Raw genomic sequence first — 288,358 nt, forward strand, 5'->3', positions numbered from 1 at the left:
AAGGTCTCAAACTTCTTCCCTTACGTCAACTCCTTCACATTCTCCTTTTAGAAATTCATTTCTAGCTTTGTGAAGAAAAGGCCAATGGATTAAGACTGCACCCATTTCTTCCCCCTTCTCCAACTCGTTACCCCCCCCCCCATTGAAGTAGTTCGTATCGACGGTATCGATTCATATTGTAGTGTTTTGTATTGTTTTCAACATATCAGCCAATACATAACGATACGTGGGAAACGATAAGGAAAAAAAATAAGTTAGAGACGAATCAACCTATATTGTATCGTAGGCCTACGATACCAATACGTATTGGCTGATATGAAACAATACAGACCGATACTTTAAACCTTGGTACTAGCATAGAAAAAAAACTCAAGTTTCAACCAGGTGAAAATGGGAAACCTAGGTGGAAAACTGGAAAATTTCGTGGAAACTTAAGATTTTTTTGTGCAAGTTTCGACATCAAGTTTCGATAGGTTTTAAGGAGTATTTTAGGGTAATACTTTGCATTTAAGCTAATGAGTACAGAGAACACATTTGTTGTATTTTGCTAAAAAAATCAATGTAGATATGTCATTCAATGTACCTAATATCAATGCAGAATTGTCCGAGAAGTAGACTATAAACTTAACTACTTAAGTACATAACATTCAATAGATAATTTCTAACTTCAAAACATCAAATACAAAGTAACTGACAATAGAAGGAAAGTACAACTCAGAGCCAAGATGAGTGCCTAAGGGGATCCATCTTGTGAGCTGAGTAGTACTATGCCTGTAACATCCTCTCTTCCAACCAACGAATATAAACATCCCATGACATTTTATGCCTATGGTTGTCAAAGTAATTGACAATTGTAACTTTGTAAGTGTCATAAACTTGCCTAAGATAACCAGTCTGTGGGAATACACAATTTAGATAGGGAAGTCTTGATGGAGGGGGTATTTGTCGTGGTATTTGGGGAAACATGAAAGAAATAAAAAAAATAAAAAATTTAGAAAAGCTACGAAACTTGCAAGAAAAAATCCCAAGTTTTCACGAAATTTCTTAAGTTTCCACGAAATTTCTTAAGTTTCCACGAAATTTCTCATGTTTCCTACGAAATTTGGGAATTTTTTTCTCATGAACCAGCTGGTCCTGCTAGGTTGAACTAGGTTTCGACAGGTTTCAAGGTTTCGACAAGTTTCAATGAAATTTTGACGGTTTCGATCAAAACTTGGGATTTTTTTCAGTCCCTAGATTTTCGTTTTGAGGTTCCCAAAATGAAAATTTTGCAAATTTTGACCGAATTTTGTTCTATGGGTACCAAGTACCCAAGCTAGGTCTTGGTCCAACAGCCAAACTAGAAAATCTCATCAGACCAGTTGTGCATAGAGTAGACTAGGGAGCTCGATCCTACGTCCACAGGAAAGAGTGGGAAACAACCGAGCAATGGTGACAACACTCAAGTCTAGGGGCCTCAACCCTAGACCTCAAGATGCTGATTTGACATTAGAGGAATGCTATTAGGGAACATGAGATTTAATCTCTTGAACATTGCCATGAGGAACAAGACTTCTACTGCATCTCTCTAATGGGCTCGCACGTATAGAGAAGGCTCGGTGGAAAGCCAAGTAGCCCAAAGACCCTCAGGCCCCTACTAGATAAATGATGTATTGACCTAACACCGCATCCTTCTCAAGCAGTGACCCATGTTATTGTTGACTACATGTATTAGAACTTGCCCATCAGGCTGCCTCTTTCATTTATAGGGGCCGGCCTGTCAGAGAGGTCAACTCTTGTATCTGATGTGTCAAGCTTGGAGGAGATCCATGCTAGGTGGACAATTTGACGACTCCCTATGGTTAGGTTACATTATAAATACCCCTCTCCTACCTCATTTAGTAGTAATGCCTGTTGCTCTTTATGTACTCAGCTTAGGGCTCTTATAACCCCAACCTCATGATGGTGCTGTATTTGAATCTAACATGCTTGTTAGAGGTGGCCTCTCAACCACCTAGATCAACCTGCTCTCACTCTTTGTTTTTATGAACAGGTACTTGCCCGACCTTACCGGGTTTTACCATGATCACTCAAGGAGTTACATTTCGACGTAACTTACCTTGAATTTTTTTTACCATTTAGCATGTTTCAAATCGTCAACATAGGTAAGTATTCAACCACCTTAAATTATGGACAAAATAAATGGGGAATTCAATGACATTAATTAAAGTTTTTCTAGGTTTGACCATTTGGTGTAACTATTCGATGTGTATTCTCTTTAGTGTATCTGCCTGTTCATTACACATCCAACGGATGGGAGCACAAGAATACTTCTGCAAGGGCCTTTAGTTGTTGGAAGGGAATAAAGATGTTGATGCACTGGAGAGGACCTCTTTCATAAGCTGTTTCCCCTGAATCTTAACCCATTGGTGTGTATATCTAAAAGAACTGGAGGAAAAGCTATCCTCAAAATATTTTTCCTTATAGTCGATAGATCCCTAGTCTCGAACTTCAAATAGTTCAATCATGGCTAATCCAGGAAGGGCCAACGCAATTCCTCAATGTGCAGCCTGCAAATACTTTAAGAAGAGATGCCTACCGGAATGCATCTTTGCACCTTATTTTCCTAGAAGTGAGCTGGAGAAATTCCAAGTAGTCCACAAAGTCTTCAGTGCGAGCAATGTAAGCAAAATGCTCATGGTACGTTTGATCTTTTTGCATTTTAGCTAGCTTTTGTTCAATGAATTTGTTTTAATTGAATTAGGTCTATTTTTGTTATCTATTGGGAGGGTATGGAAGGTAAAATCAGCTTTTTCTTGAAATGCATATTCAAATCTTGACTAGGGAGTGATCCTTAGATTTTTCACCATCAATAGGCTAGGGCTGGAGTGTTGATTTGGAGGCTTGATCGATGGTTGGAAAACCCTTAAGGGGTGATATGAAATGAAGCTAGGTTTTTATTAATAATTAATCGCATGCAGAAGAGAGGAATTTTTGAATTATTATATTATCAATGTGGAATGATTTCACAAACCTAACCAACCACTTTAGCAATATTCATTTATATATGGATGGAATAACCCCAAGCTATCAATCCCATGGGCCTTTAAGACCCATTTGGAATGAATTCGTTGTGATGAATTAACCATAGAGTCCATATATGATCTTTTAGATACTTCCCAATTTCTATGGTATATAGTTTTTTTTTTTTTTTTTTTTGGGTGGAAAAGGGTCTATATGTTAACGTGTGACCCATGCAAGGCATCAAGATTATAAAGATCTAGAAACCAAGGATCCAAAATAGGCCAAAGAGTCTAACACGCTATGGACACGGCCTTAGAAGCAAGGGAGTCAACTACTGCATTACACTCCCTATTAACGTGATGGAAGGAAATACTCTGTAACTGAGAAGAGAGATCCAACACGTCCCACACAATATTTTAAATGTCCACTATAATTAGACCTAGCTTGTTCACAAAGTTGATCACTTTCATAGAATCTAATTGCATCAGGACATTTCTAAAATCTTCTTCCAGAGCCATTAAGATTCCCTCCCTTAGCGCCAAAGCTTCCCCCATTAGAACATAATCGAATTGGGTTGGAATTGCTAGACCTTTAATGGGCTTGCCTTCAAAATCTTTGCAAACAATGGCCAGCCCACCTCATCTATGTTTAAACACAACATCCACATTGATATACACGAAGCCCACTAGAGGGCACGTCCATGAAGAGGAGTTTCTAGGGTCTTGATTTGACACCCTTCTATCGTCTTCTCTGCAAAAACCTCCATTGCACCTGAAATAGTCCTTCACCTTTGCAATTGCCTTGTCCACCACCTGCTCTAGACTCCATTGAATCCCTGTGAAGATCAAATAATTGCTAGCAAGCAAGATTCTCCAATAGAAATAAACAACAAGAACATTCAATTACTTGTACACTGATTTCTTTGCAGGTAGGATATTCTTCCACCAACTGATAGCAGAACTTATTGTATTAGTAGGAGGGAAAAAGGAGAGAGGAGAGGCAAAGCATGCCCTACGAGCAAATTCACAGTCCACCAATCTATGGTTGGTCAATTCCACCTCCCCACATCTGCAACATCTAGGATCAATCTATTGGTTTCTCTTGCTCAACTCATTGGCTAAACTAAGGCCCCTGCACACGCCTTCCACAACATACTACGAACCTTCATAGCTGAACAATAGTTCCATATATTTTTGCAAACCCCTGGATCAATGTTGTTCGTGCTAGAACTATAAGAAGAAGGGGGTTGATTCAATCTCTCCTTTTCTTTGATGTTCAAAAGGTGATGATAGGCTGACTTAACAAAAACCACACCGCTCTTAGCAAGCCCCCAACTTCTTCTATCTTATCTTGAAACCATACTAATTTTAATTTTCAAAATTGGGTGTCAACCTGATCAAACACATCTCTATGTCTATGAGATCAGATACAAGATTGATACCTCGGTGGTCCCTATTACAACTTCTGATTTAGCAGTCAGGGCTCGAAAGAATCCACTAATCTTCCCAAACTCTAATGCATGTTCCATCTCCAACTACCCAGACCAATCCTAAATTGAGACCAACCTGCCCCCCCCCCAAAGCCCCCCCCCCCCCCCAAAAAAAAAAACCCCGGGGGGGGGAAATTGAGGGGCTTTGGTCAAAGGCTTTAAACTTGTGTCCAGTACCTCCAGGAAGTGGGATACTTGACGTAAGGTTCCCGGGGAGTAGGTACCAGGTTCAATCTAGTAAGGGTGATTTGAAGATGAGGTTTCCCACAAGAATTAAAACAGGGTGGATGTGGTCAAGAAATCCGAATTGAGAAAGTAGATTTGCTTCAAAATTTTGACCAATAAGAGTTTGGGTTACTCCAAACCTTCCAAGCTAACTTACATAACAATGCCATGTTATGCAAATAAGGATCTTAAGCCCCAGGCCCCCTCTATCCTTGGACTAACATAACCTATTCCAAGACACCCAACATATCTTTCTCTCCCCAAAAGAAGCTAATTGCATCCTTCTTAATCTTGTTGTAATGGGATTTAGGAAGAAGAAAGTGTGATGTTGCATAATTGTTGACGGTAAGACCCATAGACTTCAAAAGAACCTCTTTCCCAGCCATGGATAGAAGAGCAAACTTCCAACACCTTGCATTCTTTTTCTTGTTCTTTCCTAAATTTCCCTAAAGCCCTCTTTTGTTGATGCCTGGAATTTTGATGTTAGCCCAACTACTTTTAGGAGGACCTCCATATAGTATCTTCAAAACTTTGGACAACCACTTCTTAAATCTATGAGCAGTATTAGGACCTAAGTAGATAGAGGATTTTGTTGAATTATTTGCTAGCCACTGGCAGCACAATATAAATCAAGACAAGCTTTAATGTTTTGAAATTCTTGCAAGTTCACCTTCGAGAAAAGTTTAGTGTCATCAGCAAACAATAGATAAGAAATACAGGTAGTCCTATTGACTCTCATACCAGTGATTGAACCTTCCTGTTGAGTTGTTGTAAGAATAGAACATAAGGCTTCAACACAAAGAACAAAAATAGCAGGGGAGATAGGGTTTCCCTATCTAATCCCTCTTGAAGGTTGAATTGAACCCCTGACAGAGCCATTCACAAGTACATGGTAAGACACTGATTTGAGGCAAGACATCACTAAATTCACCCATTGATTACAAAACCCTAGTCTAGACAAAGTCCCTTCTAGAAGCCTCCACTCTAGCTTTTTTCATATCAAGCTTTAGGGCCATGACTTTTTTGCTTTCTTTTCCTTTTATTTTTTTATTTTTTTATTTTTATTTATTTTTTTATTTTTTATATAATGGAAACATTCATGAGCCACTAGAACATTATTAAAAAAAAAAAAAAAAAAATGCTCCTATTAGGAACAAAAGCAAATTGTGATTCACTAATGATCCTATCCAAAATACCTTTCAACCTTGTTGCAATCACTTTTGTGGCTATTTTGACAATGACATTATACAAACTAATAGGCCTAAATTAGGGAGGGCAATTTTAGGGTGATTACACTTAGGGATTAAACACACAAAGGAAGAATTGATTTCCTTAGGCATGTTACTCAAAATAAAAAGGTCAGAAACAAACTAACATACATCTTCCACTAAAAGTCCCAGTAAGGCTTATAGAATGCTGGGGGTAGACCATTTGGACCTAGGGATTTGAGAGGTGCCATTGACACTAGAGCTGCCTTGATAGCTTCCGTACTTGGAGGTTTCATCAGCATATTGTTATATTATTGTGTGACCTTTGACTGAACAATTGATAGAAACAATGTTAAGAGAATCTTCTTCAATGCCTTCATAACAATAGATAGCTTCCAAGATTTCACAAAAAATTTTTTCTTCCAAGTTTAACCATCTCCCTGAACTTAGCTTCAGTTTTGAAATTGATTGTAGTTCCTTTTTTTGAATAAATAAAAATTTGAAAAAATTATGTATGTTTTTCTCCTGTGCATTTAACCACAACTCTCTAGACTTTTGGGCCCACATTGTGTCTTTTTTTCTTTTTCCAGCTCTATTTCAAGCAATTTATGAAGAACTATTTCCTTTTCCTCATTCTCCCGTGAAGGTTGCTTCATGACGTTTTCTAGCTCCTTGAGAATATTAGAAATTTTGGTTTGTACATGACCAAATGAGGATCTATTCCATTTAGTAAAAACTTTCTTGACATTTTGGCTTTTAAGCATTAGTTTGTCTGCTGGATTGCTCCCACCCTCAATACTCCAAGTTTGATTTGCTATACTCTTACAATCCTTATGATGGAACCACATAGATTCAAAGCAAAAGGGCCTAATACCTGAGTTCTTGCCTCCAACAGTGTCAATAACAATAGGAAGATGATCAAATCCAACAATAGGATGAACCACTATCAAAGCCTCCTCATATTGATTTCTCCAATCAAAATTGGCAAGAGTGGTCCAATTTAACTCGAATATTAGCTCCCCCTCTTCTTTTGTTATTCCAAGTGAAGTTAGGGCCTTGAGAACCCAGATCAAGGAATCTACAATCATCCATAATCATTTTGAAGTTGTCATTCTCATAGCTGCTACCATTAATGGCCCCTTCCTTTCTTTTCCTTCCAGAAAACAAAGGAGTTAAAGTCACCAAAACAGAGCCATTGATCATTTCTTCCATTAGCAATTCTTTTGAGTTGGTCCCACACTAATGTCTTTTATCTTTTTAGGATCTCTATAAACTATGTTAATATAAATAAGGGTGGCATCATTAACTGAAACTTCAGCATCTATAAATCTCTTATTAGATTCCAGAAAAGTCATATGGGTGTAATTCCCATACAAAACCACCAAATCACCAGCTCTCCCAATCGGCTGCACAGTAAATATGTTGTTCAACTTAAGCTTTTTACCAACTTTCTTCATTTTTTCAGCAACATTTTCAGTCTCCATGAAAGAAACAATTTTGGGCTTCACCTTTCTTGAGAGGTTTGAAAGAGATTGAATTGTCAATGCCCTCCTTACATCTTGACACTTCCAACTTATTATTTTCATGATTTCCCTTGATATTGATAACCTCTAACAATCAAGGGACCCTCCTCTAAAAAATGAAGGGAAGAAGATGGGTTCTTCACTCGATCCTTGGGGGGACGACTCGCGTTCACGGATTTCCAGACCTCGCGAAGTGCCGAGAAACCGGCCCGCACGGAGGGCCGCACGGGGAAGGCTCCCCGGCCCCGACCGCCCGGCCCCGAGACCCACGGGCAAAGCCCTTATCGACACCCACCGCCCGGCAACGACCCTCCGATGGTTCCGGCATGGCCGCGCCTGAAAATAGGAACATGGTGGGGGTGGTGGTGAGAACAACCCGGAGACGCGCCGGAACAAAGGGGCCAACACCGACTCGCAACGGAGGGCGGCGAGGGGGGAGACGCGGCGCCTCCCCTCTTCTCCGGCAATGGCCGCCCCCCCTCACGACCGGCGGGAAGAATAGTCCGGAAAATCCGACCGGCGAAAGAAGACGCGAAAATTGTGGTTTCGCCGGAAATCGAAAGTTGAAATCCGGTTCGGTCCCTATTTTTTTTCCCCCCCGGGCGGAAAGGGGAAAAACCCAAAATTTCTTTCCATGCTTGTTACTATTATTTAGACCTTGCACTTCCATCTCTTCTAGGTGGACCTGCTTACTTTATTTATTTATTTATTTTTGGGATTGGTAACCTTTACAGATACTGCTCTAGAGTGTAACGTTGGATGGTACTTCTTCTTCTGGCCAGCTTTTATAAACTTCTGCTCTCTTTCCCATTTTTGAAGGCTACGAGGAATAGAATAGCTTTGATAACTGTTGTCACTACGTCAAAATTGGTTTGTGAATTTGTATGGAGCTTTGAAAGTATTTTGACTCATATTCCAACGAGTCTTTAAATCTGCAGGTTCTAATTGTGTGAGACCATTGATTATTGACTATTGGATTAGGCTTGTGTGATCTGAGTTGTCCACTTCTCAGGTTGGGTTTGGCTGAGATGAGGGTAGGTAGGTTCGGCTGTGTAGCTTGTTGAGTAGACTGATTAGTGATGGTTAACTAGGAAAGGAGAGGCAAAAGGGATAACAAATTAGGTGGGTTTTCTTGAAATTGGTGTAATTAGGTTTGAATAGCAACCAATATTTGCAAAGTTGGTGATTCATTGGGAATAATACTGCTAAAAGGTGAGTTGTTGAGATTAGACGTACCAAGAGTATGGGAAATATCAGTAGGGTCATTCCTTGGACTAGTATGTACAACCATATTTTGGTTTTGGGGTTTTGGGCTAGCTGAGTTCTTAGAGAGGTAGGAGCTTGTGTGTGTGCCATGCATGTTAGGTGATGCAACATGGCCAGAGGTTGCAGGAAGGGTTCCTTAGTTGCTGGTGTGTTATGAGCATTTAAAAAACAAAGGATCTCCCACCTTAGCAGCCAATTGTTTGCCCAGTTCCAACTTGATAACATCATTTGATATTCCATTGAAATGCGCCCAAAAATCTTGTTTGTTGAAATCCCACTTTTCTTCTTCATTCTAGTGCTCAAGAACCATAAGGTTGCCTGAAACCGACCAAGGGGAGTCTTTCCAAACGTTTTCCACGTCTATGAGATGTTCAAAAAGTGAGGATGAATAGTTGTGGGCCTAGATGTTCAACCTTAACTTCATGGACAAGATTCCAGGCTCTAACCATAGCTTCATTGACTGCTTGGACTCTAAAAGGTCTTCCTTCCAACACTTTTCCTACTAGCGTACGCTTAGGATGAACTTCAAAGTGGTCCTCTTTAGGTGTCTCTTCCAAAGAGACATAACCATCATCTTCTTCTTTCTTCCTAATGTTTTAGAGATGGTCCAGGGTCTTGTTCAGTAGGAGGAAGCAGGAGGGGGTAATTCTCTCCATAGCAACCATGAGAAGAGGAGATGAGAGGGACTGAAGATGAAGGGAACTAGAGTTTCGGGTAAAAAAACATGCACGGGGCAGAAGAAAACTCACTCACCATGCAGCAGGGAGGAACATAATTTTTTTTTATGAGTACTCATTAAAGAGAGGGAAAAAAATAAAAATAAATGAAGAGTATAGACTTATAAATAGATGATGAATACAGTAATTGAAACTTGAAATGCTTGAGAGCAGGAAATCATAAACTATGGAGAGTTTTTGAGTCTTTTATTGGAGATTCTATTTTTCTAATTTGGTTAGGGTTCCCTACAGTCTGATGTTTTGTACTTTTTGACGTTGGTGATAGCCTTCTTGAATGTGTACTAAATGAAAATTCATGAAGTTATGATCCAACCACAATTCAATATAATGATACTAGTACAAAATGGAAGTTGTTTTTCAGTGCAGCCTTACCCTGTTTATGGCTGAGAGGTGTTTTCAAATGCCTGGATGTCAGGCTACAACTGCTGATACATCGGCTATTGGGCCAAACCAGCCCCTCCAAAATAATGATACTAATTCATGTCAGAAATTTATCACAAAGGCAATCAATGGTTTGTTTTGCGTTTTTTCTTTAATGGATCCTAAACATTTTCTGAGCAGGAAGTTGATGTTCTCCAAAGAGCAGAAGCTGCCAATTCTTTGTATTTGGACGCTCGGCGCAGGGTTGAAGATCCGGTTCATGGATCTCTTGGAATAATAACTCAGTTGAGTAGGATGATACAAGAAACCCAAGCTGAAGTGGCAACCGTAAGAGCTGCATTAGCAGGAGCAAAAGCTTCAGCTTCCCCATCCCAAGCTCACCTGGGGCGACAGCTTCAGCAAACTGATTGTTCAAACTCTTACAACTCATCATTAGCTGAAGAACATGATGACTCCAACACAGTTGATCCAGTGGGCTATTATCTTTCTCCTGAATTCACTGCTGCAGATCGAATGATCTGATTTCTTCTATCTTTCGTTATCCAGTATATCAAGTTTGAGTGATCTGGTTCATGGTTATCCTGGACATCTGCTTAGACTCTCAGTTTCAGATTTTAAGTTCAAATAAGATTGTGTCTTGACTCTTCACAGTTTATTATTTTAGTTTCATGGGCAGCTTTAAGTTAGACAATATATAGTAAATTAATTGAATTACACCAGTGAGTTGCTCATATGTTGTGTTGTTGTCTCTTTTGGTTTCTTTTGTTTTGTGTTTGGCGTGGTTAGTGTTCTGGATGATTGTGTGAATATGTGGAAGCAGAATACTAATGAGAATCGGATTCAAAATCACCCAAAGAACACTATGATCCTGTCAGCTGCCCAGAAAGAGCTTTGATCACCTTGTCCAACCCAACTTGACTTTAAAAGAACCAGAAATTTTATTAGGATTCAGGACCTCTGCGTCTTGATGCGTCAACTTTTAATTGGAAGGCATTGGTGAGTAATTGGAATTACTTCTTTGCCAGTGTAGTAGGTTATTTGTTTTTGTTAATGTTTAATTCAACCAAATATATTTCATTTTATATTGACATACATTTTGGGAATTCCATCATTTATAAAATGGACAAATTTGCTTTCGAAGGCTTTTGCACAAGTAGAGTTCTGGAAAATAGGGTGTAATTTTTCTATGCAATCTTATCTTAGGAATTTTTATTGAGAGTTTGTTTTAATACCGTAACTCAAGCTTCGATGCTAGTCCACTGATCATTATACTGATATGAGTACTTTAGATATAACTGAATTCGAAGATTTAACATGTCAATTTCCTTAGCCGACACTTTTATAATAAATATTTGTTTGCACATTATGATGATTTTATTGGAGATTCACATGTAATTATAAACTTTGTCTTTAAACACCATAGGTCACATCTACAAATACATATAATTTAAGCAATGATGAGAATATTAATCACCAACCATCTTTAAGATCTTTCTCTTCTTGTTTCTTGTCCCCCTTGTGATTGTCAAGTTGTGAGATAATTCCAATTGTTCTATTATTGACTGGAAAGAGATATTTTTTTATATTTATTCGGATGCATCTTGTGACTTCTAGCCTGATTCTTCTGTTGTGTTTTTCTATACATTATTCAAATGGAAGCCATGGGAATTATATGAAATCATTTTGTTAAATAAAAGAAATTTTAAATGGAGTGTTAAATGTCTTCTGAACATGATGATCTGGGAGTTTAAGACAAATAATTGTTATTCTAATCTCTTGGTGCCTATGGTTTTACATAAAAAAATTTGCAATTAAAAGCGGCGGATTGTATCTCACGCGATATAGGGTATTTAAATTAAACATCCCAGCGAAAAGGATACATGTAAATATATTGGCCGTGTTGGTTAAATAGTAATGTGGAGAGGGGCTCATAGGCTTAAGGGAGACGAGGAAAGCGGGGGAATATGTGTAAAGGAAAGCTGAACATGAAAACTCTTTAGTCTTAATGTCTTTACATAAGAAGCTGAAACAGTGTGCAGAGCACAATCATATTAAATAGTAAATTTTTTTGGTTTGCCAACTCGGGTTTTCAAGGCTTTTGCCCTGACTAATCAGGTGTTCGACCCGGGTCGCACACCTGGCTCTGGTAGGTGAGTCTCCCAGTAGGGATTTTTTACATCCACAAGGTTTCGATACCGGAACCTTGCTTAAGCAAACTCAGTTGCTTACCACTTGGACTAGGGGTATCAAAATCTAATTCGAACTAGCCCGCACAGAAGCTTAATGGGTTGTGTTTGGGCTGAACAACCTCAGCCCGCAACGATTCGGGCTGGGCCGGGCTAGCCCAAACCGTTTGGCCCGAAACCAGCCCGAACTTGAACCAACCCGTTAAACCCATTATAAATAAATAAAATAAAATAAATTTAAATGTAAAAGCCAAGAAAATCCCCAAGTTTCTATTTGTTTTCTTAATTGTTTTGCTTTGGAATATGCAAACAACAAGCCGGTCAAAGCCTTTGCCATTTGGAAGATGGGTTTAGTAAATATTTAACAAATGTATTATCATTTGAAAATTTTTTAATGCTTTATTTTGATTCATTTTTACAACTGTTAAGAAGGGAAAAGAGAATAGACAAATACAACCCACTAAAATTCATCAAGATGTTAGATTTCTTTTGTATATTAATTTTATAATTTTTATTTCTTTGTAGAAAAAGAGTTTTTGGTTTTGAACACTCAACACAAGAGATTTGAAGTGAATTTAATGCTTATATGTGTTTACATGCTCTTGATAAATTCCACACATCAACAAAGTACTCAAAACATACCGCTAGTAAGCCCGAACTCAAATCGTTAGTAAACCCAATTCAAAACCGTTAGTCAGCCCGAACCCAAACCGCATCGACCCAAAACCGGCCTGAAACCGTTATTTTCTTAATGGGCCGTGTTTGGCTGAGTGCTTTTCAGCCTGAAACCGGCCCAACCTAAACCGTTGACACCCCTAACTTGGACCAACCCCGTTGGTTAAATAGTAAATTTTTTCTTCAAACAAATAAAAATTATAATATTCTCCACTGACAAAATAGAGCTTTAAGACAAAAACCCTAATAATAACAGTTGTGGGGATGAGCATCACGGGTTCAAAACTTAGTTCATGGTTATAGATTAGCTGTGATATGTTTGTTTGGTCATTCTTCACCTACTATAAAACTAATCTTTACCTACTAATTAGGGTTAAATATGTATTAATTATTTCCCCTTTCCGTCCATCTTAGCCCCCGTAAATGATCCATCAAAGTGCCAATTTGATTTTTTTTTCTTAATTAAAGATTACAAAAATAGTCTGACTGATGAAAATGAAATGCATTACTTTATGAAAAGTGACAAACTCACGTGATTTGTTGTCTGCATGGACTCGTGGGAGTCTCCTTTATCTTCACATGGTCATGAGTTAAAAAAAAATAATAAGTTAGAATTCTTGATTCCATATTTTTTATAATTTATATTTTAAATTAAATTAAAAATAACTATAAAATAGTTATTAATGTGATGATGGAATGGCGGTGTTTAATTTTATATAGATAATTTGTATATTTAATTATTTTTTTAATTTGTTGTATATTTGTATGTTTGGCACTCTAAAGCATAGTTATGTGTATTTGAAAATATAAAATTAGCAGATGAGTCAACATAATCTAGTACGAGCCCTGCAACATTTTAGCTTTTCATAACTTAGTGTATAGAAGCGATAATTTTGCTTTAGTGTTGCGCATGAAATATTTTTTTCCGATACTTTTTGCTTTCTCAGGAATTTTGTTTTTTAAGTATTATATTAGATTTTGTTATCCTAATGTAACAACCAGTTAAAATACATGATCTAACCACTTTCAGAAACAACTCCTTCCAAACCAATTCACGGGTGCAACAAACCCTCACTGGCCATGTGAATTGGTGTTAGTGAGACCCATGTGGTTGGTCCAACCAAAATTCAAATTGGTTTTCCTTTGATTAAACCGTCTATTGTGCTTTGATTGGTTCAATTTGATTGGTTTGGACCACAACGTTCTAATCTAAAAGTGAACCAACTGGTCAAAACTAACCCCCGGTTTCGGTTTGACAATTAACGGTGATGTCCGTTAATCATTTTCCGTTTTACTTCTTGGGGTGGGGGCCTAGAAACGTTGGTAAACGGTGTTTCTGTCAACCGGGTTGATATGTTTATATGAGAGTGGCAGTCTTGATATTTGGAACAAATAGAAGGGCATTTTTAAATTATATGCCCTTACATACTCATCGAGAACTGAGATTTGTGGAACTCCCAATAAAGAAGCCATTAACTCAGGGAGATTCTCGATCGGAGCATTCAAGAGAGAGCGAGATAGAGACTTAACACTCGTCACTGCTATTTCTCTAGAGGTTGAAGTGAGACGCAAGGAAGGAGTAGACGCATTGCGAAGGTCAGTTCGAGTTTTCCGGTTTTGAAATCCATGAAAATGGAGAGTTTTTCATTTCATTCATAAATTATGATTCGAGTTAGTTTCTCGATTTCTTTCTGTTTCGATCCAATTTTATAATTTTCTTTAGATTTTAACGAGGGAGGGAGAGAAAAAGTTCACTGTGCGGTAGCCGGTAAGCAGGGGCGAACTCTGGAGTTATTGTCTTTGAGTTTGTCTGCATTACCTGCTCAGATCGCCTTGAAATGAAGTTTTTCTGTCTTGTCTGTGACTTGGATTGAATTAATTAAACCACGTTTGCAGTTGTTACTCTTGGGAAACTCGCGGTTTCATTTAGCGTTTTGAACGAGTTGGAATATGAGAATCTTGAATCTGAAGGTATTTAATGGCAGACGTAGACGATTCATAGAGCCGTTACTCCTTTATTCTATTTGTTTAAGAATTCAGATAGCTTGCCGTGTTACTCCCAAAGCAAAGCAAAGCAACACGCTCTCTCCCCCTCTCTATCTTTAAAGGATTTTTATGTGGAACAATCTGGATAAGAAATTAGCTTCTCTCTGTTTTGTTTCTTCTTCATCTGTTTATCGTTAAAGGCTCGGAAGATTTCTTCTAATTCTTCCATCCTTAGATTCCTCACCCTTGGTTCAATCCTTGAAGAAACACCGAATCCTCAAATCCTTGATCCCCGTTGAGAAAATCGAAGTTCGCTGACTCTACAAACAAGTTTTTTTATTTTTTTTTGGTCGCCGTTGTTCAAATCGAATCCGCTATCTTAAATGTGAATCCTCTCTCGTATGCTTCTTCAATTGTAATTCTCGGTTCATAACAATGCCGCATTTACACACTGCTTTCTGAAAGAAACCATTGCCAGTGAAATTTCTTGTCTCTTATCCTGATTAAGGTACTTTTGCAGAACATTCAAATTCTGATGATGATAAATTTTTTGTCAATATTGCAGGGATCATTCATGCATACGTGTACTATACATCGTATGGTCAAAGAGGAAATTCCGGCAAGGTTTCACTAGCGATTAACTGCTCTCGCGTCCAGACATTCTCAGGTTAGTCGGAACCCAACCATCCCCAATAGAAAAAACATAAAAGAAAATAAAAACGTTGAAATAATTTAAAACCCCTTATATTCTCTTTATTCACAGAATAGTCCATGTTAGTATTTAATTTTCAGAATAGAATGAAATTGCTTTTGAGTGTTACTAGGATTTTTATTTCTGGATCATTCTAATCCAATGGTCAAAATAATTTTGTTTAAAAAAGAAAAAAACAAAGATGAGACCTTTTTCACTTCCCTGCATTTTTTTTTCTACTTGGGCGATAAAATTAATGGACTCCAACATATATTGTAAGATATTTCTAACCTTTAACCAAAAAAAAGTTAGATCTTTCCAACCAACTCCCTTTCCCTTTGATCATGAAATTAGACATTTTTCCTCAATATTATCAGCCATCATTCAGTTCCGCATAAAAGTCCAAAAATTCGAATTGTCTAGTGTAAACTTGCTTAACAACCTTCAGTTACTGTTGCAATCCAAAATGAAATCCAAATTTCTAGACTAAGTTGATTAGTTGAAAGGGAAGAAAGACAAAGGGAAAAAGTCTTCCCAGATCTCGCAAGGCTTAGCTAAGTTGCAGCTGATGTAACTGGAAATGGCTGGCATCTGCGTGGATTACAAATTCCTTTGATGAGAAAATATCCAGCTTTGTGATTTTCTTATTGTTAATAGTCAAAATCCTCTAAAATCAAAATCCTTAGGAATGTCAAGATCTTGAAAGTCCTTGTTTTCAAACGCATGCCAGTATATTCTAGGATCTCAATATTTTCTAGATACTTTTCTATTGAAGGAAGTACCGAAAACACTGTAGATAGATGAGGTTAGGAAACGGGTCTGAAAGGAAGACAAAGTCTCCTTTTTACATGATTTTTTTTTCCACAAACAAAATGATTTTGATCGTTGATCATCCAATGGATTAATTGAACTATTAAAAGTTCAAACTCGCACACATCAGGTGACACAAACATCTCCTAATATAAACTCGCCGGCAAACAAAAAAAATTTACTGGGATAAAACTGGTTTAAGAATGTCGCATTTTTATGATTCTGGATATAGAGTTGGGTATGTCAGAAGTGGGGCCATAATAAAAGACACCCATCACGCTGCACGGCAGCATGTGTGCCACCTGTTATATGCAGGTACAGTTGTGAATAAAAAGAAAAATATAGGGGCATTAGTGATAATAAAATTTAGTAAAAGTAAATTCAGTTTCTGAGATTAGCGCCTTAGTGGGTTTGAGTGGAACTGTAGATGGATTGAGTTGTCAAGGTTGTAAATATTGGCAGATTTTAACGGCGTTGGTTAGTTGTTTCTGACTGAGTGAAATGGATCCCACAAAGTTCCTTCACCGAAGAAATCTAACACAACGTTCTAAAAACCCCAAAGCCTTTGGTTGTTTGATGCTTATTCCTCTGAAATTAGAGATAAGAAAGATCACTTGGTGGAGAGCTGTGGTTGTTTTTGGATAAGTTATGTTTCTATCGGTTCATGCAGGAACTTAATCTCTGACAGAGAAAGGGATTGATAAAAAGAGTGGAGGATAGGTCTTGTTTGGTTATGATGGGCGAAGCTGTGATGCAGGTCAGTGGGACAGCACTTTCTTTGGCTCTTTACCCATTATATATCTCTATTGTCGTTTTTTGCTCTCAGTTTTGCTTCCTTTGTGATTATGGTTCGATCCTTTTGAAAGAAATCTGGGGACAAGACAAACTATGCTTGTCCTTGCATAGGGGAAGGAGACCCGAGATTAAAATTTTAAGTGGTCCTAAAAGAAAATTCATTACTTTAATCCTAAAATAGAGGATCCTAAAATAAAGATGTAATTAATTGCAAACACAAAGCTCTATATGTAATTTGCCCTATAATTAATGTTGATAAACTCAATTAGATGATCTTAGTTATCTGAGTTACCACATCGGCTGGGAGCCAAGTAGTGTGGCAGCTCCCTTGTGGAGATCTTTGAGGCGCCAATTCCAGTATTTATCTTGAGTCCTCTTGGATTTCTATTATAAAATATTAAATGAATAATAAACATTTTTGGGTTTGATAAACTCATGTATCAACTTGGTTTCTTACAGTTTCCTTCCCCTCAGGCAGAAAATTTTGATTGAAACAATAAAAGAAAATTTATACTAGAACCACTCTTTTAATAAATAAAGAAATTGAAATTGTTTTCTCCCATTCTTTTTGGATTTTTCCTTTAACCTGTTATCTTACTTTTAGGGTCAAGCTACAGCAGTGGATAAAGCAGCTAATGTGGTGTTGGATGTTGAGAGCTTATTACAATCAACAGACAAAAGCTCAGGAAGCCCAAAGTTGACCGTAAGTGACTAATTCCTATAGCAAGCAGTCACATTTTAGTTACCACACCATTCCCAGAACCCATAACTCCAGTATTTCTTGTTTCATTCTATAGAGAAAACTTTCACGGAAAGGCTCCTGTCGAATGGAAAGACGGTGTGATGCTGACGGGGAAGAAATAGATGTACCATCAAAAAAGATTCTCTTGAAAGGTATGGACTGGTTCATTGATAATGTTGGGGCTTTCAAATTCCCATTAATTACTAAATGATAATTAATTAGCATGGAAGTTATAAAAATGTAAGTAGTTATATTTGGATTATCTGCTCTGTTTAGGGATTTTCCTTTAATGGAGTGATCAGATAATGGTTACCAACGTTGGGCCAGCATGCAATAGTCTATTACTGGTTCCTGAAACTGGAGATCAAACACTAAAACCCTGTGATGAAGTGTACACTGCTGTGCTCTCATGCTAATTTGGCTAGTATGTCTCTCTTGCAGTGTATTCGCAGTTGGAGCCATTGAAGCATCCATTGATCTCAAACAAACCTAGCACCATAGCCACAACCACAGTCACCCTCAATGGTCCTAATCTCATGGAGACAAGTGATGGGCGGAATAAGAGATTCAACCGCTTTATTTCCCTCAACCCAAGGAAGATCCTTCTCTTCTTTGCAACAGTGTGAGTTCATTAACACTGGCTATCTCTTTACTGAAAGTTTCCGTGGTCTTTCTCCTACTTCCCAATCTCTTGAAATAGTAAAAGAAGCCAGAATATCTGAAAAATGTTGCTTGATGATAATCAATGAAGTGCATGCTCCAGTTGGGCCAACTTCTAGCCTGAATTTAAAATTATTAATTAGTTGATGACATGATTTCCAGGTTTTCTGATTGATCTCCCCATTAGTTTCAGAGAAAACTAAGTCACTTTTGGGCCAACTGGTCCAAGTGGGAAGGCCAGAAGAACCCAAGTCAACTCACTGCCACTTAAAGAACCAAAAATTGATGGTTCATGCCAAATGATATTCACATCAATATCAGTTTCTCTTGAAAGAACTGAACATAATCAACACCTGATGAATACGGTACATTTCAGGCCAGAAGAACTGGTTACAAGTATCAATTTCATGAAAAATTGCAAGTTTTCCTTTATTTCTAGGGATTGTAATGCTCCCTAGCTAGGAAGGTGTTCACCGTCTTATCACGGACTGAGTGGCCACTTTTCTCCCCATGGTTGCATGAGGTGTTAGCTGTTTCTCCTGGGCTTTGCCCCAGTATCCAGTGAAAATCTTTACTGAAAAAAAAGATAGCTTCTGTGATTTTGGCCTATCATCTAAGGCTAGTGTGGTCACAAACTAATAATTTACTTCTGTGATTGTCTGCAGTATGGGCACTTTATAATGATAGCTTCAGAGTCTAGACTTCATTTCTTTTGCTGGCTTTGTAGATGTGGGAGAAACATAAAGCCAGAAAACTCTTTGCCATAATTATTAGATAAACCATAAATGGGAATCATTTATTTTAGGAGAGACCACACCTCATCTTATATTCATCTAATAAAATATGTCTTGTTCTATGATTTGATTTGGAGGGTTCAGGTCCAGCATGGGTACAATGATTCTCATCTATTTCACGCTGGCCATCAAAAGAATGGTCGAACATCAGAGTGGGTAGGTAAGAAACATCAACGATTTAAAACAAGAGAAGTTGGTTGGAAGAGATCCAGAGCAATGCATCCTCTGTTGTCTTCTCAGTTGTCTCTGAGCCTTGGAAGTCCAAAGTTGCCAAGCTCGTGGTGATGATCTTACATGTTTGTGGAATCTAAGCAGTTGATGTACTTACACAGTCTCGTTCGATCAAGTAGCAGGAAAGATGGATGAAATGTAGCCCCTGCCACGCCATGCATTGGAAGATATCCTTTAGAACTTTCTCCTTGTCATTAGGGGTGCTGAGGAGAGTGTAATTCAGCATTAGAGAACGCTTTCATTTTGTTCTTAATCGTTCTCTTGTTATTGTTGAAGTTCTGTTTGTATCTTGTTCAAGAAAGAAAGAAAAAGCTCTGTTTTGTATCATATTTCTCCAATTGATGGGTGTAGATTGCACAGAAAGAAGGGGAAAGAGTTTTTTCCTAAGAGTTTTTTCTTACTCACTACCAGAGATTGCCGTATTTATCGTAGCTGGCCAAAAGACTTATTCGATGCCTTTGCAATTTTTTTTTTTTTTTTTTTTTTGGTACAATAGGGTTTTATTAAGTCGGGATGAAAATATTAATATGCATGAGAATATTAATATGTCTCAACAAAGTCGAACCCATGACCTCTACACTAAGAGAAATTGGTTTCAACTACTAGAACAGCAGAAACACTCCCTAATGCATCGAAGCCTCCTAGAAGGTGCTTCAATTTATGCTTATAGCTAACAAAAGCCCCTTCTATTGAAGATACATCGCCCGAGGGGCTTCAAATGGCTTGCCGTTCAGTATGGACGCGTTGACAGACAACATATCAATCTTGCACTAATAGAAAGTAATTCCAGTGTAAAGACTAGTAAATATCACACCATGGGGCTTTTTGACAAAAACTAAGAAAAGCTCTGCTTCCAAATGAAAAATTAGCTTCAAGTATGAACGAACACATTCGGATCAAGTACATGTGCGAAATGGAATGGAGATTGGAGACTATCTAGATATGTTACCATCACAACAACAAATGATTTCTCGTATTCCACAAGGAGTTCCAAGAAGAAAAGTAGAACAGTATTTTTTTATCTTTTTTTCCAAGAAAAAAAAAAACAACCTAACACTTCATGAAGCTAGGCCCGAAAAAAAGAAAAGCTTGAGAAAATTTCTCAGAATCTCTAAGCTGTTTGACCTTCAGCCGCAGCTTCAAATGTTTGTCCTGCCACAAGTTCTGGGACTTCTTCATCATCTTCCTCTGGGATTGTACCAGCTCCTCCAGGTGCGTGCTTCTGGTATTGCTCTGCCAGCCTTCTCAAGTTGTCTATGTTATCTGGGCCTGAAAAATTAAATCAAGAACCATAAATCCCAAAGATGTAAATAGGTGAAGTCTGCCATAAATTTTGAAGATGTATCTTAAACGGAATGAAGCTAAGACGTTAAAAACGTTAAAGATCAAACAACCTAAAGTACACCAAACCCTGGGAAAGGGAAAATCAGTAATAGTAAGATGCTATATGGTAATGCTCCAGCCAAGCTACAAGAGGAACCAAATGCAGATGGAGCAATCCTACAGCAACTTACCATAAACACCCCGACCACCATTCCGGTAGGGCAGCAACAGGCCGGGCTGGGCTTGGGCTTTGCATATTCTAATCTAAGCTCATTCCTGCCCTGACCTTAATTCAGGATCAAGGATCATTGTCCCTGACCCTAAGCCCTACAAGGCCAACCCAAACCCATTCCTGCCCTGATTGACCCTGTCCCTAGCCCTAGTCTTGTCCCTGTTCCTAATTCATTGAAATCAAGCATTATGGACAAAATTAAGGCCAGAATCAATGCTAAAATCAGGGCTAGGGTCAAGGGCAAAAATCAGGGACAGGCTTGGCAGGCCAAAGAGTAATCCCAGGCCCACCCTTGGACCTAGTCAGGGCCAAACTTGCACCCCTACATTCCGGTAATTGAAGCAAAAATTTAGCACATACACAGTTTCTACGTAGCATACCAATCTTTTTGTTCCTTTCTATAATGGTAGTCGGAAAAAACAAGATGACATAATTCAACACAAATGGAGGAGACAAGATAGGACATACCCAATTGATTGATGATTCCAGGGAGAAGATCCTGCAACTCTGCAGCAGAAGACATTTAAGTGTTAGCCACCAAGAAAAAAATTTTAAAATAAGTAATAACCAAATTGAAACAAAATAGTTAATACCCAGAAAGGAGGTGGGGGAAATTTTGAAAGAATATAACGAGGCCAAAACCAAATTGCAGGATCTCGTGCCCATCATATCATCAAAACTCCATTTTAGCCAAACCACTCAACTAATCCCTAAGCTCTTCAAGACCCCTGTTGGAATTGGAATCTAATACTTCATCTAGTTTCTTTTTCTGTCAATTTACCTTTACTTCAGGCACCACTTTTTTCTTATATAGGTTATCCATTATATTTATGGCTAGGCAAACCAAGTGCCAGAGAAGTGAGTGCCTGATAGACATATCAGATCATGTTTAATTTAAGTTACAACCACCTGCAGGTAGTTGAACAGACTGACAAGGATAGATGCCTATAAAGATAAATGAGCATAGGAACGGGCTCATACTTTTAGTTTGTGGAGCGCCACTTACTACCCAAGTGTTGGCAGCAATTGATGCTTGAACTGCAACGTACAAAAAGTACAATTAGCAAATACAGGAAGAAAAGTACAGGTATAAATGGCTACTAAATGTCACATCTAGTTTGTATTTACCTTTGGGATTTAGAAATTGGATGACAATGTCATCCTTAAATATGTTGACTTCCTCAATGGCAGGAATGGCATTTACCCCTATTCTCTTCAGGGTACTCTGGAGTCTTTTGTCATCTGTTGTTGTAGTCTTGTGAACTGCCTTCTTCTTTCTGTTGTCAAAAGCATTATTAGGAATCAAATTATGTGAAGGAACGGAAATATCAAGCTTCTGCAGCAATCAAGAAGTTGGAAACAAAATAATCAATCTGTAGTAAGTTGCAGTCAATCTATAATATAATCCTCAGTGTGTTTATAACAAGAAATGATTAAATAAAAGCTTTGCAAAACAAGAAATTTCACAAAGAGAATGCAGAATAGCAGGACCCATTCACCACTGATCATTATCCACGCCCAATGCATCAAGTACTTAACAAACAACCCCAAGATACAACTTTTTTGGAAATAAATAAAAAAGTAAAGAAGAAGAAGAAGAAGCACACCACAATGGACTGCATAAGAATATTATTTGGGCACAAGATCAAATCAGGAAAATTGACAATCCAACCCATGCAGGAATCGTATTGAAATTAGAACAACAGCAACTCTGATAGAGAGAAATATTTCTGAAAATAATTTAGCAATAATAGCAGCCAACATCAATCCAAATATTATTATAGAGAATCTTAAATAGTAAATAAGGTCTCCACATACGCACACCTAGAGGACGAAATTTGGATTTCATACATATGATGGTATAAAATCAACAGAACAACTATACATATTGTCTTCTCTCAAAAAACTTGAAATATTTCTTAATTTCTTATAGTAAATAACACTAAAATCAAACTGCTACAATCATTCAAAAAAGAAATGGTGGATAGAAGTCCACCCACCTGCGCATACTTCCCTTACCACCAGTGCGTACTGCACCGGCCATCTTCATAAGCTTCTCCACATTCATCTGCACATAGGAAGAACATGCTCAAGAAATTAAAACAAATTTAGGTGCTATTAGTGCAGTTTTCACTGTATCAACTATACATACAGATAAAATAAAAAATGCTACTTGCTAAATCTCAATTATTGGAGCATAAAGGTGACCAGAAAATCCAAGACATGAACACCGCACTTTCAAATTCAAAAACCCTGAACACAGCATTTAATTACTCTCCTCTTCATCTCTGTCCTCTTTTGCTCAGCAACTTTCATTTGATAAAGCAACACAGTCCCTATCTAATCAGGAAAATAAACAACTCCAATGTAAACTACAAATTCATAAAATTAATAAATAAAACCTTCCAAATAACAGTTAGTCCGACTTTTTAAATTTGAAATTAGTAACTAATGTAATTAGAAAAGACTGAAAAGAAACTAAGAGACCCTCCTTTAAGCCAGAGGCAACAGCCAGGGCACAGCACATTCGTGCCATGAATATTTTTAACCCATTAATATAGTAAAGCTAATCCACAAGAATCTTATAGCACCATATAATCGATACAAAATATATTCTAGCTAATAACTCATAGTCATGCCAATGATAATGCATGATAGTAGTTGAATACATTCTTTCCCTGGCATAATAATGCCCTCCAAGCAAAACCTTCAGTCTTGATTAAGAAAGCAAGCAACCTTTTTTTTCAAGCCTCCAGACTCAATACTAGTATTTTTCAAATATTTGTTTAAACTTGAAATGCAAAAACAACTTTAAGAGAAGAAATTCTGCATGGAGGAAAATTTCACATGAAGTGTCATTTGTACCGAAAAATTAACACCATCACACAGGGGCTTAAAAAGGGATGGACAAAAAACACACACACACACACACAAAAAAAAAAAAAAGAGGCATAGTTGTAAAGCACAAAAATGTTTGGTTAGCATTCGGTGCCACAGCAGTGTACGCGTCTAGAATCAGGTGAGAAAACATCTAAGGTGTGATGATAACCACAAGCAGAATCCCATAAACAACAAACCTAGGTGGTACCAACTGGAGTGGCCAGGCCTTTTTATCCTTCCATTTCAATATAACGTATACACTAAAACTTCTTAAACGTTCAGCACCACAGAACCAAAGGCCAAAAAATAGCACCAGTTAACTTCCACAGTCCTAAGCAAGCAGAAGCCTAAGCAAATCAATGTCTAACACAAGCCTTCCCATTAAAAGCCACGAAAAACCATTTTATTTCCAATAAGGTCAGATGGTTAAAAAAAAAAAAACAAATTAGTAGCAGTCTCTAAGACCTATAAACAAAGAATCAGATCCAAATGTCACATTATTAGGAAGTCATCAACTACCATGAGCTGTAAGTGCACCAACAACAAAATAGAGAACTAAAACAAAAGCAAGTGCAAGAACATAAACAGGAAATCCATTAAGCTCAGCAATAAAAAATAATAATAAAAAAAACCCCACATTTGCAGTCCAATCGATACTCCTTGAACCATCATAACCTTTAATCTCCAGACCCAGAAGCTCACTCAGACAAAAGCATAGTACAAGAACCATTCAAACCTAAAAGCATAAACCCTAACCATAGCCTAAGCTTACAGGATAAAACTCCATAAGAGAAGAGATAAGAGCAGAATAGGAAAATTGAAAAAAGCCTACAGGGGATGGAGAGGAGGATATGGAGACCATAATCGAAACACAGAACAAGAGAAATGAAAAATGAAAAATGAGAAATACAAACAAGAGAAGGGTTAATCAGAAAGTACCTTTGCAAGGGGTTTGTGTATAAAGAAGGATTGCCGACAGAGGTTTTTTCGCCGCAAGCGAAACTCGCAAAACCTCGCTCAAATGAAGGGGATACGAGTAACGAACCTATATATCAGGTTGTACATTTCCGAAAATACCCTCAGTTCAATTCCTTATTTCCATCCCCATTTTTAAGGCAAATCTCTGTATATGTCTTTCTAGCTAATATTCTAATTCAGTGAGTGGTGAGTGACTTGAGTCACGCCGGAGATTAGTGTTCGATCCCCGGCCACGGCAGTTTGTTAATTTTTTTATCTTGCTGATGCTGTGCTATCTTATCTGAGCCTTAATCGTCTCTTCTCTTGGGAAAAACCCATGATCACAAGCTTTGATCGAACTCACGAGACTTAAACCGGGAAAAGAAAAATCAAACCGACGAGACAACAAACTGAAAGAATGAACCTTGCAACAATGGGTGTAGCTGAGATTGCACTGTTTTCTCTTCCGATGTGGTTTCGTCACACTCTACGCAAGTTTGATTATTCTTTGTCTCTCAAATGGGAGGTCAGGTCTCTTTGTCTCTCTTAATTGATTTTGTTCGAATATTGTACCAAACTATTTTTCTTTATTTTTACATTTCAAATCTCTTGTAATTGCGGGGTTATTTGATTGATTAATTTTTCTGACTAATTTCGGGTAGTTTAGATTTGTTCTGGGTATTCTTTTAAATGGTGATAAAAGCCATGAACCATACACTTTTCTCCTTCTGTCCATTTCGTGGAACATTGGATCTGTCGATGAGTGTATTAATATCTGATTTCAAATGATGGATTGTTGTTGGATGTTGCATCTTATTTTTTCGTCTTCTATTATTGCGATTTTCCTTTGTTTGTTAATGTTGAGTTTGGATTGAAAATTGAATTTTGGCATTCTTAATGGGGGTTGGATGTGATTATAGTCTGTTTTCATTTCATGGGTTTCTCTACATTTACAAGTAGATAACTATGGGGGGGGTTTTAACTTTACTTTTGCATTCTTGTACATCCTTCTCTAAATTTGTTTTGGTTGTCTGAATCTTTGGCGACCCAAGAGAACGGAGATGTTTACTTGTTTCCAGGCTAAGATTCATTGTTGAATCTTTTCATATTTCTGAGTCAGCATGGAAAGAAATCCATTCTAGCAAATCTTTATCACCTCATTTAGCCTTTTCTGTTTTGGGTGGATAATTTCCTGACATTCTCCTCATCTACTTGATTTAAATTGTTCTTTCTATTTTATTTGCATCTTGAGACAAATTGTTCTTTCTACTTGACTTAAACTAATTTTGTGTTGTTTACTATTTATTAGTTAATAGGTTTTGGATTTTTTTTTTCTTAATATGTGTCTGAAGGCTATCTAGTTCAACATTCCACCGTTGGGATATGCCATCTGTAATCTTTTTTCTTAATTGGATTTTAGTACCTAAACTTAAAACATGTCTTCAGGTTCAGATATTAAAATTTTTTTTATTATACTTTGGTCTTAGGAGTCCAACTACTTACAATTTGCTAAAAATTTCCCCACATTTGTCCTAGAAAATTTACTGTACTTTATAATGAACAAGATTTGTTTCTCATTGGGGTTATTTTTGTCAAAGAATACTATAGTGTTTTTACACTTACGAATGGAGTGCTTGTATAATTTTTAGACTCATATAAATCTTGTCTATGGTTTGGTAAATTGTTATCTAAGTTGTCTTGATGAACAATAAGCTTTTAGGACCATGGTTCTGAGGATTTGCCTTTCCTGGTCATCCTGGTAAAGCACCTGGGAATGCCGTGACATGTAGTGATTCTAAAATTATGCTAATTCGGGCTATATAAGAATTGGGGTTGTTCTATTGTTCTATACCAGACTGGCTAGTGAAATAGGGCAGCAGGGAAAGGTAAAATAGATTTATGCGGAACTCTTCAAGCATGTGTGTTCTATCATTTTGTGTAGTTCTGTAGAGAAACTGAATACAATTGGTATCCCTTTTCTAAAGTGATTTTGAGGGGTTTTTGATTAATTAAGCATCATTCTTCAGAGAATCGTATTTAATTCAAATATGGATTGCAGTGTTGATTCCCTTTTTCCCTGAACACCCCCCCCCAAAAATAAAATAAAACCTAAGGGAAAAAAATTTGTTTTTCAATCCTTTTCATGCAATCTACAATTTTTAGCTGAAGTTCCTTAGGATGCTGTTTTAAATTGTTTGATGTTCTGCATCCTGTCTGTGTATGGCTTAAGAGAAATATGAAATGTTATGGAGAGAGTCCTCACTGAATCTTCACTATGTTGTAGAACTTTAAAGAAGGTCAGGTTACTGACAGAGATGTTGGAGATACAGTGTTGAAAAGTTTCTTAAATAACCTGTTAGCATACTTGAACTGGGATAAAGGAGAAGACATGGCCCCCACTGTTGGAGTTCAAGCATGGGTTCATCTTATTGTTAAGAAGCAACAAACGAAGAAGATGAAGCAACGAACGACGAAGACAATGTAATTTCATAATTCTTTTAATTTCTCTTTTAATATATTGTTTAAATTTGATAAGTTCCTAATCCATGATGGTCTTGTATATTATCAAAATCTTGCTAATATTATGAATTATTGCCTACTAATGGTGGTTGATGAATGAGAGGGAGAGAGAGATGAATGCTTTCATATATTTTTCTTTGTGCTTCTATCTGATTTAGTTTCTGTCTTTTTTCTGAATATTGTATTTGGTCTTCTAGGCATGATGAGCTAGCACCGGCCACATTTGAAGATCTGATGGCAACTGTTGACAATCCACACCAAATTCAAAGTCAATACTGGGTTTCACATGAGAATGATCATGGCAATGGAAGAGGCACCCAAGCTGTCTTCAATGTGTTGGATTCAATGCTGAAGGACATGTTAGATCGTCTGAAAATGATTAGGTTGGGATTTAGTAAACCTTAACCTGAGTCAGTACTTACGTATTGATTTTTAATTTTGGCTTCATCAATTAAATTCTTTTTGTCTGATTTTTCACAAGAAAGATACTATTACTAAAAAGATAAGGCCCAACTAATGGCCCTCAATCTTTGAGCCTTATAAAGGCCTTGAATCTAGCTGATGTGTATTCAATCTATAGTTTGTGGTCCAAAGTTCTTGTGCTTGTTGTGTTTTTCTCTGATCTTTTATTTTAAAAAAAGCAATTGGGTTATTCATTTTTAGCAGTTTTAAGTTTTAAAAGCTTGGTTCGGTTAATAAGTACCTTGCAGTTGCAGCTGTCTTCACCTTGTTAATGTAGAGTTGAATTTGAATTTAAGTTGGAGTGGATGCTCTTCTTGAAACCTTGTAAATCTCTAAGATTCCCGTTGCTTCTCTACTACTTCCCTGCAGTTGTTTGTTATTCCAAAGCAAAAAGTTACTCACAATGCCAATGGGGATATACCCAGGTTATCCCCCTATTTTACAAATCAGCAATGGAACTTCTATTGCCATGCATGAATCCATTCGTCATATTTAAATGTTACCATGGATTTTGAATTTTGAAGGCTCATGTCTTTCACAAGATGATGCCTAAGTGCCTTATTTGGTGTCGTTTTGATATTCTACCCCCTCATAACCTTGCTCGCCCAAACACCGTGACAGTCATGGCATAAGTGAGGCTTTAATTTATTATTTGTTTCTGATATGTATGTTGAAAAATTTTGCAGGGAAAGCATTTCAAAGGAAGAGACTCACCTGGAAGAGTATCATATAGAAGCAGATTTCAGCATATATGATGCTATAGTTAGGGATTTATGCCTAGAGAGCAAGGTGGGAGCTGCTGTCTACCTTCGAAATAAACTGATTCAGAAATATGCACTACCTGATGTATGTACACACAATTACCTTGTAAATGGACTTTGTAGAATGGGTCACTTGGAGATGGCAAATTGCCTTACTAAAGAAATGGTTAAATTTGGCCCTTCTCCCAATTGCATCACCTACAATACTTTGATTCATGGATACTGTCAGGTTGGTAAGATAGACAATGCACTTCGTCTGCTATCTTCAGTGGGTAACAATGGCATTAAGCCCAACAGGGTTACCTGCAACATTCTTGTAAATGCTTTGTGCAAAAAGGGTCTTTTAGACAAAGCTAAAACACTTCTTGAAGACTTATTGCCTGATGATGATAGATGCTCAGATTTAATCACCTTCACCATCTTTATTGATGATTATTGTAGGCAGGGTGATATGGTTCAGGCTCTTCAACTCTGGGATAGGTTATCCCGGAAGGGTACTAGAATGGATGTTGTAGTTTATAATGTCATAATCCATGGTTTTTGTTTGAGTCAGGATATTAAGCTTGCGAAGAAGTACTTTTGTGAAATGCAAAAAAGGGGTTTTCTTCCCGATGTATTCACCTACAATACTCTTATAAGTGGACTGTGTAAACAAGGGAAAATTGATGAGGCTTGTGATATTTACAGAGCAATGTCAAGAGTGGGTGTTGCACCAGATCAACTCTCTTGCAAAATGATTGTTCAGGGCCATTGTTTTCATGGAGATGTTATTAAAGCTTATGAGTTTCTTCTTGGTATGCTAAAGGACTCACTGATACCGGACTCTGTTATCTGGAATGTGGTGCTTAATGGGTTTGCAAGAGTTGGAGATCTTATAAATGTCTTCATGATTAAAGATCAGATGGTTGCCTCAGGTGTTGTGCCAAATACCTTCACTTATAATGCAATGATTCATGCGCAAGAAAAAGGTGGAAACATTGTTACTGCACAATCACTGAAGGACGAGATGCTTTCAAAAGGGCTTTTGCCTGATGTAGTCACCTACAACTTGTTAATTGGTGCTGCTTGTAATTTTGGTGATGTTCGACTTGCATCCAAATTGCACAATGAAATGCTGAGGAGAGGATGCATGCCGGATGTCATTACCTACACAGAGATGATACGTGGCCTGTGTTGTGAGGATAAAATGACTGATGCAGAATTTCTTTTCAACTGGGTTCGAAGTTCTGGTATAACAATTGACCATGTGCCCTATCAAATACTCATTAAGAAGTACTGTAAGATTCGAGAACCAAAAAAGGCATTTAATCTCTACCAGAAAATGATTGAAGAGGGGCTTGTAAGCCGTCGTTCATCATACTATCGCTTGTTAAATGGATTGAAGAAGAAAGGGTTTGAAGAGGAAGCTTTTCAACTACTCAGTGACATGCATATGTTGGGTTTGGTCAAGTAGAATTCTCTCTTATATTGGTCTTAAGCAACTTATGCAGAGATTGTCATTGAGGTGTGCACTGTGCAATGACCTTGGATGTGCAATACAAAAGCTAACCTTTTGAACTATGGACTTGACTCTACTTGCACGAGTGCTTATTCCAACTTTTGTTGGTGATCAATCTGATTATGGCTTGTCTAGGGAGATTAAAGATAAAATGGATCAAGAAGTGCTTTCAAGTTTGCATGGTCTAGAGTAAGTATTCTATTGCTATTTGACACATCTATTCCCATTATATAACCAGATTTTTTTTGGTAATAGGGTGAGAGTTTTATTTTTTTCCCCCCTTTCTTTGTGATTTTTTTTTGGGGGGATGGGGGGGTTGTTTGAGTGCTGCAGTCTTTTACATAGGGTGTTATACTTTTTTGATTCATTATGAGTTAAATAGAATCCATTCTTCACATGTCAACTATATTTCGGTTATTAGGTTATGAGTAATGGAGTATTTAATACATATAAATAGTTTGAAAGTATGTTTACCGGCTCGCCTTACTTTAACTTCCAATTGTGGGATTTCAGTATTCATACACTCCAGATTGAGGTAAAGCGCTTACCTGACCTTCTGGTTAGGTTTAGGTTTTCTTTTTTTGAGTGAAAAGCTTAAGGTTTTTTTTTCTGCCTAGGGTATGGTTATCACCCAATCCTATCCTATTCATTTACAGCGATACATTTCGAACCCCCTTTGTCATTACCTACTATCATTTCTGTTGCCAAATTCCTTAAATTTCTCTGACCGTACCTGCAAATGCAATTCTGATCATTTTTGCTGTGCATCCTAACATGTTTTAGTCTCTAGTTTTGTAATAGCCTATCTTATTACTCTTCACTTGCTTATAATGTTTTGTTGGTTTTTACTCCACAGAATATTCAATTTCTTGAAGCCCGCGGCAGAAGGCGGTCCTATGTTGGTTGTGATTGGCAATCGAGCGGATGGAACTGATTCTGGTAACTTCTAGAAGGCCAAGGTCATGTTTTGATTCCTTATAAAGTTTATCGTGAACTGTATATCATCCCTGAAATTGGGTTCTGAATTAAAAATATGATCTTAGGGATGGACACCTTGAAATCTGCTTCAAGATGTTTTCGCAGATTTGGCTTATTTATAGACAATTATTGTGCATTGATGAAATGGGGATATCCTGATTTACCCAACACTTATACACTTGTTAAGACAAACCCATTGCCTTGGATGTAAGGAAAACTCACGCAACCAAAAATCTCCCAGCAGTTGACAGTGTATCAAAACTAGCAGATGATCCATTGAGGACTGAATGAGAGATGGACAGACCTTAAGAGCTGGGGGAAACCTGAGGCCACAGCTGCATTACATCCTTTTGTATAAATATATCTGGGGAACTGCTGGGTTTTACTTCATGAGAAGACTGATGGCATAGTTGGAGAGCATATTGCATTATGTATAGATCTTGAACCTGTGGTCACATTAGATAACAGAAGCTTGATGTCGGGTGGCAATTAGGGGTGAAGACGTAAGTGACTGATTTCAGATATTTAGGGTTAATAGGATACTTGATCTGAATCAAGCGTTATTAAAACCAAAATTTTAAGCATTGTTTTGGACTACCACCAACATTTGAGGCAAAGCATGTGGGCAGAGGACCTTTGGATCCTACTACAAGATTGGTGTCTCATTCAATTCATGGTGTATATCAGTCTTTTCTTATTGGGCTTCTCATGGAACATACACCCTCTTAAAAGGTCATGTCTTTGATTTCTTATTTTTGTTGGGGTTTGACACTTGTGTAGGAGTTCATATTTCAAGAGCAGACAATGTTTCCGCCAATATGTTAGTTAGAGGTGCTCGTTATTTGGGTATTTCTAAAGTTTAGTGGATGCAGCCACCACGAGGTCTTGATCTTTGTACTCTATTCCTGCTGGGTGGATTTCTCCGACACTTGTTTTTCTGAATGAATTTCTTTGTCTGTGTTTGGTCAAAAAAAAAAAAAAGATTTCTTATTTTTTGGTAGGTAACATGATTCTGGTTGGACTTGAATTTCACAATTAATAGCATTACCAACTGGAATTGGCCTGATCAGGTTAGGATTGGATTAGGATTAATGGTGTGAAATATCAAGTTCTAAATCCCTTCTTATACCATGAATTTAGCAGTGATCAGGATCATCTCGGCAAACTAATTGGGATTGACAAGGACTGGACTCGCCTTTCCCTCTGTGAAATCGGCAAACGTAGGTTATATTGGCAGAGTCAAGTGTGGATTGGCCAACATAGATCCAATCCCCAAGTCCTTGAACTAAACTCCGTGTGTGACTTGCATGTTGCGCATTAAATGCGCAGCATGTGCAGCGCACGGTCGAGATCGAAATCTCGACCGTGATTTTGATCTTGACCGTCTGTCTCAAGACCGAGACGGACGGTCAGACGGTCGAGATCGAGATCTCGACCGTGCGCTTCACCGTGCTGCGCATTAAATGCGCAACACTGAAGCACAACCCCTAAACTCCAGAGTACCAACTCACTTCCCCCTCCCTCTTCGACCCCAGAAAACACCAATTTTCATCTACGCACCTGAAATGTCCACAGCCCTGAGGTGTAGGGGACCGTATAAATTCCAGAAATAGAATAAATCACTAAAGAATGTCTGTGTCATAGAACAAAGTGAAGAAATAGAAAAGACCAAAGTGGTGAAGATGTTACAGAGACAACCTTTGCAAGTGAAGAGGACATTTCATACGAATCATCATTGAGCACTCTTTATCAACCAACCAATTGTGAAATTAACTTGATGCAAAGCTAACCACATATGCCTGAAGAGGGTCTCTCCCAGGTTGAAAACAGACAGGCCACTTGATGATATGATGGTGGAGAGATGGGACAGTGCAGTAGCTTTCAATGGATTGAACCAACACCAATCCACATCTCTGTGACTAATGACAAAACCCATTCAAACCCAAACAACTAAAGCAGCTCCTATCCAGTCTGCCGCCAATCTGCCGCTTACTCCCATTTTGATCTTTATTTTCTGTGATCGTATTTGAATATCAGTAACAGAGTCCCCCAAGGTATCATTTAGAGTCAAGGAGAATCATTGTGTTTCATGATTTAATTCAGTTAATCTGGCGCTCACCTAACCCAGAGGGGCCAGCCGCTTACACACGACTCAGCAGGCCTGCACGCACAACTCCCCTTAGGAAGGAAAACTGAAAACCTTTTCTCACCGCTGCCCTTACAACAATGGTGATAGATTTGACAGGGCCACGCCTGATGAAGGGGCTGAGACCATTGTCACTGTGTGGTTTAAGAACAATGAGTTGATAGCAATTTCGTGATGATTTACGTAGAGACCACACAAACACAAAAAAGGATAGTCTAAATCGCCAATCGAGCTTCATTCCTGCACATTTGTGCATATGTTCAGCCGAGATTTCGGTAGGAATTTTCAATCTCGATCGTTGAAAAACAAGCGTTGAGATTGAGATCTCGATCCGACAACCACGATCTTCTGGCTGGAAAATCCTGCATATTTAATGCACAGGACCGAAGCAAAATGCCAAAATTGCAAGATAGAGACCTCAGGTTTTATGTCATACATAGTTATTCTGATTGATACTGAAATTGTTTCGGGCTGCACATTAAATGTGCAGTACATATTGCGTATGGTGGAGATCGAAACTAGGGTCTAAATTTTGATCTTGACCGCTCTTTTCATAAAAGTTGCTTTGAACATGTATGCAAAATGAACATCGAGATCGCAATCTCGACTCTCGTTTTGATCTCCACTATACACAGCACGATGCATGCTCAACACCCAAGTATATCTCGATTGAGACACTAAGTGGGTTTAAGGAAGTTCACTTTCTATCATGTATCATTTTTTTTAGCTAAACTATCGTTTACATGATTGTAAACGATTAAGAAAAAGCAATCATATGTTTGAATTCAAAGGTCAAAAAAAAAATATTCCCAAAAGAAAAGTTCATCACAAGACTAATTATAGATTTAATAAAAAAAAAAATACTAATTATATTATCAATTTCTGAGGTCATATGAACGTTGGTGATATCAGTGAAAATGTAATTTATTTATTTTTTTGGCCAAATACAAAAAAAGAAATGCATTCAAAGAGACAAGTGTGGGAAATCCTCCGTGCATGGACATAGTACAAAGGATCAAGACCTCTAGGTGGTTGCATCCACCAAACTTTAGAAATGCCTAAACAGTGGCCCCCCCTAGCCAAGAAATCAGCCTCAGTAGTTTCTATTCTAAAAATATGCAAGACAACACAGTTGTCAAACCTCAACAAAGAGGTCTTAATAAGCTGAAGTAAATTAGAACAATACCAATGTAATTGTATTAGTCTAGTGTACACCATATTAGTTGATGCGATATCGATAGTTTAAGTCTATTGTTCATCAACATATTGCAATTTTTTCGCTAATATTTTTTTTTAGGCTCTTTTTTGTATCAATTCTCATTCTCTATTATACTTATATAAAATATATAAGTATAAGAATTCATTACTGATCAAGAATGAAAAATAGTTAGGTGAATTTTATCAAAAATAAATTATGGAATGAAAAATAAGTTTAGTATGTCAAAATAAAAAATTGTTAGAAAATGATAGTGAGCAAGTGAGTAAAGAGAAAAGAGAAAAAAAAATATATGGTATTTTATAAAAGAATGTGTATTGACTATTTTACCCTCATAAGCAAACATTTGCATAAATGAAGAGAATGAAATCCTCACCATAATCCATAATAGATAAAAAGTCTATTATGAATTTTGGAGACTTTTCTATTATTTTAAATAAAAAAAAACTGATAATAGATGCTAAATAATTTAAAATAATAATAAATTCTCATAATTGAGAATAATAATTGATACCACAAAGAGCCTTAGTATTTTATAGAACTATACATGTTGTATAACAGTAAAAAAAAATTTATTTTTAAAGATACAAATTAACATAATTTTCCTACACATCAACATCGAGTGAAGCTTGAAAAAAGAAATATTATTGAACTATGTTTTAGCCAACTCTGAACCTCGTTTTAAGCAATACTCAAGGGAACTTATGTAATTTTATTTGCAACTCTCTTTTGAAAATGTTGAAAGATGAAAGTGTGGTCCATTACCTTTTTTTGGGCGTTCAAATATCAGTAGACCCTTTGATCTTTATGCTTTGAACTCAGATGTCAAGTCCAATGGTTCTTCCAAATAGAAGATGAGGTGATGAAAGAAGAAAAGATCCCCAAGGTCTATAAAAATCAACTGAAAGTTGTGACTAATCAAATGTATACTGAAATTCTTGGGTAAATTTTTTTTTCTTTTCGAATTGAACCGTAAATTTTTTGTAAATCATATCCTTATTGGTGTACACTAACTTTTGTTTGTTGTCTTCAATATTAGTTTTTTTTTCTTATTTCTTTTTAGCTAAAAATTAATCATAGTTTCGATCCATTCCTAAAATTAAAATCAATGACTCGTCCTAACTTACAGGTTATATATTTTGGACAAGAGAAAATCATGTACTACACATATAGCGATGAATTAAGTACATCTGAAAGAAAATGCAAGGCATAAGTTTCTATTTCATGAAGGAAGATTATTAAGCAAAAGAGTTGAGGGTCTTTAAAACATGTAATTATAGGATAACAAATTACAGTTAGGGAAGACTTCTCCCTACTTTTGGGAAAGTTATTTAATTTCCTATTGAACCTGGTACAGATAGAACCTCTTTTGTGTATTTTGTTTAAAATTTGTCATCATTTCAATGATGATATATGAATGAAATAAATTTTCTTTAGTGGGTAACAACGAATCTCTTAGACATGGTTGCAACATCTATATATTTGCTATTATCTTATAAAGCACAATCCTTCAGTAAAGCTTTTGAACTTGTAAAGTCATTTAGCCCATTAAAAGAATTAAATATATTAACCTTTACCTAATTATGTTTGGAAATAATTCATAACTTTGTAAAAATTTAGAACTTATCAAGACCAAAGGGGAAAGATGTGAAAGAATTAGAACCCAGTTGAGAAATCAGCAATCTAAGAAGTAAGACCAATGGCCTTAAGGGGATTTGTTGCATGAAAATTCCTTCCTTTTCTATATATTACGATTTTCGTGCCTTGTCTTTCCTTGTATGATCTTGTTTTCACATGGTTTGCATATTCTCCTCTAGCCAGGACCCAAGAAGGCAATTCTCTGAGGAACCCAGATGACATAAGGTCCATCTCCATGATTGAACTTCATCAAAGGTGTCAAACATCAGATTTGAGATCTTCTATGGCTATGAAAACTTCATCTGATCCACCTCTCCTAGATCAGTATGAAACATTACTATGTAGAACCAGAGAAACCATGGTGAATGGGTGCAATGATCGTTATTGTGAAATGATAGGGGAATGTGAACTTCCCTTGATCGATCTAAGTAGTCTAAGGAGTCACAATAACGATGAGAGAAAGGCTTGTGTGACAGCAATTGGTAGGGCATCTTCAGAATGGGGATTCTTCCAGGTTGTAAACCATGGTATCAGTCCTGCGCTTCTTAGGGAGATGAGAATAGAGCAGGAGAAGGTGTTTCAAACTCACTTTGAGAAGAAAGCTAGTTGTCACCTTCTTAATGATTCATATCGATGGGGTAATCCTACTGCAACTTCTCCAAAGCAGTTCTCTTGGTCCGAAGCCTTGCATATCCCTCTCAATAAGATTTCTGATGAGGCTTGTTATGGAGAATTCACCACTCTAAGGTAACTCTGGTTCATCCTATATCGGCGAGAATGTCATTAATTTCCATCTATATCCAAGTTTTCTAATCATAACAATCCAAGGGTAACACTCAGGTCAGTTCAAAGATCTAAGATTCTTCTATCATGTTCTACACCTTCAATTCTCACTAATTTCAAATCTGACTTCTTCAGGGAAGTGCTGCAGAAGTTCTCAACTGCTATGTCAAAACTTGCTCAGTTGCTAGCAGGAGTACTAGCTGAGAATTTGGGTCAATCAAAGGAGTTTCTAGAAAACATTTGCAATGAAACTACCTGCTTTCTTCGCATGAATCACTACCCTAAGTGTCCAATCTCACCAGAAATCTTTGGTTTAGTGCCTCATACAGACAGTGATTTCCTCACTATACTTCATCAAGATCAAGTGGGTGGTTTGCAACTTTTAAAGGATTCCAAATGGGTTGCTGTGAAACCCAATCAAGATGCTCTTATAGTCAATATTGGAGATCTCTTTCAGGTACAGTTTGATAATTCATATGTTAATATAATTTGCACTGTGAATTGGGACTTGGGAACCATTCATACATCTGATCACTAGGTTTGATGGGTATTTCCTGGTAGCAGGCTTGGAGCAACAATGAATACAAGAGTGTGGAGCACAAGGTGATGACTAATGGGAAAGCAGAAAGATACTCAATAGCTTACTTTCTATGCCCATCTTATAATTATCTAGTAGGGAGTTGCAGAGAACCTTCTAAGTACAGAAAGTTTACATTTGGAGATTACAGAAAACAAGTTCAAGAAGATGTGAAGAGAACTGGTCATAAGGTGGGTCTTTCTAGGTTTCTCCTTTAGCTACGGTTTGTTATATGCTATAATGACAGAAGTTAGACGTGTCACATTGAACACCATCCGATTTGAAAAAAGTATTAATTTGGATAAATGATGATCATGTTAACATTAAATTAATCACCGATAGCAGGAAGTTGAATGCATACAAAATGTTAATGATTCAAAGCACAACCCAATAAAGGGTTTGGTGCTTTAGATATAGTGTGTTTGAGTTGGATTAAGCCTGTAATAATTACGTACTTTCATTCTATTTGCAAAGCCAAACAAGATCATAAACAGATACATAATCTAAGCTAGTTTAATTTTCTTATATCTTGTTTCTGTATATTTTATTTTAATCTTGAACAGGAAATTATCTCTTTCCCGGGTAGTCCCTACCATAGAAAAAAATTATATAAAAATATTACCAGTCTTACCTTAGCTTATAATATATTCTTTTTTTTTTTGGTAAAAGCTTATAATATATTCTAAACACTAGAAACATATTTAAACCATTTAAAGGGGCTCTCATCTCCATTTTCTAAATCTTATAAGAACTGTAAAAATTTATCTAATTAGTAGAAAATCAACTAAAATTTGATAAATTTTTTTTATTATTATAAATATTCAATCTTGTTATTATCAACAAAAATAGTTGTTGGAATGTAGAAAAAGATGTGTTAATATTATTGTAAAATGTATGTATCTAACATATGTAAGAAAGCACATATTATGAGAGATTTAATTTAGTTTGATGGGATGAAGATGTCATACAAACTGAGACACTCAAGAATATTTATTTATTTAGTTAGTTAAATTATAATTTAGGAAAGTGATTTTAATGAAAATGATGAAACATTATAAATAACATTAAATTGAGGGTTGACTTTTAATATAGTTTAGATTATGTTATTTTTTTTAATAGGAATTCAAGATTGCACCAATAAAACTCATTGACTTTTTTAATTAAATAATTCAATTGTACTTTTAGGTAAGGTATCAACCTAATTATAAATTTGGTGGAAAGTAATAATAATTTGTTTATAGGTTAAGATTTGACTTTATAAAGTCAATAAAATGAACTGGTTGAAAAAATAGTTCATCGTTAAAAGACAAAAGAATAGAAGCTAGCAATCATGAATTTCTAGCTCTAGACCTAAATTTTTTATAATGCCTAATTGAATAGTTATTATGTTCTTAATTTCCTCTTGGTATGGTGAATTCTAAACATAGAATAGAACAATTCAAAAAATAGACCCAAGCCTCTCTATATATTGAGATTTTCAATTGAAACATTTATTTTTGCTGTCTTTTTTTAAGTGACTTCTCTTTAAACATACATTTGTTAATTTAGTCTTATATGATAAGAACATTATATAATCTAACTTAAATGTATGTCATAAATATGAAGTATCAAAATTTTGTAAGTCAAAATAAGAGTTATTTATATCCCATACCACTTGAAAAACCAAAAAAATTGTTTGGTTTAGGGTATAGCTTGTACATTTTAAAAAAAAAAAAAAAAAAAGACTATAGCCTATACAAAAGGGGAGTAGTTATTCATTAAGAACCTTATCAGGATGACGAAAGAAGAAAGATGAATAGTCTACTTAGGTAGAGGCCTATTTCACGGGGGAACAAATCCAACAATTTACAGTTCCTTCTCACCAAGATGAACAACAAATTGTCTACATAGAAAGCTGCAACTTTATCTTGTGTAGGGAGGACAATGTTGATAAAATCTATACGTATTCCAACCACAATCCCTTTACCATATGGAATGCTTCTTATTCCCAAAAACCTTTTGTAAAAAACTGGACTCCCAATGCCAAAGATTCTGGCAAGGAAAAGCCATACACTCAAAGCAGTTAACTCTCATCTCATGGGATAGATGTTGCAAACAAAAGGAACATAGATGGTTAGTGATGAAAATCATGGCACAGTGTTAAAGGACCCAATTCAAGTTCCAGTTGGACTAGTTACAAGAGGTCAGGTTAAGAAATTAAAAAAAAAAAACACTTAATGGAGTGATTCAAGCTACTTAGGCTCAAACCAATCATGGACGCTCATTGAAGGGGTTGACCAAGTTTATCAAAGATGAAATTCTATAATTCAAATCTTGGAGTAATTTGGAAAAATATCCAAAATTGATTGTTGCAATAGTTGGCATGGAAAAGGCAGCAACCACTTTCCTCCATCAGAGAGAGAGCAATAACTTGTTTATATACTCATATCAATATTTTTTTAGGCAATAACATAAATTGGAGAGCATGATGGGAAATTTACCTTTTTCTTGTTGGTCAATGATAGCATAGATAATGGAAGGATATATTGGCTATGGTTGACTTCCCAAAATATGGCAATTAGTTGTTGTTTGTCTCTTCCTTTATTTAATATTTTCCTTTATGTAATTTCTATTTTCCTTTCTCTTGTAGATCATGTTTTTTCTTTTCTTGGGATGTTTTCTTTCATTTCTTCTTAGCTATCAGCCTATATAATGTACTTCGAATTCTCAAAATGACACAACAATTTTAATACAAATTTGAGAATTTATATTCTCTTTGGTACGTTGTTCACCAAACTTATTGAATTTGTCGGATTTCCGTGGCATTCAAATCAAAACTTATCAATCAAGACTTGTGGCGTCTCCACATATTGGGGTTCTTGCTTAATTATAAGCAACTGGTCAAGGTCTAACATCCAAATAGTTTGAAGAATGGTCTTAGGGTCCTTTATTGATCGTCAGGTCTCGTATACTTTGTCGAGGTTTGCATCAGTTAGGGTTCAAAAGAATGGAAGATATAAACTGTGCTATGTTGCTCAAGCAAGGATGGAGGATGATTAACAGCCCGGAGTCGGTATGGGTGCAATTACTGAAAACAAAATACTTTCCTAATGCTATGATCCCAAAGTAAAGAAAAAGAAAGGGTCATGGATCTAGAATAGTATTTGTAGTATCCTACCAGCACTCCAAACTATGGTTTTACGAAAAGTTGGAAATGGCAAAACCACTTCTTTCTAGTTTGATCTGTGGGTAAAAACAATAGAGGATCATACTATGGGTAATCCAAATTTTCAGATTTGGCATAGTAAAGCAACAATGGAGGAATTAATCACTTCGGAAAGACAACAAAGTATGGAGTATCTTCTTACTTCTAACTGGTTTTAATCCTGATTATTAGCATGCCATGTTTAATCCTCTCATGGCTACCATCCATTTATTCAAAGCTCAGGATGAGTGGCAATCTTTAATCTCTACAAATGGTGAGTTCCTTGCTTAAAAAAGCAAGACATGCCTTGGTGAAATTAAAGAATCATGTCACACAAAGTACTTATTTAAGATGGTGAATTTTTTTTCTGGAAATTACCACTTCATCCTAAGTTTAAAACCCTTTTTTTGGCATCTCGTGAATGTAGCACTTCCTCTTAACACAGTTCTCTTTCAATGGATGGCAATCAACTCGACATGCAACTTTTGTGGTGCTTCTGATGAATCATAGTTTCCTTTCCTGTGAATGGACAAAGAGAGTTTGGGCAGCAAGACCCTTAGGACTACGTACAGACAAAGCTCATGTCCAATACCTCATTCCTTCAATTATGTAACTCTTTCCTTTTAAGCTCAAACTTGGATACACAATCCAAGAAATGGTTTTTCTCTGTGTTCATAATAACCTGTTACTTTATATGGGTTTAACTAAACTCTAAGGCATGTAACAATAAGGAACAACACCCTATTAGAGTGATGAACAATGTGAACAAATGGATAACTGAATTAAAACTATACCCTATAGAAATCCAGATGACAATCATATATAAAGTTCACAATGCAGCATATGTCACTGTATGAATTATTTATGCTTACCCACTTTATTGTGTGTAGGGATATCTAGTGAAATTCTGAACATGATAGATTGGAGTGGTGGGTCTTTTTTGGGATGAAAACATCCGAATTGTAAACACAGGACAAGTTGATTCCGGAACAATGGAGGAGGCGATGGCGTTTGGCATCATCCAAGGCATGGACAAAGAAAAGGAATTAGGAGTACAAATCTAGCAGAGCTAGTGTCATGACAAGTAATTGACATGCTTAAAGGAAATGATAACTACATATGGCCTCTGAAGTTGATACCTCTTTTGACAAAAGTTATTAGAGTTACTAGGAATCTCAAGCTGTGTTCAGTCCCACTTTCTCAAACAATGCTTATTGGATCTCATCTCATATGGTACTTCAGACACTATTGATAGGAAAAAGTTTTGCTTTCTACTGTAACTATATGCGCATCTTCTAACTAATGCTCCTTATTTTCTCATCAAAAAAAAAAAAAAAAAAAAACCTTATCAGGACTGTTACAGCAGCAGCAGCTAAAACTATGGACACGGTTGCAATGTTGCTAGCTTCAGTTGTCTCCTAAAGAGTAATTAAGATCGTAGACTTTGGTGATAACAGTAGCATTAAGGAACTTCATTGTTATGACAGGAGATCATCAGCTCTTGAAGTCATGTCACCATGGGAACTAGCATATTTCATTGACCTGGGAATGAAGTTCATGCTTGATGAGTAGCAGATATGCTGCTGCGTTTTCCGCTTAAAAGACACTCCATAAGTGTTTAAGACAAACATATGAGAAGCTTTTGTTTAAGATCGTTGAATCCATACAATGCCTGTTATAGGGTTTGGTAACTCTGAGATGCAACTTAATGTAATCTAGCCTTTTCTCACCATCTCTCACGTCGTTGTTGGCTCCATGCATTAACTAGGGTTGTGTTCTATCCAAATTAAGGGTTTCCAAGCATTTAAGCAAACTCCATATATATAATCTTAATAATTATTTACTCTTCTTTTTTTAATTTAATTCGATTATGGTAAAGCATGCTTCTTTAACATCTCTATGGTTTTATTCCTGATTTTCCATGCATGTAGCCTATATATCTACTAGGTTATCTTCCTCTATGTACGTATTTAGCTTTTGTTTTGCCTCTTTCACCTATCATAATTGGAATGATTTCTAGGATTTCTTTTCAAAAAATTTCTTCAATTTTATAGGTTATATCTCATGTGTGCATTGTTTTGTATTTGTTTCACCATAAGAGTAACTTGTTAATATTATTAATTAGGGCTTTTAATATATATTTGTTTTGATTTTATTTTGCTTTTTCACCTTTAAGTTAGACAAAGGTAAACCTAATGGCAAAGGATTTTTGCACAAGCAAAATTCGAGGGGACAATTTTCCTAGAGCCATTAAAGATTGTTTAAATACCTTGACCTCATCCTCAAGCTACAACTATGGTTAACAAACCATTGCGTCAACGCCTACCCTTTAAAGCATATTATGCCTCTCTGACGCATTTACGATTATGTTTAAACCTAATAATTTTGATGATTTTTTTCTTTCGAAACATGAACTAATTTAAATAAATTAAATGGCAAATAATGAAAGGCCTATTTAAAAATGACAAATTAGGTGGCTTGCACCTTTCTACTTCCCAACTAATTGAACTAATTAATATCTTTGTCAAACCAATGGGTTTTGGAGTCATATTTTATTTATGGATCAGATTTCATTCACTGGAAAAATGGTCATCATTATTTTCAAAATGAGACAACTTTCAAAGAAATTAGAAGAAATAAATTTAAGGAAATATTATAGCAGGTAAAAGCTCATTTAATTAGATAATGGCCTATTCTGTACATTATATTTAACTCACTAAGAGTTGAAAAGTTGAATATATTTTTTTAATTTTTTATATGTTGAATAAAATTTCTATTACTTAAGGCAGCAATTACATAGTTTGGTAGTGTCTATTACAGCTAATGTGTTCTGATATTCTACGGAAGATACGGATGCTATATAATTAAACCATTGTTGGAGTGTTGGTTGACTAAAGCCCTTGAGGTTAACGTCTTTAATATTACATATTATATTCACCAAAATCGGGACATAAGCTATTGGCCATTTGTTGTGATTCCGTGGTGAAAGTAGATCTAGCACATCCTTCTCATTGCACCATACTTCATTCAATGAAATGTTGCTTTATTGTGCTTGGTTTATTCCATTTTTTTTCCCAACTAGCATGGCCTTAATTAGATTTCCCTTCCCTATTCCTCCAGTGCTAGTGCTGACATACTTGAGCCTTCCTTTCCAAAAAAGTCCAACACTCCATCCGACATTGTTTAGTACTGAATTGTATACCCTGCACATATCAGAAAAGACAATTGACTCACATTAATAATAGTTTTACAAAAGCAGATATTTGGTTTGTCACTTATTACAAGAGTTTCAAAAGTTTCAGACATGGATAGCTTTAAGTCTTGGATCCAATTAGATGTGTTGAAAAGTTGAATTACAAATTCAAAATGGTGGATGAACTGAGATACACATAGGTGTTTGAAAGTTAATTTATAGAAAACTTAAAAGGGTGGAGATCGATGACAATTTCAGACTTAATGACGGCAATGGCAGTGTTTGGTCCATTGTGATCGTGTTCGTTTCTGTGCGGCTCTGCTGATTAAGGTTTTTTGAAGCTGAAGTCTGGAATATGTATGCTCCAGGGTGGGTGGAGTGTCAAAGATTACTACAATGAAGAGAAGTATCTCTGTCTTGATGATCTTGTTATAAAAGCCTCTCTATTTCAAGAACCTCAAAAAGAAAAAAGTTGCTATTTAACGCCTTAACATGCATTGAAAATATCAGATATGCTTGGACTAACCATGCATGCATAATTCAGACATCTAGCTGACCTGTTCAAATAAATTTTTTACTTCAATGATCCAAAATACAACCATTTGATCTTATTCCACAAGTTAGCCACAATAATTTTAAAAACTTCAGTAATGAAAGAGCAAGAACAAACTTTATTAGCTTCAATGATAATTCATCAACACAAACCACAATGTGAACTATCACATTATTCTGCCTAAATTCCAGACTATACAAGAAATATATGTTATCTCTAACTAAAATCTGAGCAAGAAGTTGATAATATGGGTGTGTGTCGATCTGAAAAGCATGTCTGGTCACAAAGACATGGTGGGAAATTTACACTGAAAAGTGGGAAAAAGAGGACATTATATGATGAAGATACACAACAAAGATTGGCAGCACAACTGAGTGGTACTTCGGGAGCTTCTGTCATATAATCCTCACTTTTTCATGCATGCCAGCATAAACGTCTGTTTATTCTTCACAAAAAGGAGAGATTTATGCTAGTGTGAAATATGAAACAATGATGTATGCAAAATGACGATATTCTGTCAAGTATTCCCACATCACTCATTGTGCACGGCAGCATATCAGAACAGAGAACCTATTCAATCAAGAAACATGGAGACCTTATCCTTAAGGCTGCTCTTCTTCTTCTTCACCAAAGGGACCACTTCTGTCTCAACACTCTGGCTTTGACCATGCTTCATGAATTCATAATCCAAGATCTCTTCAGTAGTGATCTCCTTTGTTTTCTCTCCTTTTTGAGATTTCTTGAGCAGGGGACCTAAAAACAGGTCCAACATATCTTGAGTAGGATCCCCTGTTATGCTGCGTTCAGCAACTATGCTTTGACTTGTTGAATCTTGATCCTTGGATCCAGTATTGCTTAAATTAGAAATTGATATTTCAGTTGGATGAGTGGATGATTCCCCGATGCTTTGAGCGTCTGTCAAAGAACCACCTGACTCTGACTCTATGCTAGAGAAATTGGCTGGTAGAGGATGGGTTACTGATGTGGAATCTTCTATTCCAGACGGCTGATGGTTTGTCTCATTATCAGCTCTGACATACTGCAAAGAAATAAACAGATAAATAAATAGTGTACTCACCTTGAAATTATTCAATTTCTCAATAACACAACCAAAGAAGTCACTAGAAGGAGTGATATATCAACCAAACACCATAAGGATAATTACACCAGAAGTACTTAAATGTGGACAGTGAAAGAGAGGAGAAAGGAAACAAGAGAATCAGGAAAAGAGAAGAATACAATGAACGGATATTGTAGCTTTTAATGGTACCATTTAAAATCTATTACCTTAAGTCAATATAAGTGCGTTTAAGAATTCTGTTTAATCTATTATATAATTCAAATCTTAGGGAGTGATTAGAGTTCACTTAGGTTCAATTTACAGAATTCTAGTCTTTATATTTGTAATACACCCCCATCAATTAGAGATGATATGAGTGAAAAATGAGCCTGGACCCAGATGGATTTAGCAATCAACCGCAAGGCTTCTTCAGCCCTAGGAATTCAGCTATTACAGCAAGGCCCCAGCCCTTTCTCCACCATAGACAAGAGTTTAACATCAGCAAAGCTAAGCTTCTTTTATTTGTCTTTAAATCATGATTAGGCTCTTAGAACATAGTAAAAATATAGAGAGAGCTTTCGTACCTGCTCTCCAAGTTGCATGAAAATAGAAATCAACTTCACTGAGAAATATAATTGGTTCTCTCAACACGAAAGTAGAAAATCTACATTACAATGTTTCTTACATAGAAATTCAAAAATAGAGACAAGAAAACAAAAATGGAAACTAAGCCTAAATCAAAATAGAAACTAGATAAACACCTAATTCCCCCAAACAGAGACAAAATTTACTGTTGGATTCTATTAGGAGTCTAATAAGAGTTTGTATAGGAGTTAAATTAGAGTTTGCATTCATGTAAACTTCTATTCCTTGTAATAGTCTACTTTCCACTTTATTATAAATAAAGGGCTTGAGATCATTGATCTAATAAGCCATTCTACTACAATCATTTATTTCAACATGGCATCAGAGCCTAAGTTCGATTGAAGAATTTTTTCCTTCTGCAAAACCCATCGCAGATTTTTTGCAGATTTTCTCTTTCTTCTGCTACCGTAAAACCCATCGCAGTTGCAGAATTTTCTGCAACCATCGCAGGAATTTTCTGCAACTGTAATTCAGCTATTACAGCAAGGCCCCAGCCCTTTCTCCACCATAGACAAGAGTTTAACATCAGCAAAGCTAAGCTTCTTTTATTTGTCTTTAAATCATGATTAGGCTCTTAGAACATAGTAAAAATATAGAGAGAGCCTTCGTACCTGCTCTCCAAGTTGCATGAAAATAGAAATCAACTTCACTGAGAAATATAATTGGTTCTCTCAACACGAAAGTAGAAAATCTACATTACAATGTTTCTTACATAGAAATTCAAAAATAGAGACAAGAAAACAAAAATGGAAACTAAGCCTAAATCAAAATAGAAACTAGATAAACACCTAATTCCCCCAAACAGAGACAAAATTTACTGTTGGATTCTATTAGGAGTCTAATAAGAGTTTGTATAGGAGTTAAATTAGAGTTTGCATTCATGTAAACTTCTATTCCTTGTAATAGTCTACTTTCCACTTTATTATAAATAAAGGGCTTGAGATCATTGATCTAATAAGCCATTCTACTACAATCATTTATTTCAACATGGCATCAGAGCCTAAGTTCGATTGAAGAATTTTTTCCTTCTACAAAACCCATCGCAGATTTTTTGCAGATTTTCTCTTTCTTCTGCTACCGTAAAACCCATCGCAGTTGCAGAATTTTCTGCAACCATCGCAGGAATTTTCTACAACTGTAATACCATCGTAGAGCTCTTTCTTCTGCAACAATTGCAAAACTTTTTCTACAACCATCGCAGGATTTTTCTGCAACTATCGCAGACATTCAAATTCCTCTTTTTTTCTGCAACTATCACAGATATTCAAATTCAGAAATTTTCTGCACCTATCGATTCTTTAGTTTTGGACAGAAATCTGCCACTGCAAGAACAAGAAAAAGGAGGGAAAGAAGAAGAGAAGAGGAACCCTGCTTATACCATCACCGCTGCATCTGCACCCATTGCAAACCCTCGCAACCCACAATTCTGTTTTTTTCGGTTCTCCAGTTCCACTGCACCCATCGCAAACCCTTGCAACCCATCTCCTTTTTTTTCTCTGTTCTTCAGTACCCACTGCACTACAGTGGGTTCGATTAGGGAAGACCAGGAAGAAAAGGAAAGAAGAAGAGAAGAAAGAGAAGAAACACCATTGCTGCTGCTACTTGCTTCGTCTCTCCAACTTTTGGGACATCAAGAAGAAGAAGAGAAAACGAATCAGACTGAACCAACTAAACAATAAATCTTGGTCGAACCATATTTTGGTTCACTCCAACTTTAGACCATATTTTGGTTCTCTCTGAATTTAGACCAAACCAAACCATTGCATATTTGGCCAAACCATATTGTTATTTTGTTTCTTATAATCTGCTATTATGTTAAAGTAAAAAATAAAAAATAAATAAAAAAAAGGAGAAAATTTGTCTGAGTTGTTTGGCTATTGCATTCTGCGACATTTCTGTTACTTCGAAAGGGTGAAGACTGAAGAACTGCAGATAATTTTGTCAACATGACAACTATTGATGATACTACTGCTCCCACTGGATCCTAATATTTTTCCACTTTTCATTCTCTTTCGGTAAGATTTGACGGCACAAATTACTTGATCTGGTCTCGATCTGCTTACCGACTATTCTTTGGAAGAGGACTAGTTGGATACATTACGGGCACTACTATCAAACCCACTACCGCATGTGTTTTACAGGATAAATGGATATCAAACGACTCTCTTATTATGTCATTCCTTTTGAATTCCATGCATCCAAATATTGCCCGGGGTTACCTATTACTTGATACTGCAGCCCAAATCTGGAAGGCTACTATTGAAACATATCGACAGTTAGGGAATGATGCACAAGTTTATGAGCTACGAAAGAAGCTTCATGAGACTACCCAAAAGGAACTAACTGTGGCCCACTACTATGCTGAGTTGTGATCTCTTTGGCAAGAGTTGGATCATTATGGGGATTATCACCCCACTAATCCAGATGATGTGGCGACATATAAGAAGTACATTGATAAGATTCGAGTATATGACTTCTTGGCAGGTTTGAACGTGGAGTACGATCAGATCAGAGTGCAAGTCTTAAGTCGTTCTCTCTTTCCTACACTAGAACAATCTTATGCTCTTGTTCAATGTGAGGAAAGTCGTCGATTAGTCATGCTTCATGCTCCTATTATGGAGAAATCAGCTTTACAGTTTGTTCGCACTAAATCTGATCCGGTTAAGGAGATTGTCAAGTGTGAGCACTGTCACAAACCATATCATACCAAGGAAAATTGTTGGAAACTACATGGGAAGCCTGCTGATTTTGAGCAAAAACGAGCACAAAGATAGGGAAAACCAAAGACTAATCTTTCTGAGACAGTTTCCACCACACCCTCTGCAGACGTTGGTTTTTCACAGGAGGAGTTCGCTACTCTGCGACGTATTCTGCAATCTTCTATTGCCGGTACAGCCTCGACCACTGCTTCCTCTACTACCCCTACCAATTCCTACCTAGCTACTTCAGGATCTGGGGAAGGAGATTGGTTGTGGTAAATGGACTTTATTTGCTCGAGCCGATTGGAGGATCTACTTCTACTTTGACTACATCTTCTAATCCGGTCCATTCGATAATATCAGACCTTCATTAGTGGCACCGTAGGCTCGGTCAACCCCCTTTCAAATTTTGTCATTTTCTCTAGATTTGTTTTCCTGATACTTTTATCTTACCATTACAATTTCTTCCTTTCCAAGTTTCCCCATTGGAATTTCATTTGTTATTATCTTCCCACGTGTAATGCTACACGTGAGGGGGAGATTGAAGATGTCTACAATTCAAAGCCTTTCATGTAGACTTTCTTATGTAGAATTTGATCTTTGTTACCTTTGAAAGTTTGTCCCTTACCTTCGCAATCTTCCACTTTGGAGATCTAACATTGCTATAGATCTATCTTTTTGACTATGCAGAACTTGATCTCTGTTAACCCTGGAGATTTGCCCCTTAACTTGACATCTTTCCCTTCGGAGATCTAACCTTGCAAAAGACTTGTCGTTTGACCTTTGCAGAACTTGATCTCTATTACCTTTGAAGATTGTCACTTATGTTGACAAATTTTCCCCTACCTTTGGAGATTGTCCCTTGGCAAACTTTCCCTTTAAAGATCTAACATTGCTACAAATCAAAACTTTCACTTTGGCTGTTTTACCCTAGCTATTGTTACCCCAAAAATATATTTTCCCTCAGATTTGTGCAGAAATTTAGTCTTCTCAACATTTGAAGATTCTACTTTTTTACTTGGGTGTTCTTCCTTGGAGACATAAAGTTGCAGTAAAGATGAGGACAAATCAAATGGAAGTCTATAAGGCAGACGTAATCTATAAGTTTGAAGATCAAATTGCAGATGTTTACCTGGACAGATGTTTTATACTTTTTTGGTCAAGTTGGACATGTGTGATATCCATGCCTCAACTTGAGGGGGAGTGTTGGATTCTATTAGGAGTCTAATAAGAGTTTGTATAGGAGTTAAATTAGAGTTTGCATTCATGTAAACTTCTATTCCTTGTAATAGTCTACTTTCCACTTTATTATAAATAAAGGGCTTGAGATCATTGATCTAATAAGCCATTCTACTACAATCGTTTATTTCAACATTTACCCTTCTTAAAATCTTCATATGATCTATCCTAGGGGCCCACAGAATTTTCTAGTAGCATCCACACAAAGGAAAAATAGGGAGCTATGACACTGTTCATATGAACAGTGACAAATAGAGTGTTTTGGCCTCCTTTTTTCATGTTTCTTTCTTCTTCTTTTTTTCCTTCTTTTTTTGGTGAATTTTACAGGTCTGTACTCTCATCATCGTTTCCTTTCTTCATGTTCCGTCCTACATCACTAGGATTTGTAGGGAAGCTGGTTTTTGTGATCTACCTGGTAGTAATACAATAACTTTCATGGAAAAAATGGTTATGTAAAAAATAGAACACTAGCAAGCCTTGTGGCTGCGCTATTCCCAAGATGCTTAGGAAGGCCCTTAAATGCATTGGTTGCCTTGCCACATTGATAACTATGAAGGGCAAGGATCCATGTACCCAATCTCATTTAGTTGGAATAACGCTGAGTTGTCATTGTCGTTGCATTAAAAATATTTCTTACCAAACCAAATACAACAAGTAGTGGAGTCCTGATCTAAGGCTTAGGTTAACCTCTTCTCTCCTCATACCAATTTCTAGATCTACTCCTGTTCGTTGTATAAAAACCCTTCTTTTCTTTCCCTGGTTTTTTGAATTATTAGGTCAATATGGTACTTTTTGAATCTTCAAGTCAAACCATTGGACTATGGTTCTTCTACACATAACAATGGTTTCTTATAAACCTTCTTACAGTTTCAAAATCCAGCTTGAAACTAATTTTCTCTATCTTCTTACTCATTGCATGTTGAATTCAATCAAATTTCAGCTCAATCAATTTTAAGTACTATTTGCCTTGACAAATCCATAGATAATCCCATAAATAATACTGTACACAAAATCCTGATCAGATTAGATGGATTGGTACCAAATGTAATAACATTTGACGCATATACTTATTGGATCATCCTTAACGGATTAGGTCTTTGGTCAAATTGGATCTGGATCAAATTAGAACAAAATCTGATCCCCAGCATCCCTAGTGCTCGAAATTATGTTTGTTGATCACAGACACTAGATATGTTACCATATCCATACCTCACTTGGATAGAAAAGAAGGAAAATCAAGAATAATTAGTCCTTTCTAGCAACTTGAAGAAAAGAGTATCACCTCTTCAGCAATGCTTATAAGATCTTCCATTGTGAGTTCTCCATCATCTTCACTAGGCGATGGGACCATTGTATCTGTACTTCTTTCAGGCCTGTAATCCTTTCCTCTTGGCTTCTTTTCAGGAGCTCTCTCCTCAGCTTCTCTCTGAGTGCGGCAAGTTCTCTTCATTTTTTTCTTCACGACTTCATCTTCAATATGGGTAGCACTATCACTATCCACATCTCTTTGAGAGAGTTTTGTTTTCCCAGACCTTTTTGCACATTTTACTGCTAAGCTTGAATCCACTTCTGTGAGTTCCTTGTCACAAAGTTGGGCTTCATTTTCAAGCCTCTTAACTCTAGATTTTCTCTTTGGCTTTGCAACTTCTGATGAGACATTCTCTTCATCATCATTCCTAAGCTTACATCCTTGGTCAGCAGCAGATATTCCGTGCATCCAAGATGGTAATCTCCGTCTTTTTCCAGCATCAATGCCAACTTCAGTAGCCATTGACTTATTTAAAAAATGTTGTTGATGATCATCCAAGGCCAGCCTAGCAAAATCTCCCATAAAAAAACATGGAAAAAAGTAAAAAAAAGTATCAACAACACTCCAACATTGGAAAGAAGAAACAGTGAAAAGCTACAGGAAATGTGGTTAACTTGGGTGATTTAGTAAATTGAAGAATTAGAGGGGAAAAATGAAGAGAGAGACGGAGAAACAGGCATAATTTACGATGTTATTCATCTAATTATATCTTTTATATTTGAAAAGGAAAGTATGGGCTATGATCTCCAAAATTTCCAGAGCCTGAAATTCAGGATTCACTCACCACAAGCCAGGCCAGGATTACCGAGCTCAACATGTGAGTGCCACACTTCTTTTTAACGATTACCCATGATGTTAAAGAGCACTATGGTCAGAATTCAGATCAATTTTTTCCTTGGCAAACAGTTTAGAGCCAAAAGTAACAGCGGTGATCCAGTAAACGGAACTAAAGATCTCCTAGCATTATTTAACCTTTCTTTCAGTAATATTTCCAAAAGATATAAAGGGTTTTTTTTATTTTTTTATTTTTTTTTTTTTTTAACAAAGCAACTTTTGCATTTGACATATTCAAGGAATCCAAACAAGACTAAGAACCATAAGTTAATATACATATAAGCTATTCTCGCTTGAAGTTGACAGACAGACGATAACAGTTGGGACAGAGGAGCCTGCTGAAACTAAACACCAAATCCTTCCATTGATGAGTCAAATAATCAAACTGAGGAAAAAACATTCAGAGGGCCAACAGTATGCTAGTACCCTCTACCATCAACACAAGCTAGAGAAATCAAAGTAGCATTTATGAGCTAGTCAAATAAGATCCAAATCCTGACATTTACTACCATAACAAAGCTGAAGTTTGAGTGTAGGTGGGGTAGTGGTTATTGATCCCATACTTCCAGACTAAAGTAATGTAGCAAGAAATATTTCCACCACTATAGACCCTACATCTACAGCCACTGAAAACATGGTTCTCAGAATGAATTTAAAAACTTGAAGAAATATTAGATATAAAATTGGAGCATGTCTAGTGAACCATCAAAGCCGTTCATCATTGAAAGATTCTATTATGTATATTCTTGCATATGTGTGTGTTAAATGGAAGCCTCTTGCTTATCTTCAAAATATTAATAGTATGGTCATACCAGAGCAACTCTACTGCTTTTACTGAGACTAGATCCATGACAATAAACTTAAGCAGAAGAGATACTACAACCAAAGGGTTCCTTTCCCCTTAATCAGAATTAATGATGCAGAATTTAGAACCTATCAGCACAAGAAGAAGTCAAGAAGATTCATCTTAACAGGGTTAGGGTTCACTGTGTTTCAGTTTAAGTAGCTTTTGTTTTTTTCAAGTGCTTTTAAGTTCTGCCTGAACTGGTGGCTCAGAGGTTCATTTTAAGTTATACTTTCTTTAATAGACCTTAAATAATAGGTTCACGTTATTATCTCTTTTTTGTCGTCAATTAGGTGGGACTGTTTGTAAGGTCACTTAGGGAGTTACCTTGTCCCCCCCCCCCCCTCCTCTTCTCCTTTGTGTTATGTTGGTTTGGGGTTGCACATAGGATGTGTTGATACTTGCCAACTGAGCTCTCCCCTTGGGGATAAACCATACTTACTTTAGTGTGCACAGGAGAAACTTTCAATAATATTATTTCTGCTGTGAAGAACAGTATGGTCTTCAGCAATTCAAGATATCGGATTAGTGAAGAATCTAATCACACCTTGTGATGGGAAACAAAGGTTGCTGATTCGTCCTATCTTCTTCGCTATCAGTTACGTTCAAGATCTTGTCAGTTATTGCATATCAGTTTGCAGGACCGGCTGTACTTGTGATTTGTCACTTTCTCTGGGATTTTCTAGTATTATGCCATAATTAGGTCAGAATTATGTTTTGTTCCCACAGATCATCTTGGTCATTGCTCTAAATTTTCTCCTTAATCAAGTTTTGATAGCAAAATGCAAAATGCCTTTTGATATCGTGCATTAGAAACAAACAGACAGAAGGTTGGAAATGTGGAGCGGATCCAATTTAAACTCAATATGTATCAAAGCCATTATACAGACCAGATCACTCGACCAAAATAGCAACTTTTAAAGGGGAATGTCTGACTTGCAGTAAGTAGCTGCTCAGCTAATCTAATAAGGTTCTGCCAATTGGGCTACTCCTAAAAAATGACAAATTAGCTTTATAAAGAACGAGGAGACCAAAATTAAGTTCTCTCCCTTATGTGTCGTTTCTTATCCTTCCTCATTTCCCTATTTGATTCTCAACGAAAATAAGACGAATTAAAATGGATTTATCTGAATGTAAGATATAAGTAAAAAAGATCAAATTCCAAGCATAATACACCCGAAAAGTCACGAAGATGAGGAGGAAATAAATTACATCCACAACTGAACGAAATGAAAAGAGATTCTTACAGGAATATAATGGCAGCAAGATGAAACTGGCGATGGAGGGAACCTCAACTGACTAATCGAGAAACTTAAGGGAATAGATTTAGCCTTGTAGACTTCAGGTGTTGTTGTCTCGATAGAATTGGAAATTTTGTCGCCTAGAGATTTAAGTAGCAAACAGAAACCCTCATAAATTCGCACTGGCGGTGCAATCCAGTCAGGGATTCCTGTAGAAAAGATGGAGGTTTACAACTGGGGAAAATGGTTTCGGAGTTTCGCATCTGCAGTCGCTTTTAGAGGAAGCAGAATTGGCCCCATGTTGATTTCGCCGGAATGTCCAACACCTCATCTGAACCCTAGAAAGGTTCCGGTCTATCAAAGCTGCTGACTTCTGAAATCGGCGAGAACCAGGAAGCAGATTCAACCGATCCCAACTGAATTGGCTTCTTCCTTTTTTTTTTTTTTTTTTTATATTTTTTAATTAAGAATCCGGCCCGAATTTACTTTGGCTGAATTAAGAATCCGGCCCGAATTTACCCGTTTGGTTGAAAACCCTTAAAACTTACGGATCCAAAAAGGGAGAAAAAAGGGGGGATTGAAATCTCGATCGTCCTTACGGATTTTATACATCGATCAGTCGACTTTATACAGCTATTCTCCTTTTCTTTTTTTTTTTCAATTAAGTTTTCCTTTTCTTTCCTCTCTTTCTTTCTTCTTCTTCTTCGTTTTTCTTGAACTAAAATGTATGAAGACGAGTTTATGCATGCCTTGACTAATCCTTAAATGGGTGCTTTATACGGGATACAATTATATGAATAAGAAGAGGAGAAATTTTTTTTTTTGGGGTGACGGGGGTGGAAGACAGTATGAAAGAATGAAAGTCAAATCTTGGGGAAGGGGGGGGAGAAAGCATGAAAGAATGAAAGTCGAATCTAAATCACTTTAATTTTACCACTAATATAAGAGGTTGCCATCACAGTGCCAGAAGCATTATCCAACTTTGATTTATCAATAGTCCTTAAAGTCTTAAAAGCAATGATGGGAAGTTCTTGGCCTTACCATACACACAATCTCATCATTTACCAAAGGAGAAACATGAAAAATGTAGAACCCCAACACATACTCTCGATTTTTTCTTTTTCTTTTTTTATTTCCCCACTATTTACAAATTACAACAGATGGGCTGAATCTCTATGCAACTCTTTCTTCCGCAAAGAAGGAATCAAAAGTTTCTGAGCAGAACACATTAGACCTTTCAATGCTCAATCTGACCGGTGAGACATAAAGCTGGTATCTGATGAATCTCTGAAGCAAGCAAAAAATAGTTCAGTATTAATCAGATGAGATGAAGTAAATCAATTCAACAAGATACATGGTGTGATGAACTCATAGTTATCAAAGCATCGGCTACGCTTCCAGGTGCCTCCAAGTTTGCCTTATTGATATCACCTTATTTTCCACCCTCTCCAACAATGTGTATCAGCAAGGTGCTGTGACGACTATGGTTGCACCACACCACCAGGAGGTAGGTCCATACATCTCTATCCATAAATCAGCATACAAAGATGCTGACGAAATTCAAGTAATAAGCGGGATTCCTACAGGGTTTCTAGCTGTCCTTTGGTGCAACTATTGTGGCCTGATAGCGGCCGATACAGAATCATTGCTCTTGGGCCCTTTTCTGTTTTTTTGGGTGCACCGGGGGGGCGTATGAGGTTTTGACACTACAAAGTAAAATTAACAAGATGGGTATCTTGGCAACTGAGTAGAAACAATGACAGATTAATGCATAGACTTGGTAGGTATTGTTTGTTGTTGCAGCAACACTGTAGGCATCTTGATTACTATATATATGGATATATAAAAGAATAAGAATTATACGGGAGCCTAGCTGACACCTAGAATGCCTTATCACCTAAGTACCAAGGCGGCCCTGCAATGCTTTGGCTGTCTAGGCGTCTTAACAAATATGTAAGAGAGTGTGGGGGAAGAATGACGATAGCAGGTAACACTACCACACTAATTGAATCCATGTTGGAGCTTATGGTGATAAGACTTCAGCACTCTCAATGCCAAATAGCACATGACACTGGTCATTTACATATAAAGTCAAATGCTTCCAGACTAGAAGCCAAAAACAAAAAAACTACTCAGCCTTATCCCAACTTAATGGGGTAGGCTTACTGGATCCAACCAAAGGAAGTATGGAAAACTAAGGAAACAGACATAGGGGATGAAGAAATATAGGTAAAAGACAGGTAAAAAAAATACGATGAGAAATGAAAAAGAGAGAAGCAAGGCAAAGAATGAATGTAAGAGGAACGAGGCACAGCCAGAAACACGGAGAATCTCATTAATCTTTCACTGTAAACGACTTACAGAAACTATGTAGTAGGTCATGGTGGTATAACAGAGACTGTATCTCCATAGAATAATTCCATATCAGAAGAACTTTGAAACTTACAGAAAGTTGAGAGATAATTTCAGTATTTGTGTCAACATGCCAGTCTGGTTCCAATTGTCGAACAAAAGATGCCCGCCCATTGTCAGTGCCACAGAAAAGAACCTGAGGCAAATTTGATATTTAACATACAAGAAGTTACACAGATTAAATTTGAAAGACATAAAAAACAAAACCATTCTAAGAACATATTAGATCATAACCAGTACTCGATGACAGAAAATATGAGAAGCCATCAACCACTAAGCTATAAGATTCCATTCTAAAGCTAAATATAGAAGGAAAGGTAAAAGTGATTGATAGTATAATTAACTACTTGCTGACAGAGAATTTGAAAACCATCAACCACTAAACTATGAGATCCCATGCTAGACCTAAATATTAAAGGAGAATAAGTGAAAAGTATTAGATAGTTTGATTAACTGCAAAATGCTGGTTGTTTGCTTTGAATGCAGACTATAGATTTGTTTTATTTTATTTAAATGGGTGGTTTACGTAGGGATTTGCTTGGTAGTTACCTTTTCCTAGATATGGCTTAATTTGCTGATTTCTTCTATCAGTTGGCTTTCATTTGGCTAGGTTTCTATTTTGATGTAATGAAGTTTTCTCTATAATCAACTAACATGGTAGGGTGGGTTAGATTTGAACATAATGATTGCCAGAATTGGGTTATGTTTGAAGTGAATCTGCAAGTGACACCTAACATTCTCCTCCAAGAGTTATCTTCTTCTTTTCTCTCCTCACTTCACTGTTCACAGTTTGCCCTGATCACAGGTTTCCTCCTCTGCAAGGTAGTACTTCCACAATCAAGAAGGAAATTGCAGAAACAATATTTTGCCAAATAGCTCTAGGATCTATGTCAAGGATGCCTTCCAGGTGAGTCATGCCTCTGAAGATTGACCTCTAATCCCTACTCAGTTGAGAGCCAAAGCCTCCAACTGAGCTTCACCAATCTCTCTAGCCACAACTCCAGTCCTTCACACCCAGAGGTCTTTCCATCACTCATCCACCATTGAAACACAATTTGATGCAGTAACAATAGACTGGTTTGATCAGTTGCAGAGCAACCCCAAAAAAGAACCACTCAACTGGGGTTTGGTCTAAAAAGAGTTGGACTTAATCAAACAAATATTTCAGTTTTAATACTTATTTCAATATTCCTATGTAAGGGTGAGTTAGACTTTGGTTTAAATTTTGTTTTGAGTTTCACTTTTCAACTAGGATTTGTTCTTTTACCTTTTAAACAGCTTGTATTGGGATGCAATTTCAGATTGAATAGAATGTATTATGTTTATGAGAGCCTGCACGCCTGGTGTGTAAGTGTGAGCACTCTTTCCCCCTTTCCTACTTCTCTCTTATGTGATTTCTATCTTCCTCCTTTTCCTATTCTTCTAATTCCCTTTCATGAAAGCCCACCATAGCAGACTTATTCCCAAGCCTGCATCACCTAACCTGCTTCTGTTACAAGTGAACCGGTTCTTTTAGGGGTTGCACCTGAACCGATTGAACTGGTCTATTGATACAGCATCACAATGGCAAAGAGAGCAGCAATGATTGAGCCCTTTCCTTCTAATCCTACTAGATTTCATGTCCATGTGTTTTGGACATGTTAATGGTAAACCCCCTTTCAATGTTGTTTTAAACCTTTATTTCCTGTTTCACTGTTCCGTCTTTCATTTTTCTTTGATGAGTGTATCATGTTGTATTAATAGAAAAAGGCATCCTTCTTTAACTTATAACTCTTCCAATGCAATTACTTAACGTGATTTACACATTTATCCTTTCAATCCAGTGATTTCTATGACCACTTAACCTAAGCACAACTCTAGCGTCTGTTTCCCCCTTCTTTCTATGGTTTAAGCGCATTACAGCAGGGCTAGTCCTTGTAATCATCCTCGGCACTATTTGATGCAGAAGGATCATAGAGAATGATTTCTAAAGCTTGATAATCAATTTCTCTGTTCAGGAACATCACGTGACAAAAAAGTCACTCATCCTTTTGTAAAATTTTGGTTCCATTGACAGCTTATCTAGTCACCCATCCAACAAGGTCTAGTGAATTCCAAGTATATTTAGCAATGTTATCAACCCCACCCCCAAAAAAAAAAAAAAAAAACACAGCGCACGCCCCCCCAAAAAAAAGGCAAGTGTTTAGTCCAAGGAGACCAGGCCAGGCAAACCCATCCAAGGCGGCAAGGGCGAGAGCAATGAAGCGCCCAGGCGCCGAGGGGTTGAGGCGTTTAAAGAATTTAGGACACTCATCACCTAAATCTATCATACAATAATAAAAAAACAACACACCAAGCATCCAACAACACAAACCACACATAATAGGTCCTAAATAAAAAGCGCAAGAAAAAAGAAGGAGAAGAAGTTGCTTGCCCCCCGCGCGGAGGCGCGCAAGAATGGAAGAGAAGAAGAGAGGAAGAGAGAAAGAGATTAGGGATTAGAGTGAGAGTGAGAGTGTGAGACTTGAGTCAAGAACTTAATCTTTTTCAATTTTGTTTGTTTTTATTTTTATTTTAACATTTGATCAAATGAGCGCAATACATAGCATAAGGTCAAACAATGTACCACAACGGAATCTAATAAGATTTCAATATATGCCTTCGATTAGGCACTTCTCGTGTTTAAAAAAGAAAGAAAAAAAGGAGACCATTGGAGCCTTGCCACTGTTGTCAAAACAAGTGGGGCCACTGAATCCATAAGAATGAGGAAAAGCAGAAAAAGGAAGGAGAAGGGGGAAAAAGGGAACAATATGAAGAAAAAGAAGACATGGTAGCATCTGTAGTTAGTGCTGCAACAACAATAGTTTTCAATTCACAATGTTGGCATGTTGCTTTGGTCATCCCTCATCAAACATAGAAGAGGAAAGAAGCTACATCTCCTATGTATTTGGCACAGTTCCTGACTCACAAGCTTCAGAGAACAATTAAAAGTGAGGCAGTCTTTCTGAATTGGCTTCTCTAACTTGGTAGTAATTAGGGCTCATGTTATTTCCTATATGGCAAGGGAATGACTCTTTTTTGGGGTACATAAACGGGGTAGGGAAGGGCTCTTCCAAGCATGGTTTCCTAGGGACCTGTACATGTCCAAGGTGACTCTAGATCTTTGGACTCGATTTGGAAGGCCATCTGCTTTGATGTTGCTGCTAAACTTCAGATGCTCCCTCACTTACCAGTCTTGGATACCCAAAGGAACAGATTAATTGTTGTTACCTGGGATTTGGGCTCTCCCCTGTTGCCTGCTAGTTGATGGTAACCCCCCCCCCCTTTCTTTCTCTTTTTGATTTTGCTGGCCCTTGGCTCCTTGGCTCTCTCCTCCTCTTGTATATTCTCTCTTTCCCTTCGGGGCTATTAGTAATGAATTCTTTTATTCATCCAAACAAAGAGACTTATCTGTCTAGGGCCCTAGGTAAACCAGTTTTAGTCCAAATTTGAGGAAAACAAGGGAAGGAGAGGAGGAACCAGGGCTAAAGACACACACACAGGTGGGTGGGCCCCTTTCTTTTCTTTTTTTGTGGGAGGGGGGGTTTAGAGGTGGGGCTGGGGTGTGGTTAATGAAAGCATACTTGGATTGCAAAATAAAACACATAATGGGGTAAACTTTCCTCAAATATGGCACTTGATGCAGCCCTAGATTGAAGAGGTTCAACTTGGGGCCAATCTTCCAGGATCTCAAAAGGTTAGAAGTACAAGAAGAAGAAGGATTTAGGTTAGAAGATTAGGAGAAGTTCAAGCGAAAGAAAAAAGGAGAATACAAGAAAAGAAATCAGAAGTCATATTCATAATTCAAATCATCTCCAATTGCTAGGGATGCATTGCATGTGTATATGCCTTCTAAAATTCCTAATTTGACTCATAATAGGACTCCTGGTCAATCTAGTAGACTCAATAAGGTAAACAAATTCAAAACATAATTTCTCTAAGAAATAAGCATCCTAATCTAACTCAAACAAAAAAATTTAATACCTAATCCCGTGTACCATCATTACCCCCACTTTATGGGCTTACTAATTAGGCCCATTATATCAACAAACCTAAAAATAAGAAGCTATGCCTATAGAACACACTTAGGGGCCAAAATTAAGTATTTCAAAGCCCAATTGACACTTCTGGACATTCTTTACTGAATCAGTATTATTCTTCAATGTCAGGTGACCACCATGGCTCATCTTGGCACCAAGATACCCAAGGTTTCATGTGGCTCAATGGTCAAACCCCCAGTTCCTACTTTTGCTCATGGTTATTCGAAAGCAAGCCATTATCTCTTTCTTTTCCTTTATCTTTTATTTTGTGTGTGTGCATGGACGTGAGTGTGTGGTAGGAGGATAAGGGGTGTGTGTGTTCTTGTTATAGTTTACCTTATCTTTCACCAAAGCTCCAGTTTTGAAAAGCCCAGCATTCTCTAGTGCTGAGAGGACTCTTTCCTGTAAAGAATGCAAAAAGAGACGAAAAATTAGTTTCCATTTTTCCTTGGACCAAAGCTTTACCATGATCTCAGGAAACAAATTTCTGGTACACCATTTTTTTCATCACAAATATTTTATTCAACTGAGACTGAAGACCATTAGTACTAAGCATGATACAAAAACTGACCTGAAACCAAAAAAAAAAAGCGACTCTAGAAGTGTTGATTTAGCCATCATTTAGTAATTCAACAAACTCCAATCAAGGATCAAAACCAAATTTGCAGAATAACAGTTCTTTTATCAAAACTTCTTTTTTTTTTGCTTAACTTTTAATTGATTCTTAGTGTCTTTTTTCTCCATAATGGATCAACAGGTTAGTAAAAAACAACCAGAATGATTGCATCAGACTAAGTTTTCTTTTTGAAGAGGTGTGTATAAACCCTAAAGCTTCTCCAAAGTTGAAGAACGAAATTTCTTTTTATTTATTTATTTATCTGGGAGGGGGTGGTTATTAGCACGAGTAAGAAACTAAGAACTTCATCCTTCACAAACAATCAATTAAATGAACTTTATCTCATCATACATTTGCTCCTTTTAGATGCATGGTATATTTACATCATATTTTTGCTATATTGTTTTATACTTCAAACCTGTATTCTGCATGTATATCCTAAACATTTCCATGTGTATCTACAAAGTATCTTACACCTCTATAAGAAGATACCATTACAACAACAACAGCAGCAGGAGCAGCAAGCCTTGTCCCAGCTGACGGGGTCAGCTACATGGATTCTTGTCTTACAATCAGCTCTGTTTGAGACCATACTACATACAAAGCATAAACTATAAAATACCATTCATCTATTAAAATCACCAATCTGACACAGTATCCAATACTGGACTTTAAATCTTACACCTAAATCACTACCATTCAAACAGATCATAAGAGTGAAGCTGGAGAACCCAGTTGATGCGTTGAGTACTCGTGAAATACCTTCAGAGAATGGGCTTGTTATTCCATCTGATTCCTATATTCTAAATTTCTAAGAACAAGAAAAACTAATAACTAAAAATCAAAAACAAAAACAAAATCTATGAGGTCAAGAGTCTTTCCGACAAAAGTAACAAATAAATGAATGCAAATGATTCAGAGGTGCTTGTGCTCATCAGTGTGTTGACAGAGTCGTCCTGTTGTTTTTATTTTCTATGCCCTTCAATAAAATCAAGGAAGAGGAGAAAAAAGATGCACCATTAAGTTATATCATTGGAGTTGGGAGGAAAAAAAGTTGTATAATTGGCATGCAGACATTCCAAAGTCCAAACAGGAGGTTTTCAAACATTATGCAAGTGGAAAATAATACAAAATATAACAGTACAAGTTATAACTAGCGACTTCTCCACCATTACATCATAAGCAGCAAGAAACAGAGATTGGAGAGGCATACAGGAGAAATATCAACGCTAGTGCTCACCTCACTTTCATCGTCAAGAATTCTGTCCATTAGATAAATATCACAATGTTTACTAATTTCCAGCAACACCTCCACCGCAGAAGGCCTTACAGTAGCATGCTCCTAATAAAATGAAATCTAGGAGTTACTTTTCATTTTAGCTAATTGAAGTATTAAGAAAATAAATAAAGAAAATGTTTTCCTTTCATCAACCTGAAGCTCTTCAGGACTTCTCTCCTCGAGAATTACACCAAGAAGCTGGCAACTCATCTGTTTATGAATCCAAGGGTTTTATAAGAATTTCAATTTTACATCTTTCACATTACATGAGATAGAAATTAGAATTTGCAACATGTACAGTATAGCATTAATTAAGAGATAAAACTATTCTTCATTAGTAACCATAACACCATTTAAACTACTTTTCTTTATTTTTTTCCCCTTTGGGATAGAAGAGAGGGGGGGGGGGGGGGGGGAAGTGTCACACAACAACAACTGGCTTCATCAGAAACATTGAGGTAAGAAGATGCTATAAAACTTGAAGATACAACAATGAAGAAGTAACATCCTCAGAAAACAACGAAAAAGGTAGGAGTACAGGCTCGGTAAAACAAGACAAAACCCAACTACAATTTATGAACAACAACATACTCAGGTATCTCTTCACTGGAAAATATCTGGGCACAAAAAAATAAGTAAAAAGAGACAGAATTCCTAGAAAGAATTATATACTTTTTAAGGAGTGTTAGGCATACCTTTCGGCTTCCGTCTAGTTTCTTCCTCACTGCTTGTCCAAGTGTCAGCTACAAAAAGGATAATGAACTGTTTGGCTTAATCATAATATTATTTATATCACCCTAATCCAGTGAAAGGAAAAGAAATCATATATTACCTTTGCTGGAGACTGGAACTCATCAACTAAGTCTATACCATTTCCATTATGTTCTAGTTGATGAGCTTCATGTGAGGAAACATCTTCATTTGCTCGAGTAGAGCTTGTAGACACCGAACCAGATGGTTTTGACCGACTTCTTTGTGGTCTACTAGTAGATCTCAAAAACTTCCAAGAAAAAAATAATGGCAATAGCAAATCCTGCAAGAGCTCCTAGCGACCCAGCACTCTAAAACATAAACTTACGTTAGTGCCCATGCAACTCTTTTGATGGACAGTTTTACAAAACAATCTGCACAGTTGTAGTTCTTTGTCTTCACAACCCACCCACTTCAGGACCCAAATCCAGAGGAGCTTTTGAAGCACTCTTGGGCAGAGCTTCTCCAACGTCTGTTCTTCAGATTCTAATTTATGAGAGTCCAGATTATCCCAATTATGCAGGTTAAAGGGCTCGTCAAAAGAAATGTTGGTTTTGGAATCTTTAGCACTACAATGTGGAGATGCTGACACTAAAATGTTAAAAAGGGCACCATCTGTCAGCTGATATTTTGTGTAAGAAGCTCCGTCAAGGATGTTGCTAGGTTGTCAAGCGAAAATTAATCCACAGCCAGCAGGACAAAATAAAGAATGAAATGATCCGTTCGATAATTTTCCAACACAATGTTTAGCAGAAAAACAATGACAGGAAATTGAAATTGTTTTGCTTGCACATTCAAAGTGACAATGAGGGCAGTGCAAAAAATGTTTTGATAATTCAAGAAATTGAGAAATCATTTAGTGCCACAAAATTTTGCTGTGAATATCTCACCTATTACATATTGCTTCTTCTTATCTCTCCAGATTACAATTAGACTGGTAAGTTTGTATATTTCTATATCTACTTAGTATGCTGATACTAAGAGTCAGCTATACATAATCAAACCTACAAAACCTAATAAAAGAACCTCAACAAATTTAAATCATAACTACAGAATGAGGGAAGGGGAATCAGATGAGGTAACAACTTAATTGTGGATGTACAACAGATCGAATGTCCCCAGAAAACCTCCATAGCATACGAGTTAATCAGAACAAGAGAAAAATTGGTACCATTCTCTTCAAAATTCAGAAATTTGAATTCTGAAAACAGATAAGTCCTTCCAGCAAATTAATGAAACAAAGATGAACCACAGAAAATTGAATTTGTACCTTGTGATTGACCAAAATAAACACAATCTCTGCAACCTTGCGGTTGAATTGCTTCCCCAGTCTCTTCAAAAGATTCAGCACATGATGCGCAAGAGAATCCGACATTTGCGAAGACATAGGAATTCACCCAAAACAAAAATTACTTCAATTCTTCTGCAGAGACCAAAACCCGCAATATTCTCTGGTGAACAAAGTGAGGGGTCTAACAAACCCAACAAAAATGTCTACTGAGATGCCTTTCTCTATAGGAAAACGCGAATTATCCTTGGAATAGTTCTGGTTTAGCAGAAAGAATCGAAACTCCCGAGAAACACAGTGAAAACTGTAAAAGCGATGGGAGGCTCGCAAAGGGCAGTGTTTTAAAATCAGGAATCGGTGCATCAGTAGCCGCCGGTTCGAATCAAAATGATCGGGCGGTGAGGTAAGACCTTGAGAGTACAAACCCGGGGATCGCATTTCGCGAAGTGGAACATTCCCGATCCAAAAAATTGCAATGGGCCGATTTTTCTTGTTTTAACTGAGGTTTGTCCGATTCCAAAATCCTTTTTTTTTTCTTTTCCGATTCCTAAATTTTTTATTTTATTTTTTTATTAGGGATAAGAAATCTTTATTTTCATGGAAAGGCTCATATGCCTTTTTGAAAAAGGGGTAGAATAAGGGAGGTTTGAAGTTGAACTTAAGACTTTCTTGCTTTTACAGTCTTTATATTAGAAGTTGACACCCCGGTGTCAACTCATTCACTAGGGTTAAAAACCTTGCATAAAGATGAATACTTGAAATTTAGAATTGAAACATACATTTTTTTTTCCTTTTTTGAAACAAGTAGTTGATAATATTAGATAAATAAAGTATAAAAATTATATTGGATAATAAATCATCCCTTCCCCATCATCACAAACAATATCCGTGAGAGCAAATGGATTCCCCAAGATCAAAATGGATCAATGACACCACAAGAAGGAAGCTAGCCAAAAAATCCGTACCATAGTTTGACTCCCGGACATAATGCATAAGCACACACTCTATGAACCTCCGCTGCAGAGAAGTGATCTCATTAATAAGTTCTGCAGCGAACCAAGGCGAACGATGAGTTCCACGACATCAAGATGGCTTCTTTGGAATCAAATTTGATTTGAACACACCGAATGCCCATGTGGATAGCATGCTTCAAGCCCAGTCAGATAGCCAATAACTCCATCAAGAGAATGTGATTTTCTGAGAAGGCATCGAGCGAAGCAAAAACGACTTTCCCTTTATAGTTGCATCCCAAAACACCCATGCCACCAAGTCCATTACGAATGGAACCATCACAATTAATGGATATCCAACCCACATCAGGAGGTTCCCACCTCAAAGCTCTCGGCAATTGATATCAAAGTGGACTTGGATCCCCTAATTATTGAACAAAGAATGCATGTGGGGTGAGTCAGGGACATGAGCATCAAGATTACAAAACCTTCTATGAGTGTCTATCAAGATCTGGCACGCCAAGGAAGATAGACTACAATTGGGCCTCCCAAATATGCAAGAATTCCTCTCAGCCCATATTCTGTAAATAGAGCAATAAAAACTAAATTTTTTGACTTGGCCAACAAGGCTCTTACCACAAAAGGGATCAACCACCCATCGAAGTTCCTCTTGCCAAGAACTTTTGTGACAATAGCTATAACCATTCAACCTCATGATGGCAGGCCAAACCAAGCTAGAGAAATTGCAATTAAAGAAGAGATGGGTCTGAGATTCATCTTCCAAGCCACATAGAAGACATCAAGTATCAACCTAGTGATTCCACAAGACAAGAAAACAAACAAAAAAAAAAAAAACGGAACGCTAGGGAACCTCAAGGAGAGGAGGACGGGTAGCAAAATAAATAGAAGAAAGGGGGGAAAAACACCATTAGTATTAGTGACACAACAGGCTTTGTCCTCTGGGAGAGAGTCATGCAATTGGACATTAGATATTTCAAATCATTAGCTTTGAAGAATAGGATCCAGCCAACCTAAAAACCAATGAGCACCCTCAACACGGAGCCTAGAAACAAGATCATCATGCCTTCTACCAAGGGCCTCCACAAAAATAGTGTCATGAGACTCTAAGGGGCCGCCATCTAACCAAGGATCATGCCATTACCCAATAGAATGTCCATCCTTAAGGAGGTATTGAACACACTAACCTGCAATAACCCTACTACAAAGAATCTCTTTAAAAGTTATAGAGCATCGGTTAGGAATAGGCAAAGACCAAATAGAATCATTAGTGAGCCACCTATGTTGTATGTAAGAAGCCCAACAAGACGGGACTTTAGCTGCAACAGTCCAAACATGACGAGCAAGAGCAGATCTATTCCAATCTAGAAAACTCCTGAGACCGAGTCCTCCTTCAAATTTAGGTCTGCAAAATCATTTGCCAAGCCACCCTATAAACGCCTCTATCATTCCCACTTCTCCATAAGAACCTGACCATGTTACTCTCAATATGGTTAATGACTTGCTGAGGAAAGGGAAGCACATTGATCCAATAAGAAACTGTGCTCATGAGGATTGACCGAATAAGAGTAAATCTATCAGCATAGGAAAGGGTTTTACTTTTCCAAGAGTTCAACCATTGATCATTCTTGTTGAGGAGACCATTAAAATCCTCCACTCTGAGCCTCTTACAAGAAAGGGGATACCCAAATAACGAATAGAGAAAAACCCATGGGAAAAGCCAAGTTGGTTTTCAAAGTAACTAATCACATCAGCCCCACAATTGCCGAAGAAAATATTTGACTTCTCTTGATTAATAGATAGACTAGAGAAAGCGGATAATTCAGAGAAGAGGTATCTAAGGGTATCAGGATTCTTCACAATAGCTTCACCCACCTTGAGGAAATAATCTGCAAAGCAAATAGAAGAGATGTTAGGCTCTCTACAATGGGGGTGATAGTCAAACAAGTCTGCAAAGACTTGAAGAACAAGATTAAAAAGAACAATGGACATAGGCACCCTTGCTGAAGACCTTTGTTCGCATAAAATCTCGACGATTGAGTACCATTGAGGAAGATCACAAAGCTAGGATTTGTGATACAATGAACAACCTATTGAATATAGGAGGGAGGGAAGTTCAACTTACTTAGCAATATGAAGAGAAAACTCCACTGAACGGAGTCATATGCCTTGTGAAGGTCAATTATAGCAACAAAACGATGCTTTCCATTGTTGGTCTAATAATCATGAAGAATCTCTTGAAGGATGTTATCAAAGATTTGTCTTCCTTCAATAAAAGCGGTTTGGTTCAAGCCAACGAGCTTATCAACTACAACCTTGAGTCTATTGGCAATGAGCTTAGCAATGAATCTATAGATACAACTACTGACAACAATAGGTCTACTTGGCCCTGTGGGATCAAAGTAAGGTGGGAAAGCTTCAAGTTATTAGGCAAAGATTAGTGAAAAAAAATCCAAGATACCTGTTCAAACATCAACTCCCATGATTTGATCCCAAGTCCTCTTAAAGAAAAAGGCTCCAAAACCATCGGTTTTAGGCAAACTATCATCATCTGCCGAGAAAACCACATCCTTGATTTCCTCAATAGAAAAAGACACATATGTTTCAATTGAGACATTTTGCACATGAAAAGACACACCCACCCTTGGTTTGGACAGGAGAAATAATCTTTTCTAATTTTAGGGAAGAGAGATTTTTTTTTAATCATGGTTAAAAAAATAAAAAAGACTAAGCTTGTGAAAATAAAAAAGGAAAGCATATTTTTTTTCCATCAGATTTCATAACATTAAAGCTGGCAAAAAGAAATCCTTTGGACAAAGCAAATTTTTTTTTTTTAATCATGGTCTTTGTAAGGTTTTGATTTTGGAAGAAGTGCGCTATTTTTTCGATGAAAATAGTGGGGCTCATGTAAAGTTTCAAATTTTACTGAGGGTAAAAACGTAAATCATATTTTCAGTCAATAACAATGTCAAAAGTGAAGGAAGTTTTTGTAAGGTTTTGATTTTGGAGGGGTTGTACCCAGTTTCCAAAATGGAGACTCATGTAAAAAATTCTAAATTTTATCAAGTGTAAAAAAACGTAAAATCATCTTTCGGGTTAATATGTCAATGATGATTTCAGAAGTGGAAGGAATCTTTGTAAGGTTTTGATTTGGAGGGGATGCACACTTTTCCAATGAAAACAAGAGAAGGTTGCTGTAAAAAATTTCTGGGTTTTATGAAGTGAACTTGAATTGAATTTACATGTCATATTATCATATCATACTACATACTATCATACTATTATATAAAAGGAAAACTTGAAATAGTTGTGGTATGCATTTTGGTTGACCAAAATACCCCCAGAATAGACATGCATCCGTTCACAAAACACAAGAACTACCAACCCCCACGCAAGTGCCACCCAAAGTGTCCCAGATCAAAGCCCAACCACCCACATCCCAACCCTCGTTGCCCTATCATCCTATCATACTATATAAAATTCAAAATATAATTCAGTGATGGCAAATCTTTTAGAGGACCAAAATACCCTCCCTATGAAAATAACCTATCCAAACCTCCACCAAGATGTACGCGCCTGACCACAGCAAAAGGCACCCCCTCCAAAGGCCAAACGACCCATCCCCCACCCCCTTGTTTTGCCAATCAACGCATTCTCTGGAGTCTGGACAACTCTAATTAATTCCAACACATACAAGATTCTAATGGTTATGAGAACGAAGACAATATTTTGGCTTTGGTGTCGATACAGACTAATTAGAAAGAACCCTCAACTTCAAACTCACCTAAGATCCACAAAATTCCGGAGTTGAGACTTGGTTGGCCACTCCTTCGTTGAATGTTCTGGCCAAATTTGTATTCAGAGTGTAACAAGAATTTGTGTTGGCAACATCTAACTTTAATCCTGGTCTGCTTTCAACTCAAATTTTCTGTTAATATCAACTTGATTGAGGTTGGTATATGTAATCGTGGTTTGTTTCTAACAATTTACCCTCCTTTTGATTGTCATTTGACATGGCTTTTTAAAATAATATGAACCAAGTAAACCCCAGGGCTACTATAACCATAGTGATTTAGTGCTTTTAACTTATGTGTGGATCAATAACTTGTGTAGATCATTAGGTAGACTCTTGCATGACCTAAGCATCCATCATGATTCAGTTGCCATGCTCAATTTAACATTTCCACCACCCGCTATACCATCAGAATAATAGTCTTTCTCAATTCGCCGCCCTTCCCCTAACCCAACTGCCACTGCTACTAAAATCAAAACTATGCTAGACACTCCAACATTCTTGAATAACTTAACCATTTTTCTTCCAATGGAGAAAAACAAAAACCAGATGATACCCACTATTGCCAGAAGGGCTTTTATAGCTTCAAAATGGAAGAGCATTGAATGCCATACGGTCTCTCTCTCTCTCTCTCTTACTCTCACTTGGCAAGACATTTCATATCGTGGCTTTGCAGTTAGCAGTCCTTGCATGTTCAGAGAAGTTGCAAAATTCTCATAGTTTTCACATCTGAAGTTTCATGCCGGTGCAACCATTATTGCAACCCTCAACCAACCAGTTGCCTCCGGCCCTTAACTCTAGCTTCCGCGCTCTTCCCATCTCATTCTACTTCCATGGTTCCGTTCAAGTAAAACATCAATAAATAGGCTATCATTTTCTACATTTGGATCGTAAATGGCACTCAAAGTTTCAAATGCAGGTTATAAAATCCATCTGTGATAACAGCTGTTCCCCTCGATCATTCATTTTGAATTTCCCCTTTTTTTTTTGAAGTCTTTCATTTTGATCGAATGCAACCCATGCTTATTAATTTATATTACCAATTAAGTACAATGCACATGTAGAACCAAGAGTGCAATCCGGTTGGACACGGCTGGACTTTCAAAACCAAGCTCAGGGCCAAAATTGATATTGTTTGGATAAATTCTTTATAAAGAAAATGTCATACTCAGTACATAAGGCTCTCGTGTTTAGCAAGATTTTTACACTTAGCAAGGTTTCTCATAGAAAATCCGTGTTCACTTCTATCCTTGCCGTTTGGCCCATGGCTTACTCACTTAACAAGGCATTGGCAAGGTCTATGAAGCTTTTGTTTCGTTTCTCTGGTGTAGTAGAGATCAATTGACTGAAATTACAATATAAGAACATCAATTTGGGTTGGATCTTGTCCCATGAGGTCCCATGAATACCCGTTGTCGACTATGTTTATGATCGATAGATCGTATGCACATTTTCTTGATCTGGTTCACACTTCCTCTTAAATGGATATTTACCATGTTTCTGAACAAGAAAACCAGAAAATATAAAATCCTCATTAAAGATATTCATTCATAGACAGGAAAAAAATGGAAGTGCATTTGAAATTGAAGAAACTATTCTTACATTGAGAATCAAAAAATTATTCAGCAATAGAACAAGTAGTATCACTTGCAAAAACCAAAGATATCCATCAGGTACCCTGTGTTAAATTTATACAAAACCCGTTGGAATTAAGTGTATATGCTATCAAAGGTTCCTATTTGAAGAGTCTGTACTGATGCCATAGATGTGGCAATACAGACTTCTTATCACCAGGTGCTTGGATCAGCAGCTGAGTAATCAATCTTTTCCCTTTCCTTTCCTTCCCCCCCCCCCCCCTCAACAAAGATTCCAAACGTGGGATCTCTACAAGTTTCCTCTTCATGGGAACCAAACTGTAGCGGTCTGATGTATGTGTACACAAATGAAGAGAGAGCTCCTACCATCTCCTTGATGCATTTACAGAAAAAAGTTTTTTTACTTACACAGGCAAGGAAGACCCCACGTTACATGCTACTGTTCTCTGTCATCCTGACTCTTGCTTCAGATGGATCCTTCTGGATGAGCCAAACATCAAGGTCTACATAACAAAAGAAGTAGCATCACTGTCAAGGCAATGATAATTGATGTGAAACTGAATTCTCTCAGTCTCACCATTAATGTTGACAAAGCTCTAGAAATGCATCTTGGGTCACACAGTGGAGGGGGGAACAATGCAAGTTTCAACATACGAGGTGGTGTTAGACCAGGTTTAGGCTCATAAAACATGGGCAGAGACATAAAATTTTGCTTTATTTTGTTAGTAAGGCAAGGTAAGAACACTATTACCCTTCATTCTTATGTATGGTCTATGTGTAGCAACAACAAATCTACTTTGCTATTACTGCCTATCCATCTCGTGTGCTGGAAAGAGACCTTTAGGCTGCAAAACGACAGTCATGCAACGACCAGTTGAAGTACATCAGTCATGGTTTTGGAGATTCTGAAAAGAGTGGCCTAGAAGCATATAAACAAGGCATAGGTTGATCCAGTTGATTGCGATCCTTTTCTTACAGCCTAAACCTTCAAGCATTCCCTTTCTTGTTTGATGAGCAATATATGAAACTGGGTGAACACAAGCACAACACAACTTACCACTGAATTTTCTTCCTCTCCATTTCCTTGTCTTCTGCTTCTTCATATCTTCTTCCTCCTCTTTTCTCCCTTTATTACATTCGTTACCTAAAATTCCAACTGTTCTAACCAAATAAAAGGTCACTCTATAAAGTGCACATTGAAGTTACAGAGCATTTCTATTCCCATGTTCACTTAACCTGAATGATCCAAGTGAGAAAGTTTCAGTCAATGATTTCATCAGGTGAACTCCAAGCAATCAGATGTTCAAATCTTCATAGAAAGAGTACCAATTGATAGCAAGTGGTTCAATTGCTGGCAGACAGACATCCGTCAGCAAGAACATAGACTTTGCCACAGAACCATCTGTAGAATCCAAGAATCTCAATTTCACATACCATTGACCAACCATGTGTTTAGATTGAAACAATTTTACAGTATATACGCAATTAGTCCAACGTAAGACAGTCTGAAGTCTACAACGATGAGAATGGTTAAAGTGCACTCACGTGGTTATCACTCATTCCTGAAGACAGATCACTCCTTGCAGTTTATAATCTAGTGACAGAACCATAGCATACTGGAATCTTAGTTTTGCTTTATTTTTTTTCTTTTTTTTCTTTTTCAGGTTTCTTCTATACAAATTTGAGAAAGAAGCAACATAGCTTTGAGCCATTTGTTTAGTTGATATAGAAAATCACAAATACTAGCAATAACATCCTTTGTTCCTACCTGCTATGAAGCTACTGGTCACTTACTGAAATCCCAAACTGATTCGTATTTGTTTTTCCCTATCCGTAGCCTCCTAATACTAATCCCTAAAATAACCACCACTGCAAGACAACCACAATACAGAGTAAAGAAGAGAGGCAGGACCATGTCATAGACCACTTCTTCAATCTAAAGCTTTCCATTAACTCTATGGTCCAACTGCGATTCACTGGAAATCAAACGAATGAAGAAATGCCATCCCCTCTTAAAGGACATTCATGCCACAGAGATCACAAAATGAAATATTCATCATCAAACTATAGCTCAGGAGCATAAAGAGGGGACACTAGGGCTCATTAATCAGTGATATTTACTTTGATTATACCTAGTTCCCCCAACAGCTCCATATAGTTCGTTGTTCTTCACTCTTAATAGATCATTTATGCAAGAATATTATGATATAAAAAAGAAAACTGAGTACAGTAGAAATCTTACCTCAGATGTAGCTGGTAGAATACTATTTGCGAGCTCTTCATTGATTGATATGGGCAATGGTGGCATCTGGCTCATAATCCCAGGCATACTTCTCATACTGCAAATGAAAAAGTAATGCTGTTTTCACTATTGAACTTTAGAAGCATTAGACCCAAACAAAGGAGATAGGGAAACTGGGAAAGTATAAGAAAGGCTATCATTCAAAAGGAAGATATGAAACAGGTCCACCTACTCATTCAATATGGCTGTAATGTTATTCCTTGTGCGACAAAAGAGATCAATGTTATCTTGAATCTGCATGGAAGGAAATAGATTGAAAGAGTTGCTCAATTAATCGGTTAGTTTGGTATACAGATCTAACAGGAGAGGTATAATTTTGATTCACATTAGTCAGGGGTTACAGAATTTTGTAATCCTATAACATGGCTGAGAGGTTAAGTAGGGTAACTCTGAACCCCACTGATCACTTTCTCTCCTTTTTCTCCTTCTCTTCTACAGATCCACTTCTCCTGGATACTGTTTATGGATTAATATTGTCTTCAATTTTATAACATATCAAACAAGTTCCAGAAAACCCCAAAAGCACACACCTTGATGACATCAAAGATACATGAATCCTCTACAAGATGAACACTAAAAGGTCAAGAATCAATGCAAAGTTAGCATAATCTCTTCTAATCAACTTGCAAGATAAATCTTGCATAATCTCAATAACTGCTAATCACTATTGAGTGAAAAGCATAGGCCTCTAGAGTTTAATCTTCACCCCATTCACCAAGTCTACTAGGTTTTTGTTGAAACTTAGCATCCAGACCATTCTCTTTCTTCATCAACTTCCCAGAGAAAAGTTCCTCTATGACCCCCACCTTCATTTCTTGCATATCTAGCCAAGCTACATGTAGAGGAACTTAGTCAGTGAGACTTTTACTTCCCAGGAAGCATAAACCTGTTCTCCACCTATTTTCTATTGCTACCAAGAAAAGCCCAGGGAACTTGATCTCCACAGTAGTGGATAACAAAAGAGGTGTAACCAGAGCATGATGCTCCTGCCACTGCCGGGTCTGAGGGAGTTCATACTGTATAGAGCCTTACAGCTGCTTTAGCAAAGATTGTTTCCAGATTCGAACCCATGACCACTTGGTAAGCAATCTTACAATAGTTGATAATATTTCAGTGAAATTACATAAGGAATGTGAGAGATTTCCACTCTGAACTACCATATCTTTCCTCAATGTTAAAATTTGTACCAAAAAATATTTTAAAATTTTAACAATAAAATCAAGATACCCAATCAAGTTTAAAGAGTGCTCAGATACTCACCTCCAATGTTGAGAGATTAGCTGAAATTCGATTGAATACTTGAAAATTCTCGTCCAAAAGTTTCTTGGTTGTGCTGCCAACTGCTGGGATGAGCAACGAGATGTGGGACAGGGCAAGGTTGATCAGTCTAAGACCAAGAAGGATATAATAGAATGAAATGAAAATGATAAAACTGTCAAAATATTCAAATAACGAAAACCAATTCACTGGGCAGTTAGCATCCACCAATTACATCGCCACACTTTAAGAAAACCAAGGTTTACACCATATTGGAACAATGAAATATAGAACTATGGTTTTATTATATGGTAGGCTGGATTCAGTAATAGGTAGCAAAACCAGGAAATAGAAAATGCTGAGAATTGAGAGAAGAATGAATTTCTAAGTACAAGTGTCACACTGTTGGAACAAGAACCATATTACTTTATAGAGAGAAAGAGATGGTATCCGTCCATTAATGCAGCTTTAAGACTGTAGTCAAACACATTGAGATGTGATATTAGAGACCAATGACTTGCCTTGCTATTATTCATGAAGCAATATCAAATATCGCTTGGGTACCATGAAGAAAGATGAAACGGTTTAACCATTCAAATAAATGGGTTTTGCACTAGAAAATCCCCTCTGTGGACTCATATTCCAGATAGTCCAGAAATGTGCCCATGTATGTGATAAAGACACTGCACAAAAAACACCCCAGAAGAAAAAACAATCGTATGACAGCCTCCCATGTGAGCCCCAGTTGCAGAACCCAGAGAAGAAAAACATTTATAAGATTAGTTTCCAACAAAAAAAAAATTGTCACAAACCCAAGGAAAAACATATAAATCCAAAAATGTAGGTCTAACTACCTATCATTATCAGCAGTTCAGCACAGAAGATAAATGTTTGAATATAGATAAGACAGTTTTTGAATTCCCAAAAAAAATAAACAAAAAACAAATAAATTACACTCCATCTTATATTACAGGATTCCAGTAAGAATCCCAGAGAAAAGGTTAAGGTTCAGGAGAGAGAAATCAAACTGATTTCAACTCCTTACAGCTTGTGCTTTAACTCAGAATGGGTACCATGGCTATGCTCTAAAGCCCTAAAAGGCCCAAACATTCCCAAACATGTATTTGGGAAACCTTAACATACCTGTTCAATGAAACTAAGTGAATCCACCATTACTTGTTCAATATGTGTAATAAGAAGGTTTGCTTATACTTGCATTAAATTTTGTTTAGGCTAGCAATGATGCTCACATTAATCATTCCATTATATTGAACTTGTTACACAGCTTTTAACAACGTAGAAACTTAACATACCTGCTCAATAAACTAAGTGAATCCACTATTACTTGTTCAATATGTGTAATAAGAAGGCTTGCTTACACTCACATTAAATTTTGTTTAGGCTAGCAATGATGCTCACATTAATCATTCCATTATATTGAACTTGTTACACAGCTTTTAACAACATAGCAACTAGAAATATGTAACAAAATAAATTATAATTTTTGGTTCAAAATTATTGAATATTAGAATTTCCTTGTGAGCTTCTGAAGCTGGGTTTATTGGTCTGGACAAACAGGCCAAGATGCTGTTCTAAAACAACACAAGAACTTGAGAAGGTGACCATAATAATGTCCAACGAGACTAGGATTAGTCCAGATAGTTTTTTACCCTCATCCCCTCCTCACAACCTCTTACTTTGAGGAGGTTTCAGGCTTTCAGCTCACAGGGCTTTACACTTAGGAGTGGGGGAATCATCATCTTAAAATCATGTTTATCTAACATAAATGAGGTACACACAGAGGCCTTTTTTTGCAAAGCAAAAGCAAAACGCAAGCAGGGCCATCGAGCTACAACACATGGCTAAAACAAACTCCAGACAGTCATCTGTAATTTTGGCCAGTAAGCATCTGCAGCACCAGCACTCCATTCATCAAGAAATTTTTGTAATGGCTCAAAAGAACATAAAGTTCATTTTTTCATGAGTAACTTGGTAAACATATTACCACTAAAAAATTACTACATCAATAATTTGAATTAAAGAACGGAAAATTAAAGTATTAAAAAGAAATTTGGAAAAATAATAGAAGAATATGAAAAATAAAAAGTGATTATTAGTTGCAAGATACACTGCTATTCTGTTTGAGGTTTGGGTGAATGCTGAAGCATGTTGTAATATTGCATTAACAAGAATTCATGAACTACCAACCTTCACAAGGTATCCGATCATGATCCATGTGGTGCATCCTGAGAGGATATGTAGGCATGTTTTGAAGTGGAAATGGATGTAAACTTGCCTTTGAGGAAGATTCCGCCAATTTTTCCTGAAGAAGCATGATCTTTAGAAACCCAGTACTTCAATCAATTTTCAATCCTAAATACATATCAAATTAGTAATGCTGTCACAATAACACTAAACCTGGAATTCATAATAATTTATTAAATAATATTTGCTTTTGAAAAGACCATTTACAGGACATGTAGTTAAGCCAATGCAGTGCACTTAGCATTACCTTCCTATCTTTCATCTTCTTTCCTGTGTAATGATCTTCTGGTTTCCTTCTTTTCCCACTCTTCTCCTTCTGTAAATAATTTTACAACTAAACAAATATTAGAACATAAAAAGCAAATAAGTCAACAGCCAAGTGAATGCATTTAAATATATGAACAAAAGATTCTAGAAATACTAAAGTACCGAATATCCTTCTGTGGGTGAAATATACTTCTTATTGCACATTGTATCATAAGGTATGAATCGTATGATTTGGGGGCAGTCGATCTAATTTCTGAAACAATATTTGTTTTGGTGTGGAATAAGAAGACTACATGCATAGTGAGAGGAGACAAATGAGATATCAGAAAGAGAAGAGATTCAAGGATTGTTGACCTAGAGCATATACCCATTAGGTAGATCAGAAAGTCTTGACTAAGACTGGAGAGATTTTTGAAGTTAGAGAGAGTTAAGTGACATGGATACTGTTAATATTTCACTTTCTATTTTAGCTTAGGTTTCTGTTTTTGGTTATTTGGTTGACAAGGATTCATCATGGGCTCAATATTGGTCTTCTATTTAACTTTATTTTCTTTCAATAATATGCAATCAGTTTTAGGAAACTTTATGTAATCAGGATTAGGAGATTTTTCCTAATCCCAGAACTCATAAATAAAGCTATCTTGACAGGGAGAGAGTACCCATGCAACTCCCATCCCTCCATCTGTTCTTCTCTTCATCTTCTCTCTTCTTTCTTCTTCTTGTCTGTTCTTAACCAAATCAAAGATTTTGATTTCTAACAGTTCACATCAGTAAGAAGTAGCTGAATGGGGTGTTAAGTGAACACTCTATAGACTTACAAAGTTCACTAAGAGAAGATTGGAGAATCAAGGGGATGCATTTTTGGATAAGTTTTTCTTGGTGGGCATATTTGACTCAATAAACTAAAGAGCTAGATGGAAAGGTAAGGCTTCAATAAGCTAGAGAACTAGATGTGGAGATAAGGCTTCAGCAAACCAAGAGAGGAAGGTTCATTCTATTTGACCAGGTTGAAACCAAAATATTAGTAAATAACATGAAATGGAGAAATTTTAGAACTAATACTCACTTCAGTGTTATAAAATAATAATAAATAAATAAATAAATAAAAAAGCCTAAATCTGTGGTTATGAGCAATTGAATTTTATCCTGAAACTTCAAAACAAGCCTATTTCAGGATAATAACCCATATTTGAACACCATTAGATTGAAAAACAAAAACATGCACGCATTAACACATACACACAAAATGAAGTAGCTCCGGTTTGGACCCTAGGTTATTGTAATCTGCAATCAGCTTTTAAAAAAAGGAAGGGGGGGGGGGGGGGAAGAATGGGCCATTAAATTTGAATCCTGCAAAGATCTTAAATCAAATTTTGCATATGATCAACACACATATGTTGAACTGCCCCACAATGTGTCAAAAGAGCAAAAGATTGGAGCTTTTTGGCCGCAAAAAATGGGTATTCAAGGTTTCAAAATGACTGAAACAAATCAGTTATTTTGAGTCAAGACTCTGTAATATAAATAAGGCATGCTCTATTTCATTTGAAAGCAACTCAAAATCAAAATACAAATTTTAAAATTTTCAATATTTGGACCAATATCTTAAACCACACTAGAGAGCAAGCGTCAAGATGAGGCCAAAGTATATCGAGCAAGGTTCTCAATATCAGGGAAATTTTAGAAATTTTGCAAAAATTAAAAAAAAAAAAAATCATGGGAGCAATATAACAAGGTGTTAATTTCTGTGAAGCAATACAAATCCCAAATATAAAAGCAAACTTCAGCAAATTTCATTGAAATATCACACAGCTTCACCCACAAGATCTGAAACTGCTACAATACCCAGATTTTTTTTTTTTGGCCAAAAATCCTTCACGGAGCATCATCTACTGTAAGATCTGAGTGGATTTGAGAGAATTTGGCCAAACATTCCAAAATTTTGCCCTGAAAGGTATATTGCTCCAAATTCTGGTTTCTTGCAAAAATGAGATAAATATATATTGGTTGGTGTTCAATTTTTCATATGTTAGACACTACAGGCTGATTTACTGCTCCATGAAGGTGGCTTTAGTTTTCTGCCTGATAGCTTGCATTATCATTATAGTGGGGTTAGAAACCAATTCCCTGTAACCAGCCCAAGAATTAAGAGAGAAGAAGAAAATGAAGAAGAGAGGAAGAAGTTGCCAAGCAAAGAAGCAGCCTGTGATGGATCAATTTCTTCCAATAGCAGGCCTCTTTATTTATAATGTTTTAAATACAATAAGAATGACTTTTCTGCCTGATTAGTGACGGTAGAATAACACCACTAAAATATAACAAAAGAGGACTGAAAGGTCCTTGCTGTCCTTGAGATGGCTGCTAGGCCTGCTATCGCAGGCCTTTAACAAGTGGATAATGGTGGGGATGTGCAATGGCATGCACCCTCCTTCGACCAAAAAAGCACAAAAGTTATTCTTATAGTGGATATAGTGTGGTATAAGGAGAAAGTGGATATGGGCAGCACAATGATGGCTTTTCATTCCCCACTATCCACTGAGTACGAGGGACTCACAAAAAATAGTGGTCAAGGTGATTAGGCAACCCAAGGGATTGGAGTGTACCTAGGCTACAAGGCAACCTAAAGCACATGTAATACAACAATTATATTCTTATATAATACTGAAAACTCAACATAGATGGCACATCAATGTAATGTTATATAATTATGCTTGTAATGACTTTTTTTTTGGGATGAATAAAGAAATATAATTATGCTTGTAATGACTTAATATGAGAAAACCAAAATATAATAAACAAAAATATACAATATAATACAAAGTACCATACAGAAACAAAGCAGTGCACATAAATTGTATGCTTATGTTTAAAAAAAGAAAAGAAAGATATAACATAAGGCATGCTACCAGAAGGCAATGCCTCAATACTCAAGGTGGTTGCTCTAATTGCATCAAATGTCACCATGAACCCAAGAAGGTGCTTGAACTCCTAGGCAATGCCTTGACAGCTGATCATGAAGTGGGTCATCTTTTATGAGAGAGCATTTTTCATACCCAAGTTCCCAACTATATATGCCATTGCCTGCTATACCGAGCTGTTATGGTGGACTAACATATGCACCTTCGCAGACCATAGTCTGTACCCTTGGTTGAATTGATGACTACAACTATACTGCGATTGTGATGAACTTCGAGAGATTCTTCACAAAGATGATGACATCATCATGTGCCATGAAGTCCAATATTGGTTCTGTTGGCCCAGGGCAGCCTAGTAAGTTTAACCCACCAAATAATAGTATGTGGTAAAGGGCAAACCTGAAGCCAAAAGCTTCCACACAAATATAGTCCCCCCCTGGGGGGGGGGGAGATTTTCCCATGCAACCAATAATAGTATGGCGTATTAAGTGTAATTGTACCTAGTTGTAAACATGTAATAGGCAATTTGAACTTATGTCTTTTTCATGACACATTTTGACAATGTCTTTTGTAATTATGTAAGGCTGTATTACTAAATGGTTTCACACACAGATAAATGTTGCTATTTTTATGGTTTTTCATTCTTAATTCTTAGTTCAATTGTTATCGTTGTGTTAGAAAATAAACTTTAATGAACCAAAACAGTGCAACAACAAAAAGAATTGAGAAGAAGAAAAGAGAAGAAAAAAAAAAGAATCGATAGGAATCACACAAGCGTGTGATTCTAGCTTAGTACTCCTAGAATTGCAGCCTCTTATTTATAGATATCAATAGTCTAGATTACAATTTGAGAAGAAAGTCATCTTGCCCTCTTTAAAAGGAAATAAAAAGTACAACTTATGGAAAGAATTTTCTAGTAAAACTAACTCCTAAAATCTGTTCAAAATAGAAAGTACTGAAAAAGAAAAGTTCTAAAATTAGTAACTAATAGAAAATAGAAATTATGCTTTCTAAAAACTACCAAAAACTTGTGTACAAGATTCCTACATTACATATCTAAAAAGGAAACAAGGAATAATAGCATAACACTGTTCATGTTACTAACAACCCAAACTTCAACACTCCCTCTCAAACTGGAGTATACACAAAGAAAAATTCAGCTTGCATAATAAGAATAAACTTGAAAGGTAACACCAATCTTGAATCATGTAACACTAACAAGCGTCGATAAACATTGAGAAAACTTCACCCAGGAGATAATCAACACCAACTAAAAAAAATCTTTAATTCTTCATGTCGAACGTTCCATCCAATAATGAGAGCAATCAACGATATTGAAAACGAACAAAGTCCATAAATATAGCAGCATGAAAGGCACTATCCACATAATGCCAATAGTAGGGAGGAATAGCTCCAATGTTCATATAAATGCTTCACAAGAAGGCAAGTAGTAGGTAAAGTATGGGTAGGTAAAAGGCACTATCCACATAATGCCGGTACTAGGGAGAAATATCCACACTAAATCTTCAAAATTGCAACTCCAATATATAAATGGTTCGCAAGAAGGCAAGTAGTAAATAAAGTTATGGTAGGTAAAAGGCAATATTGACTACTGTGGACCAAGTAGGTAGGTAAAAGACAATATAGGTTACTGTGGACCAAATAGGTAAGGTAGTATAGGTTACTACAAACCAAGTAGGTAGGTAAAAAACAGGATAGGTTACTAAGGACTAAGTAGGTAAGGTAAAAGACAATATGGGTTACTGTGAAGTGCGGACCAAGTAGGTAAGGTATAAGACAGTATAGGTTACTGCAGACTAGGCCTGTAAACGGACCGGATTCGGCTCGGATATACAGGTATCCGAATCCGAGTAGCTAATCCGTTATCCGAATCCGAATCCGGCAAAAATTTAGAGAAGGCATCTGAATCCGAATCCGAAACTTTATCAGATATCCGATAATAATCCGATCCGATAAAATATCCGATTATTGATTGATAATTGTCACTTTTTTACATTTTTTATTGTAAATTTCTAATTTCCGATTACCGAATATCGCTATCCGAATCCGAATACCGGTATCCGAATCCGATTATCATCTACTTTTACAGAAAAAATGTTAAATACTTTACTCTATTCGGATAAAAATTTATCCGGATATTATCCAATCCGATAAGCAATTATTCGAATCCGAATCCGGTTGCTTAACGGACGGATACGGATATTTTCCGGTAAGAAAATTTTTGGATACGGATACCCTTAAACGAATACGAATGCGAATTCGGAGGCGGATTTCTGCTATCCATATACAGGTCTACTGCAAACTAAGTAGATAAGGTAGTATGGGTTACTACAGACCAAGTAATTAGGTAAAGGACAATATAGGTAAAGGTAGGTAATGATATTGTTGTAGAATGCCATAAGTTGAGGACAAAGAACTTCACAAATAATATCCATCAGCACATCTTGAGTAGATATAGAATAAGGTATCATTCTCCCCTCCATGTGTAGCATTACACGTGGACAATTAATGACGACCAATAACCAATATCCAATTTAAAAAGATCCCAAGAAATATAGTTTCCAAGTTCTCCTCATGGTAGGGAATGTTGTAATGTGGTAAATATATAGTATCCGTGGTAAATATAGTCCAATGGTGAGGAGTTATGGTATAGATGGGATTTAATAAAGAGCAAAAGATGGACATGGAGGGAGAGGCACAAGTTCAGCTATTGATAATCAAGAACAAAAAAAAAAACAAAATATGTGGGGTACCAAAGGTGGGTAGAAAAAAATTTGTTAGAAACAACAGTAGTCAATAGAGTAGAACCTAGCTGATACTAAATTCAAGTCTGAGATGTTGAAAAAATCTTATAAGAAACAGAGTAGGTACAAGTTTTTATGGAAAAAAAACTTGCAGAAAATTAATTCCACCCACGAAATAAGGAAACAATTGCCCAGGGATTCGCACAAAACATTGTATAGCATCGTAGGTTATAAACCAGTAGTTGAGATGCAAACATAGCCAGACAGGTAAATCGCAGCCCTTATCATATAAAAAGGAAACAGCTGCCCAGGGATTAAATACTAGGTAGATCGAACCTTAGAGAAGACCCAATCTTCATCTGGATACCCAACCTTGTGTAGGAACCATCATGTAAATGATTGCAAACTGAAACATACATCCAATCTTCATCTGGATTCTCTAGGTTGTTAGTAGCATGGAAGGTATTATTTGAGTCATTCATAAGTCATCAAAGAAGCAAACCATATAAACTAGTAGCCATCCCAAATAAATCTTCAGAAACAAGCAAAAGATCCCACGATCTGTAGTATAAACTCATGAACCAGCAGCCCAGAACTTGAAGAAAAATCATAAAATAAATTCTGCAGAGTGCAGAACCGAATAGGGTAGAACAAAAAACTGCAGTATGCAAAAACAAAAGGCTAACGAAGGGGATATAAAAATATCAGAATATAATCCAAGTTCTGGGATCTTCCAAAGGGGCAATAGGTGGGGAAGATCAATTTACATTAATACTTGATCTAACAGTATATTAGTTGTAGCAGTAGGTGGTTGCGCACCAAGGAAAACCGAAAGAGAACTTCAGAAGAGAATACTTGAGAACACTATTTTGATTAAAAAAAGCTTTGATGCCATGTTAGAAAATAAACTTTAATGAACCAAAACAGTGCAACAACAAAAAGAATTGAGAAGAAGAAAAAATAAGAATTGATAGGAATCACACAAGAATGAATTTCTAGCTTAGTACTCCTAGAATCACAGCCTCCATCTTGCCCTCTAAAAAAGGAAATAAAAAGTACAACTTATGGATAGAATTTTCTAGTAAAACTAATTCCTAAAATCTGTCCAAGATAGAAAGTACTGAAAAAGGAAAGTTCTGAAATTAGTAATTAATAGAAAATAGAAATTATGCTTTTTAAAAACGACCAAAAACTTGTGTAGCAAGATTCCTACATTAGAAAGAGTAGCATATCTAAAAAGGAAACAAGGAATAATAGCATAACACTGTTCAAGTTACTATTCACGTGAACAGTAACAGCCCAAACTTCAACACATTGAATGTTGTGTTTTAGGCCTAAATGATACACAATGTATGTTATAGAAAGGAAAGGATACCATAGGTATGCCACGCTAACATTTCAAAATAACACTGCAAAATTTGAATATTTCAGTAATTTCACACTCCCCAAGATGAAATATCATATTAAATGTTCACACTAGAAGAAACAAGTGTTGACCAAAAATTCAAAAAGTCAAGAAAAATGCACCATTTTGTTGGAATTTCGATTAGCTCATTCTTTTTCAAATTCGGCCTTTTCCACCCCAAAATGAACTAGGAAAACCAAGCGTAAAATATACAACATTTCAGCAAAATTTCAAGGTTTTGCTTGGCAAACACAAGTTTCTGAACCATGCATACACTATAACATAGGGTCTAAAGGCAAATTACCACTTTTTTTCCTTATTTTCTTTCATCATTTTTCAGGCTAATGAATCAAACATGTAATCATGTTTATCCTTTACATTTACAGCAAGTTTCCATTTCTTGGGCCTGAAAATGACCATATCTCCATAATGTATTTCTAGATTTTTAAGGCCCAATTAGAAACCAATAACCAAGATAGGAGGTGAAATAGTAATTGGTTAAGTCATTGACGTGAACACAAGGACTCCCCCTCCCCCCCCCCCCCCCAAAAAAAAAAAAAAAATAAAATAAATAAATAAATAGTTGGTCCCAAAATCCATATCCAAATGGCCAATCCAAGCTGGCCGATGCCCCAAGGGTATCTTGGTCATTTTCAGCCCTTTTTTAGGGCTCAATATGGGTCTGGGTAGAATTCCCTTTATCCAAGGGTCATGGATCTACCTTGCTTTTTTATTTGGGTTAGTCAATTTTGAATTATGAAGAGTCCAAGTCTTTAAAAGTTAGTTGTGGATAAGATAAGATTCCTAATCCAAAAGGGGTTCTTATCTTTTAGAGTTTGTTTTTATTTGGAAGTATTAGCTTGAGTCCTAAGTCAAGTTTCTTCACAAGATTCCAATCCTAGAATTGTGGTCTTGTAGTAATTTGGTTCCTTTTGAGTGTAGTAGTTTAGAGTTGGAACCTTATCTATTAGGGATTTCCAGCCCCAGTAAAAGTCTTTTATTTTAGGCTGTAAATAGCCTCTTCCTACAATGTAATACTCAGTTTTGATGATTAATAAAATTGATTGAGTTGAGGACCAGGGTCTTCTTATTGGGTAGGCCTTGGTTGAGAGTTTGTTCAAGTTTCTACTTCATCTTCTTCAACCCAGCAGAGCATATGTGATCATCGAAGCCTTCAAGCATTCAAACGCAGCAATCAAGTAAGTGTAGCATCATCCCCCACCCAGTCCCTGCCTGCCCTCTTGTCCGCAGCCCTTCCCCTCCCCTTTCCTTGCTAGTGCAGCCCTATAATCCCCTCCCCTTTGCTTCTGTACCTTAACAGCAGCATTCCCCCAAACCCTACAACCACCCTAAGCACGGTACCTCGTGTCGGCGATTTATCGACTTTACCAAAAGTCCCCCCAGGGACACCAATTTTACCAAAAGTCAGCGATATATCGCTGATTAGCCGACGATCGAATAGTCGAGCGATCCACCATTCCTCCGGCTGCGGTGGTTGTTTCCTCTCCCCCTCCCCCCCCCTCCCGTCTCCCGAACCCGTAAGGTCACTGTTGCAGAGCTGAAAGGAAAGAGTAAACTTCCGAGAGCGAAACACAGAGAGAGAGAGATTGAGAGCGAGAGAAACAGAGAGAGATTTGTTTCCTCTCTCTTTCTTCAGATCTGAGGGAAAATATCAGAACAGAAAAACAAAAGTCTGATTGATTCCCAAGCATGTACATAGCTGCGGCAGGCAACTGACGACCTTGAGACTCGTCTTGTGCCGCCACGGAAGGGTTCTTTGACCTCTTCAACAAATCCTACATTACAATCGGGGCAGACTATGGTATCTCGAGTTCTCGACCCCAAACCCTAATGAAACGACTGCATCTGTAGCACCAGTGAGAAGACCCTGCCGAGGCCATGTTCCAGATCCGATCCCAAAAAGTGAAACCCCAGATGACGATCACAACGCCACCATCCACCGCCAAGACAACCTCAAAAAACCAGCCACCGGAGGAGAAGGAGGAGATCGAGTGGTTTGGGGATGGCTGACGGCGAGTATCCCTGGGAAGGAGAGAAAGTTGCAGAGAAACGACGGTTTTTAGCATTTAGGTTTAAAAAAAATTAGCATTTCGGTTTAAAAAAATTCGGGTGACATGTCGAACCGTGACCCTAAGCCCCACAACTCACTAGCCCCTTCTCTAGTAACCACAGCCCTCCCCTTTCCCCAACCTCTTCCAGCAACACAGAAACCACATTAGGGAATCCCAATTCCCAGCACCTTCCCAGCCCCATTCAACCCAGGTGGATCGCAGGAAACCTAGGTTGGAGCCCTACCATTATTTTCTACAAATCAGTCCTATTTCCCTAAGTTAGAAAAACCTACACTTCATCTTCCTCCTTGAGATTCTGCAGAAATTTCAAAATTCCAGAAATCAGATTTTTATCAAGTTCTGTCAATTAGATCCCATTCTAGTTGAAAGGATAGCAATGGAAGTCAGCTCTGCTCAGCAAAACCAGCAAGGAATAGCCTTTTTCCATGCTAGCCAAAACCCTATATTGGCCCAAATTTCAAAATTCAAATCTGGAATTTAATCTTGGCTCTTGAGTAGAATTCAGATCTGAATCTCATCTTCAGCAGGCCATAAAGTACCTAAAAACCCTCCCCCTTCTGGTCAAATTTAGTTTTGTCTTTGGTAGGCCTTGGTTGAATGGGGTTATGCCAAGAGAGTAGGGGAACCTAACAGCAAAGGTTTATTGATGTTTTGATGGTGGATCACTGCTAGATTTGAAATAACAACAAACTAGGGTTTGGTTTCTGGGTTTTCAGAAAAGGGACTGAAGGTATCTAGGGTTCTCAGTGGTCAGCACCAGTTGCAGCTAAGGTCAAGTTTCCTAATGTATGTGGAAGTCAATCAAAATATGGGACTTCCTCATGGCTGGTTTGGTCTGGCAGGTTCTAGGGCTTGTGGATGATTTCTAGGGAAATCTTAGGATTTAGGGTCTAAAAAATTACAAGAAAAAATGGATCAAGATGATTCGAGTTACTATTCAGCAAAGATATCCTTGAACAGAAGCTTGGCTTGTTGAATATAATCTAGAATGTTGTTGAAGAATTTCCAGTAAATAGACAGAACTTCAAGATATTTAGTAAAGCAGACTATGGTTGTAGAAGAATTTGATGCAAGGGAGGTTGGGAAGCAGAATACTTCTCCAATATCAGCAATGCTCAAAACAGAACTCTTATTCATATATTTTGTGGCTCAACTGAGTAATTACATAGAACTCAAAGTGTTAAAATGAACAGCAAGAAATAGCGAATCGAAATAGAAACAAAAAGAAAACACACAGATTTAACGTGTTTCACACACCAATGCAGTGTGCCACGTCCGTTGGTGAAGAGGAAAAGCCTTTCCCTATGTAGAAGAAAGAAACAGTGGAGATCTCACTACCAAATACCAATCACCAAGAATGGCGTTACAAAAACTCTCACCCAAACCCTAAATCAAAAAATCCCCAAATGTCTCAATAATCTCTAGGCGAATATAAGGTACATAAAGGGATTCCAATCGAGTAAATGGATCAATCCATTAGGTCACTCGGGTCACCCACAAAATATGTCGGTGTAGGTCCATCTTCAAAGTCGGGTACAAGAATTTGGGTCTCAACATAATACAAAGTTAAACTAGATCTCAAAATAGAATTAAGACTTAAACTAAAAATTAGGATCCAGCTAAGTTTCATCTGTCAAAATTTCCAACTAAAAAGGAATTCAAAAAAATCCCTAAGCAACTCCCAAGATCTTGGTGTGGTGTATGCCACTGCACCTGATACTGTTCTATAAGCAAAAACCCCACACCTGTGAGTGGCTTTAGATAGCCAAACTGCAACACTCCCTTTTCAGAGAAATGGACCAAATATAGTCCCCATTACACTGACTGAAGAAAAAGGATGAAATGTGAAATTACAACCCCTGATTTAGAATTGTAAAGGTAAGGGAAACTTTGACATTAAAAAGAGTGCCACTTTTGATGGATGGTGGCAGGTGGAAAATATTTAAGGAATCTACCACAGCATGTTTGTGAGTTGTAACAGGGCTCAAAACATTGTGGAGTAACTACTGGGTTTGTTTGTATCACATAAATATTTGATGAATGGCCAATAAGTCCTTTAAGTTGGAAAGACAGTTTTTTATGTGAACCAGATCCAGGACCACCTAATGAGGGCCCAAGGGGTTTACCAACACCCTACAGCTCTACCAGCAACCCAAGTAATTTCGTTCAAGTATAGGGTATTTTGGTAATTTTGCTATCTTTGGGTTAAGTCCACCTAGGGTCTAGTTGGGTCCAGTATGTTTGTGGGACCTAGATCTACTTTTGTTTTTGAGTTTGAGCCATTATTCATTAAGTTATTAAAGAGTCCTTGTCTGAATGGGATTCCTAGCTTTTGAAGGAGTCCACTAGAGTTGTCCTACTACTTGCTAGGGATCTATATCCACTTTTAGAATTCAAATTGGGATCCTTTAGAGTAAGTTATGAAGGTTCCTTGCATGAGTTAAAGTCTTAAGGAGTTTTAGGTAGATTCGAATTGAAAGTCAAAGTCCAAGTTTGATTTCCTTCTTAAAGTTGAGTCCTAGTCTAATTTCTTTCTGTAGGCTATAAATAAGCCTTCAAACCTTGTAAACAGTAGATTGATTTGATGAATAAAATTGAGATTGAGTTCGGGGGCAAGCTAGAGAAGTTGTGGGTTCCCTAGAGGGGGCCTGCGGCAACTTCAAGTGAAGGTTTTCTGCAATTTTCCATGTATTCCAGCATACTGCTTCAAGGTTCGGCAGTCCTACAAATGATCCCAAGAAAGTACCAGCTCCCTTCCCCAACCCCAGCCCCATTCCTTACTCTCCCCTCTCTCCCGCAGCCTTCCCCTACCCTTCTAACCCTAGTTTCTGGAATCCCAGCCCCTCTCCCTCCATCGTGGTTACATCCAGCCCATTCCCAACCCCTGCTGCAGCCATAGAAACCCTCCCCCTGCGCTAATACCTAATCCCCTACCTTCCACTAACCCTAATCTATCATTCCAGCCCTTCCCCCTTAGGTTTTCTTCTTCTCTTCCTTCTTACAAACCTGCGGCAGCTTCTGGAAATTCCAGAATTTTTAAAACCCTGATTGCAGCAGTTTTGTAATACAATTAAAACCCTTCTCCTTTTAGAATTACACTCGAAACCCATACCCTCGATCCTAAATCCAGCCCCCTCCCATACCTAAAACCCTAGAAAATTCTGCGTTCTTCATTAGAAACTGTAACCCTATAATTTGCAAAGCCTTATATCTCTCTCATCCTTCATCCAAACCTAGAACCCTTTTAAGTTTAGCTTCCCTATCACTCAATTGGCAGTCGACCTTAACCTTAGGTTGAACCAAAACCTATAAACACTAGATTCTAAAACCATAAACTTCAATTCTGAAATTACTCTTACAGCAAGGTGTAAAGCTTGGAAACCTAAAACTATAAACCCCTAAGCTGGGCCGAACCTCTCCTAAACCTACCCATACAAACCCTAAATCTATCTTGAACCCACCCCCCACCCCCCACCCCCGAAGGTATTTTCAGCCTTAGATGACTGCTAATTCTCAGGAAAGAGGATCCTGGAGTGAGCCTGGTTCTAGGGCAATAGTCAACCAACTACACCATTGATCCTGGTTCACATCAGTTTTTCTCAGGATGTGGTCCATCTTGCAATAGATGGGGCTTCTGGAAAGAAATTGGATCCAGTATGCCATAAAAGGGAGGCTAATGGAAAAATGGAGCAGGAAGATATTTCAAGAAAATAAGCATGGTAAAATACTTGAGATGAAACCAGCTAACACCATAAGCAAGAGTAAACAATAGGGAATTAAATATACAGCATTCTAACTTGAATATTTCATAAACTTGTAGCCAACAGTTCAAATAAGACATTTTATTTATGTAAGCTGTAAGACTACAGTGAATCAAGTGGTCTCACAACTTTCAAGATTTTATTCCTTACTACTTGGAAATTTAAATGTCAAAGTAATCAGAATTAGAGAGAACTGCCTCAAAAACCCCAAGCAGCTCCGGAATTGTATTATTAACATACAACAAAGTATAAATAAAGAAGCGATGTAGACCAAAAAGTATGATCTTCAGGAAACCACGTTGTATCACAATAAAACCAAATCTTGGATATTTAACAGGAAAGAAAGACTTTTCAAAAATGCAACGCTCACCGTCATCCACTGGCACCTCAGAGCAACATCCCGTACAGTCTTGTCAGATAGCATAGCTGCGATCTTGACGTACCTCATGAAGCTTGGTTCATCACCATATCTAATAATTTCATGCAGTATATTAATAAATGTATGACTACAAACCAGAGGAAGTGAAGACAACGTAACACTCATAAGCAAACAATTAGAAAGTATCACATAAAAAGTTGAGGAGAATCACAACCATCTTTCACCAGTAAAAGCAGTTAAGTCATTATCCCGATGCTACTGTTGCAATCTTCAAACTAGAAGGCATGACACTTGATGTTGGCTAGAATTCAAATCATTGCAACAATAAATGAGAAATTGAGCAATGGACTCAATGTGCTTGCTAAGGCAAGAGTAATCAAACTTGCCTATGGTGCTCCTTGACCTCAATGATGTGAGAGGGGATGTATAATGCCATTGAAGGTGACAGCTAAATAAACAAAAACACGAGGTGTTAACTTAGGTGAGAACGTCAGTGCAATGTGCCTCATACTATCCGAGCTGTTCTGTTCTAGAGCTTGTTTTTTCTATTAGTTACTTGCACCCTTACTACTTTAACTCCAAGTCTTTGTCAAGCAGAAACTCCCCTTTAGGTTTCTTTTATCACTACTTCTAAAAACCCTACCAGAGTCTTAGACTTTGAAGTGCCTACCTGACACAGATCCACCACCAAAACAAGCTTATTTTATCAGGGATAAATCTAGGGTCGGGTTCTTGATGTGAACACAACTTGGACCTGGCCAAAACCCTAAGTGGGGGCCGCAAGAGGGCTCTAAGAAGCCCCCTAGTCCGGCCGAACCTCCTAGCAGGGGTATTTTGGGCATTTTCTGCCCTAATTTGTTGCTGGAATTTAATTCCAATTTAATTACAGAATCCAATTTGGTTAGGAAGTTTGTTTTGAGTCAGCAGTTGAGTTATTGGGTCCTTGGTTGTTTCAAACTCTAGTACATGTGGCAATTAGAGTTTTAAATAAAATGGAATTTAAGGATGTGCATATTGAGTTTAACTTAAAGTTTTATTTCAGCATCTGTCCATTATAAATCTTTATAAGTTTTAGATTTCATTTCGATGGTTGAGACTATGTGGTGGGATCCTATCTATAAAGGAAGTAGTGTTGAAGAGTCTTTTAGTAGGCTATAAATAAGAGCCTACTCTTTCTTTATAAGTTAAGTCTGATTATTGAATGAAAATTATTAAGTTTGAGGACTGAGGTTTCTGTTGAGGGGGCCTCAGCTGATTTAGTAAAAGTTCTTCAATATTCAGCGCCAATCCCAATCTCCAGCATCTACAAGCATTCAAGCGCTCCTACCTTCTCCATTATCACCAATGGCTCTCCGGATGGTTTTTTCTCCTCTTGAGTTGGGATTCGTCAAGGCTGTCCTCTCTCCCCTTACCTCCTTTCCCTTGCTCTGGAGGTTCTTTCCCGCATCCTCCAATCCAAGACGGATCAACTCTTGATCTCTCCTATTCCCAAATGTAAATCCCTCAATCTCACTCATCTCGCCTTTGTTGATGATCTCATGATCTTCTCCAAAGCTGATCATAGCTCCATCTCTTCTATCCTATCTGCCTTTAATCTCTTCGAGTCCATCTCGGGTCTCAAAGTCAATCTCAACAAATCTACCATTTTCCTCTCGGGAGTCTCTGACACTCTCCGCTCCAATCTCCTAAATCTTTCTAGATTCAAGCCTGGCTCTTTCCCTGTTGTCTATCTTGGCCTTCTTCTTATCCCTAGTAGGCTTTCTCTCCACCACTGCTCTCCCATGCTAGATCGTATTTGGAAAAGTCTCCAACTTTGGAAAAGCCGGCTTCTCTCCTTTGCCGGTCGTGTTGAGCTCATTCGATCTGTCCTCCAATCCTCCTACCTCTACTGGTGTGGCATTTTTCCCCTTCCCAAGTCTATCTCTTTGGCGATGGAGTCCATCTTCTGTGCCTTTCTCTGGAAAGGCCAGGAATCCTCAAGATTCATCCGCCCCATCAGTTGGTCCAACATCTGTCGGCCTAAATCTGAGGGGGGGCCTAGGAATCCGTAGGATCCAAGATGTCAATTCCGCTACTTTGCTTTGTCTCATCCGGAAAATTGTTTCCAAACAAGATTCCATTTGGGTCAATTGGGTCTACTCTTACCTCCTTAAATCTGATTTTTTCTGGCTGTCCCTATCCCTTCCAACCCTTCCTGGATCTGGAGGAAACTTCTTCTCCTCAAGCCCTATGCTCTCCCTGCCATCACCACTCAAATTTCCTCAAGCCTCTCCACTAAGTTCTGGCAAGATCCGTGGCATCCGATGGGTATTCTCCACTCTCTTTTTCCCTCCCGCACCGTCTATGACTCCCGCATCCCCAAGTCTTCCCTGTCATCGGACTTCATCTCCGATGGATCATGGACCCCTGCCCCCCACCCTAGTCTCACACAAGTCTGGAATTCCCTCCCGCCCATTATCCCCTCCGCTCATGACACTTTAGTTTGGCTCCCCTCAACCTCAAAATCCTTCACCTCGGCTTCTACTTGGAACTTGGTTCGTTCCCCTTCCCCTTCCCCCCTTGGCCTTCCCTTGTCTAGTTCCCTGGACATATTCCTCGGCACACCCTCACCCTTTGGAGAGCCCTAAACCATGCCCTCCCAACCGAGGCTTTCCTCATCTCCCGCCATAACCCTGTGAACTCAAACTATATCCTTTGCTGGATCGGTACCGAGGACATTGAGCATTTATTTTTCTCCTGCCCCTTCTTTAGTTCTCTCTGGAGAAAAGCCCTTGCTTTCATTTGGCCCCGCTCCCGCCGCTCATTTGGGTTTGATCGTGACTGGTTTTGGATTTTGAGTAATTTCACAAGCTCCTCTATTTGTGACCAGGTAGGTAAGCTTGTCTATGGTGCTATGATCCATCATCTCTGGTGGGAGCGGACTCTAAGGTGTTCGACTTCTAAATCCTGCTCCCTTGATTCGATTTGGAACGCAATTTATTTTGATGTATCAGCTAGACTCATTAGCATTCCCCATCCCCCGGTTGTTGATTCCCCAAGGAACAGGCTTATTGTTGTCTCCTGAGGCCTTAACTCCCAAATCATCCCTTCTCCCTAATTGTTCGTCCTTGTAGTTCGTTGTTTGTTTAATATCATTATTTATTCATCCAAAAAAAAAAAAGCTTCCATAAGCTACAGCAGCCAATCAACAGCTCCAGCAAGCATCCTTCAAGAGTTTTCAGCAAACCAGTGAGTAAATCCCCTCCCCAACCCCTACCCCCATTTCTTTTCTTCTTCATTCTTCTTCCTTCCAGTCTGTGCAACCCAGAAACCCAACTCCCCCCCTCCCCCCGCTGTCACTACCCTAACAGCACCCCCCAACCCCGACAGAACCTGGATCCCTTCCCCAGCCCTCTATGACTCTGCCTCACCACTCCCCCACCCCTCCCCTACCCTACTGCTTCTTATTTCCCTCTCTTCCCTTCATTGCGACAAACCCCCCCCCCTCTTTTGGCTTGCGGTAGATCTGAAACAGAAAAAGAAAGCAGAAAAAGAAAGGAAAGAAGAAAGAAAAAGAAAGAGAAGAAAGATCAAGAAGGATTGCCCAAGAACTTACCAAGTAACTTCCCCTGCTCTTTATCCATCCCCTTTCATCATCCATAAACCTCTCCATACCATCCCATTCAGTTTTGTCAAATCAAGATCTTATGCAAAACCCTACCGATATAGATTTTGTTAAAACCCTGACGACCCTTAGGATCCCAATTTTGTTTCCTTATCTTTCCCCCCAATTCCCATTTAAATCAGAATATCCCATATCATTCCAAAGTGCTTCCCACTCCCATAGGCATCCCATAATAATTTTGATTTATTTGTTGGAAGTTTCTGGGCGATCTCTTAATTTTAGGGAAATTATTCTCTAAAATTGGGTTTACATCAGTATATATTTATTCAGCCTGATCCATTGTTTTCTAACAGACTACTTTTATGGGCCTAAAGTATGGGTACCTAGGTTTAGAATGAAATTACTTTCTTTACTTGGTTCATTTTAAGTTGTTTTGGTTTAGTTCAGTTGAACCAATTATATGTGGTTAATTAAAGTTGCAATTAACTGCTAGGAAGCATTTTAGTGGGGTCTATATCCAGACTTATAAATCCAGTCCTATGTTGAATCTATTTTAGTTTCCTAGTCAATTCTAGTCAACACATACGTTAAGGATTGAATTAGTCATTTCCTTTTCTGTATGAGAGCGAGTTTATCTTTGAGTCTTCTGTACAAGGTTGTAAGGGGTTACATTATTGAACATGAATGTGCTTTGCAAGCTGTGGCGCCTTCTTCCTCCATTGCAAGAGCTCAGTTTAGCGTTTAGACTCCGGCAGGATTGGTGTGTATATCTGGTCGACTCTCGTTGATGTGAAGCCTGAAAGGTTCATTGATGTGATTGGTATTTGATCCAATCAACTTGTTGACGTGTGAAGAGAGGGAGCTTTGACTTAAAGCTTCCCCTTCAACTAAGTTGAAAAATACCATGAAGATTCAAGGTTCTGAATAGAGTCTTCATCCGTTTCAGCCATTAAGCTTCTGCCAAGCTGATTCATAACAACAGTTAATTAATTGCATAATCCCAACACCGAATTCTGTCCTAATCTTCTAATTGTCCTAACCCCATCTTTTCCTTTTCCTATTCTCATTTTTGGAATCCTTAGCTTAATAAAAACCTACCCAAAGTAAAAATCCACCCTTAGAAACTTCCCAAATTCAACCCACAGCCTCAAATATCATCTCCATGTTCAAAATCTTTTGCTGCCCAAGAATTCTATTAGAACTCTAACATCCACAGATCCAATTTTATATGAGTTTAAAGTAAAAGCAAGCTACTGCCTTGACAACCAGCAACCATCTTCTAGGACTTCATGTATAAGGCAATTTTGGCAAGAATTTCCTATAAATATAAACATTAAAACCAGATGAAATTTCCACCTCAATCTAAGTTTTGTATCCTTTCACCCAGCCAATTGCCTGAAATTTAGTTTTGTATCCTTTCACCAGCCAATTTCCTGAAATTTAGTTTTGTATCCTTTCACCAGCCAATTGCCTGAAATTACCTTTTTACCCTTCAGCCTTATTTTCACTAGGAATCCGCCATAACTTAGAACCACTTAATTTAGTTGTAACCTTCAGCATATATTCTCATCAATATTAACTTGACATAACCCCTACACTAACCCTAGCCCAACTCCACAGGTGAGCCCCACCCTATTCTGACCCATTCAAGCTGGGCTGGTTCATACAAGGTCATCAATTATTCACCACTAGTCGATCACTTACTGGGGCCAGTTGACTTAAGCATATGATATCTTCAGTCCAATGGCAATACCTTCATAATGTTAAGCTTACTTCTCAAACAAGGTATTGTCAGATATTCTTATGAAACTTGGAACTATCAGCTCAATGATAAGCTAAACAAGTAGTTAGGATCATCCTAATGGTTATTCCTACATTGAAGCTCTTTGTCAGATGCCTAGATGGAAGGCGTAGTTCACTCACATAATCATATTGGGCCTTTCAATGGGTTTCAATAGTGGGAAATTGCACATTTTCTTGTCTTCTTGGAGAAAGGATTCTTTTTTGGAGGGGAGCTAAGATAATTCTTAAGTTTGTTCCAGCTTCATTGCCTGAGAAACGAAGAAGAGCAGATAGGAATACATTTTAACAAACCTTAACTGGTGGTAACAAAAACCATGTTGCCAGTCAGGAGTTGGGATCAAGTGAGCCAGCAAAAGACCGATCGTAGGATTAAAATATATATGAAACTGGCTCTTAAGATTTGCTGAGAAACAAATAGAAAAAGGTTCTTGTGAACAAAGAAAGCTTATACCTAGAAAATAGCAGTCTAGATTTGCTGAGAAACAAGTAGTCTGCTTAGAAGGGCAGTAGCTGCTTAGTGTAGTTCTATAATGATTGTGATCCCAGATGATTTAAATATGACAATGTCAATTTGTCAGAATTAGTTGAGGGCATCTGTTGCATATACCCGTAGTATGGACGATGGTCTCTTCCTTCAAAATTCAAATAAAACCTTTTATTATGAAGGAAAAGAAACTTCTTGGCATCCCAATAAGTTGTAAATGCATCACAACAAAGGAGTATGGGAAAGAATTTCAAAAGTGTTGCCCAATTAGTAAGGTAAACAAGCAGCAATGAGAAATTGAAGAATACCTTCCCAGGGATTATGAACTCTATGGGGCTATGCATGCAAAATAATATAAATGACTAGGTCATTCAACTTACCAAAGAGCAGCATTAAAGCCAAGAAACTCCTAATCTAAATAAAGAAAACAAATCTTACATGCATGATGCATCTACTATTTGGACCATGAAGAAATGCAAAACTGATAATGGATTGATGGATACAATGTCACAGGCAAAAATAATCATCTTGATGGATGAAGAACAAATTTAGGCACAAGAATATGTATAGGAGAAAACAACTCGTAAAAAGTGTAGTTTCATGGAAATGAAACGAAACATTACAGAAAATGAAGGGGGTTGAAGAGTGGTATATGAGGAAAAAAATAAGATTAAATCATAGAACCCCTAGCTTCTATAAGCATTTTTCTAAATTGTACCAAAATTAACAGGCATCAAGAATGATTAACTAAAAGCCAGGTCTTTAGAATCGATTACCACATGAAAATCCACTGTAAGTTGCGATACAAAAAGCAAGGAATAAGCACATTCTTCATTAAAAAAAAAATTATAACCACAGCTAAGCAGGAAAGGCTTTGATGAATTCATAGTTCAAGGACAGTACGATAAACAGCTATAAAATAAACATGATGCGAGTACCTACTTTGCAAGACCTTCCTCCAATTTAGACTGTTCTTCCGGGGACCACTCGACAGCCAATCCTGTATCATGCTTGAGACCTGGCACTGAATCAAGAAGAGAACCGGGGGAATATCCAGCTGCAGTAATTCCAGGGTTGTTTATCATACTGGAATTACCAGTCAGTATCATCCCTGTTGTACTGTTCATCCCTAGAGAATTACCCAATGGAACCGTGCCATTCATTCCAACAGAGTTTCCCAAAGGAATCATTCCTGAGTTGCTGCTTGAGGCACTGGACTGAAATGAAATCGTATGCCTGTTCAACACGGAAGACATATATGGATCTTGATGGATCTTGATGGATGCCCATGTTCGAATCAGCTGCCATTTCTACCTGAAAGACCTCAAACCCTCTACTTAATCAAAACCTGCAGATTTTACAGATGCCCAGATATCAATTTCCAATGGTTCAAATGCAAATCAAAAACCCATTAGCCTTGCTTAAACATTCCTAATACGGATTTCACCAACAGGAGCTACCAATAAGACTCGTATGTCCTCTGAATTCAAGGTTCCAAAGTGGGTAGCCCACAAGCTCCAGAAGTTGAAACACAGAGCCTGCCTCGATAAACTCGCAGTTCAAACACCTGAAGATGATATGATTATTTACAAACACAAAAAGGTCGAGCCAAACCCCACCTGCCCTGGTTTATACCGCAACAGAAGAAGAAAGAGAGAATTCCCCACGTTTCTTTTTGAAACTTCAAATTACACAACTTCCCATCAACATCAAGACCCACAAATAGCAAATCCACCTAGTAATCACAGCCAAAAGTCCAAATTCAAACGACAATATCTCCTCAAAACAGCCGCAAACTTCACCTTCTATGCCAAACCAAGTACCAAAATAGCAAAACCTCAAGCCATTCATCCACGACCATCAACGCAACTTCAAACGAAACATCAAGCCTCAGAAGAAACCCCAGAATCAGACTTAAAAAACACGTCTCAGATTACACGCAAGCAAACCCACCAATGATTTAGACATCAAAGACAGTGGAAGAAAGAGTGGGAAAGGAAACTTCACCTTTCTGTGCAACTTTCCAGGAAAACCCCTTATCAGGTTCACCCATCTCTCCTCTCTCAACCTTTTCTCTTTCCTTCTTTATGGCCCAAAGGCCAAAACTCCAATCGGAAAGGGAAAAGCTTTGTGGGTTTTAAATAATCGCTTCTGAGAGACCTTGGAATTCAGCAATAGTGCGAATCCCAATGAGCATTTGATACCAATTATTGTGGGAGATTCTTCCCCTTAACCACCTCACCCTTTCCTTGTTCTCCAAATCTTTTCCGTTTTTTTTTTTGTTTTTCCTTCACCCAGTTTTGAGTTCTGACTTCTGAAACTTTTGTGCGGTTGTGCCTTTACGCTTCTCCCAATTTCTCTTTATTTTAATTATTTTTTCCCCTTCTGCTCTCTGCAACTCATTTTGAGTGACTCTGAGTTCATCTCATAGCGGAAGCTCTGCTTTTACTGTTTACTGCTTTAGGCTTTCAAGCCTTCAAGCATCAATTGACTTTGGAAAAAAGCCACCGCCTTTTGATAAAATTACAGAAATACCACCACTTTGACATTAAAAAAATTTCAGTTTCTTATTTCTGGCAAGGACAAGTGGAGAATGAACGAATCACAAGTGCACAACCTCTCCTAGTGGAATGCCCGAAAAGACACCCAGTTGCTCCTCCTTTGAGTTTCTCAACGACCGTTATGACAGTTAAAAGGGTTAATATGGTTTAACAAGGATTAAGGACCACATTAATCCATAATTATAGATAAGATAATTAATACAACCGAACTAGAAGTCTTAATCTTGTGTGATTTTTTCATTGGTCTATATCCGGTCTGAACCGGTTTGTTTTTGAATTAAAACTGAATAATCAAATAATTTGTTGCCTAAAAGTGGTCAAATCATTAAATTGAACTGAATGGAGTTTGGACTTTGGACTTTGAGTCTAATTTCAAAACATCAGAATAATTTAATATTAATTGTGAGTTGGATTAAAGAATAAATTGTTGATTAGTTGATACAGTGAATGCACCAATTATTGAGTGGGAAGTCTACACTTTTTTAGTTTTTTATTTTTTATTTATTATTTATATATAAGTGCAAATTGACAGACTGGAACAAGGCTTTGGAGAGTGGGGAGTCACAATTGCAAGAAAGGTTATGAATTGGTATGTTGTTGTGATCTAAGGTGGGGTCCATTAGGGAATGACGGGACAGGTTTGAATGAGTTTGGATTCTCCATCCGCACATAGATGCTGTGATATTTACGTACTTTTTTTTTATTTATTAGGAGACAGGACCACCTCTAAGCACTAAAAACGTAAACAAGAGATAGATTTTCTTTCTAAATATGTAATGGAAAAATATGATAAAAAACACAGCCCCTTACTCACACAGAAAGAAGATCCCAACTCGATATGAATATGGGTTTAGACAGATACTTTACTCAATTGGTGTTTAAGCACGATGGGGACCAATATTGTGTGAAAGTGGAATTGTCTGATAGTCTCCTATATTCGGAGGTAGTAACTTAAGTTTGAATCTCTAGTCTCGCACGCTCTCCACTAAGCCTGTGGGCCCTAGCCATTGTAACTAATTTGATGATGATGTTAAAAAAGAGAAAAAATTGAAAACCATCAATAGATATGAAATTTTTAGGAAAAATTTCAAGGTTATCTAAAATGAAGTTTACAGCCAATGTGGGTTTCAGCTTACAAAATTGTACTCTTCTGGTTCATTTACAAAAATACCAAAACAGAACTATAGGGTCAAATAACTAACCATTTGGACGGATTTACCCCCATCCCCTTCATCTATTTAGTTTATTTGCCATTGCTTTTACTATTTCCTTCTTTGTTCTACAGGTTCTCCTCAAAGGAATAGTCAAAATGGAATGTAGTTCCGATTTGTCAAAGCGATTATTGGTCTTCCCTCCAAAATTCTCTTTCCTTTTCCCTCTTAGTTCTTGTTAAACAGGGAAGAACAAAAATCAGAACTAAAGCTATAGGAAAAAACCAGAAGCTTCAAAATCTTATTTCCTAGATTTGGAAGAAGCTTTTGTAGATCTTGCAATGTAACGCGACCAGGAGGAAGAAAAGACAACTCTCAATTTGAGGGGAAAAAAAGTGGAAAAATATTTATATGGGCGGATGGGCCCCATATGTAACGAGGCGATGGAAAAGTAAAAGAAATGAAGAGATTTTGTAAAAGAATATTAAATAATGGTCTCACTTTGTTATTTTTCATATTTTCTCACAAATTTCTATATATATTGTAATGTTTTGAAAGACATTAAATGAGAAAGTTAACGTGCCACCTTAGACAAAGGAAGCGTATCTCTAGATTTTTTTTACTCTATGAACTAAGGGCATGTTTGGTTACATGAGTCTGAAAATTTCAAATATCTAGAGATTTCAAATCAATAGATTTCAAAGCTATGGAATCATAATTTATAAAATTAAATGTTTGGTTGTAGAATGAAATATGTGGATTCATCCTAAAAAACTATTTGATCGACGTGATTTTTATGAATGTGCAAATGTATTGCTTTTTTGAAATCTCTGGGTTTCACCCCTTACCCATAAATCTACAGATTCACGTTTTTAATGTAAAAATGTGAATCTAGAGATTTTTACAACCAAATGGGTATAATTCTCAGATTCATGAATCCAGGGATTTAAAATCTCTGGATTCATGTAACCAAACAAGCCCTAAACAAATCACACTTCTGAGATTTCATGAAAAAATTTAATTTTTTTCTACTTTTTTTCCTGCCTCACCTTTATTCCAACAAACAAACGATACCTTAGGGAAGAGGGTTGCAGTTAAAGGGGGAGATTGCACATATCGTTGCAGATAAATGGGTATTTGCAAAGTAGAAAATTCGTTGACAGATTTGATTTAAAAATAAATGGGGGCATTGGTAGTTGTAGAAATGGAAAAGCTTCTACCAAAGAAAGAAGAATAATAGCAACTAGCAACACAAGTAATGGTCAAGATGCCAATTGACATTAGAGAAGGAAAGAAAGATACTGTAGTGGTTACTTTTGAAAACCTGGACTCAGGATCCAATTTAGTAGATTGAAACATACCATGGTTAGTTTTGTAAAATGAAACTCAGAACTGATTAATCATGTGGTTTTTCAAAAAATTTATCTTATCTAGGTGAAATACTTATTTACATTAGAGTTTTTTACGTGTGGATTTCTTTAGTGGATCACAAATTAATGTTGGGTCTCTTTAATGCAATATATTACATGTGAGTCCTAACCAGACTAACATCGTTAGTTGTCGTCAAGTATATTCAAATTTCAAACGTGGAGAGACAAAAAATGCCCCTTAATACATTGTGTGATTATATATTTTTTTTTCAATTTTTTTTTTATATATAGATTTTTTTAATCAAATAATTAATGCATAATGGCCAATTATCTCTTTTTAAAAATGTATTAAATCAAACAAAGCATAAAAAACTCAACATTATATGTATGTTTAAAAGCATAAAAGTTAATTTACAAAGGCCCAAGATAAAATTGGTCTACAATTTGGATTGTATAGCCAAATAGGTACAATTATTATGCATAAGTCGAGTCCAGCTCTCTGAAATTGCTTCTTACAACTTCAGTGAAAGCCCCTCTTACATTTCTGCAGAACTCAACTGCATATTAATTCCCTGTTGAATGAAAATGGACAATGTAAGTTAATAGGGAAAGAAATTTGGGCCTAGCAACGCGTAAGCCTATCCAAAGCCCAATCAAAAGATTTGGGCTTGTTCTAGTGCTAGATTCTGAATTCCAGGCCCATGGTAAACCATAATGGAAGAAGTGTGACAAAATGGAAGGAAAATCATTTAACTTTCACAAAATAGGGTTGATCATTATAGAAGGTTTGAGGAGTCAAACTCAAGACCTAATGCTTTTAGTTGATGTGACCTAATGCTTTTAGTTGATGTTACCTTGCCAATTAGACAGCTTTTCAATCACAAAAAGTTAGAATGCCATGACTAACATATCATCTATGGGAGGATCAATTTATTGATGCATCATGAACATCATGGTAAGATTTCTATTATATACCCATAGAGATTTGGGTTTGATGTTTAATAAGCAATATAGTGATTCATCCAAGGTAAAACATTTCGGCAAAATTTGCTGAAAAATCGGTGAATTTCGCTTGGTTTGGTGAGTGGCGAATAGAAACACTCACTAAAAAGCGAAATTACTAAATCTAGCCGAAAATCGCTGAAAAATTGTTGGAAAATGACCGAACCAACAAAATATTGGTAATAATCGCCGTCAAACTTGAGTAATATTGCCGTCAAACGACCAATTTCAAAAAAGCAGCCAAGAAAGCTCATCTCCGTGTTGAGTTTGTTGTGAGGTCCAAATCATTCCTTTAAAGTTTGAAAAAGAAGATGAGTGCCATCTCTTTTGCAGTTTTGCCTTCCATCACTAAATTACCCAAGTGAAGAAGATGGAGATGAGTTTTTGATATTTCTCAAAAGGATGAGTGGATGACTATGAGACTACATGTGGTACTGATTAAACCATAACATTGTTTAAAAAATAGGTAAAAGATTACTAAACGTTAAAATGACATGAGTAAGTTGACTATCAAGTCTTATTTTATCATTTTTTAATATTTTGTATTGACAATCTAGTTTGTAGAATATATCAATATTTTATATTTTAAAACTTTAACTGACATGACATGACATGTGAAAAAGACTAACTTTCGCCCCTTAGTCTCGCAAGGATACATTGTATTGTTAGCGTATATGTCGGCGAAATCGAGTTTTTGTCAATTCACCTAGTTTGACACATAGCTAACCGGCAAACTTGGACGAAATTTCGCACCTTAGATGCATCACAAGATAAGCACTCCCTAGGAAGCAGAAGATGTGGTGGATGATATAATGGACATCAAACATAGACTGCCTAGGATATCGTCTTCCTATGCCATGTTAGAGAGACAAATTTTTGCGTGGACTTCCTAGTAGGCTATGCGAGAACCGCTACTGAGGCACACTTTAGTCCTAGTAACCTCCCTCCTAGTTTGTCTGCCCTTGTTTTACAGAAACTAGAGGAAAACATTATCAAATATTATCATTTATTTCTTACTTTTCTTCATATATATATATATATATATTTTATAATAAAAACAACGGAGTCAAGGACTCAAAGAGATACTAAAAGGAAGCAACATTACAATCCGCCTGAAGGATCTCCTCCAACCCGTGGGGAACATCCTGAAAGAACATCCAAGAGCACTCCAAATCGAGTGGAAACTTAGACATCCAATCAGCAGCCTTATTAGCAACACGTCCAACATATACGCATCGCGTACTCACCATCTCATGCAGCAAAACACTAATTTGCTCAACTAAACGACCAAATCTCCCATGATCCACACAACATGGATCCAAAAGCTCTATTGCTTTCCGGGAATCCGACTCCAACTGTAGCGGCAAGAGATGACTACTCACCGCCAACTCCAAACCTTGGCAAATGGCTTCAAGTTCCGCTTAAAAGACACAACTTGACCGAACCCTTCTAACAAAACCACCAATAAAACGACCAGCAGAATCGTGAAATAAACCACCAATGTGAACATCTGCACCCTTACGTCGAAAGTCAGCATCCACGTTTCCTTTAATCCAACCACCAGGAGGAAACCTCCACCTCAAAGACACTCCAGAGCCTACCGACTGCTTGAAACGAGCACAGGAAGCCCATGCATCTACCACCGATTTTCCATATTCTAAAGCTAACTGTCTTCCATTATATATGTATGCATATATGTATGCATTACAATAGTACTCAAAATCATAAACAACTGGGGGAGAACAAGTATATATGAATCCAAAGAAAACCCAAATCCACCTTATTATTATGCTTTCCTACATAATTCGCATTACAATGATCTATAATCTCTCTTGAGGGTTCTCAAGCAAATCTACATTGAAGAAGCTCTGAACATATCCAAGCACTTTTCTTTTGCAAGTCCTCTATCCCAGAACTTGGTGTAGTACTCATAATAAGTGAAGCTTCTGTAGATGGCAGGGTGTTCTTCATCCACTAGAGCTTCTGCAGGTTTGATCACAGCATCAGGTGATGGGCTATAAAAAGTTGGGATTGAGATCCTCCCTTCATTGCAGTTTAACACAGCCCTATGGAGCACACTCTTGTACCTTCCATTGCTCAAGTACCTCCATTTGATCACCAATATTGATGATGAAGGTATTAGGAATTGGGTTGACAGCAACCCACTTGCCATTCTTGAAGACTTGCAAACCTGGGACATTGTCTTGGAGAAGTATTGTGATTACATTTGGGCCAGCATGGATGGGTAATCCATATGCAAGGTCTGGTTGTGGACATGGAGGATAATAATTGAGAGCCATATGTTGTGCATGTTTCTGTAATACTGTGTTTATGTAATCACTTTCCAAACCTAAGCTCTCAGAAATTGCTTCAAGCAACTTCAGTGCAAGGTTTCTCACATCTGTGCAATACTTTGCTGCATATTCCCTTTCAGCGAAAACAAAGAAGAAGTATGAAAAATGTTGGGAATAGATGCATAATCATGAAGAAGAATACAAGCAAAATATTCAAGGATTTTACTATGGTTCAATGAACTTGCCCACATCTACAGAAGAAAAAGAAATTCTGCTATTTTCTGAAATTTTCACCACCATGGGTAGAGCTACATTGGGACAGGGGTCATGCATGTCCCCTCCCCCCCCCCCCCCCCCTCCCCTTTAATTTTTTAGAATTTCCCCATTTTCTTTCAAAAACTTTGAAATTTTCCTATGACCCTTTTGCCATGTTTAAAATATCGATACTTGACCCCCAATTGGAGAAACTTTTTAATGATATAGATAAGAGAAATTTTCAGCGCCACCCCTTGAATTATCCAATTTATCAATCAGGCTCCTTGTAGCGTGTTAGTGAAATCAAATTTATGTGGTGATGTATGCAAGTTAATTTTTTCAAGAAGACAAAAATACCCTTGAACGTAAAAAACCTAAAGTTAACTTGTCTTCCTCTTTCTCTACCACCTATAACCACTCATTATTCTCTTTTATTCTTGCATGTTTATGATTTATATTTTAGCACTAATATTATTGTTTTTTGTTTTACTCTCCTTTGCCATCTTCTTTCCATAGAATGTGGGGCACTTTGGAAATGAATAAATATAAACAATCTGAGACTAACAGTGTTAGTAATAAGGGGTTTGATTGATAAATTGGATAACTAATAGAAGGTAACTCAAGAGGTGGTACTGAAAATTTCTCTAAAGATAATAGGTAGAATATTCATTACGTTCAGTGTAAAATATTGGTATTTAGATCCTTCCAATGTTAAACCCTGGCTCCACCTTATTCACCACTGTCATATCTTACAAATTGCGACATTTTGTTTGCCCTATTTTCTAGGTTATCCACTGAGGCTATTTATAACGAAACTCAAAACCAATCAAAACCCAAATGCTTTAAGAAGCTAGCAAACCAGGTTACAACCTGTAAGAAGTGGGACACAAACCTGAAAGATGGAGGATTAGAAGGCGATTCATGAATATAGTCATCGAGAGGGTAACAATGGAGTCTCAGATAATCTCTCCAACTTGCAACTGGTTCTGTACTCACATTGAAACTAGTTGAGAGCCGCAAGGTCTTGGAAGGATCACTGGAGTAGATCTTCAACCTCTCTCCTTCAGGCAACTGGAAGAACTCCTTGGATACCCTTAAAATGTCATCTGTCACACTTTCTGGTACTCCATGGCTCTTAACCTATTTTTTAACACAAACAGCAGAAGGATTAATCAGTTGCATGCATACCCAGATCAAGAAATTAAAGATCAAAAGAGATAAAAAGTCACTTCATACCCGAAAGAAACCATAACGTTCACATGCTCGGCCAATTTCTTTTACTGTATCAGAACGGTAAGGACCATTGAGTCCTTGAAGATCAATGAAAGGAATTTCGTGATCAGAGGTTTGAACATCAAGAAGATTTGGCCGGTCGGAGATTGGTCGAACATAATTCGAAGGGACTTGGCGGATGCCGGTCTTCAGAAGATCAGTCAACAATAATTTTGTGTTAGTCATCTTGAAGTTGGAATGCTCGATCAGCTACCATGTCTGGAGATGATGGTCATCTTGTTTATAGCTTCTATACGGGTTGGGTCTTAGATCTCCAGTGTGACACAATAGGGTGTTCAGCATATACCAATGGTTTGGAATTTTCAATCATGGGTTTAACACATAGATGTAAAATCCATGACATTCAGAGCCGTTGGATGTGTGTGGTGAACATGCTGGCATAACAGTGATACCACACAGGAACTAAATCCTGCATGAGTTATCTGGATAGAGTAAATGTGGACCAGAGCATGCGATGTAAGAAAAGTAGGGGAGAAAATTTATTACATTAAATCATATCCTGAATGTGGTTTCCAGCTCCATAGATATCCAATATCTCCTGCCCACCTCAAGCTTCTGGAAATCTTTTACTCTTCGTATGAAATGATTTGCTTTTTGATTGATTTCTTTCCCCTTTTGGTTTCATCTTGGCTGTATAGCTAGGATCCTTATGGGCAAGAATCATTTTTGCTGTCTTTCTACAGTTATAGTAGATACTCTTAGCTGGAGATGAATTTGAATTTCTGAATTACTTCCTTTTATCGTGTTGAATAACTTTTTATAATTGTAATAGGCACAAGCTGTTGAACTTGAAGAAAATCTGACAAGATTCAAATCAGTATTTAAATGGTTTCCTTGAGGGTGAAACACTATTATATATACCATCTTTCACGAAAAAGTGTTGATTATTGTCAATTGAACCAACCTTTCGATGATTAATTGTACAAAAAAAAAAACCTTTCAATGATTATTAGGAATATTTGTGGCAAAACACCCAAAACCCTTGTTACCACTTCCTCTTTGGCTTATGAGGCTAGGGTTGTTCCTAAGAATCTAAAGTCGATCAAACTCCTACAAGTATGCTTAAGATAGATTCTACGGATGATACTCACAAGGGCTTTAACCGATGGATTACACTTTCTACAAACCCTGGTGGATATTTTGTGTAATCTCAAATTCTTATCTTCATGGGAATCTACATGATGAAAACTACAAGAGTCCTAGAAGATTGATGAATAAGGACTCCGATTCTATATAAAAATCATGTACATAACTCATTAATATAGTGTAAACATCTCAAACTCTCCCATGGATGTAGATTGCATTCAACCAAACCATATAAACATTGGTCTCTCTCTCTCTCTCTCTCTCTCTCTCTCTCTCTCTCTCTCATCATTGCCATAGTTTCTAGCATGACATCAAAGCACCAGGTTCTTTCTTCCCTCCTTGCTTCGCTTCCCTAGCTCCCTCAACAATCTTCTTGCTATTAAGCTCACGGAGAGCAACTATTTGTTGTGGAGATCCCAACTTGTTCATCTTTTGAACACTTATGAGTTGTTTGACATTGTGGATGGCTCCTCAACATGCCCACCTACCACAATCACCATTGAATAAAACTATGTTCCTTTGTGCAAGCCGAATCTAAATTATAACAAGTGGATTTGTTAGGACTGACTTCTCGTGTTTTGGCTTATTGCCTCTCTATTTGAACCTGTCCATGCTCAAGTCTTTGGGTGTTCTACTACCAAAGAAGTCTTGCATCACCTTGAAACTAACTATACAACACCCTCTGTGGCGAAAATTATGCAACTCCGTCTTCAACTACAACACATGAAACGAGGAGTAGTAGCATTCATGACTACTTCCTTAGCATTAAGTCCAAACTCTACAAACACTGTATCTACATGATGACAACTATAAGAGTCCTAGAAGACTGATGAACAACGACTCTAACTCTATATAAGAAGTCATGTGCACAACTCATTAACATAGTGAAAACATCCCAAACTCTCCCAGTGGATGTAGAGTGCATTCAACTGAACTCTCTCTCTTTCTCTCTCCACCATTGCCACGGTTTCTAGCAATGATAAATCAATCTCTTCAATATTGTTGTAGAGGATTCAAACTCATTGTTCTCCTCTAGCATTGGTTGCAAACTTGTAGGCGACACTTTTGAAAACTCCATTTACCGATAACATACCTATTGTGCTGAAACTCCATACCCTTATTCAAAAAGTAAAAATGGAAGAAAAATGTCTAAAATGATTTTGGGACAAATTTTTGTTGGAACTTCATGTTGCAACTCTTCCCAGACAGATTACTGTAGCATCCTCTTCTATAAAATGTCTAATTCTACTACCAAATTTTCTTATTTCTATTGATCTCCAAAGATGAGGTAAGATAGCTATATATGTTGAGGAAGCTCTGAACATATCCAACCGAGAAAGCCCCACCCAATTGAAAACCACCGCCATATAACAAATTTTCGGTTTCATGTAGGGTGGGGCCGGTGGGTGATTTCTGGCAAGGTCAAAGAAGGAGATGGGTGAAGAGGAAATCCCTTCTCCTACTTCTGTAGTAATTTTTGAGGGCATTTTATTCATTTAATATTAAAGTTTAAATTGCTATTATGAGAAACACCTAAACAAAGAAGGATAAAATTGGTATTTGGAATTTTTATTTATTGGTGATATCATCATTTAACCTAATTCTTAACAACAAGTAAGCATTTGTAATTGATTTTTTTCTCAGGGGCAGTAGATGCAACTAATTGCAAATCTAGGGGGTCTATGTGTAATTTTCCTGCTCTGAACATATCCAAGCAAGTAGCTATGTTGAGGAAGCTCTGAACGTATCCAAGCAGGAATCCCCAAAGGTTTTACCACCACAAAATCGGTGGGCCCCACAGCTGAAAATTTAAAAAAAAAAAAAAAAAATCCCATCACCCACCCCCTGGCCCCCTGTATTTTGGGGGTGGAAAAGCCGTCTTTGTGCTCCCCGACCGGGTCGCAGATCCGGACTCTCCAAGCAGTTCTCAATTGCAAGCCCCCGATTCCAGAACTTGGTACAGTAGTCGTTAAGTGAAGCTTCTGTAGAGCAGAGGGCGTTCTCTTCATTAACCAGTTCTTGTGCAGGTTTGATCACAGCATCAGGTGATGGGCAATAGAATGTTGGGACTGAGATTCTCTCTTTATTACAATTTACCATAGCCCTGTGGAGCACAATTTTGTATCTTCCATTACTGAGTACCTGTAAAGATAAACAAAGAAACAACATAATAAATCTTTAAGAATCAATTAATTTGTGACAAAGCATTTATCTTTAAATTATATCTGACCATCACCTCAATTTGATCACCAATATTGATGATGAAGGTGTTTGGAATGGGGTCTACAGCAATCCACGTACATGCCATCCTTGAGGACCTGCAGACCAGGAACACCGTCTTGGAGAAGAATTGTGATTACATTTGGATCTGGATGGATGGGTAATCCATATGTTAGCTCTGGTTGTGGACCAGGGGGTAGTAATTGATGGCCATATGTTGAGCATGTTTCCGTAATGCCTTATTTATGTAACTGCTTCAAGCAATCTTAGTGAAAGCTCTCTCACATTTGTGCAGTACTCAGCCACAATTTCTCTGTTAAACAAATCAAAGTAGAGTAAGGGTTTACTGTTTGCCCTTCCAAAAATTAGTTATAACGTGCAGGAAGGGAGATGACAGACCTGAAAGAGGAAGGATTAGAAGGCCATTCATGAATATTGTCATCAAGAGGGTAACAATGGAGTCTCAAAAAATCTCTCCAATTTTCTGTTGTCTCTGTCTTCACATTGAAACTTGTTTGAGAGCCGCACAGCGCTGTAAGGATCATTGAAGTGGACCTTCAACCTTTCTCTTTCAGGCATTCTGAGAAACTCCTTGTCTACCCTAAACGTGTTATCTGTCACCCTCTCCGGTAATCCATGGTTCTTCACCTGTATATTAATACTATGTTCAAGAAATTAATTACTGTTCGAGAGAGAGAGAGAGGGGGTCATTTCATACTTGAAAGAAACCATAATATTCACAAGCTTGCTGAATCTCTTTGATTATAAGAGAGTGATTAGGACCGTTGAACCCTTTTGGAGATCAGTGAAGGGAATTGAGATGCGACAGGTCTGAACGTCAAGAAGATTTGGCCGTTCGGAGATGGGTCGGAAATACCTTGAAGCTAGGGACATGGCGGATGCCGGAGTGGAACTGTGGAAGGACAGTCGATAATACCTTTGCCGAATCCATAGAGGAGTTTTATCAAACAAATTGATAGCAGATCAGCACCCTCACAGCATTCTTAGAGCATCTACCCAAGCAACTGATGCCTGATGGATCAATTGTGACGTTACCCAGGTGACATCAGGGGCTATACGTTGATGATATTGACATCATTTATGGGTGAAATTACGAAGTGACGAGATTTTCCATCTGGGTACTGGGTAGGACAGGTGACAAGTGGTCCATGCACGTCACGGACAGTATGAGATTGATGTTGCAGGTGTAACCATTAACGCAATTGAAGACGATCTACCATTTATGGAAAGACGTGTGACACCACATGACTTGATTAGTTGTTTGTATTATCCTGGATGATTGTGACACGATATGATATTAAAGAACGGGACTCTTTTGAATGCGATTGAAGGGACTGTTACCGTGTCTATTTCTGAGCCATTCATTTATTTGAAGACGTGTAACATGTTAAAATAAAATGTTGACTTCCATTTACAAGTACACTATTCTTTTATAAATTTAATCTTTAACTGTTTGATTTCACTTACAAATGAATTTTAATCATTTAATATGATATCATGATACATTTCATACATTTTCAAGAAAATTGATGATCCATTACTAACAAGGAAATTGACTGGATAAAATTTTAGATTGAAGGTGGTTTAGGACAAGGTTTAAAGTATCGGTTCACATAGTATAGTATCGGCCAATAGGTATTGCATACTATAGATACAATACATACCGATATATTTCTGAAAATTTATTTTTCCATATCATATCCCAAGCCTGTCAATGTATCGGCCAATACATGCCGATATGATGCGAGACACTGTAATGTTTCTTTTTTAAACATAAATAAATCGATACAAACGCAACATATTGTGCGATACATAACAAAACGATACGATATGAGGATACGTATCTTATTTATTTTGGCTTAAATATAGCTGGACAATCGTGAAATAAATCCAACCAGTGAATTTATTAAATTAAATTTGAACCACTTATGATGGGCAATCCAGATTTAATCCTACCAAATTTAATGATAGTATTAGTTAATACAGGGTTGGTAGAGTGGTAAGATCTATACTTCTCAGTGGAGACGTCATGGGTTCGACCCTTTAAGATGACAAAGCTCCCTCTGAGAATGAAATCGAGGTGTGCTTATATGATTTGTGCCGTTGATACACCTGGGAACACAAAAAAAATAATAATAATAAATAAATAAATAAATAAAATAATGGTAGTATTTTTTATTAGTATATTTAGCTAGCCAAGCAATTTGCACAGCTGTTCAACCACCCCTTTTCCTTTTATTTTTGGAAAAATATGTTTAATTTGTCGAATGTATCAATTATGATGGTAGTGATACGAGGAGATATAGATTGATACAGGCTTCAAAAGGTGGAGAATCGTTCTCTATCAACAATTCTTGATTGCAAACATCTTAAGCGGTTGTTCGGGTACTTCGACAAGGATGGAGATGGCAAGATATTGGCAATAGAGTTACAAAGTTGTGTGAGAACTGTGGGAATGCTCAGGCTCAACCAACCTCCATGGACTAAATTGAGTGGTTTTTCACTGCCCAAATTTGGAGGATGTTACATTAGTTAATACATCAATTAATATAGGAGATTTTGACAAGTTCATCTTTCAATTGTTACAAGGACTCTAGCACTCAAACATCGTCAAAACAGGCAGCAAGTACAAAGAAGAATGGCTCATTTGTGCGTGATTGAAGCATCCATCCCCTAGCCAACGGCTAAGACCATCCTCAACCGCTCTTAAAGAGATGTAAAATATTATAATATGGTAATAATTGTACCTAAAATGGCTTTAATCCTACTTTCTTATATTCATAATGGGCATTCATTTTGCTACTATTTAGGTTGACCTTCCTAAATGTGTGGGTTAAGAGATGTCAAGTTGAAGAGGTTTTTTTTTTTTTTTTTTTTCCCCTCTTTGGGGTCATCATCAAATTAGTCACAAAGACCATGAGGCCCATCGGCAATGGATGGGAAGGGAGGAGGGGAAAAGTGTGGATGAATGAAAGTTTGAACATAAAACCTCTTTGGTCTTACTACCTATATATGGGAAGCTGCTACCACTCTGTGCTAAAAGCACATCCATTATACACTAAGAACCTCACCCACCGCACAACACTTATCATTTGCTATTTTTTGGGCAAAACGTATGAGACGGCAACATACCATGTATGGGTTTTATTATGATGACAACAACAAGAACAACTGTCCCAACTAAATGGGGTCGACTATATGGATTTTTGCCCTCCAATCAGCTCTATTTGAGGTTATGATAGATACAAGGCCTAAACTATGTATATCATTTCTCACCACTTCTCCTAAGGTTATTTTAGGTTTGCCTCTTGCTCTTCTAGCTCCTTCAATTTGGGTTTTATCACTTCTCCATACATGGGCATTTATGGGCCCCCATTTAACATGGTTGTGCCACTTCAAACAACTTTCTCGTAGCTTATCACTTATGAGTGTAACTTTGAGATCAACTCTAATATGATCATTCATTACCCTATCCTTCCTAGTTTTGCCACTCATCTACCTTAGCATCCTCATCTGCGATACTGACTTTATCTATATGATTATTTTTAATAGCTCAATACTTTGCACCTTACATCATAGCTGGTTAAATGATGGTCCTATAGAATTTTTCCTTTAAACTTTAATGGAATATATCGATCACACAAGAACTCGGACGTACACTTCATCCACCCTATTTTGATTCTTTGGGAAACATCATCCTCTATATCACCTCTTTTATTTATAATTGATCCAAGGTACCTAAAACAATCACTCTAAGGAATCTCCTTATTGTCAAGTTTCACCAACTCATTGTCTGCTTGGTCATGACCAAAGTTACAAACTAGATATTCTGTCTTTGTTCTACTTAGTTTAAAGCCTCTTAATTAAAAAGTTGTTCTTCATGATTCTAACTTTGTATTAATTCCGACTTGAGTCTCATTTATCAATAGAATATCATTAGCAAAAAGTATACACTAGGGAACCTCGTCTTGATGTCTTTGGTAATTCATTCATTATAAGTGCAAATAGATATGGATTTAAAGTTGATCATTGATGTAGCTCAACTGTAATTGAGAATTTATTACTTTATCCCCCCCCCCACTATTCTTACACTTGTCATTGAACCATCATATATATCCTTAACTATGTCCACATATTTACTTGCTACCATTCTTTCTCTAGTATTTGCCAAATTAATGCTCTAGGAACTCTATCATAAGCTTTTTCTATATCAATAAATACCATATGAAGATACTTCTTACACTCTTTATACTTTTCCATAAGTCCCCTAATTAGGTAAATAGTCTCTATCATAAATCTTGTTGGTATAATGGTTCTTTGTAATTGAGGTTAAGTGTCTCAAATGGGTTTCAATTACTCTCTCCTATAATTTCATAGTATGACTCATTAGTATAATGCCTCTATAGTTATTACATCTTTGAATATCTCCTTTCTCTTTAGAAATTGGAACTATAATGCTTCTCCTCCATTCATTTGGCATTTTCCCTATGCTTGTAATCTTATGAAAAAATTTAGTCAACCAAGCTAGCCCGTGGGTTTCTAAGCTCTTCCATACTTCTATTGGATTTCATTAGAATTTTGTATCTTGTCTAGTTTCATCCTCCTCAGTGCTTCTTTTACTTCGAAAATCAAAGTCTCCATATATTTGTTCAAAAAATCAATACCTTGGTGGATGATGTAATCGTTTGAATCACAAATACTTTAAGTGTGCTTGTTTTGCAAAATAGAGAAATAGATTTTCCATCTCTTCTTCATGTCCTCATCATATACTAATATTTTACCATCTCCACTTTTAATACATCTAATATGGCCAATATCTCTAATCTTCCTATCCCTTATTTTAGCCATCTTATAAATAGATTTTTTTCCCCTTCCTTAGTGTCCAATTTATTATACAACTCTTCATACTTCTTCTCCTTTGGTTTTCCCACAATTTTCTTAGCTTTATTTCTAGTCAATCTATACCTTTGAAGATCCTCAACATCCTTAGTAATTTGTCATATTTTAAAACTAGTTTTCTTATTTCTTATGGTAGCTTAAACCTCACTATCCCACCACCAAGTCTCTCTATAAGAATGAAGTTTTCCTTTTGATCCACCTAGGACATCTTTAGCCACCTTCTTGATACAGTTGGCCATCTCATTCCACATTGCATTAGTGTCCCCCTCAAAGTCTCACTTTCCTTGTTTGAGTATTTCATTAACGAACGATTTCAAGCACTTTCTTTTAAACCCCCTTAAGCTAGGTGAACGCCATTTTAAGTTTTGGGAGTTAGACACATATCCAAGACCCAAGCATGTGTGCGAAGCTCTAGACACCCCGGGCCCCCCGATTTTAACTTTTTATAATTCCAATAATTTTTCACTTTTATATTACTTTTCTTCATTTTTCCAGTTTTTTCCATCTTATCATAGGATATGTTACTAGTTTGCACCTTTTTTTATATGTTTTGGGGTTAGAAAAAATATTATAAATCCAAGACTAACCCCAAGTCCCTATGTTCTGTGTACGTTAACCTCCCTCGCTCTTTTCTTCCTTTTTTCTCTTCGTCTTTCTTCCTAGGTATTCTTCTTCCCTTCTATAAGCATGAGTTGGGGAAATTGGGGGAAAAAAACCCCCCCACATAGGTACTCTCCCCCCCCCCCCCTTTTTTTTTTTTTTTTTTTTTTTTTTTTTTTTTTTTTTTTTTTTTTTTTTTTTTTTTTTTTTTTTTTTTTTTTTTTTTTTTTCTTTTTTTTTTTTTTTTTTTTTTTTTTTTTTTTTTTATTAATTTTTTTTGTTATAATAACAAACCACCTTTTTTTTTTTCTCTTTTACTTAATTTTTATTTTTTCTTTCTTTTTGTTTTTTTTTTGTTTTTTTTTTTTTTTTTTTTTTTTTTTTTTTTTCTTTTTTTTAAAATATCATTTTTTTTCTTTTTTTTTTTTTATAATAAAACCCCCCTCCCCCCCCCCCCCCCCCCCCCCCCCCCCCCCCCCCCCCCCCCCCCCCCACCTTGTTTGCACAACAATCTATCAATCCTTCTAGTTAAAAAAAAAAAATCTATTTATAATGTCCACCTTTGAAGGAAACTAAATGCTCCATTTATCTTATTATGACAAAACACAATAAATCTTCCAATCTACATTTACAAACCTTTCAGCACTTGTCAGTACCTCGTAGATAATTTGGTTTAGTAACCATAGAATCTACACACCTATCTTTTTTTCTTTGGGTAGTTCTCCAGGAGAAAAGAGAACCACTCAACAGAAATTCGAGGTAACTCTGTTTGCAGGATCACCTAAAAACCCAGAAGTGGATCTAAAAAGAACATCGAAGACTCCCTCAAAAACCAAGGGTATCCTTGACATCTACTAGTAGCAACATTGGCTTCTCTAGATATATGAGTGACCGAAACTTGCATAAACAACTTTAGGATGATTTTCATGTCATCCACTAACCTCATAGTGAAGAAACATACTAAAGCAATCCCACCTCCAGTCACCCTCACCATCAACATGTTTGGCAAATCTTCCAATTGGCAATTTTGGAGCACACCTAGGCACTAAAAGACCAGTTTCAACATAAAGACTAGAATTGTACTATTCATCAAACGCAGAACATAAGCGTATATAAATGCCGAGTTCTAAGCCCATTAGTGATGATAGGAATCAGGGATTCAGAAGGAAATCAAGCTAAATCCTTGATCCCAAAAAACATTGGCCTGGTTCAACTGACTTGGCGTCATTTTCGGGAGGAGGAGAATAGATGACGAGAGGGAGGGAAATAGAGATACAGGAGGGAGGTGTAACTTGAAGAGAACAAAATAACAAGATAGATGAGGCTCTACCATTCTACAATAAGCAGCAAAATGGAATGGGTGACAAAATGGGGTTCTGGAAACTTCGTACTTCAAAGAATAGAAGTCCAGGAGATGTTGCAACTACGACTAATTAAATATGATAATAAAATGGGAAAAAGAAATGCAGACACACAGCATCTCACTAGCACAAGAATTCCAACTAATCACTGTTTTAACCTTGAATCTCCTTTCTTCTTCTTTCTTTTGTAACCATTAGCCTCTCAGTTATTAAAATGAAGAAGGTGAACTAATCCCTGTTTTAACCTTGAATCTCCTTTCTTCTTCTTTGTTTTGTAACCATTAGCCTCCCAGTCCCAGTTATTAAAATGAAGAAGGTGGGTTTGGCAAGGGAAGTTTGCATTTACGTCAGGAACGAACATGGTAGGGTGGGTGGGTGGGTGATCACAATAGAATGAATGTTTGCTGTGTTTATATCTAAAAGAACTGAAAAGAATTGTCACGCCTGGTTGGGTACTTGTAATTAGGCCACACCAAGTCTTAAGAGCTTGGATCGTGACATGACACATCCATCTTCCATTTGAATTAAGAGGAAGTTAATAAATTACTCCGTTTGCAAGTATTAAAAACTATATTCTCGACCATTTATGGTGAACCCGCTAAATTCTTGTCATATTCATTGATCGCAAATAATTTTTTGGAACTGAGGTTTGTCCAGAACAATTATAGATGAATCCAAATAAAACAAAATATTGCATTATTATTATGCTTTCATACATAATTTGCCATACGGAGATAATCTCTCTTGAGGGTTCTCCAGCAGATCTACATTGAAGAAGCTCTAAACATATCCAAACACTTCTCATTTGCAAGTCCTCTATCCCAGAACTTGGTGTAGTACTCTTCATAAGTGAAACTTCTGTAGATAGCAGGGTGTTCTTCATCCACTAGAGCTTCTGCAGGTTTAATCACAGCATCAGGTGATGGGCAATAAAAAGTTGGGATTGAGACCCTCCCTTCATTGCAGTTTAACACAGCCCTGTGAAGCACACTCTTGTACCTTCCATTGCTAAGTACCTCCATTTGATCACCAATATTGATGATGAAGGTATTAGGAGTTGGGTTGACAGCAACCCACTTGCCATTGTTGAAAACCTGTAAACCTGGGACATTGTCTTGAAGAAGTATTGTGATTACATTTGGGTCTGCATGAATGGGTAATCCATATGCAAGGTCTGGTTGTGGACATGGAGGATAATAATTGAGAGCCATATGCTGTGCATGTTTCTGCAATACTGTGTTTATGTAATCACTTTCCAAACCTAAGCTCTCAGAAATTGCTTCAAGCAACTTCAGTGCAAGGTCTCTCACATCTGTGCAATACTTGGCCGCATATTCCCTGTTCAACCAAAAGAAAAAAAAAATATACATGTTGGGAACAAATGCACAATCATGAAAAAGAATACAAACAAAATAATCATAATATTTACTGTGGTTTGGCAAAATTGCCTACATCCACTAGAGTAAAAAGAAATGCAACTATTCCTGAAAACTTCTCCACCATGACATAGAAGGGGGGGGCTTTTATTGAAATTTCTTTTTTTTTTCTCTTTCCTACTTTTTGAAATTTCTTCTATAGTTCTCTTTGCATGTGTGAAATATTAGCACTTACCTCCCCCCTCTTAGTCCCTAGAAATTTGAACTTTCCCTCTTACCATGTGAAAATTATTAGTACTTGGCCCCCAATTAGAGAAAGTTTTTAATGATAAAGATAAGGAAAATTTTCAACGCCACCCCCTAAGATATCCAATTTATCACTTAGACTCCTTGTAGAGGAAAAAAGTATGGAGTTTTTTACGTGTGGATCCTCTTATTGGACCACAAATTAATGTTAGATCCCCTTAGTGCAATATATTACGTGTGAGTCCTAACTTGCCTGACATCATTAGTCGCCGTTAAGTATATTCAATTTTCAAACGTAGAATGACCATGTTATTATATATTTTTTCTTTTTTGGATGTATATAATTTTTTTATCATATAATTAATGCTTAATGATCAATTTTCTCTTTTTAAAACTATATATTAAGACAATGTATTAAATAACTAGAGGGACACTTTAGTCATTTCACATTTGAAATTTGAATATACTTAACAACGATTAATGATATTAGTCTGGTTGGGACCCACACATAATATATTATATTAAGGGGACCTAACATTAATTTATGATCCACTAAAGGGACCCACACGTAAAACACTCAAAAATATCTCAGTAACCCCCTATACGGTTAGAAAATCAAAGTTATGTGCTGATGTAAACAAGTTAGATTTTTTCAAAAATATAAGAACATCATTGAACCCCCCCCCCCCCCAAAAAAAAAAAAAACCCTTATGCTTGACTTGTCTTCCTCTTCCTCTACCATCTATAACTATTACTCTTCTTCCATTCCTGCATCTTTGTGATTTTATTCTCGCACAAATCCCCCCATCCTCTTTGCCATTTTCTTTCTTTAGAATGTAAAAATTGTTATATTAAAAATAGGGGATAACAAGGCTATATGCTTAGTTGCTGAAATTCGAAGCCTATATACTTCTCGAGGCCATGTTAGATTTAGTCATGTGAGGCGTCAAAATAACAAGGCTGCTGATTGGTTGTCTAAGAGGCGGCTAATTGAAAAAGATGATCTGGTATTTTTCAATGATCCCCCGCAGGAAATGACAGACATCCTTAGAGAGGATTGTCTCAAGAGTTGTGCTCTAGTTTGATTTGTTTTGTTTTTTTGGGTCTTTTGACCCCGTTTTGTAAAAAAAAAAAATAAAAAACAAAAAAGGGATAACTCAGGGGGTGGTGCTAAAAATTTCTCTAAAGATAATCAGTAGAAAATTTATCGTATTCTGTGTGAAATATAGGTGTTTGAGCCCTCTGATATTAAACCGTGGCACATCTCTCATATCTAACATAGTGTTACCATTTGCTTGTTTTATTTTCTAGGTTATCTCACTGAAACTAAAACTCAAAACCCAAAACCCAAATACTTTGAGAAGCAAACCAGGTTACAAATTAACCTATATAAGAAGTGGGACAACAAACCTGAAAGATGGAGGATTACAAGGCCATTCATGAATATAGTCATCAAGAGGGTAACAATGGAGTCTCAGATAATCTCTCCAACTTGCTACTGGTTCTGTATTCACATTGAAGCTAGTTGAGAGCCGCAAGGTCTTGGAAGGATCACTGGAGTAGATCTTCAACCTCTCTCCTTCAGGCAACTGGAAAAACTCCTTGGATACCCTCAACATGTCATCTGTCACACTTTCTGGTACTCCATGGTTCTTAACCTATTTAAAACACGAACAGCAGAAAGATTAATCAGTTGCATGCATACCCAGATCAAGAAATTAAAGATCAAAAGAGATGGAAACTCAATTCATACCCGAAAGAAACCATAATGTTCACATGCTTGACCGATTTCTTTTACTACTTCAGAATGGTTAGGACCATTGAGTCGTTGAAGATCAATGAAAGGAATTGAGTGATCAGAGGTTTGAACGTCAAGAAGATTTGGCCGGTCGGAGATTGGTCGAACATAATTCGAAGGGACTTGGTGGATGCCGGTGTTCAGAAGATCAGTCAACAATAGTTTTGTATTAGTCATCTTGAAGTTTGAATGAAAGCCCTAAAATTGAATCTCGATCGGCTACTGTATCTGGAGACGATCTGCTCATCTTGTTTATAGCTTCTATGCATGTTGGATCTTAGATATCCAGTGTTGCACAATAGGGTCTTCAGCATATATCCAATGGCTTGGAGTTTTCAATCATGGGGTAGTGAAATTCTGATATTCAGAGCCGTTGGATGTGTGTGGTGAACATGCTAGCCTAACAATGATACCACACAGGAACTAAATCCTGCCTGAGTATCTAAATATAGTAAACGTGGACCAGTGCATGTTGTAAGAAGAGGATGGGCGAAAATTTATTACATTAAATTGTAGGATCATACTCTGAATATGGTTTCCAGCTCACCTCAAGCTTATCTGGAAATCTTTTTACCATTCATGTGAAATGATTTAAATACCTAACAGCTTTTTCATTGATTTTCTAACCATTTTGGGTTTCATCTTGGCTGGATCCTTACGGTCATGAATCATTTTTGCTGGCTTTTGTAAATACCCTTAGCTGGAGATGAATTTGAATTTGAATTTATGAGTTACTTCCTTTTATCGTGTTGAGTAATTAACCTTTCATAATTGTAAGATACAAGTAGATGTTGAAGAAAATGTGATAAGATTCAATCACCATACCCCCACCAAAAAAAATAGAAAAAAAAAAAAAAAAAAAAAAAAAAAAAAAAAAGGAAGAAGAAGAAGAAAGAAAATATTTAAATTGTTATAAATAATATTGATTGTGGATGTTCATCACTTCTTAAAGAAATCATATCAAAATATGTAACTTCCAAATGAAGATCTTTACCATCTTAACTTGCTATTTTGGTGATCCTCATTCCCATATTAACTTAAGATCTTAGCAATCCATCATTCCATATCAAAATCATCTTATTATGTGCGAGAATCATATATTGTATTTCTTTGTAGACTCTGATATTTATATATTAGAGAAGATGTTAGTTTCATTATAAATATGTAATGAATAATTCAATAGAATAGTTGGAACTCATCTTGTACTAATTTTCTTCTTTGTATTTAATATATTTTCTTTATTTTATAACACGTTATTAGCACGACTTCACTCAAGGTATTGCATTTTGAGAAAAAGACGACAGACTATGTATTATTATGTTTTCACTTTCAAGATGAAAAGGATGATCGACATCCCCGCGTATTTCTATAAACAATGGAGTTTGCCTTGTCTATCTTGTAAAATAAGTGCATTGTGATTAAGGTATGTGATTTATTTAATATAAGAGTCAAACAAATTATAAGATATTTATTGCCTTAACAATTGTAGTTGTCATTAACCAATTTCAACATGATGATTTTATTTTTTGTATATGGTTGTTTTTAGTTTTGTACCATAAATATTGTTGAATATGCTTGAAGTTGCAACATTTTAAACTGTAAATGAATATTGTTCTACAGATGCACATAAAGTTGCAAGATTTGAAACTATAAATGAATATAGTTCCGCAGATGCACATAAAGTTGTAAGATTTAAAATTGTAAATAAGTATAGTTCTGCAATTTTTAAAATTAGATATCAATTGAAATTATGTGGAGAAAATATTATTAATGATGACTTACTGGAAATATTTTTTTTCCAACTTTTCATGCTTTAAATGTGCTATTACCATATCAATATCATAAAAAAGAGTTTTAAGAAATACTTTGAATGATATCATGTTTTTTTGTGGCTGAGTAAAATAAGGGACTATAAATGAAAAATCATGAAGCTTGTCCTATTGGTTTTGCTCCATTTGTGAATGCAATAATTCATGATAAACTTAAAAGAAGACAAAATTATAATTATGGTTATGACTGTAGAAGTCGACCAGGCAAAAAATAGAATATTTATCATTCTTATGATGAAAATAAATAAGATAATAATAAGGATTCTCAATGTGACTCTTCAAGGAGTTAAAGATAATATTTGTCATTGATGTGACATGAAATATCATTAGACATGTATTTGTCGTACTCCACAATATTTCGTTAAGCTTTGTCAAGCTTTAATATATGATGCGAAAAAAAATTGATTTTGATAGTTTTTTTTTGGCATGACCGGTCGGACCATCCCGGATCAAGTATGATGCGAAAAATTATTGAAAATTAATTTGTCATCTATTGAAGAATCTTAAAATTCTTCAATTAAGTTAAGTGAATTTTCTTGTGCTGATTGTTCTCAAGGGAAATCTATTATTAGATATTCACCAGCTAAAATTGAAATTGAACATTATGCGTTTTTAAAACGTATATAGGGTGAAATATATGGGGTTCATTCACCTATCATATGAACCATTCAGATAATATATGATTTTAGTAGATGCATCTATAAAATGGTCACATATATGTTCATTATGAACTCACAATTTGTTATTTGCGAGATTGTTTGCTCAAATAATTAGATTAAGAGCACAATTTATGGATTATAAGATAAAGACAATTTGTCTTGATAATGTTAATGAATTTACATTTCAGGCTTTATGATTCTTGTATAATAACTGAGATCACAGTTAAATAGCCTGTTGCTCATATTTATATCCAAAATGGTTTGATAAAATTATTTATTAAATGTCTCCAATTAATAGCCAAACCATTGTTAATGATAACAAAGTCCCGTCTCAACATGGAAATATATTATATGCAACATCATTTGTATGCATCAGGCCAACAAGTTGTTATAAATTCTCCCCATTACAATTGGCTTATGGTTAGAGGTCAGAAGTCAGAAGTCAGATTTCTTATCTTAGAATTTTTAGATGTGCGGCATATGTTCCAATTATTCTACCATAACGCACAAAGATGATTCTCCAAATAAAGATGGGACTATATATTGGATATGAATCTCCTTATATAATTCAATATCTTGCCAATGACTGGAGATTTATTTAAAGCAAGACTTGTTGATTACCATTTTGATAAATTAGTTTTTCCAACATGAGGGGGAGAGAATAAACAGTTGGAAAAAGAGATTGATTGGAATGCATAATTATTATCTTATTTAGATTTTCACACTAAGTAATGTGAACCTGAAGTTCAAAAGATAATGCATTTACAAAGTATTATGAATCAACTATTAGACTTCCTGACCTGCTAAGAGTTACTAAATCTCATTTTTCAGTTGCAAATGCTCCAATTTGGGTTAATGTCTCGGCAGGACAATCTATCAATGCAAATGAAATTAAACCACGTTTAAAACTTGGATTGCCAATTGGTTCCAATGATAAAATCCTAGAAAAAAGAAAGGAGTAAATAATCAAGATGATCATAATATGCAGAAAATCGATTATGAAAATCCTGAATACATAACTATCTATAAAACCCCAGAAGATGTTCAGTTACCTAAAAATAATGAAATGATCTCAATTAGTTATGTCATTACAGGAAAGAGATGGAACCGAAAAGATATAGTTGTCGACAATATTTTTGCCTATTATGTTATTGTTGAAATAATGCAACAAGATGAGGATCTTGAACATAAATTTGTTGATGAATGTAAATGAAGAAATGATTGACTAAAATGGAAAGACGCAATTCAAACATAATTAAATTCGTTCGAAAAAGTAAAGTTTTTGGACCTGTAGTCCAAATATCTGAAGGTATAAAGCTAGTGGGATATAAATGAATTTTTTTGCGAAAATGAAGTAAGAAAAAGAATGAAATTGTAATATGTAAAGAATGAATTGTGGTACGAGAATTTTTGCATAGGCTTGTCATTGATTATATGGAAACATGTTTTCATGTGGTGGGTGTAATCTCCTTCAGTACATGAAATTTTTTATATGCGTCTAAGAGATATTATTACAACCTATTTATATGGCTCACTCGAGTGTGAAATTTATATAAAAATACCTAAATGATTCAAAATGCCTGAAGCACATAAAAATTCTTTTGAAGTTTGTTCAATAAAGCTTCAGAGATGATCATGACATATATGGTATAATCTCTTTAGTGGATATTTACTAAATGAAGGGTATAAAATGATCCAATTTATTATTGTACATTTATTAAATGATATGAATCTAATTTTGTTAATAAGTGTATATGTTGATGACTTAAATATCATTGGAATTCCTGAAGAGCTTCCAAAAGTAGTTGACTATTTGAAGAAAGAATTTGAAATGAAAGATCTTGGAGAGACAAAGTATTGTCTTAATTTGCAAATTGATCATTTAACGAATAGAATATTAGTACATCAATCAACTTCAATAGAGAGGGTTTTGAAGCGATTTTACATGAATAAAACACATCAATTGAGTACCTCGATGGTTGTGAGATCGCTTGACATAAAGAAAGATTCATTTTTAATTATAAAAAAAACAATGTAAAATTTCTTGGTCCTGGAGTATCATATCTCAATGCATTCAAGGCATTAATATATCTTGCTAATAATACACAATCGAATATATAATTTTCTGTAAGTGTATTAGCAAGATTTATCTCTTAATACGAAGACACTGGAATGTTGTTAAACATATATTTAAGTATCTTCAAGGAATTATTGACATGATATTATTTTATGAATGTGGACATCAACTTACTTGTTATGCAAATGCATGATATATATCTGATATACATAAAACTAGATCTCAAACAGACTATTTATTCACAAGTGAAGGTTAACTATTTCATGGCGTTCAATAAAACAAACTATAGCTATCACTTCTTCAAATCATGCATATATATTAGTGATTCATGAAGGAAATCGACAATATATTTGGTTAAGATTAATGATACAACACATTCAGGAAACATGCGATCTTCTACTAAGAAAAGGGGTTTCAGTAATATTATATGAAGATAATACTGCATGCATAGCTCAATTGAAGGGATGATACATTAAAGGAAAAAGAGTGATAGCGAAACATGAGATTGGATCATGATTTTCAATAAAATGGTGAAATCGATGTTTATTTAATTCGTTCAAGTGATAATTTGACAGATTTATTTACTGAGACATTGCTTACTTCAAATTTTTAGAAGCTGATATATGAGATTGAGATGTGCGTACTCAAAGGTACTCAATTATGTTATCATCAGGGGAGTAAAATGTGTGTTGCATTCTTTTTTCCTTCACCAAAGTTTTGTCCTACTGGGTTTTTCTGCTAAGGTGTTTAATGAAACAGTTATTAATATGTATTATTTAGATATGTATACTCTTTTTCCTTCACTATGATTTTTTCCCACAGGGTTTTATCTTAGTAGGTTTTAACGAGGTATATTATCTATTGATGGACATCCAAGGGGGAGTATTATATAAAATATTGATTATGAATATCCATCACCCCCAAAGAGATCATACCAAAATATGTAACTTCCAAATGAAGACTCTGCCATCTTAGCTTGGATACCCGTGCAGTATTGTGGATTAGATTCTTGGCTTCTCTCAAGGTACCTTCCCCATGCGATATTTGTGGATTCCCCTCTACTCCAAGGACCTTAGGAAAATAAAGTTTGCTCCTTTGATAGACAAAGTTGAGCGGCGTATTCTTGGTTGGCAACACAAAATTCTCTCCTATGGGGGGCGTTCACCCTTATTTGCTTTGTTTTAATGGGCATTCTTCTTTATTGATTAAATGTGGTGGTCTTCCCAAATATGTTGTATATTTTCTTGAATCTATGCTTAACAAATTTCTTTGGAAAGATTTCTCTAATTCATGGGCTTATTGACTTTCTTGGAGTGCAATGTGCAGCCCTCATGAGGGGTGGGTTGGGCATTAGGCATCTAGAAGATTGGAACAAAGCCGCCTTCATTCGTCACATCTGGAATCTCAGTACCAAAGCTCCATCTTTCTAGTGCAGCTATATTAAGTATCGTTGGCTTTCCTCTAGGTTGATTTGGTCCATTCGGCCTCCTCCTAGATGCTCCTCTTCCTTTAAAGCCATCTTGAGACTTCACCCAATGGCTACAAAGGGCATTCATTATTTGATAAAAGATGAGGCTAGTACCCTTCTTTAGCACAACCCTTGGCTCCCGGGAGGCCCTCCGGCCCATTATGACGGGGTGATGGTTGAAGCCTTAGGGTGGCCTCACCTTGATCGTGTTAATTTGCTCATCGATGACTGAGAACTGGTGTAATCCAAGAATGGACCTCACAATTCAGTCTAATTGGGGTGACATTATTTATGTGAACTTGTGGTGTCATTTACTTGCGGATCGTCTGGTGTGGATCCCTTCCTCCTCTGGTGAGTTTTCTTTAAAAGAAGCTTACAATCTCATTCAGTAGCAAAACCCAAAAGTCCCCTGGGCAAAGCTCATATGGAAATAAAAGGCTCCCTCTGCGATATAGTTTCATTGCTTGGCTTGTTGCAAAAGACCGCCTACCCACTGCCCAAGTCATTACTCAATGGGGTGTTATTCACGACCCTACGTGTAGCTTATGTGGGTCATTGGTGGAGACTATGGACCATTTTTTCTTTGGTTGTTCATACACTCAGTCGATTTGGATGGCTTTACTTATCAAAAATAGCTTCAGGGTTTTACAATTCTGGGAAAGAGGTCCTTTCATGGATCGCATTGAAGTGCGGTAGTGATGATCTAATTGGGCAGATTAGGCTTTTTAGCTTTTGTTCGTTGATTTAAAGTATTTCATGTGAGTTGAATAATCGTAAATTCATAGCGAAGTTTCTACCAGCGACTGCCATTGTCACATCCACCTAACGGATATCCATTTACCCGAATACTCATGGGAGTGATTCACAACCACAAGATCCAGTTTCATGTCCTTCACACACCATTCCACATAATAACACAATCATGAGCACGAATAAATCAAAAGTCCAATATTAAAAGAATAAATATCATAAGAAATCAAGGATCTCAAAACAATGCGGAAACAAAGTCAAAACTGGTATAAAGGTTGATCCTCAAATAAAGTTAAACTATAAAGGAAATAAATGAAATCTCCTAAGGAATTACATCAAATAAGTGTTTTTAACTAAATGGTAAATATGAAACTCAAAATTTTCAGTTGTCTCTGTCTTCTGGAGCGTAGGAGTAATCATGGTATACATAGTCGTAACATGTACACGTGTCATCGTGCATGTTGTCATCCCCGTAATCATGTACATGATGTCATCGTGCATGTTGTCATGTACACGTGTCTCATAATCTTGATTCGCCATGGCATCTAGATCTGTAATAAAATTTAAAACACAATTCCACGAGGGATGGGTTCCGAAGAATTCAGCGAATAATTTAAAAACATATGCATATCCAATGTTCACACATAATAACAATAATATACTAATATGATATGAAGTGTCATGCTTATGCAAATGCAATAAAATATTGCTTCTATACTCCAACCAATGCAAGTCTCTATCTAGGTAGAAACACATTAAGATGTAACACTAACCTCCTTTAGGTAGGTCTTGTCACTCTAATCCTTTTCGGATCCCGGTTAAGGAGGTACAATCCATATCACACATTGGCTGGGGTTTAGGTCACCACTCTCTCACCATACCATTAGCATGAGTACTGGCGCGTGTTAGGATATTACTTTGCCCAATGCATAGTCATCTACTTTAACATACTACTCAAGGTCCAAATACCTCCTCTCATGCTTCTCGCCATCTTGGTTTAATATCCTCCCAAATCTAGGGTTGTTATATCCTATGACACCAACTAACTTGGACTACGCACCCATAACCCCATTGGTCATCCACATATAATGGGCGGGAAGCTCTCGTATGTCTTCTCATGCTTGTTGCCTTCTTGGCGCACACGAGCCCAAGCCTATTATATGCAACCCTACCAATAAATGACTCTCACGGCAATGTTGTGTCCCCTCCTGCTTATGGCATTCTTGGACTCCCACCAACCAAATACCGTTTCCATGGGTCACTTGGCCTCAATTCCCATGCCGATAGGGTCATAACATGTTGTTGACGTCTGAGGGATCTGCACGCACACCAGAACTGTTGTTGTAATCACAGTACTTCTTTAGAGCTGAAACGTACATGAAGTACTTTCTTTAAGGTATTTAGACACCCCGAATTGTGCAATACGGGTTCTAAAAGTGTCTTCACCCCAAGATCAGTCAGCCCAAACCTTTAAGGTTGCACCCCAGAAAGGTTTACTCAAGGTATAATCAGGTTATGTTCACTGCTTAACAGAACAACAGGAGAGAGAGAGAGAGAGAGAGAGAGAAAGAGGAGGAGGAATTCTGTGTGTCAAGAATGAGCACGAAATGGAGTTTATATAGAGCCCCAAAGGCTGTGGGTGAAAGGGTAAGGTTGTGAGGGTACCTTTCAGCTCAACTCTCTTCAGCAAGGTACCTTCAGCTGACCTCCCTACAGGAGAGTGCCACTCAAATGGCATCTCCACGTATTCACCCAGTAGTGGGCTTTCCAGAACTGGGCCTTCCGGATCAAGCCCACGACCCACGGCCCAAGTCCCAAGTCCCAAGTCATATAGATATATTATATTAATATTAATATATATATCTATCTATATAATCATGGCAGGGTCACTATAGGGTATCAAGTAAATTAATAATACCTGGGCTCTTACTATATAAAAACCATATAATCAGATCTTCTCCACCCGATGTGGGACTAAATAAAACCATGGATAAAAGACACAATTAAAATAAATAAAATATTTATATAAAGTTTTAAACATATTTACAACATAACATGTTAGGGATATTCTTAACCATGCAAATAGACATCCTAAAAATGCATTTTAAGGGACATGTCCATACTAAGGTTCCTAAGGCAATGGTTGTACCGCAACCCCAAATCAAATCCATTTTTATTTCACCTCAACAATTACATTTGTAATTCAGTCGACACATATGATTCCACAATTTCAAATCTTTGCAAAAGTATAAAAGTCTCTAAACAGTAGCATACAACTTAATACACTAGTCCAATATCATATTAGGAATCAAAGATAAGCATAAATAAATGAATTCCCTCACCTTGTGAATAAGTTGTAATTTTTTGAAAGAATCAAAAGGTGCCTAAACACGCCCTAAATAATCCTATTTAAACATTGGTTAAATGTTAGAAACAATTCTAGAAGTCTACGCCAAAAATAGAACAAAAACCTAAATTGGCAGGTAGGGGTTGCCCAGGGAGACCTTGACCAATCAAACCCAAGGGGATATCACATGAACAATAGCCATATGGGTTGATTGGGGAGACCCTTGTTGGAGACCCATGGGGGGTAGGGGTCACCCTAGAGAAATGGCTACGGCATTTTTTATTTTAAAACTCTTCCAAAGCAAGTAAAAAAATTCTAAAAATATCTAAGAACAAGTTCTAACGATTATAGTCATTCAAATAATCGAATTGATCGAAAACCTATCGAATCCTATTTTAGGTCTTTTTCCAAAATCTATCCGGAAAAAAAAAACGAATGAATAGAGTGATTGTGGAATCACTCTAAAGCAAAGACAAAGATGGGGTTTAGGTCTCTTTCAATCAAGGATCTTTTCACAAAGATCATGTAACGGCGAAGAATCAAAAGAAGACAACTAGAAGAAGAAAGAATATATTAACCCTAGAAAACTCAGTTGGTGAACAAAAGGCTCTCCGGATGGTTTTCGCAATATCCTCCCTCTTTGCCATGAGCTCTTTGATGTTCTCTGACAACTTAGGGGTGAAATAACATGTTTTAAGTCAAATAAATAATTAAATAGGTTCAAAATGTCAAAATCATCAAACTACCCTTTTTACTCGCAGACAGTAGGTAGGGGTTGCCCTGGAGACCCATGCCCCAATCGACCCTGACAGTTGGAATTGCTCCAGGAGTAGTTCTGGGGGTGGTTCTTCCAATGGCTCTTCTTCAACACTTAAAACCACACTTAGGAGAGTTCTTACCTGACCTCTGGGTCCTTCCAAACATGTCGCCGGAGAGTTCTTACCTAACCTCTAGGACCTTCCAAACATGTCGCCAGTGAACTCTTGATTCACCTTCCATATCCGTCAGTGTTCGAATTAGATTTTCTTCCAAACTTCAACAACTCAATAGCTTGATTATTTTCACCATCCACTTCCATTGGTTCAGGTTCCAATCCATTGGTCTCTATCTGGATGGTTCACAGTTGCCTTCTACTCGCACTCCGGGTTCTCGGACCTACAATACAGGTTCCCAAGTTAGGATCATAGGGGATTTCACAGTCATTCTTCATCAAATCATACGTAACACTCGTACGAGTTTCACCAGTGTCCAGGATAGGGTGATAGACTCGATGATGAGTAGGTTGTTTTCAATCGTTGGTGTCTCTCTGTTCAGTGGTGCCTGAAGATTCCGAGGAGACCCGCCGACAGGATGGACTCAATTGACTTGTGACATATCCGTTCTAAGAGAGCTAGGAGGCTATAGAGCTCTTGCCCATGACGATGTTGGATTGGCCCATTTTGCTATAGCTGGTGCCATCAGGAAATCCTTTGTTCTTTATATGGAGCTTTTTGTTATCAGGCGTGGCCTTTAGGGCTATGGGGCATGTTGGTTCACAACATTCAGGTTAGATTCAACAACCTCGCTGCTGTGGCCCTAATTCTTGGCTGGTATCGGATGCCATGGAGCTTTGTGGACATAGTTGATGATATTTGAGAGTTGGTTCAAAGGTTTCCTAGGTGTGTCTTTCACCATCATCTTCAGGAACTTAATGCGGAGGCTGATTATCTTACGAGACTGTTATCCTCTATTACCGAAATGTATTTTTCCTCTATTAATCTTCCTGAGGATCTATCCAAAATTAGAATGGAAGATGCCAATAGAAAGATTTATTATCGCATGTAATTTACTTTCCTTCCATTCTTAATATAAGCTATCTTTCTTCCTTGGAAAAAAAATATCTAAAACAAATCAAACTATTTAAACTTACTTTCTTTTTCTTTTTTCAAATTTATAGTTTCCTATTTTTTGCAATGTTATCCAAACACCAAAGACGACTCTTTCTCTATATACACTCTCTTTCTTCTTTGCATCCATTCATTCTCTATCTTTCATATATCTACTACTACTTCTTGGAAAATACTCAAAACATATATTTTTCATTTAGTTCTTTTGGTAGAAAAATAAGTAGGGAATAAGAGATGTTCTTATAGTTCTACAGCTGATCTTAAAATCCAAACCCTCTCTATTTCTTAAATGAAGTGTTGAATTGGACGAGTTCAAATATCAGGTTTTATTTGATCATAAAAAAGATGAAAAATGAGAGAGAGCAATTAATTTTCAATTTTGAAGGATCAAGATTTAATCATTGAATAGTTTGAATATTCCTTCATAGACAATTTTATAGGATTTTTCATTCTATTTTTCAGTTTCTAAACAATCAAAATCACATATTTGTAAGAATTACTGCAAGTGACAGAGATTGAAGAAGAAGAAGTGGAGAAAGGAGTAGAAGAGATGTGGAAGGGAGAAGGAAAGAACAAAAGTGGAGATAGAGTTCGCAAATTTTATTGGATTAATTGGATTCTTTTAATATTAAAAATATTTAAAAATAGTGTTTTTTTTTTTGGGTGAAGGGGTTACATTTTATTTTAGATTAATTTTTTCTTGGAAATTAGAGGTGTTTAATGAAGTTTTAGATTAATTACCAAAAAAATGAAGATTATGTTTTAGATTGAAATGTCACACAACCAGATGTGTGGATTGGAAAATAATCCAACCCATCTTGACCATTGCCAATTAAACCAACCTTCCAATGATAAATCAAACTTCGTCAATATCAATGTAGAGAATTCATATTCATTATTCTCCTCTAGCATTGATTGCAAACCTGTAGGCCAAACCTTTGGAAACTCCATTTGCCAACAACCTATTTACTGCCGAAACCAAGGTACGAAATGTCGCCGGCACAAGGGGTGTCGGTGGCTATCGACACCACCAAAACTCCGATATGTCAGCGACATTTCGTTGACATTTAAATGGGGTTCGCTGCGTTTGCAACTTGAAACTTCTATCGGGGCTAAACGTGGGTACTTTGCGCAATTATTGTTGTGTGAGTTTGAGAAGCAGAAAGAGCGAGAGAGAGTGAGATAAAGAGCAAGAGAGAAGACGATGCAAAGATAACATGGTGTAGAGAGAGATGCAGAGAAAAGAGAGCGGGAGAGAGTCAAGAGGGTGTAGAGAGATAGACGATGCAGAAAGCGGTAGAGACCAAGAGAGAGATCAGAGGTCGCAGAGATGAGAGAGAGCACACGATTTAACAACTTCTTCAGATCTTTGTCACCGTCGTCACCATGGTTTCCATCATCGCCACGGCTTCCGTTCTGTAGAGAAAGAGAAAGAAAAGAATAAAAGCGATTGCACTCATTGTAGAGATATTTTCATATTTTTAGATGAGAGAGAGTAGTTGCTGCGATATTTTCAAATTTTAAATTTTAAAGTTTTCGATATTTTCGGAATTTATCGCGATATATTGACCTTTAGGCAATGCCACATATATTGCAATATTTTGGCGATTTATCGTTGATTTTTAGAAAAAATTGTATCGCTCTTCCATTTTCTGTCGGGTCCTTCCGACATAGTGATATATCTCCGACTTGTTATACCGTGGCTGAAACTCCATAAACACCCAGCCTTACTCAAAGAGTAAAATTGACAGAAAATTTTCTAATTTGATTTTGGGACAAATTTTTAGTAGAAATATATGTTGACACCCTTCCAAGACTAAGATTACTATTGCATTATATTCTATAAAATGGCCCCCCTACCCCAAACTCCCAATTTATCCAAAGATGAGGTAGATATCTATGTTGAGGAAGTTCTGAACATATCCAAGCAGTTCTCAGTTGCAAGCCCTCGATTCCAAAACTTGGTGTAGTACTCGTTATAAGTGAAGCTTCTGTAGAGCAAAGGGTGTTCTTCATCAACCAGCTCTTGAGCAGGTTTGATCACAGAATCAGGTGATGGGCAATAGAAGGTTGGAACTGAGATTCTCTCTTTATTACAATTTACCATAGCCCTGTGGAGCACACTTTTGTATCTTCCATTACTAAGTACCTATAAAGATAAACCACAAAATAATAAAAAAATCTTCAAGAATCAATTAATTTGTGACAAAGCATACATCTTTAAATTATATCTGATCATCACCTCAATTTGATCACCAATGTTGACGATGAAGGTATTTGGAATGGGGTCTACAGCAATCCATTTGCCATCGTTGAGGACCTGCAAACCAGGAACATTGTCTTGGAGAAGAACTGTGATTACATTTGGATCTGAATGGATGGGTAATCCATATGTTAGCTCTGGTTGTGGACATGGGGGATAGTAATTGATGGCCATATGCTGAGCATGTTTCTGTAATGCCTTGTTTATGTAATCACTTTGTAAGCCTAAGCTCTCTGAAATTGCTTCAAGCATTCTTAGTGAAAGCTCTCTCAAATTTGTGCAGTACTCAGCCACAAATTCTCTGTTAAACAAATCAAAGTAGAGAAAGGGTTTACTGTATGCCCTTCCAAAAATTAATTATAACATAGAGGAAGAGGGATGACAAACCTGAAAGAGGAAGGATTAGAAGGCCATTCATGAATATAGTCATCAAGAGGATAACAATGGAGTCTCAAAAAATCTCTCCAATTTGCTGTTGTCTCTGCCTTCACATTGAAACTAGTTGAGAGCCGCACAGCTCTAGAAGGATCATTGGAGTGGATCTTCAACCTTTCTCTTTCAGGCATTTTGAAGAACTCCTTGGCTACCCTTAACATGTTATCTGTCACTAACTCTGGTATTCCATGGTTCTTCACCTGTATATAAATACCCAGTTCAAGAAATTAATTACTGATCGAGAGAGAGAGAGAGAGAAGCTGAGAAGGTCATTTCATACCTGAAAGAAACCATAATGTTCACAAGCTTGCTGAATCTCTTTGATTATAAGAGAGTGATTAGGACCATTGAACCCCTGGAGATCAATGAAGGGAATTGAGTGGTGACAGGTCTGAACGTCAAGAAGATTTGGCCGTTCGGAGATAGGTCGGACATACCTTGGAGGGACATGGCGGATGCCGGAGTGCACAAGGTCAGTCAATAATAACTTTGCAGAATCCATTGAGAGTTTTATCAAACAAATTGATAGCAGAGCAGCAGCACTCATTTAGCATTCTTATAGTATCTTCACACTGCGCATGCAGCTGACGTATCAGTTGTGACGTTTTCCAGGTGACGCCAGCGCCTATACGTTGATAATATTAACATCATTGACGGGGTGAAGTCAAGAGGCGAGGGCATTTTCCAGGCTGGATAGGCTAGGGTTAGGACTTAGGACAGGTGAGGAGTGGTCCCTGCAATTTACGGACGGTATGAGATTCAAGTTGCATGTGTAACCATTAATGCAGTTGAAGCGTCACCAAAAAAAAAACAAAAAATGCATTTGAAGAAGATTATCTTTTAAAGAACGACGTGTGAATCACGATTCATTGTTGATTATATTATTCTGGATGACTGTGATATCATATGTCACTTAAAAACAAGGGGTTTTCTGAATGACATTGAAGAAAGTGGTTGAGGGAATACTCAAGCTCAACTAACCTCCATTAATTGCGCAACACTTAATGGAGTATCTCGATCACTACTTTAAATCTGGACCATAGGCAACTCAATATTACCCATTAATTACGCAAAACTGAAGTCAAGCGCCAGTGAAAAAGTGTTCAACTTTTTTTTTTTTGATAAACCAAAAAGCATTTAGTTCAGTCGATAGAAGTGCATTTGGCTTCAATGTTGCGCAATTAATGGGCGTCACTGAGTCTAGATCTAAAGTAGCCGCCTTATTTTTTTTTTTTGCTTCTGTGATGTCCACCTTTTAAGGTAACTAAATGCTCCTCTCTCTTATTTGACAAAACACAATAAATCTTCCAATATGCATTTATAGACCTTTCAGCACTACTGAGTACCTCGTAGATAATTCAGTTAATTAACCATAGAACCTACACACGATCTTTTTTTCTTTGGGTAGTTCTCCAAGAGAACGAGATTTACTCAACATAAACTTGAGTTAAGAAGTGGATCTAAAAAGAAAATAAAAAAATTGCCTCAAAAACCAAGGGTATCCTCAACATCTACAAGTAGCAATTTTGGCAACTCTAGATATGTGAGTGACCGAAACTTGCATAAACGACTCTAGGATGATTTTCATGTCATCCACTAACCTCATAGTGAAGAAACATACTAAAGCAAACTAATCTCACCATGGTAAAAGATTTGAGGAAAACTCAAGTTTCAACCGGGTAAAAATGAGAAAACTTAGATGGAAACTTGAGAAATTTTCGAAGAAACCGATGACTTTTCCGTACAAGTTTGGATAGGTTTTAAAGAGTATTTTAAGGTGGGATTATGTATTTAAGCTAATTAGAATATAAAGAACACATTGATTGTATTTTACTAGAAAAATCAATATAGATATGTCATTCAATGTATATAACATCAATGTAGAGTTGCCGAAAAGTACATTATAAACTTAACTACTTAAGCACATAACATTCAATATATAATTTCTAACTTCAAAATAGTTGACAATATAAGAAAAATACAACTTAATGCTAAGAGGAGTGCCAAGAGTGGATTCATCTTGTGAGCTGAGTAGTACTATGCCTCTGTAACATCCTCTTCTCCAATCAACGAACATAGACATCCCATGACATTTTATGCCTATGGTTGTCAAGGTAATTGACAATTGTGACTTTATGAGTTTGATCATCAACATGCTTAAGATAACTAGCCTGAGGGAATATGCAATTTGGATAGGGAAGTCCTGTTGAAGGGGGTATTTGTCGTAGTATTTGGGAAAACATGAAATAAACAAAAAATTGAAAATTTGGAAAAACTACAAAATTTATAAGAAAAAATCCCAAATTTCAACAAAATTTTCCAAATTTCCCACAAAATTTGGGATTTTATCTTTCTCAACCTAACAGTTAATCCAACTAGGTTGAACCAAATTTTGACAGGTTTCAATAGAAACTAAGGATTTTTTTTCGGTCCTCATGAGTTTCATTTCGAATTTTTTAAAATGCGACTGAAATTTTGCACATTTTGACCGAATTTTGTACCATGAACGTCACCATCAACATATTCAATCACACCTAAGCACTAGAATTGTACTCTTCATCTAACCTGAACTCAGTATCAACTATCAACGTAGAAAATATATAGATGCCCAGTTCTAAGCCCTTTAGCCATGATAAGGGGGGAATCAAGGATTCAGAAAGAAATCATGCTAAATCCTTAATCCAAAAACCACTAGGTTCAACTGACCTGATTTCATTTTCGGGAGGATAATAGATGATGCGAGGGTCATACAGATACCTGAGGGAGGTGTGTAAGTTGAAACGGGAAAAAACAAGAAGATGATCTAGTTTCAGTTCAGATCCTTCTAACAAGAACCTCTGAGACACCTCAACCACCAAGATGGAAGGGGTGACAAAATGGGGTTCTGAAAACTTTGTATTCCAAAGAATACAGGTCCAGGTGAAGTTGCAACTGCCCATGGAAACAATATCTTTCTGGAAACTACAACTAAATATGATAACAAAATGGGGGATGGAATGCAGACACAGCATCTCTCTAGCACCAAAATTCCAACTAAACGTATACATGCAAGCAGACGAAGTCTCATCTCCGTTTAAATAATGCCAATCTTGTTGGCGACATCCAAAGCATCATAATCTGGAGTCAGCCTCACATATGCCTTCTTGGTACCATCAGGTCTGTAAACAAAACAGTAATAATTGGGAAATTAAGAAATGATCAAAACTTGAAAGAAAATCAGAGCAGACTCAGTTTTTTGGTAAACAAAATGTCTCTTTAAACTTATAACCACAATTAAACATACAACCTAAATTATCACCTAATAAAGGCCAAATCAGGAAGGTTTTTTTTTGTTGGGGGGGGGGGGGGGGGAATTGATCACTAAAATACATATCTTGAGTCATTGCCCCATGACCTGCCAATTGATCTGCAACATTATTCCCCTTGCTTAAGAGTATGAGTAAACTCAAGGATTCAAAAGAAGAGGCCAGCAATGTACAATCCTGAATGATTGTTCTTAATTTCCAGCAAGGTGACTGAGTAGGATGCTTGATGAGATCTATGACATCCAAGTTATCTCCCTGGATGATGAACCTTGATATCCCCAAGCTCACTCAGTTGAACTCAACCAAGTGAGCTTAAAACCAAACCATGCACAGACACAACCCCCACCGCCCCTCAAAAAAAAAAAAAATGCACCAATAATATATTTCAAAGCAAAACCTGATAAATGCATGCATGAACAGAGGTGAACTACTAACATTATGTGGAAACGGATTACATAAAAAAAAGAGCATATTGCACTGGCACCCCAAAATAGAGACTGTAAAGCACTGACACCCCATTTTATGTTTAAAAAACACAAACACCCCATTCATTAAACACACTGGTCCATTCTGTTAGTAAAACCATTAACCCACAGTTTGTTTTTTTTTATTCCAAAAATACCCTTACCAACCCTTACCCCAATTTGTTCTCTCTCATCACCGTTTCCAGTTCTGGTCCGATATCTGTAACCAGAACTCGTGAAGTTCTTCTTTGTTAATTCTCGTTAGCTTTTGACACCTCCGCCTAGTGTTATCCACCATCTCAGCATAATACCATCTCTCCCTCTTTTGCTTATAAAACCCCCTGTCATTCCCTTCAATTTCTCTCCTGATCTTCCTACTTCAAATCAATTCTACATTTCTCAATCTTCAACTTCAGGCCAATTTAGAAGCTAGGTAGATCTCTTCATAATAGTGTTTTTCTCTCTGCAACAGGTTTCTATGGAAGCACTGGAAATCTCAGTTATTAACAGAATAAGCGCTCTAGACGAATCAGAAGAGGAGGCCTGCTATTGCTGATGATGAGTCGCAGCCAGGGCTTCGATCCCCGTTGTTGGGTAGCAGCAGCAGCAGCTCTGCTTTGTATGATAGTAAGACTCTGGCCACCGATGAATTCAAAGACACCAAAATTAAGCTAGTGTCAAAGAGATTCATGAGAAGAGAAAGAAAGGAATCCGCATCACATGGAATCTAAGAAGAAATGAACCAGCAAACTGAAGGAATTGAGATGAGAAAGAACAATAGGGCTTCTTCAATGGTGGTTTTAAAGCAGATGGGCGGAGCTTCCATGGAACGTGAAGGTGGGTTGGCTGGCGGGGTCCACTAAGAAATAAAAGCAAGCATTTTGAAGGAAGCATTTTGAAGAGCACGTGGGCGCGGGGACCACTGCTGCTAAGAACGAAGCATTGCAATTTGCAAAAATCACATGCTTGCGTGCATAATTTGCATAGACCTCCCGTGGACGACGACGATGATGAGAGCTGCTCCTCCTCCTCAACTTCATCAGATGACGAAGACGAACTGTTCAACTCACCAATATTCGACAATCAGAGACTGTCCGACGAAGATTTCCGCTTTGCCGGAGGAAGGTGGAGACGGTGAAGCAGAGGAGAGCCGAGTGATGAGAGAGAACAAATTGGGGTTAGGGTTTTAAGGGTTGGTAAGGATATTTTTGGAATAAAAAAAAACAAACTGTGGGTTAATGGTTTTACTAACAGAATGGACCAGTGTGTTTAATGAATGGGGTGTTTGTGTTTTTTAAACATAAAATGGGGTGTCAGTGCTTTACAGTCTCTATTTTGGGGTGCCAATGCAATTTGCTCTAAAAAAAATGACAATAAATAGGAATATAGGAAGGGCCTTTTTTTCACTCATTAACTGATAGGTAAGATTACCAATTATAATGAGTGCAGACATATGCCTTTGTATGACACTAGAAGATACTAATCTTAAAAGAAAAACGCTATACTGTAGCATAAAGAAGTTTAAAATCATAATCCCAAAAGAAAACTTGATTACCTGATCAAAGTATTGACCTTCCTGGTCTGGATGTCATACATCTTCTTCACAGCATCCTTGATCTTCTTCTTATCTGCCCGGATATCAACAATGAAGACAAGTGTGTTATTGTCCTCTATCTTCTTCATGGCAGATTCAGTGGTGAGAGGATACTTGAGAATCTGATAGTGGTCTAGCTTGTTCCTTGGAGGAGCACTAATGCGGGGGTACTTTGGATTCCGCTCTTTCTTGAGTGTCTTCGGTCGGTGGAATGTTACTGAGGTGCGGATCTTCTTTTCCTTCTTCTTCAGAGAAGATGCTCCTGATTTCACTGCCTTGGCAGCCTTCAATGCCCGTGCCTTGGCATCAGGCTTCTTGGCAGTAGCTGTTAGCAAAACAATCACAAGAGGTCAAGGCTCGAGATGACAGAAAGACATAAAGCTAGAAAATACAGAATGAATATCCTCAATCAGGATTTAACTTCATACCAGCAAAGCATTGTGTAGCACAAATATTACAAAAACAAATTAATAATGAGCAGGGGCAAAATTCATGCCCACCACATTTAGTTAGGATAAGACTGACTTCAGTCAACAGAAAAGAAAACTTAACACCTACTGGAAGAGAAACTACAAATTGTTCTGCAAGGCCACGTAATTATTAAATATGTGCATATAGCCACATACATAGAGTTGATCTTAAGAAGGGCAAGCTAAAAAAGCACGTACCTTTAGCAGGAGGAGCCATTTGAAAGAGCTGAAGTTTTGTTCAGGGGACCAACTACAAAAGAGAAGCAGAATAAAATCAGCAAGAATAGCATGCATCCAGACCACGATAAGTAAGAAAGCAATAAAAGGCAACTTAACAAACCACTGCTGCATCCAGCGTTGGAGCTGTTTAGGCCAAAGGGAAATGAGGGTCGAGGTTGATTTTTTTTTTTTTTTTTTTTTACATTGACGTATCATTTGCGTTTTGTAGTTTAAGATACACATATAAGATGTATTAATTGATTAAAAGAAATAATAGAATTTGTCATTAAAATGTCATGATACGCCTACAATACATGAACTTACTAAATAAGCTGATGAGTGGAAATGCCCAAAGAGTTTAGCACACAACAAACATGGCCCTTTGAGCCAGGAAGTCAACTACATTGTTTATCACCCAAGACATGACTCATAAGGATGGGCACATTTCATAGTTGGAAAATCAGGTTTTGATTCCAGTTAGGCACCACAAGAGGATTGTGAAAGCACAAGTTTATCATACCCTCCCTTGAGCATGACCACTCTCCAATAATCAAGAACTAGGGTTGGCAACCGGAGAATGAGTTCAACGTAGGCATATTGCAATAAACTTGAAAAGTCATAGATGTGAAGCCTACTTAGAAACAACAAATCACATCCTTGTCAATTCCCCTTTTGCTCGTGAAATGTACCATGGCTGCCCCTATCAATCAAGATACAATCACTTCTTTTTATCTGGTTAAGTGGCCGCTGGAATGGAACTGGCTGCTATCAAGAAATAAAAATAAATCAAACGGAAAATGGAGCAGTGATACGCCTTTACTTCTTCTGCTGGTGTTCATGGAAGTCTAGGAAAGTCACTCTTTCAAATCAAATGTCAAATTCTAATACCAGTTAAGGTCTGCAAACAGGGAGTGGTGCTCTGTGAGGAATACTAGATGGCAAGAAGCAATTTTCAGCTTTTCGAACTTCCCATCTTCTAGAACTCAGATCAAATGGTCAGATCCACAACATCATACCTCAAAGGCCCAAATACGTTGGACAAAAACAGAACAATTAATGGTTGTGGCTTTCATCATTCGGAACTCCAGTTGGGAACCAATTGTGGCAGTTCAGATCCCACAATGTTCACTTGTATCATCCAGGGTAGTGCCCATGCCATTAAATTGGATCTTCTTTAGGATATTGTTGGTGGCTTTGAGCATTAAACTACCGAGATTATGATTTAAGTATAATAACAGAGTAAAAATCTAAAGCTTATTGCAACGGAATTAGAAAAGCCAATCTACAAGAAAAATACCAACATTTGCATATTTCAAAGTGTAAAAATTATTAGGATCTAAAGACCAGAAAAGTACCTCCAGAGAGCTTAAATCAGTGTTCTTCTGAGTTCCCGCCGGCCGAGCTAGAAGAAGAAGAAGAGATGAGCTAGGGTTCTTCACCAGCTTTGTAAATCTCAATTGGGTGAGCTCGGATTGAAAAGCTTCATCGTGACCGTCCGATTGATTAGGAATACCAGATTCGATCAGGTGGCTTCGTCAGGTCACGTGTTGTACAACTTTTTGGTGAGAAATTTGCCAAAAAAAAAAAAACCTGGTGAGGATTTGGCGCTGGATTACATTGGGTCAGGTTTCTTAGAACTCCAGTCCAAAGCTAACGTCCCTTAATTCAGCCCAAGCCCAAGCCCATCCTAGGCTCAAGTAAGGCTTGAAAATTTCAGGCAAAGCCCAAATCAGTTCGGCCCATGATTGATCTTCATTGGGTTTGGGCCGTTGGGCTGATCGGTATTGGTGTTGATTGACCCTGATGCCAATTGAACTTTATTTTTCTCCTTGGAACCTTTTGCCTTTTGGTGTTCAAAAAACAAAAACAATAAATAAACAAAAATCATTCAAATGTATAAGGCTGTTTTTACAGCAAACAAACCAAATCAAAAAATCAAACGGAGCAAAAAAAAGTGGGAAAACACACAAAAACATGACGGATTTTTGGAGGCAAAATAAGCTTTAATCCTGAGAATCTCAGATTTCATGAATCTGTTTAGATTCTGACCGAGTTTGAAATCTTGGTTCTCCGACCCAAGCAATTTTCATGCAGCTCATGTATTATTGGCCTCTCTCATGGGGTTTGGTAGGATTGAGATGCAAAACTGCTACTCTTGAAAGCTATTATCAAGTAACACTTGCCTTAAACCAAATCACCATTTGATTTAATATCTTACACCTTTTAGCTCAAATAATAGACCAAAAGGAAGAAAATTTTATGGTTATAAGCATCATTGAATTAGGATTTGTTTGGTTAATTCATCGAAAAACAGTCTCCGATGTTTCTACTTTGAGAAACAAAAAAATTAATTGAAAATCATTTGATAGAATTGTTTTATTTTTAAGTGATTTTTAAAACATAAATTGAAATTTATGAAGATTTCAGTTTCAAGAACAATTTTGAACAACCATTTGTTGGTAGTTGTTGCGTCTTTCTTGAAGAAAAGTTGGGCATGAGTTAAGTTTAAGTGAAAGAGTTTAGGGAAGGGCATTCATGGAATTTGACAGTCTAAACATAATACATCTGCTAAAATCCCGTGTGTTTTGGCTTCCAAAAGAAAATTTTATCAGATGCCTACAAAGGTATTTCTACTTCTAAAAATAATCAAAATTGTTTCTAATTTTTTTTTGAAATAGAAACACTTAGTGGATTATGAATAGAATCCATAATTCCATATTTTTCAAATGTGAAGTTTAAAAGTGAGACATATTCAATAACAATGCTTTGTCCTGGTCTCTTAGACATGAATTTTTTTAACAAATAATGGATGGCCTTGAAAGTCCCTCAAGCTATTTCAAGGAATTTAGTGACATAAGAAGCAACCTAATACAAATAATTAATTAGGAGTCATGACATACGGAAACAAGAAAAAGAATCAAACCCCTCCCCCGAACCTACCTACATCTAAGACATTAAATTAAATATATAACATGAATCATGTTTCAGTTGGAAGGTCAAAGTGAAAATGAATTCAGCAAAACACATGCCATGATTGCTAATATGCAATTGCATCTCATGCTCATGTCTAGAGAACATATAAATATGAACAAAACCAATTTCAAGGCAACATCTCAAAAGTATATCTTCCTTAAACATAATGTAAACATGAGTTAAAAGAATAATTTCTAGAGATTTACTTAGAGATGAATGTTTAAAACAGGATTCATGTATTTAATCCAGTATAATAGAGATAAATTAAATTTAATTAGAGTTAAGAAGAAAGTGTTACATAAGAAGCAATTGTCACACATCATCAATTACACTTTTGACTTTTAATTAGTGGCAGAAAAAACCCGTCACTAATCAAGATTTTTCATGTAGAGTGTAATAAAGCATTGAGAAGAAACAAATAACATTAAATTAAAAAATCAATGTCAAACTTTTTTTTCTAGCATATTTTTTAGCCCTAGGTGTGGAAGAGAACATAGTTGGTGAGAATGGCAAGTTAGGACTTATTTAATAACCCACCAAAAATTAATTTATGGTGTTTCTTGCTTCAAGAAACAAAAAAAATTGGTCAAAAGCTTTTGATAAAACTATTTTGTTTAAGGTAGTTTTTTGAAACATAAATTGAAATAGTTTCAAAACTATTTCTCATGTCTTTCGAAGTGGAAGCATTTGGGTTATCAACCGAGTACATAATTCATGCCAAAAGTTTGATTTAATAAAAAAAAGAAGGTGTGACTCATCAAAAATGCATGCTTACTTTTTATTTCTTTACGTCATGGCTGTGGTGGTGATGAGTTAGATTTTTTTTTTTGGTAAAAGTGATGGGTCAGACTAAGTTGCGTTTGAAAGGGATTCATGACTCTTATATTATTAACTCCTTTTCCCTCCAAGAATTGGAAACAGAAATTGGAGAAACCAAGAGATATGGTTTTCAAAAGATTTACGATTGGGTTCTCCATTGTAATTGTCTTGGTGGTCTCTGATGTTTCTGCAAATATGTTACTAAATGTGAGGCACAAGTTTGCTGGTCAGAAACCATCGATTAGTAGCATGAAAAAACATGATAGTCTTCGTCACCAACGGATCCTGTATGATGTTGAATTACCATTGGGAGGAGATGGGCTTGTGAACTCCACTGGGTTAGTTTCAGAATTCTTGATGAGATGAGTTCTAGCTCTCATTGTTCAATGGAATATACATATATATCTAACAAATTAAATTTATGGGTTTTGTTTCTTTTAGGCTTTACTTTACTCAATTTGGAATTGGCACTCCTGTAAAAACATATTATGTTCAAGTTGACACTGGAAGTGATGTTTTATGGGTAAACTGTGCTGGATGCAATAAATGTCCAACCAAAAGCACTCTTAATAATGTATCGCTTCTTCTTCTTCCTCTTCTTCTTCTACATATGAATTTATATGTTTATTCTTGAACTGTATACATATGCTTACTATTAATTTTTCTATTGCTTGAACAGGTATCACTTCAACTATATAATCCAGCTGCATCAAGTACAGCAAAAGATGTCAGTTGCCAGCAGTCGTTCTGCATTTCTACAAATGGAATCGCTTCTACTTGCAAGAGTGCTAGCACACCTTGTTCTTTTTCTTTGGCATATGGGGATGGAAGCACAGCTACTGGAAATTATGTAAGTGATGTTGTGCAATATAAAGAAGTTACTGGAAACTCTTCAAACACAAGCATAATATTTGGGTAAGTTACATTGCCCCCCTCTCTTTCTGTTTATCTTTGTAACATCTCCACATTATTTGACATATAAATTGTTGCCCAGGAAAGATCATCAAAATGTTTATAGCTTCATCAAGGGTAGAAATTTATGCAAGATGATAAGTAAAAACTCCTACCTACCCTATCAATGATAATAAGACCCCTTCACCTCAAGCACCTTGCTGTGAAGTCCTATTCATGATTTTCGGTACTGTACATATTGGGTGATATGTATCGTTTTGTATTTGTGATTGATATCATCAGTTGCATAGAGTGATAAGAAGTAAATAGGTATAAGAAAAATTCACACTTGAACCATCAAAGGGTTGTTAGCCTGTAATGACCAGCACCTTTTAGTGAAAAAGTCACCGGTTTGATACTAGCTCCTTGTGGTATATGTAATAGTCTTCATCCCCTAATAAGAAGTTATATCAAGCTGATATCATATCAGATTTTAGTAGATATCATGCTTAAAACCATGTTCACGTTGCTTATGAATTAAATTATCCAGCATATTAAGATACAAATGTATGAGACAATTATTACTCGCCTTGCATGCCTTGTGTTTACATAAAATAAGGAAGTTGATTTTACAAACTAATTGATGTCACTTTTGACAAAAAAAATAAAGGGCTACTCATCAAAAAGGCATTTTTCATGCTATATATACGATACCAATTTATTATATGTATACATGTATTGTATTTTATTTTATTTTATTTTATAGGTGTGCTATGTCACGTACTGGCAATTTAGCTTCCAAAAATGGAGCACTTGATGGAATACTTGGTATGGGACCTGCAACAACATCTTTTGTTTCACAATTAGCTTCAGCTGGGCTGGTAAAAAAAACATTTGCACATTGCTTGGGTGGTGCTAGTGGAAATGGAATTTTTGCTATTGGAAAAGTGGCACAACCTAAAGTAAATTCAACTCCGTTGGTAAATAATTCGTAAGTGATGTTTCTCACTTCTTGTTGATTCCAATCCAGCTTCATATTTAGTTTTGCGAGAGTTATGTTCAGCATTCAGTAATGGAAGAAACTAAAGAAACTAAACATTTTAGATTATTGAAGTTATTGGAAACTAGTATATATATTTACAGATTTTAGGTCTTAATTTATTGTTATGATAGGGAACTTTATCAAGTCACTATGGTATCAGTAGATGTTGGTGGCTCGGCTCTGCAACTTCCATCTGGTGCATTTGCAAACCAAGAGACTATAATCGACAGTGGTACAACCTTGGCTTATCTTACAGGCGCTATTTATACACCCCTGATGACTGCGGTATGTGATATTTTCTAATTAACATCTTAGGGAAAAAAAGAGCCAAAAAACTTTAAGGAGTATTCATGGAATTTGACATTCTAAACATAAGAACTTTTCTAAATCCCTGCTGATGATGTTTTTGCTTTCAAAAGCAAGTTTTGTCAAACACGTAAATGAGTGTCTCTGCTTCCAGAAAAAATTCAAATTTTTTCTGATATTTTTGAAGCAAAAACACTTATGGATTATCAAACAGGCTAGGTCATAATTTCCATTTGTTAGGACACTTGTTTTGATGTTTATTTTAATCAGGTAACAGCTCAACACCCAAGTTTGATGAATCAAGCAAACCCTTGTATTCCATACACTGGAAGGTATGTAAAATCTATTTCTATATATTTATTTTCAAATTGAAGCAGCAAGACCACTTATTCTTTTCAGTTTCAGGTGAGAGTCTAAATCTTTTCATTTGTTATTGCAGTGTTGATTCTGGGTTTCCTACTGTCACGTTTAATTTTCAAAATTCATTGTCATTGGTGGTGTATCCACATGATTATATGATTTATGATGTAAGTATTATTAATTCATATATGAGATTAGAATTACGAAGGTGACCTTGAAGGATACCTACTTCATTTCCTATTTTTAGTTAACATCTTAAAATTTTAAATTCTCATAAGTGGAAGTTTAATTCTCTAGTTTCCGTTCTTAATCTTCTGTGTGATCATCACTCACAATACTTAGTTTGTGCCCTAATTTTTTTCCCACCTCCACTTTCACCTTCACAGCAAGGTCAATGGTGTATTCTTTGGCAAGATTCTTCAAGTTTGGCCGGTGGAGCGATGACCTTGAACATTTTGGGAGGTATGTATTGATGTCTCAATGCTTTTCAAAGCTTTCATTCCAATGACTTTTCGTATATTTGATGTAGCATTTTAGTCAATTCATTGTCACACTCTCAAGAACATGATTCCAGATACAAAGTTCTTCATTTTGTTGGTGAACCTGATTATTGTCAATAATGTCCTTGCAGATTTAGTATTAGCAAATAAGCTGGTGGTATATGATCTCGAAAATCGTACCATCGGTTGGACCGAATACAACTGTAAGTACAAGTTTGATTGTTAATTCCTTTAAAAGACACAAATAATAGTACACACTCGGTTGTACCAGTTTTAAAAATTGACCTGTATCAATATATTTTGGAAAACGGTCAAATGGAATGATACGTTTATCTAGTTGAAGCTCTATAAATACGTGTTATATGTTCTCTTATAACAGAGGCGTCATGAGATTTGTAATTTTTTCTGAAATATATGTAGTCTTAAAATAGCTACTAGCAGGGGCGGAGCCAGGATTGAAAATGGAGGGGGGCCGAATGTATGTGGGCCAATGTGGGACCCACTGTAGGTCCCATCTCAAAATATATTATTATATTTTAATGTATAGTCTCCATTAAAAATTAGGTAAATTAATAGAAAATTCGTTAGTGTGAGAGAGAGAAAGGAATAATTTGAGAAAGAGAATGAATACCTGATGTGGAGAAGATTTAGGAAAATTCCAAAGTTTGCTAACTACTTCAATATTTTGTGAGACGTGTGAGAAAAAAAAGAGAAAAAATAGGAATAAAAGAGGAGATTCATGAGAGAATAAATAGAAATTAAAATAAGAGAGAATATATAAGGAGAAATTCAGGGATCGTGAGTTAGTTTTTAATTAGAATTTAACATTTTATTCCTTAAAACTAGGGATTTAATGATAACCATTAGATAGAGATTATGAATGACATTTGTACCCATCATCTTTATCTTAAATTGTTATTTTTAATTTTTGGAGGGGGGCCAAATAGTGGTATTTCACATTTAAAGATAGAGAAATAAGGAAAAAATCAAGGATACTTACAATTTCAAAAAATCCGGGGGGGGCCATGGCCCCCTCCGGTCCCAACGTGGCTCCGCCACTGGCTACTAGAGATCTGATCATGTCCTAGAAAATTGCTTTTTTAATCACCTAATCATGTTTAATTGCAGGTTCTTCCAGCATTACCATGCAAAATGGTTCTGTAATAGTAAGTGCTTATTCTTCTGCTTGGAGTTTGGGTGTAGAAAGGATCGTCAGTTCGCTGTTGCTAATTCTCATGCTAACTTGCATTTTTTAATCGACTGACATTTATTGATCAATGAGTTGTGATTCGCTTTGATTTTCAAATTTCTGATTCATACCTTTTTTTTTTTTTTTTTTTTTTTTTTTTGTGAGAGTGGACACAGCCAGATTTGTTACTGTGAATATAACTATTATTTTGATCAAATTCACATCTTCTGTACATGTAATTCATTTTTCTGCAATTTCTGCTTATATTCGTTTATATTCTTCAAAATATTTTTTCATTAATTTACGCACAAATTGAATCTTGCAAATACTGAACAAACCTACCTAAGTAATGATCTTGATGCAACCTTGGATTGCTGACAACAGCAGCTGCTTCTGCTGCTTTGACACCCATCTGCTTCCCTTCTTCTGAGACCATGGCTTGCTTCAGACACTCAGCAATGTCGTCCCTACTGAAAGACCCTTCTTCATTTTCCTTAACTTGAACTGCCAAGCCCTTATCAACCAAAAACCTTGCATTCAATCCTTGATCAAATACCCTTGGCAAAACAATGAGTCTATGACCATATTTCAGATTCTCTATGATAGAACCCCAGCCAGCATGAAACAATGATCCTCCAATTGCAGGATGAGCCAGAATTTCTTCTTGAGGTGCCCATCCCATGCACACCAAACCTCGGCCAGCCGTGTTCTTGACAAAGCTCGGCGGTAAGATTTCGACATAGCCGGTAAATTCGGGTTCCGATTCATGATTGATGAGTGACCACAAGAATGGCAAATTGGAAAGTTCAAGCCCATAAGCTATCTCATGAAGTTCATCTTTGCTTAATTTGCATGCACTCCCAAACCCTACAAATACAACAGATTTGGTTTCTTTTTCATCAAGCCATTCAAAGGTTTTACCCCACTCCTCTCCATGATCACTTCTCTCCGGCAGCTCCGGTGGAAGTAATCCTACCGGAATAACTGATTTCCGGTAGATCTTCTCGAGTACTTCCAAGTACTCACCTTCAATTTCCATGCAACTACGTATGGCCACAGCTTTGCACCCTCTTATGATTTTACCTACTCGTTCACTAGGTTCGCAGTTGAAAAAGAAATTATAGAAGCCATAAGCTTCAGAGCAACGGGCGGCGACCGTCGATGGAAAACTGACCCACGGCGGCGGTGTCAACAGTGATTCCGGCGACGGACGTACGTTCTTTAGGCCATCACCATTTAAACAGTCAGGTGGCCCAACAAAAACCTTTGTAGAAGCCGAGAAAACCGAAAAACAGACGACCGGCACGGCGAGTTCATCAGCGATATCAATAGCCCAGTGTGGGAAGAAATCAATGATCATCCAATTGGGTGATTCATTGATGACGAATTGCTTAAAGGGTTGAGAAAGAAGATCATAGGCAGCCTTTATGTCGTTCTCTTTCTCGAAAGAAACGTCGATAGTAGATTCTGCACCCTCCGGCAAGGAACTACCGGCAACCACAGGGAAGGGAAATCCAACGAAGTTAATGAGAGAAGACAGGTTTGAAGGTGGTTTAGGGAGTCTTTGAATGTTTCTTGGAGTGGAAATGAAGGAGACACGGATTCCAGCTTTGGCTAAAGCAACGCTGAGATGGAAGAATGCAAGTAAGTGGCCAAAGGCTGCATATGGAACCATTACCACATGCAATTCTTTAGCCATTGTAGGAGGAGATTCCAAATTTTTTTTCGATATTGCTTCCGAAGTTAGAATTTGTTAACTCTTTCTGCTCCTGGAGATACCCCAAGAAGAGATTCTTTGCATTCTCTCATTTTCATTACTCGATCCTTCTGCTCCTGGAGATACTCCAAGAAGAGATTCTTTGCATTCTCTCATTTTCTCATTTTCTCATTTTCATGACTTCTTATGCGAGTTCTAACTAAACACCAACTGTTACTGCAGTAGTCTGTAATGGTATGTATATTTATGGCAAACACATACCTGGATATAGTAAGGTTGTGGTGTCACACTTTTGTTCTAACCGGTTTCGGTTTCATTATTAGGATTTTAGACGGTTTTTGTTTTAACAATTTTTACGATTTTAAATGGTTTAAATGGTTTTCAGAAGTACTTATATAGATAGGGATGTAAAGGGATGGTAAAAAATCCGAATGGGATTGTTTCGGATTTGGATTCAAATTCGGATGATCCGATTAATAATTGGATTCAAATTCGAATATGTCAATTTTAAGTCTGATATTTATCCGATCAATTAGATATTTAACAGTACCAGTATTCGATACTGGGTCATTCATAGCATTACTACACCTTCCCTATTCATTGCGGGTTAGTTATTCGTCACCACGGGTTTAGCTTATGATGTATTTGGAAGCCCTCAGCCAAACGAATATTTTACAGAGAGCCGACAAGGAATCCCATTAATAACTGGCCGTTTTGATCCTTTGGCACAACTGTATGAATTTAGTAGATCCTTTTAAAGGCCCCAATGACCATAGATCAAACCTATCCAATTTTTACGGTGCAATGGTTGGCTGTTCACGGACTAGCTGTACCTATTGTTTATTTTTTGGGGTCAATATTTGCAATGCAGTTCATCATCGGTATCTTATTAAAATTTAATTTTGGGGAATACATCATTATTCCTTCATTAATATTCATTAATGGTAACTAATTACATTAAACATACACCATTACATTAATTAGGCCGAACAATCAAGAATGAGTTTAAAACCCAATTCGGATTCGGATATTTTAATTCATCCAATTACTTTGAATTCAAATCGGCTATTATCCAAAAATACGACGAACTAAACAAATTCAAATTTAGTCATAAATTTACACATCCGATGAATATCGGATTTGAATTTAGATACGTGTTAAATAATTGGATCCAAATTCAGATATTGCCACATCGGAGCCAAATTCAATCTATTTACATCCCTATATATAGACCTAATGAATTAAGTTGGTTAGTGTTTTTATTTTTTTAAATTTATATAGTTATAATAATTATGAAATCGTAGTTTATTATTCAAATATATATAATTTTAGATTCGATTGAGTTGATAGTTGTTGTATGTTTTTAAATAATTGTTAATGTTGGGAATGAAAGTACAGTCATGAAGTAGAACACAAGTAAAAGCATACTCACAATAGTGGATTCAAATCCTCCGCAGCGCCCAAGTGAGCAGTCATCTAGTATATAGTCAGCTCTCAATAAGCATCATGTGTCCCCATCTATTTCCAACCCTTAGATTATCCATAATTTGGTTTGATTGATAAGCCAAAGTAGTTAGGCTGGTGTACAAATATCATCAACTAAGGGCTGGCAATAGATAGGGGACATGTGGCACTACAAATATTGATCTTCTTGAAGCTTTAATAGATGATAGCAGGAACGCACCGGAAAAATCCTTTTTTTTTTTCTTTTGAGAACTAATAAATTTCTTCTTTTTTTTGGTTGAATATTCTTTTCTAAAGTTACAGTAGTAATTACTTATATGATATGGATCACCTTTCTGTTAGAAGAATAATGTGCTCCCATAACATTGTTCAATCATACAAAAGAGGTGATATCGATGAGGAATCTATTGGTGTCCGTAGTTTGATTTATTTTATCAGTATTCATATTAGGTCCCGCTTTTATGCGTGGTTGAAAAGTGTTAGGATGGAGAGTATATTATTTTTTTCCTAACGGCTAACGGGGAAGTGATTTGGACTCAATGTTTCACAAAAAAGTGTTTGAGAGCATTTCATGAAAAAGGGATAATTGTTGAAGCTCTCAGTACTTTAACTTAAGTACTACCTTATACTCTATATTTTTTTTAAATTATTAATCTAACCTTAAATTTTACCTAAAATTACTAATGCGCTCCTTGTGTTAAGTTTTGTCAGTTAAATGATGATGTAGCATCTTGGTATTTTGTCAACAATCTCTAAAATAATCTTAAGGTTTGTTATTATTTGGGGAAAGTTACTTATGCCCCCTTGTGTTATAGTTTAAGTACTAATCAAGCATTTTTCTTTATGATAATTTTCATCTGGACCCCCTGAGGTTTGGTCTATGTCATTTTTAGTCCAAACAAACTGAAACTTTGCATCTGCCTCCCCTATAGTATAGAAAAAGTCAATTTAAGGACAAATTATCACTTTTATGACAAATTTGCCCTTTTTTTTTTTAATTTAAACAAAACATGAAAAAAAAAATTCAAATTCAAATTCAAATCTTTGAACCAGAGAAATGCGATCGTTAGCATTCGAAATCAAAAGAGTTGTTTAAGATCGAAACATCATGCCATTCAAAATCAAAAGAGTTGTTTAAGATCGAAACACATGCCATTCGAAATCAAAAGAGTTGTTTAAGATCGAAACATCATGCCCTTGAACCTCGCGTCGAAGCTCTGCCACTTGAAGTTTTCTTAACCCTTCGAGCCATGGAATCACATCTTTCTTATCGTCGGAAGTTTCAGATTTGTCTTCTCCGACACAGTCTTATCTTCAAGCCATGGAATCACATCTTTCTTATCGTCGGACGTTTCAGATTTGTCTTCTTATCGTCTTTCGCCATGAACCGGTGTTTAAGGTCATGATACTTCTGTTTATAGTTCTGTGGCTTCAGAAGACGAAGAGAAGTGTTTCGATTCTGCATTTCCATAGCCACAGAGTCCCAGCTATTGGTTCCATGATGGTTAATGGCACATGCCAACAACAGCTTCTCCCAAATCCCCAATGATTGCTTCACAACATCTTCGACTTTAGCCATGGTTTCTCATATCTGACGCTCCATCAACCTTTCTGCAATTCGTAGATAAATTTTTTTTTCAAAACTAGGGTTTTTTCCCTTTTTATTTCTCTTCGGATTTCTTGTCACTTAATGAAAATTTACTTTTTTCAAATTCTTGAATCTTGTTTCCACTTACCTGAGTTTTCCAAAGTAGCCCCGTGAAGCAAGAGAGTTTAAGCTAGGGATTCAAAGTTAAATGAGTTGAATGAAGAAACATTCAAGTGTTTGATGTTCTTAGAGCGGTTGTGGTTGTGGTGTTTCGCTACAGTTCTGAAGAACGGGATTTTGAGAATCACAAATGAATATTAACTTTTTTTTTTTTTTTTTTTCATTTTTATTTCCTATGTTTTTTGTTTAAATTAAAAAAAAAGGGTAAATTTGTCATGAAAGTGATAATTTGTCCTTAAATTGACTTTTTCTATAGTACAGGGGAGGTAGATGCAAAGTTTCAGTTTTTTTGGACTAAAAATGACATAGACCAAACCTCAGGGGGGGGGGGGGAAAAATAAAAAATTTTTTAAAACCCCCACTATTAAAAAAGGTGTAAAAAAGTTTTATTTTTAATATTATTTTTTTTTTTTTTTTTATAAAATAAAAGAAAAAAAAAAAAATATATAAAAAAAAAAAAAAAAAAAAAAATATGAGGAAAAAAGTTAAAAAAAAAAAAAAAAAAAAAAAAAATTTTAATTATTTTTTTTTTTTTTTTTTTTTTTTTTTATTATAATAAAAAAAAAAAAAAAAAATATATATTTATTTTTTTTTTTTATAATTATATATTATAAAATAAAAAAAAGAAAGGAGGAAAAAGGAATTCGTAGAGGAAGAAAGAATATAGAATTTAGGATTTTATTTTATTAGGGACAACATTGTAAAGTCACAAGAGATTAAGGGCAATATAGGAATTACCAAATTATCTAACAACGATTTAACGGAGTTTGCGAACAATAGAGTATACTATTGTACAAATTGAAGAGACATTTTAGGAGGTCATTGCCAATTTAGCATACTTTTGGGGGATCTATTTTTACCAATTATCTTGGGATGTTCTGAAATTTTCCTTTAAAAACCATATGCAATACAAAATTTGTGCAAATATTCTAGTCATTTTGGATTTCAAAGAATAGATTATGATAAGATGATGTAAAAGATAGATAAGTAATAATCAAGGTACATATGACAGGTTAGTAATCAAGCTATAATACATGAAGGTATCAGGCAAAATCGACATCACATATCTATTCTTAACAACCTCTTAACACAATTAGATAGAAGTGAGGAGGGCAATAGTATTTTCATTAAAATCAAAGTTCAATTAGCAATTAAATTATAGTACTAGAGGTTAATGACAATTAATAATAATAAATAGAGAGAGAGGAAATGAATCATACAAAGGGAAGACAATGATGCAGCTAGCCAAGAGGGTTTTTTTTTATTATTATTATTATTTTTTTTAAGCTTGAAGGTGCAACATGCAAGTCTGGCATGACAGTGGCCGGACAAAATTGTTTCTGATTATTTTTTGAAATAGAAACTCTTAGTGGATTATGACAAGAGTCCACAATTCCATATTTTTCAAATGTGATGTTTAAAAGTGAGAAATATTCAATAACAATGCTTTGTCGTGGTCTCTTAGACATGAGATTTAAAAAATAAATAAAATAAAAAATGGATGGCCTTGAAAGTCCCTCAAGCTATTTAAAGGAATCTTGTGACATAAGAAGCAAACTAATACAATAATTAATTAAGAATCATAACATATAGAAATAAGAAAAAGAATCAGCCCCCTCCCCGAACCTATATCTGAACATATTTTAAAAATATAAACTAAGTCATTAAAGTAGGTATAACATGAACCATGTTTCAGTTGGATGGTCAAAGTGAAAATGAATTTAGCAAAACACATGCCATGATAGCTAATATGCAAGTGCATCTCATGCTCATGTCTAGAGAACATATAAATATTGAACAAAACCAATTTCAAGAGCATATAATGTAAACATGACCCATATATATTCCTTAAGCATAATGTAAACATGAGTTAAAAGAATAATTTCTAGAGACTTATATAGAGATTAATGGAAAAAACAGGACCCATGTATCTAATTAAATAGCAATAAATTTAATTTAATTAGAGTTAAGAAGGAACTGTTACATAAGAAGCAACTGTCACCATAAGATAAGGCCTCATCATTTACACTTTTGAGTTTTATTTAGTGGCAGGAAAAAACCCGCCTTGAGAAGAAAACCTTGAGAAGAAACAAAGAACATTAAATTGAAAACCTTTTTTTGAAGCACATTTTTTAACCCTAGGTGTGGAAGAGAATGTAGTTGGTGAGAATGGAAAGTTAGGACTCATTTGATAACCCACCAAAAATTAGTTTCTGGTCTTTCTTACTTTGAGAAATAAAAAAAAATTGGTCAAAATCTTTTGATTAAAGTATTTTATTTCAAGTATTTTTTTTGAAACATAAATTGAAATTTATGAAAATTAGTTTTGCTTCCTTTGATGGAACAATAAATCTATTTCTCAAAGTAAAATTTGGGTCTGTCTAGGTTTAAGTGACATAGAGTTAGACGGGGGGTTCATGAAATTTCACATTCTAAACATATCAATTCTGCAAAAATTCTGCTTATTGTAATTTTGCCTCCAAAAAGTAAGTTTTCTCGAACGTCTATAAAATTTGGGTTGGGACTTAAATGTTCCGCATTAAATGTGCAGCACCTACTGCGAATGGTCTAGATAAAAATCTTGACCGAGACTTTGGCCTCAACAATTTGTCTCATGGATGAAAGAAAGTTGAGATGGACGGTCAAGATCGAAATCTCGATCGAGATTTTGATCTCAACTGTTGACAACATAGAACAATTGAACTGTTATAAAAATGTTCTCACTTTTAAAAACAATCAAAACTATTTCTGATGCTTTTTCGAAGTAAAAACACTTGGGTTTATCAACCGAGTCCATAATTCACGGCGAAAGTTTGATTTAATAAATAAATAAAAAAATAAAAAAAGGCGTGAATCATCAACAATGCTTACTTTTTATTCCTTTACGTCATGGCTGTGGTGGTGATGGGTTAGATTGAGTTGCGTTTGAAAGGGAGTCATGACTATTTATATTACTAACTCCTTATCCCTCCAAGAATTAGAAACAGAAACTAGAGAAACCAAGAGATATGGGTCTCAAAAGATTTACGCTTGGGTTCTCCATTTTATTTCTCTTGGTGGTCTCTAATGTTTCTGCAAATATGTTACTAAATGTGAGGCATAAGTTTGCTGGTCAGAAACCATCGATTAGTGCCATGAAAGAACATGATACTCTTCGTCACCAACGGATCCTGTATGACGTTGAATTACCATTGGGAGGAGATGGGCTTGTGAACTCTACTGGGTTAGTTTCAGAATTCTTGATGAGTTGAGTTCTAGCTCTCGTTGTTCAATGGAATATACATATATATCTAACAAATTAAATTTCTGGGTTTTGCTTCTTTTAGGCTTTACTTTACTCAATTTGGAATAGGCACTCCTACAAAAACATATTATGTTCAAGTTGACACTGGAAGTGATGTTTTATGGATAAATTGTGCTGGATGCAATAAATGTCCAACCAAAACCACTCTTAATGGTGTATGGCTTCTTCTTTTTCCTCTTCTTCTTCTGCATATGAATTTATATGTTTATTCTTGAACTATAAATATGCTTATTATTAATATCTCTATTGCTTGAACAGGTATCACTTCAACTATATGATCAATCTGCATCAAGTACAGCAAAAGTTGTCAGTTGCCAGCAACTGTTCTGCACTTCTACAAATGGAATCGATCCTACTTGCACTAGTGCTAGCACACCTTGTTCTTTTTCTTTGGCATATGGGGATGGAAGCACAGCTACTGGATATTATGTAAGTGATGTTGTGCAATATAACGAAGTTACTGGAAAATTTTCAAATTCACCAACAAACACAAGCATAATATTTGGGTAAGTTACATTGCCCCCCTCTCTTTCTGTCTATCTATCTTTATAATATCTCCACATTATTTAACATAGCCCAGGAAAGATCATCAAAATGTCTATAGCTTCATCTAGGGTAGAAATTTATGTAAGGTGACAAGTAAAAACTCCTTGCTCCCCTATCAATGATAATAAGACCCCTTCACCTCAAGCACCTTGCTGTGAAGTACTGTTCATGATTGTCGGTATTGATACCATATTGATCTTCTTGAGTGATATGTATCATTTTGTATTTGTGATTGATATCATGTTGATACCTAGCTTATCAATTGCATGGATTGACAAGAAGTAAATAGGTATAAGAAAAATTTACACTTAAACTAATAAAGGGTAGTTTAGCTTATAATGACCGGCACCTTTTAGGGAAGAAGTCACCAGTTTGATACTCCTTGTGGTATATGTAATAGTCCCCATCCCCTAATAAAAAAGCTATACCAAGTTGATACCATATCAGATTTGAGTAGATATCATGTACTAAAACCATGATCATGTTGCTTGTAGAATTTTCTAGCTTATTAAAATACAACTATATGAGACAATTATTACTCGCCTTGCATGCCTCGTGTTTACATAAAATAAGGAAGTTGACTTTACAAACTAATTGATGTCACTTTTGACGAAAAATAAAAGGCCTTTTTCATGCTATATACGTGGTACCAATTTATGATATGTACACATTTATTTATTTATTTTTATTTTATAGGTGTGCTGTGTCACGTACTGGCAATTTAGCTTCAGAAAATGGAGCACTTGATGGAATACTTGGTATGGGACCTGCATCAACATCTTTTATTTCACAATTAGCTTCAGCTGGATTGGTAAGAGACACATTTGCACATTGCTTGGGTGGTGCTAGTGGAAATGGAATTTTTGTTATTGGAGAAGTGGCACAACCTAAAGTAAATTCAACTCCATTGGTAACAAATCCGTAAGCGATGTTTTCTCACTTCTTGTTGATTCCAATCCAGCTTCATATTTAGTTTTGCCAGAGTTATGTTCAGCATTCAGTAATGGAAAACTAAAGAAACTAAACATTTTAGATTATTGAAGTTATTGGAAACTAGTATATATATTTACAGATTTTAGGGCTTAATTTATTTTTATGATAGGGAGCTTTATCAAGTCACTCTGGTATCAGTTGATGTCGGTGGCTCAGCTCTGCAACTTCCGTCCAGTGCATTTGCAAACCAAGAGACTATAATCGACAGTGGTACAACCTTGGCTTATCTTACAGACGCTATATATCAACCCCTGATGACTGCGGTATGTGATATTTTCTAATTAAAATCTTAGGAGAAAAAAAAAATTGCCAAAAAACATTGAAGTTATTCATGGAATTTGACATTCTAAACATAAGAACTTTTATAAATCCCCGCTGATGATGTTTTTGCTTTCAAAAGCAAGTTTTATCAAACGTGTAAAGAAGTGTCTCTGCTTAGAAACAATTCAAACTGTTTCTGGTATTTTTCGAAGCAAAAACACTTGATGGATTATCAAACAGGATCCTTAATTTCCAGTTCATAGGACACTTGTTTTGATGCTTATTTTCATCAGGTAACAACTCAATACCCAAGTTTGATGAATCAATCAAACCCCTGTATTCCATACGACGGAAGGTATGTATAATCTATTTCTATATATTTATTTTCAAATTGAAGCAGCAAGACCACTTATTCTTTTCAGTTTTTGGTGAGTGTCTAAATCTTTTCATTTGTTATTGCAGTGTGGATTCTGGGTTTCCTACTGTCACGTTTAATTTTCAAAATTCAATGTCATTGATGGTGTATCCACATGATTATATGATTTATTATGTAAGTATCATTCATTCAAATATGAGTTTAGAATTACGAAGGTAACCTTGAAGGATACCTACTTCATTTCCTATTTTAGTAAACATCTTAAAATTTTAAATTCTCATAAGTGGAAGTTCAATTCTCCAGTTTCTGTTATTAATCTTCTGTGTGATCATCACTCGCAATACTTAGTTTGTGCCCTAATTTTTTTTCCCCACCTCCACCTTCACCTTCACAGCAAGGTCAATGGTGTATTCTTTGGCAAGATTCTTCAAGTTTAGTCAGTGGAGCAATGACATTGAACATTTTGGGAGGTACGTATTTATGTCTCAATGCTTCTTGAAGCTTTCATTCTAGTGACTTTTCGTATATTTGACATAGCATTTTAGTCAACTCATTGTCACACTCTCAAGAACATGATTCAAAATACAAAGTTCTTCATTTTCGTTGGTGAACCTGATTATTGTCAATAATGTCCTTGCAGATTTAGTATTAGCAAATAAGCTAGTGGTATATGATCTCGAAAATCATACCATCGGTTGGACCGAATACAATTGTAAGTGCAAGTTTGATTGCTAATTCCTTTAAAAGACACAAATAATAGTACACCCTCAGTTGTAGATTGATGTTATCTTATATGTGACTTGAATTTTTTTACTCGATTTTAAAATTGACCTGTATCAATATATTTTGGAAGACGGTCAAATGGAATGATCCGTTTATCCAATTGAAACTCTATAAATATGTATGTTATGTTCTCTTATAATAGAGTCATCGTGAGATTTGTGATTTTCTCTGAAATATTTGTATGTCTTAGTAAAATAACTACCAGATCGAGATCTGACCGTGTACCAGAAAATTGCTTTTTTAATCACTTAATCATATTTAATTGCAGGTTCTTCCAGCATTACGATGTAGAATGGTTCTGTTCTTCTACTTGGAGTTTGGGTGTAGAAAGGATTATCACTTCACTGTTGCTAATCCTCATGCTAACTTGCATTTGTTAATCAACTCACATTTTTTTTTTTTCCCCATTACTCAGTATTTCTTTTTTCAGTGTAATTTTTTTTATGTTTTTTGAGAGTGGACACAGCCAGATTTGTTACTGTGAGTATAACTATTATTTTGATCGAATTCACATCTTCTATACATGTAATTCATTTTTTTGCCATTTCTACCTAGATTTGTTTATATCTTCAAAATACTTGTCATTACTTTACGCACAAATTGAATCTTTCAAATACTGAACAACCCAACATGAAACGACAATGATCCCCCAATTGCAGGATGAGCTAGAATTTCAGCTTGAGGTGCCCATCCCATGCACAACAAACCTCGACCAGGCCTGTTCTTGATAAAGCTCGGTAGTAAGATTTCGACATTGCCGGTAAATTCAGGTTCTGATTCATGTTTGATGAGTGACCACAAGAATGGCAAATTGGAAAGTTCAAGCCCATAAGCTATCTCATGAACTTGATCTTTTCTTAATTTGCATGTACTTCCAAACCCTACAAACACAACAGATTTGGTTTCTTTTTCATCAAGCCATTCAAAGATTTTACACGACTCCTCTCCATTATCACTTCTCTCCGGCAGCTCCGATGGAACTAACCCTACCGGAATAACTGGTTTCCAGTAGATCTTCTCGAGTACTTCCAAGTACTCACTGTAAGAACTCCCATACAAACAAAGTAATCAATATTTACTTAATATTGAACTCAAGAACCTATCTAGTCATATTCTTAATTCAATCATGTGAAAGACAAGATAAGGTACTTTACCTCTAGCCATGGATACTTGTTTCAAGAAGTCATTTGTGAGTTTCTCTCCAAGAAGGTTGTCGTCTGTGATGTCGAAGAAATCCAGTTCTTCCAGTTTTTTCTTAGCAACCGAATGATGAAGAGACATGGAATTTTCTTACTAACAAAACCGGGGACCAGAGTTCACAAAAAACTACCGTAAGTTTTCTCCTTAGAATACAAGTTCAATCATGAGACCTATAGACACGATGATCCCATCAAACACCCCTAGGTAACCACCAAACAATTATTAAGGTGGTTACCTAAAACTAAGTTGTAATTATCAAGAATGTTTGGGCCACATCATAATTATGAGAAGTTAAAATCTTAAATATTTACTTATTTAAATAAATGAAATCTAACATTCTCCCACTTGGCCCAAACAACATTACATCTTAATTCTTAATGTTCAAACAAAAAAAAAAAAAGAATTGTACGAATCATAGCGGCAGACACCTTTGACTCAAGCAATGCCTTCTATGTATTACAATACAATATTTTCTTTTTTTGCATAAACCCAACTTTATGAATAAACCTCAAATGTTTATTCCTGGTCCAACAACATGTTTGTTATCTCAACAGAAATGTATACAATGAAAATGAGAAACAAACTACATAACAATTATTACAGTTAGAATGTGTAATAATTAGCTTTCATGAAGATAAATCTTCCCGAAGTCCCAAAACAAAAAACAAGATCCTCAAAGCTCTAGGTGGCATGCCCTTTGTCAACGGATCATCAATCATTTGTTCAATCCTTATGTGTTCTATGATCACTTCCTTAGCTCTAATGTGCTCTCTTATTGCTAAGTACTTAATGTCGATATGTTTACTCCGACTTTCACTCTTAATATTCTTAGCAAAGAACGTTGTAGCAGTATTATCACAGTATAACTTCATTGGCCTAAAGATAGACTCAATAACTCTAAGCCCAAAAATGAAGTTTCTCAACCATATTCCGTGCACAGTAGCCTCAAAACAGGATACAAACTCAGTTTCCATGGTAGAAGTAGCAACCAAGGTTTGCTTAGCACTTCTCCAAGATATGGCCCCACTAGCTATCATAAAGACATAGCCAGATGTTGATTTACATGAATCAACACAACCCGCAAAGTTCCAACAACAAAAGCAATGTAAGCATCAAGTTTTTTGTTCCTTAAAGGTACCTCATGACCTTCTTTGCAACTCTCCAATGATACAGGCCGGGATTACTCTGATCTCTCCCTAACATTCCAACAACAAAAGCAATGTCAGGTCTCGTAGAGACTTGTGCATATATCAAGCTTCCCAATGTGGAAGCATATGGAATGTTTGCCCTTTGATTATTTTCAATTTCCAACTTTGATAGTGTTGACCTAAACCCCAACCATGGAATGTCCGAGAGGGAAGCCCTAACCTTAATTATTGCAGAGAACCCAAGATACCGAGATGGTTGAGGGAAGAGTGACTAGACTACCTAGAGTATAGTATTCTATCTTAATGCATGTCTGCCACTAGAGACTAGCATATATAGAGTTAGTAGCATACTTGAATCATGTTTCATATCATGTACATCTTGACTGTTTTGAATTCCTTTGTAAATGTTATTTGTGAATGAACTACTTGCTGAGTTCTTTTGAACTCACCCCTTTGGGGGCAACATTTGTTAGATCTTACTATAGGTACTGATGACTTCAAGAACCAGGACTACGAGACCGCGATGGATGACTCGTAAAGTTTTCAAGGTGTTGGCTATTACGAACATCACGGTGAAGACTACCAATGCAACAATTGTTCGTACCGGGATTAGTCCCATTGTGGAGTTGGTTATCCTCATATTGATTATGGAAGTTACATACTCTGTTCAATGTAGAGACATATTTTGATTATTATTAGAACGATTCATAGTATTATTTTATCCAGTTGTATTTCCAATAAAGTTTCGATCTACTTATCTGTTGTAATTATAAAGTGATTTTCCACTATACTCTATACTCTGATTATTCCTTTGGATCATATTTTTCGCACTCCGATTTGATATTGCAATCTTTCTCAAAACTATTTATTGATTATTTTCTTAATAATATGTATACATTGATTTAGTCTTGTTCTTGATTATATTATTGTGAATGTGGGAGGATGATTATCATGAACTGATCTTCAAGGCTGTGGAACACACACTCGGGTATCGCAGTTAGGGTACCGGCGGGTGGATGTGACATACTCTCTATGGTAGGTAGAGTGGAGCTGGTATGCTCAGTTATTTCTAGCATGTCGATTCATAATTTCTCAGTGTATAAGTGGCCTAGCTCTGTCATCAAGCAAGAAGAGGCTTGGATGCGTAACTTCATTGGACCAGGTAGTATAGAGACTGTGAAGAAGGTTACAATGTCTTGGGCGATAGTGTGTGCCCCAAAATGTGAGGAAGGTTTGGGTATTCGAAGATTAAGAGATGTCAATTTCGCATCCTTATGCAAGTTGGCATGGATAATTAAACACAAACACTCTGGTTTTCTCACTTTTTGAAGGGGAAGTTGGTGGACCAAAGGGGAAATCTAAAGCTTTCTAGGTAGCAGTCATCTTTGATGTTAGGATTGAGGAAGGTTTGGAGTTTTGTTCGGGCACACAAACGGTGGTTGTTTGTGAAATTTAAAAGTAACCGCAAGCGCACCGTATCGTGTAGCTAACGGGTCGATCTCAAGGAGATATACCACTTAGAATTCAACTTCTTAATAGTTAATGCGAGAGTGGAATGATTCAATTTTTGTTAACTAATTAACTAAACTAAACGATCATAATCCACACATCTAATGCAATCGAATTGAAACGAAAAATAAATTAACCACAATCAATGCATAAATAAAAGACAAAAAAAAATGCGAACAATAAAAATAAAAAGAAAAGGGAAGTGATCGAGTGTCCGCTGGATCGAGGGAAGGGGAGTATAATAATAATGACTTTGACCGTGGACCCCCGCAGCCTCACCCACCGATCGGGGGAATGGATATTAAAGAGAGAAAAAAAAAACAGGATAGAAAGTAAATAACAAATCAATAAAAGGAAAAGGAAGCCTTAACCAAAGAGAAGCATGACTGTAAGCATCTCTGATCAAGGATCCAGGGGAATGGAGAACAATAAATAAATGCTGAAAGTAAATAAAGAAAGTAAACGCGAAGTAAAATGGAAACCTTAACCAAAGAGAGGCACGACTGTAGGCATCTCTGATCAAGGATCTAGGAGAAGGGAGAACAATAAATAAATGCTGAAAGTAAATCCTAAATTAAGAATATGGAGGGGTAGATAGAAGCGGGAATGGAGGGAGGAGAGAAGATTAATAAAGAAGGTTACTTATTTGCGAATTGAACAAACGATTCGAATCTCAACCAACCCTAACAACCAGATCTAGATCTAGAATGATCTAAATCTGCAATTGCTAGACCCAGAGAAAAACGAATTTAAAAACTTGAAACTTGAACTTGAATTGCATTACATAAAAAAAATTAAACCTAAACATTCAATCTAGAAATTAAAATCTCACAAATTCAAGCAAAGAAAACTAAAGAAAGCCTAACTAAACCAAAGAAAAGAAAATGTACTTCTCCTAAGCTCTAGAACACCTTCTCCTTTGATGGAGTATGCTCTCCTTTTATAGAGTTTACATAGGATATGAATCATGACAGAATTTAAATCAAACTTATGGTTCATATCTGACTCAACCAATTAGGGTTTTGACGTACTAATCGGAATGACTTAGAGAGATCAGATGCACAATTCCACCGTTGGATTTGAGGGCTAAGAAGTCGTAAAGCTCTCCTCCAAAAATCAGCTCAATCAGACACCAGATGACTGTTCGATGAAGGGCTTGATCGAAACTGGACAAAGACATTCAAAAACGGGATTTTTCCTCTTTTTCTTTCTTTGACCAAGTCCCAAATAGGAAATAAGATATTGAGGTGTGCAAGAACTATTTTTCTCCATTTGGACTCTCTCAATAATATATCTGTAGATTTTATTAATAATTTCTAATCTCAGCCGTAGAACAAAATTTGCTTCTTTATCTCTAAAATACTCTGGAGTTGGCCCATAATCACATCTCTGACCCATCATGCTCCAGGTCAGACCCATTTTCGCATTTGAGAATTTGAACGGACCTCTTGACGTGTAAAATCTCATGTTTAATACCCAAAACTCCAAATATTCGCTCAAGTCCTGAAAATTCATAAAATCTGTAGAAACAATATAAACCCCAAGGTAGCTCCACTCAAAGTGTGTAAAATGCATGCTTTATGCCCTAAGATTTCACACATAAATGTGCTCATCAGTGGTCAATTGGAGATGATCAACAAATCAATTTCTGGTTCGACCAGTGGTTGGGGAATTTTACCATTGCAGACTATATTATTACTCCACTAGATTTAAAGGTCAATTGAAATTAACAATTTCAGATTGTCTACAGCAAGGAGAGTGGAGTTTACCGGCAGTGGACAACTCCAAGTTTCAAGATGTAATCTCTATTATTCAGTTGTACCTTGCTCCTTGTGTTGGATTTGTCGATGTATGTTATTGGCAAGGTTTGGTGGGGATGAGTTTGGTCTTCGATTTGCTTGGGATCTCTATTGTTGGAAAGGGGAACAATTGGCAAAAAGTATTTAGAAGACTTCATTTTAGCCTTGATACAACAAGTTGTATGTTGGAGAATCTTCCATGGTAGGCTACCAGTCAATGCCTTGTTGGCATGTAAAGGGATTATGCTAGCATCATGTTGTAACCTTTATGGTCAAGCTTCAGAGGATATAGAGCATCTTTTTCTTCACTACTCTTTCTCACGTGGATGTGGAGAAGTCTTTACGGCAAAGTTTGGTTACAACTGGACAGTAAAAGATTTGATTGTAGAGCCGTTCACAGTGTCGAAACAACAGGCATCACAGTCTCCTTTACAAACTGCTTGGATAAATAGATGTTGTTTTCTTTTATACTTACTATGGATGGTCTGCAATCAAATCCGGTTTGAAATTTTAAATTTAAGGATTGATGAGGTGGTGCATTTAATTTTTTCAAACTTAGTGCATTTCGGTTTTAACATGGATGGTAGAAGAGTTACTCCTACCATTTTTTCGGATGCTAGAAGATTGCGCCTTAAATTTTTTGTCATTGCTGTTGCTCTTCCTTAGGAAAAATTTTAGTGTCCTCCTTCTGCATGGTGGGTAAAGCTTAATATTGATGGGTCTTCCTTGGGTAATCTAGGTAGGGCTGGGGTTATAGGCGTATTTCAAAACGGAGCTGTTGTGGTGATTTTCAATTTCAGAGTTTTTTAGATGTTAAAACCAACTTTGAGGCTGAATTAGAGACTTTCATCCACAGATTGCGTTGGGCACAAAACTTACAAATCACTAAGCTTTGGGTAGAAAACGATTCTAAGGTTGGAGTGGTTCTAATTCAGCAGAAAAAAGTACATTAGTATATCCCTCAACATTTGAGAGAATTACAGGCATATTTGATGGCCATAGATTGGAAGATATCACATTTGCTATCGTAAACCTAATATAATGGCAGATTTTTTGGCGACATCAGCGGCAAGGACGGGAACCTCTGATATTAACACTCCCTGGCCAGCTTCAATCCTTAGAGAATTGGATTTGGATGCCTCTAGACGTCCTAGATATCAGTTCTGATAGTTTAAGTGTTATCACATGTGAGTAGGAACCAATGAAGAATTGTGTATTGGGGACAACTGTTGTTGCAGGTGAGCGAGTTTGGTTCCTCATGAAGTACTAATTGTTGTATGATTCTTTTTTTTTCTTTTTCTTCTTTGCTTAATAAAAATTACCCTTTTAGCAAAAACAAAATTAAGCTATAATTCATGAGGGTATCAGGCAAAATTGACATTACATATCTAATCTTAACAATCTCTTAACACCAATAAATAGAAGTAAGGAGGGCAATAGTATTTTCATTAAAAGCAAAGTTCAATTAGCAATTAAATTATAATACTAGAGGATAATGATAATTATTCGTATGAAAAAAATAAATAAAGAGAAAATGAATCAGATAGAGTGAAGAAGATGATGCACCCAAGATGTGTTTTCTTTTTCTTTTCTTTTTTCTTGCATGTTGCACCTTACCAAATATATATATATATATATAAATGATTTTCATTGTTTCCTCCAAAATTTAAAAACCTCAATTTTATAGAATTGCAATGGCCATTTAGTTTGAACACATTTTTTTGTACCTTCCTCATCATTCTCATCTCAAATCGAATCCAAATACTAAGCGTGTAGACCCCGCCATTAACAAAGAAGTGCTCAACTCACAACCTCAAATTTCCAAATTCACCAACCCTCACTGTACAAGAGCTCCTTTTAAGTGCATGAGTTTTATGCTTCATCTAAAGTTTGCAACGATTCAAATCTTGGAATAAATTAAGGAACACACAACACAACCCTGATAAACTTTAATTAAATCCAAATTATGAAGTCAGTGACAAAATACTTGTGAAGTTTAAGCCAAACTAATTAAGGGTCAGTCAAACACAGAAACATTAAGATCGATCCGATCGAGGTTTGATTAATTGGTAGCCAATTTTGACTCAGTCTCTATTAGGAATCCCTTATAAATCAGTTCATGCGATCGGGAGATTCTCAAGTTCAAGTTCAAGTTCAAGTTCAAGTTCAGTCAACTCAATATGCAGAATCCCATAAGGCGAATGGCTCTCATCTATCTCTTTGCTTTGCTACTAAGTTCTGAAATTCTTATCCATGGCCAAGCAAGAATACTTAATGGTAATTAATTAGCTTTCTATTTTCTTTTGAATGTATACAAAGATCGGTCAAATAGTACTATGCCACTTGTGATCTCACATTATGTTTTTCTTAATTAATGTTCTCTTTGTGACAACTTGAATTGCAGAAGATCTTTGTGAAGGGTTCATGGTGATTTGCATCTATGGAAGGTCTCCACGTTTACCACCTCCAACTCCAAGAGGATCACCAAGCCATCCAGTCAGAAGTGATTTTGGTTACCTGCATCCGCCACCTCCTCCTCTTGATCTTCCTTCTACTGATGGTTACTTGGATTCTTCTTCATGAGTACGTAATAATTGTTTTTCAGGATTGACTGATAGGAATATGTTAGTTCCAGAAAAAAAATAAGCCAATAATAAACCTTGTTCAATAGTGAGCCAATAAGAGCTTGGGCCAAAGAACCAGTTCAGTGTAAGCCCTGGACCAAACAGTGTTGCAAGGCTGACTGAGACTGAGGAAGGAGGTAGCAGTTAAGCTAGTTTCTAGCAATTGCTTTGTTTCCAGTTATTTGAATCTTTATGCAAGGGTAGTTATGTCTTAGTTCTATAAATATCCATCTTCTTGTATTTGGAACGGGATCACCAAAATCAGTGTTGTAAAATGGTTCAAAGTCCACTATTGACGGAGTCCTACAAGTTTCTGGTTCCTTCTCCCAAAAGGCATCAAAGTCCTCGATATGCCGAAGTAGAGAGAACCTAGAGATTGCTTAATCAAATTCTTTGGGTCATTCTTAGGCCTTGCACACCTACACAACCCGCAAATTGTGTTTTGAGTGAAATAGAATCTAGTGATACTTCTCTTTCTTCTTAGAAAAATTGTTGGGATAAAGCTATGTGTGTTATTCCCAAGTTGACAATGAGAGGGGGGTGAATTAGTGTCTTCTAAAATTCTCTTTGATGTGACGTTTAATCTCAAAACAAAGTTGGTCAAGATAATCTTATAGTTATCAATTACACAAGGGCACGTCCACCACACACCACAATATGTCTGGGTCTACTAGATAATGCACCACCACTCTTATTCTTCAACGTTTTCACCAAAATACACATCTGAACTTGTTCTCCATACCCATATTACTTCTTGTCTTCTCCTCCACTTTTTTCTTAGTCTCCACAAGCCAAAAACATGCTTCTGTTTCGCTCAAATTCGAGCTTTTAAAGAGAATGAACGTTGATGCACAAGAACCGTTGGATTTCATCTTCTAGATGAGTCCCAAAGAGAATATAATCCCACAGCTGTTGGATATCCACTTTAAAAAGGCGAGTGAGATCTGGGCCATCAGATCCTTTAAGTGATGTAAGATTAAAGTACCATTCACCAGATTATTTCAAATGGAATCTTTTCTAATCTTACCTTTAAGCTGCAATACATAGGATCATGTTGATCATTATACTTTGCGGTGCACCATATTATCATGCTCCCGACCAACCAAAAGGCGTGCGATGGAATCTTTTCCGTCTTGGGCACTTGAAAACCAAGCACATCAATCTAGACCCTCAAAATTGGATCTTCATCCACATCCTTCTAATGACCATTAGATTGTATCATTCAATCTTTCAAAACTACGCTTTCCTTCTTGAGATGTAAAACTTATTTCACAAAGACCCCCGAACTCTTAAAAATTATTTTCGAACCCCTGAGAGTAGATTATATCACAGTAGCCAAATTTGATATTTCTTCTACAATGCCCAGATTTGTTTCCATATCGCACACTCTCACGAAAAACCTCATAACTCCCTTGTTTAATATTGAAATCACAATCTGAAAAGTGAGTTGGAAAGAAGACTTCATGAACTACGTTTTTTTAGTTTAAGTCTAACCCAGAAAACAACTGGATGACTACTCAAAAATCCATTCAATGTGACCCTTGTGCAGTGACCTGTGAAATCCACTATTCTAAGTAATCTTCGCTTCACCCAAAATACTTAAATCTTCTCACAAACACTCAAAACTGTTATAATAGTGTTAAATCACCCTCTAAAATATATAACAAATGCCCAAAGTTTTCTATGGGAGCTTCACTTCATTCTATGGGAGCTTTACTTATGTACAAGTCATGTACTCTTAAAAAACACTGTATTTTTGTTGCCAATAATGACAACATATGCAATCTCAGCCAATGGAACAACACTATATAGGGAATTTTCCTTGGATTTTGTTTGTGTGGACGTCTTCCGCACCAAATTCCGCTTATTGAGGATTGATGTTGTGGTTGTATTTTGTATTACATGACTTTAGAACATGATTGGAATTTTTCATTTTTGTTTTTCCCTCTCAATTAAGAATGTCGATTTGTCTGGTTTGATCTAAGCAATTATGATTAATCAAATACAATCTAATAATCAAGTCAACTATAAAAATGGATCCAAACCTGAAACTATTAAGTCCGATTCAATTATAATTCCAATTTGATTTTGAAAATGAAAATTTACTATCAAAGAGCAGCACAATTTTGGTCAAAGGTCAAAAGGTAACTTAGATTAAACTCTCCAGGGACAAGTTCCTAAGGATATGAAAAGTGTTAGATCTCTCCAGGGAAAAGTTCCTAAAGATATGAAAAGAGTTGTCAACAATGAAAGATGATGAAGACAGCCACCAGACCTTAAGTACAACCAAAACGCATTGGGTCCATAGGCAAAATAATCTGCTAAATAGTGTTAGATGATGAAATTAGAATGACTTGTGTTCCCCTCAAAGAGAGTACAACACATATATATATCATAGGTATAAAGTACAATATACGATATAGTATATGTGGAAAATACACAACAAATACATAGTATAATACTAGTCTCTAACACCCTCCCGCAAAGTCAAGGGGCCAGAATGAAGCTTGACTTTGGATCGTAAAAGTTGAAAGCGAGAGGAGGAGAGACCTTTGGTGAGAATATCTGCCAACTGATCATTAGTAGAGATAAAGCGAACCTGGAGATCTCCCTTGGCAACCTTGTCTCTAACAAAATGAAAATCCACCCAAATGCTGGTGCGAGCGTGAAACACGGGATCAGACAAGTAGGTAGCACCAATATTATCACACCATAACACAGTGGAGAAGACCGAGGAATACTCAACTCGGAAGTAATGACCGAATCCAAGGAGTTCGAGAGCCAAAGCCAAGGCACGATACTCACCGGGCAGATCTCGCACAGAGCCTGTTGCGTGACGCCAAGAAACCAGTTATGCCAAAGAAAATAAGAAACCCTCCGAGACTCCGCATCGGGACAACCCACAAGATCGAGAAAGCGGCCAAAGAAAAGAGAAGGCGAATATGGAGACCAACAAGATAGTGCCTGAGATACCGAATAACCGCTCAAAGCCACCCAATGATCCTCGGGAGAAGCAAGAAACCGACAAAGCTATTGACAAGGAAAGCAACGGACGAGTCATAGTGACATACCGAAGAGCACCAACCAAACTACGGACAAAGTTGGGTCGGAGAGACATCCCCCCGACTTGATAAGTGGTGAGAAGGGACAATGGGAGTAGTAATGGGTTTGCATCGGATAAACCAGCCCGTTGGAGAAGCCCACAAATGTAACGTCCGAGATAACAACAAACCCATGGAAAGAGGGATAAGCTCAATCCCTAAGAAGAAACGCGGGACCAAGATCCTTTAGAGCAAATTCCACTAAGAGAGTGGATAAGGTCATCATGGCAACAAGAGACGGCCCGAAATCAAGATGTCATCAACATAAATCAGCAATAGAGAGGCCCATGAGAACAATGACGGAAAATAATGAAGAATCGGCTTAGACCCCGAAAACCAAGGGTTAGTAAGAATGAGCCGAGACGTTGAAACCATGCCCGGAGCCGCAAGGCCATAAAGAGACCTTTGAAGCTACAAACATGTGTGGGAAAACGAGAATCAACATAGCCGGGAGGTTGATGCATATAAATGTCTTGGACAAATGACCATGAAGAAAAGCATTATTGACATCAAGCTGGCGAATAGGCCAAGTGGAGGACACCGCCAAAGATAACAAAATGCGGATTGTAGTAGGTTTGACCACCGGACTAAAAGTCTCAGATAATCTAGGCCATACTCCCGTGTGTAGCCCTAGCGACTAACCGCGCCTATAACGCCAATTGACCCATCGGAGCGGCGCAATGCGAAATAGCCATTGCAACCGATAATTTGACGATCCGCAGAAGTGAGGTCAAAGTCCAAGTGTGATTAGAAATGAGAGCATTAAATTCGATCCATCGTGCGCCAAACCGTGTGCTAGATGCTGAGAGTAACATGTGGGTTCAATATCGGTGATGATGAAGCAACTAAAACATGAGGGAGAGAGTGGCGGTCGTATGGAAACTTGTTGGGACACGTGGTATGCGAGTCCCATCTTGGGATCGAGTGACCATGGAGTGAGACCGAAGAGGTGCATGAGGTAGAAGACAAACTTCATTAGGAAGGGTAGATGAAGGCCCACTACTAGTATTATTAACCAAAGGAGGTTGACTAGGAAGAGAAGGCCCATGACCAACAGTAACAGTATTATGCCCATGATTATAAACATCAAGAACATCTATATAAAGCCCATGACCAGCAGCAACATTATTAGGCCCATGACCAACAGCATTATTATGAGGCCCATTAGCAACAGCAACATTATTAGGCCCATGTGCAGGTAAAGGCAGAAAATCACAAAGCATAGAAGAGGGTAAAGGTCCACATGCATCCGCAGCAGAATCAATGTGAGGCATAATAGTAGCAGAACTATTAAATCCATCAGTGCAAAGTCCAATAGTCCTTTTAGGTACAAGCCCAACAGACTCAACATGAGTACGTATTAGTAGCATTATTACAAAAATCAGCAACTATAGGTAAAACTGAATTGTAGAAACATTAGATGGAGCGAAGTAGCAGCTCCTGACCATCCCTAGGCAATGTACATGGCACCCGAACGTAGAAAAGAGATCGAAGATGTACCAGATGCCAAAGCCGTAGTAAAAGACCCGTCCTTATATGGAAACAAAAGCTCATCAAAAATCACATGTCTAGATATGATAACCTTTCCAGTGACAGGATGAAAGCACTGTAACCATGATGATGAGGGCTGAACCAACAAAAATATAAGCAGCAGATCCAAGCCATCTTATGAGCATGATAAGGTCGAAGAAATGGGTAACAGACACCCAAATACCTTCAAAAATGTATAGTCGGCCAACGCCCAAAAAGTTTATGATATGGGGAATCAAACCGCACACAGAAGAGGGAAGTCTGCATAATGTAGACAAGCAGATAAAAAGCTTCACACCGAAAGAAAACGGAAGACCGGACTCAAGAAGAAGAGAAAGTCCAATTTCTACAATTTGCCTATGTCTCCGTCAACCACTCCATTTGCTCGAGGTATGCGGCAAGAAAGTCTATGAGATATCCCACAAGAGGTCAAAAGTTTGGAGAAACTTGAAATTCACCACCCCAATCGATTGAAAACATTTAATAGTAGAATTAAACCGATTCTCCACAAGGTTTAAAAACACGAAAAACCTGATAGCATCGATTTATGGGCTAAAGTATATAACCAGTGACCGGAGAAAGCATCAACAAAAGAGATGTAGTAACGATGACCTTCCTTAGAGATTGCATCGACGGACCCCACAAATCAGAAATATAAGGGAGAGGAGCAAGAGCAAGAGAAATGCGAGGATACAAATGGCAATCATGAGACTTGGCAAGTTGACATGCGAACAAACACCAACAAATTTAGAGCTACCGCAAGGTAAATGAAACCGAGAAACCACTCTAGAAACCCAAGCAGGTGCAGCATGTCCAAGTCTAAGATGCCAAACATTAGAAGATTGTCTAACAGCAGATAAAGCGACACGGAGGAGAAGAACACCCCAGAATCAAGTCGATACACACCTCCTTCAAGAGGGCCGGAGAAGAATACGGCCCGAGCACGATCCTTTACATAGAAGCAATCGAGTAGAATTCAAAAAATACACTGTATCATCACAAAATTTGCTACAGACATCAAATTAGAAGATACGGTTGGCACATGTAAGACATCGGGCATGTTGAAGACCGAATGATTAACGGAAAAATCGAAACGACCTATATGTTGAATTTCAAACCGAACCATCCCCTATCAGCACCGAATCGGCCGAATACTCGGAGGAGTAGTTATGTGTCGCGAGTTAGGGGTGAGATGATGAGATGCTCCAGATCGGGAAGCCATTGAACATTATGAGAAGGAGCGAGAGGTGGCAAATGAGCCGGGGAGAGTCATGAGGCCGAGACCGTGATAGCAGAATCGAGGAATATGTCCATAGCGATCACAAATATTACAATAAAGAGTCGACCCCCGCCAAAACCTCGACCATAAAACCGCCACCAAAACCTCACCACGAGCAGGAAGATCCGTTGAGAAACGCTAAAATTCCCGGGAGTAGCAGAAGATGCAGACCTTGATGCTCAAATCAGAGGTGTGTGCTAAATTAGCGAACAAGTGTTGGTAATATCTTGAAAAGCAGAGAGATCCGATTTCTTCACAAAGAAGAAGACCACGAAGATCGGCAAGCTGATGGGAGTCTCAGTGTAGTAAAGCAGTCACAAAAGCTTGAAACTCGGGTCCAAGGCCTCCCAAAATAAAAAGAACAAGTTCGGGTCGAAACAGGTTGAGAGGCAAGTGCCAAAGAATCGAAGTTGTTTGACCCGTAGAAGATAAGCTGAAATTGAGTCGAGCCGCGCAAGCGAAGCGCATCCCGAGCCGCATAATGCGAGCTGTGAAGAGGATCGTAAGTTGAAGCAAAGAAGACCAAACACCATGAGAAGTGGAGATATTAACAACCGGGAGTGTACAGATCGTAAAGAAGCCAAGATCCAAGATAACAACATTTGATCATGCTTATGCCATGTAAAATACAGCAGATCAAAAACAGACTCAAAAAAAAGAGTAGAAACTCAACAGATTGAAAAACAAGAGAAGAGAGCGCAACACCAAAAACACCAAAGAGAAAGAGCAGCCGAAAAACAGAGCAAAAGCTCTCAAAAACCAGACGACACGAAAAGAGATCGGTGATAAGAAGAATCACACAAACCGAAACGATTCAAAGGAAGAACGGGAGATTTCGGATCTCCGCAATCGAATCAGACAAAGCGAATACAAAAGACCTGAGCAGAACCTCCACAAACAAAGAGCATGAACACTTGAGAAGACTCAAACCTCCACAAACAAAGAGCATGAACACTTGAGAAGACTCGTTGGAGAAGAGACCAAGAATCGCCAGAGAGAGAAACCTAAAATCCAAGATCGTAACACTTGCGCTGAGATACCATGTTAGATGATGAAATTAGAATGACTTGTGTTCCCCTCAAAGAGAGTACAACACATATATATATCATAGGTATAAAGTACAATATACGATATAGTATATGTGGAAAATACACAACAAATACATAGTATAATACTAGTCTCTAACAAATAGTTTGCAGCACGATTAACAAAACAAAACCTAAAGGACTCAAAGCTTGACTTAAACTTAACAATCTCTTCGACTACACTATCACACATCCAATCCAGCAAATTAGTCTAAATGTAGACAACCATATGAATTGCAGGTCTAATTGCTTCCAGCTCAATGGAGGTCACCAAGAGTCCTGTGCATGCAACACATAGATTTTGCAGCTATGAAGGTGTTATTTGAATCCCAGAAAACGCAAGCACGTCCACCTTCCTTGGTATGGGGATCAAACGCAGCATCTGTACGTGTTTACTTTGAATGTAGTAATATAGTCAGTTGTGGACTGATTTTACTTAGTTGTGGGTGTTTCTCACTTGTGTTGTATATAACAAGCAAACACTCCCACCCTATTTATAGATGGGAGGAAGGGAGGTGGTTGAGACTTGTCATTTTTTAGGGCATTAGGTGGTTGAGACTTTCCTGTATTCAATGGGGGTTGGTGAGTGGTTGAGAGTTAAAGAGAAAAATCTCATTTTCTCCTCTTTTAGGTTTTAACCTCTTTTTATAATTTACTTCACTTGGCAGCATAGAGGTCAAAAATTGTTGCTAAGCTTATTCTCCTAAATGAGGAGGACCAACAACTATGACCTGATTGTGCATAGATTCAGTACTGGATTATAGAAATGAATGGAAACACAAACAACTCCCTCCGTCCGAGGAGGTGCGATCCATTTGATAACTCCGTATTCTGGAGATGGCTTAGGAACTCGAGGCTCAGGAGAAATATAAAATTGTAAGCCTTTCCAGATCTGGAAAGCTATCTATGGTGGTTGACTCCAATTAGTTTGTTAAGTTTTAGTTCTTTTATGTAAGGCTATATATAGCCCCCACACCTCGTTGTAAAATTCAGTTCAAGATTAATATATTGAATGCTTGGAGTTGTGGGAGACACACATGACCTGGGCGGGCAATTTATAGCCATTCAATCATGTGTTGTGATTATGTCTGTGTCGATCTTAAAGGAAAAGTCGAAGTTGGAATTAAAAGAAAATTCAAGATTCTTAAAAACCAGGAAGAGATATTAGAGATGAAATTGACCATCAATGGCAGTAGGGTTGCAACAGGACGGGCTGAGTCACGTTTTTTATAATTCAAGCCTAGTCCTAAATGTTTTTAGTTAAATCTATTCTTGTTCTGACTTTGACTCTAGGCCTAAGATTTTTGTCCTTGATCATAAATCACAAAAATCTTGATGAGTGAAGCCAATTTTAATCTATCATGATTGTCCCTAATTAGACTTGGTGGGGACCAATTGGCCCCATATATATCTTTTTTTTTTTTGGTCAAGAGGCCCCATATATATCTATCCTTGATTGAAAGTGCTGGTAATAAATTTGATATAGATCCTTGGTGGGGAAATTTTTTTATTCTCTCAATCATGCACTAAGGTCCTATAATACCTTACACCAGCTTGATTTGGTTATTCGATTTAATTTTGGTCAATTTCTAAGCAATTATGGTGTAATTCAAATATGGTCCAAGAACATGTTGATCCTAGATTTAGATTTAAATCCAAATCTGTTTGGTTTTGATTCAACTACCATTTCAATTCTAAAAATGAATATTCTTAAATTAATGGATTAATTAAATAAAATAAAATAAAATAAAATAAAATAAAAAAAAACCTTAAAATATATGTTGGAATCTGAGTGAATTAATAAGAGTAACTAAGACACAAGAGTTAGTGGGATGTGACATTTTCAAAGGGGGAAAAAATCGTCTGCTGTGCACATCTTTCTGCTAGTGGGAACGTGACATTTCCAAAGGTGGAAAAATCATCTGTTGTGCACAGCAGTGCATTAAACACGTGGAATATGATAAATTGAAGGCCAAGATTAAAAGACTGCTTATTAAATTAGAAAAAAGAAAATGAAACCCATTTAGCCTATACCCGCCCATTTTTAAAACCCAATTCAACCATTTCTCACATCCGACGACTTCCCTCACCGGATCCGCACTCCCTTTCTTCTTCAACATCGTTTCCTCCTCAAGTGGCACCTAGGTTCACCTGCAAGCTGATTCACCAACACCATTGATTCAGACGAAATTGGAGACTGTCTCTCCTTGACATACATGTAAGTTCTCTACTCAAATTTGATTAACAACCTTCATTTGCGAGGTGATTTCATATATTTGTGACTGGGTCGTTGGCTTTGAACGATGATTTTAAACCTGAGGATTTCTTGAAATCATCATTTCAAGTGGAGCTCTTTTAAGCGGAGCTCTCTGTGCAGGGTTTTGAAGAACAATATGTTTACTGGTCTGATTTCTTCAACCTTGTCACAAGTCACTTTTCACTTTTGCTAAAATCTAAAGACTCTCAATTTTAATCCAATGATATTTTCTTGGTGTTTTTATGAATTATAGTATTGCTTTCATAGTAAGATGCAAATCCCATAGAAGTGAGAATAGAATGTAATGAATTTGCTAAAATGTTTTTTGATGCTGAATAAAATGCAGGAAGCTTACTCAGAAGAGTAGATCTTCTTGAAATGGGTATTGGAAGAGCTGCCACTCTTACTTGGTTTTGGTTCGATTGCTTTAGGTTAGCTGTGGATCTCAAATAATAACGGAAATTGCCGTCAAAGCCCTGCACAGAAGCCATGGCCATTGTGAACGTTACAGATTATACTTTCTTCAATTCTTCTTCTCCCCTGTTCTTCAATCAAGATTCACATATCATAACTTTAATCCTCTATTTCATCCCATCGATTGGTTTTGCTTCTACCCAAAAACAACTTCCCATCGATTGGACGGGAGTGTCGATGCGGTGAGGGAAGTCATCGGAGTTGAGAAGAGCTTTGAACTGGGTTTTTAGAAATAAGTGGATATAGTCTAAATGGGTTTCAAAACTGGGTTTCTTTCTACTCAAAATCAGTCTTTTAATCTTGGTTTTCTATTTAGCATATTCCACGTGTAGTATTCTTGTAATGCACCTCTGTGCACAGCAGACGATTTTTTTCCATTTGAAAGAGACGACTTAATTTGGATAAGAATTAGACTTCTGATATGATAATACAATAATACCCTTTTAAAAACAAAAAGTTTGAAATATTATCATAATATATCTTTATTTGTCATAATATAAAAAATATAGTTTGTAAATCTTTTGATATTCGGAACAAAAAATACAAAAAGCTTTGCATCATCGAGTTTTGTGAAATATACAAGAGTGTGAATATTAAATGGAATCAATATTTAAGTATGGTATCAGTACTGTATGATTACCATATAAACTATCAAAAAAATATAAAATATGTCATACCATAATTGTGTTCAACATATATTTTATTTATATCATTTTGTACTTATCATTATTATCAATTGACACAGATAATCATTGTTATACAACATCATACCATGTTTATTAGAAAAAAAAAGAAAATAGCATAAAAATCCTCTCCATCCAACCTGTCAATGCTTGAACCGTGCCATATTAAACTTTATATGAGTACAGGGACTTAGGCACAAGGAGGATCTAAAGCGAAAAAATAAATGACGAGAAGCCACGATGTGACATGAATTTTATAGTAAGTTTTTTTCAGAATTCCAGGTTCTAAAAGGTGGAGGTTTTATTAGAAGGTCAGTGGTTTTGCAGCTATAAATTAAGCCACCAATCAAACAACAAATTTTAATCCAACGACTTTGAATTACCAAATTTAAAAAGAGCAGCTTGGTACTTCTTTACCTTACACTTCACAGCAGCCAGACGAAATTAAGCAAATGTAAAAGGTGAAGTTGGCATGGTAGAAAAAACCAACATGGGAATCATTTATCTATCTATGGAGAACCCACAAGTTAAAAATAATAAATCTCATCATCCTAATTTGTGGGCCCACTTAATTTGTGGTCACTTATCTTCAAGTAAAGTCAATTATAGCATCAGAGCTTAGTTTCTTCAACTAGGCAGTTCATTCTAGTCTCTCTCCTCTGGGCATTCAAAGCTTCAATATCATTCCGAGACCACTCTTGAAAATCAGTAATGAAAGGCTCGAGAGAAGGAGGATGAAAGAATAAGAAAAATTCCCTCCACTTTTTGGTCGTGGAGGAGAGAGTATCTTTTTCGATGAAATTCTCCTGAAACTCAAGGGAAGTGGATACCCTCTTTGCAAAATAAAACCAGCCTTGCTGGGTGTGAGGTTGCAAAGAGTAATAATGGTGGAATAGACCAGGGTCGGGAAGACGCCACTATTATGGCAAAACTCAACAAAACCGATAATATTGCCCCAACTATTCGGGCTTAAGTTGGTCCGGCTGATGGCATAATAATTTAGAATGTCAAGAAAAAGTTCATGTAAAGGAAGACGAAGTCCCCCAATGAAGGCATCATAATACAAAGGGTAAAAATCAATCAAGGGATTGTTCACCCTCTCATGACCCCTCGGGATGATAACTTCATACCCTTTGGGTATATTGAAACTAAAAAGAAACCTATCTAGGTCGGCGGAAAAAAGAGAGCAAGGATAAAACTCGAGTCCTGAAGTATTCTGGACAAAATCCACATGCCAAGGAGTCGGGGGCGTGAGTTCACCAGGGGCTAACGCATCTTCATCCAATGTCCTTCTATCTTGCTTACGAGGGATGGCCCCTCAAAAACCACTCGGACGTTGAAAAGGCGGACGGGGAGGACCCTTCATTCTGGGAAAAAAGACCTGAGAGGACGAAGCAGGAGGATCCCAAGAGGTAGCCGAAGATTCCGGCCTCAGGAAGACACGGGAAGAAGAAGCAGGAGGATCCCGAGAGGTGGTCGTGGATTCGGGCCTTAGAGCACTCTAAGCAAAAGGAGTAGTAGACTCAGAGGTAGCATCAGACTCACAAGCCTCCCGATTCTCTCCACCCGGAACTTCATCCCTTCAGACTTCAGCAACTGGGACGGTTTCCTAGGCGGCGCGGTTCATATCTAATAACTCATAATAAGCCCTACGGTCATCATCGGGAGAGCTTTCGCTCGAGTTGTGGGTTTGCTCATCATTTGAGGACTGTTCATGTAAGTCTTTCAAACGATACTTGGTTAAGTTGACACCCCTTGTTTGATCACTATCACCTTCACTCAAGTAACCCTCATCCCGACGACGTTTTCTTTCACAATGGATCGGGACGGGACGGGACGGGAACACGAGGCTGAAATCTAAAACCTCTCAAACTCGGCATGGGTTTCTTTGGCGCCATAGTCGGGATAGAAAACTTACTTTTAGAAGATTGGAGAAACTCAAAGCTAAATCGGGAGCAACTCTTGATCAAGAGCTATGAAAACGATGGATTGAAACAAAGAAGGAAGGGAGTATTTATACTACCGGAAGAGGCATTATTAGTCTCGATCGAACCATTACGGCGTTTCAAGATCGACGGTCCAAAAAAGGAGACGTTTCGTCTCCCCGAGGCTGCCATAAGGACAATAAACTTAGCTATTTGACGTGGCAAATCTAGGCTGGACGCGAACTTTGAAGAAACTGTTAGCGTAACGGCTAGTCACTTCACACGAGAGCATTAAATGCACCCGACAGAGAGTCTCCCTAACTATCCCGTACGATGTAAACAACATTCGGGATAGGGGGCTTGTGATACAAGAAGACTTTGCCCGACCGTCTCAAGCCCGGCTGGGGCAAAACGTGACATTCAGTCGGGACTTCTACCGACCTTTTAAGTCAGGGCGTTACATACGCTAGACTAATATGGAAACCACACTCAAGATGGAAGGTCAACTCAGTAACTGATTGAGCGGGACCAGCGACAAGGAGGCATAATCTCAGGAGAAACAACAGCCCTCGTCAGGTAAACTTATCAAATATAGAAAAGATAATTCGTATAGTATAAAAGCAAGGACACACCCCTCCAGTAAGCATCCAATACATTCTGAACATAGTCTTGTATAGTTCTTGCATGAGATCTTAACCTGTTCATTGTCTGACTTAGCCATCGGAGGCGGCTACCCGACACACGAGTCGGCCCGCGACTAACCTTTCTTACAGGGCTCATCGTCCCTAGAACGAGAGGAGGCTTAGTCGGGATCGAAGATATAACTGTGACGCATCAATTACCACATAAATATGTCATACCATAATTGTGCTTAACATATACTTTATTTATATCATTTTGTCCATATCATTATTACCAACCAGCACAGGTAATCATTTTTTATAAGACCTCACAGCATATTTATTAAGAAAAAAGAAGAAAATAGCATAAAAATCCTCCCCACCCAACTTGCCAATGCTTGAAGCATGCCCGTATTAATCCGTATATGAGTACAGGGATGTAGGCATAAGGAAAATCTAAAGCAAAAAATAAATGCCGAGGAGCCACAACGTGACATGAATTTTATACTAAGTTTTTCAGAATTCCAGGTTGTAAAAGGGGCAGGTTTTATTAGAAGGTCAGTGGTTTGGCAGCTAGCTACAAAGCCACCAATCAAACAACAAATTTTAATCCAATTGACTTTCAATTATCAAATTTAAAAAGAGCAACTTTGTACTTCTTTACCTTACACTTCACAGCAGCCACACGAAATTAAGCAAATCTAAAAGGTGAAGTTGGCAATGGTAGAAAAAACCAACATCGGGATCATTTATCTATGTAGCAGTAGAACCCACAAATTAAAAATAATAAATCTCATCATTCTAATTTGTGGTCACTTATCTTCAAGTAAAATCAATTATAGCGTCAGAGCTTAGTTTCTTCAACTGGGCAGTTCGTTCTGGTCTCTCTCTTTCCCGTGGAGATTTCAGATCTTTTCAGGAATCACAAAGGCAGGTTAATCTCTGTTTTTCTTTTGATCTCACTTCAATCCTGGGTTGAAAAATGCGATCACAGAGTAGGAGAATTGGAGTATTCCAATGCATGTTGTTGATTATTGTCATCTGGGTAGATTCAGTTGTGTGTGATCCTCAGATCAATCTGCTCAACAAAGCCTGCAGCCAATACAATGCAACACAGCTAACTGTTTTCTACTCCAACCTCAACACCACCTTCACAGAACTCCGGAACCAACTCGCCGGTCAGAACAAAACTTCCTTCGCAACGGCTCAGCAGGGCCAGGCATCAAACCCGGTCTACGCCATGGCTCAGTGCAGAGATTACCTCTCCACCACCGATTGCCTTTCTTGCTTCGACTCCGCCGTGGCTCTTATCAGAAATTGCTCTGCCGCAAACGGCGCTCGCGTTATCTTTGACGGCTGCTTCTTGAGGTAATTAATTACTTTTTTTTCCCGTTATCTTTGACGGCGCGGCGCTGGCGCTGACGTTATCTTTGCGTCAGGTATGAGAGCAGCAGCTTCTTCGACCAAGGGACGGAACCAGGGAATACGGCAATCTGCGGGAACAAAACCGCAACTAGTACTAATGGTTTTCAGGTTACCGTCAACACGCTGTTGGGCAATCTCGTAACTGCGACTCCCAAGATTGGTGGTTATTTTGCGGCTGTGAAGATGAATGTATCTGGTTCCAGTGGTGCGGCAGTGTACGGTGTGGCTCAGTGTGCACTCACGGTGAGTCAGAGAGGATGTGCAGATTGCTTAGCTGTAGCGTATCAGAACGTGGAGGTTTGTGTTCCACATTCCGATGCAAGGGCTGTTGATGCTGGTTGTTTCATGAGGTATTCTCAGAATGCGTTCTTTGCGGATAATCAGACAACAAATTTAACGCCATTCTTGAGCTCAGGTCAGTTATTACAAGTTTGAACTTAAATTGCTAAGGTGTTGCTTAATTAATGTACAATACTGCAGTGACTTCGATCGTCTATTTCTGAAAAATGTGTTTTCATACTTTTGAGAAACGGACGATGGGGATCAAAATCTCAGTCTTGATAATAATATGCATTAATTGCGTAGCATTAAAGTCGAACCAAATAGAACTTCAGAGTTTGTTCTAATAATTGAACCGGCTACTGAACCATACACAATTTATTTTAGTTTGTTAATCCAACAATTCAACTAATTGGGGTTTATACTTTTTCCTAAACTAAATAGTTTTTGGTTCATTTCTTTTATAATTCCCACCCATGCAATTAATTATTCAGGTCTAGAATTAAAACCCAATTAAGAACTAATAAATTTCTAAAATTCAATTTCAGGAATTAAATCTAGATGAAATTGAAAAAAATTAAGAATTTATTATATTCAATTCTTAATTGGGTTTTTATTGTCAATCTTTCATAATTAATTATTACATGCGACAATTTTAAATAAAAATTGTACGAAATTGCTGGGAGTGATAATTTAAAAGGATGTGAACCCAATAGTTTTGTTTACAAAAAATTTGGAAAAAGAAATTGGATTGCTAATGGCAACGTTCTTGTGACATCTACTATTGGAATTCATTTGGGAGCAGTTGATGTTTTTAATGAGTGAAATGATAGCACACTCTAATTTGCATATGCAGGGAGTTCAAGCAACACAAAGGCCATCATTGGGGGTGTCGTTGGAGGTGTTGGGTTTGTGATAGTTGTTTGTTTATTCGTTTTGTTCTTCCTGCGATACAAGAAGAAACCCAAGAAAACTCGTGAAGGTAAACAGAGTTCTTCCATGCTCTTCAGCTTATGAAGCCTTTTCTCTAACTAATTTTATAATCCTGTGACATTTCTCCTAGGACACCTTGACATTTATAATCCCTCCTTCCCACACAAACCCAGTCTTCTTTTTGTTAGAAGAAATATCTATGCTCTCTTCACACTTTTTCGCCACACATTAAAAGGATCAATTACAGAGTCTTACTTTTAATTCATCTTGTTAGAATTCAAAGTTAACTCGAACTCCTAATATGTAGTAGAGTAGTGTAAAGCGAGCATAGACCTTACCCTGAAGAATAGAAGTCCCAACTTTTTCCAGACCTAGTGTTCTTGTAGGTTGGTGATCCAAAGTTTGTTGTAGGTTGTAAGTTGTAATCCAGTATATCATATCGTCTAAGGTTGTTCTCTTTCTCACACTTGAAGCACTTAGCAACCCATTCTTCCCCTAACATTCTGAATTGTAACTATACTTGGCTCTTCTTCATTTAATTTATAGGAAACATACTAGGAGCAACAGAGCTTCGGGGACCAGTGAATTTCGCCTATAAAGATCTTAAATCTGCAACAAATAATTTCTCTGAAGAGAATAAACTTGGAGAAGGAGGGTTTGGTGATGTTTATAAGGTAGCTCTTGACCTTTTTTCTCTTTTTTTCTTACTTCTTAATGGGATTCTTGTTGATAATTCTGTTTGTACTCGCAGGGAGTTCTGAAAAATGGAAATATAGTTGCAGTAAAGAAACTGGTAATAGGTCAAACCAGTAGAGCAAAGAAGGATTTTGAAAGTGAAGTGAGGCTCATAAGCAATGTCCATCATCGCAATGTTGTTCGCCTTCTTGGGTGTTGCAGCAAAGGCCCAGAACTGCTGCTTGTTTATGAATACATGGCAAACAGTAGCCTCGACAAATTTTTGTTTGGTACTATAATTAATCTACTTGGTCTCATGATGAAAAAAAAAACCTGCAATTTTAATCTTCTGGGTTTGATCTGAATGTAATTCTGGTTTCTCAGGGGAAAAGGAGGGGACTCTGGGTTGGAAACAGAGGTTTGACATAATTGTTGGCACGGCAAGAGGGCTTGCTTATCTACATGAGGAGTTCCATGTTTGTATTATACACAGAGACATAAAATCTAGTAATATACTGCTTGATGATCAATTCCAGCCCAGAATTGCAGATTTTGGGCTTGCAAGACTTCTGCCAGGGGATCAGAGTCATCTGAGCACCAGATTTGCTGGGACCTTGTAAGTCTTGGTAAAGCAAAACAGTTTTAAATTATGCTCTCATTGTCTATCTTGTTCATCTGAAAAAACTATTGGATTCTCATGCATCAGGGGTTACACATCACCTGAATATGCAATTCATGGTCAGCTGTCTGAGAAGGTGGATACCTACAGTTTTGGTGTGGTTGTTCTTGAAATCATAAGTGGTCGAAAGAGTAATGCCAATTTGGAGCCTGTATCACAATACCTCCTCGAATGGGTAAGTTTAATAAACCTGTAAAGATTCATGCAGATGACTCCATTTAGATGAGATATAAGTTTGAATCTGAATTTCTAAATGCCACTTGTTGGATTTCCCAGTAGTGCTTCTTATATTTGCGTCCATCTCTTTTTTTGTTGGGTTTTATCAGGCATGGAGACAGTATGAAGAAGAAAAATTGATGAACTTGGTGGATAAAAGCTTAAAGTATGATGCAGATCATGAGGTGAATGTAATTGAAAAAACTATACAAATAGCTCTGTTGTGCACCCAGTCTTCAGCTGCAGAAAGACCCAGAATGTCTGAAGTAGTTCAGATGCTGTTGAGCAAGGAGAAACCAGAGCTCAGGCCAACTAGACCTACATTCATTGATGGAACTAAACAAATTCGTGGAGATTCATCATCAGCATCTGTTGGGTTATCCTCAACCCCACCAGCTGATTCATTCACCCAAGTCTCAGCTCGTTGAAATATGATTTGGCAGAATTGTACAGCAGATGATAAATCATTGCAGTGTAAGTTTGCTTAGTAACTGTGTGCAACAAAGCTGGGCTGAAAATGGTGTTCTTTGACAAGATGATCATTTTTTGTTTCCCTCTTGAAAGATCATCTTGAGCTCACTTTTAGCTGTTTGTTATATCCCTTCTCAAGTTGTTCTTTACTTTTATTTTTTTATGAAAAAATTGATTGAATATAATTTTTATTGTATTTAGAGGTTGAAATTAAATGAACATTGAGTATCATTTGATAACTCACCTAGTGTTTACCAAAAAAAAAAAAATAACTCACCTAGTGTTTTTGCTGAGAGAAACATCAAAAACAGTTCTGAGTGTTTTAGGAAGGAAAATACTTTTCTAGTTGTTTTGATAACACTTGCTCTTAAAAGTAGAAAATTTTAAAAATTGTAATAAATTTTATGAAATATGTCATTGTGATGTTTAGAGTGCCAAATTCCATAAATACCCCTTCTAAAATTTTCTCACTTAAACCACTCAATCTGCTCGTGTTTCTCGAAGCAAAAATTTCCGTACAATTTAGTTTATGTTGCAAAAATCATGTGAAACAAAATTGTTTTGTCTAATAGTTTTTTGCCAATTTTTTTGCTTCTCAAAGCAAGACACACTCGAAACTATTTTCAAGCGAGTTATAAAAGTAAAATGCATAAAGTCCTTAGCATGGCTGTGTTCAAGAAACCCAAGTGATAACTATGATAGCCTTATATAGTTTATAAATAAATAATGAAAAGAAAAGAAAGAAAAAAAAAACCCTTCTCTACTGGGCTAGGATTGGATGGCCATGGGCCTGGACTGGGCTTATCAGACACAAGGTTCAGTCTACCAGAACTTGGGCTTTTAGGCCCACCTTGCAGGCTGCACCCAGCTTAGTCTGTATTTGGGCTCAGGTTCACAGAATCCAAATAGAGAGAGAGAAGAAGCTATTAGTCCTTTCTACCCCTTCAGATCTTCTTTCTTTAGGCTCAAAAGTTGGTTTCTTGAACTCCTAACTGGGAAAGAACATCTCCATGGCATTTATCTTTTACTTCTATGGAAGTTAAAAATCCCAAACCCCAAAGAGTAGCTCGATTGGTAAAATACTAACAACTCCACATAAAAGGTCAGAGTTCTAAATTCATCCGAACCAGCAAAGCCTTGCCTTTTATTACGTAATACCTCTGTCTCAATATATAAAAAAGCAACTGTCACAAGAAAAAAGAAGAAGAAGTTAAAAGGGTTACAATCTAAATTTCTACAACTTGCAGGAAATCTATTGCTGAAAAAATGGCAGTCAAATGAAATAATCTCCTACTTAGGTTTTATCAAAGATTTTGTTTGTCTGGATTCAAGCATTGTCAACCTAAATCTTTTACGTGATTCAAGATCTTGCATGAGATCTTATTTTATAAACCAATCTTCTTCTTCTACTCTTAAAATGTCATGCTGCATGCATTGCATACATGCATGCTTTACATATTTGAATAAACACAACAATTAACAGAACATTTATGTCTTAATCTAAGGATAAACCCAATACTAATCAACGATCAAACAGTATCTGCTCCTTATGTTTTGGAAGATGATAATAATAATAATAACACTAATAAGATTTCCGTCTTAGATTGTAAAAGATAAAGCTCCAAAATTTATCAAAATTTTCTTTACATAGAGTCAATAATATAATTAAGTGTGGTCAACCTCAATATTGTTTTTAGGTGATTGATCAAAGATTGCATAGAATCACGCTTTGCAAGTTTCCGACCATGTAATATTCAACTCAAATGTCATTCTCTTCTGATCTATCTGGGAAATTTTCTTTGTCTAGAATGCAGCATTTTCAACCAAAATCTCTATGATGTGATAAAGAATCGTTTGATCATTTGTACACATTTTCAATTACCTTGTTTTCAACCGCAGATTCATTCAATTCAAATTTTCTTATCCACTAAAGATTGAGAGAGAGAAGGCTAGAGAATTTACGTAGTTCGGTTGAATTCAACCTACGTTCACGGGAGAGTTTCAGATGTTTTCACTATTGCAAAGAGTTGTGTACATAACTTCCTTATATAATGATAAAGTCATTGTTCATCAGTGTTCTAGGACTCTTGTAGTTGTGATCTTCTAGATACTCTAAGTTACAGTGTTGGATTTACATGGAGATAGGTGGTTTAGATTATATAAAATATTGACCAGGGTTTTGTTGCAATTGTAATCTTTATCAAACTTTTCTTTGGGTTGGCTAGAGCCATTATGAGTACCAATTGTAGAGACTTTCTTGGATGTAGTGGCTAGTGTTTGATCAACTATGGAATTTTTAGAAGCAACCTTCTTGGATGTAGTGGCTAGTGTTTGATCAACTGCAAAACTCTTAGAAGCAACCCTAGCTGCGTAAGCTTGAGATGGAGTGGCGGCAAGGGTTTTGATTGATTTTCCAGAGATATCCCTAATAATTTATATACCAAACTCATGCTCCACACACCAAATCTATAGATAGCAAATAATTCTATCAATACAAAGACACCTGGATTACTAGTAACCTTCCTGTGAGGGGTTAACCTGTAACTTTTTTCTTGTATTGGTTGTATTTTGTTTGTAGTTTACTTGGTTCGTTATGCATTATTATTAATTAGACACCATTACTTATGCTTGAATCAGGGTATGGAATGTTCTTTTGGGACTGAAATGCAATGGAGTTAGGGTTCTTCGCCATTGGGTGTTTGGTTTCTCACTTCTCTTCTCCGTGATAATGTTTCTGATGTGCAATGACTGCAATCTTGGGCTTTTTTTTCTCGTGTGTTTGTGTGAAGAATGTTTTCTTCCGTCGTAAATTAAAATAATAATAACAATAATAAATAAATAAATACACCCATCTAGAATAATCATTATCACTTCGCTCCTATTTGGTAAAGTCAATAGTATACTCTTCATTCTTCCTAATGCCAATCTTAAGATACCCAAACGCATCAGCAAAAAAAAATCTTTCTTTTATATTAAATGAAGATTCATGGAAAAGATCAAGCTTGTAGATCATTTTCTTATAAATGGTTTGAAAAACTCACAAAACATGCTCCATACGTTTTCTTCATCAGTTTTCTGATTTAATAAGAACAATTAAGATGATGTTAACAAAATCTTCAAAGAGCATGATCAAGCCAACCCTATACTACTAAGGACAACAAATGAACATTTGATTAATAGGGGTCTAGTCAATATCATATCTAGGGAACATATCATATATATGTCTCTTTCTTTGCCAAACTAAATAGCCAATGAGATCAACAAGATGTATACCTAATCTAATTCCTAAATTCTAATTATATAATCTAATACTAGTTCTAGCTAACACTCTATGTTGAAGTACTTAATTTATAATTAAATGATGCCTATCAAGATTGATTGGGAGAAACTAATTAAGTTCAGGGTTCTCTTTTGTATCTCTATAAAAAAATAAAAAATAAAAGTTGAGGCAATCTAGAATATATTCTGGCCTAGAATGTAAGCTTTGTCAACTTTATTAGAGGCCAAGAGTTAAAGAACGAAATGAGAAGTGGAGAAAATCTTGGAAGGAAATATGAACTATACTCACTTTTTTATGTGAAATTAGTGTTTTTGGATACTTATTCTACACACTTACTGATACTGGTGTTGGGAGATCTTATAAAAAAAAAAAGCTTTTAAGGAAGAAAGATCCTTAATAAATTATGCAACATTAACCCTAAGTATAACCATGCAAAATTACCAACATGCCTCCATAAAAAGTGGAGTTTCTTGTCTATTCATTATATATAAAATCTGTTGGTTGATATAAGCAAAGGGTGACACAACATTTAGTGGTTGCTATGATTATAATCAACATATTTCTATGATATTAGTATGATAAGATTTGCAGCACAAACCAACATCATTCCTCCATATAAGGAAAAAGAAACTAAGTTCTTTGCTATGTAATTATTTGAGAACAATCAAAAGAGAGATCTCAACTTATATTGCCCTCCTCTTTGGAAGCATGCATCAAGTATGCGCATGAAGAAATTGAGCTAGAAGTCTATTCATGATTGGTTAAATCTTATGGTTCTAAACAAACAAAAGCAGTTTCAATTATGATTAATGTGGGATCCCTTAAGCCCTAGAAAGGGTTGTTTAAGAAAATCTTATCTTAAACAGTAGATTAAACTCTGATCATCACTAAAGGTGTCTCTGTTGATAAGAACAATATCCCAGCTCTTATGCAATGCAGCTAGCTCTTTTTTGTCCTCAAAAGTGTTCCATGGGTCCAACATTGAAAACCCCATGAGGAGTAAAAAGAGATTGAGAAGCCAACTCATGATACATTGGCATGCATTAATAATGAGATTGCTATGCTATTGATGTGGACTCCTATGTCTTATTAATGCTTCATGGTCTTTCCATGAATTTCACTTGTAAAATTACAAAACTATGATTACTTCCAAGAGGGTTAGCTTTGTGTGAAACCCTAAAAGAAAAACATACTCATTGGAGAGAATGTTAAAACATAGAACCATTTTGTCACACAAAGGCAAAGCTATAACTGATCACATCATAGTCTACAAGATCTTGTTGGACCTTCTTTAATGATCTTCCCCTCGATCCTTGTAATTTTCCTATTTTCTTAAGACACTAGGAGGGCCCTTCAATAGGAACACAATGCCCTCATTGTTGGAATCCACCATGGACTATAGTTATTAGTAATTTGTATTGAGCGATATGTTTTCTTTATGTGTAGGTTTCTTCAAGGCTTTCTTCTCAATCAATAAAATACTTATTATCACCAAAAAAAAAAAAATCAAAATTGGGTGGCTTCTTATGGAATTATTCTTTCTAAATTATTGCATGTTAAATTTGATCTATTCAAAACTTCTTCTGCAAACCATGATGTGAGCTAACATAGTTGATCATGATTGATCAAGCAGTAATAGTCGATACCCAAATGCCGTTGCATTAGTCTTATGACCGGGAAACGTTTTTCTTATGTCAATGTAAATGAATCAAATCTATTTCAATATAAGATGATGATTTTTTTTTAACACCCTTAAACACAATTATTATAATTATTTTATTTGATAAACCCTTAAACACAACTTATATCTCTATATTTATACAGTATTTGAAGATTGGAATTCATTCCAAATGGCTGGGGATGGGGCCTAGCTATTGATTTAACACAATGGTTTGTTCTTTCCTTAAAACCCACCCCAATCTCCTAGGTAGACATCAGCCTCTTATAGATCCATTGAAAAATGAAGTGATGCTCATTTGTTTAATTGTAAAATAATAATTATTTATTGCTTTGTAAAAATACCATTGTCTTCAAAAGGAAATCAAATAAAAGGACCACCTAAAGTTAATAATAATTTAATGAAGAAAATAAGAAAAGTAGGAAATAAAAGAGTAATCTAAGACCATTTGATCATTTTAAATCTATGTTATAATCTAAAAGGGAAAGATTGAGTTTGGAATGCAATATCTTGCATTTTGTCTTTAAAGGAAGAGGGGAAAAGCAGAAAGAATCTATGGGAATTGAGAACCTTATGGTACAGTTTCTAAGTGGTGACAAGAAATTCACTAAATCTTCTATTTCTTTTGTTTTCTTTCTTAGATGTGTTCGTGTGCCACTCATGACTTATTATTGAGGGGTTTTCTAACTTTTTACTCTCCACTTTTCTCATATTCTAGTTTTGTTAGGAGGAAACCAAACCCTATTATTGTACTTTCCTTTGTAAATTAAATCAAGAATGTGTGTTCAAGCTTAGGGGACCAGACCCTAGATTTTATGCTTTTGAGAGTTCAAGTTGATAATTAGAATGTGAAAGATTTGATTTAGGGACCAGTGAGGTAGTGGTTCCTCGTAGCTCAATTAGCCTTGTCGAACTGGAAAAGCAATGCGAATTTATATTGGTGTTCTTCGATTAACTAATGAAGCTTATCAGTAAGGAGACATCAACAATTTCAAGTATGACGTCGGATTCGTAATTTCAAAATGTATAAGAGATAAAATAATCATTAAGCTACAATACAGGAGGGACACTATTGATTATCCCTATTAACAACTACTAATCCCAAAAATAAAAATATTTACAAACAACAGTTACTTTGAAGAGATCATGGGTTTAACTCTCCCTATTGATATATTTAAATTACATATAAAAACTACTTTGAAGATGTAGTTCATGTACACATAAACAAATTTGAATGAACCTCAAATCCCCCCCCCCCAAAAAAAAAAGAATTTTGAATTATAATAATCAAAGTTATCAAAAGAATATGAGAAATTTCCATAGCATTAGATTTTGAAGAAAAAACTTCCAATCTAAATCATCTTTCACAAAATCATGGATTAGAAGTAGTCAAGCTTGGCAAATTTCATTTTTAAATATAGTCAAGATTGATAAACTCCTGAAGTTAGCCCAATCTAGAACCCACTTGACTTTTGATAGCCAATGACAAATTCAGAGTTGGTGGGAGAATGGATCAAGTCTCCTTCTTAGGATTCATGGCCTATTTGTTAATTATTATTAATTACCTCATCAGTGTTGGTGAACCATTATTAATTACTAATTATTATTAATTTTCATTTCCAAAAAACTATTTAGGAAAAGATAAATATTGCATAAGTATGTTAATATCATGACTACCACAAACCAACTAAAATAATTTTTGAGAATACACAAAGGACAAAGAAAAGTTAGATTACAATTTTTTTATTTTTTTATAATTGAGTAGATTTAACATATTCTTAATCCACTTGTCTTATTCTCAAAAGTTGTTTAAATTAAAGTACAAAAATATTTTTAAAAATAATTTGAAAGTAACATAGCATTTATGCCATTATCATGCTCTTGTTAAATGTACATGTGCAAAATAAAAATAACTATTATAATAAAGAAATGTAAGAAAATATATATAAACAAATGGGAGAACAATATAAATTATTATCTTCAAATACAATATAATTTTTTTTTTAACAAATTATGCCTTCAAGAAATTATTCTTTTTATTAGACAAGAAATAAGTACAAGAAAAGTATATATAATAGTTCATTTGTGTACTGTTATTTTTGATTTGCGTGAATGTAGCATTACTGTTCACGAAGTTCCTTGCAGGGTGCACTACTCTTCTATGGTTGAACATGACACCTGACCTTCTTCTTTTTTGTCATATGGTAAAGCTTTTAATGTTTTATTTCAATGAAATTTATAAGCTCTATCATCATATGTAAAAAATATATATATCTTGATTGTCTTGACGTCTTGGTTAGGGCGGCTATGGATGAACATCCATGTATAACGTTTTTAAAAAGACATATACATTGTTAGGGTGATACAAAGGACTCGGACACATTATACAAATGCTAATGAAAGATGTGCTTTAATTGAATCTTTCATATTAATTTGTTCTTTAATTAAATCAACTAACTAAATTTGTTGATAAGAAGATGACTAAGCAATAGAGGTTTATTTAATGATTTGACTCTCTCCTTCTCTAGCCTGATCACCTAATAAAATGTGTGTTTAAGAAGGCATGGGTGAAGAGACAAGCAGCCCTTGACTTTTGAAAAATTAATTAAACCAAACTTAATGTGATAATAGAATTTATGGAGCAAATGTGGGATGTCTCAACTAAGAGGAGATTAATTTATAAGAATGATTCATGGTTGACTAATTATTTTTAGTGCCACACCTTAAAACAGATACTTCAAAGACATGCATGCAACCTGTTTCAGCTTAATAAACTATTCTATAAATTATAAACTTCTATTTGATATAAGTTTAAACAATTTTTGGTCGGTTGCTTCCAAGGTCTGCTCTCCACTCTTTGTTCAATTAATGTATTGTTGGAAGTGATTGGCTTTTTACATTTGACTTTGTTGCATATATGTTGACTTTTTATTTTTATTTTTATTTTTATTTTCTAAATTTATATATAGATTGACTAAAACAAAAATAATTAAAAAAAAAAAATGGATTATACTAGTATGATGCCTTCTAGCTAGTGCTGTTTCTGCTGCACAGTGTTTAGGATTGCACCATATGTCCTCTTTAATAATATATAGATTGTTGAGTTTGAGCATCTACTCTATAATTTTACTTAAGTTAAACAAACCCTTATATTAACACAATGTATAAAAACCAAATAAAATAAGAGAAGTCAACCTAAAGAAAAACCCTAAATTTCTCTATCTTTGTCCCCTAGTCCATCACAAGAAAGAACTTCAACAATGAATAACTTGAAAGAAAGAACATTTTAGACGAATCACTTTCACAAATTTAGTGCAACAAAAAAAAATGTTTCGTTTTTTCTCCAGTAGAATAGTGAAGAATAGGATAGAAAGAGAAAGAGTAGTGTGAAGAGCCCGGAGTTGATCTTCTACATTTCCGTTTTTACACTCTACCAATTTCTTCTGTTTCTCCTCTCCCTCTCACTTTCCATCAGTGACTCTCCATCTTCATCGTGATCCATACCAAATTTTCTGTGGGGGAGTTTCGTTCCCTCCCCCCCCCCCCTAAATGTATGAAATCTCTATATGTTTATTTGTACGAGCAAGATTGATTAACAACATGTACCGCAATTTCAACACTAGACAAACTAGATAGTACAGAGGGTGACTAAAAAAAAATATTCTACTCCTATGCATTAGCATTTTTTTTTCTCCCTTCTTGGTAGTGTATTAGCATTGACCTTGTTTAAATAAATATTTTGTAAGGAATGCCAGGTGTCTGGGGTTTGCTAAATTATAAACAATGTGAAAAAAAAATTGTTATAAGGAATTCTTCAAATAGCTTTCGTGAGGATCTATGAACTAGGAGGAATACATACTTACACGACAAATAGATTGATCAATAATCAGATTTGACTTTAAAATTCAACTCCTATCTGAATTCATAACCTGGGTTTATAACTTAAATTATCAAGAGTAATAATGACATAAACCAAATATATAGGAATCAGAAATTTTGTAATTAGAATTTTTTTTTTTTAATTTATAATGTAAGATAATTTTCAGTAAAATTATAACCATTAGAATTTGTCTTCTCAGAGTACCAGTAAGAATCAAATTGATTATAGATGAATCTAATATTTTTAATTGCCAAAAGTAGCATCAAAATACAGAACAAATATTCTAAAAGAGTATATCATATTCTTAGTCTACAAAGTCAATGAAGTATTATGTTGTCATCAGAAATAACAGAAACCAGAAAATAGGAGATTCTGAGTATTTCTAAACAAGTTTGTTAGATGAATCAAAGTTGAAATTTTAAGAGTGAGATCTTAGCAGCAAGGTTTTGTTATAAAATGAAATTTAAGTCCCAATCACTATTTCTGTTGCCCAAATGAATAAAAAAGAAATCCAGAGAGAGAGAGAGAGAGAGCTGGCACCTATCTTCTGTGACTGGATTTGAGGGGCCCCTGGATTTGAAACCTGGGCCAAGAATGGAATTCCTTTGATGCCTATAAATACTAACACAGTGGAAGAAGAAAGTAGAATGAGAAATAATCTCTGCATTTCTTTTGTTTTGTCTTCTTTCCTAGTCTTTTTCTCTCTCCCTCTCTCTCTCTCTCCCTTCAAAGCTGTTTTCATCCTAAGCCTCAAGAAAGGACTGTAAGAGAGACAAGTTCGATTGGTTTTGTTTGGTACAAACAGAGCATATCAACAGATACAGCACCAAAGGAAATTGAGGGCTCACATGGGTGTTATTTGTATGTGACAGCTTCTCTTTTTGGACTATTAATGACTTCTTTTTCTCTGTACCTCATAAATTGGCAGAAATCCCAGCTGTTTTCTCTTTTTAAGTTTCTTATTTTTGGCTGAGTTTTTGTTCCTCCACTATTGTATCTTATCCCTGTATTTCACCTCTTCTCAGGTTGTAAATACTGCTTTTTCATCTTGGGTTTTGGGTTCCCTATTCATTTTTCCTCCTTCTAATCCATAGCCTCTCATTCATTTCTAATTTGATTCTCTTCTCCTTTTCTTCTCTCTAATATTTAGACTTGTGGACTTCTTTGGTTTGTTTTAGCTTCTGGGTTTTGAAGCTTCCTAGTTTCTATCTCATACTCTGTTTTGAAGCAAACAGAATTTCAAATTCAAATCAAAGATATTCAAAAGCTACAACTGTTGAAGAATCCAGCTCCTCTACTACTTGTAAACGGCAAAATCAGTCGTGAAGTTGTACATAGAAGTGCTGCCTATCGTCACAGTGAAATAAGGAAACATACTTCAGCAATTTCTACTTCTCGTCTCTGCAAATTCAGAAGCTCTGTTCTTTCTAAAATTCCAGATGTATCCCATGGATTTCTGTATGTTCTGCAGCAGAATCAGTTTCCTCGTCCTTCTTATTGTCCTCTCATACCCTTCTAAATTCATTCAAAGCCCAGTGGACTTTGGCCCTTTGAACCTTCTCCCTGCCACTGACACAGCATCTCTGGACTTCGGGAGAATCTACTTCAACTCCCCATCTGCAGTTCTAAGGCCCCAATCTCCCAAAGAGGTATCTCTCCTTCTCAACTTTGTTTCTGGTTCTTCCTTCAGCAAAGCTACAGTTGCAGCAAGAGGAGCTGGACATTCCATCAATGGCCAAGCTCAAGCACCGAATGGCATTGTTGTTGAAATGGATTCACTTCCTTCTTCTATTAAAATAACAAAGAGAGTTGATGGGGAGAGTGGTCCTTCTTATGCTGATGTCAGTGGAGGAACTCTTTGGATAGACCTCTTGAAGGAAACCTTGAAAGAGGGCCTCGCACCAAGGTCATGGACTGATTATCTCTATCTTACCATTGGTGGCACACTTTCTAATGCTGGAATCAGTGGGCAAACCTTTAAATATGGCCCTCAGATTAGTAATGTCCTTCAGCTAGATGTGGTAACAGGTAAAACACCCCTTCTCTCTCTCTTTCTCTCTCCCCCCCCCCCCCCCCCCCCCCCCCCCCCCCCCTCTTTGTTATAAGTTTAATTTTGCTTACAGAATCATTCTTTTCTTGCAGGAACAGGAGAGATTGTAACCTGTTCACCAACCAAAAATTCTGAGCTCTTCTATGGAGTTCTAGGTGGGCTTGGGCAGTTCGGTATCATTACAAGTGCAAGGATCTTGCTCCAAGATGCTCCACGAAAAGTAAGAGTTCTTATAATGCCATTGGAAATTTTACACTCAATCGGTTGGGTTTTAAAATGGACATCTGAGTTTCCTTCTTTAGCATCACCATCTAGTATTGTTCTTATTTTTTCTCACACTTAAAATTTGATTAAAATGATTATTTTTACAGTTCCTAATGAAATGTTTTGCTTGTAAAATGTGCTCAGGTGAAATGGGTCAGAGCATTCTATGATGATTTTGATATCTTCACCAAAGACCAAGAGTTATTGATTAAAATGGACAGCAAGGTTGATTATTTGGAAGGTTTTGTAGTTTTAAATAAGGACTCACTGCATGGCTCCTCCGTTTCCTTTCCCTTCCCAGAAAATTTGGCTTCCAATCCACAGTTCAAATCAGACCCTTCTAAAGTGTACTACTATATAGAATTTGCTGTCAATGATAAGCCTGGCCAGAACACCAATCTAGACCAAGTAAGAAATCTTCAATCACCCTTTCTCTTTACTTCTCTTATCTGCACGTTCATTTTTTGGTATTGTTATGTGAGAAATGCAAACTAGATTAACTGATCAATGGTGTGTTTGGGTTTTTCCAGGTTGTTGAAGAGATATCTAGCAAACTGAGCTTCATGCCATCACTTCTGTACAGTGTAGAAGTGTCATACTTTGATTTCCTGAATAGGGTTAGGATGGAGGAATTAAGCCTGAAAGAGATAGGGCTCTGGGATGTTCCTCATCCATGGCTGAATATGTTTGTGCCCAAGTCAGGAATTGCCCTGTTTAGAGACTTGCTGTTGGAGAACATCTCACCAAGTACATTTGAGGGCCCCATCCTCATATATCCCATCTCAAGAGACAAGTAAGACCATCTTTCTCTCTCTCTGTCAATTATTTCCTGTAACTTCTTTCTGTACTTTAAATATGAGGTATTGCTTCCTGGGTCATGGAAACTTTGATTACTTTCTAGTTAATTTATGCAGAAGAAAGGGGAAGAAAACCTTGCACATCATTGTATATTCTTTGTATATTCTTTGTATAATAAGAAATAATAAATAAATAACTGTACTGTTTTCTCATCTTGCTGTGTCAGAATCTATTCCAAGATTGTTTAATTAGTTGGTCAACAGTACCTCAAACCAAGATAAGTTGCTGTAATTTTCCCCCTCCTAGAAAACCCAGAAATTAAATTTATGAATAATGAAGGTTGAAAATTTTAGGAACAGTTGCACCACCTATTGGCCATTGCTGTCCTTTTCCTTACCTTTTTAAGTTATGGACCATTAAGTGGTTGAAACCCTAGAGTATCAACTTTACAGTAGTACAGGTTATACAGTACTGAATGGCACAGAAGACTTGAGAATATCTTGGATTTATATGGGTTTTTTCAGAAACCACAGATCAGATCTGGAGATTGATTCTTTTTTTCTGAGAACTCACTGATGATACTGTCACAGTGGCATACCTAGACAACTTTTTACTTGAAATCTTTTTCTTTTATTTTGTGGACTTCAAGGAGGCACGGTTAGGGATTGTAATTGACATGCGATGGGTAAGGGTCCCATATAAGGAGATCTCTTTGAATCAGTTTGTTTTTTTTCTTTTCTTTCTGTGGTAGAAGAATCAGATTGTATTGACTGACCCCAATAACTGCCAAGAAAATCTTAAACGGCATCAGGAAATCTCACCTACTTTTTTGGTTCTTGGAGGTTTGTTCCATAGAGGGCCCAAGTCTGTGTTAGGTTTAAGGGTCTTGATTGGATAAGCACAAGTTAGTGGTTGGTTTGTATTAGGATCCAACCTTGGAATTGCCTGACATGTTATAAATCATCTCAAATGTTAATGTTGGCATATTACATTTGAAAATTTTCTTACAGTTTGATCCTTAATCTGCAGGTGGAACTTGAACATGTCAGCTGTACTACCGGAAGTGAATTCCGGTGAGGATGTAGTATATGTCGTTGGAATCCTCCGGTCGGCAAATCCTAAAAGCTGTTCACGAGAATGTCTACAAGGTTACCTTCGAAAAAACCGAAATATTGTTGACATAGCTACTGATCCTAGGGCTGGAATTGGTGCTAAACAATACCTGGCACACCACACCCAAGAATCACAATGGAGGGAACATTTTGGAGGGAAATGGCAACAGTTTTTGGCTCGAAAGTCTACTTTTGACCCCTTGAACATATTGGCCCCTGGTCAGGCCATCTTTAAGAGGAGATACAGCAAAAATCTTTCTACAACTCTCACTCTCTCTTCCCAATGAGAGAAGGAAAAAAGAGAACTAAAGAAGAATCATATTGGAATTTCTTGTTTCCTTCTTGATGGGGTCCCTAAGAGAGAATACATGTCTTCTTTCTTTCCAACTCATCATGTCTCTAAACAGAAGAAATTGTAATTGCCCAGAGAGAGACAAAGAGATTGTAAATGCCCAGAGAGAGAGAGAGTGTGTGTGTTTGTCTGTATTTTTCCCTTTCCCTTTTCTTTTCTGAGACTTTTGGGGATGCCCATCTCAGATATTGGATGTACAGAGAGCAGGAGTTACAGTGCCTTTTAGAAGGTAATGATATTACACCTACTGGGGAACATAGAATGGAAATAATTACCTGATTTACAGTTTTACTATCTTTATGGGCTTACTTAATCCATAGGGTTGGTGGGTTGTTCTTTATTGTTCAAACCCAAGATCCCAATCTAGTTTTAATGTCTCTGGAACTACTTTGAGGTATTATAGAACCAAAGAACTGAATCTCCCCAGAATCAGAAAGCACCTTCCCTGGATTGTTTGCAGTGGTAACCCAACTCATGAAGCATCCATCTGTCGCCACAGCTTCTGGAAATGAGAAAGGTTGAGCCATTTGCATGTATAATTGGATTAAAACCCACCAAACTCTGGCCGGCCTAGACACTTTTAAGATTGACTTTCCAGCATTTCTTCATATAGGTGGGGGACCAAAGTAAGCTATGGTTTGTTCTGCACTTCATATAGGTGAGCTTTGCATGGGCTGGCTTTGTCTCTCCTGTTCCAACCTTTTAGAAGTTGAAATAGCCATTAATTGCTTTTTGTGGTCCCTGTAATAAGATCTGTGATCTCTGGTTGTTGGTGATTTTAATTCTTCACATGGTAATTGAATTGAGACTGTATCTATTACCTAACCCAATGTCAAATGTCTTGGCATTAGGAGCTCATTATACAATAATTATTTTTTGCCTTGAAAATGTCCTGACTTGAATCAGTAAATACATATATATAACACTTTATTACAGACCTCAAGGCATTGTCTTATTGGGAGTGTTAGGGTTATTCTTGTGTTTTTTCAGTATCTCTATGATATGCTTTTCAATGAAAAAGACTCTTGTCATTTGCTATGGAAACAAAACAATTGAAACCTACATGAGCCATGACTTCCTCATATGTGACTTTGCCAAGTCATTTCTTCTAGTTGCAGTCATCTTTAAATAATTTAAAAATGTAACATTTATGAAACAGGGTAACTATATAAAGAATGAAATTGATGTGGAAAGCTTTTGCATTAACACAATTGAGGGTAATTTTTTATGCAGTCTTATTCCAACAATTTTTTATAAGAAACTATTTAGATAAGATAGGTAAATATATCATTTTTTTCCTTTTTGCAAACAAACATATATTATTTGTTTTATAAGTGGGAGGAGAGAGAAGAGATTATTCTTTTTTTCCCCCTTCGTGTAAAATCATTCAAAATCAATTATCTTGTTCACTGAGTCTAATTCCTCTAACCTTAAAGGTAGAGAATACCACTACCTTGACCCCCTCCGCCGTACATCAAAGGGGTGTTTACTTTGTCAAAGTTTAGATGAATGTGTGAGGGAGGGGGCATCAAAATGGCGATATCTCTACTCTCAAGGATAGAGGGCCTTGATTTGAATATCCAAAAATGGCTTGGACCAATCAATCTGGTCCATTTAAAGTTGTGATGGGTCAATCATGGTCCATTAAACCTATCTATTCCGTCTTAATTACTATCTTTAATTCTTGGGAAACTTTCAGCACCACCCTAAGTTACCTTCTAATATTAAAGCCACCCTCTGAGTTATGCAATTTATCTATCGCATCCCTTATTACTAACAGCGTCAGTCTTAGGTTATATTTATCCATTTCCAATATTATTCTTATATTCAAATGAAAGAATATGAGAAAAAAAGGGGAAAAAATAGTATTTGTGTGAGAGTAGAAATCATGAAGATACAAGAATGGAAGAAGATGAGTGATTACAGACAGTAGAGGAAGATGAAGACGAGTCAAGTGTAGGGTTTTCCAATCAAGGGTAATCTTGTCTTTTTGAAAAAATTAACTTGATTATATCAACACTTTAGCTTAATTTTCCAATGCAAGGGGCAAGGGGTCATGTTCATGCATTAATAGTAGGGGTGACAACGGTACGGTTTGGGCTGGTTACGGGCTGAAAAACACCCAGCCCAAATATGGTCTTTAGTAAAATAATGGTTTCGGGCTTGTTTCAATTTGGTGTAGATTACATAATAACGGTTTAGGCTTATGGTTTAGACTCAGCTCAACTAACAATTTATGGTGTATAAGAAAAAGAATAGAAAGAAATAGTTGAACATCTTGTAACAAAAGCAAAATTCCATAAAAAAAAAAAAATTGTTATTGGTCAATTTTCATTAAAAAAATTAAAAGTCATTCCACATTGTAGAAAACCCACCCACCCTATTGAAATCAAGAATCTTGATAGTAAGTAGTAACATAAGAGATTGCAAGCTCATTCCTCAGGCTCCACTAAATGGTCCTCCAAAAACAAATCTTCAAACTAAATACCCTTTGAAATTTCAATTTGTGATATGATTGATTGATTGCCCCCCCCCCCTTCTATGAAATCCGTCTCTTTTTTGGGTAGGTACTTAGTTTGATATGCAAAAAAATACCTATGAATTAGATAAATATTTACTCAATTTAAACAAACTTAATTTCAGTTGGGTTTCATATTTAATCTTTTTGATTGTCTCTTACAAGGAATAGAATGATGTTTGGTTATCTTTAATATCGACTAATGGTGACTTCTCTATTAAAACAACAAGAAAAGCCTTAGCTAAATTAAAAAACAACAACACGCAAAATATATATAATTTTTTTTAAAATGGGGCATTGCCCCAGCGCCACTATAAGTCCGCCCCAGCATATGTAATTATGTAAAATCTTTTTGCTTGCATATGTAATTATGTAAAATCTTTTTGCTCACCAACTTTATTGTATATAAGGTTACTTAATGAACTTCTAAACAAGGTGGACCGTTTTTAAAATAGGAAAACACTCTGAAACAATGAAAGAAGCAATGGCACAAGGCATCATAGAAGGATTGGACAAGGCAAAGGACATGGGCATAAATATCAAAGAAATCTAGTGTTGCAAAGAAGAATTCCAAGCCATGTTTTTTTCTTTTTTTTTTTTTAAGCAAAAGAATTTATACATAGGGTGGGGGGAATATTACTAATATAGGTTCAGCCAGATAGATGTGAACCCAAGACCTCCTGTGGAGGTTGAGCTTTTAACCACTCTACTAATCCACCATTGGTCCTTGAATTTGATCCCTCCAATGACTGAAACTTTTTGAAAAAGAGAACATCATTTTTTCTTTTTCTTTTTTTCTTTTCTTTTTTGGATAAACTAAGAACATCATAACTTGTAATATCATATCTCAGCTTCTAGAAAAATGGATGTTAGAACTGACCCCACCTCATTTTGAAGTGAGAGACACAAATCTCTCACAAAAATGTAACTTTAACAATTCCCACTAATGAATGAATTTTTTTTTTCTTATATAAAAAAAAAGAATAGTAGAATAACTATTTGATATTTGAATTAATGCTCAAAATTTTTAATTGTCTATAACAAATGACAATATAATGATTTAAATAGTATTTAATGTAAACTTACAAAACAAGTAATAACGGGGGTTGTGATTAGGTCTCGAGTTGGTGGGGGCTCTGTCACCCTTAGCCCAAACACGACACATTAAAGTACAGTTCGGGCCGGTTCGAGTTACAAATTAAAACCCTAAAAAGTCTAATAGGTTAAAAAGAAACGAAAAAAATAGAAGAAGAGTATCACTGATAAAGGATTGAGCGTGAAGGTGTAGTAGAGAGAATCTAATCCCCCAAATCCCCTCCAATGGCGTCCCCAGTTCGTCTCTTCCTTATCGCCTCAATCGTTTTGAGTGTCACCGCCATTGGAGCCAACGCAAGGCCAGGCGTTCACTTTCACCCTTGCAATACCCTTTTCATCTCCTACACCATTTCTTCCGACAACTCGCCACAATTCCAAAACCCTAATGACCTAAATCCCTCTGCTTTCTTCACCATCTTCCGCATTGTCAGGGAATTCAACCCAAAACCCATCGATTTCATTGGCCATGATGATCGCCCCGATGTCCCACTCCCAATTCAGTATTCCCACAGCGATGATGATGTTGTCAAGACTGAAATCGTTCGTCCTTCGAACCCTCTTGCTTCTTTCGGTATCAGCTCCCTTCGTGACCGAAGCAAGGACATTGTTAGCGTTGTGGTCTCTTTACTCTTCGGTGTCGGCTGTGGTGCTCTGACTTCTGCTACCATGTACTTGGCTTGGTCTCTTGTCACCAACAGGTTTGATTTCGATAATTGTGAGTGGGAAGATGAAGATGTTGATGACAGTGAATATTTCAGCGACAATGATGTGAAGAAGGTGGGATATGTTAAGATCCCTGACGACCCAATTGCTGTTCCGGCCAAAGAAGTGGTTTGAAGGTGGATGGGTTAGCGTCGTTTATGCTTTCCTTAAAACGTGATGTGTAAATATTTCTACTCGACCTTGTTCGTATGTGAAATTGTGGATCATTATTTTGAAGCTATCTTTATCCGTGAGTCTCAGATAGCTCATCATGTGAGACAATATGTGGAATCCAATGTGTTGAACTATTAACTATGTCCTTTATTAATTGTTTTGTTGATTCCAATGATCTTATGTTGAAATTCTTTTCAATTTGATGCTGTGGATGAATGTCAATACTTAGTTGAAGATGATAGAGATCAATACTGTGGACAATGTTATACAAATGGTCGGTCTGCATAAGTTATGGTAGTCACTTCGGACTACTCTTGTGCCTTTTCTATTTTATGGATGAATGAAAGATTGTACTAGAACAGAAAACAAATACAACACATCAGCTAGAAAGGCTAGAAAGCAGCGGCATCACACACAACTGAAACATGACAACTACCAAAAGGATGATACAATAAAACAAGAGGAGCTTTTTTTGGTGGAGCAGGGGGGGGGGGGGGGGGGCGGGTGTAAGGGAGTGGACTAGAAGGAAGATCCCAAGACTGGGTGAGATGCCTATTTCTAATAGTATCTGAGGACACAAAACAATTGGGGAGAATTCTGCTTCTTATCTCGATGGCTTACCATATTTGTTCGAGAACTCACTACAAGATAGGATCTTCTTTTATTTCTCTTCCATGAAATATGATAAATCATAACACTAAAAGTCAGATTCAAAAAGTGTCATGAGATAATTTGCCATTAAAGGTTTTCAAGATCCACATCTGTTCTCAATGAAAACAAATGCTAGCTCTGGGGTTGGAGACCATTACTTACTAAGAATACATTTCCAGACAGAATTGGAGACAAGAAAGGAGAAGAAAGGATGACCTACACAGTCCAAGGTGTTACAATAATGATAAGATTAGGGACTGTCACTTTTCTTTGAAGAAGAAACTCGTGGGAGGATAGCAGATTAGACATAGCTCTCAAGTTTGTTAGAGGCTTAGAGCTATACCAAACTAGCCTATGCTAGGGAATCTTAGGGGGTTTGGATCTCACCAAATTTTTAGTTGAAGAAGAGGATAATCTTTGAAAAGAATTAGCAACCCACTAAACCTGATCTTCACCACCTCTGGGAGTCTAGATTACTAGAAAGCTTTCTCCAAATTTGGATGAGATTGTGAGACTTATTAGGTCCAGGAATCCAAGAAGCATCATGAAGAAGAACTTGGTAAGCCTAGCAGAGCCATCATCATACTTAGAAATGATTACACCATCAGTATGCCAGATCCGTTGTCAATAAATGTCTGGATGGAATTTGAAGATGTCTATATTTTAGAATCTTTGTCTGGGTTTAGGAAGCATCCATGGGGCATGAGGTAGTCCAAATGGAGTCAGATTTGAGGTAATCTGTAACACACACCGTCAGCCCAAATGCTGTTCTTTTCATCAGTATTCAGATGAGCTTTATTATGCTGAGAATACTGGATCCCTTGACCCTACAAAATCCATGGTGACCCTTATCTTCTGGAAGACAAATCCTAACCAGATTCATGGGATGTAGTCTTATCTTGTGATTTCCTAACAATAGAAGACGTACAAATTCTTGGAAGAGATGGTACTGGGAAATTAATCGCAGACCTGAGAATGCAACTTGAAGAATTCTTTAGGCAACCTTAAATTACCAATCAATAGTGCTTATGCATTTTTGAAAGCTCTCCAGGGAAAGAAAGGCAGGGATTTTTTGGATTAATGGAGAGGCTAGGCATTGCAGAGAAAAAATTTAGTGCTTTTGAAATTGTTAGCAAAGGAAGGCCTTTGGTAGAGATCATAGGATCTTTAGCAAAAGAAAAATGATTGGTCTTCAAAGCCTTCCATTTGGGGATTGGTTGAATAGCTTTTGCCTCAGTTTTAGCCGGCAGAAATCTGGAGAGGCCCTCCATGGCAGTAGAGAAAAGCAGGGAGAGCCTGGTGAATCCTTAACTTTGATTCAAAGAATCCTCGTGGGGAGCAGTGATGAAAATAGAGAAATGAACAGATGTTAATCATGATATGCAACAATTAATTCATTGGATGATATTTGGTGAAAAGTCAATCATATGAAGAAATTGGTCAATATTATTGCATCTGATGGAGTTGAAGCCTTGTAGATGTCCAACTTAGGAAGAACAGAAGTCAGATAGTTCTTGCTATAGTATCCCCCTAACAATTTCGTGACATTAGACTATTCATACAGGGTTAAAATCAGCCTGATATGGCGAACTAGAGCATCAATAAGCAGCACGTGGCTGTCAGCCCATCATGCTGGGAAGAAGGGATACCAATGTTGGATGGATATGTCTAATATTTGGTGAGAAGTTACTACCAGTTGCCTTGACAAGATCATTTTCAATAATGTCCAAGGCAGCAAGGAAAAAGCCGTAGCTAAAGCAAACAGGGCCGGGAGCTTTCTGAGCTTTATGGGATTTGGTGGCTACAAGAATCTCGTCAAAGTTTATTTTGTTGCTGGCTGTATCTAAGGGGGATTTTGCCTGCTTGGAGACGGTCTATTCTTGGGTAATATCCAACCACTGGTTGTGATGTAGTTTCTTTATAGCTCATAGGCAATGTCATGTGAATATAAGACATTATAGCTAATAGAAAAGTTTTAGTGTTACCATCTAGAAGCAGTTAGTAGAAATGTAAATTATGGCAATTATTGAATTTCTTTGTGACAACAATTTATATGTAAGTAGAGCGGCTATTGATTTCAAGGGTCCTTGTAGCCAACCCCTTAGTTGGGGTAAGGCGACATTGGATGGCGGGCACTACACTGGCACCTAAGGCTGAGTGTTGCATTGTCGCCTAGCTGGTGTTGCCTTAATTTTCATTACCCCCTAGGATGCCTTGGCTCCTAGATGCCGTGACAACAACATTCCAGGGTCAAGAATAGAATCGAGAAGATCAGAGGCTGGAACACAGTTGAAACCAGGATCAGATTGGAGAAATTTGATGCAGTATTAAAGGAAATCCAGTTTTCCTGGTGGATTTTCTTTCCTTTTTTCTTTGGGGGTGGGGTGGGGGGTTTATTTTAGAAATCTAAGAAGTTGACAAAACATGAGACAGTTAAATCAGGTACTGGAAAATCACTTATCGTAATTCCGTTGAATTTTCAATCAAACAGACTAACAGAGACATAACCATGCCATAGGTGGCCATAATAACTAAGGGATAACAAGGGATACATTATTTTATTGGATCTTTAGTGTAGTTTCCCGTTCATACTATGAGCTAATAGCAAGGATTACTACCTGAGCTAGGATGCTGCAACTGGGGAGGAGGAACTGCAGTGTAACTGGTTGGAGTTGCTTGGAATAGAAATGAGAGATGAGAAGCAAGAAAATAGGAGCAGTGGTAAGGGAAGGGAAGTATCATATGTGACTAGAGGCTGAAACTTAATCAGACCGAGATGGAGAAGACAAATAAATTGAACTACTTAGAAATAACAGTACTTTTATTCAGAAGCTGAATCTTGATTGGGATGTTGATTGCATTTTTAATTTTTGAGCAAATTGGACTGGCACCCCAAAATGGAAGCCTTAAAGCACTGACACCCCACTTTATATTTAAAAAACACATAAGTCCTATTCTGTTAGAATGGTTAGTTATATTATTGCAAAGACTATTATACCCTTGACTTATTCTCCAAGAAATCTTACTTATTCATCCCAAAAAAATAAAAATAAAAAAAAAAAAAAAAGACTTAAAACCCTGTGCACAACCGTTCAACCGTTTTCTTCCATGGACATCTTCTTTTGCTTGTGTTTTTCTAAGGAAGGGAACACCCGCAACAAACGAACACCCGAAATACCAGGAAATCTTTCCCTACTTTCTCCGTTGACTCTCGAAAAAACCAGATCATCTCTACCCGCCCCACAACACCGGGTGGAGAGCCGGAGTCGACGCAGGTTAAAATACAAATTGAGGATATAATAGACATCTCTAAGCCAAAGGTGGAGAACCAAAAGAGTAGTGTAATAAACGATGAGCACGGAGATAAGATATAGAGGAGCGGGATTGATTCATCGATTACTCCGAGTGAATGAGGCGCGAGAAGAACAACGAACCCCACAAAGGCGAGGGAGTATACGGGACCTTTCCATGGTTGGAAATTTTCTATTTCGGATGGTTTCAATCGCCAATAACAGAAGATGAAGCATTAAGCGCTGAAATGCGTTCAAATCTGAAATTGGCAATAGAGGTGCGACATGGGACTAGAGCCTCTCAAATTATCATTCATGTCCTTCCTCTCGCTCCTTGTACAAAGTGAAAAATCAAGAATTGAAATGAAAGAAGAAGGGTGTGAAAATCCTCCACGAAATGGCTTGAAGATTGCTTCCAACCAAGTCATCCCATTGTTTTCTTTCTATATTTTGGCACAGCTCCCTAATACCCAGCCCGAATCTCCTTGGTAAGACAGCAAACACCACACAAAGGGCACAAAACACCACCGGACCCAAAGAGAAAGAAGAACACCGACAAACCAAAACAGAAATGGACGCAGAAGAGAGAGAACCAGGGGGAGGAACGCGCAAAACGGGGAAGGGCAGAGGAGGGAACAGAACAAGGAGCAAGCAGAGCCCAATGAGTTGAAGGACCCGCAAAAGGGGAAGAGGAACCGAGGAAGCACATAACGGGAACAGGGAAAACGGGCAGCGGAAGGGGGCAAGAAACAAGAAACACGCAGAAAGGGAAAAGGAGGGGCCGGAGGAGGAAAGAGGGGAGAAGAAGAGAACCAACGAGGAAAGCAAAACAAAACAGGAAGGGAAGGCCCAAGGACGAGACCGGCCGAGAAGAGCAAGCAAAGAGAGACGAAGAAGAGGCCAGAACGAACAAAGAGAACAGAAAAAAGAAAGAGGAACGAAGGAGGAAGAACGGAGAGGAGGGAGAGGAGAGCGGAAACCGGAAGGAAGAAAGAGGAGCCAAAGAGGCGGATCAAGGGAAAGGCACGGGGAAGCAAAGGATTGGGAACAAACAAAAAAAAAAAAAAAAAGACAGAAAATGGGTGGTTTAAACATAAAGGGGTGTTTTAAGGTCCATTTTGGGGTGAGTAATTTTCTAAATTTTTTATAGCGACTGAAAAACCAACAATGGTGACTACCCCCCACACCCCAACAAAAAAGAAAGAAAGAGAAAAACCAACACTGGTAACTATTTCCTTCTAAAACTCTTCTATCTCTGCTGAAATTGGTTGCTAAATTTAGACTTGGTTCCTGTTAGCTTGGACTTCAAACTGATGAATAGAGCTCATACTGTTTGGCCTTCTTCTCATCTTCAATTTTCTTGCATGGTTTTACTGTATGGTATCAAAGTGAGTATTGTTGACCCAAAGGAAGTAGTATTGGTGGTTATGTATCGGACAGATGTGCCCTTAATATTCCCTGAAAAATGGAATTCTGGATTTTATTACCGCTTACCCATATCGTGCGACCAACATGGTAGCAGTACGGTATTCACATTGTTAATATGCAAAATCGATACATATCGGCCAATATGAATAATACTCTACTGATACCTTAAACCATGTTCTCCTCTCCTTTATCTTTCCTGCATTTTTACAGTGTGAATCCCAGCACTGTGATACGATATTGGTTTTGCATCTTGCCTATATTGATACCAATACCAGCTTATACCGATGCCAATACAAACAGATTCAGGATCGGTTGCATGGTCCAGATGAGGTGTAAAAAAGAGACCATGGTCACATATTGGCCTGAGTTCAAGCAAAGCTTGATCAACTGCTCCACTTTTGTTCAGATCTTTATGTTCTAACCCCTAACATCCTTGCTCCTTGAAGCCTGTGGCCCTGTGGCCATGGTTTTCATTCTTTATCCTACTCCACCAAATTATGCTCATAAAAAACAAACCAATTATAGGATAGAGGCCTAAGTAACCTCACAGGTGCCCTCATCTAAAACTTCAGCAAGCATTGACATAGCACAAACCTCTGCAATGCCATTGGTAAGACTAGGTACCTCAATGGCATAGGCAGGTTAATCATAGGGAGTGAATGCAAAGGACCAACCAGATCAAACACACAAAGGCATTGATCCACGAAGAAACGTTATCAAGAATCTTTGAGTGTTTAGGGTTTGATTTAGGAAAAACAACTTGGTTGTGAAGATCGCACAAAAGATAAATGGTGATGAATAGAACTTTATTTTTTGTAGTCACAGAGGAAAGGTTCAAGAAGTTTGCTTTTACCAAACTTGGCTTCCTGTGCATGTGTGAAGCTTATATTTGTCTTGGGCCAGATTTGGTCCTGCTATCCTTTGGATCGATGTCAAATTCTGGTTATTTAATTCATTGTTTGAACCTGACATGTATTCTGTCCAAGTTCGACTTCAAGAAAGCAAATCTCTCCTAACTCTTCACTCTAACCTAGATTTCTGAAGTATGGTCATAAATCAAAGCTGGCCATCTCATGTCTTTCTGTTAATTTATTTTAAGAATGGTCCCTAACCTATAGATCCTATTGGTATTAGAATCCAACCGGCAGATTAAGAATTAATCCCCAATGTTAATCAGCTCATCTCCATATGACAATGATATTTTTCTTCATTTTTTTTTAAGCTTAACCCTCGAAATGCTGAAAAGTTGCTGGTGTTATTGCACCGGCCATTGGTCCCCATATCTTCATGCAGAGTAGAAACCCTAGGGAACAATGAAAACAACTTAATGTCTAAGTTTGTCCATGGTGTCAAAAGAAACAATTAGTTGAATCTTGACAGCTCTGGTGAATCTTGAGAGCTGTTATCTGTATTTGAATTTGTGGATATTGCTGTTAGCATCTAAGATCCTAGTTGGGTCACATTTAACTTATAAATTATAACCAACTTGATTTAATTATTAGTCTTATAGTTCATAATTTAAGTTAGGTAATGTGGGTTAGCCCTGATTAGTGGATCTAAATTTGGTCGGCATGTTATCCACATTCTTCTCTGAATGTGATTAAATTTTTAGGTTCCTATGACATTCTATGTGTCAACAGAGGATTCAAAGAAAATCTGAAAAGCATAAATCAAGAATGTTCATGAAGTTATGGTATCTTAGAACTATTGATTAAAAGAATACAAGTTTTTCTCTCATGGCAAAGACATTCTGGAGAATTCTTCAAATCTTTTTGAGGCAGATGTAATCAAATCTTCTCAAGAACAAGTTGATTCTCGAAAAGTAAGTCATTTTTAGCCCTCCATATTAGCAGATGATATGCTTTAACCTACAAAACTTGTAAACCCGACTACAGAATTAGAGATGGAGTTGGGCATGCCTCGCATTTTACGTAAGCTAGCGATTTAATGTGTGGACATTTTTTTCTTTCCCTCCCTTGAAAGAGAGGAGAGAAAATGACATATTTAGTTAGATATCCTAACAATATATCCGATCTTATAAAATCATATGAGATGCATAGATGATATGTGTTCAAATTAATTGTTCTTCTTGGAGACCAAGGATCAAGTATTGGTACCTTCAAGACCTTGAGATGATGTGTTAACGATGCCATGTCTCATGAAAAACCTACAACTAGATCAATTTATGCTTATAATATGAGAGGGGAGACGAGACAAATAAGAGTTGGAATCCAACATGATATAGTTCAAAGAATAGTTGGTTACATGTTAAACCAAAGACATTTTTGTTAATTAAAACATATAGTTGACTCAATCCAGATGGTTTTACTTGCTTCACTTTCAAATCTTTCATAAGCAATTTCACTAAGTCGTATGATTCTTTCATGTTTAATAACCATGGGTTTTTATCAATTAATGTTCTTAATTATAGGTTGACTATGAGGTGGAGATTAAAAAAAACAAGAGAAAAATATATTTTGTTTATATCATTAGGTGCCTTGAAAATCTACAATGTCAAACTCTTGTGAAGGGTTGACATTGAACATAATCATACTATATAGGTTGACATCAAATAATCATTTCATTTCCTAATCATACTAAATTACCCACCATACATGTATTATAGTTTATTGCACAACGACTTTCTTGAATTGAATTGAAAATATTTAGGATTGTCACATAGGAAAATGTTGTTGTTGGATATGTTAGTAGAAATTATGGGGAAAAAAATCCTCTATTGTTCACAGCAATACATTTTTATACCAAATCATTGGCTGAGATTTAAAGTTTGATTTCAAATTTGAAAAGTTCAAAATAGCCTTATAGTTTTTTTGTTTTTCCGGTCTATAATTTGGTAGAGAACTGTGCACAGCAGATGATGTTTTACCGAAACTGGGGTAGATTTGTATATTTGTTTAGATCAACAACTGATGAGGCAACAACCAACCCTTAGGAATGATAGAGAGATTCAGAAATTATTCTAAGTATGTTGGATGTGAGCAAAACGGAATCTAAAACAGTGGATTCCATATTATTGGCATGTGATGAAAAACTGAAAGAATTTTATTATTAAAATGGCCAGGTGTCATAATGTTATTGGTTTTAAGGCGGGTGAAAATCCTATAACGCTTTTAGGAATCTCTGTTCCCTGCGAAGAAGACCAGAAAAAGCAAGGGGGGATGAACATGAACCCACACATCATTTCCGGAAATAGAAAATTAATTAGAAAGAAATTGTTTTTTTTTTTTTTTTTTTTTGTTTTAGAATTTGACTTGGTGGGACCCACATGGGGATAGAAGATCTTCTTGTGATCTGACGTGGACAGATCTCAAGATAAGGACAGGCTGTAAGATCGGGTATCTAATCGGACGGCTGACGACGTATATTTGGTTCCACGAGGTCGAGAATTGGAGTGGAGAGGAAAGTACCAAACAAAGCAGACGGAAAACGACGGAAGGAGTTGACGTTGACGTCGTCACATCAACGAAACGTCATCTTTTTACCCTGCTACGAGCCTACGACACCATCAAATCGTGAGATTTTAAATTTCTCGCGTTTTATTGAATTATTTATATTTATAAATAAATAAAATAAAATAGAATTACAAATTTGGCCCTGAAATTTTTTTTTGGTAAAAAAAAACACATTTGGTTCACACTTGGCCTGTCGCCCAAATCCAACTTAGCCCCCCACTCTGAGGTTGAATATGGTTCGGGTTCAAAATTTCTGGTTTTGAAGGTGGGTTTTTTCGATTCAGTGGTGACCCAAATTAAGGTCAGGTGTCGAGTCAAGGTTAAACGTTTACTATTAACCCTACCTTCTTGTAGGTTACATTTAGTAAAAGCATTTCAATAATAAGGAATTATGTGATGTTTTATTACTTGAGTGGTTAAGATTAGGGTCGTGATTGAGTGTTTAACTTAATTCAGCTTAACACAATCCTATAGCCTTGTTGAGGTGGGTTTAGCCCAACCAGCAATTGCTGGACTGACAAGTAAGCCTTGCAAGTTCCGTTGAAAGTGGGAGTAAGAGATCTCTTTTCTACAATGGAAAAACAGTGGAGTAGATTTGACTTGGCATAACCCTAATGATACATCCAATACCAATGATCTGTGCCTAGAATGCATTGAGTCATCTCTGCTAACCAAAGCTATATAGGCAACAACGAACGCGGTTTGACCGAGGGCTTCCCTTGAATTACTTCTTTCACGATGAGGGAACTGCATCCGCATCCGTCGAAGTGGTGGAATGCCACCCTGAGTCAAAGGGGGAGCTTCTGCACCTCTCTACAAGAGATACGATTCGATATCTAAATCGGCTTCCAGAGAGTGAAGACGCAACTACTCTTCTAGCCCATGGGAAAGCCTCTTCCAGCAATTAGCTCCTAGCTCCACAATCAGAATCAAAGAGGATGGGTCAATGAGAGGGGTTCGGCAGGGACCAGAGTTGGATCTACGGTAAAGCAGAGCCTCTGGAGGTATGGTGGCTTGTGATGTACCGTCATTTCAGATTCCCGACTGATTTCGACACTAGTTAAATGGGGTGAATCACCTAAATCTTGAACCAACTAGTAGATCATCAACACATGGGCCCAATTCATTCTCCAGATGAGTTGGGAGCTAGGGCATCCCTTGCTTAGTTTGGCACATTAGGTACTGAGTTTCCCCCTCCCTTTTTAGTCACAAATGAACCAAAACTAGGACCAAACTAAGAGTTAGCAGCATAGATAGAGATGGATTTGTGAATGAGAAATACAAGTTTCCTATATTCATAGGAATCAATGGGAGAATGGCAAATTGCTCAAGTGGGTTGTTGGGCGTAATCATAAGAAACACTTTTTATTTCATCCCTGTAGTTCCACAATTCCGCTTCATGCTTTAAAAATGAAGAAAAACTTGTCTAACATCGCCAGTTGGGTTGGTCTGCCCAAGAAAGGCATGGGAGCAAAGAATCCAATTCAATTGTTACAGTCGTGGGCCACGACCCTTTAGAGTAAGTTGCCAAGCAACAACTACCATGCCCTTTAGAGTAAGTAAAGCGTGGTAATGCATCCAGCAATCAAACTACTTCGCCAAATTCTTAGGGATCAGCAGAGTCAAGGCAACATGAAATATTTCATCTCTGTTAGCGCTCAAAGATGATAGCCACCGCCAACTCTTCTCAATTTCACAGCCAATCCAATAAAGTGTTTGAAAAGAAAACCAGAAATGATAGTCAAATTCCAGATCCAACCGACTCAATAGAGAATATGGATGAGGATTAGCTCGCCCTTCCATCTGGTGTAGCCTATAGGTTAAGGTGTTTAGACCAAGGCCAATGTTTTCAGAAGTCATACCTAATTCATGGTTAAACTTTAGTGTTGCGCATTTAATGTGCTGCCAATGGTCGAAATTTCGATTTCAACCGTCTCGTTTTCAATAGCCTTATAATTTCTTTGCTTTCTCAGCTAGTTATTCCATTGAAATCTTACTCCCTAACTCGACTCTTTACAACTTTTTCTCCCCAATTCACATTAGAACTTAGGCATTAGTTTGTCCCAACACAATCCGATATTTTTTCCTTGTTTAATCACATTACATGAAATTAAAAAATGTAAATATATCGAATGCATATCAAGTGCTATCATATATCTCTAGACATTCCTTGATTAGATACAAAGGTAAATCGGATATGACTTTCCTTTTACTTTGATTTGTGTCACCGAAACTTTCCACCTCCAGCTAAAATATGATTTGGTCTCTCTATAAGCCCTAGGTGGATTTATATTATCGGATGAAAGCTATCTCATTTCCTCATGTTAGAACTCATAGAATAAATATACTTTCTTTCTTTTCCAGGATAAGTAAGTAGGCTTTTTTTACCTAAACCTGATTTAGATCTCAACGAAGAGAAAAGGGCTGAAACTGGATAAGCTGGGAAAGGCGAATCTGGAAAGATTCCCATTTGGGTAATCCACTTGGAAAAAAAACTACAAAGTAAACAAGAAAAGAAATTTGAATATATTCTATATTCTGTGAATGGTCAGATATCGCGAGAATCGATATTTCTAGGAAACGATGAAGATATCATCTTCTCGGTACCATCTGCAGAAGATCTTGTAAATTAATGACTGTGACCCTTTCCGTCAGTTCATCCATTGACTTTTATCACCGCTCCTTCCCTTATTATTTCATGTCATATTGTCATCTACTGATCTACTCTTTCTGTCTCTTCTCCTTCTTTAACTCTCACTCGGAAAAAATCAAAAATCAAAAATCAAAAACCCAACTCTCTCTCGAATCTGCCTGTCTGTCTGTCCATCTGCTGCCGGAGAGATTCGTCACGCCCGAAAGATCTGTGAGCCGAATCAGATCAAATTTTCTGGACATTGGTTCTTGAGCTGTTCTACTGTTCAGATTCGATTCTAAGGTTTTCCAAAAAAGTACAGATTTTATGCAGGAACAGTACGTCAAGGATATCAAGCTTTGTCCCTATTAAAGCAGCCCAGGATGCGAAGTGGGTAGCCTGTATTTTTATTCTTCTTGTATCCGAACTCTCTGATCTGAAGACTCGAAGGACCCATAATAGAAGTTCATTGGTATTTCATCCTCTTGGGTATTCTTCATATTTGAGTGAAAGTTGACAAAAATGTCTAGTTCAACATCTGGAGAGAAACTACATGTACTTGCAGTTGATGATAGTCTTGTTGATAGGAAGTTGGTTGAGAGATTGCTTAGGAGTTCTTCCTTTAAAGGTGAGTAATAATGGGTCTCTATCTCTCTTTCTTTATCTGGGTTTCTGTAAAGTACAGCCATATATGAGAGCTCATCTGATGCTCTATTTTGCCATGTTTGTTATGGGTGCAGTGACTACTGCTGACAGTGCCAAAAGAGCATTGGAGCTTCTGGGTCTGGGAAGAAACAGTTCACATTGTCAGGTAATTTGTTTTAAAGATTTTAGTATCATTTCTTATCTTTTGTGTTTTGATCTGGGATCTTGGAGGTGATTTTGGGAGGCAATGTGTCTTAATTGGTGGGATTTGCAGGAGCCAAAGGTGAACATGATAATCACTGATTATTGCATGCCAGAGATGACAGGATATGATCTTCTCAAGATAGTAAAGGTAACAAGAAAATATTTTATTTGTACGAGTCCTTGTGATCCTTTGTTTGTGTTTGTTTAGATTACTCATGGTGAGTTTTTGGGTTTGTTGCAGGAATCATCAACTCTGAGGGAAATCCCAGTTTTTATTATGTCTTCTGAGAATGTTCCTACCAGAATCAACAGGTAAAGAAGGCTATTAAAACTGAGTTAATTTTAGAAAATGAAAGGAAGAAACGAAAAGGTTTTGTCCATCATTTCTGATCTCTGAAAAATTGTTTGAACAGATGCCTGGAAGAAGGAGCTGAGGATTTCTTGCTGAAACCCATAAGGCAATCTGATGTGTCTCGGTTACATAATCACATAGTGCGGATGAATAGGGTTAGTTGATAACTTGGAGAAATTTGAAGCTGAAGCTCAATGGAGACCCTTTTTTTTTTTTGATAGATGGGGGTTTATCTGATATACAGAAGAAGAAAACAGATCTTATTTTTGGGATAAAAATGGTGATTCTCATATGAAAGAAGAAAAGTAGGAGGAAATTTTTCTTGTTTCCCTTCTGTACAGTTGCATTCTTGAAGTCTTGGTAGTCTTTTTTCCTTTTGGTTTTTCTCTATACTTGCAATCCATAGCAGCCAAGGGTGAGGAATTTAGAACTGGAGATTCATCTGTACCAGTGAACGTGGAAAACTGAAGAAACTATCAGTTGCTGTTGCTGTTGTCACATATTTTTCTCAGGAATGTAACTCTTAATATTATATTATTGGATTTAAGAAATATTAAATTATATTCGTGCACATCAAGTCTAATGACGGAGGGCTTTTTAGGAAATGATAATACAGTCATTTTCTTTGACTTCTTGCTTAATACTAAAATCATGTAAAACTTGCAATAAAACCTTAAAAGCTGATCTTTAACATTGAATTGATAAAAAAAATGATTTTTTAAAAATTTTGGAATAATTTTAAGATTGGTTATTAGCACTAATTTTTATCCATGCCTCAACCTTTTTTTCAATCTTATTTCTATTTTTTATTTGAATTGTTGGTTCAGGTTAAGACATTATTTCTATGAATATTCCATAATATGTTTTTGTTTGTAAGAATATTTCAAAAATGATGCCCATATTTGTTAAGTCAAATAAGCTTTAACGTGTAATTTTATAAGAGCCAAGCAACTCTATAAATAATTTGATGTGATCACAGATTCACATATTTCATTTGCAAAAGGAATCAATAATATTCATCTTTAGAAGTCAAAAAATAGAACAAATCAAATTCTTGAATTTGATCATGACAAGGAACTGGGTTGTTATACCATCAACAAAATTCACAATAAACAATATTTAAATAAATCTATAATTAAGTAGAATACTTTTAAGAATAAAATGAATATTCCAAAATTTAGCTGAGTAAATTAATTAAGAGTTACCTGTGTCTGTGGGTGTGATAGTATCCTTTCTGATTAGAATAAGGATTAATTTATTCATTACAATTAAATGAATAAAAAGTCAATTATTTTCTTAAGAGTGGCAGGATAAGAAATTAAAGTATTTTTACTTTCCTTCTAAATATTTATATTTAATGATGAAGACAGATCAGGCCAACCATGATTTAGGATGGCGAGAGGTATATTGTTGCACCTTAATAAGGTGGTGGAATGCATGGAACTAGGGAACCATAGGGAATGGGAGAAAGCTTGATTTCAAGTTCCATATAATATGAAGATGCAGGGGAGGAACCACCTGCAATATTCTGAAGAGATTATGAGAGGTTCTAATCTAAATTTCATTTGACCAAAGGAGGTGACTATCCTTTTCCCTAATATAAATTGGTGGGTATTTGTTTAAACAAACACAACTCATGATACAGATGGTTTAACTTTATCTGGAGATGCTGGGGAAATTGAATCTCATATGGGTTTTGATTAGAACAAAAAAAGAGCAGGGTTCATTTGAAAGAAATCATAAACCAAATACAAACCTGCTTGCTAGGAGATCTAGCAACTAAGATTGTTGGATTATGGATTCAAGATAACACTTCTAAAGAGGTTGAACTTGGTGATGGAACTGACTGGGTATGGAAAAGGCAGTAGCAAGAAGGTTACTGTGAGAACAAAACTATGATTACAAGTTATTTGGAGATTTTTTCTCGGATTTCCACAATAAATAGTTACCAAGCTCAACCAAGTACTGAAGCTGATGATGATCTCCAAACTTTACTTTCTATCACCAATTCTCATATTTGGAGATGTTCTGCTTTTCAGGTTGTTTTACCAGCCTCTATAAAGAAGGATGCATGCTTGATCAGCTAAGAACCAGTTAAAATGTGTTGAGATGAGCAAGGAAAGTTTCATTTACTTGAGGCAAGACAGGTGCATTGACAAGTTGTTAGATGCTTCATTGTGTCCAGATTTTCTGAGGGAGAAATCAGAAATGGGTATTGTTACCTTAAGTATCCAGCATCCATTATTCCAACCCATAAGGCGGAGAATTTTCTCATGTTTCCATAAGATGAGAATCATGGATTACAAATTTCAGAAGTATGCTCATCCACAATCAGGAGAATAGACTAGCTGCTTGCTTGCAACTGTAGCTCACGATAAATATGCCACTTTTCATATCTCTGATGACCAGGTAAAACAGGTCTAAGTCGAGGTGCAGATGCGCAATCCAAAGAACAACATCCTCGTAGCTCTTTCACACAGTTCACACAACATCTGTAGTAGATATAGCATAGAAAGAAATTCCATGCATCAGGAAAAGAAACAATTCACCAGCACTCAATAAAGCTAATACACCAACTCAAGTCTACATGAAATTTGGAAGAATCCAGTCTGTTTTGTTGCCTTTTACTTCTAACAGGACAGGGTTATTGGTGACAATGAATTAGTGTGAATGCTCAACATGTAGTAACATCATCAACAACAAGCCTTTTCCAAACTAAATGGGGTTGGCTACATGGATCCTTACCTTCCAATCAGCTCTAGTTGACACCATACTAGATACAACGCCTAAGCTCTGCATATCCTTTCTCATGCTGAACATGTAGGCAGGTCACGACAATTGGGTCTTGGCCAAAAATAACAACTGATGCATTTGGAAAGTAATCTAAAACATGGTTGTCAAGGCTCTAGGCAAACCAAGATGGTTGATTGGGTCACAGTGGCTATCTCAGCTTCTACTTGCCTACCATGATTTCATTGCTACAAGGATATAAAAATTTCGAGAACCGCTCCAGAGATTTCATATTTCCATTTAAGCAGTAATGTCCCTGAATCTAGTCAATCCCTATTTTGTTCTATTTGGGACATCAGAGATATGCCTGCCTCTATTTACCTGGGGACTAGGCCTAGTCCATCCTGATCTAATTTCAGATTTTTCATCCCATTTGTCAGCATTCAGTTGAAACTTGCTGGTTCGAAGGCCAATTCACTTTCTTATCTGGTAGGTGAGTTCTTATACAATCAGTATTGGCTTCCATTGCTTTATACCAAGTCCGTCTTTTATGTTCCCTGAGCAGATTTGTGATATTCATTTACTAAAATCTCATCATGGTTCTGGATTGGTTATGTTTTGACAAAGCTCATAAGATGCATCTTATTAAATGGATAAAATTTGCAAGCCTTTTTAATTAGGTAGTATGGTTTGTTCTCATCTAGGCAACACAACCAAGCTTTGCTATTGAAAATGGGATGGCGACTTTCAAGCAACCAGGATACACTTTTTGTCTAGGCTTTTTAAGGTTAAATATTTTCCTAACAGCTCTATAAATCACTCTAGGGAATATAACCTAAAACCTGTCAATCCCGAGAAATTCGGTCCATAAGATTGATGGGTCCCAACTCTTCCTTCTGGTCTGATCCTTGGTTCCCATCATTTTATAGGCAGAGGCTTCTTCCCTTCTTGAAAGGTGGGGAATATTCAAGAAGAGTGAAATCTGTAACCTACAATCTAAGTTGGGATCAGAATTACTTAATTCTGTTGTTCCTACTTGGACAGGTGTCCTTGTGTCTAGAATACGAACTTTTGTTGATGAAGACAGTTGCTTTTGTACTTTTGAGTAAAAATGGTCAGTTCTCTTCTAGAATTGTTACTAATTTTAACTCTAGTTTAGATTCTTCTCTCTCTAAAAGGCGGTATTTTTGTGGAAATTGACAGTTCTTCCTAAATTTAAATTATCTTTTGGCATGTTCTTAATGCAGGAATTCCAGTTAAAAGTTCTCCCATCCCTCAACAATGGACCTATGTGTCTCATCTATTTCTTGTATTATCTTGGACAAAACTTATCAGACTAAGTTTTTTTTTGTCTTTATTACTACCTGTTATCTTATTTGACAGTCTAGCAATGAAGTCTGAAAAGGTTCAGCTAACCCTGACCCTTTGTGCTTGCTGAGTCAACTTAACCAATAGTTATGTGATTTAAATATGGTTCCTAGTCCCATATCCAACGTAATTAAATGTTTCCTCTTCTTATTCTCTTCCTAATTCTGTTATTAACTGACAGACAAAGAGAGGGTTTGATTGACTCATTTGCCAGTTAAACTAAAATGAAATGCTACGACCCTAAAATCATAGAATTTCAATTTTCTTTGCTTGACTCTTGTGAAAGGGTTCAGACAAAGCTCCACTCTAGAGCTCGGGCCTGGGAAGAAAGGCTAGGCACAGCTTTCTCAAACCAAAGATGCCAAGGTGCCCTCTTGGGTGCGACTTTCAATCAATCTAATCCTGTCCAAAAGCAGGTCTGGTATGCTATCAAGAAGTGGTGGTGGCAACTTCATTAATTAGAGACAATGAAAGATAACAATAACTTACTTCCTAAGTTGGCTTCCGAGATTGAGTTCTCAAACTTTAGTTCAGAAGTAAAAATCCAATAAAAGATCACTTACAAAAAAAGGTGATTGCAGTCTATATTTGCACAATTTCGGTGCCTTGGTTCACAAAGATGCAACCCACAGATGAAGCATCTTAGGAATGAACTATCCAAAGAGACCAGTTGATGCTGGCTTGCTTTATCCACAGCTTCAGGCTTGAAGGTAGATGGTGGGAGAGAAAGACGAGAATCAAAAACAAACAAATTCCCAACCCATTCAACAGGTCCTTCGGTCTTGAGATAATGAGAGACACCACCCTTCAATGTGTATAAGTTTTGGAAGCCCTTTTGTCTGCCATAAAAAAAGAATTAGAAATTGTATTAGCAATCCAAGAAGTTTACCAACTTTTTGTTGATAAAATCAATACAACCTATGCTACAATAGGATAAGTGTTCTATCCGCTATCAATGCTGGCATATAGTCCTACTTTTGTCTGCATTGCCAGCTTAACTGACTACCTAATCCAGAAATGTTTTACAGGAAACCCACCTCAGCTACTCTGGGAAATTTTCCTCCACAATAAAATCTCTTATTTATCAAAAGAAGAAAAAAAAAATATCATGGGGATTAGAGATCATTCAACATGGTCCACTAAATGCATTGCCACTTTGTACACTCTTAAGCCTTGAGCACTGTATAAACTTTGAAAAAACAACGGTCAGATAGTCTACCTTTGAGATGGCATAGTTTGGTAGGCTTACAAGTTCAGTTTGAACATTTGTTCAAATGAAAATATGGTGTCATACTAAATGAATACAAGAATTCAGTTTAGATTTTGGTGTATCCAAATACTGAAACTTGGACAATATGTATCTCTTTGGTGAATTCGACAACATTTATCATGAAGAAAAATTTCGCATATAATAAACATTCACTATTCAACATTTGTTGAAACAGAACATGGTGTAGTAGCCAACAGATACAACATTCTGATGTTATGCCAAAATACTGAAATTTCGTCCATATGTATCCTTTCAGTAAAATTTCCAAAAAACTTATCATTTAAGAGAAATTTCAACTGTAAACATTTGTTGAAACAGAAAATGGTGTAATACCCGACGATACAAGATTCTGATGTTATGCCAAAATATTGAAATTTAGTCCATATGTATCCTTTCAGTAAAATTTCAACAACACTTATCATTTAAGAGAAATTTCAACTGTAAACATTTGTTGAAACAGAACATGGTGTAATACCCGATGGATACAAGATTCTGATGTTATGCCAAAATACTGAAATTTCGTCCATATGTATCCTTTCAGCAAAATTTCAACAACACTTATCATTTAAGATAAATTTCAACTGTAACAATACTAAAGCTTTATAACAAATACCAATGTTTCTAACAAAATGGCTGAATTTTGACCAACTTGGCTAGTTCCAGCAGGTTCACCATCTACATTGGGAAACCTGCATCATTTGTGGTTTTTGGCCAAATCATTCCTTAAAGCATGAAACAAGTTGTTGGGAAGTAGAAGAACCGCATTGGAGATGAAGATTTGCCACATTGTCGGGGGATTTATGCAAGATTCACTGTTCAAGTTAACATAACTTTTCCTAAAAAATAGGGTAAATACTTGGCGGTTGGCCTTCAACATTTTTATGTGCTGCTCTAGATGGCATAGGTGTGAATGGCTTGTATTTTTTTACTCCTGGCACTTTGACTCTGAGTAATTAAACATTTATTATGTATAACATTTGATAATTATGAAATTTTCATGTATTAATCAAGTTCTATGTGTACTAGTATTAAATTTTGCATGGAATAGGCCATATTAGAGAATGTATACAGTAACACACAGCATATACTATACTTCCAAAATAAGGTCTAAAGTCAAATCACAACTATAGGTGTGTTGGTTGTGTAAATCTTTTTCAGTATAAGGATTACACTATGTTTAGAAGATCTATAATGTGGTTTCCTAGATGTTTTAGGGCCTAAATTGACCATGTGGGCCTTGAAATCCTCCACTGAAAGCTTCCACATTTCTATAAAAATTTTGAAACTTCCACGAGATATTTTGGTGGCTTCATGAAATATTATGGTTTTAAAGCCAAGCTCAAAACCAAGTTCTTAAACAATGATGATTAGTGCTTCATATATGCATTCATTTTGGTTTTAGTAGAGTTCTTTTACATGTTAAAGAATTTATCAGTTAAATCACGTAGCAAGTTTATTGGAAAAAGGCAAACTTGTCAAACTAAATCATTTGGAAACCAAGCTCGGCAGAATTTTACTATGACTAAGCTAAATTATATAATTACCTTAGGATTGTAGAATATACATCACAACGGATGCCTCCAGTACAATACATCATAATATCAGTACTTTCTTTATCAACACAGGCTAGAGGATCCACTGCATTGAGCTGGATGTGAGAAAAAAATATATAAAATGAATAAGTTAACAAAACTAACAATAGAGAGCATTAACGATCATTATACATACTGTCACAAGTCCAATAAATAAACCTTCTTCAATTTAGATTTGATTTCTTTGCCAATTTAGTATCATGGGAGAAGAAAACAATCTAAGACCCTTCCATCTTGCCTTTTCTCATGCGCAGTTTTTATCCAAGTAAAAATTCACTGAAAAGAAAATTTTGCAAGTAAAATATTTCTTCCCCCACTACAGTTTGTGCATTGAATTTCTATTACATAACTTTTTTACAGGAAACTTGGAGTTTTTAGAGTTCAATACCTCCAATGGAAGAACCAGTGCACTATGATGAAATATGTTGATAATATAATTTTTCCAGAAAATCAAGCAAAAGACTAATCCTCAACAGGGTTGTAGAACAGGAAGACAAAGCAGAGAAAATTTTGTAACTTAGGACAGAATGCTCAAAATAGAGCCAAACTTTGAGTTCAACAGTTTAGAAAACAAACAGAAATAATCTGTAAATTTGAGCTAAATCTGATAACAGAAATAGGAAGATATAGTATTGTTCTAGAACTATTAGGAATATAAGTAGCTGCCCTACAACAGTACCAAATTGATCAGAAGATGATAGTTCTAGGATCAGGATTTCAGTGGGCATATAACAGAAACTGATATGTGAAATTTGAGCTAGCTAACATAGATCAGCACCTAAAGAAGTGTAATAGAGATACAACAGGGAATGAGAGAAATTAAAGAAACATGACAAGTTTTACTGAATAGAAGTGGTGAAGTTAAAAGGGATAATAGGGCAAGAATATGCCAGAAATCTGTGAAGAAAATTGGCTCTTCCATTAAAGAATTGGCAACACATTCAACTCCATCTTTTCTATATTATGATAGAAATGACACCTAAAAAAAAATCATGATATGGCAAAAGGCTTTACAGAAGCATACAAAAACTAAGCCTTATTCCAATTCAATGGGTTCTTCTGTAGGGTTCCAAGCAAAGCCAAAGAAAATAAAAACCACAAGTACAACATCAGAGAAATATGGTAATGATTAATAATGTAGGAAATCACACAAAGACAGGGTCAAACTGAAATTTCAAAAAATTCAATCCAAATCACACTTTGGAGCCAGCAAAGAACCTAATGCAACACTGTCCCTAAGCCTCCACATTGATTTTTCTGAACTGTCCAAAAAGTCTTCTCTAACTGCCTAGAACAAACTATGTGTTAAATATGGCTGGGAAAATTTGAATGCTAGCAAGGTACTTCCCTCAAATATTTCTGTGAATAAGGTCTGATTTTCCCTGAATGTACCTCTGACTTAGATTGCCCAAATGAAGTGCTCCTAAAGCTGTCCACATCAGGTCGTTTAGCTCCTTGAAAATGACCAATATCCCATTCATACCCTGTTTATGAGCAAGTTAATACTTCTTCAAAACTACAGCCAAAAATAATAAGCAGAGTTTGATCAAAAGGATTTGTTATAAATTTTAAGCATTATTTGAAAGGAGAGCGGGGAGGGGGGAACATGAAGTATTAGAGCCTCACAGTTGAAGAAACTCTATAAGTAATTTAGGCACTATATGTAGTCTCAACTGACACTTTTTCCTTTTTCTTTTCTTTTCTTTTCTTTTTTAGCTTTGGTTTTCTCCTCTAGTCCCATTTCAGCTTTAATCCTCAATCATTTTCATGTTCAAAGAAGGGCTCACATATTTCACCCCACCCAGAATCACTTCACAGATTTGTAGGTTCATTCCAATCTTATTGACAACCCAAAAGGGTGCCACAAACAAATACTCAAAAATGCATCCTAACTCTGCAGCTAAACAAGACAAGAATATAAAAAACCCAGCAGGTTTCTAGTCAGCAACTGTGTTTAAAGCGTAGGACCATAGGAGGGCGAAGAAAAGACAACCATACAGGTTAATCTTCTTAAGTATCTCAGGATTTATTTTTCCCTCTAGTAGTGAAGAGATGAACAGATTTGAATCCTCTACTCTTCCAATGAGGTGCACTGAGGGTCTGGGAGGATGACGTGTTCTGTTTCGATCCAACAGTTGGAAATCCATTTGCACCTTGGGTTAGCATACAACCTGCCTGAATAAAAGCTCATTTGCACCTCGGATTAGTAAAGAACACCCCTCCATGCATCTCTCTTACAGTTCATACAAGGGAAATTTGATGGGTCAACATACATCCCCTCAATGGAGTTTCCAGGCAGAGACCAACTGAAGCTAACAAAGCAACATCAGCCACAACATTTCAGTCAGTTCTCCCTCACAGGATGCCAAAGGGAGATTCTCCTGATAATCAAGGGGATTTTGGAATACATGTCTTGGTATGGATCCATCCTTCCAAGACCAGACAGTTAACCCTAAAAAATCCCATCATAAGAAGTCCAAGGGATTATCAGTTGGTGGATCAAATAGGCCTTCTAGATCCAAAGCTCAGTCTCCCCCGACTTATTCTTCTCCTTTATCTTATCCTGGGAGTGGTATCTAACTATGTATGCATTTTGGACAATAGATTTTGTTCAAATTCAGTATTAAAATCCATTGGAATTGAGGAAGGTGACAAAGGAAATCATGGAATTTCTTGAGAAAATATTGACGTCCATGATATGATTTGTACAAAGGAAATCATGGAATTTCTTGAGGAAATATTGACGTCCATGATTTGATTTGTAAATAAGTATTTTCATGACTCCCTTCAGGTCTGGAAAAAAAAGTGGATGAATAACAATTATTCCGGTTGGGGTCTGGGATGAAGAAGAAATGAGGGTGAGAAAGGGTTTCGATCAGTGAGAAGGATTTAGGTTGAAGTGCTGATGCAACGCAATCAGAGAAACTCCATGGTAAACCACCAAACCAAGCCAAGAAGAGGTCTAAAGCAGAGCCGAGACTTCCAAATTAGACATCTGACAGCTCAAATAACCTTCACCGCAAACTACCAAGCTTGCAACAGGAATAAATTATTCCCGACAGTCTGGTAGGTCAGCGAAGTAATCAGGTCTAATATGGGGGTGGTTTAATGAGTGCAAATGAGCCCAGACCATAGGGTGCAGATGCACATGTCCAGGTAAATGACAGATATTGGCTGCACCTGATATGGCACCCCAGCACTAGAGATTTTACAACTTTTAAGCCTATGTAGAAAAGAAAGATTCACCCAACAGTGACATCAACAATGGCATCCTACTCAACACAGAATAATAATGGGGGAACAGTCCTTGACATATGTAATATGTGTGTGTGTGTAATATATATATATATATATATATATATATATATAGATATATATATCGTGTCCATATCCATATCCATCCATGTCTGCAATATTACCCTTGCACCCAATCAGGAGTTCAGGACATCTTTTTTCAGCAGTTCTGTCTTTTATTATATTCAGCTAATCCTCCTTGGCATGGATCATTTTGTATGATTTATTAGCATTTGAATCACCCCATTTAGTTGAGATAAGGCTGAATTGTAATTGTGTATCTTTTCGGGGTCATGTATTTTAAGTCATCTATGTTTTCTTCTCTTTTCTTAATTTTTGTGTATCACTTAAAAATCATTCAGTTATGTTGCCAAGAAAACCCAGGCAAATGATTAAGTTTTCAGGAATGTTTTAACAAGTTGAAGGTTAGACCCTTAATTTCTACCTTAGAATTATAATATCCTTCAATAGGGAAGTACTTGACTTAAGTTGTTAAACTGGTAACTGAACCAGTTTTCTTACAGACATCTCCCATGGTTTCAAGTGCTGGTTGCTGCTTAGTTAACTCCAGACAAATTGTGGGTCAGTAATAATTTACCTCTTCCCATGTATCTAATCCATATCCCAAAAATTTCACTGAAGTAATTTAGTTTCAACAGAAATTGAAGAAAATGTCAGTCGAGCCACGATCCTTATCATTTGCAAATTCAAGTGCTGAGGCAGATTCCCGAGCTATAATCCCTATTGTTTGAAAGTTGTTGCCAAAACACTCAGTGGATGATTGTAGGTTGGTAATTAAACTGTACAGCAACAATTAAGCTGCAACTAGTACAGTGCATAATCCAATACAGCTTGATCAAATGGGACACATTGAGGTTCACATCACTTCATTAAGCAGAAACTGAACTATGGATGAATAGTGCATCCTTTGACAATATGAGAAATCAATTAGCTGATGTCTTTAACAAAGGGTCCTCAACAGCTCTCACTCAGTCTCAATTTTATTTTATTTTATTTTGACCAAGCTGATTTGATACGTATGCTTTTGCATGATGAGGAGATGACTGTAGTGTATGACTCTATGGTTATTGTTCTCTTTTGTGTATCATGTGGCATAATAGGGGTAGTAGGTAACAATGTAAAGAAGCCCCCCCCCCCCCCAAAAAAAAAAAAAACCAAAGGAATCTTTCATTAAATAATAAGAAAAGGTGAACCTATGGGTCCTCCATACAGTGCCCCTACTACTCTCCCTCATCTTCCTTTTACTTAGCTATGGCTCCTTCTTTCCCTCCTTTTCTTCATTTCTAACAGTACTTAGCATAAAAAAGCATGGTTTCCATTCCTCCATTTATCAAGGTCAATGATGCCCCCAGCCTAACCAAGTCAAAGATCTCTGCCTCATATAGTGTAATGTCAAATTATCAAAAAACACTTCCTGTGTTATGTAATACTTATTATGTTTTTAATGAGGATGATTATTTATGACAAAATATGCATATGCTATTATATTATATATTTTATTAAACATCATTCATCAGATTATAATGGATCATCCATCATTTCGGTGCATATAAAACAACCACTTCTGTTTTGAGTGGCAGTTAGAACCAATACCAACCTGTGTAACATATTGTCTAACCAATCAAATAAGCTTGAATAAAATTATAGAATCTAACAGATAAATGCATTCCACTACCACAGTTAACAACACACTAAACAAGAAAACCTTAAGGACTAGAGCAAGTTAAGATCCACTGTATCAGTGTATTTGGCACCAACTATCTGGATTCTGGCCAGGCAGGACCACAATGCCCTTATGCATATGCTATCCCCAGGCCAAGCCTGCCTCTGACCCTTCATTCAACCTTATGAAGGCAAAGAGTTCGAGCATTGCTCAACCTACTAAGCAAAATTTTCTTGAATGACTGTTGAAAGAAGAACATGCCATGCAAGTGTTTGATCTAAAGATAACCATAGACTGCTTCCTTTAGATATTACAGAATAGGGATTCTAGCTACATTGGATTCATCTGAAATATGCAGGGCCTGGCAGAAGGCACCCATAACCTATGCTAGACCCAGCCCAACTCTATCCTGGCCAAGAATTTTGCCTCTGGTCCGTCACCCAATAATGCGAATGGGGAAGTGTTTGCACTGTTGAAATACAATGTTTGGCAGAATGGCTTATTGATCCATGATCTCAAGCCCTTTATTTATAATAAAGTGGAAAGTAGACTATTACAAGGAATAGAAGTTTACATGAATGCAAACTCTAATTTAATTCCTATACAAACTCTTATTAGACTCCTAATAGAATCCAACACTCCCCCTCAAGTTGAGGCATGGATATCACACATGTCCAACTTGACCAAAAAAGTATAAAACATCTGTCCAGGTAAACATCAGCAATTTGATCTTCAAACTTATAGATTACGTCTGCCTTATAGACTTCCATTTGATTTGTCCTCATCTTTACTGCAACTTTATGTCTCCAAGGAAGAACGCCCAAGTAAAAAAGTAGAATCTTCAAATGTTGAGAAGACTAAATTTCTGCACAAATCTGAGGGAAAATATATTTTTGGGGTAACAATAGCTAGGGTAAAACAGCCAAAGTGAAAGTTTTGATTTGTAGCAATGTTAGATCTTTAAAGGGAAAGTTTGCCAAGGGGCAATCTCCAAAGGTAGGGGAAAATTTGTCAAGATAAGTGACAATCTCCAAAGGTAATAGAGATCAAGTTCTGCAAAGGTCAAACGACAAGTCTTTTGCAAGGTTAGATCTCTGAAGGGAAGATGTCAAGTTAAGGGGCAAATCTCCAGGGTTAACAGAGATCAAGTTCTGCACAATAAAAAAGATAGATCTATAGCAATGTTAGATCTCCAAAGTGGAAGATTGCGAAGGTAAGGGACAAACTTTCAAAGGTAACAAAGATCAAATTCTGCATAAGGAAGTCTACATGAAAGGCTTTGAATTGTAGACATCTTCAATCTCCCCCTCACGTGTAGCGTTACACGTGGGAAGATAATAACAAAGGAAATTCCAATGGGGAAACTTGGAAAGGAAGAAATTGTAATGGTAAGATAAAAGTATCAGGAAAACAAATCTAGAGAAAATGACAAAATTTGAAAGGGGGCTGACCGAGCCTACGGTGCCACTAATGAAGGTCTGATATTACCGAATGGACCGGATTAGAAGATGTAGTCAAAGCATAAGTAGATCCTCCAATCGGCTCGAGCAAATAAAGTCCATTTACCACGACCAATCTCCTTCCCCAGATCCTGAAGTAGCTAGGTAGGAGTTGGTAGGGGTAGTAGAGGAAGCAGTGGTCGAGGCTGTACCGCGGTAGAGAAGGCGCATAATACGTCGCAGAGTAGCGAACTCCTCCTGCGAAAAACCAACGTCTGCAGAGGGTGTGGTGGAAACTGTATCAGAAAGATTAGCCTTTTGTTTTCCCTGTCTTTGTGCTCGTTTTTGCTCAAAATCAGCAGGCTTCCCATGCAGTTTCCAACAATTTTCCTTGGTATGATATGGTTAGTGACAGTGCTCACACTTGACAATCTCCTTAGCCGGATCAGATTTAGTGCGAACAGACTGTAAAGCTGATTTCTCCATAATAGGAGTATGAAGCATGACTAATCGACGACTTTCCTCACACTGAACAAGAGCATAAGACTGTTCTAGTGTAGGAAAGGGAGAACGACTTAAGACTTGCACTCTGATCTGATCGTACTCTACGTTCAAACCTGCCAAGAAGTCATATACTCGAATCTTATCAATGTACTTCTTATATGTCGCCACATCATCTGGATTAGTGGGGTGATAATCCCCATAATGATCCAACTCGTGCCAAAGAGATCGCAACTCAGCATAATAGTGGGCCACAGTTAGTTCCTTTTGGGTAGTCTCATGAAGCTTCTTTCGTAGCTCATAAACCTGTGCATCATTCCCCAACTGTCCATATGTTTCAGTAGTAGCCTTCCAGATTTGGGCTGCAGTATCAAGTAATAGGTAACCCCGGGCAATATTTGGATGCATGGAATTCAAAAGGAATGACATAATAAGAGAGTCGTTTGATATCCATTTATCCTATAAAACACCTGCGGTAGTGGGTTTGATAGTAGTGCCCGTAATGTATCCAACTAGTCCTCTTCCAGCAATAGTCAGGTAAGCAGATCGAGACCAGATCAAGTAATTTGTGCCGTCAAATCTTACCGAAAGAGAATGAAAAGTGGAAAAATATTCGGATCCAGTGGGAGCAGTAGTATCATCAATAGTTGTCATGTTGACAAAATTATCTGCAGTTCTTCAGTCTTCACCCTTTCGAAGTAACAGAAATGTCGCAGAATGCAATAGCCAAACAACCCAAACAGATCTACCTCTTTTTTTTTTCTCTTTTTTTTTTTTTTTTCAGTAATGACAAATATGTCCTTGAAAAAACGGAATTTGCAAATAAATCTCAGAACTTATACAAATTTACATATAAGTCCCTGTAAAGCAAATTTACCAAAATAACTCAAAACTTGAATTCAAAACTTAAATTCAAAAATTGAATTCAAAAACTTGAATTCAAAAATCAAATTCAAACCATAACAGATCCGTTATGGTCTTTCACAGGCTTAAGGAGAACAGCCCCAGTTGAAGAACCTTAATAGCAGAACCCCAATCGAAGGTTTCAGATGACTAACCAAGCTTCAGAATCGCAGGCTTCAGATGAAGAATCAGACAGAAAAAATTGCAGGAGCTGAAGCCGAAGTTGTTGCAGAAGCAGCGGAAGTTGCTGATTTCTTCTTCTCTTCTTCTTTCCTCTGTTTTCTGTTCTTATTCATTGAATCGAGACGGAACAGAATCGTCTTCTTCTTCTTTTTTTTTTTTTTTTTTTTTTTGTTTCAGTTGGCGACCAAGATGGTACTGAAAAACTGCCTAGAACTGAAGATTGGCGATGGGTTTGAAAAAAAATCAGAAGAAGAAGAAGGTAGGTCGCTTCCCAAATCGAATTTAGGCTCTGATGCCATGTTGAAATACAATGTTTGGCAGAATGGCTTATTGATCCATGATCTCAAGCCCTTTATTTATAATAAAGTGGAAAGTAGACTATTACAAGGAATAGAAGTTTACATGAATGCAAACTCTAATTTAATTCCTATACAAACTCTTATTAGACTCCTAATAGAATCCAACATGCACATTGCACAACCTAATGGGCAAAAATTTTTGAAGAAAAAAGAAAGAAAAAAAAAGGGGAGAAAAGAAAAAGGGAGAACAAAAAAAAAGGGGGGGGTTTATTTATATAAAAAAATAAAAGAAAATAAGTAAAATTTTTTGTTGTGGAAAAAAGGGATAGGAAAACATAATTTTTTATTTTTTTAAATTAAAAAATAATATATTTTTTTTTTTGTTTTTTTATTTATTATTTTTTTTATTTTTAAAAAAAAAAAATTTTTTTTTTTTTTTCTTTTTTTTTTTTTTTTTTTTTTTTTTTTTTTTTTTTAAAAATTAAAAAAAATTTTTTTTTTTTTTTTTTTTTTATTTATTTTAAATAATTATATTTTTTTTTTTTTTTTTTTTTTTTTAATATAAAAAAAAAAAAAAAAAACTCTTACTGCTCAAATGCCACTTGCAATTCAAATCTCCACACGAACCTTATGTGTACAGCCTATTTTCTAAACACAATTACCTGACTCCCACTCTAAAAGATACCAAAATAGGTTGTTTCAAAGGTTCATAGGCATTGTTTTATGCCTAAAAATTCAAATAAGGGCTGCTTAAAAATAAGTTTGACACCCAAACCTTGTATAATGGTCAGGAGAAATGTTTCATTTAGCAGTACATGGCAATATTTAAAAAACAGCAACATCAGAATAAGAGTGTGAGAGAGGGTGCGGAAAAAAAAACTGCACTTGAATGGGAATAAATGAACTGAAAGCTATATAAGTTACCATTTCTCACATCCAAAAGAATAAACTTTCTACTAAAGTTTGTGCTTGCTGCTCTGTCAAAATTCTTTGCAATTTCCAATCTCTGTCTCCATTCGGATGGTGTAAGTGGCGTTGCTCGCATTGAAGGGTCAAGCAAAGGAAGATGTAAGAAGCCTCCCTCCAACTGGGTGTACACAAAAAAAAGGAATCATTACTATAATTTCTTCAGAATCAGAACAACATACCAATGTAAGGTTGAATAGTAGGGACATAAAACCATCGAATACAGGATGATGAAAGGGAGGCAATACTTGACAGAACATCGTACCATAGCATTATATCGGAAAATTTGTTCTGTAGAACAAAGAATCACAACCAAATACACAGAAGTAACTGCATATATATGCATCCAGACTTCTTAAATTGTAAAGTATAAGTACGATCATACAAAGAAAATACAAAAAAAAAAAAAAATACAAAGCTTGCCTGCACCAGTGAAGGTTTATACCGCAGTTTCAGTCGTGGAAAGGCATGCCTATTTAAAGCAGGAGATATCTGAACCAAAATATCAGAAAACCTCTTGTCTTCTTTCAGCCAATTTAAATACATCACAGCATCTTCTGATGGGCCACTGTACTGCAAAACAAAGTAAATAAACATCAAAAGAAGGTTGAAAAAAGTGAAAACTATAACATAAAAAGGAATATTTTCATGGTTAATAACAAGGAATTAAATATTGGTATCATACCAGAGGGGTGATTTTAAGAAATGAATGGTATCCTATCATTATCTGAGAGATGCAATTTATGCTAAAGATTCATATAAAAATGGTCAAGATATGCATGGATATGTTTTTGATACATATAAGATAATGCAAATTCATAGCAGCTCATGTGAGCATTTGAGGCATTCTAACCTAATCTAAATATTCATAAGTAGAAAAGGAAAAGGAAAAAAAAAAAAGTGATTTGAGCACAAAAGAAAAGAAAGAGAGCACGAGAGATCTGCAGCATTAACTCTCTCTCATCCAAATATGTTTCCGTTGTGATTTGAAGCAGTATAAGTCTCCAAAACCTGTAGTTATGGTGATAATTAGGGTCTCTTTTTATGTTAAGTGGTTTCCCCAACCCAAAACTGATAAGAAACCAAGATTCCAAGGCTTTCAGCAGCTCTGGTTTTGCATCTCACTCATGGTTCATTTTTTGCAGGTTTAAAGGAGGCGTATCAAGTGTAACCTACCTGTATCAAGCTGTATCGGACCATATTCGCCTGCATCAGTTAATACGAACCATTTAAAAGAAAAAGAAAAGAGTATGATATTGATACCCGTAGATACTGATTAAGTTTTCAGCTGGTACTATAACCATGGTTATTAAACTATGAACGGCACTCTGAACAAGAATGAAGTCAATCAAAATCTGAATAAGACAACTAAGTGTTCTAGAGACTCAAAACAAGCAACAATGATCCAGGTATGAAATGTTGCAAAGATGCTTACACATCTAAGTAAAATTCAGACCAACCAACTGATATGGTCTTGCTAAGGAATTGTGTGCTTCTATTTTAAATCGATTACTGGCCATGCAAGGTGCATGTATGCCTGGACATGCAAAAACCCTTTCCAATAAAATGTTACCTAAATTTCATGACCTTTTTACCATTCTTGATAATGCTGTCTAAGTGAAATTAGAACAATCAATGTATTTGTTACCAGGACAAATGATCATTGTGCTGGTTGTACAATTGCAATCTAACATTGTTAGGGTATTACACAAGGGAACAGTTACAACTTCCCCAATGCGGATTCTGATCTTTCTGTCCTGCTTGGATGTATTTAATAGAATTCTGATTGGTTTCAGTATCATATTAGTTCTGTCATTAAAAATGTATACATGCATCATCTGAACCCTCTTGGGATTGAAATTCATCATAGGAATGCCAGGTGATTTGACTATTCAATTAGATGAAGCAGATGACAAAGAGGCCCTTATGATGATAATGCCAGTGAGGACTATCATAACAGTAAGAAGAACTCCTTGACGATGAGAGACATCAGCTCAGTACTGAGGAGGACATGCTAAATGATGACGTAGTCTGAAGCCTATAATGTTGATGGTGCAAAAGATGATGATGAGGAATCTGATACAATTCCTGACCCTGAGGTCCCTGTTATGTATGCATACCAGTGTCCCAAATGTGACAAAGGAGATGAGAGGAGAAACATGCAATGCTTCATGAGTTGCTCAAAACAGTATAGCCCTGACAATCCTTCAAAGTGGAATTTAGCTAGAAGCCAAATATTCTACATACATACACCATATATTTGAATTATGATAACTGAATCGATAATCAACAAGATGCTTCTACATGGAGAATCAGTCTTTCCTTGAAGAACTGATCCTAAATGCCTGTTCATGTTAATGTGGTAAGCTTTTGTTCCTATTATTCTCTTATGTCTATATCATATTGTTAGGCCTTTAGTTAAACAGCTCTACACTCATAAATGTAGGATGGGGCTTCATGAAGAGAGGGGGCCTGAGACATGGGAGACATGTAAGAAATGTTTGGTGTAAGATGGAAAGAGGGGAATTGGTTGCACAAGGGAATTCTCTTCGAGGGGGAGAAAGGAGAGAAGGACAGTTTTGGACTGTTGAGTGAAAATTTGGGCCATCAGTTTTATGTCGGGGTTGGAAGCACTTGCACTTCAGCTTTCTGCAGTTGTGAGTTCTATAATTTGCATATTTCAATTTCCAGCACCATTATATAGTTCTTTTCTTTGCTTGAAATTTGGGTTCCTATTTAGTGGTATCAGAGTGCATTTGATCCTTAGGGATGGTCAGATCTAGAATGGAGAGTAGAGTGGAAGAATTGGAGAGAACCATAGAGGGCGTGACTGAACAAATGTCCAATTGGGATTCCAAGATGGGCTCCCTGGTTAAGAACGTAGAGAGAAATGAACAGAGGTTCAAAGCCCAGGATAAATTCATGGGCAAGGTGAGGGCATTCATGAGTACGCGAATTCATAGGAAAGCAGTTGAAACCAAACAACCCCAGTTGTTGACGCCGTCTAATGAAGGACCACCAACACTACAAAACAATTCAGGCGAAGCTTTGTCAGGATCACAACCTGGAGTTGTTCAATCCCAGGGAAACCAATGAGATGGATGTGTGACAGGAGCAACCGCATCGCCGACTTTTTCTGGTGAGGATTCAATGGGCTGGGTTGCCAGGATTGGCATTATTTAATGACTGATGCAATAATGGAGGAGGCAAAAATTCCGGCAGCCCTGGTGTGCGTCGAAGGTGCAGCCCTTGGCTGGTTGCAATACCGTGAGTTGAGGAATCCATTTGAGACGTGGTGCAGTTACTGTGCAATCTCCTCATTGATTTACCCCATCCATGTCGATAGATATCCACTTTGCAATTGATTTTTTTTTTTTTTTTTTTTCCTCTTCTTAAATTTCCACATTAACAACAAAGAAGAGATACCGACGTCAGAATACACAAAGGATTCAAAGACCTAGTAACATGAAAGATTTTCTCATAATGAAAGAACTCCCTCCACAAGGCACAATCTTAGGTGAAAAAAAACCCTTGTTTAGCTAAATCATCAGCCACCTCATTGGAAGTCCTCGGATTCCTTCGATTAGGACTTGCATTTATGAGGGACTATTAATCAGAGTGCTTTTACTGCCATGCACTCTTTCAAACATTCTTCAATCCACCTAATTGCATTCGGTGAACGACCCAAAACAATGGCTTTAAGAAAAACCATTCTTGCTAGAAGCTCCATCTCAGTTTTAAGAACAATTAACTCTGCTTTAGTGGGACCTCCTTCCTCTATTGGACTTCAGACTACCAATACATTCATATGTCCTGTCTTCTAATCTTGATACTGATTCTAGGAGGGCCTAGATTACCCAATGAACATCCCATCAAATGTTCAATTCCCCAAATCATCATCAAGAGGCTCCCACCCTAAAACTCGTCTAAACACTAGCACTCTTGTGAGGGACCTGATTAACTTCATAGCAATTCTTTTGTACTTTAACCAATGCCCAAAACCCAAAAAAAACATAGTACAACCCTGATTTTTACAATTTACTGGGTTCAAACCCTTTTTAGCCTAGCCTCTAGTTGTACTGCATCTTCAAAACAAAGACCAGACCCGAAAAAACAAACAACAATTTACATGGGAAGAAACCATACCTGTGCATTGATCCCTTTCTCATTTATATACACTCGGCCATGGATGTCAAGACCCTGATAAAATTAGATTCCATAAAGGTAAGGAAAATGCAAATACAACTATCGCAAGATACTAGAAAATAAGGGTGAAAAAAATAGATTCTATACTGCCTATTCATTAAACAAAATCAGTTGGCACACATAGAGTCATAGACACATGCATATGAATGCGCATACAATAGGTAATTAGATATAAGACTGGTACAGACAACAACAACAACAACAACAACAACAATAAGCCTTTTCCCAACTAAATGGGGTCGGCTACATGGATTCTTGCCCTCCAATCAGTTCGCAAGGCCATGCTAGATACAAGGCCAAGCTATACATATCCTTTCTCACCACTTCTCCTAAGGTTATCTTAGGTCTACCCCTAGCTCTTCTAGTTCCTTCAATATGGATTATATCACTTCTCCGAACAGGAGCATTTATAGGTCTCCGTTGAACGTGGCCGTGCCACCTCAAACGACTTTCTCTAAGCTTATCACTTATGGGAGCAACTCCCAGACCAACTCTAATATGATCGTTTCTTATCTTATCCATCCTAGTTTTGCCACTCATCCATCTTAGCATTCTCATTTCTGCTACACTGAGTTTATCGATATGATTCTTTTTAACAGCCCAACACTCGCACCGTACATCATAGCTGGTCGGACAACGGTCCTATAAAATTTTCCTTTAAGCTTTAATGGAATACGCCGATCACATAAGACCCCGGATGCACCTCTCCACTTCATCCACCCTATTTTAATTCTTTGGGAAACCTCATCTTCTAAATCACCTCTTTTACTTATGATTGAACCTAGGTACCTAAAACAATCACTCGACGAATCTCTTTATCGTCAAGTATCACCACTTCATCATCGCCCGATCATGACTAAAGTTACAAACTAGATATTCGTCTTCGATCTACTAAGTTTAAAGCCTTTTGATTCCAAAGCTACTCTCCATGAGTCTAATTTGGTATTAATCCCCACTTGGGTCTCATCAATCAACACAATATCATCCGCAAAAGCATACACCAGGGGACCTCATCTTGAATGTCTTTGGTTAATTCATCCATTACCGTGCAAATAGATATGGGCTTAAAGTTGACCCTTGATGTAGCCCAACGTTATCGGAATTCCTTACTTTGTCCCCCCACGCTCTAACACTAGTCACCGAACCATCATACATATCCTTAACTATATCTACATATTTACTTGCAACACTTCTTTTCTCTAGTACTTGCCAAATTAACGCTCTAGGGACTCTATCATAGGCTTTTTCTAGGTCAATAAATACCATATGAAGGTCTTTCCTACATTTTCTATACCTTTCCATAAGTCTCCTAATTAAGTAAATAGCCTCCGTTGTAGATCTTCCGGCATAAACCCAAATTGGTTCTCCGTGAATCGTAGTTAAGTGTCTCAACCGGGTTTCAATTATTCTCTCCCATAATTTCATCGTATGGCTCATCAATTTAATGCCTCTATAGTTATTACAACTTTGAATATCTCCTTTATTTTTGTAAATTGGAACCACAACACTTCTCCTCCAATCATCCGGCATTTTCCCCGTGTCATAATCTTATTAAACAACTTAGTCAACCAAACTAGTCCATGGGTTCCTAAGCTCTTCCATACTTCAATTGGGATTTCATCAGGACCTTGTGTTTTGCCAAGTTTCATCCTCCTAAAGCTTCTTTTACTTCGGACATCGAAATTCTACGTATATAAGTTCGGACACCAGTGCCTTGGTGAAAAGGTAATCGCGAGACATAAGTGCTGAAGAATGCTCATTTAGTAAACTAGAGAAATAGGTATCCTTAATACCTCCTCACAAAAAACACATCCAAAACATCAAATGGTCAAGACACCATCCTCATCAGCATCATAAATAGACCCCCGGCCAACATTGATAAAAGGAAAGCACACAACATACGAAGATCCTCAACATCCAGCTGCCATGCAAAACAGCCACCAAGGAGGAACCTCACATCCCACCACAGTCCATAAGAATGGATCGATTCACAGAAACAGCCACCGAAACACAAGCCACCACCACAGAGACCCAAAACCACGGAACAAAGAAGGAAGAGACAAACCACAAGGGATAGACCAGACAGGCGGGACAAGAAACAAGACACAAGAGGGAAGGACAGAACGAAAAAAACAGTAGAAGAAATAGGAGCACGAAAGTAAAAATGATCACGAAGTAAGAAAAAGAAGACAAAAGGAGCAAAAAAAAGAAACCCGACCAAAAACAAAAAGAAAAGAAAAACAGAAAGAAAGAAACACCAACAAAAAGAGAAAAAGGGAAAAAAAAAGAACCAAAAAAGAAAACCACACAAAAACCAAAAAAACAAAACCAAAACCAAAAAGAAAGAAAAAAAAAAAAAAAAACAAGAAAAACAGACAAAGAAGGAAGAAGTAGGATATAAGGTCGAATCCATGAAAAAAGGTTTGAGAGGAAAGGGGGGGGGGGAAGAAAAATGCAACTACTTATCCACTGTCCAACCAGGGCAATATCTTATCCAAAGCTCAACTGTCCTCTGAAGACCCCCCCAAAAAAAAAAAAAATCAGAACAAAACATTTCTTTTTCTAAGAATCAAGTGAAGGAGGATTTAAAAGACAAAAGTAGTAAAAGAGCCGGGAATCACAAATATGCATATGAAGTTAAGAACATAGTTGTTACCAGCACTCTCAAACTTGGCAATGACCTGAATGGCTATACAAAGACTATACATGATCATTGTTCAACAGCTATCTCCAATGGGCAAAGGTCATCAAGGCAGTTGACCAGCTCTCCTGTTTGACACTTTTTTGGGCACAATGTTTTGGCCATCCCTTCCCTATTTACAGGAGAGGAGTTTACAGAAGAAGCTTAGTATCAACTATTGGACCATCTCCAAAGATCAAAGGCCATCAAGGCAGTTGACCAGCTCATCAAAAACAGAGCCACCAGTTTGATAATTTTTTTGGCATATATTTTGGCTATTCCTTTCCTATTTACAGGAGCTTTAGAGGAGTTTCAACAAAAAGTTTTAAGTAGTATCAACTATTGGATCAGAGAGACACAAGATGCACATGAAAATGGTCAAGAAATGCATGGATGTGCTTATGGTCTACATAAAATATAGTTGAAAGAACAATGAACCTTATTATGTAATGTGGAAACATAGACTCGTTTGCTGTTAAAGATTTGAGTCAGCCCCTCGTTATCCAAACATGTTTCCATCCATGATTTTGAGCAGTTTGAATTCTAAAACTTCTTGCAATGCTGAAGATTAAGGTCATTTAACATGTTAGACGATATTCCGAACTCCGATCTGAGAGAGCCAAGTTTCCATGTCCTTCGGTTGCTTTTGGAATTGTGTTTGACACACTGATTATGTTTCGCACATTTAAAGAATGTGTATCGAGTGGATCTTACCAATGCTTATAACCCTGGTTAAATTAAGACTCTTGCAAAACATTTTGCACATATTTTATGCTTAGTTTAAAGTATTTTCATATTATAGTGATTCCATTTGTAAACCTGACTATAAAACTATATGTTTTAATTGAGAGAAACATTCGACATGTCTATAACAAGAGATATAGCAGAAGATTGGACTCTTTGGTGTTACCAGGGCTAGAGTGTGGGCCTGAATACCATTCTGTTTGACTGAGTCCATATAAACATTTGGCTTAGTTGTGATCCAGAAATAAAAATTCGTGTGAATGTTTGATCAATGTCATTTGGAAATTGATCACATAGTAGTTGACGCAGGCAAGATGGCAAAACCACTCTCTAAACTGTTTCTTGCATTGCCTTACAACACTACATTACATCATTTTATTTGACTAGTTAAGTTTCAATTGGTCAACTTCATACTGCTGTACCCAATTCGCCCCATCTTGGGTTGCCTACCAATCCAACAAGAAACACGAAAAACTTTCAAATCACTTAGTAGTTGATGTAAATAGATGCCAACTATACATACAACTGTAAAATCATAGGATCCATAAGCATTCTAGAGTTCTGAACCTAAATGTCTCAATTATCCGACTATCATAATTCATGATACTCACTGCTTTACAACAATCTCTGGAGAGGTATGGAGCCTTGAAAAGGGTATGCAGCACCCAATAAGATATTAGAGGTAAACCAAAGAGGCAAAGAGGCAAATAGTCAAATCATATCTACTTTCAAAATGGATATTATTAAAGATATAAACAAAGTAAGAGAGTTCCTTTCCACTGAACAGCGTCAGCTCTAGGAATTAAGAACAATAAGGAGGATAAAACAGAGCCATCATTTCATCCTACTTAAACAACAGTGCTAAATAGAAAGTTCTCCAAAACTGCTGGATAAAATATGTCATTAGCACAGAAGAGAAACCGAAAGATAGAATAAACCTGCAAGAAGGAGAGGTGCTTGGCCACTTCCGCCTCTGGGTCTGCAATGAACACAAAGTGGTAGAAGTTTATGACTATGAAATCATCACCTGAATCTTCCACTCCACTGGAATCAGAAGAAAACGCAGACCCACATCGGCATTCTTGTTTCTGATAGTTCTTCGATTGAATGGTGAAAAAGCATCTGACAGGAGGAGAAATTGGAGAGATTTTGGTGTGGAAGCCTCTATTCCCAAGTGAGAACTCAGCATAAGTTCTGTTTCTTCTCAAGATGAGAGCGGTCGACCCCAACTTGGGAGACGTTGCCGAACAAGATGAGAATACGGACCCGCCCATCTCCATTATCGTTATCCACGGTGCTTGTCTCTACCATGCTTCTTAGATAAATACGTCTTGGTGCTGATCCATATGGGCAAAGGGTTTTTTTGTTTTCTTTTTTTCGCAGTTCTTTTCTGTATATATATATATTTTTTCTGGCTGGTGATCATTAATTAGTAAGGGCTTTCCTAAATTTAAATGGCTGAAATTCGCCTTTGTGTTTTTTCAAGATAGAATTATAAAAATATAATAAATAAACTGCAGAGGAGGAGAAAAGTTGGGGGCATATATTGTTGATGAAAAAAAAAAAAGTTTCCAATGTATTTCCTTAATTTTTCTTTTTTTTTTGGTGTCTGAGGTTCAACCGGGCCAGCTTGCGCGTACCTTGATTGTATCCTCTCCACTGAGAAGTATGAATCTTACCACAATTTTCTTATATTTTATAAAATTATGAACTTGCAAAACTCTTTTAACATTTTTATTTAAATGGTTTAACAATCTAGCCAGGCAAGCTACGAATAGCTCTAGGAATACTATATGGAAGATGTCCTCGGGTCTAAATTATACATATGTTTCTTAGTAATAAAGTTTTTATCATATCATAGAAAGAAAAGGAAGAGAAAAAAAAACACTTTATGTATGCAATATAAGTTTATATTTTATCATTTAAAAAGAATGAAGCTAAACTTACCTCATAACATAGATTGGACAAGAGAAAATTTTCTATAATATATGTTCTATAATGCTATCTGGCTGCAATGCCCCGTTAATTAGAATGGAAATGCTGTTATGGAAAGTCAAAAATATCTAATAGTATTACAGTCATTTTAATGCACCTGAGTGTCCAAGGCAGAGCTAGGATTCAACATTGGTAATTTGGAGGGGGGGAGACAAGTGCTGATATTTTACACTGGCAGAGGTCTAAAAGACTAAAAAAAATCTTCAAAACAACCCAAATTTGGCTTATTCTAAGAAAAATTTGTTAAAAAAAAGCCCCCCAATGAAAGTGTAGCCTCTGCCTATCTGTGTGCCAATTTGTTGAACCTCATTAATCCTAGCCATTTAGTGTTGACTTGTCTAATATAGGTTACTCTCTCATCACCAACACCAAGAAAAAAGGATAGTACACACCCAAATTGCTTTGGTATCAATATAAAAAGAAAAATTATAAATGTATTCCGATCAAAGACCAAATTTGGTGTTCAGACCAAATATATATGTATATACATTCTAGGAAGTGTATATACACACCTAAAAGCCAATCACATGCTTCTTTTTGTATCCTTTTAAATGGAAAAATCTAGGATTTTGTTGTTCTTTTATTTCACACAATTGTATGTGAGATTGTTTTGATTACTCTCATCACACACGTCAAGGGTTAGAGATAAAGTCTTGCTAAATAGAAGAAACCTTACGAAAAATGTCCATTTTACCTTGCTAGTGCACACATATATCATTTTCATTTGTGTTATTTTTCAGGAAAATCATGTGTTCATATGAATATGAGCTAGAGATTCACCTTGTACTCTTTTAATTAGGTATTAAGAAATTTAGAGTCATATCACATTGTTATTTATTTTTCCAACTAACTGCATTTAATTGGGGATTACCTACATGTACGATCATGCATGAATCTTTAAGATTCGATTCACACCTGCAATCATAATTTAACCTACTATTCGAACTTACAATAACATTTGTGATTTTGATTATTCCTATTCATGGGGTTTTTGGCTTTCTCTTGTTTCAGAAAAGCATTCACATTCTCTACCTCCCTTATCAATGCTCTTTCGTTTGTTCATGTCAATTATTGACTCAGTATTCAAGAGCTTACAATGAAATAGGAGCATAAAACCAAGATCTGGACATGATTGAAATACCTTTGTGGATCACAGAGAGGTTAACATAAAAACCTAGGCACTTCACCAGTAACCTGAAAAGAACTAAACGAGAAACAAGAACTCACTATTTTGAGAGGCAAAATTAGAAACTAGACTTCAGATTCCAATACAGATAGGGATAGTGATTAAGAAGTTTGATCACCCATCTTCGAACAATCTTGTATGAAAATTTAAGATTCGATTCACACCTGCAATCCTGTTTTCGATTATCTCTATTCATGGGTTTTCTTTTTCCTTTGTCTGCTTATCGTTGCTCTGTTTCAGGAATAGCGCAAATCAAGGTTTTGAAACAAGTTACCGTTGCAGTGTTTCAGGAACGGTATCCGGTACCGTTTGAGGATAATTAAGATTCGGATTCCGTTCCGAAAAAAAGAACGTGATTCTTTCTGAGAAATTAAGATTTCGGATCGCGATCCGTACGGACACCCCCAAGTGGTTCAGTAAACATGCTAAGTGACAACCAGATTTCCATGTTTTGAATGAAAGATTTTGACAGAAATTTAGAAAGATTGAGATAGTGAAGATCTCGTTTTTTTCTTGATTCTTAAGATACAGAGAAGATTTTGTTAAGGTTTCAAAATTGGAAAGTTTCATGCATTTACCGTAAGAACTAATTACGTAGCTCTCTTTAATACAGCAAGCATGGTGGTTAAAAAGATATGATTCGATTTATTTTTTTCTAATCTTCTTCTTCTCAGACGAAGATGTTCTGAAATCCTATACTTCTAGTCCTGAAAATTTCTAGAGGAAGAATCGGGAACTGTGATATTCTGAGAGATCCTTAGAGATATTGGAATCGTTAATTATTTTCTATTTTACTTTTATACTGGTGTGAGATGGATTCTGAGAAGCAGCTTGAAGTTGTAGATGATGAAGATGAATCGTCTTCTCAGGTGGTGGAACCTGAAACCAAAGATGATAATGAAGAGATTTTTCCTGATGGTATGAAGGTTTTGGCTGTCGATGATAATATCGTTTGCCTCACAATGCTTCAAGCTATTCTGCAACGTTGCCGTTATAAAGGTTTCTTCTTCATTCTTGAAGCTTCCTTTTGAACTTCAAATCATATTGCATGCGAAGTAATTTAGGGTTTTCTATAAGCTTGACACTCGGTTAATTAGTTAACTTTTTTGCAGTTAAGATTGCTTCAGATGGAGCCACAGCACTTGAACTACTACGGGATGAGAAGAACAAATTCGACCTTGTGATTACTGATGTTCATATGCCTGACATGGATGGGCTTAGACTACTGGAGATTGTTAGCTTGGAGATGGACATACCTGTAATTAGTGAGTGTTGACTCTCAATTTTCTCATTCATATCTTTGATTGTTTGTTAATGAGTTTGTTGAATTAAGTATTTTGAATGGGTTTTAATTTGAACTGCAGTGATGTCTGAAGATGATAATAAGAACATGGTGATGAAGGGTATTAAGCATGGAGCTCGGGACTACTTGATTAAACCTATTCGGAAGGAGGAGATTCAGAATATATGGCAACATGTGGTTAGGAAAAATTTATCTCAATCCAATGAATCATCTTTCAAGAAAGAAATTGAAGATCAAAATTCAAAGTATTCAAAAAGGCAAAGAGAGCAGGAGCAAGAATGCATCCCAAACAATGACTCTGCAGGTGAAGATTCTTCAACAACTAAAAAGCCAAGGGTTGTTTGGACTCCTAAACTGCACAATAAGTTCATCATTGCAGTTGAAGAAATAGGGATAGACAGTAAGTATACATTGATTGTGTAATATATCAGTTACTCAACCTAGCTAACCATTCAATTGATGATGTTATATATGAAACATTTTTGTTCGACAGAGGCTGTTCCTAAGAAAATACTTGAGCATATGGGTGAACCAGGGCTATCTCGAGAAAATATTGCAAGCCATCTTCAGGTGAGCTCAGTCTTGCAATGTCTTTTTATGATTCTATTTTTAGTACTTATGAATTCACTATTCTCAATCCTGGTAGAGGTATTCTTTTAGCTCATCTTAAAATTCATTACAGTGTGAAAATGTTGTACACAGTATCCTCTCTTTTCTCACTTTCAAAATTTTGCTCATGTTCTCATTAGAAATACAGAAATGCTATGAAGAAAAACAATGCTGCTACAGCAAGCCAACAAAGCAGTAATAACATTGGCTCAGATGGAATTGGTGCACACCTATCAAGTACTACAACACTTGTATCTCCTAATGACCAAGATGCTAAGATCAGAACCACTAGTCAACTTGATAGCTTTCTGCATGAAGTCAATGGGTATAATAAAAATGTGGGCATTCATGGATACATGCAAAACAGCACTCAGAATTCTTGCTTTTCTGTGGATCAATTGCTTCGCGAAAGAAGACAATATCCTAAACTTGCAGGAGATTTCCCATCAAACAATCCATTAAGGGCAGTAAATACTTTACATCACCATCATGCTGATTTCAATGCACAATATCAGAGTTTTCATCAGCCAAGAACAGCCACATTGTTTGGTGGCTACAGGAAACTTTCTCCACACATTTATCCTGTTAATAATGTAGCAGCTACCCCTGGCCTTACTAATTCACGAAATATTGTTTTTGATTCTAAATCTGCATCTACTTCATACCCTAACATATGTAACTTTGGTGGGAGTTCTAGTACTGCATCATGTATCATGCCAACATGTGCTTCAACTAATCAGCTACCTGCTCAAAACTTTCTTCCATCAGGTACTTTACTTATAAACAATCAAGATATATTCTAATTAGGAATGCCTTTATATTTCAGGAATAGCCAATTCTAAAACTGAAAATATACATTTACTTAACAGGTCAGACAATAGGTGTCTCCCCAGATATCCAGAGTTCTTCTGGCATGGAGTATGACATGGAAGACTTTATGAAGTCTCTAAGTCACCATTCGGACCTGGAAACAGAAATCCCTATGGATGAAGAGCTTCATGCAGCAATCAGACAGGTAAACTAGATATTCCTTTGCTTTCTCTTGATTCCATTTTGTTCTGCTATGTGTAGTTATTTTGAACTAGACCTTTTACATTAGTTAAATTACTCTCAAATGATCATTTCAAGTTGGCTCTGAAATGAAAATTTCAGACATTTTTGTAGTTTTTGTAATTTGAAAAGTTTACATGCTAAAATTTAATTTTATCTTTTGAATTAATGGAATCAAATATTGCAGTTCAAACAATACTGATCCTGATAGCTGATTGAGAATGAAGGAGTTACAGATGACTATCTTCCAACTCTGGAGCATAGAAAACCAGCAGACGTCAACTCATCAGAACCTGTTTTCTATTCTAAACATCTGTTAATTGTCCTCTTCATTTTAAAGACTTCTACAATGTATTATTGTATTTCAAATTATTCATTGTGAATATAGAACCTTGAACTCCTAAGGTTCCAACTGTAATTTGACCAGATTAGACTGAATTCTGTTTATATATCAATTTTTTTTGTCTAAACTGGAAAGACAAACTGTGGGTATGTACTCTGCAAAAACCATATATCTCTATCCCTAATTTCAATGGCATCATGAACATCAGTTTTAGATGAGATTTAAACAAAGATTCTTGCAATAGCTTTTCTTGACCCCTATCAGTAGACAGAGGAAATGGCAGAATGCTGCCAGTAAGACTTCAATCCTGGTTCCAGAATTGGAATGGATGGTTTCATGACGATATCTAGACTAGAATGGAATTGAGAGCCTGATGGAGTCCTCATTATGGCTTCTGTCACCCTTCTTTGGTGAAACAATTGCCTACATGAGACATTATTTACTACAAGAATAGACTTCTAGCACGACTAGAAAGAAACTGAAGAACCAGTAAAATAGAAAACGAAATCCAGAACAGCAAATCCATATCTTCCTACTCATGAATCTACCTATCCATTGTACTACATTGACTAAACTCATCCAGAAATAGGAGGATCTTCAGAGAGTAACCGAAGTAACAGATTAACCCCATTAAGCTGATATTCATAGCAAGTCAAAAGAAAGGATAAGAACTAAATTATAGAGAATTAGGGATGCCATCCGATAACCAAAGACAAGTTCATTCAGCATTCAACGTTAAATATATTAAGATAAATAACCAGAAAGCACAAATTGAGGTAAAGAAATACTATGTATCATTGACAAAGGAATTGCATCGAGAGAAAATATGCCGCCCCAAGAATATTGAACTACAAGTAAGTAGAAAGTAGACACTTTCTGAGAATAAGACCAACATCTTCTTACCAACAAACAAAGACAGACACACAGGGAGGGAAAGTTCAAGAGTTTCAATCATACTAAAGCAATCAACACCTGAAATAACATACTTTCTTTACACAGCCCAAATTTCCAATTTCTAATCGTATCATTGCATATATACAAACAGAAACCCATGAAGGAAAAAGATAGAGAGAGAGAGAGAGAGCGAGCTCTCAAATGGAAGCGATATTAGAAATCTAATAGACCACTTTGTCCACTTAAACTAACAATCGAATTCCCAACAGGGCTGCTCAACTTCTCTTTCTATTGTTACTGATTCTTCACCCATCCTACTTAGCTTCTTTTGAAGTTTCGGCCCAGATTTTGTCTGAACAGCAGAATCAGCAATTTTCTCAGACGGGTTTTTAGATTCTCGAGTATAGGAAGAATCAGAATCAGCGATGCCGATCGAAACCTTCAAGCAGAAGATTGGAAGTAGCAAAGAACAAGACAATACTACCAATACACCGAAAGATAAATAGTATTTCGCCATCAAAACAATAGCTGAACTAGTAAAAACCCCAGAATGGAATTAACCCAAATAATAAATTTGAAACTGCGTAACGCAACAAAAGGAGCTTGTGCCACCACTGGGGGGAGAAGAAACCATCACTTCTGAGAATCTGTAAAACTAGGTTACAAGTTCTTACTTCCTTGCTTCCCATTGAAACAAACAAGACTCGAACTCAAAACCAGAAAACCGAGTTGTCTGAGGCGGCTTCTCTCAGTTCTAGTGGCGGGAAGGTGTCAGGGACTTCAGCCCAGCTTTTGAAAAACCGGAACGGGTTCATCGGGTTGGGAATCGGATCGCTCCGATCCAGCTGATCCTATGCCGGTGTTTTCTCAAAAAGTTACCCGATTCAAGTTCACTCGTTTTACCTTATAAAAGGAAAATTTTAATTACATATACATTCTCTAGATTAAATTAAAATTACATATATTACCCCTGAAAATTTCAATTAAAAATATAACTCTACTGTTTATTTCAGAGGTTATATGATGATGCCATCCAAATAGAGCATCCAAAATACGGTAAATACCATTTTACCCTCCCCAATGATTGCCTTCTCAGAGGATATTTTAGAAACTCAAAACTATCTTCCCTTCAAAAAGCCCTTGGACTGGGTATTTTTGTATCTGCATAAGCACAATTATTCGGTCGAGACTTGAATGTTGTGCATTTAATGTGCAGCACAGTGTGGTGCATTTAATGTGCATCACTAGAGTTGAATCGCAATTATTCGGGACCTGTTAATAGTATAATCTAATAGCTCATAAAATCGGTGAATACTTTTCAAGTTTAAAAAGTTCAAAAAATTACAATTACCTACCCCTTGTTCAAATGAAATACAAAAAAGATGCCACAAAATGGGAGTAAACCAAAAAAGTGACCGAAGAACCCTAGCCCCTAAACTTGTTATCCTTTTTTGCACTGTTCCATTCACTGCAAATTTGATCAAAATAGCATGAGTAATTTTTAGCATAACTAATAGTCTTGTTGTTCATTGTTTAGCCAAAATTTTAGGGTCTTCAAATTCTCAACCATGAAATGTTTGAGGCTATGAAAAGATGGAAAATTTGGAGAAAAGATAACAAATATTTGCTACCTAAATTCCCCTAGTAAGGATAGTTAGGTAACTTAAACTACCATTAAAAGGGTTAGTAATGTTATAAAATAAAGATAATATATTAGAGACAAAGAAGAAAACTAAAACAAGATCAATCAAACTGTTTATTGAGTTGAGTGCATTACATATTTATAGTAGAAGTAGCATCTTCTCTGATATGGAAATATCACAGTCTACAAAGAAATACAATATCTGATTCTTGCACACAATAAGATGTTTTTTATATGGAAAGATAGATTGCCGCCCAAGATACAAGGTGCATAGAATGAAATTATTAACTGTCAAGATTGTGTATTAAAATCATTTTAATTTTCAATTAATATGAGAATGTGAATCACCAAGATTGCATGCTGAGGTGGTTAAGATCTTCAATGGGAAGTATTGTCTATTGGGGGGGGGTGATTGATATTCATAATCAATATTATTTATAACACTCCTCCTGGGATGTCCATCAATAGATAATGTACCTCGTTAAAACCATACTAAGAAAAAACCTTGTGGGAAAAAACCTTAATGAAGGAAAAAGAGTATATATATCTAAATAATACGTAACACTAGCTGCATCATTAAAAACCTTACCAAGAAAATCCAATGGGATAAAACCTTGGTGAAGCGAAAAAGAGTGCAACACGTATTTTACTCCCCCAGATGATAAGATCATTGAATATCTTTGAGTCTACGCATCATAATCTTATGTACTAGGTTTTCAAAACTTGAAGTAGGGAATGCCTTAGTAAATAAATCTGCCAAATTATCACTTGAACGAATTTGTTGAACATTGATTTCACCATTTCGTTGAAGATCATGAGTGGAGAAGAATTCTAAGACTCTACTTCTGTGTGGACATTGATATTCTGAAGATATTAGTGGATGTGGTATGGGACACAATCTTATGATGCCCCTGGGCGCTTTTCACAATTACTGAATGTCATAACTAAGAAGTGTAGTTGAGTTTGGTTAGAAACCCTGTCATATCACACCCTATCGGCGTGGGTATTGATGCCGAGGGACTCGTGGTAGCAGTATGGGGTGGTGGGCACTCAAGACCGGTAACTAATCTGTGAGAGGACACAACCACATTGTGAGGGCCATTCATTAGTAGGGTTGCATATAATAGACTTGGGTTCATGAGCGCTCAAGACCGGTAGCCAACCCATGAGAGAACATGAGACTTCCTATCCATTATATGTACGTAGATGACCAATAGTGTTAAGAGACAGCGTAGTCCCAACTGATTGGTGCCATAGAATACGTTGACTCTAGTAGGAGAGGATACCGAACCACGATTATGAAATGCACAAGGGGAAGTATCTGTTTCTAGGTTGACATGACTAAGTAGTTGACTTGCACTGAGCTAGGTACAACCATGACACACGCCAATACTCATACAATGGTGGTGAGAGAGTGGTGACCTAAACCTAAACCATGGTGATAGTCCGAGAGGGATGCCTTAACCCTTACCCTGGATCTCAAGATCTGTAACCAACCGTGAGAGATCAGAGTGATGAGACCTACTCAGAGGAGGCTAGTGTTCTATCTTAATGCTTGTCTGCTGATGAGCACATTTATGTGTGAAAGCTTAGGGCATAAAGCATGCATTTTACACACTTAGAGTGGAGCTACTTTGGGTTTTATGTTGTTTTTCCAGATTTTAGAACTTTTCAAAAATTTAAGCAAATATTTGGAGTTTTGGGTATGAATCATGCAATTTTACATGTCAAGAGGTCTGTTCAAATTCTCAAATGCAAAAATGGGCCTGATCTGGAGTATGATGGGCTAGAGATGTGGTTATGGGCCAACTCCAAAATATTTTAGAGATAAAGAAGTAACTTTTGATCTACGGCTGAGATTATAAATTATCAATCAAATCTATAGAGATATTATTGAGAGAGTCCTAATAGTGAAAAGAGTCCTTGCATACTTCAATATCTTATTTCCTATTTGGGATTTGATCAAAGAAAGAAAAAGAGGAAAAAGAATTATATTCAGAGAAGGAAGAGGGAAAAATCCCGTTTTTGAATGTCTATGTCCAAATTCGATCAAGCCCTTCATCAAACGGTCATCTAGTGTCCGATCGAGCTGATTTTTGGAGGAGAGCTTCATGACTTCTTGATCCTCAAATCTAACGGTGGAATTGTGCATTTGATATCTCTAAGCCAGTCCGATTAGTACGCCAAAACCCTAATTGGTTGAGTCAAATAGGAACTCTGAGTTTGATTCAAATTCTGTTAAGATTCATATCCCATGTAAACTCTATAAAGGAGAGCATACTCCATCAAATGAGGACGTGTTTTAGAGCTTCGAAGAAGCACTCTTTCTTTTCTCTTTAGTCTATTTAGGCTTTCTCTAGTTTTCTCTGATTGCTTTTGTGAGATTCTAATTTTTAGATTGAATGTTTAGATTTAATTTTTCTATGTAATGCAATTTCAAGTTTCAAGTTTGAAGATTTGTTTTTCTCTAGGTCTAGCAATTGCAGATCTAAATCATTCTAGATCTAGATCTGGTTGTTAGGGTTGGTTGAGATTCAAATAGTTTGTTCAATTCTTATTTTTTATTTTTTTTTATTTGAAGTTCAAAGATGCAAGTAAGTAACATTTTTCAATAATCTTCTCTCCCCCCTCCATTCCCGTTTATATCTACCCCTCTATATTCTTAATTTAGGATTTACTTTCAGCATTTATTTATTGTTCTCCCTTCTCTTGGGTCCTTGATCAAAGATGTCTACAGTCGTGTCTCTCTTTGGTTAAGGTTTCATTTTTTCTTTTATTGCTCTGTTATTTACTTTCAACATTTATTTATTGTTCTTCCTTCCCATGAGTCCTTAATCAAAGATGCCTATAGTCGTGCCTCTCTTTGGTTAAGGTTTCATTTTTCCTTTTATTACTCTGTTATTTACTTTTAGCAATTTACTTTCAGCATTTATTTATTGTTCTCCCTTTCCCTAGGTTCTTGATCAAAGATGCCTACAGTCGTGCCTCTCTTGGTTAAGGTTTCATTTTCCTTTTATTGCTTTGATTATTTCTTTTCTGCAATGTTTTTTTTTTCTTCTAATATCTATTCCCCCGATCATTGAACTGTAAGCTATGGCAAATGGTCCACGGTCAAAGTCATTATAATTATACTCTCCTTCCCTAGACCTAGAGCTGACACTCGAATCACTTCCCTTTTATTTTTATTTATTTATTGTTCGTATTTTTTTTTTTTTGCCTTTTATTAATTGTGCATTAATTATTTTTGCTTTATTTGTCGTCTCAATTCGATTGCATTAGATGTATGGATTAAGACCACTTGTTTAGTTTAATTAATTAGTTAACAAATTTGAATCATTGCACTCTCGTATTATTATTAAGAAGTTAAATTCTAAAGTGGCATATCTCCTTGAGATCGACCCGTTAGCTATACGATACCGTGTGCTTGTGGTTACTTTTAATTTCACAAACATCTGCCATTATAGACTAGCATCTGTTAGAGTATAGTTGCATACTTGCATTTTACTTAATGTTTTATTGCACCATGTGATGTATTGATTTGGACTATGATATTGGTTATTTGTTTGTGAACTAATCGCTGAGTTCTTTTAAACTCACCCTTTAGGGAATTTGTTGCTTTAGACTTTGTTGCAGATCCAGATGTTACAGAAATCCAAGAATACGAGACACCGACAATCGATCCTTGCGGTGTAGAATATTTTGGGGACTATGACATGGTGAAGAATGTTCGTTTCTCAATTACGTGTATCAGAATTAGTTCCACTCATGAGCTGATTTATACTGTCTGTGATTAAGATTTTTGAATTTAGAAATTATTTTACTTAAGGATTGGTACCTAATGTAAAAATTACGAAATTTTGATTTTTTCTTTATTCTGTCCAATTGTATACTTTAGATTTGACATCACTTCTGCACTCTGATTCTGTTTTGAGATCTTTCGGGTATCCTTAACACTTGGTTTATTTATTCAATAAATTGTTACATTAATTTATTCACGACCTGATCTATGGGGCTGTGGATCACACTGCCAGGTATTCAAGGAAATGGATACCTGCTAGGTGGATGTGACAATATGGGTTATGAAAGGCTTCCCATTTATTGTCTACATTGTGGTTCCCTTAGGCATGACTGTATGACTTGTGTGGAATATTTCGATCTCTATGAGAACCATATTACGATGCACAAATGTGCTATGCCTGATACATGTGAGTATCATCCACAATTGCACCTTCCTAATCTCAGTGCAACGGTACTGCCAGCGAGGCTCCTGGCATTGACAATCAACATTTCGTTCCCAACTGTCAAAGCCACTCGTGGGGCGGTTCCAACCGATCTAATTTGTAGAAACTCACCTGCACACGTGGAAGGTCAATTTGACAATGTTGTTGTTCAATGACAACAAACGGTTAATACTTCAAATTTGCAAACTAATTTTCAGCCTACTCAGGTGTGTTAGTGATCATTATTGAAGTTCAACGATAGGTGTTGGCACAAGTGGCATCTCCAACAATACGTGAGAACATTACCTCTCGATAGAATGTGCAGATGGTGGCCCCTCATCACACACTTACTCTTCCTTCTTTCCAAGTGGAGGACAATGGCATACATGTGGATACTGATAACCAACAATAGCTACGTGATGATGTAATGGGCTTCACACAGGTTCAGGTTCTCCAAGTTTTGACGATCCTGCAACATCAGTTACAGACACACTACCTTTAGCAGCCACTCTTCCTACTTTTGCTTTAGTCCAATTCATTCACAATGAAGCTAAGAAACGGTCTCGACTCTCTATTGACAGTATGGAGCAAGACTCACCTTCTTCTTCTTCCTCTCCTTCTTTTGCTGATATTCCACCCATGGGCACTGGTTCTCGAGCCCACGAGCAGCCATGAGGGTTTTAAGTTGGAACTTTCAAGGGCTTAGGAGACCTTGACAGTTTGTATGCTGCGGACTCTCTTGCATGGTGAAAATATTGATGTTATCTTTCTTTTAGAAACTAAATGTAATGTTGGTAGGTCAAGTAGTATTTTTCTTACTATTGGTATGGAGCAATATGTCAGTCTCAGTTCAATTGGTTCATCAAGTGGTCTTGGCCTTTTATGGCATCACTATGTAAGTATTAGTGTGCACCATATTAGTAAAATTTGCTGGATGTGTACATTGCTGCTCATGCTTTACATTCTTTTCATTTTACCGGTGTTTATGGTGCTCCTGAACGATGTGATAGACAGGTTGTGTGGGATTCCATCCAAAACCTAAGTGTCAATGCAACGAACCATGACTCCTTATGGGTGACTTTAACTCATTCTTACAATGGCATGAAAGGATGGAGGTAGACGACCATGTAATTTAGAGGTGGTACATTTTGTGGTTTGGTTGATCTTCGCAATCATGGTCCTTCATTTACTTGGTCAAATCGACAAGTGGGTGCGGCACATATTCGTATTAAATTGGATCGTGCCATAGGTAATGCTACTTGGACTTCATCCTTTACAAATGCTTCTGTATTAGTTAAAGGTCCGATACGATCGAACCATTCCCTGTTGCTCATGGATACTAATGGCGGTGTATTTCAAGGTCGACGGCCTTTCCGTTTTGAGGCCATTTGGTTTGATCACCCCACTTGTAAAGAGGTTACACAAAAGGCATGGGTTGTGGACATTCAGGTTTTCCTTCTTCTATTATGCATTGTAAATTGGCGAAGTATAGAGATGATTATCGTGTTTGGAATATGAATGTCTTTGGGAACCTACAACACAAAATTCAATCAACTATTGGACAAATCCACCGATTGGAAGCATTACCTCTTATTATGGCTTCTTTCGCATCCATTAAACGTTTGGAGAGTACTTTGAATGAGTTATTAGACAAAGAGGAGACTTTCTGGCGCCTGAAATTGGGAATACAATGGTTATCTCAGGGTGATAGAAACTCGTTTCTTTCATCTATCGACATTGCAAAGGAGGCAGCAAAATAGAGTTTTGGATTTAAAAGATGGGGACAGTAATTGGTCTACAGACCTGGACACTATTTACCTAAATCCTTTCTCACTTACTATAATGGAACCTTCACTAATGAGGAGATTGACGAGGACGCCCTGGATTTGGTTCTTGCACATGTGGATGTTGTTATTACGAATCAAATGAATGTGACCTTATGTGTGATGCCTACTTTGGAAGAGGTTAAAAAGGTGTTATTTGCTATGAGTTCACTTAAATCTCCAGGTGCTGATGGGTTTCCACTGGCCTTCTTCCAACGTTATTAGGATGTTCTCGGTGCAAATCTCTATTGGGTGGTTAATGAGTTCTTTACATCAGGTTCAATTTCTTCTTTACTTAATGAGATGCTGATATGTTTGATTCCAAAGTTGCACAATTCAAAGAAGCCAGACCAATTTCAACCTATAGCTTTATGCAAAGTTATTTGCAAGGTTCTTACCAAGATTTTGGCAACTCGATTACGTGGGATTCTTGAGGAAATTGTCATCCCTTATCAATCTACCTTTACCCTTGGTCATCTCTGATAATGTCTTTATTGCGCATGAAATGTTTCACACTATCCAAAAAGTAAAGAGACAAAAGACCACATTCATGGCTTTGAAGTTAGATGTACCAGGCTTATGATAGGGTCAATTGGACTTTCCTAGAGGGGCTACTGATTAAGATGGGCCTTTCAGCTTTATTTGTATCATTAGTTATGGGTAGTCTTCACACTATCACTTATCATATCCTTATTGATGGAGTAACAAGAGGTATTGTTGTTCTAGGAAGGGGGATTTGGCAGAGTGATCCTTTATCTACTGCCCTTTATGTGATGTGCTCTCATGCCTTTAGTTGTTTCCTCCAGTTCTTTAAGAGATAGGGACGAATTATGGGTATATGAGTGTGAAACAGGGGTGATACTATTTCACACCTTTTGTTTGCTAATGACTCTTTGTTTACTAAGGTTTCTTTGGACTAGTTGTATGAGGTTCGTGACTTGAGAACTTATGGTGCATCATTAGGTCAATTACTTAATTGAAATAAGTCTTCACTCACCTTCTCACCAAATACACATAGTCAATTGAAGAGATGGTTTTCAAGGGTTCTGCAAATCTCTTACAACTTTGGCCCTACAAAATATTTGGGATTGCCTATGGATTTTGGTATATCAAAGAAGGAATTTTTTGGGGATTACTGAGAAAATTGATCAGCGATTGGATGGATGGAAATCTAAATTGTTAAACCATGTTGGGAAGGAGGAGCTATTAAATTCAATCATATCTTCAATGGGTAACCATGCAGGTATGCATTTTAAGCTCCCTTCATCTTATCATCATCATGTGGTTAATGCTAGAGCAAATTTTTTTTGACGGCAGCATGGGAGTGCTAAGGATATCCATTAAATCAATTGGGGCCAGCTTTTCCAGTCTAAGGAGAAAGGGGGTTTGGGCTTTAGGGATTCATAGCTACAAAACCAAGCTTTATTATGCAAAGCTGCTCATCGTATCTGGAGTAACCCATAGTCTTTATTTGGACATTTTATGAAATAGGTGTACTTTCCTAGGATGTCTTACTTGGATGCTAGTTTTGGGAATTCACCAAGTTGGGGTTGGCTAAGTATATTATGGGGTCGAGAGGCTTTGAGTGAAGGTCTAGAATGGTATGTAGGGCGTGGTGATCTTACAAATCCTTGGGTGTCAAAATGGATTCCAAGCACAAAAGGTATGCAACTAGCACGTCCACACGCTACCCTCCACGCTATTCACTCTATGGTAGATCTAACTGACCAAGACACTATGACTTGGAATGAGTACATGGTACACTTGGCTATTCACCCTAATGATGTTCAGTGTATTCCGGCTATACCTCTTCGCCTTTTCCCTAGTAATGATGAACTAAGGTGGTTTGCATCCAAGAATGACATTTTTTCTGTGAAGTCTTATTATCATATGCTTTCTAACCATAGGGATCAACAAACACAAGATCAAGTGTCACCTTCACATGTTTCTTTACATCCTCTAATCCCAAAGGTTGTGTGGCTACATATCTAGAACTCTAAATCACTACCTAAGATTCAATGTTTTGTTTGGCATGCTTGTTTGGAGGGTATTACAACTGGCTCCGCATTACAATGACTATAGATACCGCTTTCAGCTTTTTGTGTGCTTTGTGGTGATTAGAAATAGTTGGCCATGTGCTTTTTGGTTGTGAATTTGCTAGGGCTGTTTGGCAAGGCAGTGGGTTGGGTTTCCAACCTCCTCTTGGTTCCTCCCCTTCGCTTCCAACATTCATTGCATCTTGGTCATCGTTTAGTAGGTTGGATAAGCATACTCGACAGCATATTTGCACCTCTCTTATGTTCATATATGGTCTTTATGGCTTGCTAGATGTTGCTTGGTGTTTCGTGGCAAGAGTTTACATCCTCTACAAGTAATTCAGCAAGCACAATATGGAGTGAATGAGGTCTGGTGTGCACTACAGGATTGGGATCGACATGGTTTAAACACTGTGTCAATTGAGTGATCTCTACCAAGGTTACATGACTAGCATCTAGGGTGGCTGCACTTGTGGCTCATCAATGTCAGGTTATGGTTTTCTGTGATGCTAGTTACATAGATGATGCAATGCATGGTGGTGGATATTGCATTTCAATCGGGTAAGGGAAATCTTAAAATGGCTATTTCGGTACTGGCTTGGTTTGGCTCAACTTTGTTGGGGGAGGCCTTGTGTCTTTGTGTTGGTTTGTAGCGGCAAGGTGTTCAACGTGTCAAACTACTTTCAATAATCAGGATTGTATCAATTACCTCCATGCCGTTGACAGTGATATTCCTTTGGGGGTGCAGAGGGTTTTAGATGATGTTATGGGTTTAAGTGAAGAATTTGATGTCTGTAATTTTGCTTTTGTTCCAAGGGATTCCAATGTTTTGGTGGATAGCTTGGCCATGAAGGCTCTGTCCATACCGAGTAGGACAGTTGGCCACTTTCAAGTAGTTAATGTTTGAAAACAACAAGTGAAGAAATGAAAAACAATAAGAAAATAAAGGATACAATAATCAAGGGAACAAATGGTCATGAAACAAGAGTAGGTGCACTTATATAATAACAACATTATCTGAAGACAAAGACAAGCTACTCATAAAGAGAATCAAGGAGGCGAGGTTTTGGAATGCCCATCAAAGCCTTGGCTTTTTGGAGAGTAATTCCAACTTTCTCAGTCATGTCTTCCAATATGTCAGCAGAGATATCCCATTCAAAGGCATGAAGAAACGATGCCAAGGAATACTGCACCATACGAAGACCAAGAGGTAACCCAACACAAGATCTTCGCCCAGTTCCAAAAGGTAGAATTTCAAAATCTTTTCCCTTAACATCTATTTCCGATCCAAGAAACCTCTCAGGCTTGAACTCTAAAGGTTCTGGCCATACTTTCGGATCTCTAGCTATTCCCCAGACATTCACAAATACAATAGCATGCTTAGGTACATGGTATCCTAGCACCTCACAAGCTTCATTACTCCGACGAGGAAGAAGGAGCGGAACAGCTGGGTGTAGTCGAAAGATTTCTTTCACTGCAGCTTGGAAGTAGGGAAGCTTTGGGAGATCAGCTTCTTCAACAAATCTATTCTTTCCAACTTGTTGTTCAAGCTCTGCTAGTATCTTCTCATGGACTTCTGGCTTCTTGAGGATCTCTGCCATTCCCCATACCATTGTGCTTGATGTAGTGTCACTCCCTGCCATAAACATGTCCTACAACACCAAATTGTTAATTAACTGATTCATGAAGGGAAGAAACATTTTAGGAACATATATACTTACCATGAGCATGCCTTTGATGTCAACCCTAGAAAATTGCTTCAAGCTATCATCATCCTTCTTGTCATTCTTATAGTCTAGGAATACATCCAACAGATCCAATCTTCCATTCTCATTTATTTTTCTTCCTTTCTTCTTCTCTTCTAATCTCTCATCAATCAACTTGTCAAAAAAGATATCCATTTTTTTAGAAACCTTAGAGATTCTTTTTTTCAGACCTTGTAGATCTAGTATTTTTAACGCTGGGATCAAGTCAGCCAAATTTGGGATAATAATTGCCTCAAAGACATCCCTCACCATCTCTTTCAGCTCTTGCTTGTCAAATAAACTCTTTGAACAAACAAAGTTACTTGTGAGGTTTGTGGAGACGACAAACATCGAATCTGCGATATCCACTGGTGTCTTCAACTTTGAAGAAGCATACAAACTTTTAAGTAGGCCATGGACCTATATTAAAGTTGTTGAATCAGTACATCTATTTACTACTTGAGAAAATTATATATACATCCTTGAATTACAAATTATTACGTTTACAGTTCTTGGAGTTTATTCAAAAATGTATACATCCCCTATGTTTGAACTTATATATCAAATGCATCATTATTGTAAGAATAATAGGGGTTAAGTAATGCCTCAACATCTAACTTTTTTTCAAAATTCCCAAACTAGTCTCGTTTACCCTCAAAACCATTTCAACTCTCAAGGAAAAAGAAAACAAGAAAGAAGGAAGAGGGGAGGTTGTAAACCAACTTGGGCTGATTTCTAAGAATTTTTTTTAAAGAATATTCAACAAAGGGTATATTATGTCTCTTCCATTTTAAAGCTAACTTTGTTAGGCATGGGGGGGGGGTGTAAATATAAGAGTTTGGTGTAAATATAAGAGTTTGTAAATCCAAGAGGTATATATGAAATGTGCTCTCACTTCTTACATGCTTTGCTTTACTAAATCTAATATATGGGCTTGGCCATGGCATAAATGGTCAACAGACCACCATTGTAGCCTAAGATCAAAGCATCAACACAGTTTGTTAGCGAAAATTGCGAACCCAAGACTTGACACAGGTTGCCCAGGGATTCTTTAAAGTGGGAGTCTAGAATTTCTCCATAATAGAGAAAAGATATTTGTATTTTCTTCACACTTTTTCTATCATACGTTAAAAGAGAGCCCACTAGGATGGGACGGCCATCTCTTAATTTTCTTTTCTGAAATCGCAATCTTAACGGATGGCATTGATCATGAGTTTGCTTCAAGCCCCCCACGAGTCCAGATCAGCTACCCGTATGGGAAGACCCAGGGATTGGGTGATGGGATTTTTTTTTTTTTTTTTTTACTTGTGGATCCCTCAGGATTTGTGGTGTAAAGCAATCCGAGAGCACTGACTGCTCCCTGATTGGGTGATGATTTGGCTTTATGGTGTTTGGGTCAAATCTTTACCCTCTGCAGATGCATCGTATCTAACAGAAAAGAAAGCAAAACACCAGTTGCAGATATTCCAATCCGACGGTAGTGAAAGTAACTGACCTGTTGTTGACGAGCCGGTAGTAAGAGATCAATAGCACGAAAAGAGAAGAGTTCAGTGGTGAAGATCTTACGAAGCAGCCGCCACCTTTCACCGTAAGGAACAAACACGAGAGTAGTTCCATCATACGCAGCAGAACGGACGGCTTCGGTGATTGAACGGCTAGAGAAATGGACTTCCTTGTGCTTAAGGATCTCTCGAGCAACCTCCGGTGATGATACGACGATCACTGGCTTTTGACCCATTTTAAGGCTGAAGAAGGGGCCATAAGTCTTGGAGAGATGGAAGAGATCTTCATGTAGGCGTTCAGATAGGTAAGGGAAGTACCCAAGGATTGGCCATCCAAGTGGACCTGGCGGAGCGTTCTTCCAGTTCCGGCGGCGGAAGCTGATCGGAATGAGGAAGAAGGCGGCGAGTGATGTGAAGAAGACGAGAAGAATGCCGGAGAGTGGGGTTGCAGAGTTCTGGTAGGCAGTAATGGTAGATAGGAGCGTGCGTATCAGACCCATCTCTCTCTTTCTCTTCATATTCGTCTCTCTACTTATTTATAGTCTGAAGCTCCATCTTGAAATGACATTATTACCCTCACCGTGCTTATGAGCAGTCAGCAGTCAAAGTCTCATATTCAATTTGGGGTCCAGATTTAAGCTCCATCTTGAAATGACATTAGTACCCTCACTGTGCTTGGGAGCAATGCCAACTCACCGTGCATATTCAATTTGAGGTCTGGAGCAAATCTAGACCCCAAATTGAATCTGGGCCTTTGATGACTACTGGGAGCAGCACTGCTCTCAAGCAAAATCACAAATAAAACTAGAACCAAACCCGTGATTGAGATGATGGCCACTTCTTCTCTTGCATGGCCCAATAGTCTACTGGGCCAATCTTCTACATGCCCATTATACGACCCATTATCGACCCACATTCTAATTTAAGGTTTTGGTTGGGTCTTGTTACTCCCAAACTCCCTATTATGTAGAGGCCAGAGAAGGAAAATACGGGTTTCAGTTAAGGGCTCTCACCTCTCCTCCCTAGGTGTTCTTTAGGGGTCTCCCTTTTATAAACCTTTATGGGTTAAGTTAGGGGAAGATAATTATGTTTGAAACGAAGGAGAAGGATAGGGCTCAACCCTGGACAGGCGGTGGAAACTACCAAGCTGGAGTACGGTAGGAGCAGAGGGAATTGGAGGTGGAGCGGTGAAATGCATAGAGATCGGAAAGAACACCAACGGCGAAAGCACTCTACTGGGCCGTGGTAAGTCCCTATTTGAATTTGAATTTTCAGAATATTTTCCCTAGTTTAGTATTATATCTGTTTTGATTTGATGATCTCTCTGAATACTGATAAGGTGTGTTTACTATTAATATAAAAGATGATCGAGGTTTCGGATTGTATTATTCTCTATCCTTGAAAATAAAGGATTCAAGGAATCAGACTATTTTTCAATGCATAAGGAACGACCCAAGTTTATTCTCCAACCAGCAATGCAAAGGAAAAGAATTTGATGGAGTGGGTGAAGGGATTCTCTGTTCACCAAAACTAGGTCCAGTTGTTATCATGGCCAAAATAAAAGCCCATACTTGAATTGAAGGGACAACTTTACTTTCTCTAAAGATAAAATCAATAAACCACGCTTGGTAGAAATAAAGGCCCTTCAATTCCTTTCCTTTTCTCTCAAGGTTATTCCTTCCTCCTCTTTTATCTTTTGCTTTTCTCTTTTTTCCTCTTTAGGGTAAGTTAGGATAAAAAAATGTAGTGGTTCAAACTTTTCTATCCAAACTTCAAAGTCAAGGGTTTGTGATTTCTTATCGATCAACTTTAAAATAAAAAAAAAAAATTTTTTAAAAAAAGAAAAGAAAAGGAAATGTGGAAAGTGCTTTTTCATCAAGACTTAAATGCAAATTAACAAGGGTTAAGTAAGATTTTGTCTCTTGAAATCCAAAATTTGATTGGAAATTTCTAGCTTGCTCTTAAACCTTAATTATACAGTTAACCAATCTGACCCTTGTCCCAGTTTTGACCTTAAATCATAAAATAAAGGGTAATTTTCATTTAGACCCCTTGGGGTTTGGTTTATATCATTTTTAGTCTAAAAAAATGGAGATTTTGCGTCTACCTCTCCTGTGCCATAGAAAAAGTCAATTTAAGAATTAATTATCACTTTTATGACCAATTTGCCCTTATTTTTTATTTTTTGGTATTTTGATTTTGATCCCTTAAGGTTTGGTCTATGTCATTTTTAGTCCAAAAAAACTGAAACTTTGCATTGCTTCCCCTATGCTATAGAAAAAGTCAATTTAAGGACAAATTATCACTTTTATAACCAATTTGTCTTTATTATTATTTTTTTAATTCAAAATTTTTACCTACCATGGAACTCGTGACTCTCTTTTTAGTCCAAAAATTACAGAAAAGTCTTAGAATCAAATAATTTTTAAAATATGACCAAAATACACTGAAAAAGGTATAAGCTAAGGAGCACTTGAGTCATTTTAACATATAAGGGTATTTTGGTCACATTTTAATATTTATTTGAATTCTAGGACTTTTTTGTGATTTTTGAGAGTCAAGAGTTCCATGGCAGGTGAGGGTGTGTATGTATAAAAATTTAATTTAAAAAAAATAGTAAGGACAAATTGGTCATTAAAGTGTTATTCTGTCCTTAAATTGACTTTTTCTATAGCATGGGAGAAGGAAGATGTAAAGTTCTAGTTTTCTTAGACTAAAAATGACATAGACCAATACTTAGGGGTTCAGATGAAAATTATCAAAAAAAAGAAGAAGGATAAATTGGTCATAAAAGTGATAATTTGTCATTATATTGATTTTTTTTCTATAGCACAGATGAGGCAGATGCAAAGTCTCAATTTTTTTGAACTAACAATGACATAGACCAACCCTGAGGGGGTGGCTCAGTTGGCAAAAGACCAACCTTTCCACATAGGAGGTCAGAGTTCGAATCCCCTCGGGGCCAGGAGTGAAGCCCTGCCTATATTAATTATATAAAAGCTCCCTTGAGGATGCAGTCATGGTGCGCGCAAGTTGGCCCAGATGAATCTTGAATAAAAAAACAATGACATAGACAAAACCTCACAGCGTCTAAATGAAAATTACCTTAAAATAAATAATTAATATATAATTCTATATTGTGCGTTTATGTTTACCAAAACACTTTACATGATGGTAGAGCACTTCTAGCTGAATTGTGAAAGACTCTCAACATTTCTCATATTCTAATCTTAGAATTAACATTTCTACAAACCCTCTTAACCCATGGTTTTGTCTCTCATTCCTCTAACATTTTTCTCTCTCCTCTTGTACCTCCCTCAGCCCACTTCAGCTTCAGTGATGAGCTTATGTTAGTGATGATGTGGCATTGGTTTGCTGACCTAGATGCCATATGGGTTCAATCAAAATCCCCATTTGGAAGTTGTGGGTGAGATTCTATCTTTGAGATTGGATTAGATTTGCCAATTTTGGTTTTATTGTACCTAGTGCTCTCATCATCAAGGTGTACTGAAAAAAAGTTACATATCCAACCAACATTTAGTGGTTGATACTGATCTCCCCCTTAGCTTATAGTCCCCCTTAGCTTATAGATGTTATATCCACTGATTGTCATTAGTGGAGACTCCATTAATGTTTTGAGTTATCAAATATAATTCATAAGTATGATAGAGACTAAAAATCATAGAATATAATGATTTCCTTGTTGAAGCCCATTCAATATGCCTCTTCTAAACAGTAATTTGATGAGATCAAGATTCCAATCACTCAAATCAAACAACAATCAACTTACTTAGCTAGAACTATGTCTAGATAATTCATGACATGTTACAAGAGAAGAGGAAAAGATGAAGTTCAATCATGGCTGTTTTGAAGTATTTTTAAATTATTTTTCTCATTCATAAGAAGATTTAATATGGATTGATAAATAATTTTTAAGGAATTGAGGTTTGTCTAGGCCAACTTACTCGTTCGTTGACTATATCTTTATTGAGTAGCTTTTTACATACATTTTAAATATACGACGGCAGTGCTTCGCCCCTGGCCTTGAGGGGCTTCTATATGAGAGAATGTATGATCTTCCTCTAGCGCAGCGGGTTTAAACAGAAAATAAAATTCGTATCTTCAGATACAGATTTAATTTTTTAGAAACTGAGGTTTGTCTAGGCCAACTTATTTGCACCTTAACTATATTTTTATGGGGTAGTTTTTTATATATTTTTTAAATATATGACGGCAGTGTTTCGCCTCGGCCCTGAGGGGCTTTTATATGAGAGAATGTATGATCTTCCTCTAGCTCAACGGATATAAACAGAAGATAAAATTCGTATCTTCAAGATGCTTTAATGAATATTCTCATTGACTATGTTACCTAATTACCTACATGTAGACCACTTTCTCAAAGATTTATAATTTGACTTAGAGATGAATTCAGATTATATTTCCCAAACCAAACCAACATGAAATATACCAAATAGATTCTGATTTTGGCCGACATCATAGTAGCAGGATTGAACATTGACAACTGTTTTATAGACAATGGGAGACATGAAAATTGGGTTTTATTCTTTCTAATGGTCTTAGATATTCTTCTAGGTTTTTCCAATGAAGTCTTTCATTTTGTCTTTCTTTATGGACCCTACGCGTAGTAGGTACTTCTTTCGTTTTGGTTTTTTGGCTAAACCAAATTTTAAATACCACTGTTGTCTCCAGAATTGACTTTTCTATGGTGGATCAGGAATTGGCCTTCGAACATCAAATTTGAAAACTATTTAATAAGATAAACAGTGAGAATACACCCACCGTGTGGGTTGGGTAGCCACCTTTGATGATCAAGTTAGTGTGTGGAAATAATACATTCTTTTAGCTGATCGGGTACTAAGGAATCTGCAATCCGTCGAGAAGCAGTCTGTGCTCCTCGACGGCTTTTTTATTACGGCATTGGTGTTCCTGAGCTCTAGTCTTCTTTATTTTGAAGATATCAGGACATTTCCGACGTTGCCACCATCTTTTCCTGAAGATGTGGGATCGAGTTCATCGATTGAGTCAATTGGTTTAGTTGGTCGGACCATTAGTTTGTATTTGTACAACTGGGGTGCACCCTTTTAGCAGTGGTGAACATTGAAAAAAAAATCAACCCTAGATGGTATACTTTTATTAAGTTGCTTAACTAATAAATAAATGTATACATTTGAATATTGAAATAGATTAATTATAGTAAAAAAGAAGAAGTAAAAGAGAAGAAAAGCAATAAAATATGATTATCAGCATCAAATCAAGAGAAGAGGTTGCTTAAATAAGTAGGCAACAAGATAATGGACCACCCAAGAAAGATATGTTATTTTTTGAATTACCGATAAGCCATAGCTCTCTAATCTCTACCTCTCCTTTTATCTACTTGCAAAAATAATATAATTCTATTAATGTTTGATTAAAATGTCAACGCACATAAAATGATAAAATTGTATTTAAGATTTAAGAAATCTTCCTTTTGTTAATAATTTCTTAGATAAAACAATAAATTAATCATGAAACGATAATATTGTTTTAAATATATATATATATATATATTTCCATGTATAATCATGCATCTTCATACGCCTCTTTACACTTCAACCACAAAAATGTGATGGGTTTCTATTTTTAATTGTTAAGTGATTTTTTTTTAGTGAGATTGACATTTAAAATTGAAATAAGTAAGCTAGAAATCGATCTATCAAAATAAAAAATGGGGAAAGATTTACGGTTATATTATGCGGCCTTCTGCTACTATGAGACTAACGTGATAACACACTTACGGGCATGAAAGAAAATGTTAGACAAGTTGACCTATTTCTATTCATTGAAATATAAACTTGAGATATGTTAGATTTGTGACATAATAACATCTGTTGATACGAAATCCTGTTCGTCTTTCCCTGTCAAATTCTTGCAAAACACTGCTCGACCTTGGGAGCAAGGTACATCTCCGTCGAAGCAAGTCAATATCAAGGAGATATGAACTCAATCACTTAATAAGAAACTCAAACAACTGATCACATCAGAATATGAATACTTACTTACCTTCCTCCGTTTGCTCATGGGGTTTATATAAGAAGTTTGGAGAGTATGATCGGGAGTTGGTCTTTGTCGATACAAGGAGTCTTCTTGAGATAGAGTTTGTCTTTATTTCTGAGTGTGGTAGGTTTATTAGCTCAGACCTTTGACTTGATAGGTCAAACCGGCCTCAAAGTTAATCCGATGGTCGGATCGGACTCATAGTCTGGTAGGCTTGGCTAAGAAGTACTGTGGTTATTCCGATCATTAACTACACCCAACATGGTTATATAAAATAAAAAAAAAAAAAACAATATGTGATATCCATGACTTTGCCCTATCTTTGGTAAGAATTTGATCTATGTATTTTTAATGTTTAATATTTTTATATCAATTATATTATTCATCTTGCATGAATCCTCATTTTCATACCGTCTTACGTTTGAATGCAAGGACTATTATTTCATATAGATTCGTATTTTCTTAATAATAAATTATAAGAGGATTCTTTGAGCAATTAGTCTAATTTCCACTTTCTCTGATAAAATATTTTTTTATTCGTCCTTTAAGGTTAGAGAAAATAAATATTGATTTTTTTGGGTTGTTTATAGACGTTAGTTTTATTACACCAAACTTGCACTTCTTGGAATATAATGTTTTTCTGACTTTTTGTTATAAAAAAAATATAATTTAAGGCTGCTTTCTTCTACTTTTTGGAAACTCCAATTGAATTGAACTTTGAAATGAAGTATACCATGATTAATATACTTTTTCAAATCTAATCACCATGGTCAGAGTAAAATGGTTTTTCCTTTCTTAGGTTAACTTTGTCTTAAAGACCACCTATTTGCTTTGGAAGTATTCTAATCTAAGGGTTCACATTACGTCTTTTTGAAAGTTAAAAACTATTAATGGGGACCAAAATCATGCTTTTTTTTGACCAAATATGAAAATTAAAAATAAACTCAAAGAATTGGTTTAATTGACATAGAAGAATGCCTTATAAAGATTTTGAAAACAAAAATGGCAAAACCGTTAAAAAAAAGGGGACTTTGCTTAAGTCCTACGCATTTAATTTTTTGTATCTGAGGTTCATATGGGCCAGCTTATGCGCACCTCGATTACATCCTCAATGGGAAGCTTTATTGTCCGCAAGGGTCGAATCCATGAACTCTCCATTGCGAAGTATGGATCTTACTACTCTACCAATCCTGCATTAGCCAGTTCTACGCATTGGTTAAGCAAAGCATTTCGGATCACTGGATCGAAATTTCGATTTCGACCGTTCAAATTCAACGGTCGAAATTAAAAAAAAAGACATAAACATAACTAGCTACACTCTAGCCCATAGGATACTCCCCGGTGGGCTCAATTCCTCTATAAAGACTTTAACGGTTTTTTTTGGCTGTGATGCCTTCTATTGCCATTTTTCATATAGAATTGAAGGCCATCATGTATTATCATTAATCTAAGTTGTGTGAGGGTGTAGTATTTTTTTTTTTTTTGAGAACCACAATACCCTGCCGTTGAAGGGTAGCTCAATCGCTAGTGACCGGCACCTTTCAAGGAAGAGGTCATGAGTTCAAATTTCTCTATTATACATACAAATAGCCACCAACCCCTAAATATAAAGCTACAAATTCTGAAAGAAAAGAAACACGAGACCCTTTAACTCAGTCTCGACCTACTTTAATCCTAATCTCCAGTCAAATTTTTTTGACCTAGGTTCAATTCTCGTCAAGTTCAGTCCAACCTAGCCCCACCTTGACTGATCCTAATTAGGCTAAACAAGGCCTAGCTGTACATGATTGATTAACCCTATTCGCCCTAACTAACCTACTTAAACTAAAAATAGTAACAACAAAAAACATCATTTTCAAAATTTCAAGTTTTTCAAAACCTTAAAATGAAAGGTAACAATCCCCAAGAAAACGAACTAATTAGGTGAACATTTGGAAGGAGAAAGCGAAAGACACATGATATACATAAGTCAAGGTTCAAATTAAACTGCTTGTTATAAATCTGAGATTCATTTCGATCAGATTATGCACATCTTCGCTACATCATCTGAGTAATTTCATATGATCAATTTAAATTGTTACAAAAAACAATACCATTTTTTTTTTTTCATAGAGCAAAATGATCATTTTATGCCCTCTAGATAAAGTTATTTTCATTATTATTATTATTATATGATCCAAACTTGGTGTAAACAAGAACTTAAGGTCAACTAGTTTCATCATGATAAATTAACCTAATGTCTACCTCTTGCATCAAAGTGAGTGCGCAGGTTAAGAAAAATATGCCATAGGCGTTCGTTATAGCATGACATTATTGGCGGTGTGCCCTGGCGGCCCGGGGTAGATTTTTAATGATGCAAGAGCACGTGTAAGAACGCAGATTGCATTTGACTTTTTCTTTTTTAGCTTTTTCTTTTTACCTCGTAGACGTAGCACACATTTACCGGCTATAGCCGGTTTCAGACTGATGTAACACTAACACCGTAACGGGTCTCTCTGTGACCGATTAAACAGGTTCTAATGCTCACCAATTCCTTAAAATGCCTTTAATGGCCCTTTGGAGTTTGGTTTTAGACACTTTCTCTCACTACTCTCAAACAAAGAGCCTCTCAGCTAAGTTCTTTAGAAGCGTTGATCAAAGTTGCAGAGTCCTAAAAAACGGTTACAAGTCAAAAGCTAAAAATTTTCTTTAGTTTTTGTTATCTTCTCAATCTTAATGACAAGTTCCGCATTTCCTTTTGCCGTTTAATCTACTTCGTCTGCTATTAAATTCTTTTCTGTTCTTCAGTTTCATCGAACTACTTTCTCTTTTTTTTTATACTGGTTGTTTGTTCTTCTGGTCTTGAAGAATACGGGAAAAGTCATAAAACCCAGATCAGAAATTCCAGTTAGCTGTTATGGGTTTTACGGGGAATGGGTTCTGATATCTTCAAGGGTTGTTTTTCGAGATGGGTGTTCGAGATTTCTGGGTTTTGATCATTATCCTTGTCTTCTGCTTCCAAGCTTGGGTCTTGAATTCTCAGAACGTGACCTGCAACTCTGGAGACCTCGGTGCATTGAAGGGCTTTTTGCAGGGTTTGGAGTCAGGAATTGCTTCGTGGGACAGTAATGATTCTGATTGCTGTAGTTGGGTTGGCGTCACTTGTTCTTCAAATTCTACAGGTTCCGGCAGAAGGGTTGTTAATTTGGAGCTTGGGAAACAGAAATTGAGAGGAAATTTATCTGAATCCTTGGCTGGTCTGGATCAGTTGAAACTCTTAAATCTCTCTCACAATTTCTTTAAAGGTACTCTTCCTTCTAGTCTATTTCATTTGCGGGACTTGACAGTCCTTGACTTGAGCTATAATGATTTCTCTGGTGTGCTTCCTTTCGAGACTGATCTACCCTCTATTGAGTTTCTTGACATTTCTGAGAATCAGTTTGAGGGTGCTATTGACACTGGTATGTGTATTAACTCCACCCAAATTCAAGTTCTTAATCTCTCCATGAACAACTTTGGAAGCTTTCATCTTGGTTTTGGCAATTGTACCTCGTTACAACGTCTTATTCTCAACTCAAATAATCTATTTGGGAGTTTGCCTCAGGGTTTGTTTTCGCTTGCAAATTTGAGGACATTGTATATTCAGGAGAACTATGTTTCTGGGTTTCTGAGTGATCAGATTGGCAACCTGACACAGCTTACCGATTTGGATATCTCCTTCAATAACTTTTCTGGACCAATCCCAGATGTTTTTGACCGCCTTACAAGGATAGAACGCTTTACAGCCTATTCAAATAAGTTTGATGGTAACTTGCCCAATTCCTTGTCAAATTCCCCGACCCTCATTTCTCTTAATCTGAGGAACAATTCGTTAACTGGTCCATTCAATCTTAATTGTTCTGCCATGGTTTCACTCACCTCTCTGGATTTGGGTTCCAACCATTTCAGTGGCCCAATCCTTGATAGTCTATCCTCTTGTAAAGAACTGACAACCATAAATCTTGCCCGGAACAATATCAACAGCCAAATTCCTGAGAGCTTCAAGAACCTCCATGTGCTATCTTACCTATCACTCTCAATCACCAACCTCCAAAATCTTTCAGCCGCTCTTTCGGTGCTACAACAATGCAAAAACCTTACAACTCTGGTTCTTACATCAAATTTCCATAAGGAGGAAATGCCTTCAGATGCAAATCTACACTTTCCTAGCCTGAACACCCTCATTATCCCAAATTGCGGTCTCAGAGGTTCCGTACCAACATGGTTGAGTAACTGCACCAATTTAAAGCTTTTGGATCTCTCGTGGAACCAGTTGGGTGGAAACATTCCAGATTGGTTTGGTCAGTTGAAATTTCTCTTTTATTTGGACTTATCAAACAACTCTCTTACTGGAGAAATACCCAAAAGCTTGACTACACTGGAGAGCCTCATCAACCGCACTGCTGCATCTGGAGTTTCGTCACCTGATTTTCCATTTTTCGTCAAACCAAACCAAACTGGAAGTGCATTGCAGTATAATCAGATTGGTAACTTTCCTCCCTCATTGGTGCTGTGCAATAACATGCTTAATGGAACAATTTGGCCAGAATTTGGAAGACTGAAGGAACTGCTAGTTCTGGATCTGAAATCAAACTTTCTGTCCGGGCAAATCCCCAGTGAGTTGTCACAGATGACAAACTTAGAGACTTTGGATCTTTCACATAATAATCTGTCAGGAGCCATACCTGATTCTTTGGTCAATCTCAGCTTTCTTTCAAAGTTCAGTGTTGCCTACAATCAATTATCTGGCAGGATACCATCAGGAGGTCAGTTCTGGACTTTCTCAAATTCAAGTTTTGAGGGGAACAAAGATCTGTGTGAACACTCTGGCCCTTGTCCTGCAAATCAGAGTTCTCCTGCGATCCCAAAACAAGCGAGAAACAAGAGGACTATTGTTGGAATGGCTGTTGGAATTGGTTTGGGTTCAGTGTTCCTACTTGCTGTTGTAGCTTTGATCATGTCAAGAAGACCTTACTGTAGGACATGGGGTGACCTTGAGAAAGAATGCGTTGATGCCAGCAGTAAAGACTTGGAGCAATTGGAATCAAAATTGCTGGTTCTGTTCCACAAGGAGAATAATAAAGAGCTCTCAATTGATGACCTTCTGAAATCCACTAACAACTTTGACCAAGCTAACATAATTGGATGTGGTGGTTTTGGTCTAGTCTATAGAGCTGCCCTTCCAGATGGGAAGAAGGTTGCAATCAAACGGCTCTCTGGTGACTGTGGTCAGATGGAAAGGGAATTCCAAGCTGAAGTTGAAACCCTCTCAAGAGCTCGGCATCAGAACCTTGTTCTCCTTCAAGGTTATTGCATGCATGGAAGTGATCGGTTATTAATCTACTCGTACATGGAAAATGGAAGCCTGGACTACTGGTTGCATGAAAAGCTTGATGGTGCTTCCTCACTAGATTGGATGACTAGGCTACGAATAGCACAAGGGGCAGCAAGGGGATTGGCATACTTACACCAATCATGTCAGCCTCATATCCTGCACCGTGATATCAAGTCAAGTAACATCCTGCTAGATGAGAACTTTGAAGCCCATTTGGCTGACTTTGGACTTGCCAGACTCATTCTTCCTTATGACACTCATGTGACAACCGACCTTGTTGGAACTTTGGGCTACATCCCTCCTGAATATGGTCAAGCTTCTGTGGCAACATATAAGGGTGATGTGTATAGTTTTGGAGTTGTTCTATTGGAGCTACTTACAGGAAGAAGACCAATGGATATGTGCAAACCTAGAGGGTGTCGGGATTTGATCTCATGGATGCTTCAGATGAAGGAGGAGAAGAGGGAAAGTGAAATTTTTGATCCATTCATCTATGACAAAGAAAACCATAAAGAAATGTCTCGAAGTTCTCGAGATAGTGTGCCTTTGCTTGGATAAATCCCCTAAAATGAGGCCCTCAACACAGCAGATTGTTTCATGGTTGGATAATCTTGATGTGACTTGACTAATTTGTGTTATGGAGTAGAGGTTATGTACAGTGTGTATGAGATGGGTGGAGATAGGCATCTCAGATTCCAGCCAGTCATCTTTCACAACGTGGCATGAAGTTCCATCTCTCCACGATAAACAGGCTTCCATACCAAAGAGATTGTAAATAACTTCTTACCTTCTGAAATTTTTGCGACTTTATCGTTTTTTCTTCTTCTATAGCAGCAAATCCAACATCTGAGAATTATGTAAGCCTCTATCAATAAAGAATTTTCTGACAGTGAATCGAAAATGTTCTCTCAAATATCTATTTATTTAAGCTTCTGAACTATGTTGGTGATGCTGGTCATTATTATTAGAGAGCTAGGAATTTTAATTTTCTTATTGTTTTTATTGTTTCTCATAAATCAGCTCCCAATATCATATTTCCAGCTCAACATGCAAACTAATGTCCTCTGACTTGTGTATTGTAGGTTAAATCTAGTATTTCAGTTTCATTGATTTAGGCTCAGTTGCAGGCTGTTGATCCACAGGTTCTGCCTGAAATAGTGTTGATAAGAGCAGAAAGGTGTTGATGGTACTCTCATGTTTCTTCATAGAATTGCAGTATTCTGGGATGGAAAGTAGGGTAACAAAGGTTGCATAGAAACAGTAATGAACTTGAATCTTCTTCGGACGATGCTTGAGAGCTAGGTAGGAAATGTTCAGGGATGACACCTTCCACTTCATGTATCCTATTTGGAATTCTCTTGTATATAAATGATCCCATTAGATGATCATGCCCCTTGAAACCTCTTTAACATTTTTGCTCAACAACATTTCAGCTGAAAGTAATCAAAAGGTTGCTTTAGATTCTTCATATTCTTACACTCTAGTTTGCTGCTGTGTCCTGAAAAAAAAAAAATTCCATCATCTGGTCTTCTTGATTCCATGTGCTCATGCTTCCTATATCTGTTGCTAGTAGTATTTGCACATAACAATTGATGATATGATTACTGAAAGATTTACTAAAGTGAGTCTTCCAAGTTTTTGGATTTGCTAATGACAAATGACCTAAAACTGTAAAAAGAATCATTTTATGCGTGATTCATATTTGGTGTCTAGTCATGGATAACTATCAGATACAGAGAGCCTGTGACTTGGGAGAGCAGGAGAATTTGGATGCCACAAATCACTACTCAAAGAGGTCAGAAATGAGAAACCAAAACATAATTTGACTTTCAAAAGAATACAACAAAAGGAGCTGTCACCTTTACTTAAGTGTTAAGCATGCCTTTTACCAATCACCATAATCATTTACAGATACAACCTCTCATTCCTGAACCTCTTGTGGTGTAGGATTCCTAGGGAAAGAATAAGCATTCAAATATTGATTTATTATTGCAAGTTGAATGCACCACCAATCCACACGATTCTTTGTTTTTTTTCCTGTTTTTCTTTTGTGTTGACTTTTGGGAAATCTTGATGAACACTGAATGCCGACCTTTGAGTATGAAATAAAAGAAATAATTCAACGCCTGACACTGCCATGGTAACTAAACTTGATGGCATTTTCTAGCTCTTGTAGGGACTCTGAATTGACCCTTTAATACTAAGATAAAATTATGGTGGCTTTAAGTTCAACTTGTCGTCTGTTGAGGAATAGACAGGAGGTTAGAACTTTGAAATTCACATACTGAAAAATTATTTGACTTTGAATGCAATGGGGTTTGGGAAAGATTTAAGTTTTTTCGCTTGAAATCATCATCTCAAGGCAGAGGAGTTCTTAGATTTTTATGAGTATAATCTTGGAAGAACGGATTCTTTGTGGGATCTCTGATAATACAATCCTCAGATATGAACTAGGATATTCAAGGGGCTGTACAATTTTATTTTTGAAACTTTCTCCAATATCTTAAGTATCAGTTGGAGATCAATCCGAATTGATTAGATTGAGAAAACCCACAGGATGGATTGAAAATGATAAATACCTTGGGAGAAGAATGCTAAGTGGTTGAATGGTTAATGCACATAGATGTATGCAAAATAACATCCTAGCATGCAAATGCATCCTTCTTTTTTCCCCTTTTGAGTGAAATAGAGTTCAGGAAGAAACAGAGATAACAAGGATTTCAGCCACAATGTGTACATTGAAATTCATGATTACAAGACAATAATTTCTGTTCTTCCCTATCTTGGGAGTGCAATACTATCGCCATCTCCCACCATTAGGGATATGTTTTACAGATGAGATGTCAGGAAGAACAAAGTGAAAATTTTACAAGCGGAAAAAATTATATGTTCACCACGTTATGTTTAATATATGTCTAGGACATTATTTCATCATCAAGTATTGGATTCAACGTCGTCTTCCATTTCATGCACAGCTTGAAGAGGACTACTTCCAGAGAACAATCCACCACTACCAGAGATGAATCCACTGTCAGATGGACTAACAGGCCAGTTTCCAAAGAGGCATACCTGTGGTTCAATCCTGTTCAACTGGTTACATTCATCTTCTGACAGGGACCAATTGAAGATATCTATGTTTTTTCTAATCCGTTCAGGTTTCAAGCTGCAAGGCAAGACAACGGTTCCTCTTTGCAGACCCCAGCGGAGAATTACCTGCAAGAGATAAAATCATTAATGTGAGCAGAGATTTTAAAGAAACAAGGAAATAAAAATAGCTTAGTTGCAGATACCATTGTCCATAACAGTGAGGAACTCCAATGACAGTCCATGTATCTAAGCTATCTGTTTCTCACAGTCAGACACATTTCAAATCAACTTCCCAAAATTTTTTTATGTAGTCATGCATGGTTTAGAGTTTGTAGCATGAAGGCAACCCGGGCAACACATACAGATGAAGTAAAAGATAATTTAGAGTTGCTGCAAGCATCCTTAACTGATGTATGGAAGCCATTACATCATAACATCAATGGCTGCATTTGGCATTGTCTAGTGCTCATTATGGTGGATAACTGTCATCCACATCTTTTTTAACTGTACTTAATATTGAGATTGATCAAACATTCAGAATAATCCAGGGGTGTGAGGCTGTGATTACAGCAAGAGTTTAACAATGGAACCCAAGGAGATTGGTCACAAAATTTGAAAGCAGGCATATGTAATGCGTCACACTTATGCAAAGTAAAATTGCCAAATCATTTGTACAACTTGCAAAAAGGTGCAGGGTGCGATGGGAAGGTCCACGTTTAGGCATGGTAGAAATCTTTCCCAATTATACAAAAAAGAAAAGAACAATGAAAGGAAAAAAAAATATTTAATCACAAATGATGCTACCGACTGAATTAGTTTTATTAAAAGCATTATATTACATAGTCCAAAACCAACATTTTTTTATGGATGCGTTCTTAAGCCAGATTGAATCTGGGATTAAGATTGTAAATCCCCATCCACCTCAAAAAACCAATCTAACAAGAGAAGGGTTCACAGGTGTATGATGAAAACAAATTTCCGACATCAATATTTCCCCTCATGTGTTAGGGGATTGGAAGCACGACGTGACAGAAATGGATACAGGACAGCAAAGCCAAACAGAACCAAAAAGGAGGCAGGTCATAAAATGCAACAATACCATGTGAATCACCATCTCAAAAAACCCATGGCAATTGATGTCAAAAGGTTTCAGAATAAAATTAAGCCAAACTACAGATCTTGCCAATGACATCATGAAGCATCTTTTCAGAAAGTTATTGAAACCCACATCCATTTAAGTATAAGAATTTCATGCCCATGTATTCAAGTAACCAGAATATATGATGAGGAAAGGCATAGAGATTGTAGGAAAGACCTTCATATGGTATTTATTGACCTAGAAAAAGTTTATGATAGAGTCCCTAGAGCGTTAATTTGGCAAGTACTAGAGAAAAGAAGTGTTGCAAGTAAATATGTAGATATAGTTAAGGATATGTATGATGGTTCGGTGACTAGTGTTAAAACAGCGGGGGGACAAAGTAATGAATTCCCGATAACAGTTGGGCTACATCAAGGGTCAACTTTAAGCCCATATCTATTTGCTCTGGTAATGGATGAATTAACCAAAGACATTCAAGATGAGGTCCCCTAGTATATACTTTTTGTGGATGATATTTTGTTGATTGATGAGACCCAAGTGGGGATTAATACCAAATTAGAATCATGGAGAGTAGCTTTGGAATCAAAAGGCTTTAAACTTAGTAGACCGAAGACAGAATATCTAGTTTGTAACTTTAGTCATGATCGGGCAAATGATGAGGTGGTGATACTTGACGATAAAGAGATTCCTCAGAGTGATTGTTTTAGGTACCTAGGTTCAATCATAAGTAAAATAGGTGATTTAGAGGATGAGGTTTCCCAAAGAATTAAAATAGGGTGGATGAAGTGGAGAGGTGCGTCCGGGGTCTTATGTGATCGGCGTATTCCATTAAAGCTTAAAGGAAAATTTTATAGGATTGTTGTTCGACCAGCTATGATGTACGGTGCAGAGTGTTGGGCTGTTAAAAAGAATCATATAGATAAACTCAGTGTAGCAGAAATGAGGATGCTAAGATGGATGAGTGGCAAAAGATTATATTAGAGTTAGTATGGGAGTTGCTCCCATAAGTGATAAGCTTCGAGAAAGTCGTTTGAGGTGACACGAACACGTTCAGCGGAGACCTATAAATGCCCTTGTACGGAGAAGTGATGTAATCCATATTGAAGGAACTAGAAGAGCTAGGGGTAGACCTAAGATAACCTTAGGAGAAGTGGTGAGAAAGGATATGTATAGCTTATGCCTTGTATCTAGCATGACCTCGAATAGAACTGATTGGAGGGCAAGAATCCATGTAGCCGACCCCATTTAGTTGGGACAAGGCTTATTGTTGTTGTTGTTGTTGTTGTTGTATTCAAGTAACCAAAGTACATGTTTAATTTGGAAGATTAATAGAAATGAATGCATGAAGGTACCGGCAGTTAAATAGCAAATGCATCAAGACCCCTCTCATGTTTATACATTAAATAAAATCCCATTAGTCTCAATTTCTATGCTATGCTTTTAACTCCACCAAGAGAGTTTTCTAATGGGATGAAGTGCCTTTTTTAATTGGACTATACATTTTGTAGCAATTGTCCAGAATCAATAAAGCCAACAACATCTTTCAAGAAAGAGAAAATCTAGTATTCAATAACGTCAATGGGTCATGAAAAATATTGCACACATCACTGATTTGTTAGGACCAATATAAAGTGGTTCTTGGTTAAAACCAAGGTCCAACGCGGTAGGTTTCGGTGGTTGGCGAAACCTTTGAAACCCCGACATTTCAGCAAAATTTCGGGGGGTGTTTCAGTCAATCGGGGAGTTGGCAATTGGCACTTGGAAAATTTGAATTATTTTCTATAAATTCTCCTCCCTAGTCACATTTGGCGTGTGACCTTCTAAGGCCTGAATCATTAGGACATAATTATAAAGATTGCCTATTGACCTTGAAGATTTTGCTACAAAATCCCTTTGGCTGCGTTTGTTTGTGGAATAAAGGTGGGGTGGGAAAATGCTTGAAAAAAGTGTAGATTTCTTACTTTTCCGTTAAATCCTAAAATTGTAGATTGTTTGGTTGCTTGGGTGGGAAAGTGAGAGACAAGCTTCCTTGAATCAAGGAAACTTGTCTGGTGAGGCATTGAGGTGGCAGCCCAACTTTCCCACCCCAAGGCTTTTTAAAACCCCACAAATTTGATGGGATTTTGTGAAAAAGTTTGGAAAAGTAAAAAGTGGGACCCATCACTACACATGGGGCCCACATGTTTTTTTTTCCCACCCCACCTTTGCAAACAAACGCAGCCTTTGTAATTTGAATTGTTTCCATAAATTCTTCCATGCATATTCTCCTCCCTAACCACATTTGGCACGTTGCCTTTGAGGCCTAAATCATTGGAATATAATTAGTAAGATTGCCCATTGCCTTAAAGATTCCGCTACAAAATGCCTTCCTAATTTGAATTATTTCTAGAAATTATTCTCTGTAGATTCTCCTCCCTAACCACATTTGGCACGTTGCCTTTTGAGGCCTGAATCATTGGGACAAAATTGGTAAGATTGTTTGTTGACCTTGAAGATTCCGTTATAAAATCCCTTCGTATTTCCAGCAATTTCTCGCATTTTCGAGACCATTTTCGGTTTGCCACCTTCCAAAACTGTGAAATGTCGCCGAGTTTTGGCGATATTTCGCCAATACATCTTACCATGGTAAAAACGAAGAATCTACAAAGATGGATATAGACTCAAGCATGAAGAAGAAAGGGACCAGAAATTTGTTCATGAGGTTACTACTCGTGCAGTTACTGGTCATGTGAACAGTGTACTGGGTCTCAATACCAACAGCCAGCTGATATCAAATACCTAGTTGTTATTTCAGTAGCTTCTATTCTATTGCATTGTTATTGAATCAGTAGCCAAACTTCTGATTTTCATGTTAGTTTCGTCTTAGTTTCTTTCTTTAGTTAACCTCCCCACACTATTGGGAGTAACTAATTTTCTAATGATTATATTAAGCATGGTAAATAAGGAGAATGGACAATTAATGCTACCCATGAGTACTGTGAGAGGCAGTAGTGTAGGGGAGAATCCAATTTGAGGTGAGAAACTTGAACCATCTAGCCCCGCTCCTTCCCTTCATTGATTATACTTTTTAGTTTCTGTTGGACCCGCAAAAAAGGCTTAGAAGAAGCAATGTGAGGTGCTACTGATTGTGCTGGAGTTGTTGAACATCCATTCTTACAGTTCCAAGTGAAAGGCCTGAGACTTCCCATCTCCCCCCCCCCCCCCCCAAAAAAAAAAAAAGAAAAAGAAAAAAAGAAAAAGAAAAAAGAAATATCTTGTAGTGGTAGTTAAAGATCAAATTGGTCAACTAGATAGGAATTAGGATAGGAGTGGGCCACCCACCCACCAAGACAAGATCATATACATATATGTGTGTGTGTGTGTGTTTTATGTTTTATTGGCAGCAAGCAACTCCCCATGCCACTGGACATAACTATTTCTGCAATGACTATTTAAGCATTAGAAGGTGAAAGAATTGGCTCCTCTGGCCCATTAGTTTAAACACACAAGAAGATTTTTTTTTTGTGGTTAAGTGCTCCAAGAGGCAGTGGCAAAATCACTTGAACCATCTATCCCTTACGCCTTTCTGTTTATTGGTCCTACTTCCTAATTTCAATTGAACCTGCAATTAAAGGCATATGAGAAGCAATCAAAGGTGCTACTTGTGCTGGAGTTGTTAAACATTCACCCTTTTCAATGACAACCAAGAACTGAGAATCATATCCTTCAACTCGAAACTCCATCACCTCCTCAAAATCTGGGCAACTATAGGAAATTGTTTACATATCTTTTTGCACTTTATCTTTACTACTTATGGCATAATTCACGAGGATGTATGCCATTCGTATTTCGATGTTTTCCCAGGTCGAATGTATGGTAGCGATAAATATCAGACTTTGATATGTCAGACACTTAAATCAACTTCACCACCAATTATCTATCGTAATACTTTCAAGAGGACGCATGTGATGTATAGATCTATTAAATCAACTTCTCCTTATCCTTTCTGTCAATTTCCAAGTACATCAAATCCAGGACTCTTGTGATGAAAATCATCATCCAAAAACTAAAACCAGGATTAACTTCTGTGCCTACTGAGTTTTTGCTGGCATGGGAAAACTGAGCAGCAGTTTGTTTGACTTGTGCATTCATCCATCTAATGAATAGTTATATCTGCATCCCCTTATCTCTTCACATCCTTCCCTGAGTACACTAAATTCAAAACCAAGCTTAATTTTTTGTGCCTACTAAATATTTGCCAGCTTAAATGTATATATTAACCCAAATTCAAGGTGTAGTCTTCAACTTTAATTACAACAGCTATATCATTAATACTATTCACGTGGTCTGGAAACTTTGATTATAATTGGAATATGATTAGTAGTTTAGTACTATTCATGTAAAATGAATGTTAAAAGCCTCTCTTCCAAGACTGAGTCATCTCATACAGACTTGCATTCATGCCAAGTCTAACAGATCAACTAGGGAGGGTGCTTTCATAAACACCAGGCAGGTCAAATTTAATTGTAATTCTGAATCAGCATTGGACTAGGCAAGTTTGAGATAATATAAGATAGTCAGAAGAAAGCAAGTTGACATAGAATGTATTTACTGATATCTAAATGATGTGAACACTGATTGACCCCCTGCCGGAATCCTAGCGTGGGCCCCAAGGTTCCTCCAAGCTAGCTGGCTGAACCCCTATGGAAGGTATTTTGGGCATTTTCAGCCCTATTTAGTTGCTGGAATTTAATTCCAGAAATTCAGTTCTCATATTAGAGTCCAATTGTGTTAAGAAGTCATAATTTGAGTAAGTAGTTGAGTAAGAGTCCTTTAGAGTTTAATTAAAGAGAATTTAGCATGTGCTAATTATAGTTTTAAGCTACTCAGAGTTTTATTTCAGCATGTGTCAGTTAGGGTCCATTATATCCTTTAATTTTTTATTTCAATGGTTGTGATTAATGTGGTGGGATCCTATCTATAAAGGAATCTCACTTAGTGTTAAGTTCTTCTAGTAGACCATAAATTAGGGCCTGCTCATTCTTTCTAAGTCAAGTTTGAGTATTGAATAAGAAAATTGGGTTTGGAGGACCATGGTTCCCTTTTAAGGGGGCCATGATGGATTTAGAGAAAAACTTTCTTCTTCAATGATTAACAACCTTGTCTAGCATTCTTCTTCAACAACTCCAGCAACTTCTTCCAATTCCAGCAACTATTAACAGTCAACAGCAGCCTTAACGACTAAGTACAGCATCCCCACCCCCTGCCTCATCTCCCAATCCCATCGCAATTCCTAGAAAACCCCTCCCCCACCAGTGCAGCCTTTCCCTTCCATCCCCCTGTAGTTATCTCCCTCCCCCACCTCCCCTGGACCGGCAGAAGCCCTCCCTTCCCTTTCCCTGTTCTGTGCACCCCTCTAGGCCTCTCCCCCCTGCTGCTGCATCACAGCAGCAACACTCCCTTATTCCCCTCCCTTACCCCTTGCAACACCTCCCAGTCCCTCCCCAACCTCTCCCTACCCTACGGCTTCCCTATTCCCTCCCCTCCATCATTCGGCCCCTTCCTACCCCTTTTTTGATTTGTGGCAGATCCGAGTAAACAGAAAAGAAAGAAGAAAAAAGAAACTGAAAGAAAAGGAAAAGAAAACAAAGAAAGAAAGGAAAGGATCCAAGAAAGATTGCCCAAGATTCATTCGCAACTTTGGAATCATCACACAATCTACTCAAAACCTTACACGATCATCCAAATTATCTCATTCTTCTTCCTCATCAACCCTAGGGTGATTTTGTGCATCTCAAAACCCAACCCATATAAATTTAGTTAATTCCTAACTTGTCTCCGGATCCTTCCATACATTCTAAGAGATCATCCAAATTATCTCATTCTTCTTCCCCATCAACCCTAGGGTGATTTTGGGTATCTCAAAACCCAACCCATATAAATTTAGTTAATTCCTAACTTGTCTCAGGATCCTTCCATACATTCTAAGAGATCCACAAACAACCCAAACCCTTCCCATAATATTTACCATTATTTGCTGGAAGATTCTGGGTGAACCCTTAATTTTAGGGAAATAATTCTAAAAATCCTAACCCTAGAATTGGGCTCACATCACTAAATGGGCATACCAAGCGTACAAGGTTCCCACCACTGCAGGGGCTGTGGAGGGTCATAATTTGTGCAGCTTTTACCCCTGCTTTTACAGAGAGGCTGTTTCCAGAGGCCACATTGGTTCCTAATTATGGTAAAAGGAAGTGTACTAAAGGAGCAAACGTAGATAAACAAAACAAGATTATGTAAACTATATGACAGTCGTGAAGGAGTAAATATTTCAAAAAGAAAATGTTATAACTTGAGTAGATATACCTGCTCAGGTGTCTTTTTATGGCGTTCCGCAATTTCTGCTACTACAGACAATTTCAACATGGGCCCATGTACTGATCTGGACCTTCTGAATGACATCCGCGGTGTCCCAGGTTCATCTTCACCACCTGATGATCCACTATCTGATGGCCCAGGGATGGAAGCAGGAACACCTAAAGGAGTGTGTGCAGAGACACGAATTCCTTTCGAGTGACAAAATCTTACCAGTTCATCCTGCCTCCAGAAAGGGTGCAACTCCACCTATCATAAGTCAATCATATATAAGTCAAGAGAAACCTAGATTCCACAGCTTCCATTGAAGTATATTATTGTTTGTTAAATACAATTTTACCATAGGATGAAACTCTCTACAACTTCAAGAGTATAAATATACTCCAACCAATTCTAGGCCAAGCATCCAGATGGCATGCAATTCATAAGCCATAATGAAGGCTGGTTTTGATTTTATTTTTTCACATTCCTGTAAGTGAGCTTCTTGCTAAATATACCCTGAACTTGTACATGAGAATGAAAATCAGAGATTGACTGGATCTTCTCATTTCAGGACTCAATTAATTGGGGCTATTGGCCTAGGTAATGATATTTCAAGTGAACAGGCAACAAAAAAGAGCTCAATCAAGTTTTAACCAATGAGGCCTTGGAAAAGAAAACCTCTATTCGTTAGATTCTTGACTCGCATAGTTGCGTTACCATTCTGAGCCAAGACAAGAGAAGACTGAATTAGGCTGACATCAGCCTGGGAGTTATTTCTGCAGACGAATCCATATCAGGGACCATGGAGAAAAAATTGAAAGGAAACCCTAAACAACAGGATGGGCTTTAGAAAATGGTAAAGATGATGGCCAAAGGTTTACTTTTTATCTATTTATTTATTTATTTTTTTTGTGGTGGGGGGGGGGGGGAGGGAGAGGGTGAGTGATGCAGGTAGTGATAATGTGGAGAAAGAATTTCAAGGACCTGGAGTATTAATTATGAAACCAGTGAATTTTTGTTTTGGATGAACGACACCAGAGAATTCATTAGATGCAAATTGAGGATTTATAAAATTGACAAATAACTAGCTGAAAAGGATGTTGCTGAGGAAGTGAGATGAGAATTGAAGATTCATAGCTTAATAGAACATATGTATCTGATAGAACATCGTCCATACAGATGGCCACAAATGGATGGTGAAGAATTCAAAGATATATGATGTCCCAGGTAAACATGTTTAACTCACAGTTCAGGTATACAGAACAACTAGTGTCTAGATTATCAGTGACAAGTTTGAGTGGTATCAGGTGAATTCAAAGATAGAGAATGTACCATGTATCTGAATTTTAAAGCAAATAGGAGGAATAAGCATAAGGTTTGGGTGGTATCTTCAATTCCCAAATATTAAGTAAAGGGAATAACAGATAACCTGATTAACAGCTGGTACAATCTTTGCAAATTTAAGCAACTCTTCTATTTGATGGAGACTGAAATTACTAACACCAATGGCTCGAACCAGACCCAACTCCACTAGATCCTCCATTGCTTTCCATGTTGGCTTCAACCTGAGACAAAATTGCCTATACTCACTCCCCGACTTCCAAGGAGGATCCGTGGCATCACCAAAAGCTGAAGACTCGGGCCAATGAACCAAATAGAGATCCAAGTATGATACTCCGAGGTTCTGAAGTGAAACTTTAACAGAATTCTCAACTCTCTTGATAGAATTAGTAGTGCAGTACAGCTTAGAAGTCAGGAAAACTTCCTCTCTCTTGAGGCTGCCCTTAAAAGCTTCAGCCAGTGCTTGTCCAACCTCAATCTCATTCCCATAAAGATGGGCACAGTCTATATGACGGTAACCAACCTTCAAGGCCGTTTTAACAGCTTCAACACAGAGGTCTCCTCCACTCTGCCATGTTCCAAGACCAACAGAAGGGATTTTAGCCCCCGTGTTCAACACAAAGTAGTTTCCTATCGGTCCTCCTTTACCTCTCATTATTCCAACTTCCTTGACCAAAAAAGAAGAAGCCCAGAGAGAAGAAAACCCAAGATCAAGAAACCATTTAGAACAGGGGAAAGAAGAGAAATCTCGACAACAAGATATTTTCTGTTGGGGAGGAGGAAAAGAAAATAAATGAAGAACCAGGAATCAAACGCTTATCAATGAGAAAGAAAGGCTGAAAGAGACAAATGCAAATCACAGAAACGTTTAACAATCTTACTGATCAAAGGGTGTTATTAACAATGAACGGCAAAACGACGACTCAGATCAATAAAAGAACGGAAACCAAGTAAACCTACAAATTCGGAAAAGATGAGGGACCCATTCAAATAAAACCCAATAATCAAACAATCATTGCGGCTGCAAGGAAGGAAATAAATATACAGGAACCAATCAGATTCAATAACAAAGAAGGTAACAGCTCACCAGTAAGAAAATTTAGCAAATTAAGCTCCCTGAAAGAAACCCAATAGCCCAAAAATCACAGACAATACTTGGAAGAAACAGGGGAACGCAGCTCATCTGTACCAGAGAAGGAACCAAAAGGCCCAAAGTTTAGGCAATGTTTTATCGTTCTTGAATCAGTCACTTTCCAAAGAGTCGTGTGCTAAAACGCCATCCAACAGAAACGAAACTGGAAGGAAAATCCCAGTATTGACGCAGACAAGAAAACTGAATATTATATTACTATTGAGATTATAGTTGTAGCAAAATATTAAGGGAAGGGAAGAAAACAGAAGTAATTAGACCAAAATTTCAAGCTTCTACCGAACTGAGTAGACTTGGAAGCCAGCGATTATCTACCATCATCTCACAGACAGACAGAGTCAGCGACATTAACAGACGAGAGAAAATTGGCGCATAGAGTGGAAGTATTTTTTGGGTGATCACACTTGATGGGTTTCTTTGGTAGAAATATTCTCATGCCGACCAAGCAAGCAATGGAAGTCCTAGGCTCCAACGGTAAAAAGGAAACTGTGAGAACGAAGAAATGGATGGAAAAGCCAGAGCAAACCGAGCCAACATATGAAAAGTCTCTCTTCGCAGACGGCGTACAGTACACCCACGTCTCTCTTTTCTTCTCACACCATTTTCAACGACTGCGCGGGACCCAACAGGCCCTCTGAGATGACCGCTCCAACCCCCAACACCCCCCCCCCCTTAAGACTCTGTTTGTTTGCAAAGGTGAATTGGAGAAAAAAAAAAAAAAAAATTTAGGCCCATAGTGTGGTAGTGATTTGGTGGGAAAATGTTAATGGTGGTCAAGGTTTAAAGTATTGGTATCGAGTTGAGGTTTAAAGTAATGGTATCGAGTATGGTATCAATCAGTGATTTTAAGAGACGTATCGTCCTGTATCGAGTATTGTATCGCTCTAGCAAATGTAATTTAGTGTAATTCAATGGAGAGACGTATCGAGATGTATCATATCGGTCGGGTCAAATATGGATACGTATCGGCTAGTATCGTATGGTATCGTGGGATACTTATCGATCAGGTGATTTTAAGAGACGTATCGTCCTTTATCGAGTATTGTATCGCTCTGGCTAATGTATTTTAATATAATTCAATGGAGAGACGTATCGAGATGTATCGTATCGATCGGGTCAAATATGGATACGTATCGGCTAGTATCGTATGGGATACTTTAAACCTTGATTGTGTGTTATACTTTTTGATTTTCCACACTTTCAATAAAGCTGCATTTGTTTACTTGAATAAAAGTAGGGTGGGAAAATTCTTGAAAAAACAAAATTTTTCTTTCAAATCCTAAAAGTGTAGTTTATTTGGTTGCTTGAGGTAGAAAAGTTAGAGAAACTTGTCTGGTGAGATGACAAACCAACATTCTCACCCCAAACCCCACAATTTACACATTTTCACAAAATCTCTTCTTTGCTTTTATTTCTCCCACACCCTGCTACACATGGACCCATATGTTTTTTTCTCCTACCCCACCTTCGCAAACAAACGCAATCTAAAGTCCCACATATTTTGTAGGATTTTGATGAGATGGAAAAATTAACTTGCCACTTCACTAAACAAGTGTCATTAATTTAAGGATATTTGTTTCTAACTTTCCCTCTTCAAACAACCAAACAAACTATACTTTTAGGATTTAAAAAATATTTGTTTTTTCAAGAATTTTCCCACCTATTTTCTCCCACCCCACGTTTATTCTAGCAAACAAACCCAACCTTTAAAAGGAAACTCCCAAATTCTACTTCTCAAAGATGCTTCTACCTCTACTTCTATATGGGTTTTCATTTGCTACCTCTTCCAAAACTTATTTTTTTGTTGAAAATCAATTTATTGACAAACAATTGAGGCAACAGGATACCATCACTAAGCAAGAAGGTAGAAAAACGGCAAAACAATTGGATCCTCGATCAACTTAGCCTTCTTGGCTAGAACATCTGTTAAAAAATTACAGGTCCTAGTAACAAAGGAAAACATACACTTATCAAAATAATAGGGTAAATGATTCCTGAAAAAATTTCAATCATATATATTAACTGAAGGACCCGGTGACATGGATCGAGCAATGGAAGTACCTCCAGTGGAACGCAATGACTTTGACTGAGTCCGATCTAGGAATAGAGGATATCACTATCCTGGTTGCTCCATTACCATATATTCAAGGTACCTTATGTATATTAAAAGACAATTTATATGAAAGGAGTTTGGAACGAGGGACAATTTACATATACTTTCAAGAAGAGTCGAATCCATGACCCCTAGGCAACTCTTTGATAATGAGAGTGTATTTTTCCTTTTTAGAGTGAATATCTTTCTTTGTTTTTGGTAGGATTCTTAAAAAGTGAATATCATTTTACCCATTAGAAGGAACAATGCTACATCAAAGCATAATTTATTAGGATTACACACTTCAAAGCATACTTTATTATTTGAAACAAATTTTTTTTTATTGTTCTTCATTTTTAAGAAAATGTCTTACTAACTGTTGAAAGAATTTTAAAGACATCACACCTAAGATAGTAGTTTTGACATATGAACTACCTTCATTTATTTTAAACAATTTATAATTGGGGAACATATAAACCTTAGTCATTTAAATATTTTTAGGGTTTGGAAACCCAAACTTGACCCAATTCATAAAACAGGTTTCCTATAATATGATTTTTGGTTAACATTTGGGCAAAGGTGACTGGAATGGTGGTTGCATCAGCCATTCAAGTGGATTTCTAAAATTCAAAACAGCCCAAACTAAATATATGGAATTTGTATCTTACTGTGGGTTTTCTTCTTTTAAACTGTGAATGGAACAGCCACCTTAACAAGCTTTTATTTTTTTGGTAAGAACACTTCAACAAGTTAATTGGGTTATTATTTTATGAAATTGATGATAAAGGTGTAGGAGAACTACCAATAAGATCAAGACTGCTGAAATTAATATTTTTTTTGCAGTTTGTCATAAACATCTAATCTTGACTTATTTTGTTTCTAGAACTATGAAGAGCTTGACTGGGTCTCATTAATTTGTGATAAACATCTATGATGGACTTTATTTTATTTTATTATGATTATCATTTATCTATGGAAACACACCTATCAGTTGGTGCTTAGTTGGACAGGTTCTATTATGTGAAACTCTTGTTGCAAAGTTGATAAAAATTGATACTATTTTCTCAAAATGTCAAGAAAGATGAACAGTGGTTTCCTTTTATGTTAATGTGTAAACCTTATGATTTAGAGGCAGCAAGTCAGCAACCTTGGCTTACCAACTTAGGGAGAAGAAACTTGTGAAGGAAGGAGATGAAATTCAGGGATTATTAAAAAGGCATAATTATAAAGTCATAAGAAAGTAAGAGTAATTTAGAAGTTATGAAATTGTTTAAGTATGACTTAACAAATTTGCTAAAAAATGTACTATTCTTCAAATTTAACAAAGATTTTAGGGATCATTGCCAATTTAGAAGAAGAAGAAGAAGAAGAAATACTTCCCAAACACCACACCATTCGATCCAAAGGTGAAAAGAAGAAATGGATCATGGACGTGGAACAGTATCCGTGGAATATTACCAACACTGGAGAATATGATATGGAGAAAGATAGGAAATGGGAGGAACACATCTTTTTGGTTTGATCCCTGGATCAAAAATCCGGAAGATTGTACACAACTAGAACCGGATACAGGTCAATGGGAGAGAAACAATTCAATAGCTCAAGTGGTGGATTCACTCAATACGCCCAACAGGGAGTTGCCTCTTCCTCTAAACTTTCATCTTTTCCACCTTTCTCTAACTTTAGCCTATCAAATGAAAATGATACATGGATGTCTCTGATCTCAAGTAATGGGGATTTCTCTGTCAAAATGGCAAGAAAAACCCTTACGCAATTAAGATCGACATCTCTTTCTTCTACTTACACCACTTGGTGGAGGTTCTTTTGGAAACTACCCCTACACCCCAAACTTAAGACCTTCTTTTGGCGTCTTTTAAATGCAGGATTACCAGTCAAGGCAATACTTGCACAATGGAAACCAATATCCCCAGATTGCGAACTTTGTGGAAATTGTGTGGAATTTGCATGGCATGTATTCCTTTCTTGTGAATGGACGAAAAGGATTTGGGCAGCAGGACCACTCGGATTGCGAATGGAAAGACTCACAAATTCATCGATCAATGATTTGTGCAACTCCTTTATCGCTGACGTAGGGAGGGATAAGGCATCAAAAAGATGGATGGTGTTTGTTTTTATAATTACTTGCCACTTCATCTGGAAAGAACGGAATAACAAAATCTTTAATAAAGATAACCCCAACCCCATCAGAGTTTTAAACAACATAGCAAGGTGGATCCAGGATTTAAACATCACAACACAAGAAAGTTTTGAAACCTCACTTCACCAAACACAAACATAGCCTTCTGAACCAAATACTTGCTTTTG

General features: G+C 36.9%; 18 protein-coding genes and 5 pseudogenes across 24 annotated transcripts; 10 read left to right on the top strand and 13 right to left on the bottom strand.

Annotated features, from left to right (window-relative positions):
• The first annotated feature begins 14,127 nt into the window (after positions 1-14,127).
• Positions 14,128-19,782, top strand: LOC149012836 (uncharacterized). Of its 3 annotated transcripts, none has more exons than XM_089158034.1 (7): positions 14,128-14,289; positions 15,245-15,346; positions 16,851-16,937; positions 17,580-17,678; positions 17,773-17,869; positions 18,159-18,339; positions 19,256-19,782. In XM_089158034.1, the coding sequence occupies exons 3-7, from the start codon at positions 16,914-16,916 to the stop codon at positions 19,329-19,331; spliced, it is 477 nt and encodes a 158-aa protein (XP_089014160.1). In that variant the 5' UTR covers positions 14,128-14,289; positions 15,245-15,346; positions 16,851-16,913; the 3' UTR covers positions 19,332-19,782. The 3 variants fall into 3 exon arrangements, with proteins under 3 accessions (XP_089014160.1, XP_089014162.1, XP_089014161.1); XM_089158036.1 differs by lacking the exon at positions 14,128-14,289 and adding an exon at positions 14,299-14,664; XM_089158035.1 differs by lacking the exon at positions 14,128-14,289 and adding an exon at positions 14,692-15,064.
• A 468-nt stretch (positions 19,783-20,250) lies between these two features.
• On the bottom strand, positions 20,251-24,884 carry LOC149012837 (nascent polypeptide-associated complex subunit beta-like). Its single transcript, XM_089158037.1, has 6 exons — positions 24,777-24,884; positions 22,958-23,025; positions 22,086-22,234; positions 21,939-21,995; positions 21,426-21,464; positions 20,251-20,671 (listed from the first exon to the last, which is right to left on the bottom strand). Exons 2-6 carry the CDS (start codon positions 23,023-23,025, stop codon positions 20,514-20,516), a joined length of 471 nt encoding a protein of 156 aa, XP_089014163.1. The 5' UTR covers positions 24,777-24,884; the 3' UTR covers positions 20,251-20,513.
• Positions 24,885-24,894: 10 nt separating this feature from the next.
• LOC149012838 (uncharacterized) lies at positions 24,895-30,944 on the top strand. Of its 2 annotated transcripts, XR_016173903.1 has the most exons (5): positions 24,895-25,320; positions 27,079-27,275; positions 27,512-27,697; positions 28,463-30,224; positions 30,892-30,944. XR_016173903.1 is itself a non-coding variant. In XM_089158033.1 (4 exons), the coding sequence occupies exons 1-4, from the start codon at positions 25,213-25,215 to the stop codon at positions 29,988-29,990; spliced, it is 2,019 nt and encodes a 672-aa protein (XP_089014159.1). In that variant the 5' UTR covers positions 24,895-25,212; the 3' UTR covers positions 29,991-30,528. The 2 variants fall into 2 exon arrangements, 1 of the variants encoding a protein (XP_089014159.1); XM_089158033.1 differs by lacking the exon at positions 30,892-30,944 and having other exon boundaries at positions 28,463-30,528.
• Positions 30,945-36,057: 5,113 nt separating this feature from the next.
• On the top strand, positions 36,058-37,720 carry LOC149012839 (gibberellin 2-beta-dioxygenase 6-like). Its single transcript, XM_089159879.1, has 3 exons — positions 36,058-36,760; positions 36,932-37,253; positions 37,361-37,720. Exons 1-3 carry the CDS (start codon positions 36,249-36,251, stop codon positions 37,589-37,591), a joined length of 1,065 nt encoding a protein of 354 aa, XP_089016005.1. The 5' UTR covers positions 36,058-36,248; the 3' UTR covers positions 37,592-37,720.
• Positions 37,721-44,040: 6,320 nt separating this feature from the next.
• On the bottom strand, positions 44,041-54,580 carry LOC149012840 (uncharacterized). The gene is made up of 3 exons (XM_089159118.1): positions 54,181-54,580; positions 51,229-51,760; positions 44,041-45,342 (listed from the first exon to the last, which is right to left on the bottom strand). Exons 2-3 carry the CDS (start codon positions 51,715-51,717, stop codon positions 44,878-44,880), a joined length of 954 nt encoding a protein of 317 aa, XP_089015244.1. The 5' UTR covers positions 51,718-51,760; positions 54,181-54,580; the 3' UTR covers positions 44,041-44,877.
• A 479-nt stretch (positions 54,581-55,059) lies between these two features.
• On the bottom strand, positions 55,060-64,980 carry LOC149012841 (ubiquitin-conjugating enzyme E2 enzyme activator PEX22-like; annotated as a pseudogene). The gene is made up of 8 exons (XR_016174021.1): positions 64,560-64,980; positions 63,372-63,600; positions 63,235-63,282; positions 62,693-62,749; positions 62,501-62,602; positions 60,981-61,046; positions 56,621-56,722; positions 55,060-55,461 (listed from the first exon to the last, which is right to left on the bottom strand). The product of XR_016174021.1 is annotated as a ubiquitin-conjugating enzyme E2 enzyme activator PEX22-like (transcript).
• A 5,484-nt stretch (positions 64,981-70,464) lies between these two features.
• On the bottom strand, positions 70,465-98,655 carry LOC149012842 (uncharacterized). 3 transcript variants are annotated; one of them, XM_089157533.1, is made up of 9 exons: positions 97,176-98,655; positions 90,334-90,433; positions 77,005-77,073; positions 76,701-76,815; positions 74,496-74,578; positions 73,408-73,469; positions 73,176-73,272; positions 71,342-71,436; positions 70,465-70,838 (listed from the first exon to the last, which is right to left on the bottom strand). In XM_089157533.1, the coding sequence occupies exons 1-8, from the start codon at positions 97,487-97,489 to the stop codon at positions 71,383-71,385; spliced, it is 894 nt and encodes a 297-aa protein (XP_089013659.1). In that variant the 5' UTR covers positions 97,490-98,655; the 3' UTR covers positions 70,465-70,838; positions 71,342-71,382. The 3 variants fall into 3 exon arrangements, with proteins under 3 accessions (XP_089013659.1, XP_089013660.1, XP_089013658.1); XM_089157534.1 differs by lacking the exon at positions 70,465-70,838 and having other exon boundaries at positions 71,189-71,436; positions 74,496-74,575; XM_089157532.1 differs by lacking the exon at positions 70,465-70,838 and having other exon boundaries at positions 71,189-71,436.
• A 5,083-nt stretch (positions 98,656-103,738) lies between these two features.
• LOC149012843 (protein DMR6-LIKE OXYGENASE 2-like) lies at positions 103,739-106,324 on the bottom strand (annotated as a pseudogene).
• Positions 106,325-108,429: 2,105 nt separating this feature from the next.
• Positions 108,430-110,417, bottom strand: LOC149012844 (protein DMR6-LIKE OXYGENASE 1-like; annotated as a pseudogene).
• A 6,693-nt stretch (positions 110,418-117,110) lies between these two features.
• Positions 117,111-119,943, bottom strand: LOC149012845 (protein DMR6-LIKE OXYGENASE 2 pseudogene; annotated as a pseudogene).
• Positions 119,944-132,475: 12,532 nt separating this feature from the next.
• On the bottom strand, positions 132,476-133,988 carry LOC149012846 (protein DMR6-LIKE OXYGENASE 1-like). The gene is made up of 4 exons (XM_089158994.1): positions 133,761-133,988; positions 133,433-133,680; positions 133,025-133,346; positions 132,476-132,931 (listed from the first exon to the last, which is right to left on the bottom strand). Exons 1-4 carry the CDS (start codon positions 133,980-133,982, stop codon positions 132,680-132,682), a joined length of 1,044 nt encoding a protein of 347 aa, XP_089015120.1. The 5' UTR covers positions 133,983-133,988; the 3' UTR covers positions 132,476-132,679.
• Positions 133,989-136,116: 2,128 nt separating this feature from the next.
• Positions 136,117-140,996, bottom strand: LOC149012847 (large ribosomal subunit protein uL23-like). Its single transcript, XM_089159752.1, has 4 exons — positions 140,888-140,996; positions 139,512-139,563; positions 138,805-139,168; positions 136,117-136,638 (listed from the first exon to the last, which is right to left on the bottom strand). The coding sequence occupies exons 2-4, from the start codon at positions 139,528-139,530 to the stop codon at positions 136,554-136,556; spliced, it is 468 nt and encodes a 155-aa protein (XP_089015878.1). The 5' UTR covers positions 139,531-139,563; positions 140,888-140,996; the 3' UTR covers positions 136,117-136,553.
• Positions 140,997-143,400: 2,404 nt separating this feature from the next.
• Positions 143,401-147,750, top strand: LOC149012848 (aspartic proteinase 36-like). Its single transcript, XM_089159503.1, has 10 exons — positions 143,401-143,662; positions 143,766-143,898; positions 144,004-144,239; positions 144,982-145,206; positions 145,389-145,542; positions 145,834-145,895; positions 146,003-146,090; positions 146,310-146,385; positions 146,555-146,626; positions 147,552-147,750. Exons 1-10 carry the CDS (start codon positions 143,448-143,450, stop codon positions 147,677-147,679), a joined length of 1,389 nt encoding a protein of 462 aa, XP_089015629.1. The 5' UTR covers positions 143,401-143,447; the 3' UTR covers positions 147,680-147,750.
• Positions 147,745-149,311, bottom strand: LOC149012849 (UDP-glycosyltransferase 91C1 pseudogene; annotated as a pseudogene).
• Positions 149,312-155,551: 6,240 nt separating this feature from the next.
• LOC149012850 (aspartic proteinase 36-like) lies at positions 155,552-159,219 on the top strand. Its single transcript, XM_089159504.1, has 10 exons — positions 155,552-155,784; positions 155,888-156,020; positions 156,124-156,371; positions 157,108-157,332; positions 157,514-157,667; positions 157,959-158,020; positions 158,128-158,215; positions 158,436-158,511; positions 158,682-158,753; positions 159,093-159,219. Exons 1-10 carry the CDS (start codon positions 155,570-155,572, stop codon positions 159,113-159,115), a joined length of 1,296 nt encoding a protein of 431 aa, XP_089015630.1. The 5' UTR covers positions 155,552-155,569; the 3' UTR covers positions 159,116-159,219.
• A 21,636-nt stretch (positions 159,220-180,855) lies between these two features.
• LOC149012851 (cysteine-rich receptor-like protein kinase 44) lies at positions 180,856-184,884 on the top strand. Its single transcript, XM_089158786.1, has 8 exons — positions 180,856-181,426; positions 181,498-181,898; positions 182,619-182,744; positions 183,242-183,369; positions 183,447-183,660; positions 183,755-183,986; positions 184,077-184,224; positions 184,376-184,884. The coding sequence occupies exons 1-8, from the start codon at positions 181,041-181,043 to the stop codon at positions 184,691-184,693; spliced, it is 1,953 nt and encodes a 650-aa protein (XP_089014912.1). The 5' UTR covers positions 180,856-181,040; the 3' UTR covers positions 184,694-184,884.
• A 9,350-nt stretch (positions 184,885-194,234) lies between these two features.
• LOC149012852 (cytokinin dehydrogenase 3-like) lies at positions 194,235-198,211 on the top strand. The gene is made up of 5 exons (XM_089159907.1): positions 194,235-195,602; positions 195,717-195,844; positions 196,033-196,296; positions 196,419-196,681; positions 197,716-198,211. The coding sequence occupies exons 1-5, from the start codon at positions 195,014-195,016 to the stop codon at positions 198,083-198,085; spliced, it is 1,614 nt and encodes a 537-aa protein (XP_089016033.1). The 5' UTR covers positions 194,235-195,013; the 3' UTR covers positions 198,086-198,211.
• Positions 198,212-201,911: 3,700 nt separating this feature from the next.
• Positions 201,912-202,676, top strand: LOC149012853 (uncharacterized). Its single transcript, XM_089159297.1, has one exon. It carries the CDS (start codon positions 201,989-201,991, stop codon positions 202,598-202,600), a length of 612 nt encoding a protein of 203 aa, XP_089015423.1. The 5' UTR covers positions 201,912-201,988; the 3' UTR covers positions 202,601-202,676.
• Positions 202,677-214,154: 11,478 nt separating this feature from the next.
• On the top strand, positions 214,155-215,528 carry LOC149012854 (two-component response regulator ORR3-like). The gene is made up of 5 exons (XM_089157893.1): positions 214,155-214,741; positions 214,854-214,924; positions 215,033-215,110; positions 215,204-215,274; positions 215,376-215,528. The coding sequence occupies exons 1-5, from the start codon at positions 214,636-214,638 to the stop codon at positions 215,476-215,478; spliced, it is 429 nt and encodes a 142-aa protein (XP_089014019.1). The 5' UTR covers positions 214,155-214,635; the 3' UTR covers positions 215,479-215,528.
• Positions 215,529-216,190: 662 nt separating this feature from the next.
• Positions 216,191-240,546, bottom strand: LOC149012855 (Rhodanese/Cell cycle control phosphatase superfamily protein). The gene is made up of 8 exons (XM_089157892.1): positions 240,112-240,546; positions 235,690-235,743; positions 231,967-232,116; positions 231,502-231,664; positions 223,667-223,758; positions 222,227-222,330; positions 219,976-220,251; positions 216,191-217,806 (listed from the first exon to the last, which is right to left on the bottom strand). The coding sequence occupies exons 1-8, from the start codon at positions 240,451-240,453 to the stop codon at positions 217,659-217,661; spliced, it is 1,329 nt and encodes a 442-aa protein (XP_089014018.1). The 5' UTR covers positions 240,454-240,546; the 3' UTR covers positions 216,191-217,658.
• A 16,475-nt stretch (positions 240,547-257,021) lies between these two features.
• LOC149012856 (flavonoid 3'-monooxygenase CYP75B137-like) lies at positions 257,022-260,021 on the bottom strand. Its single transcript, XM_089160157.1, has 3 exons — positions 259,515-260,021; positions 257,996-258,439; positions 257,022-257,926 (listed from the first exon to the last, which is right to left on the bottom strand). Exons 1-3 carry the CDS (start codon positions 260,019-260,021, stop codon positions 257,309-257,311), a joined length of 1,569 nt encoding a protein of 522 aa, XP_089016283.1. The 3' UTR covers positions 257,022-257,308.
• Positions 260,022-268,136: 8,115 nt separating this feature from the next.
• LOC149012857 (phytosulfokine receptor 1-like) lies at positions 268,137-272,424 on the top strand. The gene is given in 2 exon segments (XM_089160156.1): positions 268,137-271,447; positions 271,449-272,424. Coding segments are annotated over 2 exon segments (3,030 nt in total). The 5' UTR covers positions 268,137-268,522; the 3' UTR covers positions 271,554-272,424.
• Positions 272,425-273,646: 1,222 nt separating this feature from the next.
• On the bottom strand, positions 273,647-284,523 carry LOC149012858 (aldo-keto reductase family 4 member C10-like). The gene is made up of 3 exons (XM_089160159.1): positions 282,880-284,523; positions 281,460-281,717; positions 273,647-274,141 (listed from the first exon to the last, which is right to left on the bottom strand). The coding sequence occupies exons 1-3, from the start codon at positions 283,444-283,446 to the stop codon at positions 273,863-273,865; spliced, it is 1,104 nt and encodes a 367-aa protein (XP_089016285.1). The 5' UTR covers positions 283,447-284,523; the 3' UTR covers positions 273,647-273,862.
• Between the last annotated feature and the right edge of the window lie 3,835 nt (positions 284,524-288,358).

The sequence above is a fragment of the Hakea prostrata genome, chromosome 6 (genome assembly GCF_041222555.1).
Source record: "Hakea prostrata isolate BN-2017 chromosome 6, UWA_Hpros_2, whole genome shotgun sequence".
In the NCBI taxonomy this organism is placed as follows: domain Eukaryota; kingdom Viridiplantae; phylum Streptophyta; class Magnoliopsida; order Proteales; family Proteaceae; genus Hakea; species Hakea prostrata.

Excerpts from the sequence above, each read along its gene's own strand:
- LOC149012836 (XM_089158034.1), top strand. The coding sequence starts at position 16,914 with ATGATGGGCGAAGCTGTGATGCAG. Across the intron at positions 16,938-17,579 it reads TGGGCGAAGCTGTGATGCAG|GGTCAAGCTACAGCAGTGGA; the intron begins GTCAGTGGGACA and ends TCTTACTTTTAG. Across the intron at positions 17,679-17,772 it reads CAGGAAGCCCAAAGTTGACC|AGAAAACTTTCACGGAAAGG; the intron begins GTAAGTGACTAA and ends TTCATTCTATAG.
- LOC149012837 (XM_089158037.1), bottom strand. The coding sequence starts at position 23,025 with ATGAATGTGGAGAAGCTTATGAAGATGGCCGGTGCAGTACGCACTGGT. Across the intron at positions 21,996-22,085 it reads CCAATTTCTAAATCCCAAAG|TTCAAGCATCAATTGCTGCC; the intron begins GTAAATACAAAC and ends TGTACGTTGCAG. Across the intron at positions 21,465-21,938 it reads TGGCGCTCCACAAACTAAAA|AGTTGCAGGATCTTCTCCCT; the intron begins GTATGAGCCCGT and ends CTTCTGCTGCAG.
- LOC149012838 (XM_089158033.1), top strand. The coding sequence starts at position 25,213 with ATGAACCTTGCAACAATGGGTGTAGCTGAGATTGCACTGTTTTCTCTT. Across the intron at positions 25,321-27,078 it reads CTTTGTCTCTCAAATGGGAG|AACTTTAAAGAAGGTCAGGT; the intron begins GTCAGGTCTCTT and ends ACTATGTTGTAG. Across the intron at positions 27,276-27,511 it reads CAACGAACGACGAAGACAAT|GCATGATGAGCTAGCACCGG; the intron begins GTAATTTCATAA and ends TTGGTCTTCTAG.
- LOC149012839 (XM_089159879.1), top strand. The coding sequence starts at position 36,249 with ATGATTGAACTTCATCAAAGGTGTCAAACATCAGATTTGAGATCTTCT. Across the intron at positions 36,761-36,931 it reads GGAGAATTCACCACTCTAAG|GGAAGTGCTGCAGAAGTTCT; the intron begins GTAACTCTGGTT and ends TGACTTCTTCAG. Across the intron at positions 37,254-37,360 it reads ATATTGGAGATCTCTTTCAG|GCTTGGAGCAACAATGAATA; the intron begins GTACAGTTTGAT and ends TCCTGGTAGCAG.
- LOC149012840 (XM_089159118.1), bottom strand. The coding sequence starts at position 51,717 with ATGGCTACTGAAGTTGGCATTGATGCTGGAAAAAGACGGAGATTACCA. Across the intron at positions 45,343-51,228 it reads TTATAAGCATTGCTGAAGAG|TATGTCAGAGCTGATAATGA; the intron begins GTGATACTCTTT and ends ATTTCTTTGCAG.
- LOC149012842 (XM_089157533.1), bottom strand. The coding sequence starts at position 97,489 with ATGTCTTCCGTGTTGAACAGGCATACGATTTCATTTCAGTCCAGTGCC. Across the intron at positions 90,434-97,175 it reads TTGGAGGAAGGTCTTGCAAA|ATATGGTGATGAACCAAGCT; the intron begins GTAGGTACTCGC and ends TGAAATTATTAG. Across the intron at positions 77,074-90,333 it reads TGAGGTGCCAGTGGATGACG|AAGGAGAAGAGTGGGAAAAG; the intron begins GTGAGCGTTGCA and ends AATTATTTACAG.
- LOC149012846 (XM_089158994.1), bottom strand. The coding sequence starts at position 133,982 with ATGGATTCTGCAAAGTTATTATTGACTGACCTTGTGCACTCCGGCATC. Across the intron at positions 133,681-133,760 it reads AACATTATGGTTTCTTTCAG|GTGAAGAACCATGGAATACC; the intron begins GTATGAAATGAC and ends ATTTATATACAG. Across the intron at positions 132,932-133,024 it reads ACATTGGTGATCAAATTGAG|GTACTTAGTAATGGAAGATA; the intron begins GTGATGATCAGA and ends TTATCTTTATAG.
- LOC149012847 (XM_089159752.1), bottom strand. Across the intron at positions 136,639-138,804 it reads AAGGTCAATACTTTGATCAG|ACCTGATGGTACCAAGAAGG; the intron begins GTAATCAAGTTT and ends TTTTGTTTACAG.
- LOC149012848 (XM_089159503.1), top strand. The coding sequence starts at position 143,448 with ATGGTTTTCAAAAGATTTACGATTGGGTTCTCCATTGTAATTGTCTTG. Across the intron at positions 145,207-145,388 it reads ACTCCGTTGGTAAATAATTC|GGAACTTTATCAAGTCACTA; the intron begins GTAAGTGATGTT and ends TTGTTATGATAG. Across the intron at positions 146,627-147,551 it reads CGGTTGGACCGAATACAACT|GTTCTTCCAGCATTACCATG; the intron begins GTAAGTACAAGT and ends GTTTAATTGCAG.
- LOC149012850 (XM_089159504.1), top strand. The coding sequence starts at position 155,570 with ATGGGTCTCAAAAGATTTACGCTTGGGTTCTCCATTTTATTTCTCTTG. Across the intron at positions 156,021-156,123 it reads CCAAAACCACTCTTAATGGT|GTATCACTTCAACTATATGA; the intron begins GTATGGCTTCTT and ends TTGCTTGAACAG. Across the intron at positions 157,333-157,513 it reads ACTCCATTGGTAACAAATCC|GGAGCTTTATCAAGTCACTC; the intron begins GTAAGCGATGTT and ends TTTTTATGATAG.
- LOC149012851 (XM_089158786.1), top strand. The coding sequence starts at position 181,041 with ATGCGATCACAGAGTAGGAGAATTGGAGTATTCCAATGCATGTTGTTG. Across the intron at positions 181,427-181,497 it reads TTTGACGGCTGCTTCTTGAG|GTATGAGAGCAGCAGCTTCT; the intron begins GTAATTAATTAC and ends TCTTTGCGTCAG. Across the intron at positions 183,370-183,446 it reads GGTTTGGTGATGTTTATAAG|GGAGTTCTGAAAAATGGAAA; the intron begins GTAGCTCTTGAC and ends TTGTACTCGCAG.
- LOC149012852 (XM_089159907.1), top strand. The coding sequence starts at position 195,014 with ATGTATCCCATGGATTTCTGTATGTTCTGCAGCAGAATCAGTTTCCTC. Across the intron at positions 196,297-196,418 it reads AGAACACCAATCTAGACCAA|GTTGTTGAAGAGATATCTAG; the intron begins GTAAGAAATCTT and ends GGGTTTTTCCAG. Across the intron at positions 196,682-197,715 it reads TATCCCATCTCAAGAGACAA|GTGGAACTTGAACATGTCAG; the intron begins GTAAGACCATCT and ends CTTAATCTGCAG.
- LOC149012853 (XM_089159297.1), top strand. The coding sequence starts at position 201,989 with ATGGCGTCCCCAGTTCGTCTCTTCCTTATCGCCTCAATCGTTTTGAGT.
- LOC149012854 (XM_089157893.1), top strand. The coding sequence starts at position 214,636 with ATGTCTAGTTCAACATCTGGAGAGAAACTACATGTACTTGCAGTTGAT. Across the intron at positions 214,742-214,853 it reads TAGGAGTTCTTCCTTTAAAG|TGACTACTGCTGACAGTGCC; the intron begins GTGAGTAATAAT and ends TTATGGGTGCAG. Across the intron at positions 215,275-215,375 it reads GTTCCTACCAGAATCAACAG|ATGCCTGGAAGAAGGAGCTG; the intron begins GTAAAGAAGGCT and ends TTGTTTGAACAG.
- LOC149012855 (XM_089157892.1), bottom strand. The coding sequence starts at position 240,453 with ATGGAGATGGGCGGGTCCGTATTCTCATCTTGTTCGGCAACGTCTCCC. Across the intron at positions 232,117-235,689 it reads AGAAAGGGATCAATGCACAG|TACAGTGGCCCATCAGAAGA; the intron begins GTATGGTTTCTT and ends TTTGTTTTGCAG. Across the intron at positions 231,665-231,966 it reads ATAAACCTTCACTGGTGCAG|TTGGAGGGAGGCTTCTTACA; the intron begins GCAAGCTTTGTA and ends GTGTACACCCAG.
- LOC149012856 (XM_089160157.1), bottom strand. The coding sequence starts at position 260,021 with ATGGGTCTGATACGCACGCTCCTATCTACCATTACTGCCTACCAGAAC. Across the intron at positions 258,440-259,514 it reads TACCGGCTCGTCAACAACAG|GTCCATGGCCTACTTAAAAG; the intron begins GTCAGTTACTTT and ends ACTTTAATATAG. Across the intron at positions 257,927-257,995 it reads ACATCAAAGGCATGCTCATG|GACATGTTTATGGCAGGGAG; the intron begins GTAAGTATATAT and ends TTGGTGTTGTAG.
- LOC149012858 (XM_089160159.1), bottom strand. The coding sequence starts at position 283,446 with ATGAGAGGTAAAGGAGGACCGATAGGAAACTACTTTGTGTTGAACACG. Across the intron at positions 281,718-282,879 it reads TTGTACCAGCTGTTAATCAG|GTGGAGTTGCACCCTTTCTG; the intron begins GTTATCTGTTAT and ends GACTTATGATAG. Across the intron at positions 274,142-281,459 it reads ATAAAAAGACACCTGAGCAG|GTAATTCTCCGCTGGGGTCT; the intron begins GTATATCTACTC and ends TATCTCTTGCAG.